The sequence below is a fragment of the Ambystoma mexicanum genome, chromosome 4q (genome assembly GCF_040938575.1).
Source record: "Ambystoma mexicanum isolate Mex_15411 chromosome 4q, UKY_AmexF1_1, whole genome shotgun sequence".
In the NCBI taxonomy this organism is placed as follows: Eukaryota; Metazoa; Chordata; class Amphibia; order Caudata; family Ambystomatidae; genus Ambystoma; species Ambystoma mexicanum.
Genome location: NC_090928.1, coordinates 126,476,793 through 126,765,150, shown reverse-complemented (window position 1 = coordinate 126,765,150; position 288,358 = coordinate 126,476,793). Strand labels below are relative to the sequence as shown.

The following is a 288,358-nucleotide window of genomic DNA, read 5'->3' as shown; positions in this document are numbered from 1 at the left end:
AGATGATGTGGTGATTCTGGATAGGACTAAAGTGGGCCTGAAACAATCTCTCCGGGCTCTTTCGACTTGCTCAGAGGAACTGGCCTTGAAACCCAATATTAATAAAATAAAAAAATGGAAATTCAGACGTAGAAGCTCAATCTACTCGGATGGTGGGTGTAAAGAAAAATCCTCCACAAACCAAAAAACTAAAGAATATGCCTGCTTGGAAAAAATTGCAACAAAAAGGATCCCGAAAATTTTTGCGGAATCTAAACATGTTTCAATTAGTTGACAAAGCTATTCCCACAAGCTTAAAATTAGCTGATACAATTAAAGAGACCAAAATCGTTCACCTCGATCAAGAGGATTTAAATACAAAGGTTAAGGAGTGTTCGCTTAACGAAGAGGACTTGGCAATACAGGCGGACTTAATGGAATTATCAGTCTACCAAGACAAGGCTGAGGATGAAGTCGAACTGATGAAAGTTCCTGTGGAAATAAGTGACATTCAAAGAGCTGATGGAGTATCGGTGGACCCAAAATCTAATAATCAAATTCAGATATCGAGTGTCGCACAGAAGCGGCAGGTGCTCCTAAACAACACAACACGAGAAATTAAAAATAGAGTGTGTGAGATAATTAATTCCTCCTGTTATTGAGACTAAGAATGAAAACAACGAACCTAGGAGTCCGGAGTTTATCACACTACAAGAAAAAAGAGAAAGACAAAGGACCCAAAATCAGGTGAAAACTGTGACTGTTGATGGGTCATGTCAGGGTTCGTCGAATGTGACACCTTTGGAGAGGAGAATTGAAACAGGGGAGAGTGCTAATCTAAACAGTAAAGCACCCAAGCCTCAGAATCTAGACTTCCACCAGTCGGAATTTCATGCACAAAACCAGAAAAATAGGAACCAGTGGCTTAAGCCACGGTCAGTGGAGTCGTCGTCTCTGATTAAATTGATGTTAGAGCGACTGGAGGGAACCAACAAGCTTATTCTGAATCGAACAAATGTGCTAAGGTTGTTACATCATGATCCGCGACTCCGCTCTCTCGAGTCGAAAGACTTGAAAATCATTGAATTCCCAGATGACTTGTGCACTGACAAGGTGATCATACACCTAAACTCTAATCTAATTGCAAACATAATCCTGGACGCAGATGAAGAATTGTTGTCACTAGGTTTTGATTCCTACAAAATGATGGACCCTGAACGATGTGGCAAAAAAGAAGAAGAAAAATTCTATCAAGGGGAGCCATTGTTTTCTTGTAAAAGCGATTCCGCGCCTGTGGGGGCCTTGAGAAAGAGTGATGAAACGGCCCAAAAATGGCAGCCGCAATTCGGAAAGAGCAAACTAATTCGTAAGGTCAATCAAACCGCTTCTCCTCTGCAAAGTTCGGCGGCGGTAATACAGGACACAAACATCAGAACAAGTTCAATGGAGAAAATCAAAATCACCATAGACAACGGGAGATTATCTGATAAATCCTCTTTTCCACAACTCAGCAACCAAACTGCACACACTCCAGGGGAAGACTGGAATTGGATGGCCTCTGCGTTAAATATGAATTTGAACAGTTAATGCCCAAAGTCTAATGTATCTCAGGTATTCACTTTTGCTTCATGGAATACATGTGGTTTTGCACATCTTTTTAACAACAACTGGGCCAATGAGTTACAATTGATCTGCCTCCAGGAAACCTGGATGTGTGAATTACCAACTATCACAGACTTTGAATGTGCACTGAACCCTGCTGTTAAGGCCGAGAAAGGCTGCCCGTTAGCTGGTCTTTTGACAATGATTAATCGGTCTTCTGGATACCGGTTGTTGAAAGCAGTGAACCACAAGCCTTATATTCAAGTATGCGAGATAAGAAAATCCGCCGCTACTTCTCAGGCTTGCGATGTGATTCATATCATTAATATATATTGGAATCACCAACGAATTGGGACACAACCCTTTATTGATCAGGTTACCACAATTCTTGATAATTTGTTAGAATCCAGCACTGGAAGTGACTTGATTGTCTGTGGAGACCTGAATATCGATTTTTTTAATCCACAGAGCTCCCTTAAAGGTAATTTAGCAAAATCATGGTTAGAATAAATGGAAGTAAGGGGCCTCTCAATGCTAAATGGCTGTACGCAAGGTGATATTCCGGCAATGCTGACGTGGCAGCGAGAAGGCCAAAGTTCCATCATTGATTATATCTTTGTTTCTGACACCATTCATGGAAAAATCAAGTCAATGAAAATCCGGTCGATGAACAACAGTGACCATGAAATGCTGGAACTAAAATTCCAAGAATTAAGAGGCGCGCAGAGTGAAAAATGGTGTGCAAAAATCTCAGTGGAACCAAATCGCCTCCGCTTAAAGTTGGATGAAAAGGAGGTAATCACAATTTGCAATCAATTTAAGTCAACAGAGAAGGAGATTGATTATGTGCCAATATTGTTGCAGTTAAAAACAAAGAATATCGGTATGAAAAATCGGTCTTTTCAGAAAAAGCATAGTTTTGACATTATGATAAAACAACGAAAAAGAATGATGAGAGCTGAAATTCGAAAAAATAAGCAATGCCCATTGGGAGACATATCAGCAAAAAATAAAGCAGCGAGACAATCCTATAAAAACTGGATTAAAAGCCATCGAGCAATACTACATCAGAATGGCGCTGAAGCAATGATGAAGATTCTAATGAACAAAAATAGCGGGGAGTTTTGGCGAATAATCAATGGCATGGAAGCCCCACAAGTCGCTTTGCAAGCTTGCCCGGTTCCAGAAAAAGAGTGGGTGAATCACTTCACAGCCTTATATCATAAAGATGTTGCTCCAAATAAGTCAATTTCCAATTTAACATCATGGAATCTACAGTTCCCAAAAGACGAAATCCGTGAGACAATCGTGAGAGCAAAAAACTCTCGGCCACCTGGACCTGATGGGTTGTCGAAGTGTATGATTAAACCGTTTCCTGACTTATGGGCCGATCTGTGTGGTGATCTATTTGCAAGAATTAACTTGCAAAAACAAATACCTGCCTCATGGAAGACTGGGATAATAGTACCCATATTCAAGAAAGGTAACAGATTATCACCAAAAAACTATCGACCGGTGGCCTCACTTGACGTTCTGGGCAAGATTTTTTCATCTCTGTTGCAAAAAAAACTGATTGCATGGGCGAAAGCATCAAATAGAGTGGATGAAAGACAGGCGGGTTTTGTGAAATCCTTTGGCTGCTCTTTGAACCTGCTTGTACTAAATCTGCTGAAAATGGAAGCCCTTAGAACAAACACGAAAGTGTATCTTGCCTTTGTCGACTTTTCCATGGCATTTGACATGATCGATCGTGAAATGTTGTGGCAAAAGTTAGAATTGTGGGGCTGTCCAGCTGGATTGCTTGCAGCAATTAAAGAACTTCACAATGACACTTCAATTTTCATTCGGCTCGATCAATCTGGGACCTTATCAGCTCAAATCAGGACTTATAAAGGTGTCAAGCAGGGGTGCCCGTTAGCAGCTGCAATTTTCAGCCTCTTTATCTCTGACATTGGTGCCACGATTCAATCTGTGAGATCCTTTCCGCCAAAACTTAATTCATTGAAGGTAGGCTGGCTGTTATATGCTGACGATTTGATAATCCTAGACCTGACACCAATTGGTCTTCAACGTAAACTGGAAGCAATTCAAAAATACGTGTGTCAGAACAATTTAAAGATCAATACTGCAAAAACTGAAATACTGGTCTTTGAGAACCTAAAAATAAGCCGGCTACAAAAAGGATCAAGACAGGTGTGGTCTTTAAATCAAGAGAAACTGCAAATTTCAAAAAGCGTTAAATATCTTGGGATGATTTTGAATTCCAGTATTTGCGATGAACCTTGGGTAGCAGACTCAAAGCGAAAGTGTGGCCAGCTGGCTTGTCAGGGCCTAGTGTTGCATACAAAATATGGGCGCTTCTCAATGCAACCACTTCGCAACTTCTATGAACAAAAAGTGGTGCTTATCCTGGCCTATGGTGCGGAAAATGCTTTTGGCTGCCCGTCAACTCACTGGGCCTCACTAGAACACATGTTCTGGACTAAGTCCTTAAGCTTACCGCCCGGAATTTCATCAGCGTGTATAAGATATGAATTAGCTCTAATCTCATTGCACGCCAGGATATGCTGGAATCAGCTCATATTGTTTCGGAAAACAAGAGCAGAGGAAGGAATACTCCAATTCCAGATTTACCATCATGCTTCATCTAAAGGACCAGATATCCTTTCTCAATGGGTAAAACGATGTGAAGATCTTTTAGCAACGAATAACATCAACTTGAAAACTTTTCACACAAATCCAACGGCAGCCAAAGTGACATTATGGCGTGCTGATTGGATAAATACATGTACTGAACGTATTGACGCACACGCGATGAAAGATTCTCCCGCTGAAGCAATAGGGTATGGTATCCTTCAAAAATATCTGACTCGCTTTCCGAACCCGAAACCTAGAAGATCATTTATGCTATTCAGGCTAAATGCAATGAAAACCAAAGATAGAATCTGTCACTGGGCGTGTAATGCAGGTCTTAATCCCATTTGTCGGTTGTGCAAAAAGGAGCCGGAGTCCCTTAGATATTAACAGGGTAATTCATAGAATTTCGCAGAAAAGTGTCGCAAGCGGCTGGCGCAGAGTGTCCGCGTGCGATTGTCTGCGCCAGGCACGTGCGCTAAAACCGATTTCCGCGCACAGCGTATTCATGGATTTTAGGCTCCCAAACCAGCCGTGGCGCAGAGTATCGCAGTGACCCTGCAGCAGCGCCAGTAACGCCCCCAAGAACGCCCTCGCGCAAGGAAAAGCCATCAAAATCGCTAAATCATCGCAAAGGGCTGCGCTAACCCTGGACCAGTTTACAGGGCTGCCAAATAAGGAATGCAAAGCGGGTAACGTGCATATCAGGGGTACGCGTGAAGTTATACACGCGATTAGCTAGGGTACGTGTATTTCAGGGGTGCGCGGGAAGTTCCACACGCGAATAGCCTGGGCGCGTGTATTTCAGGGGTGCGCGGGAAGTTTTACACGCAATTTCAGCGTGCTACGTGTATTTCAGGGGTGCGCGGGAAGTTCCACACATGAATAGCCTGGGCGCGTGTATTTCAGGGGTGCGCGGGAAGTTTTACACGCGATTTCAGCAGGGTACGTGTATTTCAGGGGTGCGCGGGAAGTTCCACACGCGAATAGCCGGTGCGCGTGTATTTCAGGGGTGCGCGGGAAGTTCCACACGCGAATAGCCTGGGCACGTGTATTTCAGGGGTGCGCGGGAAGTTCCACACGCGAATAGCCAGGGCGCATGTATTTCAGGGGTGCGCGGGAAGTTCCACACGCGAATAGCCTGGGCGCGTGTATTTCAGGGGTGCGCGGGAAGTTCCACACGCGAATAGCCTGGGCGCGTGTATTTCAGGGGTGCGCGGGAAGTTCCACATGCGATTAGGCTGGGTGGGTCCTCACAGGTGTTCCCTGTACACCCTCGACGGCCCCTGCAGGCAGCCCACAAAACAGGGGACTACCCTGCACACCTGCTCATGTCCCCCTGCACCCCCAACCCCCAGCAGTGCAGGGGCAGCCTCCACCAGGCCCCCACCCATGTCTCCCACCACCCCCACCCCCCAGCAGTGCAGGGGCACCCTCCACCAGGCCCCCACTCATGTCTCCCACCACCCCCACCCCCCAGCATCCAGGGGCACTCTCCACCAGGCCCCCACTCATGTCTCCCACCACCCCCACCCCCCAGCAGTGCAGGGGCAGCCCCCACCAGGCCCCCACTCATGTCTCCCACCACCCCCACACCCCCAGCCACCAGGGGCACCCTCCACCAGGCCCCCACCCATGTCTCCCACCACCCCCACCCCCCAGTCACCAGGGGCACCCTCCACCAGGCCCCCACTCATGTCTCCCAGCGTGCTGCGTGTATTTCAGGGGTGCGCGGGAAGTTCCACACGCGAATAGCCTGGGCGCGTGTATTTCAGGGGTGCGCGGGAAGTTCCACACGCGAATAGCCGGGGCGCGTGTATTACAGGGGTGCGCTGGAAGTTTTACAGGCGATTTCAGCAGGGTACGTGTATTTCAGGGGTGCGCGGGAAGTTCCACACGCGAATAGCCTGGGCGCGTGTATTTCAGGGGTGCGCGGGAAGTTCCACACGCGAATAGCCTGGGTGCGTGTATTTCAGGGGTGCGCGGGAAGTTCCACACGCGAATAGCCTGGGCGCGTGTATTTCAGGGGTGCGCGGGAAGTTCCACACGCGATTAGGCTGGGTGGGTCCTCACAGGTGTTCCCTGTACACCCTCGACGGCCCCTGCAGGCAGCCCACAAAACAGGGGACTACCCTGCACACCTGCTCATGTCCCCTTGCACCCCCACCCCCCAGCAGTGCAGGGGCAGCCTCCACCAGGCCCCCACTCATGTCTACCACCACCCCCACCCCCCAGCCACCAGGGGCAGCCTCCACCAGGCCCCCACTCATGTCTCCCACCACCCCCACCCCCCACCATCCAGGGGCACCCTCCACCAGTCCCCCACATGTCTCCCACCACCCCCACCCCCCACCATCCGGGGCACCCTCCACCAGGCCCCCACTCATGTCTCCCAGCGTGCTACGTGTATTTCAGGGGTGCGCGGGAAGTTCCACACGCGAATAGCCTGGGCGCGTGTATTTCAGGGGCGCGCGGGAAGTTTTACATGTGATTTCAGCAGGGTACGTGTATTTCAGGGGTGCGCGGGAAGTTCCACACGCGAATAGCCGGGGCGCGTGTATTTCAGGGGTGCGCGGGAAGTTCCACACGCGAATAGCCGGGGCGTGTGTATTTCAGGGGTGCGCGGGAAGTTCCACACGCGAATAGCCTGGGCGCGTGTATTTCAGGGGTGCGCGGGAAGTTTTACACGCGATTTCAGCAGGGTACGTGTATTTCAGGGGTGCGTGGGAAGTTATACACGCGATTTCATCAGGGTACGTGTATTTCAGGGGTGCGTGGGAAGTTCCACACGCGAATAGCCGGGGCGCGTGTATTTCAGGGGTGCGCGGGAAGTTCCACACGCGATTAGGCTGGGTGGGTCCTCACAGGTGTTCCCTGTACACCCTCGACGGCCCCTGCAGGCAGCCCAAAAAACAGGGGACTACCCTGCACACCTGCTCATGTCCCCCTGCACCCCCACCCACCAGCAGTGCAGGGGCAGCCTCCACCAGGCCCCCACTCATGTCTACCACCACCCCCACCCCCCAGCAGTGCAGGGGCACCCTCCACCAGGCCCCCACTCATGTCTACCACCACCCCCACCCCCCAGCAGTGCAGGGGCAGCAGGCAGTCAGGAAGCAGCAGATGGCAGGTGGGAGCGTGCTCGGGGCTCTGGGGGGCAGTAGTTCGGCCTTCCGGGCAGGAGCGTGGTATTTGTGGCCAGCTTGGTACGGAGTGATTTGGCACGTGAAAATCCTGCACGTCAGCGTGAAAACCGAGGAAAGGCCCTTAGCGCGTAAGCGCGTCAGCACGCATACGTGATTCTATTGGACCAAAGGCCCTCAGCGCGTAAGCGCGTCTGTGACGTGGCCCGCACGGGTGTTTCCCACACAGCACGTGATGACAGAGCACACGTGGAAAGACTGCACGTCAGAGTGTCATCGCGTGTGATTGGTGGAAATGGCCCTACACGCAGAAGTGACAAAGCGTGTAATTGGTGGAAATGGCCCTAGCGCGTACACGCCCCGTATCTGTATAAAAGGTACGCGTAGAACACCATTTCCTTGTACGTGCTTTTCGTGGAGATCGAGTGGGTGAATTCTGTACTTCTTGTCGTTTCACACCCGATTTACTTCACAGCGTTTCATGTTCGTATTCCCTGTTACCTCTGACAGCTTTTTCTCTTTTTTCTCTTTTACTGGTTTACCTGGGCCTGTTCCCTCAAACAGTGTTCCCTTCTACTGTTGTCCTGTCTCCTCAGACAGCGTACAAATCTTCTTTTGGCGGGGGTGTTGCCAACCAAACGCGCTCCTTTTTCACGCTTGTTTACCAGGCAGACGGTGAGTCACGCACGTATCTAACATCTGTGCTTGCCCCGTGTGTAGCCTACCCCTTCAGAGGTCATTCTAGGCTGCGTGTGACACGCATACGTTCATTCTTGTGTTACTGGGTGCCACAGCGTAGTGCAGGTTTTTCTTTCTGCACACGTGGTCTAGGAGGGGTTGCGTGCACGTCATCTCCCTTTTTTGGGGCTCCTGTGCATAGCGTGCCCCGTCATCTTTCCCCAGGGGTTACAATTAGCCTTGCAAGAGCACTAGGGTACAATTACCATCTGGTACCCAACCCCTTTGACCCCCAATTGCCCAGGACAATATTCTACAGCCACTCCCATACGCACATTAACATCAGTGCCATGGCTGGGAGGCGAGGATTCCGTAAGGGTGGCAAAGGTGGAAGAGCCACAAGTGGTGGCCGTGGTGGATCCGGTAAGGGACGTGGTCGTTACTTGCAGGGTGAGCCTGTCCCCCCATGTGTGGAGGACCAGTCAAGGGCACCCATAATCCCCCCCCTCCTGTTGAGGCTGATGTGGCTGACACCATCCATGCTCAGCCCTTGTTGGACCAGCCCATTGTGGCACCAGACCTGGCTGACTCCATGGCTGACTTCCAGGTCAGCAGGCCTATGACACGTGCGCTGGAGCACGTTGATGTCACCATGCCACGTGCATCTGGGGCAGCAAGGTCATCTGCTGCACCAAGTAGGCAGGGCGGAGAGGCTGCAGGGGCAGCTGCGGCTCCATCCACCCCAGCCCTCACACACCCAGCCCAGACAGTGTCGGTCCTAGTCCATGCTGCTGACATTCCCCCTGACACCATCACACTAGAGCCAATGCCTGCACCAACTCCCATGCTGAGTGTGCAATCCCACACTCCTGATACAGGATCCACCAGGGCTCCTGCCCCTAGTGTCCAGAGCAGCGCAGGACACTCAGGATCACCACCACCTTCCAAGCGGAAGAGGAAGAGTGCTCGTCCGGCACAGGCTGATGCCCCAGACACGACTACACAGTCCGGCCCATCCAGGAAGCCCAGCTTCACGGATGACGAACTGAATATACTTGTCCAGTATGTGTCCGCACATGACACCGAGATGGTCATTGTTGCAGGATCCAAGACCACACCTGCACAACGCCAGGCACACTGGCAGACCGTTGCGGACATCGTAAGTGCCCTTGGAATCGTGAGGCGCACAGCCAATGATTGCTATAAGCGCTGGAATGACCTAAAGCGCAGGGCAAAGAGTAAGCTGGCCTCAAGTCATGCCGCAACTCTAGTGACTGGAGGTGGGTCTCCAGTAGTAGACATGGAACTCACTCCACATGAGTCAGACGCTGGGACCTACGTCACGGAGGAACAGATCCAAGGCGTGGGAGATCTGGCTGATTACGAGGCATTGTCCGGTGAGTGCACATGCATGTGTGTGTCATCCATGTGCATGGTGTGTGTGAGGGCTTCTGTTTGTGTGACAGGTGAGAGTGTGTGCGCCTGAGTCGTATGGGTCAGCCATGTGCTTCATGCAATACATCCTGCGCAGCTTCATTTGGCCATAGCAGTATCCCTTCTGCCAACAGTAGACATCTAGCCCAACTGCACGCCAGTTGCCCTTGAAGTGTCACCTTGCCACAACATTGTTGCTTGATTTTTCATTGTTCATTTAGTCAGATTATTTGCATTCCACCACTATTACTAGGCATGTCGCAGTCCTCTAGTCACATGTCTGACATGGCTATGGTAAAGTGGAGTGACTTTGTTACCTGGATATCATTTGTACAAACATGTCCCTGTGCAATTGCACCATTTCGGACTGGCAGCTCCAGGTGAAGAATCTGACCTGTTTGAATTAGAAAAGCTATTACATGCGGGAACTGGACTGAATGAATAGGTGCTGCCCTCCTCCCCATCTTCACTCAATAGCAATGGTACATGCCATCTGTGTGATGGCATGTGTGTTTCACCTGCCAATCACAGGCCAATGTGTGATGCCACTGCCAGGCAGCATGCAGAAAATGTGTTCATCTTCCATCTTGGTGTCATCAGTGTGTGCCATTTGCCTGCCCTTCATACGCAGTGAGGGTGCATGCATGGGAGGGTTTTAGTCATGTGGGACATGTGTCAAACAAGTACTGGTTCTCTTGCTTCTCAGCCCTCATTGTGTGCCATGGTGCTAATGCCTGTTTCCATTTCTTTGTTTTAATGTCTTTGCAGGGGAAGACGCACCTGATACTGCTGGGGTTGTGGAGATGGTGCAGACCCAGGAGGGGTCCGAGGGCCGACCAACCACCAGTGCGGGACGTGGTGTGGTGGTGGGTGAGAACCCACAAGTGCTGCAGGTCCTGCTCTCAAGGGGTGTCTCTGGCTGCACCTCCCCCGAGCTGTACTCAGGTGTTGATTCGGATGAGACCTACGTGCCGTCGCAGGTGAGTGTTCCAGGGAAGGATTCTGTTCTGTCTCACCCACCTGCACCAGGGTCAGAACCCTCAATGGGGATGTCAGTGTTGGCAGCTACGCCTTTGGTGGTTACGGATGCAGGGTCACACTCCGCGACATCTGATCCTGTTCCTGGGCCAGCAGATCAGAGGGGGAATGCAGTCCTGCAGCCTCAGGCAGTGCCGGCACAGCAAGGCGCAGTTCGCCTTGCCCCAGACAGGTGTGGTGCCCGCCGACGTGGTGGCCGTACGCCACCTGGCAATACCGCATGGGAGCAATCCATTTACGGTATGGCAACCCAACAGGCAGCATCATCAGAGATGATGGCTCAGGCCATGGATAGGGTGGCCACTTCCATTGTCCCCCCTGAAAGGCTGATGGAGCGACGAGAGCAGGCAACCGACTCCAACTGCCAGTCACACAGGGAGGACATGTTGGGGTCCAACAGGGACAGGCGGGCGGCACTGGCGACTCTGCAGGAGGCCATCTCCATTGAGTCCCAGGGCCACAGGGAAGCCCTGAGGCAGGAGCTCCTTCACCTCAGGACGACTCTTGTTGAGCTTGAGGCTTCAACACACCAAAGGACAGAACAGCAGCTGGAGCGTCTCACCCGTACGCTCTCAGCTGAGATGCAGGCAACGAGGGCGGAGGTCCGGGCATCCCGTGAGTTGTTGCATGGGGACCTCCGCACACTCATCCTCCAGAACCAGACCTACCACACCCGCATGCTTGCAGCCATGGAGGAGAAGCCTAGGGCCTTGCGTGGGCTGCCTCCCATAGTGCAACCACCTCCAGATGCAGCTGCACAGGGTGATAATAGCGACAGCAGTGATACTCCCACAATAGGGTAGCCGTGTGGGCCATGAGCCCATGGAGGTGTTTTTTTTCCCAGGATCCACGCAGGTGGGTTCTGGTGTGCATCCTGTCCTCGGACCTCCTGGGTGGCCTCCCCAACCCCCCCGGGCCCTTCAATGGCCATTTTTGATTTTTTTTTATTTTTATTTTTATTTTTATTTATTTTATTCCCTATTTTTTGGGACGATTTGTTGGCTTCCGTGGTTCCTGTGGGCATACTCTGCATTGTGGCTGGGCACATGCAGGCTTGTAATGTATTTGGTTCAGATGCTTGGGTTTGAGTCACACACACCCCTCCTGCTTCCCATTTCCATGGGCTTGCAAAGGGTGTGCCCAAGTGACAGTGAATTACACAGTGACATTGGACTCCCATGAGCTGTGTGGGCAGTCTGTAGTCAATACTGTGTATACATTCCTAGTGCATATTGCTGTTGTGTTGTACACTGCATGTTGCATTGATGTGTAACTCATCTTCTGTGTCTACCTCCCAATTTGCAGGTCCCTTCCTCATGTCTACACAAGGACCTCTAGTCTGGAGATGTGGTCCATGTTGGCAGCAGTGCACCTACAACTCTACATGGCGCCAACACTGCACAGTTGGTAGTGGTGGGAGTGCAGGCATTTCCAGGTGGTGAGACTACTAATATTTAACATTAGTGATGTCATGTTAATGGTAGTACGTGCTCAAGTTTGTTGTTGGTCCGGCATTACTGTGAGCATTTCAGGTGTTGCAAGTATCTAATAGGGACACTGTACATTGTGACACTAGTGCCATGTTGTGTGGATTACTTTGTTTACCTGCAAATAGCATGACATGGCACGGTGTGTGGTGTGGTGGTGCTGGGGTTGGGTTGGCTGACATGGCACTGTCCCCTTGTTGCATTTTGCAAGTGGGTATTCATTTTAGCTGCTTGAATGTGCAACTTCACAAAACTGCATTGGTGGTGTCTGTGTGGGTAGGGATGCACACATTGTGACACTTCCAGGTGAACAATCTCAGGCTGATATGGTTTTCACGGTTCTTTCTCCAGACATTCAGGCTCAGTGTCAGGTTGAGTCATCATTGATTGTCAGATGGAATGTGGCAGGGCAGTGTGCACTCCACAGGGGTGTGATTTCTATGTGAAGTAATTAGCCACTAGCTGTGTACGGGCTGCCTCCCCCCGTGCCCTTTCCCCTCCCATGCGCAGCGGCTGTGCATGTGGTTGGGGATGGGGGGGCACCACCATGTCCACAGCCAGGCCCCGGCGTGTTGCAACGTGGTGCAGGACACATGCTGCCACTATGATCCTGCACACTACTGGGGGAGCATACAACAGCTGCCCGCCAGAACGGTCAAGGGAGCAAAAGCGTGACTTCAGCACTCCGAATGTGTGCTCCACTATGCCCCGGGTTGTAATGTGGCCTGCGTTATATCTTACCTGGGGTGGCGTGGTGGGTTTCCGAATTGGCGTCATCATGTGGGGGCTGAGAGGGTAGGCACTGTCCCCTGTGGAGGTGGTGATTGGTATCATTGGTGGGGTTGTGACCTTGCTCAGTATCTGACATGCATGCATGTGCAGTGGCATTCATACTCACCAAGCAGCCATGTATCGCCATGCCGCCCAGCTTCTAGGTCCCGGCTTAGGGTGGACATTCGGTAAATTAAGCTGTCGTGGGTGGACCCGGGATAGTTGGCATATACTGAGGTGATGATTCCCTTGGCATTACATACTACCTGCACGTTGATGGAATGCCAGTGCTTGCGGTTCCTATAGATGTGCTCAGATGCCCTGAAGGGACGTAGAGCCACATGGGTGCAGTCGATGGCACCTAGCACTTTGGGAAATCATGCCACAGCGTAGAAATCCAGGGCGGCACCATGCCTTTCTGCAGGGGTTCTGGGCAGGTATATGTGCCTGCGGACTGATGGGCGTGCAGTGATGATGTTCAAGACCTGGTGTGGGCAGCGTGACTGGGTGGCCTGTGATACACCACCCACAATGGCACTTGTCCGCTGAAATGATCCAGTGGCTAAGAAGTGCAGTACATTGAGGACCTTCTCCAGGGGGCTGAGTGCTTGGGAGCACAGGGTGGGTGATGTGAGGTCATCCTCCCACTCACTCACCAGGTCCAGTATGATGTGTGGTGGAAACCTGTACCTCCCATGCACCTGGTCATCAGGCATCCTGAAAAGGCTGGTTCTGGGTGTGAATATTCTGGCCCTGACTATCCTCCTCCTCCTCCTTTGGTAGGCCACGCCCACTGCTGCTAGGAACGGTATGTTCATCCTGGGTCTGAGCTTGTTATTTTTTTAGCGCGCAAATTAATGCGTCGCGCGTGTTGTAGGCGAGCGTGTGACCCGCGCACCCCTGAAATCCAGTACCCAGTCCAATAGCGTGTGGAAATTCCCGCGCACACCGGGATACAGGTGCGCTGACGTACTTGCGTGTGTAAGTGTCCGCGCACACCTGATATACACGTACATAGGACAATTGCGTGTACGCGCACTTTTGTCCAATTACACGCGATGACACCCTGACGTGCTGTCCAATTACACGCAATGAGACTCTGCCGTGCTGTCCAATTACACGCGATGAGACTCTGACGTGCAGTCTTTCCACGTGTGCTCTGTCATCATGTGCTGTGTGGGAAACACCCGTGCGGGTCACGTCACAGACGCGCTTACGTGCTGAGGGCCTTTGGTCCAATAGATTCGCGTATGCGTGCTGACGCACTTACGCGCTAAGGGCCTTTCCTCGGTTTTCACGCTGACGTGCAGGATTTTCACGTGCCAAATCACTCCGTACCAAGCTGGCCACGCATAAGCACACGGAAGACCACGCACCTGCCCAGAAGGCCGGACTACTGCCCCCCAGAGCCCCGAGCATGCTCCCACCTGCCATCTGCTGCTGTCTGACTGCCTGCTGCCCACGTGCACTGCCATTTGCTGCCTGCACATCAGCCAGGGGTGCTGTTGCTGTGACCACCCCTGCTGGAACCGAAGACTCCCGACTGGAATTCCATCGCTCCACAGCCCGGCCCCAGGACCCAGTTGCCCACCCACTCCTGCCTCTGGGGTTGTCATGTCGGGGCAAACACCATCTGTGACCACTGACAACCCCCGGCCAGAGAGGCAGAGGGGCACCAGCTTCAGTGCCACCGAAGTTGGTGTCCTGGTGGAGCAAGTCCTGGGGCAGTATGATGCCCTCTTCGGAAGTTCCCGCGGCGACAAGGAAGGACGGACTCGGATCTGGACTGACATCGTGACTGCCATCAACGCGGAGGGGGTGGCAGTCCGGGACTTACAACATGTCAGGAAGCGCTGGGAGGACTTCAGGTCCAGGACCCTGAACAAGGCCCGGCGCCTCTTGAAGGCAGCGGATGCCAAGGGGCGCCGGGCCTACTTGTCGGAAGAACAGATGGGGGTCCTGGTACGCATATCCCCAGCCCTCCACGTCCAGGTCCTAGAGAAGCAGACCCGTCTGGAGTCGAGCGGTGAGTGTACATGCATCCTGATTGTGAGCAGTGCGTGTGGTGATTATTCGGCATTGTGCCGGTTGCACATCTGTTTGTATGGGGTCGAGTATGGGTGGGGGTGTACAGGGCCGTGACACATGCGAGGGCTGTAATGTGTGAGACATGGATGGTGCTTGTGTGTGTGGGCTTGCATGGCAAATGCAGTTGTGTGTGCACACATGTTAGGATGAATGTGTATGTAAGTAGACATGTCCGTGATGTCAGGCATGTATGTTGTTTTCGGCTGCATGTATGAGCACTGTGTACATGTGCATGTGTGTGTATTTGTCAAGGGTGCAACAGTGATGCAACATGGATGCATGTGACAGCGGTATGTGGAAGCCTGATTGGCAGATGTGACATGGATGCCCGTCTGAACAGTGCAACACTTGGCAGAGGTGTAGACATGCATGCAAGTGTGGTGCTGTGTGTACATGTGTGGTGCACTTCCTGTGTTGCATGTGATGTCTGGATCCCCTTTGGCTGCTGATGCTGTTGTATGTGTAGGGATGGTGGTGGCAGTTGCGATATGGCTGTGGTATGGCTCATGTGTGTGAGTTGCAATGACATGTGTGTTGGGGATTGTGATGACATGTCTGAGGTTTGCCAATGCCACTCATGTGCAACTGTCATGCGTGTATGTGTCCATTGTACAGTGCCCTGATGCCTGTGTTTTGTTTCTCCCTGTCTGCAGCGTCAACTGATGAAGAGGGCGGAGAAGGTGCTGTGGAGCACAGCGCCGGGGATCCGACCGCCAGCCGGAGACGCAAGGCCCGGCTCCCCTCCCGTGTTGTCATCTCGTCGGGGAGTGAGGAGTCCGGTGCCGCATCCCAGGCCGCAGCTGCCGGGAGGAGGTCCAAGAGGCGGAGGTTGCAGTTGGACTCCTCGGCAGCAGAAGGGGCAGCTGGGACCCCACAGGGCCCAACAGGGGAAGATGGCACGGAGTCATCCAGGTTGGTGGGGGGTTTGGTGGAGGAGGGGGCCGTGCAAGCACCAGAGACGGGGTCTGGAGGTGGGGATCCCACTGGTGCTAGTGGTGCAGTGCAGGACCAGGGACAGGAGGCAGCACAGGCGGCCGCGGAGGTGCCTGTGTGCAATCCTGTCCCCGACCCTGTTCCTGCATCATCTTGCATCAGCAGGGATGCCTACGTCCAGACCCATTTTCAGGCAGGGGATGAGCTGACGTCAACTGGCCTTCCTCTGCCTGCGGACGTGGCCATCCAGGTTCGGGTTGAGCCTGTCCTGGCTGGTGTGGCGTTGCGTCAACGGGCCATGCAAGGTGACCTGCAGTCTTTTCATGGAGAGACTGCACGTCATCTCGAATGGCTCGTTGACCACGTCAGCCTGCTGGGACAGGTCACCCAGGCCGGATTCCTCCATCTGATGGGGCTTGCTCCGACCCCCTCCTCAACTGGACCCCCTACGCGCCAGTCGTCCTCTGTGCCATCTTCCCACCCATCAGTCATCTGGGTGCCCTGTGGAGCTGCCTCTGACGGTGTGGCCAGGCTGGTGGAGGAGGCATCCCTGCCACAGTCGGGAGTCGGAGGTCCAGCAGGGGTGGCCACATCAACAACTGCACCCCAGCCGGCGGAGAATGTGCAGGCAGCAGGAGGCAGTGCACGGGCAGAGGCAGAGCAGCAGCAGCAGCAACATGGTGGGAGACATGAAGGCTCGGGGCTTTCGACGTCGGAGGGGCAGGCATCGGCCGGAGGGCAGGGGGACCCAGGACGGAGAGTGTCTTCCGTGTGGCAGCGGTTGGGCCACGCCTTAGGTGCGGAGCGGCGGCGGGCGGAAGAGGCGCGGCTCACAATGGTCAGGGCGGAGAACTCCATGCGGAGGGCCCTGAGGCGGGCCGAGTGCCTCGAGGCAATCCACAGGGGGTTTGAGGAGGACACGGCGTCGTCCCTGCGGACCCTCGGGCCATGGAACTGGACCGCCTCCGGGACATCGAACAGGAGTTCGATGATGCCCTGGCCCGGGACACCACGGAGTGAGCCGCTGGACTTGCCCGCCGCCTTTGTATATAGTTCTTTAGTTTTAGGTTTCCTTTCTTTCTTATTATGATTTGGAGTCGACGGACACTGCTCCACTTTTTGTATATAGTTGATTTTTGGTTAGTTTTTTAGTAGGTTTCCTTTGTTCAGTTGGGCTCATGGACCCTTGGTAGTTTTTTACATAGTTCGTTATTGCATGGAGATTTTTTAAATTTTGACTTTGGGCAAATATTTTTTGGATTCTGATTTTCAGTTTTGTGTTTTTATACGGACATGCAGCTTTTTTTCTCATTCACATTGTAGTTTGTTTTCTTTCTTTAGCATTCTTTATTTTTTTCAATACAATTTTTGTTTCCATACTTCACTGTGTGGTATCATCTCATTGGTTTCATGCATGTCATGTTGTGTGTTTTCCCTTTCAATTGCAACCATTGTGTGTGACGGACATGGGTTCATTAGCTTAATGAACATTGGGGGTGTAACATGTGATTTCCATTCCCATGTGGGTGAATGGGTTACTTGATAGGGCTTTTTGGCTGTGGTGGCTGTCCATTACGCACATGATTGGGGATTGTGAGGACCTGGTGGGGGCTGACCCTGCACTGCTGGGGGGTGGGGGTGGTGGGAGACATGAGTGGGGGCCTGGTGGAGGGTGCCCCTGCACTGCTGGGGGGTGGGGGTGGTGGTAGACATGAGTGGGGGCCTGGTGGAGGCTGCCCCTGCACTGCTGGGGGGTGGGGGTGGTGGGAGACATGGATGGGGGCCTGGTGGAGGGTGCCCCTGGTGGCGGGGGGGTGGGGGTGATAGGGGACATGAGTGGGGGCCTGGTGGAGGCTGCCCCTGCACTGCTGGGGGGTGGGGTGGTGGTAGACATGAGTGGGGGCCTGGTGGAGGCTGCCCCTGGTGGCTGGGGGTTGGGGGTGGTGGGAGACATGGATGGGGGCCTGGTGGAGGGTGCCCCTGGTGGCGGGGGGGTGGGGGTGATAGGGGACATGAGTGGGGGCCTGGTGGAGACTGCCCCTGCACTGCTGGGGGGTGGGGGTGGTGGGAGACATGAATGGGGGCCTGGTGGAGACTGCCCCTGGTGGCTGGGGTGTGGGGGTGGTGGGAGACATGGGTGGGGGCCTGGTGGAGGGTGACCCTGGATGCTGGGGGTGGGGGTTGTGGGAGACATGAGTGGGGGGCTGGTGGAGGCTGCCCCTGGTGGCTGGGGGGTGGGGGTGGTGGGAGACATGGGTGGGGGCCTGGTGGAGGGTGCCCCTGGTGGCTGGGGGGTGGGGGTGGTGGGAGACATGAGTGGGGGGCTGGTGGAGGCTGCCCCTGGTGGCTGGGGGGTGGGGGTGGTGGGAGACATGGGTGGGGGCCTGGTGGAGGGTGCCCCTGCACTGCTGGGGGGTGGGGGTGGTGGGAGACATGGGTGGGGGCCTGGTGGAGGCTGCCCCTGGATGCTGGGGGGTGGGGTGGTGGGAGACATGAGTGGGGGCCTGGTGGAGGCTGCCCCTGCACTGCTGGGGGGTGGGGGTGGTGGGAGACATGGATGGGGGCCTGGTGGAGGGTGCCCCTGGATGCTGGGGGGTGGGGGTGGTGGTAGACATGAGTGGGGGCCTGGTGGAGGCTGCCCCTGGTGGCTGGGGGGTGGGGGTGGTGGGAGACATGGGTGGGGGCCTGGTGGAGGGTGCCCCTGGATGCTGGGGGGTGGGGGTGGTGGGAGACATGGGTGGGGGCCTGCTGGAGGGTGCCCCTGGATGCTGGGGGGTGGGGGTGGTGGGAGACATGGGTGGGGGCCTGGTGGAGGGTGCCCCTGGATGCTGGGGGGTGGGGGTGGTGGGAGACATGAGTGGGGGCCTGGTGGAGGCTGCCCCTGGTGGCTGGGGGGTGGGGGTGGTGGGAGACATGGGTGGGGGCCTGGTGGAGGGTGCCCCTGCACTGCTGGGGGGTGTGGGTGGTGGGAGACATGGGTGGGGGCCTGGTGGAGGCTGCCCCTGGATGCTGGGGGGTGGGGGTGGTGGGAGACATGGGTGGGGGCCTGGTGGAGGGTGCCCCTGGATGCTGGGGGGTGGGGGTGGTGGGAGACATGGGTGGGGGCCTGGTGGAGGCTGCCCCTGCACTGCTGGGGGGCGGGTGCAGGGGGACATGAGCAGGTGTGCAGGGTAGTGCCCTGTTTTGTGGGCTGCCTGCAGGGGCCGTCGAGGGTGTACAGGGTACACCTGTGAGGACCCACCCAGCCTAATAGCGTGTGGAACTTCCCGCGCACCCCTGAAATACACGCGCCCAGGCTATTCGTGTGAGGAACTTCCCGCGCACCCCTGAAATACACGCGCCCAGGCTATTCACGTGTGGAACTTCCCGCGCACCCCTGAAATACACGTACCCTGCTGAAATCGCATGTAAAACTTCCCGCGCACCCGTGAAATACACGCGCCCAGGCTATTCGCGTGTGGAACTTCCCGCGCACCCCTGAAATACACGCGCCCAGGCTATTCGCGTGTGGAACTTCCCACGCACCCCTGAAATACACGTACCCTGCTGAAATTGCGTGTAAAACTTCCCGCGCACCCCTGTAATACACGCGCCCAGGCTATTCGCGTGTGGAACTTCCCGCGCACCCCTGAAATACACGCGCCCAGCCTATTCGCGTGTGGAACTTCCCGCGCACCCCTGAAATACACGCGCCCAGCCTATTCGCGTGTGGAACTTCCCGCGCACCCCTGAAATACACGCGCCCAGGATATTCGCGTGTGGAACTTCCCGCGCACCCCTGAAATACACGTACCATGGCTAATCGCGTGAAAAACTTCACGCGAACCCCTGAAATACACGTAGCCCGCTCCCCCAGGCCCGATCGCGTGAAAAACTTCACGCGAACCCCTGTAATACACGTAGCCCGCTCCCCCAGGCCCGATCGCGTGAAAAACTTCACGCGAACCCCTGTAATACACGTAGCCCGCTCCCCCAAGCCCGATCGCGTGAGAAACTTCACGCGAACCCCTGTAATACGCGTAGCCCGCTCCCCCAGGCCCGATCGCGTGAAAAACTTCACGCGAACCCCTGAAATACACGTAGCCCGCTCCCCCAGGCCCGATCGCGTGAAAACTTCACGCGAACCCCTGTAATACACGTAGCCCGCTCCCCCAGGCCCGATCGCGTGAAAAACTTCACGCGAACCCCTGTAATACATGTACCCTGCTGAAATTGCGTGTGAGACTTCCCGCGCACCCCGGTATACATGCACGCGTATTTTTTGTCAGCGGGTGTCCTTGTTTGTGGGTACCCCTTTGCACGTCATTTGTCCTGGAGGGCCACAGTATAGGACATTCATCATGGCAGAATATAGGTGCTATTTGTTGGCGCACCTTTTGGCGCACATTTCTTACAGCCGCAGAGACGCTACCGCCTGCTTTCTTGTGGCGGTCGTGTTTGTGCCTGTGCGCTGGTTTGAGCGTGCGCTTTCTTGCCCTATTCTATTCCATGAATACGTGTTGTAGGCGAGCGTGTGGGCGTTCCGCGCACTTGTGCCCTGTACTTCCCCCGTGACGCCCACGTTTTTGCAAGTTGTTCCCCATTCCGAGTGTTACGCCCGTGTTCCGCCTACTTTTGTTGTGTGCGCCGCGCTATGTGCGAATTTCGCTGTGGCCTGTGCGATTTTCGCTGTGACCTGGCGCACGCTGTTAGATGGCCTGTGCGCCAACTTGTGCGGCGCACTTTTTTATCGCACATCCGCTGGTTTTCTCGCGCACGGACTTCCATGAATCGACGTGCGCTGCTTTTCGTGCGATTTTCGCACTTGCACTGCGATTTTCGCTATTCCACTGCGATTCGCACGTTTTTGCCCACTTGCGCCGCGCTAATTATTCCATGAATCGGCCTGTCAGTTCTTTCTTGTGCAGCGTTGAAAGATGTAAGATCAATTCACTTGGGACGATGGCACGACGACCATAAGTCGGCATGTGCTGATGAGTGGTGGCAGTGTATGTGGAACGGCTTGGATATGAAACTAATTATACCATTGACCTCCTTCCTGGCCGTCATAGAAGAGAGACTAAAAGACACTAATGAGTAATTAAGAGACGGCTAGCCCTAATGTTGTATGTTCTATACACAACAAAAAATGATTGAGTAATGTTTAGACTTGGGGACAAAAGGGAGGAGGTTAATTTGGGGAGAAATGACAAAGTTCAATGTGTTATTTTTTATTTTGTGATGTAAAATATTTTAAAGGTTTGAATTTAAACCAATAAAATTAAAAAAAAAAACTACCATTTTATTCGCTGGGTGTTAGGAGCATTATGGGGTAGCCCCTTTTCCTGATCAGTGGTATGCTCTGACCGTGCTTCACTGACGCAAGATGCATGAAACTGGTTCTATGAAAGTTTGCCCATTTTATTTGTTGCCGAATGGCGATGTCTCCTAATTCGTTTTTGCTGTTTTTACCACTTTTATTACCACAGGAAGTGGACAGAGCCCTCCTACACCCCCTTCAACCCAACCACACCCCTTCTATCTACCTTACCCAAACTTACCATTTGCGGTAGAAAAAGTGGTAAAAATGTCTGCGGAAATGCAGTCGGTAAAGGGTAGCCAGTGATATTGTCGCTGATGAAAACATCAAGGGTGGCTCATTTCTTTTTAAAGGCACTATCCAACAGTTTCCTTAAATATTCTAGGACTGGAGTTTGTTGGGGAGGGTGTTTAGTGCCTTTAAAAAAATATATCCAGTCACCCGAGATGTTTTCACCAGCAATATCATCACTGGTAATCTCAGTAAAGTTGCCTTTCGGAAAAAGTGGGGTATACCTGAACATTTTCACACCCTTCCATTCCCTCACAAATCATTTATGTTTTTCTAACTGTGCTCCCCCTTAATTGATCCTCTCCCTTGATGCCCTTTTCCATTGCTACCAATACAAAGGTATAGATACCACAGGTATGGGCACAATTCGCAACCAATCACCATCACTGTTATTTGACCACTACTGTGATGCATGGCACGGTATAAAGAAATCTTGACATAACATAACACCCCCACTCTCCTTCTTCTACGCCACAATTGTTTTTTTCTGGCTCCACACTTTAAATGAGGCACAATGAAGCTGGGAAGTCGTTCGCTAAGGAGGAAGCGGGCAGGCAGCAGCATTCAAAATGGCCGGTCTGCAATTATATAGCCTTGGCATTTGTGCAGCTTGCCATATTTTCTCACACCTGGCAGCAGTGGCTTGTACATTTTGTATGCATGATGGCTCTTGACTGAAAAGATATAATGAATCTAACTGGCCCTGTGACAACTAAACAGTGTTCCATGAATGCTGTTTGTTGTTGTTCGCTCCGTACCAAATGCGAATTGTATACGCACAGACACGCTTGCCGGCTCCTCGGCGAGCAATCGTGGTCTGTAAAACAAGTCAATAGCATTTCTCGTAGAAGGTAAACAGGTCAATATTTCCACTTACTTCGCAGCCCCAATTTCCTTTCTGACACCGATGTGGGTTATTTAGCTCGCTCTGGCCTTTAGCTCTAACAAAAATCCGACGCTTTTATAGCTCCCTTCCCATTACTGCCACTTTGGGACCTGTCAAACCTAGCCTCTTCTCTTACACTTTTCACTTATAAATAACATTTCACAGAGAGGCAGTTATTGATTTGTTAACCAAAGGGCAACTTATGGTGTGGTTGGAAAACAACCATGGCATACAAACAGTCTCCCTGAGGTCTATTGAGCATACAGTACTCCAACCATATTAACGTCATATCCACACATTACGTTTCTAATACGTTTCTGAGGCGGCCTCAGTGAAGGCCGAAGTTAAGGCTGCTACATACCGTCTCTGCCGTTCTCAGCCGGCAAGCCTGGAAGCCTCACTCCCGATGCCGTCGCGCGCACAACCCATGACCAATCTTCCTTTCTGCAAGGTAAGCTGGGTCACTGTTGCGGCTTCCCATTTCTTGCTGCGTCACTACACTTTGCGAACTTTGACTATCTTCAACGCAAGTGAGCCGCACCTTCCCGATCAGTGATCTCTGCACCTGTCCCCTACCACGCCGCTGAGCTCTCAACCATAATTGCTTGGATGCTGCCCTGAGATCTAGCCATACCATACCCATGTAACCAAGTTTGCTTTGTCGCCTATCATGTCCGCGCCTTTTCTCCGCTGCACCATGAGTCAAGCTTTTCAGGAACACTTACATTCGCCATCTTGGCATCCTATGCACATTTGCTCCCGTGTTTTGCCCTCTGTACTTCAGGATGAGGCTTCTCAGGTGTTTGTTTACCTACTCCAATCTGATAGCTAATGCATACCTACACTCTTTTACCTAGCTACCCGCACCATGAGGCATGCTTTGCCTGACTATGCACCTACCTGATTTTGTCTTAAATGTATACCTGATGTTGCCCTAGCATCATGAGGCGTGCTTGGCCTGACTATGCACCTACCTGATTTTGTCTTAAATGTATACCTGATGTAGCCCCCGCACCATGAGGCATGCTTTGCCTTAAATGTATACCTGATGTTGCCCGAGCACCATGAGGCGTGCTTGGCCTGACTATGCACCTACCTGATTTCTTTTTAAATGTATACCTGATGTAGCCCCAGCACCATGAGGCGTGCTTTGCCTGACTATGTACCTACATGATTTTATCCTAAATGTATACCTGATGTAGCCCCCGCACCATGAGGCGTGCTTTGCTAGACTATGCATCTACCTGATTTTGTCTTAAATGTATACCTGATGTAGCCCCCGCACCATGAGGCGTGCTTTGCCTGACTATGTACCTACATGATTTTATCCTAAATGTATACCTGATGTAGCCCCCGCACAATGAGGCGTGCTTTGCTAGACTATGCACCTACCTGATTTTTTCTTAAATGTATACCTGATGTAGCCCCCACACGATGAGGCGTGCTTTTCCAGCCTATGCACCTACCTGATTTTGTCTTAAATGTATACCTGATGTAGCCCCCACACCATGAGGCGTGCTTTTCCAGCCTATGCACCTACCTGATTTTGTCTTAAATGTAAACCTGATGTAGCCGCCACGCAATGAGGCGTGCTTTGCTAGACTATGCACCTACCTGATTTTGTCTTAAATGTATACCTGATGTAGCCCCAGCACCATGAGGCATGCTTTGCAAGACTATGCCATCAAGGAACCAATGCTTGCTGTAACCCACCTGCATGATCTCCCATCTTAAAGATTGTCTTTTGCACTTACTGTAACTAGAGCCCTGATGCCCGAGGGTTTGGTGTGCTCCTATAAATGAAAACTAAAATAGGCTAAAATACATTCCCTTTTGTTAAAAAAAATACATGTTGACACATTTAATTCAATTGAAAGTACTATCAGCAGATTTCCAGTTATCTAAGGCTAAATTAAACCATGGCCTCCACCATGCCCTGGCACTATACTGAGATGGCACTCCAATAAGGGGCACTGTGACTAAAGTGACCCTCTGAGTGTGAAGAGGCAATGGGCCTCAATTAGTGGCAAACTTGATTACCGATACCACAACTCAGTTTGGAATAATTACCACTGGATTACGAGTAGCAGTATGGTGGTTTTAGTCCCCATTCAAGAAGTGGATAGGACTCCATTGGGAATTGTGAGGAATTACTATGGGTGCTAATTCTGCCAAGGGAATTTCTCCAGTTTCTGGTTTAAAGTGGAGGAGCAATATCCAGTACTTAGTAAAGGAAATTCCTCTACTTCAGCACCAAACTCCTACGCTGGCAGAGTGGTAAAACGGACAGAAATTCCGTCTGAGTAAAAATAATGGTGGTAACGGAATTACTGCTTGATTTTTAAACAGGCACGATCGAGAGGCGCGCCTGCAGCGGGGTGCGCCAAAAAAAGGGTGCATCGGTGCACTGCATCGGCCCTTAAGCAGGCCTTTACAAGCCTTTTGCAGTCGGGGTACACCCGACTTCAAAGTGACTCTCTAGATGCAGCGAGGTGCTCCAGAGCATCGGGCTGCATCTAGAACGTTATTTTGAAGTTGGGTGCGCCCTGAGTTCAAAGAGCCCAACTTTAAGGTAGCATGCTAGTTGCTGTGCAGCGAGCACCGTTCTGCAATTAGGACTGCCTGTCCGCTCCCACTTCGCATGACAGCGAAGTGGAAGTTGGAGCGCGGGAGGCCTTCAGGAGGAAGAGGGATTCGGTCGGATTGGAAGAAGGGAGCAGGTAAGAAGAAAACATGTTTTGTGTGGGTGTGTCCGCGTGCACATGAGAATCTGTGATGTATGCATGCGTGCATTAAAGGATGTGTGTTATGTATTATCATGTAATGTGTGGGACTGTGAATGAGCGAGCGTAATATGGTGTATGGGTGCACGAGTGAAGGGTTTGAGTAAATGTGGCAGTGAAAGTTGTGCATTGATGTGTCTCACTGTGGCATTGTGGGGCTGCCTGTCTAGCCCTTTCTTTACTGTGGCCTGACTTAATTCTACACGAAACTGGGGACCATGCTTCCTTTATCATAGATGCCCAGAAATAAAAGTCATGCCACAGTAAGAAAGGACTGGACTGCCTGCTCCAAAATGCCTGTCTAGCCCAGTATTCTATATATATTTGTGAAAGTGTGTTTGTATGCTCAAGGTTGGCTCCAGCCCCGTAAGAGTTGCTGGGCTGAAACTTTGGTCCACGGTCGGCATACCAGTCTGGGGTGTACTGGCAATAGTGACATTTTACCAACCCACCCATTCGCCCTGCACAGGGTGGGTTCCAGCCCTGTGCTATCAGTATAGGCGGTTTCGGGAGACTGTCGATTTTGCTATTGTTGGCTCCAGCCCCACAACTGTTGGTGGGCTGAAATTTTGTCCCAAGGTCGGCATAACAGTCTGGGGTGTACTGGTGGTAGTGAAATCTGACCAACCCCACCCATTCACCCTGCACAGGGTGGATTCCGGCCATGTGCTATCAGTATAGGCAATTTTGGGAGATTGCCAATTCTGTAACCTTTCCAAAAATAGGAAGCTAGTACACAAGGGCGGCATACCAGTCTGGGGTGTACTGGCCATACTGAAATTTGACCAACCCCCCTCCCTCCATTTGACCTGCACAGGGGTGGAATGGGTTACGGCTCTGTGCTATCATTATAGGCGATTTAGGAAGATTGCTGATTTAGCGATTTTTCAAAAATAGGAAGTTACGGCACAATAAAACATACACAAAGCTAAAGCAGACTCCCACGGGCATGCCAGCTACAGACCCAGACAACACCGGGTGGTACCACTAGTTAATGTATGGGGCAGCCTGTTTAGCCCTTTCTTACTGTGGCATGACTTTTAGTTCCAGGCATCTTTTATAAAGCAAGCATAGTGTATGTTATTACTGGGCTAGACTGGCATTTTGGGGAAGACTGTGCAGCCCTTTCTTACTGTGCCATGCCTTTTAATTCTGGGCATCCATGATAAATCAAGCATGCTAAATGTTATTACTGGGCTGGACTGGCACTTTGGGGCAGCCAGCGTAGCTCTTTCTTACTGTGGCAAGACTTTTAATGTGCCCAATGTCACTTATTTGAAATGTGGCATGGCATTTTATTCTGTGCCAACTATGTGTGTGGGAAAAAGAACAGCAGGGGGGGACGGGGGGCGATGCACTCAAAATTCTTGCACAGGTTACTGGGAGACCTGGGGCCAGAAATGTTTTTACTGCACTATCAAACTCTGAATGAGGCCTGCTGCACAATGGAAGGACTTGCTGTACTGAGCTGTGCCCACTACTGAAGTGGCAGTGAGAATGAAGAGGATATTTCAGTAAACAATGACGCTAAAAGACAATACACTCTGTTAAACATCACTCTGACAGAAGGCACTTCTGCTACTAACTGTCATGACCCACAGAACGCGCCCCTTCTGGACTTTCTGGTCCTTGTCACGACGGGGTTTGCATTCATTGTTTCTCCCAACATGGCCGTATCACGTGACACACTGCGCACCAGCCTTCACGGTGCACGTAGTACGTTCTATAAATATGCCACGCCCCGAGGGCCCGCGCGTCTCAATGCTATTGCGAAGTAGCACCAGACGTGTGCTCCGTAGCTCGCGGTATTAGTCCCTTGCTTCTTCCACCTTAACCCAATTCTAGTCCCTTCCTCCCTTTCTTGATTCTAGGACTCGTGTGCTAGTTGCGCACCCTGTTATTTCCTGGATTCCTGGACCCTTGCTTCCCGGTACTTGAACGCACGCTGGAGTCGGAAGAGACTCGTGCAGCCTTATTCAAGACTCGAGCAGTACGCAAGAAGGCATTGATCAAGAAATCCAGCAAAGATCGAACTCAGGTGAGAAGGGGGGAACTCCTTGACAGTTTGAGACGCCAGCCGACCAAACTCGATATGGACATGGAAGCGGCCGTCCAGGACCTAATGCGTGGCATGCAAGAGCTATCAACCGAGGTGCAGAATCTAAAGGTGAAAAACGCCGCTCTCAAACAATAAGTTCAATCCCGCGATTCTGCCACTAAAGAAAGTGTATTGCTGGGCCGTATAGTGGACAAATATGATGGACAAAGACCCTTCGAGGATTCCTGGATTCATGTTTGGATCACTTTACTTTTAAGCCCTACTACTTTTCAACTCCCAGGGCTAAAGTGGGCTTCATAATTTCCCACCTTTCAGGAAACGCCTTAAAATGGGCTACGCCCCTCATTATTCCAGCGATGTTCTTCTAGATGACTATGATGGCTTCATACAGGCCCTTAAGATCATGTTTGACCGTCCAGAACAGGTCTATAGTGCCCAGGAACGCCTGTTAGACTTTCAGCAAGGATCCCAGGATATGCTCACCTATGTTACCCGATTCAAGCAGTTAGTCAAGGAAGCTGATTGGTCCCCGGAGGCGAGTTTTACCCTTTTCAGGAGAGGACTGAATGAGGAGATTAAGGATGAGTTGGCCAGAGTGGCTCGCCCAACCTCATTCCAGGCACTAATGGGCCTTTCCATGCAAATAGATTTTCGTATCCAGGAAAGAAAGGCAGAGAAGAAGAAATCCAAAATTAATCCTCCGAAGCCCTCCTTTGAGAGTACCACCAAGGCAGACACTAAACCAGGCTCAATCTCTGAACGAGAACCCATGCAGATAGGAGCCTTCTGTGGACCTATATCCCCGCAAGAAAGAATGAGAAGGATTCATATGGGGTTGTGTATGTATTGTGCCTCATACAAACACGTGGTTAGGGAGTGTCCTCTGGCCCCTCCTCGGCGTTCGGGAAACGCCAGCTCCCAATCCTAGATGGAGCAGAGCTTCGGGAGAGAGATGTTTGCTCTACATCAATTCCATCCTTGAACTCTCCAGGACAAAACAATTTGGTGATTCTACAAGCCTTCCTGTCGCCCTCCAAGAATAAGACCTATCCCATTCTGGACTTGGTGGACTGCGGAGCTATGGGAATTTTCATTGATCAAGACTGGGTTGTTAGTCATCATATTCCGTACGAGACACGAAGCACCATGCAGCCGGTGGAAGCAATCGACGGAAGACCCCTCTCTTCAGGACCCATAACCCTGCAGACAAAAGAGATCCAACTTTCCATAAACCATCACCAAGAGCGGATTACATTCGACATCATTAAGTCAGCCCATTACCCCATGGTATTGGGTATGCCCTGGTTACAGAAGCACAATCTGTATATCAATTGGACAGCAGGATCACTATTCCTATGCTCTGAGTTTTGGATGTCCCACTGTCTAATCCTGGATACCTCCTCCACACCCCTTAAAGAACCACCAAGAGACCTGAAAACACCACTCATGGTTTCTAATATCATACAAGTCCCAGAGGCCTATCAGGGATATGCTGATGTATTTTCAACTGCCATAGTCCAGGTCTTACCCCGTCAAAGACCTGAAGACTGTGCCATAGATACAGATCCCTCAGCAGTGATTCCTTTTGGCAGACTGTTCATTCTTTCCGAACCTGAGAAAAAGGCCCTCAGAGAATACCTGGATACCAACCTTGAAAATGGCACCAAAAGACTTTCAAAATCTCCAGCGGGTGCTTCATTGTTTTTTGTTCCCAACAAGGACACTAAGGAACTCAGACCTTGCCTCAACTATCGTGGCTTAAATCAATGCACCCTCAAAGATCGGTAGCCACTACCCCTGATCTCGGATATCCTGGAAGCTGTGAGAGGCGCCGTAATCTTCACGAAGTTGGCTCCCCGGGGTACCTTTCATTTGATCCGGGAAGAAGACGAATGGAAAACAGCCTTTAGAACACCCTTTGGCCACCATGAATATCTAGTCATGCCCTTTGGACTAGCTAATGCCCCCACGGTTTTTCAACAATTTATGGACAGGGTGTTTTCTGATATGTTATTCCTTTTTGTCATTGTCTATCTGGATGACATATTGATCTTTTCCAAGGATCCTCTAAAGCATGAAGAGCATGTAAAGGCAGTACTGCAATGACTCTGTGAACACAAACTTTTAGCCAAACCCGAAAAATGCTTGTTTCACGTTACTTCTGTTCACTACCTGGGATTCATCCTTAGCCCAGAAGGAATTGGTATGGACCCTTCAAAGGTAAAGGCCATACTGGCATGGCCTGCTCCCACCTCCGTGAAACAAGTTCAATCCTTCCTGGGGCTTGCCAACTTCTACCGGAAGTTCATTTCTTCCTTTTCTGAGATCGTCCAGCCGATTGTTGCTCTCTTGAAGAAAGACACTCCCTTTATCTGGTCTACACCGCAAGACAAAGCATTCCAGCGATTGAAGATAGAGTTCACGCAAGCCCCCATCCTGGCCAACCAGACATAAATTGCCCATTCTTAGTGGAAACAGATGCCTCTAACTACGCCATAGGAGCGTTCTTGAAACAGGAACTTGAGGATAAACTGGAACACCCCATTGCTTACCTCTCACGAACCCTCACTCCCAGTGAGACACACTATTCCGTCCTTGAAAAGGAACTGTTAGCCATCCGCCAGGCCTTCACTGAATGGCGACATCTACTTCTGGGTGCTAGATATTCACTTCAGGTCTGCACGGAACATCGGAATCTTCAAATTCTACAATCATTGGAGTGCAGGAACAGTCATCAGGCGCGTTGGGCCTACTTCTTTGCCCAATGCCAATTCCAAATCACTCATGTTCCCGGATCACAAAACATGATTGCTGATGCCTTGTCCCGACGTCCTGACTATGCACCTACTGAAGACAAGGCCTATCCTAAGATGTTTCTCCACACGATCTTTGTAGCTCAAGCAGTCAACCTCCTTGAAGAAATTCGAGTACAAACCCAATCCTCTGATCTCTGGAAGGATATTTCAAGGAAGAATCCATGGAGCCTAAGACTTAAGGAAGGATACTTCTTCAAGGACAATGCACTGGTTATTCCTACACAGAAATTACAACAAAGAATGATAAACCTCTGTCATGATACTCTTCACTCCGGACATCGTGGCATAACCAACACCCTCCGTCTTATACAAAGACAGTTTTGGTGGCCTAGACTGAAGACCGACGTACAGCAGTACATCAAAACCTGTGCTGTCTGCAGTAAAAAAAAACATGATAACAAGGGTCCGGCGGGTCTTCTAATGCAACCATCGCTGCCAACAAGGCCATGGGAAGTCATTGTAACAGACTTCCTTGTGGAATTACCACCTTCCCGAGGGTACACGACCATCATGGTTACCATAGATTTGTTCACTCGTATGGCTTATTTTACACCTCTGTGTAAGTTACCATCCCCGTCCAAACTTGCTGGAATCTTCCTGGAACACATATTTCGTTCACATGGACTCCCTTCCAAGATCATATCTGATCGAGGACCTCAGTATGTCTCTCAATTCTGGAAACATCTGTGTCGCATTTTGGGAATCCAACGCGGTTCAGGATGACTGGTCGCTCCTGATACCCGTGGCTGAGTTTGCCTACAACAATTCTGACCATTCAGCAATTAAGACCAGCCCCTTTTATTGTAGCCAAGGGTTCCATCCATCAGTTCTACCCTCTGTTCTCCCTCATCCTACACCAGTACCTACTGTCGACTCCTGGATTGAAACCCTCATCAACGTACACCAAGAGGCCAAAGAAAATTTAGAGAAGGCCAGAACTCAGACTAAGAGGTATGCAGATTTAAAAAGGAGACCAGGTCCTTCTTATGCAGTTGGTGATCAAGTCTGGTTATCCTCAAAGTTACTACCTCGGCATCTACGGCCAAACAAGTTGGCCCCTCGGTACTATGGTCCATTTCCCATCAAGGAAATTATCAACCCGGTTTCATATCAGATTAGACTACCAGACTCTTGGAAGAAAATTCACCCAGTATGCCACACATCCTTACTAAAACCCTACCACCAATACTCCCGGAAATCCTACCGACCTCCTCCTCTACTGGTCGACAACCAATTGGAATATGAAGTGTCTCGAATATGTGACTCCAAGTATAAACGGGGTCAGCTTCAATACCTGGTTGAATGGAAAGGATATCCTCCTAGTGAAAGAACCTGGGTGTCACGCTCACCTGATTCCCACGGAGGCGCAGGTCTGGCTTCGAGTGCTGATGCTTCTTCAATGGTGAAGCGCAGGACTCTGAAGATGGACAGGTAGGGCCCCTCTACTCTGGCTTCTCTGGCTCGTAGGAATATTCCCCTGTGCGTGAAAAGGGAGTATTACCTACTGACGGAATAATGCTCAAGCCTCCCACTTCCTTCCAACCCTCCACGATACCCTTCCACGATTCCCCGTGAAGTCTCACCTTAGGGTCTGGAAGGAAGAGTTCTCCATCCTGCTTCTGATGCAGGGGCGCGTTGAAACCCAGTTACTTCACTGGATTGAGGTTTGATGGAAGTTCAAATTAGCTTGACTATTCAGGTAAGGCGCTGTAAGAGTTCTGTTGCAAGTTCAAAAGTCCAAGCTTAATATTAATGTTCATTGTCTTATTGCAGCAAGCGCTAACGCTTATGTCTTTTTCCCCTTAGGGGCCGGGGTTCGGAAGGCCGGAGATATGGCGCCGACCCGAAGTGAAACGTGCAGTTCCAATAAATGACAGGTAAGTTCTGGATGAGCGTTCGGGTAATGTCTTTGCATTCGCTCATTCAATGTCTTTGTCTTTTTTCCCCATAGGGGCCGGGGTCTGGAATGCCAGGAAGCGGCAGGACCCGAAATGAAATGGGAATGACCCAACTGGTAAGTCTTAGAAGGAAACTGAGCTTTTCCTATTCCCTTCCTTCTCTCACCTTGTGTTCTTGTCTTTTTCTCTCTAGGCACTGGGAAGTGGCTGCGGATCCGGATGATCGCTGCTGAAGATGGAGGTGCCCAGGAAAGGTGAGTGAAATGCAGCGCTGCAGCGATCGAAACTAAATGCTTTTAAAAATGATGTCTTCCCTTTCAGGATCGTCGGTGTGATGTCTCCGTGATACAGCTTTAGCAGGTAAGGTCTTCTTTCTCACCAATTCTCTCTTATCTCCCCTTGCAGGTGACCCAGGATGCTGGCAGGCGTGGCTGAATTCCAGATGCAGGAGCTGACACAGTGAGTGTCCAGCTGCGAGGAGCAGAACAACGCGAAGCAAGAGTTGCTGATCGGGCGTGGTTTAAATAGCTTTGGAAGAAGTTCCAGGTATGTATCCTTCCACCGATCAGGTATGTATCCTTCCCCGACCACACCCAGGTGGAAAGTAGTCCCACAGGTAAAGTAGTTCCATTCAGGCCTCAAGAGGGCCTGGATGTAGCAGCATGGTCTGCATCAGGTAAGTGCACATTGAAACACTTGAACACATGTCTAGCTTTATGAGCCTAGCGCCTAAGGCGCCAGGGCAGGGGTCCAACATGAGCCTGGCGCCTAAGGCGCCAGGACTGTGTCCAAAGGGCCCCAGCTTGGGCCCGCTGGCACTTCCCTGGGGGGAATGATGCCTGCCTCTGGGGTTGCTGGGTCGGACTCGGCTCCTTGGAGGTAGGCATCATGACAGTACCCCCCCTCAAGGCCCCTCCCAAGGTTGTTCCCTCCGGGGGTCTTGGCTTGTTCGTAAATCTCCGGTGGAACCTTTGTATTAATCGAGGTGCGTGAACATGGTTACTAGGCTCCCACGATCTCTCCTGAGGTCCATATCCCTTCCAGTCAACAAGATAGAAGAGTTTTGACTTTAACACCTTGGAGTCTAAAATATCTTTAACTTCGAATTCTAATTCCCCTCCAATTTGAACTGGGTCTGGAGGCTTGGACAGTCGGGTCCCTGGTTATACTGGCTTCAAAAGTGATGCATGAAAAACTGGATGAATACGCATGTTGGACGGTAAATCCAGTTTAAAGGCCACAGGATTGATTATAGCCTTGATGGGATAAGGTCCTATGAATCTGGGATCGAAGGTTCGCGGGCCCTTGAGGGGTAAATGTTTCGTTGCTAGCCATACCTGGTCTCCTACTTGGTAAGGAGGAGTTTTACTTCGGTGCAAATCAGCGTTTTCTTTATACTTTTTCTTGGCTGGCTGTAAATGAGTTGCAGCTTCTTTGAAGGCTCGGGTTATTGTGGAATGCAAATGATTTACTGCAGGCATTTCCAGGGTCAGAGGTGGATCTAGGTCAGAGGTCCGAGGATGGTGACCATACAAAGTATAAAAAGGAGTTTGTCCGGTTCCAGAATGCACTGAATTGTTGTATGCATATTCTGCGATCCAAAGGATGTCTTTCCAATTTAACTCGGATTGGTGTAACATGCACCGAAGATATTGCTCGAGAGTCTGATTGGTTCTCTCGGTTTGTCCGTCGGTCTGGGGGTGGTGGCTGGTGGATAACTGCACATCTATTTGTGCTAGTTGGCAACACTTCTTCCAAAAATGGGAGATAAATTGACTTCCACGATCCGAGACTAATATGGAAGGGAAACCATGTATGCGAACTATATTCTCCAGAAATTCCTTGGCCAAGGTGGAAGCTGAAGGCAAACCTTTTAAAGGGATAAAGTGGGCCATTTTGGAGAATAGATCCACAATTACAAGAATAGTGTTGTAACCAGCACAAGGAGGCAGGTCAGTTATAAAGTCCATTGACAAGGTGTGCCATGGTGCCGGTGGAATATCCAAGGGTTGAAGTAGGCCGGCTGGCCTTTTCTTTTGACCCTTGTTTTGGGTGCAAAATCCGCAAGACAATACAAAAGACTTTGGGCCTCATTACACGGACGGCGGTAAGGGTTAACGGTCACCGTTAATGGCAACGGTGACCGTTAACCCTTACCGCCGTACTACGAGGTCCCTTTTCGGGTTGGTGATTTAACGCCTGCTTTTTGCAGGCGTTAAAAACCAACCCGCTAAGGGACCTCGGAGCTAATTACGGCACCGCAAAATTGCGGTGCCGTAATTAGCGCCTTCCCCATTCCCATAGAGCCCTATGGGGCAGAAATGGGAATGGGGAAGGGCAATGGCGGAAGGGGGATTTACCGCCCCTCCAACCTTGGAATGGGGCGGTAAATCCCCTTTCCGCCAAGGCGGTGCCGGTATTTTACCGGCATGAGCCATGGCGCTAATAGCGCCATGGCTCACCGCCTTCCGTGTAATGAGGCCCTTTATGTCTTTTCTCCAAGAAGGCCACCAGAAGTGGCGTTTGATTTTTTCCTCCGTTTTAGCGATACCAGGGTGTCCTTCCATTAATGATTCATGATGATGGGCAATAACAAGTTCTTGCAATTCTTTACTTGGCAGAAACAACCGCTCCTGGAAGTAGGGTAAATCATCCTTAACGGTGTAATGAGGACCCTTTTGACTCCATTCCAGTAAGGCTAAAGAGTCTAGAAGTTGTTTTACTTGCGTTTGGATGTCCTCAATAGTTTGCAATGAAGTTAGGCCTAAGATTCTTTGTTCAGGTATGATTGGCACAGGTTCTAAACTCGAATTGGGTTCTTCCATGCCAATCCGGGATAAGGCGTCCGCTTTACCATTCTTGCAGCCAGGGCGATAGGTAATTACAAAATCAAATTCCGCAAAGAATAGAGCCCATCGGAGTTGTCGTGAAGATTGAGCTTTGGCCGCCTTTAAATACTGTAAATTTCTGTGGTCCGTAATTACGGTGATGGTGTGTCTTGCCCCGAGAAGGTAGTGACGCCAAGCCTTGAAAGCAGATTTAATAGCCAGTAACTCTTTGTCGGTAATTGCGTAGTTGATTTCAGGAGGAGAACATTTCCTGGACCAAAAGGCCACTGGGTGTAGTTGGTTAGTTTCTGGGTCTCTTTGCGACAGGACAGCTCCCATGGCTGAACTGGATGCGTCGGTTTCCACAATATAAGGGAGATCTGGGTGCGAGTGCTTTAATACAGGTGCAGAGGTGAATTTGGTTTTCAGGTCCTGAAAGGCTTGTTCGGCCTCAAGAGTCCATTCAAAGCATTTGTTTTTCTTTAGGAGAGCTGTGATGGGTTGGACTGTTCGGGAAAATTCCGGGATGAATCTTCGATAGAAATTGGCGAAGCCGAGCATGCTCTGAACTCCCTTCACCGAGCTAGGAGATGGCCATTTGAGAATGGCGTCCACCTTTCACGAGTCCATTCGGACTCCTTGTGGTGTCAGGATGAATCCGAGAAACTCAACTTCTGTGGTATGAAAAATGCATTTTTCGAGCTTTGCAAATAGTCTGTGCTGGAGCAATTTCTCAAGAACTGCCCAAACATGTTTTCTGTGATCGGATTCTGAAGAAGAGTACACGAGGATGTCGTCAATATAAACAATGACACAGACATCGATAAGTTCCCGTAGAACATCATTCATAAAGTACTGAAAGGCGGCAGGTGCATTGCACAAACCGAAGGGCATCACCTGATATTCGAAGAGCCCAAATTTGGTGCGGAATGCAGTCTTCCATTCGTCGCCTTCTTTTATACGTACCATGTGATAAGCTCCTCGAAGATCTAACTTGGTGTACACACAAGCGTCTTTCACCTGGTCGATAAGCTCAGGGATCAGGGGCAGAGGATAACGATTCTTAATCGTTATTTGATTTAGGGCACGATACTCTATACATGTTCTAAGGTCGCCCTTTTTTTTCGGCACGAAGAACAAAGCTGAGGAGACAGGAGACTTGGACGGGCGAATAAAACCATTGGCTAGGTACTGATCTAAATACTGATGCAAATGCAGGTTCTCAGGTTCCGTAAGAGCATAAATCCTACTACAATGTAGTTGAGCATTGGGTACCAGATCGATTTGGCAATCATAAGACCGATGGGGAGGTAACGTGTTAGCCTGTTCCTTCTGAAAAACGTCTTGGAATTCTTGGTATTCTGACGGTAGCTGTACAGGGGTGGAAGTTGCTGAGGCTAGACCCATAACTGGATTTCTTGGATAACAAGTTGGTTCACAATCAGGGAAACTTATCTTCTTTGCTCGCCAGTCAATTCTGGGATTATGTGTTTCTAACCAAGGAATTCCAATAATTACTTGAAATTGTGGGGCCTTGATCACATCAAACAAGATTGTTTCCCTATGTCCATCCTGACCCACCAGTGTCATTTCAACAGTGGAATGCGTTACAGGCCCTGAGGCTATTTCGGTTCCATCTACTGTAGTAATGACATCTTGGGTTACTTTTGGGTGGAGAGGGAGCTTAATCCTGGAAGCCAATTCACGGTCTATGTAATTTCCAATAGCTCCACTGTCGATGTATGCTTTTATATCATGCAACTGCTGAGGCTGTTTTGGGTCCACGAGCACCATTGGCATGACAAAATGCGAGGTCAAAGAATCTGTTTTCAAGCTCGGCAAGCGGACCCCTACGCTTGTCGGGCTAGGTCGTTTCCCGAATCAGGTGTCAATAAATCGTTATCAGTGGCTCCAACCACCTTATTAGGTGGTTTAACCGGACAATTTCGAAGAAAGTGACCGGAAGTCCCGCAATACAGACAAAGTTGCATTTGCCGCCTTCTCTCTCGTTCCTTCTGCGTTAATGGTCCTTTAACACCGCCGATTTGCATAGGTTCGGATACGTCGGTACTCTTGAAGTTGGCGTGGGTTTTGATCGGTACTAGGGTTTCGTACTTGAACCGATCTGCTTTTCTATTTTGAAGTCTGTGATCAAGTTGAACCACCAAGTCTATGTAGTCTGCGCAGACCTGGGGTGGATCTACTATCTGAGCTAGAACATCCTTAAGCTCTCCGCGCAGGCCTCGATGAAACAATGTGATCCTTTTGTTTTCTGTCCATCCAGTTTCCACAACCAGTCTATTAAAGGTGGCAACGTAGGACAGGAGATCCTGATTACCTTGTCGTAAGGATAGCAGTTCGTTATCAAGGGCCTGTCCTTGAGAGTGTCGAGCAAACAATCTTTCCATGCTGGCCTGGAAACCTTGAAAATTCTGGAGAATGGGATCATCCTGATTTACCAATGGAATAGACCAATCGGCAGCACTGCCACTGAGGTAAGATAGTATAAAGGCTACCTTGGTCTGGTCGTTAGGGAAGGCCCCAGGTCTGCATAGAAAGTGTAAACGACATTGGTTCATAAAGACGGCATATTTCTTGGGATCCCCCGCAAAACGTTCAGGCGGGGCCAAAGGCATGTGTCCAGGTAGATTGATTTGTACCGGGTTATTCAAACCCATTGATGTGGAAGTACCTCCGGAATTAGGTAAAGGAGTGTGCCCTGCCTGGGCCTGCAATAACCTTTTGGCCAGGTCATCTGTTCTTTCCTTGGATAGGATCAGTTCTCTTTTGAGAGCGTTAGTCTCCTGGCGGGCTGAGTGCACTTCTGCCCGTAATTCTCCCAAAAGCTGGGCCAGCTGATCTGTCTCGGAAGTCTCCATAGCGCCCGGGTGGGCAATTGTGGGTAGGCTTTGCGTTCTGTCACGCTCACCTGATTCCCACGGAGGCGCAGGTCTGGCTTCGAGTGCTGATGCTTCTTCAATGGTGAAGCGCAGGACTCTGAAGATGGACAGGTAGGGCCCCTCTACTCTGGCTTCTCTGGCTCGTAGGAATATTCCCCTGTGCGTGAAAAGGGAGTATTACCTACTGACGGAATAATGCTCAAGCCTCCCACTTCCTTCCAACCCTCCACGATACCCTTCCACGATTCCCCGTGAAGTCTCACCTTAGGGTCTGGAAGGATAAGTTCTCCATCCTGCTTCTGATGCAGGGGCGCGTTGAAACCCAGTTACTTCACTGGATTGAGGTTTGATGGAAGTTAAAATTAGCTTGACTATTCAGGTAAGGCGCTGTAAGAGTTCTGTTGCAAGTTCAAAAGTTCAAGCTTAATAATAATGTTCATTGTCTTATTGCAGCAAGCGCTAACGCTTATGTCTTTTTCCCCTTAGGGGCCGGGGTTCGGAATGCCGGAGATATGGCGCCGACCCGAAGTGAAACGTGCAGTTCCAATAAATGACAGGTAAGTTCTGGATGAGCGTTCGGGTAATGTCTTTGCATTCGCTCATTCAATGTCTTTGTCTTTTTTCCCCATAGGGGCCGGGGTCCGGAATGCCAGGAAGCGGCAGGACCCGAAATGAAATGGGAATGACCCAACTGGTAAGTCTTAGAAGGAAACTGAGCTTTTCCTATTCCCTTCCTTCTCTCACCTTGTGTTCTTGTCTTTTTCTCTCTAGGCACTGGGAAGTGGCTGCGGATCCGGATGATCGCTGCTGAAGATGGAGGTGCCCAGGAAAGGTGAGTGAAATGCAGCGCTGCAGCGATCGAAACAAAATGCTTTTAAAAATGATGTCTTCCCTTTCAGGATCGTCGGTGTGATGTCTCCGTGATACAGCTTTAGCAGGTAAGGTCTTCTTTCTCACCAATTCTCTCTTATCTCCCCTTGCAGGTGACCCAGGATGCTGACAGGCGTGGCTGAAGTCCAGATGCAGGAGCTGACACGGTGAGCGTCCAGCTGCGAGGAGCAGAACAACGCGAAGCAAGAGTTGCTGATCGGGCGTGGTTTAAATAGCTTTGGAAGAAGTTCCAGGTATGTATCCTTCCACCGATCAGGTATGTATCCTTCCCCGACCACACCCAGGTGGAAAGTAGTCCCACAGGTAAAGTAGTTCCATTCAGGCCTCAAGAGGGCCTGGATGTAGCAGCATGGCCTGCATCAGGTAAGTGCACATTGAAACACTTGAACACATGTCTAGCTTTATGAGCCTGGCGCCTAAGGCGCCAGGACTGTGTCCAAAGGGCCCCAGCTTGGGCCCGCTGGCACTTCCCTGGGGGGAATGATGCCTGCCTCTGGGGTTGCTGGGTCGGACTCGGCTCCTTGGAGGTAGGCATCATGACACTGGGAACCACTTTCTAATCTCAAGACTCCTCAACTACTCAGAAGATTTCACATTAGACACCCAGGCAAACCTGGTGGAACAGCCTTTAGGAGGAGGCATGCTGTCATGGCCCACAGAAGGCACCCCTTCTGGACTTCCTGGTCCTTGTCACGGCGGGGTTTGCATTAATTGTTTCTCCCAACATGGCCGTATCACGTGGCACGCCGTGCACCAGCCTTCACGGCGCACATAGTACGTTCCATAAATATGCCACATCCCGCGGGCCCGCGCGTCTCAATGCTATTGCGAAGTAGCAACCAGACGTGTGCTCCGTAGCTCGCGGTATTATTTCCTTGCTTCTTCCACCCTAACCCAATTCTAGTCCCTTCCTCCCTTTCTTGATTCCTGGACTCGTGTGCTAGTTGCGCACCCTGTTATTTCCTGGATTCCTGGACCCTCTCTTCCCGGTACTTGAACGCACGCTGGAGTCGGAAGAGACTCGTGCAGCCTTATTCAAGACTCGAGCAGTACGCAAGAAGGCATCGATCAAGAAATCCAGCAAAGATCGAACTCAGGTGAGAAGGGGGGAACTCCTTGACACTAACGAAACACTGTGATCAGTTCAAAACGTCTCAAGAGGTAGAGGAGCTGGGGAGGTTCCTTGTCATTCCATCAACAGTAATTACATTGGCCCTCATTACGACCCTGGCGGAAATCGAAAAACGATGGCGGAAATGCAAGACCGCCATCGAATAGCGCTCGGTGCGATTATGACCCGTCACTGCAAAGTACGAAGCCATTAGCGACACCGTAGTGAACGCCAACGCTAACTGCACCAAGTACGCGCGCGCGCGCCATGGCAAACCGCAAAAACCACCATGGTGCAAGGGTACGCCAATTCCGACCCTAGCGGACATGTACCTAACGCCATCAAGCATGGCGGAATGTACCATACCGCCATGGTGAGAAGTACGGCATCGCGAACCAACCGTAAACGGCCCCACTGAGTGCCTGTACACCGCTCCCTGCCCACAAAGTACAACTCCCCGTAGGTGCAATGAAGTCACAATGCAACCATTGAAATGTACAAGTCACCCATGCATGGCAACGAACAAAAGAAACACAAGAGGGGCCAATGGGAGCTGCAGGGCACAGATGGCACGAATACAGAAGCCATCCCAATGGACATGACCACAGTCCCCCACCAAGAAACGCACGCAAACACAGGCACCTGTGACCAGCAATATTCCGAGAATCACATCATTCCACCAGTCCACCTGGCTGACCGGCATCTGTTACACAAAACCCAATCCCCCGCCCCTGAGCATGACAACATTCAAACTGTCATATTGGCAGCCCCCATCCCTGACCTCACGGGCTTCGTAGGCAAACGCGCCCAGTACAGTACCACGCAACTAAACTCCGAAGCTGGAACCCAATGCAGATCTCCTCACAATACATCGCCCCCCAAATAGGCATATGCCACATCACTTGCAAAGAAGAACGCTACACGGGCCAAATCAGAATAGAAATTTAATGCACATCAAAATCACCAAGCCCATACAGCCATCAGGCCATGAACTCCAAAACACTTTTCACCATTGTGGGCTGCATCCGCAAGAAATGACCAGCCACTACTTGTGTGACGCCCTGTTCCCTCATGGTACACAGAGCCACATTCACGTACGAAAAGGCAACATGGAAGCGCACAGAACCGCAGGGCCGTCCCAATGGGGAGGCACTAGTCCAGCTGAAAGGCCGAAATGTTGCTCCGAGCCACCAGTACTGCGTAAGGGCATGTGGCCCATTGGCGATCGTCCCATAAGATCGTAATGCTGCTCCACTGATTAACACGAAGCAGCAGGTGTCGGGAGTAAAACCCATCTGCAGGAGTGGCATACAGATGGCAGTGGCAAAAGGGGAGGAGATACCTGTCAACCAAAAGAAAAGAAAAAGAACAGAATGGCCATCAGAACTACATTCGAACAACTCACTTCAATGATCACACTAAATCCACAGCCATATGCATGCTAGCCCACTCCAAAGGATCATCACCACCCCAAAACCACTAGCGACTCATAACCATCTATATCGAGGTGCAAACACCATCACAAACGAGTGTACCTGTGCATGCGTCTGTCAAAACAGAATCCATCAGATGGGAATGTTGACGTGCATGGACACAAGTGTCTGAGGGCGCGTCGAGACAGGGAGGGCTCAACAAGGCCAGATAGACGATGGTCCCACTATGGCAGCCCTGCATCACATAGCGTAGGGGAGGCGGATAGATCCCAAGAAGCCCTGTACATGGCAAACTCTGTATCAAATCACCTGCCCATGCATCCATTCATCATTCCCTCATCCCGGGATCAAAACGCCTGAATAATTACTCACATAACATTAGAAACATCCATTGAGTCTGTGCGTTATGCAGCCTGCAAAATCCACAGTGCCCCAGCCCGTAATTCCAGTGTTGTGAAGTAACATGTATTTGGGAACGGCCGGCCTCATCGCCCACGTAGTTATTGCGCATCCCAAACTATTCATATCAATCATTGCATCCTCGCCATGGCCCCTGTCTCAAGGACATTGAACAATAGAACGTTATATTTGCAGTCAGACCTGTGGGCATCTCCTCGCCGCTAGCTGATAACCGAAAGCGCCGCCCTTCGAATTCCTCATTTGCAACATCACGTCGAAGAGGCATCTGTGGCCGTTTGAAATCACTAATTATTCCATCGAGTGCGGCTGTGTGTGAAAATGGCAACTGCCTTCACCCACAAATGGGACGCCCCGCCCATCGTTGCAACCCGGTACAGTGTTGCATGAGGGTCCACCGTTACTCGAGTACTACGTTCCACTGACCCTTCACAAGTCTGTTCGCGACTGCACAGATAGTATGTGAAACAATGGGACCACAGCAGAATGAACATGTCAACCAATGTCACACGGCCATCGGGTACAAATACATGATTGCAATAGCAAGATGCCATTCCCCGATTTGCAGCGTTGTGCGTGGGACGTGCTCGGCCAAAGGGGAGAGCAGTTTGCACAGGTGGAATGAATCACCACAGGTGGAGGCCATACAGCCTGAAAACACATAAATTGCACACCCAGTCTCCTCCCACAACCACACCGAAATGCTACCGGCAGGACTCGCGATGTTGGCCCTGGGGGACCTGATAGCACTGCAAGTACTCCAACTCCAAGAAGAAGACGAACACCAACTACAACCGGCCGCACGGTGGAGACGCAGGAGGAGGAGGAGGCCAAGGCAGGGCCAGCAAGGGCCGCCAGCACAGCCACTACCACCACGCAGGCAGCCCGCAATCCCACGCCTCCGAGCACATCCGTTCAACCTCACTGATGAGCAGATCCACACCCTCTACCGTCTGGACCGGGACACCATAGCCACCATTGTGGACATGACACAGGCTGACCTTGTCAGCATGATAGATAGCCCAACCGCCATCCCACCCCTACTGAAGGTGGTGTCTGTACTACACTTCCTGGCCACAGGCACCTACCAGCACACAGTCGGACAGTTGCATGGCATTTCTCAGCCACTGTTCTCACGGACACTATTGCAAGTGCTCGATGCCCTCCTGCAGCACGCAGACGACTACATCTCCCTACCATGCTCGGAGCAGGAAATTACGAACACAAAAGTGGGATTCCATGCACTTGCCGGCATACCGGGTTGCATTGGTGCCATCGACTGCACCCATGTGGAATTGGTCGTCCCACATGCCATGGAGGCCCAGTACCGCAACCGAAAACAATTTCATTCCCTGAATGTACAAATGGTGTGTGACTCCAACAGGATCATTACACATTGTTGTGCCCGATTCCCTGGATCAACCCATGATTCTATGGTCTTGAGGAACTCTACAATACCACGCTACATGGAGCGACACGCAGGGAACAGATCCTGGCTACTCGGTGAGTCTCATTACATGCATGATAATGTGGGCTATGTGATTCGGCAATGACCTGGCAGGAAGGGGGGGGGGTGTGCGTACGTAGCAATGGCATTCCACATCATACGTTTCTCATCCACATACAGGTGATGCTGGATATCCACTGAAGAGATGGCTCCTCACACCAGTCCGGAACCCACGGGACCAGCATGAGGAGGACTACAACCATGCCCACTCACGTACCCGTGTAGTCATTGAACAGGCATTCGGCCTACTGAAGGGTCGTTTCCGCTGCCTCAGCAGGTCTGGCGGGGCACTCCTGTACCGCCATGAGAAGGTTGCAAAGATGGTCATGGCATGTGTCATGCTCCACAACATGTGCGTACGTAGAAATGTGCCCATGCCCCCTGACGCAGAACTGCATGCACCTGAAGATGGTCAGGATGAGGGTGGGGATGTGGCAGCACCTCAAGGAGTCGGCGAGGCACAGGAGGCCCGTCAAATTCGTCAGCATCTCATTGATGTATGCTTCTAGCACTCACGCCTGGTGGCTGATACATGGACACGGGACTCGTGGCACTGTGTGTGTCTGGGACATGCACAATATGGACTGTACGCCTATGATGGCCTAGTACACAAAGATCAATGTCCACACATCTCATTGGTTGATAGTGCACTGTTTATGGCATATGTGATATCATGTTGAACACCCTATCGACCCGCCACCCAAGTGAGCCCAACACACCCCCTCCACCCTCCTACCTCCCCCCCGAACACCAGTGTCCAAAGATGCTCATTGTCAGTGGGCAGTCGCTATTGCAAGCCCCCTCTGCGGGTATCAGGGGCACCCCTGCCTGTGGAGCGCAGGTTCCTCCCAGATCTACGTTGGGGGCTGCCCTGGACGGAACTTGCAACGGATGATGTCTCTGCCTGCTCACGTCCATGCATGTCCCTAAGGGTTTGTGAGAGCTCAGTGAGCACACGGCGCACTGCGGCTAGTTCGGCACATACGTCTTTGGACGTCGCATGCAGTTCCCCCCTCAGGCTCTCGGTGCTTCTCTCCATTTGGACTCTCAGGCTCTCAGTGCTACTCTCCATTTGTGCCCTTAGTGTCTCTGTACCTCTCTCCATTTCTGCCCTAAGTGTCTCAGTTGATGTTTCTATGTCTGCCTTAGTGCCCCCACATTCATCGGCATGGTCCTTGAGGAGCGTGGCCAGTTGCTGCTGTTGCACGATTAACTGGTCGAGGGACTGTTGCCTCTGCTGGGCCATGGCCATATGCGGGGGTGTCACAGAGGGGCTGTTGTCCTCATGTTGCCTTGCCACAGGGCTTGTGGGGGATGGCCGGTCGTCGTCTTGTGGGTGCCCCTGCGTGGTATCCTCAGGTTGTACGGGATCGGACAGACAGGGGGATTGGGAGAGGTCATGGATGGATCTGACTTCGACATCCCCGTCTTCTGTGTCGGAGCATGCTGCCATCAATGGGGTGTCACCTATGGTGCTGCTGCCACCGGAGCCAGTGCCTTCTGTGGCATCCGTTGGGGGGACCTGTGGTGGTGGTGGTGTGGGCATGCTGGCTGCTGGGGTGCCTGTTGATGTTCCCTCCTGTGTGCTGCCACCTGATTTGTGCTGCTGCCGTGTCTTGATGCGTGCAGCTGAGGTGGAGGGTCTTTGGCCGTTGGTCTTGGCCCTCTTTGCAGGTGTGCTGGTAGGGGTGTCCTGGAGCTCGTCGTTTGGATCGGACCCTGTGGTGGAGTAAAGGAGGGCGAGGGTTATTGATGGGTCTGTGGGAATTGGAATGGCATTGTATCACATGCATTGGGGTGGTACCTGAGGGTGATTTGGGTCGGGGCCTTGGAGGTGGTTTCATTTGTGTGTGGAGTGAGGGTGCAGTTGTGTGGCAGCCTGCAGTTAGGGTGTGCCTGCTGCACGTGTAGTGCGTGTATTAGGGGTTTTTAATTATTTATGTATTTATTGTGGGTTTTAACGTGCGCTATCAGGCCGATGTGTGTGGACGTTCTCCTGGACATGTGTTTCTGTTGCACTATGTGGACGCATGGTACTTCACATGATTGGACATTGTGGATTTGGCATTGTTTTGTTAGGGCCACCTACCTGAATCTTCGGATGTCTGCACTCCTTTCTCCATCCCTCCGACTCCCTCTATGCTCTCCATTCCGATGGTGGAGGCACAGATTTCTTCCCAGGGGGTCAACTTGATGGGTGATTCAGGACCTCCCCCGGTGGCTGTGGCAATGTTGCGGTTGGCAGAGAGTATGCTGCGGACGCGTATCCGCAGGTCGTCCCATCGCTTACGGCATTGCTGTGGGGTGCGGGGTGCGGTCCCCACCGCACTTACCCGCTGTGCCACCAGAGCCCATATGGCCTTCTTGTTCGCAAGTGCCGTCCTGGTCATTTGCGTGGAGAAGACGGCGGCGGCATTCTCCTGGAGGGTCTCTGTTAGCACGGTGAGTTCCTCACGGGAGAAGTGGACCTGCCGCTTGCGGTCGCACGCTTTCTTCGCTACTTTTCCCATTTTTCTTGGTTTCGCTAGGGTGGATGACGGGTTGGGGTGTGTCTCAGGGTAGTGTTTATAGTGGTTGTGTGGATTTCGTGGTTTTATGGGTGTACGGCGGGATGTTTCCCGTTCCGGGCCCATGTTTTAACTTCCGTTTCCGTATATTTCCAGTCACCGTACTTTCCGGTAGGCGCACACTGCGGTGTCCGCTGAGATGGGTGGCGGTATTGCACCTAGGGCGCCGTACGGCGGCGGTGTGGGCCGTTTTGGGGTCATTTCCGCCATCGCGGACTTTGCACTTCCGCCATGCCGTGGTGCTCGTGCCCGATGGGTCGGAATGGGCCGCACTTTGCTCCTTCGTGCAATGGCGGAAACGCTAGTTACGCTGTGGCGGTCCGGTCAGTCACTTTCCGCCAGGGTCGTAATGAGGGCCATTGTGTTAATTTACTATGAAGTAACGACTGCAACATTTTTCATCAAATATTTTATTTTTTATTTTGGCCAGTCCCCCCCTCTTCTTCCCCTTCGTTGCTACTCTTATCCAAAACCATCCCTACCCACTTTTTACCCCATAATACAATATTTAATTGAATACAATGTGGAGACATTCTATTGCATGAGTATTCATGTTTATTAATTGGACATATATATCTCACTAAGTTTATTAAAAGCGTATTAAAAGATAAAATGATTAAACGAAATAAACAGATTATCCCCCATTGGGTGGATGCAGCCAGGGGTGCCCCCAGGATAACATTTCAGGGGGGCGGGCACAAACCTTTCAAATGTTGGGAGAGGTGCTAACCTCAGAGACTGTTGGGGAAGGGCAAACTTACTTGTATGGGGACATCTAACGCATTCTATTGAGACTAGTCTGGTGAAGCTTCAATGTTACAAGCAGTTAACTCTCGTCACACGTGAAACCACGCACTTAAGGACTGCTGTGAGAATGAGTTGTCTCCTGTCCTTTCGAGCCTTCCAATCACTCCCCTGGCATGCAAGTACTAACCCCACATCACAATTTCAATTGCCTAAACATGTATGCCTATGAATCCGCAGCCACCCCTAGGATTGATGTAACACGTGCGGCTTTCCTGAAAGCCTGGATGAGTCAGGGCTCAGTGACATCAAAAATATCACATTTCTCACAGTAGCATTAGCAAGAATGCATGGCAAGGGCAAACTTGAGAGCTCTGAAAATACAAATGCTGCACACATTTACAAACACAGGTGGAGAATGTCGTTTCACATAACCATTGGCAAATTACTGTCAAATCAGGCCGCCAGGTGCCTTGCTCCAATATGGTTTCAGACAAATCTACAAGCAGCATTTCCCGCTTTTTACACTTTCTTTTCCCATCATGTTGTACCTCCATAGTTCTCTTACAATGTCATGATTTTACTTTTCGCCCTCCCATGTGCAAGTTCCCCTCCTTAAACTGCTCTTTGGGGTTTGCTCATTCATCCCCAGTTTAAAACTCTGGCAGCTGCATTGTGTGATACATACAAACTGTGCACTTGCTCATATGCACATTTGTGTTAATCATCATGTGCATTGGTGCTAACTTCTGTGCATTAAAACGCATAACACAGTAGCCACAATTTGTGCTCACTCGACAGGAACTTAGTTCAATCTGGTGCTATTATGTGCGATAATATAGAACCATATGGTAATTTTAGAGGGTTCTGAATTTTGGCAAACATTTTCTTAATGGGGGCATGTCAAGAAATTGATGGAAAGCTGTACAATCAAGTTTGAAATTTTAACAAGAAAAAGCAACTGAAAAAAGTGTTTTCCCAGTAAGCGCAGCATTTCCCAATACAGTTGCATTGCCCCTCGGATCGATGTAACACGTTTGGCTGGACTTACCATGTGACATGCCATGAAAAGTCATGTAAGAAAGTGTAACCCCTTAATTGGCTGGGCCTAGTCCTTGTTCCAGTTCAGCTGTGTGCTGTTCTGGTAATTGTTTCCAACCAGAATAGTCCATCTGTTGCTCTAGCTTGCCCTCTGGAAAGTCACACCCACGTTTAAGTCACCATCTTCCTTTGTCTGGCACATGCTGCAGAGCTCTGTATCTTTCAGAGTCCGCTGTCAGACGTAGACCTCAAATTAGTGGATTTCTATTCTCTGTACTGTCATTTAATGTGAGTGGTGCTTAATGCAAGTCTAAGGGGCTATGGGAAGCAGCCACTAAAAAGCAACCACCACTCCCTGCTTTCATCCTTATCTTCAAAGCAATGAACATTGTCAGAGACCACTTAGAGTGGACGGGCTGCCTTTGAAGCTTCTTAAAGCACATTGTGCCAATAACATTGGGTAAAAGTAACAGCTGCACAGTGCTGTGACAGTAGCTTTACACTCATCAGCGAGCTTTAAGATGCAGCATGACCCACTCATTTTCCATTATATACAGTTCCATGTATTACTGAAACAGTCAATCATGAAGAGTCACAATTGCAGTTTGTAAATATGGGCCAGGCATAAACTCAAAGAGGAAACTATTCGGCTTTGTGTGATAATTAAGTCAGTATTCGGCCGAATGCCAATTAGCACATTTATTAACTGTAATACTTACTCGTAGCAGAATTTCGGTGCACCCTATTAATTACCCATATTTGTTGAAATAATTACTTCAAGTACCATGAAGTAATTACTTTCAATAAAGTAATGGGATACTGCTAGGCTAAGATAAGTTTGATGAGGGGGAGGGGGAATGGTTGGGTGTTGAGAGAGATGTGGGAGAGGGCCGCAGAGTAGGAACAGCAGGTGCTGTGGGAAACCCATAAATGGGGGGTCTATACGAAAAGTGTGGCCTTGCAGGAGGCAGCTTAGTAGAAGCAGCCACCTGCAATGTTTCTCTTTAAAGTACAGAATTCAGACATAGATTCGATGGCAGTGCTCATGGGCTTCACTGTTCCGAGACAGTTGCATTGTTATAATAGAGGGCAAAGCAGTAGAACATTTTCATATCGAGCGATCATTTACATGGATCAAATTAAAGTGGTAACTAGCTGTTACAGTATAATACAAACTGGAAAAGGAAAATCATACCATTTTGCTGGATACTGTTGCTCTGTTATCTGAGGATTATTGTTATTGGGATTATTGTTATTAGGATTATTATTGAGGTATTTATTGAGGATGGATTTAGCTTTGGGAAGCAAAGGCGTGCTTTACAAGTCAGACTGCAGCATGTAGGACACATCTCAGGGGTGCAAATGTGACAAATAGGATTCTATGTCATTTCGACACCCGTTTTTATAATGGGTATTTTGCCACTGTATTTTTGCTAAAAAAACCTTTCCATTTAAAAAAAAAAATCATTTTGGGCGGTTCCCCCTGACCCTCTGTCATTTACCTATGTTTTTTATTCCCAATCCCCACCAACACTTTATATGCCCGTGGCCACCCCCAAAAAAATTAAAAGAAGTTTTTTTTTCCCAAAAACGCCACAGCAAAACACCCGTATTTAAAACAGGTGTTGATGGAAGGATGCTACAGCATGAATGGAAGACCTTCGGGAAGGGCAACGCTACCTTCCAGGGTTGGACAGCAGATATGAACTTGTTTGCTGGGGGAAAAGGGCTTGATTTTCCTCCGTAGAGAAAAGTGGTACCAAGGTGTTGGTGGCTTCCTTACCATGTGCTTCATGAAAGAGAGGTGGCTGTTAATGTATACCCAAGGGACCTGGCACAGGTGGTCAACTGTGGTGTCATGCCCTCGAGGTTCCTAGCGGAGAACCAGGTCTGGATGTCGGAGCATTGCGTTTTGGTGGTCAGCAGTCAGAATTGAACTTCCGGTAAGAACTGGACACCCAGGACTGCAGGATAGGTTTGTGGGGCAAGAAGCAATAGGACGCCAAGAAATAGGGTTCACAGGTTGTATGCATTTAACAGAAAATTAGAGGATTAGGTTCAACTAAGCTAATGGGATAGGTTTCTTATGAATAATACAAAAGAAAACAAAATGTTTTAGGACTGTAGTCCTTAGTACCCCGGTCACCCCTGCCTTCCCTGTTTTGATAACTCGTCCCCCTTGGCAGAAACAGTCACTGAATGTCCTAATTCTTACTTTTGGCAGTTTTGTGGTGGCTTCTTTGGCTTATGGATGTTGCATTGTTCTTCCTCGAATTATGCAACCTGGCACCACCAACCCTGATGCCTTTAGTTGCTTTCAGTGGCCAGAGGCCAGACTCTTGTGCAAACATTGGATACCAGGATTGATAGGCTCCACTATCCCTAACGGCCAAGCTGTTTTCCCGCTGGATGTTTTGGCATATACTCAAACATCAGGGGGACACTTCTCTCCACTTTTGACCTCTTTCCTACTCTGCTTCCCTTCTCTTTTCATTCCATTCCTACTTCTCTCTCTATTTTCTATGCTTCCTCCTCCCACTCTATTGCTCACTTTTCACCACACCATACAAGTAATTTCTCCATCTCGCTCCTCCACACCATCACTTCTATCCCTCTTATCTTGAGTGTCTTCTCTGCTCTTGTCTTCCTTCTGGATTCTCCTCCTCCTCCTGCCTCTGGTTCTCTCTGCACCTCTCCATCTCCTTTAAACATCACTCCCCCTGTTCTCCCCTCCGCTCCTGTTTTGACCCTGGCTTCTCCTCTCCGATTCTCTGCTCTTGTTTTCTCCTCCGCTCCTCCATCTCTCTTCTCCACTTTTCCTGTCACCTCCACTTTACTCGCCCTCTCCTCTGCTCTTGTTTTCATTTGCCCTCCTTTCATTTTCTTCTACACGTCTCCGGTCACTTCCAGTTACCCACCTCACTCTTCTTGTCCTAGCTTTAACTCTGCTCTTCCTGCTCCCCTCTCTGCTCTTCCTTTCACCTCAATTTCCATCTCCTCCTCTTCCATTATTATAGCCTCCTCCATTCCTCCGATTCCCCTCACAGGTCCTACCTTTGCCTTATTTGTCACTGTTTTCTCTCCGCTGCCATCACTTCTCATCTCACTCTTTCACACCACAAGCCTCCAACCTTATTCTCTGACCTACTAACTTCTACATGGCTTCCATGTTCTTGCCCAATTTTATTTCAGGCCAAGACATGTTTTAGGATTTGAGGGCATTCAATGGGGAATATTATGGAAGCACACACAAAGATTGGGTAAAATGCGTTGAGGCTACAAATTTGGCAGCTGTTTCTAATGAGTTGGCAATCAAAATAGGGAGTCAGCCAATCAAGGCTATTTCAGTTGGGTTCACCATCTTGTTTCGGATGCCAGATTACAATGGTCCTTGCTACATGACAGGACAAGCTTCTCTCCGAAATAGCTAACTTTGGTCATCTCACCACCATGGGACCTCTGAAGGCTCAGACAAGATGTGTTCTATGAGATATCTGTAGTAACAGATGGGCAGAGGTGCCCACCTTTTTACCCCCATATAATGGCCCTTTGTAAAAGCTTTTTTCACTGTATTGAAGGTAAGTGCCCGCTTTTGGATGTTTTGTCTGTTGTGTTGCAGTAAACTCTTTTTTTATTGTTGGTATATCATGGGTAGCACAATACAGTGTGCCTTCCTTGTTCAGTGTCTTGTCACATAGAACATATTGCCAATGTATTTTCTTTGAGGAATTTTCCTTGTGTCCTTTTAGATGGTGGTGGTAGTTGTTGGCTGAGGGTGCAGATGCAGGGTTTGGTTGATGCTGCAGATATTTGTGTATGTTTCACAATTTATCCCTTACATAAGTTTGCCGCTCTGAGGTTCATGAACACATTTTTCCATGGTGGGTGCGTTGGTGGTGGATGGTATTGAGTGGTTGTTTGTCTTTCAGCCCTTCCTGTACTTTACTTGAAGCATGCTCTATTTGCAAATGTTTGCATGTGATGAACTGTAATATTTTTTTTCCCTTAAAAAGTGAATATCTCAGGTTTGGCTTATCCTTTTTTTACATTTTTAGTGGCATGAACTATTTTGGCGTATGGCCTAGCTGCTTGCCATAAAATATCAAATATCAGAGCAGACAAGCCTCATTATAAGTTGGGCGGTGTAGTAAAAATTAATCATTAATACTGTTACCACAGCATTACCACACTGCCCAACTACAACTTTGTGGTAAGGTGGAGGAAAAACCTCCAGCAAGAAGCTGGGGATAATTCCACCACCTTTTCACCCACAATTGGCCAATTTCGTGGTATTACCATCAGCAGAATTACCACTGGCGGTAATACCAGCAAAATCCCCCATGGAGTCCTACGGACTCCAATTAATGGGGACTAACACAGCTTACCACCACTTGTAATTCTGCAGTAATACCATCAGACCAAGTGACGGTAACAGTAATACAGTTTGGTGGTATCTCAGCGAATTTACTGCCAAGATACCACCAAACATATAATGAGGTAATTGTGGACTATTTACTGCATTTTTTTGGCTAAAGAAATCTCTCAGGGGCACAGACAAGATGACCGCATAAACGCAGTGCTCTGGCCGCACTGGTACAAAGGCTGAAATGGAGGTAGGTGCCTCCCCCTCCCTGTGAGTGAGAAAGCTGGTGACCGAATCATGAGCGCCCACGGGCCCCTGGGGGAGAAGTCAGGAGGTGCAGGCCTGGTGGTGCGGTCCAAACTGGAATGGCAGCCTCTGGGGTGGACGAGCGGGCCTCACAGACAAAGCACTGCATGGTCAAAAGCCACCATCCTACCTTGCTGAACAGACCATCTGCGGACCTCAACCAATACTTCCAGCGACTGATGAACCCAACGAGACTAGGGCAGCGTTAAACGCTGCTGTTCAACCACAGGTCAGGAAGACTGTAGTGAAGGTCAGGCAAAAGAGACTTATAAGCACCTGGGTCTCGAGGTGAGCCTTCACATGGCCGTCTCTTACCACGGTTGCCAAGACCAAAATCTGACCATGCATTTTCCCGATCATTTAGGAGTGAAGCGAAAGGCATGGAACAGAAGTTCTATTGAGTCTGGCAGGGGTACAGCCGAGGGGCATTGTCCGTACAACATTGCATATTTTGGATAAACCTGACCCGCTCCAAGAGGAAAGCCTTTTAAGAGCAAGGTGGGTGCACAACCGGTGGAGATCCTGTAGCCTTAAGGGGCATGAGGAGCACAGTACATAGGGATTATACAGTGCCCTCCCCTAGCGCTGGTTCTCCGAGCCACTAGAGCATCCCCATGACACTGGAGGATTGGACTCCACTTAGCAAGTCCTGGAAATCTGAAGGTCCCGTGGGGGGTTGCAAAAGTGCTGCTGCCTAATGGATTTAAGGGGAGCAGTTGCGGAGGACTGGTGGAGAACCGCTTGCCTGTACTTCCTCGCTCATTGGGGTGGCTGCCCCATAAGGGCCTCCCTCCAGGAGGAAGATTCTAGAAGCGTAAACTGGTCCCACACAAAGCACTGACATCCCACTGAGAAACGAGCAATGGCGGATACATGGGAGAGTCACATACAACCTCCTGAAAACAGGGGGCAACAAAAATCTATCTTTTGGCATTGTACAGGAAAAAATGCTATGTGGAAAGAACAATGCCACCAATGGACAAGGGGGAGAAAGAAAAGCATGATGAATTCCTAAAGGCCTTCACTGGAAATGGCACCAGAGTGAAAATGTTGGGCTCTTGTAAATTCAGAAATCCTGCAACCAAACCAAAACTTAGATGTCTGTTGTAAAGCTAATAGAGAGCCCTTTATTCTTAGTTGTGTACCCTACTTCTTCCCGGGGGTCGACCAGGGACAAGTGAACGATGGTGGCCTGGATGCCTCCAGGCATCTGTAAATGTGGTATATCCCATGTTTTATTGAATTGTGTGTTCTAATGTTAAAGTTTGTTGATCAAGGGCAGTTAATGCATGCAGCACACCCAAAGTGGTATTTGAGAAGATACATCAGGAATTTCGGCTCCGAGAGGACAATTCCAGGTCTATACTCAGGGAGCCACATTTAGAAGATATTCACAACCAAAATGGAATTCATTAGTAGGCTGAAAATTCGACCGAAAGAAAAGGACAAGCTTATGTCAGCCACACTTAACTTATTTGGTTGCTGTGAGTCCCGATCCAGGGGCTCAGGGACAAGATGGGTCCTTGTTCTTGGGCTTCCAAGCATGAGGGAGGCTGGTAGGAACTGCAGTGGTCCTCCCAAGCGGTGAGGTCCTGGGAACTGCTATTGCTTGCATAGAGACAGGTCCTGTTTCACCAGAAAATCACCCCAAAGGACCCTGGGGATGGTTAGGAAACAGAGCTTGCTTCTGCCTTTGGAACACCTATCTCCACCTCACAATTGGAGGACTTTATGGAGAAATGCCCTCCCAGCAGGGTCGAACAAAATCTTCAGGATGGTTCAAGATGATACCAGATGATTGCAGATCACTCCAAGAAGTGGTGGAAAACCATCCTTTTATAGGCAACAGTTCTCAGATGATTGGACTAAAGCTAGCCTGCTATAGGGATTGTGCTCTTGAAATGTTTGGACTTTGTCCTTATGATGTCACCCAAAGTGCTTTGCTCCAGAAGAAGTTGAGAGGACAGGAAGGAGGCAAAGAAATTTAAGATGGCAGTGCCCTCCCAAAATGGTACAGATACGTATCTGACTCCCCTAACCCCACTCTCAGTCCTTCTCAATAGGATCAAAGACCCTTAGAAATGCAGCCCCCTGGGTTGTGGCCTGGTTCTCTGTGAATGGGTGTGCCTCTTGGTTTCTGCTCTCAGGCCAGCATCCTGTGGATTGACTGTGCTGGGGGAAAGAGTGTTACCTACCCTTACAAAGAGAAGCAGTCCCCTAAGGCTAGTCCTGTCAGTGGACAGGGGTGGGCCTTGTCTGGGTGGAATATACATAATCCTTCCACAGCTCAACTGGGCCCGCAGGGCTGATGCATGTGCAAAGTCTTCAGAGTTCTATTGTTTCTTTAGCTGGGGTGCATATGTTAAATTGACCTGGGTGTCACAGCAGCTGTCAAGAGGGCACCAGTCGACCCTGAATCTGCTTTGTGGCACTGGTAGAGCAGTTACCGCAAATCAGGACACTGGTGCAGCAAGGAACAATCACACACTATGCTTTTGGAATGTAGCTTATGAAAGAGGAATCAGATTAGCTGTTTTCCCTTTCAGAGATGGAATCACCTTCATCATGTTATTATTAAATACAAATCAAACAAGTCAGTGCTTTCCCATCCTTGCTAGATGGCAATTCATCATAGGGTCATCATACATGCACATGCACATGTGTCCTCTGTCCAATGACCCTTAACAGATGATGATTCATCACATTCCCCCCAGCCGAAAAGGGCCAGGCTCATCCTCAAGGCAAGGAAATAACTGAATGTCATCTGCACTGGCATTTTGAGGTCCAGGCTCAAGCAGCATGTCCATTTTAACTCTTGGTAGAGACGTTCCAATGCCCAAGCTCTGAATTCTTCTCAACCATGGCCCAGTATTTTGCTAATCCCATCAGCCATGCCACCTGTGAATACAGGAAATGGGCTAATCCCCGACATCTAGGCTCAGATGCACTGAATCCACTCAAATTCCAGTTTTACAGAAGTCTGTCTGGCTTTTATTTCCCTGCACATAGTTTTGGAGTTCTAGAACTGGGGCCCTGCCTAAGCAAGTTTTCCAGCACTGGAAAGTGGTTTGGCAGGCAGAGGCTTGCAGAGGTTTCTGTTATGTATGCACAGCCACAGAAATGAAATGGGGTCCTTAGCTTATGGCCCTTCAGGAACGTGCATGCGATGGATGGGTTCACAGAATAACTCTGAGTCCAAATAAACAAACCAACTCAGGAAAATGACAAAGTACTGTTTTATTAACAATTACCTAAAACAGGGAGTTACAACGAACATCAACGGATGTACGCTCAATTTCTCTCAACGACTTTTTCACACAACATAGACTTTATACTAAAAATATGTCAGAGGTGACGACATTATGTGGCAAATAATACAAAACCTACTAGGGATTGGGATAGGCTTAAGAGGAACATCTACGTACACATTATATGGGAAAAAGGAATGCGATTGCGATTGGCTGCCCACTGTTAGGTGGACAATATATGCCTACCTCTAAAATATGTCATCTTCAAAAACATTAAGTACACAGTGTTTAATTGGTGTTGAAAATATAAGGTCCTTCATTATATGGACCACTACAATCGCTTGTGACATGTCAGGAACATTGGGTTCATTTTGCAGCACGTAAGCCCAGACCTAGGTGCAAGGAGATGGGCCTGACTCTACCTCCCCACCCAATTAGCCCAGCATCTCTCATCACCCAAGCCTTCTGCCATGAAGATTGTCTTTGACATTGGCCTTGCAAAGTATCCTTGTCTCTGGGAATATCGTGTTCTGGCACTCCAAGTTCGACTCTATTTTCATCCTTGGCTCATGTGACAGGAAACCACGATTTGGTCCATTTTGCAGGTCTTAAATGCACTAAATGAATACAAATTGGCACTCTTGGTGTTATTTCTTTGCACCTTAACAAGAGATTATTAATCCTTTGCACATTCACTCCTTTCCAGAATAGATATCCGACCTTGGTTGCTTCAGTCATACCTCCAGGCCAGACAACCTCACCATGTGGCTCCATGATTTCAGCTTATTCTTTCTGCAACACAATTCTCTCTTTCTTCTTCATGGGTCCTGGCTTACTAAAATTCATGATACCGATGTCCAGCTCCTATACAATGGCGGCTCCGCCTGCATTCTATTCACTACATATAGCCAGCTTCTATGATGACTTAGTCTACCTTGCGTTTCAGCGTCTCTACAATTATTTAACGGTTGGTTCTCTTCAGTACTTTGTGCACATGTAATCTTTTTCACACTAAAAGGTTCACTTGACTCTTTACTTCGTAATTAGTTTCTGTATGATCCATACATCCTCTTCAGCCAATATCGTGAGACTTCGTTCATACTCTCTTATGACCTCATAGACTTCTTTCTTTGCTCTTTTTCATATACCTTCAGGGAGGTCCTCCCTCAGATTATTGTGCCCAGATTATTGTGCCTTCGGGGATACATTCGATAGGGTTGTGTCAATGGGTACCTTCTTTCGAATATGTGCTGCGGTATTGTCAAACTGCTGGTGTCAAACGCGGCACGATCTCAGGCTTCCAACATATAAGAGGTGGGGGGGCGTGATTTCTTGTAGAGGCATGCAGCTGCTCCTCTACAGTCTCCCCTCTGGTCAAGTCCTCAACCACCCCCTCAATTGTTTCCACATCCTGATTTTTTTATTGAAGAAGTGTTTCTTTGGTGTCCATATCTTAATCACCCCCTAAGAGTGCCGGCTGATTTGACATGTTCATCTACACTCCAGGTCAAGTAGCTACATTGCCCATTCGGGGTACAATAGACCCACCGTCCCACGTACTTATGATTTGTTGGATACAGGAACTTTGTTCCCTTTGGTGCTACGATACTAGCCTCTTTATATTTTCTGAGAGCTTCATCAGTCAGCTCCTTGGCATTATGTTCAGTTTTAACATTGATCATGATCGTCATTCCTACCACCTTTTTTGCTGTTTTCTTGCATTGGGCAATCCCTATACTGATTACACAGAATCTGAACATCACTAGCACTAATATTACTCCAAGAATGTTTAATATATTTGCCATCCACTGCAGAATCCACGAGAACAGGGAGGCAAACCAACTGTCATCTTCATTGTCATTTATCTCATCTTCCATCTTGCTATGCAGATTTGTGAATAATGTTAAGGCCTCTGTCAAGGTGCCATTTTGTTCATCATGAGAAGGTATGAATGTGCAACCTGATGGTCTGATTTTGGCGCAAACTCCTCCTTCCATTTCTATGATCATGTCAAGGACATATCGGTTCTGGAGGGTCATCAGTCGTATGTCACTCAGCTTTTCTTTAATAGCTTTAAAACCCTTTTTGTTAGCATTGATTGTCTGCAGAAGCTCCCATCTGGTGATCTGTAGTCCCTTGGCATTTGCTACTGTTTGGATTCCAGGCATGAATATAGTCATCAATATTGTGGCATCTTGCTGAACAATCAGTGTTCCTCAGGAATGGAGTCATATGCTGTTATTGAATTGGCTGAGAAATAATTCTCTCTTTTTGTCTGACGGAGAAGTTCAAGTGATCTTCTTTTTCTCAAATCGACATCCACTTTTGGAAATTCTCCAATGTTCAGGTGACTTTGAGGAATCACTAAAGCTGGAACATGGATGAGCACCAAAGAACATACTCAGCCCCAAACTTGACCAACCGCATGTAAGCTCTAGATCCACAAGTCCAATATTGGTCCATAAGGACGACTGTCCCTTCTCCCATCCTTGGAACGTCAATTGTGGTTTTGCATTCTTTGTTATATCCCACATGATTCTTTCTGTGTCTTTGCAAGCACATTGTCGCATTAGCCAATGGGATTACAACTACTGGGCCTGATTCGTCTTCTACCCATGTTAGTAGTTTGGAGTGTTTGGCCCATGACTTTAAACACCCATCATTCACCTCTGCACCTCTTGTATTTAATCTGTTTTTAGCAGGTGGCTGCACAGGACATAATTCCTTCTTCTCATCCCTTCTTGGAATTCACTCATGCATGTATCAATAATTGAGTTTCTTCCCAACATCCAGGTGATCCAGCTATTTCTGTCACATCAGGGCAATTTATTCTCTTCATTTCTTCAATGATTACTTCATACTATCCTGCAGCATGATATACAAGCATTTTGCTGTTCCATCCAGGCTCCTTTTCAATTCGTAGCATTTTGATATAGTCATCCTGGTATGGAAACAACCATTTTGATCTCCATTGCAAGGACACCCAGCTTCCTTGGAATTGTCCTTGAGTTGTACATGTTGAAAGATGACTGAGGCACTTTGCATCGTGCTCTGTAACCTCTCTGGCAATGAAAGTTTGTACTGTATTCATGGCATGGGGGATGAGAGAGCAGAAATAGCAACCCTCCTCAGATGCTTTCTCCCCCACTTTTCTCTTGTGTTGGTATCACATGTTATTCCCCTGGTGAGCTGTGTTATCTAGATAGGTATTTATCCCTTCACAATCTTCCTCTGCATCTCTTTTGTGTCTTCCAAAATCTGTAGAGACATCATAGAGTAGGTCAAAAGTCGTTTTTACGGTAGGGAGAACCATAGGGACTTCTCCTTCAGCAGAAGTACTTGGATGATAGAGACAGTTAAGGATGAGGAACAGAAAGACAACGAGAACAATCATGCAAGTGTATATTATACATAAGAATCTGGGCATTCATCTCTCACGCCACCCTGCTACTTGTTGAATGTGTTCATTCTCTATTACCATGCCATTCTCTTCATTATTCATTTTTAATACAATCATAACGTTTCTTTATATTTGCAACTGTAAAATGTGTTCAATTATAGCAATAAGGAGTCTTCTTATCGTTGGACTGTTTTTAGGATTCTGCAAGAAAGTGTGAATAGTAACGCCTCTTCTAACAAGTAGGGCAGGGTACAACTGAAGTATAAACACAAAGACAGCTAGCACAAGCTGATGAACATCACTATTGGCACGTACCATATGTATGATCACTTAAAACAAATATTCTCCATGAAAAGAATCTGGATATTGATCTTGTTTCCAATTTCTGATCAAGAACTGACATTTAGGCATAACTCTGATGCATTATTTTATGCTTTAATATGTATTTTTAAAAGTTCATTTAAAAATTCCAAGAACTGTGTGCAAATCTCTTCACTCTCTGCTAGAAAATCTATAAGGAGTGTCTCATTGAATTCCAGTTTAAATAAAGTATGTATTAATCACTCGTTGTTTTATCGTCCTTCATCTTGGTCATCGATCGGATCTGCACACGCTGAAATTCCTCTTCTTGTCTTGCTTCTGGACCAGCAACGGTGGGAGAGAAGATCTCGCATTTATAAATCTTCACATCACCCAGGTGCAGCCAAGCTCTTCTTTCTTGTACCTTGGCAGCAGAAGAGGACATATCTACAATAATAAAAGGGCCATGAAAATGTGGCTCATGCCACTCCCTGGTAAAAATGTTATTAGCACTAGTTCCCCAACATATAACTTAGGTAATAGTTTGCTTGGCTTGGCTTGGTTGCTGAATTATCTTCTTCTGTGTTCTTAGACGACCCCCTGGCACTTGACTTGATCTGAAATTAAAGAAATACTAGAGGTCAGACATGTCAAATAATCATGCATCTCATCACCTAAAGTTTTAGCTATGCTCTGGGCATCACTTCTCATCCTAGATGGAGGTGTAAGGGGTGTTCTTATTCGACGCCCTCTAACTAGCTTGTGCACGGTGAGGTGGTGATTTGATCCTGGCTGATTCCGAAGGGCATATAAGCCTAGGGGTAGGCAATACAGCCATCCCTTTTTCAAAGTCAGTTTGATCTTGGCAATCCTTTCCCTGAGGAGGCCGTTGAGCCTCTCACATCTTCAGTTCGCTTGCGGGTGATAAACTTGTGTTCTATGTTTAATAGAAGCCCTATTTGCTCAAATAGCTCATTGACAAATGTGGCCCATTATCGGATCTTAACACCTCACACACACCCCACCTCGGGAACACCTTGCGCACTAAAAACTTTGCTGCGCAAGTGGGTCCAGGGTGTGTACACGATCCTGCCTTGATCCACCTAGAGAAGGGACCCGGCATTCACATGGCATTAACAAGCAAGCCGTGGCAGAAGCATAACCGATGCATGGGGTCAATGGATAACCTTCATATCCTGGATGGTCAAGAAAATACTACACCATTAAACATGACTGTGGTGAAACATACCGAAACTGTTACTTTTGGCCTGATCAAGGCTACTCACTTTACTATCCTATTAGGACTCTGGTTGGTGAACTGGCAGAACTCATGTATTCATTGGTTACCCTGTTACTATGTTCATAGGGTTATCCACTCCAGGAAGTACACATTGAGTACAAGACCATCTAGCATTCAAACCTCTTGTTTCACCATAATAGACTTACCAGAGAAAATCTCCAGTTTCTTAGACATTTTCCATGAAGCGCAAGACAAGGTGTTGTCACCGCATTTGATATACTAGTATGCAGCCTTTCTAATGCCCTTTAGGCATCCTGAGTACTGGGAAATGCCCTTGGGTCTCTCCAGAGCCCCAGATGTCTTGCATTGTTTTATGGACTGTGTATTTTTAGACCATCTCAATCGTAAAGTCATAGTTTATCGGGATGATATTTTGATTTTCTCAAAGGATCCTGCCCAACATACCGTTTACATTATAGGAGTATTATGTTGGCTTCATCTCCATCGACTCCTCACCAACTAGAGCAGCATGCATTTGACCGAACTACAGTATGTTACCTGCAGTTCAGCTTATCTGCTGAAGGTATCTCCCTGTACCTAGAAAGGTGCCTGCTATCCATGCTTTTGGTGTCCTTCAAGTTCATAACATTTTTGGATTAAGTAACATATTGCCCTTTTTGTGCCCAGTCTTACTCCTCAACCTTGCATTCTGGCGTGAAGCTGATGCAACCTAAAATCCCTAATATTCTCTGATAAACTCCACAGATTACATTTCATCATATATCTTCCAGCATGAAACATTTATTCAGTCATGGTGGTTAAAGTGGACCTCTTTATAAAGAATGCTAATTTCTTGGTACACCTAAAGTCCATATGGCCCCAGAGATGGCAAGGGATGTTTTAAAGATCTTTCTGATGATATGGTATACGTAAAAAGATAGTTTCGGAGAGATGGCCACAGTACATGTTGAGGTTTTGTCAGTACCTCTGCAAAAACCTCTGGGCCGAGTGGGCCTTCCCTTATGGTTATGACCCAGAGTCCAATGGACATACTGAGGATTTAAACCAGACGTAAGAACATAACCTGTATAGTGGTTCTTCAGCTGCTCAGGACAAGTGGGAAAGCCTACTAATGACAGCCAAGTTCACCAATAATAATAATAATACTGTTCTTTCAGCCACCAGATTAAGCCCCTTCCTCTGTTCTTATGGATTTCACCCACTCTCCTCCCTGCCCCACATCTGGTCACAGGCCTCCAGCACCCTCAGATGACAAACTATCTAAGAATCGCACAGACCAATCCTTCAAATTGCACAAAAGGTCAGAGAATTTCCTAATAAATATTCTGAAACCAAGTGACTTTACCACCCCTCTCACCAGATGGGGATAAGGGTTGGCTAGTCTCCAAGTATCTGCCTTCCCATCTAGTACTATGAAATTTGGCACCTAGATACTTAAGACCCCTTTCAACACTAAAATAAATAATTCCATCACATTTCATCTTCTGTTGCCCTGTAGCTGGAAGACGATCCATGCCGTGTTTCATACATCTCTTTAAATCCCTTTGCACCTGGACTCCTTGCGAGATGACTCAAGAAACCAAAACCACTTCTTTTGGTGGATGAGCAACCCAAATAGGAAGTTCAAGCTTTATGTGATTTTAAATTCAGAAGAAACTGATAATACCTTCTTATTGATTGGTAAGCATACATGTGAAAATGCCCTGTCTGGCCTCTTGACTTTTTAGAAGACACAGCTGGGACTTTTGGGTACCCTGGAACTTCTGGTCTTCTCAGATATCATACTGTTATGTCTTCCTTCATGGCAGCAAACGAGTGAAGGGCCCATTTCTTCTTTCAATTACTTTTGCTTGCAGGAGGTCAGTGATAACCACTTTTTAGCAACAGATAGGAAATAGCAGTATTCTTTCCATTTGTCTGGCAGCTCACATTCCCCTCGGCAACATGGCCGCACTGCATTATACAAACCTGGAGTCCTAAACCAAGATGGGCGCCATGATCTTTTGCGTCGCTGCATGCAGAAAAAACTAATCTTCAGTATAAGACCAGTTACAATGTTGCCTTTCTTGGCCCGCCAACAGTTGCTATCACTACTGTTGGAGGGAATTGCTAATGTTTACTCATTCTCTAAACCTGCAATCTCATCCCTTGTTACTTCTGCTTCCCAAGTCACCATTCCTGCTGATTTCTTCTCTTCTTCAGTTATTCCAGCCTGACTTCCTGAGTGCATCCAGCCCCTGCCTTCTGGTATCCGCATTTTAGCAGGCAGTGGGGACTCCTATTCCAATGTCAAGCACTAAAGGTTTTTTTTTTTTTTTACCATTCAGCGCTTTTCCTCTTAAGGCGCCTTCTTTCTACTGTTCGTGAATCTGTTCCTTCAATTGCTCACAAAGTGGCTTTGTGCAGAGGGCATGGGGAGCTCTCTAAGTGAAAGGGAACCAGCCCTCAGCATCCAGGTAAGACCTGCACTTGGCAGTAGCTCAAGCAGGTGGATTCCGGTAGAAGGATTCGGTCATTTCTCCATTCGTTCTTTTAATTTAGATCATTACTCCGGATTCGGGTGGATAAAAGGGTTGTAGCAGTGCTTCCAGTCTGGCAGCTTCTGGGCAGGCTGTCAATGGTCCCATAGCAACACTGGGATGCCTCCACACAGGACCCGCATTTGGCCAGCAGGCCTTTGTTACAGTTAATGAATGGAATCGGGCAGACCATTTCAAACATGTGCAAAGAACACCCTGTGCAGCTAACTCTAAGCAGGTATTCAGAAAACCCTGTTACAGATCATCTTTTATTTTAATTGAATAACGCCGAAATTGCTGCTTACTCGATATCATTTAACTGTTCACTCGCCCACTTTATTTTTATAAACCATAATAAATGCTATTTGGACGTTTGATTTTCCTGTTTTAGTTCAATTTGGATCAATATGGTAGTGGATTTAAAATGAAAAACAAAACATTCTTGTAGACCAAGTAATACATTGGTCTGTGATGAAATAAAAGAATTATTGCACATCTCAATAGTTTCTAGCAACTTCCCGTGCATGTGGCTGCAAGCATAACTCAGAAAAGCCTGCGGGCTTCAGCGCGGTATAAATAAATAAATAAGAAATGTCAATTTCAGCAACAAACATCATTTATCAAATATAAATCTTTCCATTTGCTTGTGCTAGGCTTTAGCCTTTTCATGATGTATGTCTTTGATTCCGTGTTATGTCTGTTCATGCCTCTCTATGCCATAGTATGCCTTGTTATATGCAACATACTGATTGTTTGCCCCTCCCCCACTAACATCCCTAAGTTTCTACTTCCTAAATCGTAAGGCCTCATTTTACATGGGGCGGAGTGGTTAATGGACGTGTACCAGTGAGGTATTTTATGCCATCATTTACCACTCTGCCCTATTTCCCTGCCTGCAGTGGAAGGAAGAGGGGCACGGCGTGGAAATGTGATCTCATATGTTCTTCTGGGCCTTTCCTTTGAATTGCAATCCATTTGTTTTAAGCTCGTGCAGGTGCAAAATGAAAGGATCCCTATGGATCTGTCTTGTTTTTGCACCTGCTAAAGACTAGGAGGATTCTATAGAATGCATTTGTAAATGTCTTTGCAAAGCATCATTTGCAGACACCGTTTTCTTATTCACAAGAAAGAGAGGAAAATGAAATAGTAAAAGTGAGTTTTCCTCACTTCACCCTTTTACTTCTTCCCTCCGCCTCAGGAATTTTTAAAAATATATTAAGGAGACGATGTAGTTGGTGCGTGCTAATGGTGATGGCCCCTAGCATGCAATTTAGATGTATTACAAAATGAGGCCGATATCATACTCCTTTCAAGTTTTACAATGTGGTCCTCCTCCTAGGTGTCCCACTGCAGTTCTGCTTGGATTTGCCTCCATGTGTCACACTATAATTAGTCTCCTATGTGTCGCACCCCATCCTGCGGTCCCGTCTTGCCCAGATGGGTATATCTGGGCAAGTACTGGCCTCGTTTTCCTCGTTCCTGGCAGATCGCTGCTCTCTCTATGCCCCCTTTTCTATTCACTCCCTGCAATCTGAGCTGCAGGGTGCCGCAGGGTTCCTGCTTGTCTCTGATTCTTTTTAACATATATATTTGGGCATTTGTGTGTCTCGTCCGCTCCTTCGGCGTCAGGTGCGACTCTTATACCGACGACACCCAGATCCTGATCCATCTAGATCTTGATCAGGCTGAGGTGTTGGGTTACCAGACATTTGGTCGAAAAAAATTGGTCGACCAGACAAATGGTCGAACCAATTTGGTCGAAAACCAAATGGTCGAATTTTTTTATCACCCCTTTTTTTTTTGGGGGGGGGTCCCACCCCAACCCCCTTTTTTTTCTAAAAACCCATTTTTGTAAAAAACAAAAACCCGAAAAATAAATATATAATTAAAAAAAAAAATTCGACCATTTGGTTTTCGACCAAATTGCGTCGACCAAATGTCATTCGACCAGTTTTAGGTCGACCAAATGTCTGGACTCCGAGGTGTTGTCGTGCCTTCACAGGTGCCTGGCGGCCGTTTGGGAATGGATGAACCACAATTGGATAAAATTGAATGGAGAGAAGACAGAGGTTCTGGTGGTGGGCTGTCCCCCTGATTCTTCACTCTGGGTGTCCTCCTTTTGGCCTTCTTCCCTTGGCCCTCTTCCTGCTACGGCAGGTGAAAAACCTGGGCGTTGTTCTTTCGGTGTCCTTGTCCACCTACGCCCAAGTCTTCTCTGTCTGCCAAGCTGGTCAGTTTCAGCTTAAACTTTTGAAAAAAGCACTCCCGATTATTCCTGCTGCCCTCTGTCCCCCGGTTGTGGCCGCCATGTTGCTTAGTCAGCTTGACTACTGCAACTCCCTCTATCTCACCCAGCCTTAGGGGCTAATCTTGCGACTTCAGCGCCTTCAAAATGTAGCTGCGTGTGTCGCTACAGGTACGCGTTATGGAGCCCATATCTCACCAGTACGGCTGGCCCTGCATTGGCTTCTGGTGGCCCAGCGTATTAGGTTCAAGGCTTTATGCATTGTACATCGGGCACTGCATGACCTTGGTGCAGAGTATCTCCGCACTAAGTTGACTTGCTATTGCCCTAACCGGTATTTGTGATCTGCTTCTGCAAACCTGCTGTGTGTTCCTTCTTTCCGCAGTATGCGTAATGGGGGCTGAGCCTTTTCCATAGCAGCGGCTCTGCTATGGAACGAGCTCCCTGCTGCCATAAATGGTCTATCTAACCATCTGACTTTTAGAAAGGCTATCAAAACATATCTGTTTTAATTGCAGTGATGCTATGGCTATGGCTGTTTGCCTTGTCTCTCTAGCGCCATGATACCTCCGGGTGGACGTGTGCTGCAAAAGTTCTTTTAACATATAACATAACATAAAGTAGTTCCGCTGTGATTTTGTTCCCAGGCGCCCACACTCTATGTAATCTTCCTGCACTGTCATTTTACTTCTGGGCTTCCCTCTGCATATTTCATATGCTGTGTTCCTACATGGATTTTCCCCGGATCATTTTTACTCCATTGTTGACTTGGCACCCACCGCTCTCTGCTCTGGTGTATAGTCCCCCATCTTTATTCACTGTTATTTAGTACCAGGCACAGCTCGCTGGCTACTACTGGCAACACGTCTTCTCTCAATGACCCTGCCTAAAGCGTGCCACCACATGGGTGTCAGTAACACAGCACATGATAGATACTCACAAGGCCTATCAAGGTCTCCACTGACTGCTCTCTGCACGAACACTGTCAAATTATACCATCCACCACACACAATATGCATGCCAACTAAGCCAGCCAAACATGGCTACTAAACACCTCTCCGAAATAGACACTTGATATTAGAACACTACACATCTCTAAACAACTTATATATTGAATTCCCCACAAACCAATGGATGCATTTCTGGTACACAATGTTTCCCTCTGGGCACAGATAGTGGAAGTGCTCCTCCCACCCGAATCAACGAGAGGCAGACCAGGATTGGGACAAGAAATAGGCCCGGACACCCAAATAAAAGTAGCCCACCCCTCGCAATTTCACCCGAAAATGGCTGTTAAATTGGTGCATTTACCCCCAGTTTAGAGCTTGGGGTTAATGCTGCCAGACCTGTGATTGGGTGGACCCTTAAATGCAGCTGAAATAGCGTTACCGCCAAATTTAAAGGCTACCGCCCAACTCGTGATGAGGGTGATAGTGTGTGTGACAAATCAGCCCCACTTACTTGCTGCCGAAGTGACACAATGTTAAGGCAAGTAGGCAATGTGTTAGGTGTGCAGAGAATTATGATAAAGCAGGCCAGTTGTCTGTTAGTTGTGCGGATATCTTAGGATAAAGTGGGTCTGGTCATGGATAAAGTTCCAGAAAGGGGGGTGCAATCCCTTCAAATGTGTAATGCTCCATCTGCCACATGGATAGAAAAGATTGACGACCGTGAATACTATAAAAAGACACTCACTACATGAAATCGCCACATACTTTCCAAACAGCGAATCGCTTATTTTGCACCTTGATCGTCTAAACCATTACTTTCAGGTCCCGTTACTGCAGCCTGTTCTCCTTTCCTATGTCCGTCCGCTTCACATAAGTTTAAAACAACAAGAAAAAAATGTGGTTCCACTCAGTAGAGAAGAGAGACTATTTTTCATAGGTTGATTGTGATGTAAACTTGGGCAAGCAGTAGCACTAATGCCTTGTTTATAATATTTTTGGCCGGCGCTCTGCTTTCTGGCGGACCTGAGCACAAGTGTACAGTTTGCATGCTAATTTCCATAATTGATCTTTTCAGCTTTCTTCGAACATTCTAAGAGGTTGACGGTCAACTGCTCTTTTTGAAGTTACGTAATGGTGCATGGTTCCACATGCAAACGCTCTCATGTTTCCTCACACAGTGCATCATTCAGGTCATCATCGTGCAGGTAAAAAAGGCTTTAATTGCCCCGCGTGTTGAGCCGTGCATGGCCGGGTGGTGCATAGTTACGAAGAGGGATAAGGAAGCGCGTATTTTGGTTGGCTGAAAAGCTGGTGTGTTGTATTCTGCGTTCACAGTTGACGATTGTTGGCCCGATGTTAACTGAAATGTTCATTATCGCTCATTCTGTCATGTGGGCTGGTTTACGCGTGGTATTATAACCTCTCTAGAGGTTTAGCAATAGCTTCCAAGGCTTCTAGCGGAGGCATTTACAGATGCAGTAACTAACGTCTTGTCATGGCGTTTCTCCACCACGTATGCGTGTCCTCAGCACACGCTGTATCCTATTGGGCTAGATTGCTACTACAGGTGTGAGGGCAATCAATCTCGAGTCGCAGATCACACCTCAGGTTATGGTACAGAAGCAGGGCCATGATTCGACTGCCAGGTGAAAGAAGTGGCTGCGAATTCGATATTGAAAACAAATCTGAGTGCTAACAGCAAGCAATGCACACATGTGGGGTCGCTTGGGAATGTTATCTGGATTGCAATGATAGCATTGTGCTGCCTGATGGACATAACTGGAAAATTCAAAACTTTGCCTGTGTAACTTGAAAAAACCCAAAGAAAATGTTCAACCTAAGATTGAAAATCCCGGTACAAAAATGTACATGCGATGCAAACTAAGCCCATTGGTACACATGTGATTATAAATGCACAGTGCAATGAAGGGCAAAGTATGCAAAATCAGCCTCGAGAGCAGTGGTAATCCACACAAAGGTTGGACTCCCTGTATTTGGCAGTGAAAAATATGCATCTTCTGTGTGTTTACGAGGATAGCATCCTGAGGTCAGGAGATGCAAAATGATATACACTCAAAGGTCACGTTGTTTGAAATGAGCCAGGATGGTAATTTCAGCTTTTACCCTCTGTGAATAGAATTATTAGCCAATTGGTCTACAATGGCTTTATGTTCCTTCCAACATCGAAAGGTATGATGTGCGTGTTAAGTCTCTTACCTCCTGTCCAACGATGCTGACAGCTGCTCCTCCTCTCTGCTGCTGCCAGTTGTGCACTGCTGGGCCGGCTGCCTGCTGCACAGTGAACACTGGCTGCTGCTGTGAGGGCGGCCTGAGCCACGATGAGGTGCCCAGGCAACACCTTGGCGTGGCAGGAGGGCTGGGTGATATTCAGTCTGCAGACTGCCTGCTGCTGCTGCCTGCGTGTGTGTGTGGCTGACTGTGCGCCCAAAATGGCAAGGGATCCAATATCCTGAATCCAGAGGCAGAGCGACGTCACGTCACCATGGAATTTACCTGACCTCCAGGCCTGGCGCTGGTGGTTCAGAGTCTGTATCTGTCACTCTGTCCTGCATTTAATTGGCCTGCGCTGTTCCACAGCGGCCCCCAGCCCCAGGCACTCAGAAGTTGCTTTAAACTTTGCAAGTGCAACACATTTGTTGTTGTTGGCACCTGCAAAGTTGAAAGAAACTTAAATGGACAGTCTACTGTTTTGTTGTGTGACACGTGTGCGCACAGCCCTGCAGGCTGCAGCAGCCCAGAGAGCCCAGCCCAGTTGACAGAGGTGTTACAATTCACACTTGTGACTTCTCTCGCACAGGAGCACGGCCTGACTGGCACCAGCCACCAAGCCATGCCATCTCCGGGCTCTGATGGGCAGGACTGAGGCAGGGATGAGGAGGCAGGTCAGCAAACACCACACAGTGGCCCCTCCATACTGCAGGCATCATAAAAAACAAATCATCAAAGCAAGGTAACAACGTGTGTTTGTTACTTTGTTTTGATGAATGCTCACATCCGCCACTGCTGGCGAGCTGCTCGCGCTGCGGGCCTCAGGTCGCCAGAGAGTAACTTGCGTTACAGTAACGTCAGTTACAAACATAATTTTCACCTAAAAACACCTAAAAAATAAATAATCAGCCCAGGGTGGCTTGGTAGAAAACCACCCCCAGGTCCTCAAGGTCGTTCGGCCAGTGGCCAAACAACCGATAGCCCCAGTCCGACCCTGAGGCAGACCCACACACAGTACACAGGTACTTCTGAATTCTATGCATCAACACAACAGTAAAACTATCTTTCACTACACTTCACACTTAGGCCCCCGTTCTATCCGATCCACCTGAGTGCAAAGAGACCATGCATAGGGTAGCTGGGTGGGGTATAACACCCAATAACATAACATACCATAACATAGCACAAGGATCCACAAACAATCTTAATGTAACTTTTAGGGCACCTGGCAGGGGAAGGTATTACCCTAAAAGGGCTTACTCCTGGCCTGCATTTTTTGGAACTTAATACCTATACCATTGAGGGTCGTTTCACATTTTATATAATTTCACAAAAAACCTTAAGACCTTCCTTTTACCGAGCACAACGACTCTTGAAATTGCTCCTGGTGTACACTTCATTCGCACCTTGAACAGGCAATTCAGTACCCAGCTCCAAGAAGCCACACCTGGCATTAGTGTGCTCCAAAGGTTCAAGAACATACCATAACTTGTCCAGGTAAATGGCTGGGCGAACCCTGTGATTGCTGATTATATCCATGCGAGAAGCCAAAAGAGAGTATATGTGATTAGCACCCAGAGTGAAATGTGTTTCTGGCAGCCAATCAGAATGCTACCCTTATGTGCAATAGGCACCAATGTTGCCTGGCCTTCTATAGAGCCTTAAGGCTGCCAGGAGCCCCCTCGCCACTCCTGGTGACCACTGTTTCAACACCTCTACGGCACTTTCATCTCCCCAGCCTCTTGGCATGTGTGTTCCTCTATTTGTCTCCTTGGGTTCATATTCACGGGGTGGGGGGTGCCATACAGTCTCTCCACTGCTCAACTGCTGTCTTGTGCCGGCTCCCTTACAGTCTCCTTTTTGGCTCTCTCTTACTCTCTCCTTGTCATTTTGTATTTCAGGATAGGGCTTCTCTCCCCTTGAGCTGTTAGTGGCAGCAGCCATATTGGCTGCTTTCAGTCGTATGTTGGAGGTGCATTTTTTTCTATCGCCCACCAATATATTTCCATTCTGTGCATACAACTGAAATAAAAGTGCCCAAACATACCACCTACACTGGTCGCTGGTTGCTAATAGGAGGAGTGCGCTCGGCTGCTGCCAATACTGGAAGTTATGGACCATGCGACGTCCATATCTACTCTGCCTTCCACTCAAGCCAGAAAGCCAGGCTTGCTCATGTACGGCCGCCGCAGACATTACTGCTAATACTTGGCGGAAGATTCCTGCAGCCGTTTATGGAGCTACTGCTTGTAAGATGAAAGTAGGGCTGATTACATAAGCTTCACAAAAGAACGAAATGGACAGGGCAGGAGAGACTGGCTTGCTTGTTTTGAAAGTAGAAAGTGATCACGCCATTTTGAGTCAGGAAGAACGACCTCTCTGTCCATCGTTTCATCTTATAAAGTGTGGGCTGGGCAATGTATTTTGTAGGCAACAAGGCCATTGTTCAACCGAGTGTACAACTTGGTCTACTAAAAGTGTGAAGCGGTACATAGCATACCTTCCCTGATGGAAGAGGAAAGTAAATAATGCGAAGGATGCTCACTAAGGTAAGTTGTTTTTTCCACAAAGCATCTCTAAGTATTTCAGTGATTCACCCTCACACAAGTGTCTAAGGTGGAAAGCCCTTAATGCACTACTCTGCCTGGATGGAGGGGTATTTGTTCCTGTGCACAGACCTATTAAACCACAAGAACTTGTCTTTGCACAAAAATAGACCAGAATAATACTGATCAGGATCTCCTCGTATAGACACACACTTCATCTATATCACAAATTCTATCTGAGCTGTGTACCTTTATTAAAAAAAAATACATTTTGTTTATTTTTAGCATGTTGTCAAATTATTTATTTGGGGTCAAAACATAACAGAAAAACATCACACACTTTCATTACAAACATAGTTACAAAAAAACTTTAAAAATGTCAGTAGCAGCCATCCTGCTTTGAATGTGCACCTGTATTTAGCAGCTGGCACCTTTTTCTAGAGTGCTATTGGTGATAATCACCTTAGCGTGGGCCCTATCAGCCAGTAATGGCCCTTGCTTCCTTCGGCGCATTACCTCAGGCTTACGGGACGTTCCTGTTGATACAACCAGGTGTGCCACAAAGGGGTGGCCAAGGAGGGCATGGCCAAAAGGGTCAAAAGGATGCCCACCCCCACCGGCCCATTCAGTTATGTGTGTTTGTTTTGGTGGGCCACTACAAGATTTCCAGTGTGTTCACCCCTATGAAAAATGTCTGGGGCGCCACTGGGTACAGCCCCCCTGCGATGTAATTATAGCACAGTATTCAAAACAAAGACAGCCACTTAACCTATAATCTTTGGAACAAAGAGCACATCTGATGAGGATATAAATTGTTGCCGACCTACATCCCAGCAAATAAAACTGCAGGGCAATTCCAATTCCTGAAAAAAATCGAACTTTTGCAGTCTCAAATATTTTGTCTCGCTACCACATACTGCCCAGTTTGGAGACTGCATTCTCATAATACTGGAAGCTTCACTCATTTTCATCCTAAATGAAAAGGCGGGAAGCCAGTTGCCTTCCCCATTGGAGCACTGTAGGCTGGCACACTTCACCCGTGAACATTAAACTTCTTTCTCCTCCTCAACATGTATTTTAAAAACAGTTAAAACATAACTTATTGGCAGTGGTCGAAGTGAGTGGGAACAGTCGGGAGAGGAGTTCCACTGCTTTTCTTTTTACTGTTAACAGTTCCACTACTTTTTGCAACCACTTTCACCATTCCAGAACTGTTCTTTGTGAAGTTAAAGCACATTTCTCCACCACCCAATAGCAGTTGTAGCTAAACTGAAATCTATTTCAACTTAATTGACTGTTAAGAAGCATGTCTGTAACCCTTGAAAAATGTGTTGCACGTTTTTCCCCACCCTGGTCACAGTTCCACTACTTTTTTTGTTACACTTCTACCACTGCTTATTGGTGGGTGGCTAGTCCACTAACTTGCCTCTGCTTTGGAATGATGTTATCACAGGTTCATTGTTTGAACCTGACCACTGGGTATGGATTGTTGTATGGATTGTTGTTTAAGCTATTGGCTTTACGGTTCTACGTGGTTTCATCAAAGTAAATTATCTTGTGGTAATTTTCTTTGCTGAAATTAGCCCCGAATTACCTCGCAGCTTTTTATTTGTTTTCCTTTTTTATATGGCCCCATCCACATTTACTGCCACAAGGTAATTAGGGCGAAATAAATACCACCATTTAATTAAAGTGTCTGCGTTTTACTGCCTGTAGTTCAACGTACATAATGGAACGTTTTGGTGTCTTTGTTTTGATGTCCAGCACTCAGAACTTTTTTTACAGAATGTGTGCTTTACAACCTTTAAAAACTCTTAAATAAATAGGAGGCATGACCATGTAGCGGCAAAATAAATTGTTCACAAGATCAGCTCCATGCTACAGCCTATCACGAGATGATATGATATGTCAAAGTCAAAGTCAAACAAGTTTATTCGGATTATGAAAAATCCATTAAACGACAAACAAGAACACAATTGATCACAAATATAGTTACAATTCATAAAACTCATCCTAATAATAAAATCATAGGGATTCGTAACCATGAAAACCTGCCATATACATTGATCAAATAATTACATGAATGATTAAAACCCATGAAAACACTGGCAGTATCAGTTAGAAAAAAAAGTTGAACTTTAAATCCCAGAGTGCTAACTAGCATCTCCCTGCATTAATAATAGACCCTTTCTAAAGAACATCGCTCTCTTCAAGAACATAAGCAGTGCCCACGCTGTGTAGGACGTGTCAGCACTCAATAGAAACACGAGAGCTGCCCTGTGCGAACGTATCGCTGTCTTCTTAAGGGCAGGAATCAAGGTCGCTCTACGAATGCCGACATAACCAGTACAAAAAAACAACAAATGGGCTAGATCCTCGAGATGATGACCACAGATTGGGCAGCCTGCAGAATCAGGGAAGCCTTTCCATTTGTAGGTGTTCCCTTGTAACCTTAGGGAATCAAACCATGCCCTCGTAATCAGCCACCTATCCTTTTTATGAGGGCTCCAAGTCAGATAGGGTTGTATTCCTGTGAGCCTGCTAATACTGGTGTGGAATTGACCAGATCTGTGGCCATACTCCTCCAGAGTTCTTTTCCTCACATTAATCTCCCCCAATGCTATTTTATATTGCACCCACTCGCTCTTTGTAATTAATGTGGTGGGTGGGAAGAGGGATCTTAAATTAGCTGCCCCCAGAGTTTTCCAGACATATACAAGCCATGGGATTTTTTTCCAACCATCTCTGCCCAGCACAGCATGAATAATGGAATGGCAGAGAGAGGCATGTTCATTGGCCCATAACCGGACCCAAAAGAAAAGTGGAGCCATTGCCCACTGATCCTCCCAGAACTCCACGCCCAGTTCTCTGTGTACAGCTATTCCAGAGACGCTGGGCGGGAGTCCCAGCAGGTTTTTGAAAAATGTTGTCTCCTTCCTTTGTATCTCGGCTGCATTCTGGAAACCCCAAATGGACGCACCATACATAGTGGTGGCTACGGTTTGTACTCTGTAGATCTTGGTAATCACATCCAGTGGTTGTCCCTTACACTTGGTCATAAATCTAAATATGCCCCCTAGTTGTTGGCTCATCTTGGCTGATTGTTTAGCCACATGGGCTACACCGGTTAATGCTTCTGAGAATCTAATTCCCAGATAATCAAAAACCTTAACTCTAGGTATGGTTTCCCCAACACAAAGCTTTGGCTTCATGGGGGCAGAACATTTTCTGCCCACACAAGCCATGACTGCTGATTTCTTTGTGTTTATTTTTAAACCCAGGTTGTTCATAAATGTTGCATAAGCATTGATCAGAGCCTGTAGAGCCCTAGGTGTTCTTGCTAAAAGGACTGTATCGTCAGCATAGGCCAGTACCGGGTAGCCCCTACCCCCCAGAACCAGGAAGTCTGCCAGAGTATCAATAAGGTCCTGGGAAAGGCCGTTAATATAAAGACAAAAACAAATGGGGGCCAACACACAGCCTTGTCTTACTCCACACCCCACCTGAAAGCAGGCTGGGCAGTGTCCCCCTGGACCACTGCGAACACATGCCTGGTTGTCTGTATGCAGATCAACCAGCGCCTTCAAAATATCCCCAGGGCAACCCAAGGACCCAAGCACAGCCCAGAGTTTAACTCTGTCCACTTTATCAAAGGCTGTGCTCAGGTCCATAAAGGCCAAGTAAACTGCCTCACCCCGGCTAAATACTGAGTTGGCCACTAAGAGGTATAAGTTGAGGCTTTGTTCCATTGTGCCCACACCAGGGCGAAACCCAAATTGGATGTCAGAAAGGATAGACTGTTCACATATCCAGGTTTCAATTCGGGCCAACAGAATTCTTCCAAAGATTTTAAAGGAGGAATCCAACAATGATATTGGCCTATACGCACCAGGACTTGACATGTCCCCCTTCTTGAAAATTGGGAAAATTATCGCCTTTTTCCAGGAAGGGGGATACTTCCCCGATCGAAGGCACGCATTAAACACCACCGTTAAAAGTGGGGCCCATAAGTCAACAGGATCTTGAAATAGGTCAGAGGGGATCATATCGGGGCCCGGGGCTCTATTATGCGCTTGAAGCCTAATGGCCTTTTCAGTCTCCTCCACCTCGAATTTCAGGCATGGCCCAGCATAGTCATGGTACACCTTTATACTTGTTGACCCAAACAAGCTCCCAAAATGAGTTAACCAGGCTTCTTCTTCCACATGGGTACCACTACCCACGTTGGACCAACAACTCTCCGGCCCATTTTTTACAAAGGCCCAAAAGGCCTTCTGGTCCCCCCTCAAAGCAGCACTCAAAAAACCTTCCCACGCTAACCCTTCCAACTCCAGTTTCCTCCTCTTTATCTCAAGGCTATACGCCTTCCTGGCTATGGCAATCACAGATCTGCTGCTCAAAACATCCTTGAGTGTCCGCAGCAGGGATTTCTTCGCCTTTTTACATGCCTCATCAAACCACCCTCTCTTCAGTGTCTTCCCCGTGGCCCTTGCAACTATGGTAAATTTGGTTGAGAGAGCGTCTGACAGTTCTACAAATTTCTCAACTACACTCTCTGCATGCACGAGATGATATGATATGGCATATATAGCACGCTTATACACAAGTGTTTCAAGGCGCGACGAGGCAAGGGGGGGGACAGAGGGAAGACAGAGACAAAGATCTCACTAGGCCAGGTGACATTGAGATAGCGCAAGTGCAGGGGAGGGGAGGAGTGCGAGGGGGAGAAAGGGGAGGGGAAGTGCAGTACATGGGATAACAGTAAATAAATAAAAACAATAAATAAGAAGTGCGCCCAGCAGGTGGCAAGTGCAAGGGTAAGTGCAGACATCAGGTGTCAAGGGCTGGTAGGGGCAGTAGGGATACAGAAACAGCCCCAGAGTATTTGTATTTGTATTTGTTTTTGTTTTATTTGTAATGCGCACCATCCGGCCCGGAGGCATCAGGGTGCAATTTAGACATGGGTACATAAGCATACAATTATATATATTCAAAGCATTAAACAGTGCATAGTATACAAGGCATACAGCAATATACATATTTACAGAAGGTAGATTGGAGCAGGAGTTTCCCAGGGCTGGTCCGGACATCATGGCTGGTTGGAGAGCCAGGATTTGGTTTTACCTTTGAAGGCACTAAAGCGTTCTTCGGATCGGATGGTGAGAGGGAGGGCATTCCAAAGCTTAGAGGCTAGGACGGGGAAGCTAGATCCACCCGCCTTTTGTAGTTTGAACCTAGGGATGGTTAGGCAGTGGGTCTGAGCCGTTCTTTGCGGACGGGTGGGCGCGTGTCGGGATAGCCGGCTACAGAGGTATGGTGGGGCTTGGTTAGCTAGGCATTTGTGGGTGAGGCCTAAGGCTTTCAGTGAAATTCTCTGTTTGACCGGTAGCCAGTGTAAGTTAGATCTAGATTCCAAGATGTGGTGGTTTCGTGGGATGGTTAGGGCTGCTCTGATAGCGTTATTCTGGGTAATTTGCAGTTTGTTCATATTCTCTTGGCTCGTTCCAAGGTAGAGGGCGCTCGCATAGTCAATTTTGGCCATGATAAGAGTTCTGGCCAGAGTGACTGCGTTGGGGGTGGTCAGGAAATGCCTGCAAGCTGCAATGAGTTTGCAGGTGTATGCTGAAGAGGATCTGACTGCATTTGTTTGTCTGGAAAGGGATAGGGTGGCGTCAAGATAGACACCTAGGGTTTTGGTGTCTTTCGAGACGTGGATGGTGTTGCCATCGATGACAAATGATTGGTAGGATGGCTCAAGTTTACTAAGGCGTTGCGTAGTGCCCAAGATGAGGAGCTCAGTCTTGTCATCATTGAGGCATAACTGGTGTTGTGCCATCCAAGCTTGGATAACCAAGTAGACCTCGTTCAAGGCCTTAGTGTCAGCCAGGTAGTCACCAGTGATGGGAATGAGTATCTGGGTGTCGTCAGCGTAGTTCGTATAGGAGACACCCAGATAGTCAAGTACATCAAAAAGTGGTTTTGTAAAGACGTTATAGAGTGTTGGCGACACACAAGGGGGACGCCGCAATGAATCGGGGAAGGATCTGCAGCTGCAGATTGAGAGAAGACCCGCATAGATCTATTACTCAATAATGATTTGATCCAGGCTGTGGCTGATGGTGAGAAATGGGCGGCCGAGTGAAGATGCTTGCATAGGATTTGGTGACTGACCAAGTCAAAGGCCGCAGAGAGGTCGAGTAGGAGTAATAAGGCAAGTTTGCCGTTGTCCTTTTACACTTCGATTTGGGTTTTTAAGTCAAGTAGAGCTGTCTCTGTTCCGTGTTTGGGTCGGAAACCAGATTGTCTAAGGCCTAGAAGATTGTTGGCTTCCAAGTGCTCTTGGATTTGCAGGTATGCTGCACGGTCTAGGATTTTTAGCAGGAACGGGACAGTGGTGATGGGTCGGTAGTTGGTGGGTATGCTAGGGTCGAGGGAAGGTTTTTTGAGCAAGGGGATCACCCAAGCATCCTTAAGGTTGTCGGGGACAGTTCCTGTTTTGAAGGATGCGTTGATGAAGGATGTGATAAATGGGGCCAGGTCGTGGGCAGATTCCTTAATAATTGGGGAAGGGCAGGGGTCGCCCTGGCAGTTGGACGGTTTGATCCTCAGGATAATGTTTTCTACCTCCGCAATGGTGAGCGGTGAGAAAGCAAATCGTTTGCAGTTGGGGACGTCAGGAGGGAGGGCCCCTGCTGGGATGGGAGGGCAAGTGGCCAGTTTCAGGCTAGCATGTTTGGCTGTGATTTTAGATTGAAGCATGGTGATTTTATTCAGTAACGCTACCTGAATGTTGGCACACCATTTGCTGTCTTTAATGCAGGTGTCGGGGGAATAACGGGGGTTTCAATCTCTTTTGAAATCTTAAATAGTTCCTTGGAGTTGGAATCAGCATGCAGAATGCGATTATTAAAGGATTCTTTTTTTGCCTCTATAATGGCTGCTTTGTAAGTGAGCGAGGCCAGGAGGAAGCCGTCTTTATGCACGTCAGAAGGGTGGCTTTTCCATCGGTTTTCGGCAAGTGTTGCCAGGGGGGCAGTGCCAGGGCTGCCAGGGGGGCTGTGCAGGTGTGCAACTGGCGGGGAGGGGACCTGGGCATAAGAAAAGAGGGTAGCCAAGTGACCAGTGTAGTTTCAATTTCAGCCAGGAGTTCAGCAGGGGAGAGGAGGAGAGAAAGCAGAAACGAAGAGGAAGGTCTTGAGGTGCTTCCGGAACCGGAGATGGTTCTCCTCAATTTTCAGAGAAGCAGGTAGGCTGTTACATAGGGAGGATCCAGCCAACGAAAAAGATCTACCACCAACTCGTTGCTTGGAGAAGCGACTGTAACGCTCACCTGATTCCCACGGAGGCGCTGGTCTTGGCAGGGTGGTAACTGTATCTTGAAAAGTGAAGTGCAGGACTCGATTGGCTTCCGGGGCTGGGCGTCTTCGCACTGTGTGTTTAACTCGAAGAGTAAGATGAATGCAGGTGAAAGAATATGGGGTTAATGACCTGGGATTGTCGGGTGTCTCTCGCTCTCCCCCTCTCACTTTTCCGTGGAGCCCCAAGGTCAACGTGCTCACCTTAGATAGGTGAATGCTGGACTCTCCATCTGCTTCTGGTGCAGGGTGCCGTTACCAGTTCCTTCACTGGGTTGAAACGTAGGCCTCTTGACTTCAGAGGATTGCTAACCGTCGTTAACTGCACGAACGGTGAGTTTCCGGGCACCTTGAATGTCCTTACAGTCTTTAGGTGCGTGGGCACGTTAGTGTGGAATAGGGCTCTGTATAATGTTCTTTTCAAATGGTGCCTTTTGTCTTGCAGGGCTCTTGAGGCGGAAGATGGTGGTTTGAAGAGAGCCGGAGTTCGAGCCAGCGCATAGGAATGAAGCGCTTGGGAGTGCATAAGTAAGTGCCTGTTGCCTGCTTTCGAAATGCACTCCAACTGTCTCTTTTCTTTTGCAGGTATGAGTTCGGATGCTAAAGAGACTCTGGAAAACGCCGGGGTATTTGCAGGCGCCTAATTGTGGAGGGCGCGATGGCGCGTGAGTAAATAGCCTGCCTAATGTCTCTCCTTTTCTCTTTCAGGTGCAGGAATGCAGCGTTGAAGAAAACCGGAATTCGAGGGGTGCCGGTAAGTAAATTCCCCACAGGAATAATTATGCTTTTGTCTTCACAGGCTTTTATAATGGCGAAGGAGCAGCGCGAAGAGTTGGTAACTGCCGATGGATCAGGTGAGGAAAGCGCTGCGAGTGAAGGTTGCTGTGCTAACCTGTTGTTTCTTTGTCTTTGCAGGTGCTTCTGAAGGCTGGATACAAGAAAGGTAAGCTTTTGTTCTCACAGGTTCAGGATCGGAAGAATGAAGACTGGAACCGACACGGTGAGCGTTCTGCTGCAGATGCAGAATAACACGAAGCACGTTGCATCAATCGGGTGTGGTTTAAATAGCCTTGGAGTGATGAGGGATCTTCCTCCACTGCCTCGCCCAGGAAAGAAAAGAGTTCCTGTTCTAGAAGAGTTCCAGTGTTGTATCCAGGGAGTGGAGCCTGCCCCACCCAGGTAAGAAACTAGCCCCGGCTCGTAGAGGATTCCCATATGGCTGGTAAGTAAGCAGCATGGTCTGCTGCAGGTAAGTCCACCCAAGCATCTTTATACATGTTATGAGCCCGGCGCTTCCAGTACCGGGACCAGTGATTTTGATGAGCCTGGTGCCACCGGCGCCAGGACAGGGTCCAAAAGGTCCCAATGGGGACCGGCTGGTGCCTAGGATGAAGGTTAGAGGCCTGCTTCCAAGGACGTTGGGCTGGTCCTAGCCCCTTGGAAGCAGTGATCATGACAGACTGACCCTGAGGGAGTTGGAGGTGGATGTGTGAAGAGCTAAAGAAGGAAGATATTTAGGAAGAGAGAGTTGAAGGTATTGAGGCCCCAGGTCCCAGAATGCCTTGTGGACAAAGCAGAGGGTTTTGAACTTAAACCTCACAGCCACTGGGAGCCAGGGCAGAGATTTCAGTCTTGGAGAGATACGGTTCCTGGACTTGAGGCCAAGGACAAGTCTTGCAGTCCTGTTTTGGATGAGTTGCAGAGGGCGGAGAGTAGAGGTAGGCAGAGTTAGAAAGAGGCTGTTGCAGTAACCCAGCCTAAGAGAAACAGAGCTCTGGTGACAGTGAGCATCTGGGGGAAGGAGAGGAAAGGCAGAATACCTCTGAGGAGGTCCAGCTGGTAGTGTGACAGAGATGTGAGAAGAGAAGTAGAGTGTGGAGTCAGAGATGACCCCAAGGTTTTTAGCCTCACAGGTGGGAGCAGGAAGAAGGCAAAGAGAGGCCGGCCAGACAGTGACAGGAAAGGATGGAGCAGGTGTGCCGATGAGGAGAATCTCAGTCTTACTGGCATTCAGGCAGAGATTATTGACGGCACACCACTCCTGGATAGCAGACAGACAGTCAGAGATGAGAGAAGGAGAAGAGGTGGCTGAAGAGAGCCTGAAAATGAGCTGAGTGTCATCCCCATAGCACTGAAAGTTGGGGCAGAGAGCGGCAATTTGGTGGGCAAGAAGTGCCAGGCATTAGTTGAACAGCCGGGGAGAGGTGTTAGACGCCTGGGGAACACCACAGGTAGAGATAGAGGAGAGGAAGGACCCAAGTTGGATCGGGGAGGGTCGATCATAGAGGAAAGAAGTCAGCCAAGCCAGGGCCTGATTTGTGATACCCAGGTTATCACGAAAGCAGTTGAGCAGGATGGCATGGTTGACCATGTTAATGGTAGAAGGGAGATCAAGTAAGATGAGAACACAGGGAGTGTTAGAATGAAGGTTCGAGAGCAGGTCTTCACGGATGCTCAGGAGAGCAGTTTCCATGCTTCTGGCAGCTCTGAAGCCAGACTGACGGTCATGGAGACAACCAACAGATTCAATGTGAAGATTAAGCTGGGAGATGGGAAGGAAAGGAGTGATGGAGATTGGCCGATAATTAGCCAGGCAGGACAGGTTGGCAGAGGGTTTCTTAAGAAGAGGGTGCACAAGGGAGTTCTTCAGGGTGGAAGGGAAGACTCCAGTGGCAAAGGAGTGGTTGCAGAAGTCAGCCAGAGCAGGAGCCAGGGTGTCAATGAGGTCCTTGATGGTTTTGGAGGAACAGGGGTGAACCTGTTTTGACAAGGCTTTCATAGATCAAACTTGTCTAGAAACCTCATCTGGTGAAAACAGGGTAAAGTCAGAGAAGGAGGGAGGAGAGGTGGCCAGAGAAGGGCCAGAGTAAAAGCAGGAAGCAGAGGGAGAAGGGGAGGGGAACAGAGAGAGGACAGGATGTCCTGAGTTTGGAGATGAAATGAGAAGCCAGAGCCGTGCAGAGGGCCTGGGAGGGGACAGGAGAGGTAGAGACTGCAGCAGGATTGGCCAGTTCCTTGCAGATTTTAAAGAGTTTGTCTGAATTATTGGATGCCTCAGAGACGCAGGCTTGGATGTGAGCTCTCTTCTTGGTGCGGACAGAGAGCCGGTATTGCCTTTGGAGCAGGTGGCAGGCCAGTTTGTCAGAGGATGTACCGGAAGCACGCCATTTTCTCTCAGCCACCCTGCACTTGCGTTTGAGGGTGACGAGGTCTGAGTCATACCAGCAGCTGCACTTGGCTTTGGGCTTCAAGCGGATCCTCATGACAGGGGCAAGAACATCAAGAATATCAGATATAGCAGAGTGGAGAATGAAAAGGGCTGTGTCAGGGTGTGAGTCAGCCAAAAGGGGTATAGGGTGAGAAGGTGGCGGCGAAAGCTTCAACTGACACATGCTTCGTAGGTCGGATAACCGAGAAGGTAGATGGCAGTGATGGAGGTGGCTAGGACTGATGGGTAGAGAGGGTGAGCTGGGAGGAAAGGAGAAAGTGATGACTCCAGGAGAGAGGAGTGGTGAGAGGGATAGAAAGGTGAAGGTCCTGAAAAGATCAGATCATCCAGTGTGTGCCCTGCAGAGTGAGTCGGGCCAGAGGGGGAGAATAGAGAGTGAGAGAGAGTCGCAGAGGAAGAACAGGAAGCATCCAGGTGGATGTTAAAGTCTCCAAGAAGGAGGAGTTTAGTGGTTGAGACCAGGAGGGAAGAGGAGAGGTCCGGCCACTCAGAGAGCAAGGAGGAGACGTGACCAGGTGGCTGATAGATGGTAGCCACATTAAGGGAATTGCCAGGAGAGAGAGAGAGCCTGCAGATGAGGCATTCGATCGAGCAGTTGACCTGAATAGGAATGACAGAGGCAGGGATCCACTCAGGGAAGATCAGGGCTACTCTCCGTCTGGAACAATTGGATCTGGGTGGGGAGAGGATCTTGTAGCCTTCAGAGAGAAGAGTGTCAATGTTTGTGACAGAGCTTTCCGTGAATCATAGTTCGCTGAGACCGAGAACATTGAGGTCAAGTTCTTCCAGGAGAAAGACATGAAAGCAGATGCTGTTGCTAAGTGTCAAATAAGGCTGATCCCATAAAAAGGCAGGAGCGCTCCCTGCAGACCTCGAATCTCTCTGTGTGATACCCCAGCAGCTGAAGATATCCCCACTCTATGACACAATTTCAGGCCAGAAAAAAAAGATGATGCCAATGGGTCAGAGCATGCCTCATCATGTGCCGAAGGGACAGAAGGGGACTTACCAGTGCCGTCAAGAGATGGGGAATGGAGCCAGAGCGAGAAGGTCTCCTGGCCCTGGTGAAGGGGAAGGGGTTGGCAGAGTGATCTCCAATTGTAACTGGATGGAAATGGGAGCACAACTGGGAGTGACAGCAGGATTCACACATTCATGATAAGGAGGCGAGAGGTTGCTGCCAGGACAGGGCAGCAGTAGGTGTAGATTCTAGAGAGCTGTTGCGAATTGTACTGTATACCCATAGCCCCTGAAGTGAGATTTTCTGGCTGAGCCTCCCACCACTGATTTAGCTGGGTACTTCTGGGGAGAAAGAATAGGACACTGAAGGTGCAGGGGCTGGCCTGAAAAGGGGAACAGGAACCTGCATGAGGAAGATACAAAATGGGGAAAGTACCAAGGAGGATCTGAGGGTTCACAAGCCAACAAGCAGTGTTGATGTGAGGGGCACACCCGAGACAAAATAATGGACATCATGGCAACGAAAAAGGCCGAGCAGTCCCCAATCAACAGTGCAGACCTAATGGCTTGCTGGACGAATTCCCAGAAAATAGACACGTTTCCACCTTCATTTAATTTTCTAAAACAGGAAAAAGTGAAATATGTAGGAAACATCACAAGGGAAGTTAAAAAATGGGAGAACAGGGTCATCGAAGTGGAAAAGTAAATGAAACGAGCCCAAGATGCTAAGCTTTCCATGAAAGGAAAAATCAAGGAACTGCCCTTGTATTTGCAGTTTTGTCCAGGAGAAATGTGTTGATCTTGAGAAAAGAGTCTGCAGGGGAATATTTGTATACATAATATGAAAATAGGTTAAGAGGGAACAGAAAAGTTAGTGTTCCATTCAGGAACTCTTCCATGATCTCCGTCCTGCATCAGCAGAGTAGTAATGATGTGATATGATACGATAAGTCATATATAATGCCCCTGTACTCGTGTTTCTAGACAGGGAGACAATGGGAGGGGAGACAATGGGAGGACGAAACAAATGATCTTACTAGGGCTTGTGTCATTCAGATCGTGCAAGGGGGAGGAGGAGAAGTTCCAGGGGGAGTGAGTGGGGGAGAGTGCAGTAGGGCAAGCTCTAAGGAAGTGGGGAGCCGACTAGTGTAAGTGCACAGGAGGCAGGGGCCTATAGGGTTGCAGATACAGTGTGAGGTATGCCTGGAGGCAGTGCAGGAGCCTGGTGTAGGAGCCATGTAGGAGTCATGTAGGAGCCTGGTGGCCATAACTTTCAGAGGGCGGCCAGACAACCAGCTTGTGCAGCACACAAGTACGTCAGTAGTGGAGAGGAACGGAGAAAGCAGAAGCGAAAAGGAAGGTCTTTAGTTGCTTCCAGAACCTGAGGTGGTCCTGCTCAAGTTTGAGAGAGACATAGAGACTGTTCCAGAGGGAGTCACCAGCTGAGGAGAGAGATCTACTACCCACACTCTGCATTTGACCCTCAGAGAGTTGGAGGTGGATGAGCGAAGGGCACAAGAAGGAAAGTGTTTAGGACGAGAGAGTTGGATGTAATGTGGTCTCCAACCATAGAAAGCCTTGTGGCCAATGCAGATGGTCTTGAAGTTGATCCTTGCAGCCACCCGGTGCCAGTGGAGAGATTTTAGGGCTGGAGAGATACGATCCCTGGGCTTGAGGCCAGGGACAAGACTCGCAGTTCTGTTCTGGATTGGTTGCAGAGGGCGAAGAGTAAGAGCAGGTAGATATAGAAAAAAGATGTTGCAGTAGTCCAGCCTAGAGAGAACCAGGGCTCTGGAGACAGAAAGCTTCTGGGGGAAGGTGAAGAGATGCAGCTGGTAGTGGGACATCTTAGAGATGTCTGAGATGTGAGGAGAGAAGGCAAGGTTTTTTGCCTCACAGGAAGGCACAGGGAGAGAGCCCAAGTAGGGCAGTCAGAGTGAAAGAGGGAAAGCGGGAGCAGGGGTCCCAATGAGAAGGATCTCTGTCTTACTGGCTTTAAGGCAGAGAATGTTGGATGCGCACCAATCCTGAATCGTGGATAAACAGTTGGGAATGAGCGAGAGAGGAGACGAGGCTGAGGGGAGCCTGAAGGTGTCCTGGGTGTCATCCGCATAACACTGAAAGTTAGAAGAGAAGGTAGAGATAAGGTGAGCCAGAGGTACAAAGTAGACGTTGAAAAGCCAGAGCGAGAGGTTAGAGCCCAGAGGAACATCACAAGTGGAGAGGGAGGTGGTGGAGAGAAAGGATCCAAGTTGTAATAAACCTTGTTTGTGCCACATACCATGTTAAAAGAACAATTATTATGAACACCCCACAGTCACTTGTCAATCACATTTATTAATTTTATGTTTTCACATTTACTTTATTTATGAAAATCACAGGGGAAGCAATGCATTTTTGGCACAGACCCACTTACAAAATGTACCTTTGATAACAGAGCAGAGGACATGGGTCCTTTACAATTGGGTAAGAGAATGTGACTTGAAGACCAGATGTTGCAGGGGAAGGTGGAACCATAAACTCGGAACGAGGACAGGACAGAATGACATAGGAATGGGATGGTGGAGGAAGTGCTAAATTAAGGATGGCGGGGTGATGGAAAAGTGCTGTAGGGTTGTCCATGAAGGGTAGGGAGAGAAGAGAACAGTGTGATTCAGCACCAAAGAGTGCTAAGAACCAGGGTTTTCAGAAATAAAGAGAGCTTTAAAGTTGGATTTAAGTAGTGGTAGAGTTGGAGTAGTACGGAGATGGAGAGGACAAGCATTCATTAAAAGAGGAGCGAGGAGCAAGAGAGAGAGAGAGAGATAGAGAGAGAGAGCGGAAACGATAGGGGAGCACAGCGGGTTTGATTGGTGGCAAGGAGGTGAGCTGAGGATGGTCTTAACAAGCAAGGAGGAGAGTAAGGAGTGAGATGAGTACATAGCTAGGGTGGGGCAAGTCGCTGGATAGTTTTGAAGATGATGAGAAGAGGTGTATACTTAGAACTGCGGTTCATAGATAGCCAACCAATTTGGCACGGCAGAGGATTTCAAGGTAAAGCACGAAAGGTTGAAAAGTGTGCAGACTGTGAAGTTGAGGCCTTTATCCAGAGGTGAAAAAGCATAGTTGGGAAGCCATAGAGGAGACTGGCACAGTAGTCAGATCGAGAAAGGAGGAAGGTGTAGCTGTTGAGCCGTATTGAAAGGAAGAGGATGGCAGATTGTTCTGAAATTGAAGAGGATGAGTCTGGCTGCAGTGGCAGATTTGAAGATGAAGAGCGAGAAGTGTGATGGGTGGAAGATGACATCAATATTATGAGCAGACGTAGAGTATAAGGAAGGTAGTCAGGAGAGAATAGAAGAAGAGAGGAGAGGAAGAGATAGCCTGTTTGGTTAAGATAACATCTGCCTTAGTGCAGTTGAGCATGAGCGAGTGAGTTACCATCCAATATTTGATGGTGGGGAGACAGTTTGAAATCTTTGACAGCAGCTTGTAGGATAAGGAGTGAAAGGAGTAGAGATCTGAGTGTCACCAACAAAGAGTTGATAGGAGAAGCTGTAAGAGGAGATCAGGGTGCCAAGAGCTAAAGAATAGAGAGTGAAGATAAGTGGACCAAGGACAAACTCTTGTGGAACTCCAACATTAACTGGGGTTTGTGGGGAGGTAGGGCTGTTCCAGGACACCAGAAAGTGTCTGGGGGTAAGGTATGAAACAAATCAAGTGAAGGCCTTATCTCTGATGCCAAGGAGAGCAGATGTATAGAGAAGGATAGAATGGTCAACAGTATCGAAGGCAGCAGATAGGTCGAGAAGAATATGAATAGATGAAAGTTTAGCATGCAAAGTGGAAGAGATGAAGTTGCTGACATTGAGAAGACCTGTCCCAGTAGAATGCAAATGTCGGAAGTCAGTATGAAGAGGGTCCCGCAGGTTGTGAGTATCAAGGAACTCAGTGAGTTAATGGAATACTACTCAAGCTAGGGTTTTGCAATAGTGTGGTAGAAGAGACACGGGACGAAAGTTGGCAGGACCGTTAGGATCTAGACTTGGTTTCTTAGTGAGATGGATGACAGTAGCTGTCTTAAAGGATGAGTGATAAGTGACGTTGTCGAGAGAGGAGTTGAAGAGGGAAGTAAGATGTGGACCAACACTGTGAGCTATGTACTTCACAATGTGCTGGGACAGTCGGTCAGTGAAGTCACAGGAAGGGTTATCCTTGAGGAGTAGGGAAATAATCTCATCAGGATTGGTGGGGAAAGAGAAGATATAGTAGCAGGAGAATAGGGCAGGACTAGTGGAGAAAGGGGAGCAGGAAAAGCAGAAGATAATTAGCAAGGGTATTTTGAATGATAGAAATGTTAGATGCAAAGTAAAGAGCAAGATCATTTGCAGAAAGAGTAGAGGAGATGGGGTGGGTTAAGGAGGTGAGACAATTGAGTTGAAAGATTTCTGGAGGTGCCTACGTTGGGAGAATTGAGACAGAATGAGTGAGAGATAGAAGTAATGTTTGGAAGAGTCAAGAGAAGAGGAATAGGTTTGAAGAATAGTGAGATAGAGTTGGAGATCAGAGAAGTGTCTAGACCTTTGCCAATTGCAAAGCTTTTTCTGTATTGTTGTTTTCAGAGTGCAAATGAGTGGTGTAATCCAAGGCTGTAGAGGGGAGGATTTAGGATTGAGTGTAGTAAGAGGGCAGTGAGAGGAAAAGGAAGCATAAAGAGCAGTGTTAAAGGAATTGAAGGCTTCTTCAGTGGATGGAAATGTGAGTTCAGCGTAGGAGAGAGAGTGGAGTTGGTCAGAGACGTGTCAATTCAAAAGGTTTGGAGGAGGGAAACTTGCTCTTAGTAATAGTTGTAGTATATGGAGAGATTAAGAAAGAAGCAGGAGTGCAGATTGAGGCAAAGACGATAGAATGATCAGAGGGAGTAGGCACAGTGGAGATATTAGAGATGGAGAGCAAAGAGGAGATGAGAATAAGGTCAAAGAAGTTTCTATTTAAATGTGTGGGCAGAGAGTGGAGAGAAGAGAGTTTTTCAGCCAAAGAGAGTTTAAGTCAGTGGATAGAGCAGGAGAGTGAGAGAGGCGCTTGAAGTCACCAATGACAATGAGGTGGTGATTGTTAGGGAGAGAATCAGTTAATTGGGTGAGGTGGTCGAAGAATGGACCGTCCGAACCAGGTGGTGTGCATATATGTGTGTGGAGAAAATATGTAGAGAACATATGTATGCCATAGGGGGCTGTGATTGTGAAGAGAGTGTATTTGAATGAGGGAGAATTATCAGGGATAGGGGTGCAGGAGAGATAGGACGTTTAGAGGATGAATATAGTCCGAAACTACCACCCATGCCAGTGGGGCGGGGAGAGTGAGTGAAAGTGTAGGCATGGTCATGAAAGGCAGCAAGGGTTGCAGCATATGAGGGAGAGATCCAGGTTTCAGTAAGGGTAATGAGGTCAAGGGATGGAGAATGAGAAAGTAAGAAGTCAGAGGTAAAGCAGGTTTTGTTTCAGACAGATTGTGCATTGCATACAGCAAGAGAAAGAGAGTGAGATGTAGACGCATCTGAGAAGATGCAATTAAGGGTACTTACAGAAAAGTAGCAGGACACGGCAAAGCAAAGGTTCATAGGCTAAGAGGCAAAGAGGCAGGTCAATGGCTGAACTTTACCCTTCACTGTCCCTCCCTTAACTGGGATGCTCCTAGTGAGTTCAGAAGGGATGACACATGTTCTTGTTGACTGATCACCTAGTCCATCAGTGGATGTTATCTCTGATATTGTTCCTGGTGTTGCTGGATGCGGCAATTTCATCCTGATTGGTGTTCCCAGAGGAGCCTCTTATGGCCTTCAGCTTGAGATAGGGCGGATCCAAGATGGCCGCAATCAATTACAAAGGTTGAACTATCAAGTTGTGTCAGGACAACACTGGGGAAAAGTTGCAAAAGAGACGTCAGGCAGCTTGTCAGTTTATATGAGGGAACTCCTGAACAGACCAATCTGGCACCACTGGTGCATGCTGAAAAGAAATTCCAGTTGAAAAACATGGCAGTCCAGTGGTAGCAGTGACCACAGGGGAAGGACAGAGACATTTGAAGATCCATGAGGATGGCGCACATGACGATCTGTCTCTGAGGAGACAGCTAAACCCAATACCTCATATGTGTTCACCACATGGGGCACAGAGTGGAAGAAAAGCCCCATGTCAGACTACAGAGCAGGAAGGAGGGAGAGAATTGATCTCGTAGCCTCCCGCAACCTAGATAAGCACCAGAACCATGATCTGCTATGCCAATCTCACCTTCATGGTCATAGCTCCCCAGGAAAATAGACTGGTCCTGGTAACCCAAGCCCCTCATGCAAGTCGTAATGACCAACAACACCATTCTGCTAACGCATTTCCACACCACAATGCGAGTTCCAACAACTTGCAGTGACCTTCCAGTCTTGTGGCCATGAGCCACTAACCTCATGTCAGGGCTTCTTGCCTCAGTGTGTGACAGCATGCACACTTCTTCCTCTGGATCTACCAGTTTATAATTCATTCTTTTTTTAAAAGGTGTGCATACCTTGGCTCATGTGGGCTGACCACCTCCTGGCCACACTGGAGAGTGCTACTTGGATGAGAAGGGTGTTGGGGAACAGGAGTGGTGGTGGGTCTGTGGCAAGGAGGCAGAGGGTATGCTTCTGCCGCTTGAGCAGCCCAGTCATGGTGGCATGCAAATGGGTATAAAAGGGGATAGCACCTACCCTCATTCCTCCAAGAGACACATTGGTGACAACCAGGAAGTATTGTGCCTGTACAGAGTGCCGTGTGGTAATCACAAGGGTGAAATGTAATTTTGAGTGATGTGCCATCAGCATGCCCTCTGCATGCTTTGTAACCTGTTCATCAATTGTAGCCGATTGCTTGTATTGCATCCCCACATGCCTCACAGATCCCGTTTAAGTTTCTGATCTCATGGTGCGGCTTCCCCCATGGTCTCCTTCACCAACACTTCCACCTGGGTTCCTGATGAAGACCGTGTGCCATAAAGAAGGGCAAGATTGAGTTTGGAGGCATGTGTCCTCAACATGTGTCCTCCATTGCAACTAGATCACCATCATCAGCTCCCTCCTTGTTCATGTGTACTTCCTACCTTCATACCTCACAGACCTCCTAGAATTCTTGTGTCCTCACAGTGTAGCTTCCCCCATGGCCTCCTTTGCCTCCAATGCCATCCAGAAAATGCTATGTGATGCCACTGCCTTGCTTGCCTCACTAGCTGCTCCTCCACTTGCCTTGCCTCCACTGCATGTACAAGTCCTGGCTGTCTGGCCAGGGAATCTTCTATTCTTCATAGGGCTCGGTTACTGGCTGGGTGGGTGCAGCTGTACTGGTATGGTGTTGCAGGGACATGTGTTTGGCCTATGGTCCCTCTTTTAACACTGGTCTGTGGCTGAGCCCACTGTCCCCAACTCTAAGTTTGTCCCTGGTCTCAAGTGCTAAAGAAACTAAGAGGATACAATTGAGGTTATCACTGACTAATCCACTGAGGTCGGTGTGCCCAGATCCTCCCCTTCATCCTATCCTACACATTCTCAGCGCTTGGACATCCCCTCCTGTGGCATGTTTTCCATTTTTCTGTGATTTCCCTCACATCATCCCGAAAGAGCACAATATAATGTAGTTGTTAGGGGTGTGGCCAGGCAAAGAAGTAATCTGGCACAAGTGGTTATGGTCTGCTTATCAAGTACCACAATGCATCTGCATACTTGTTCTATGGGGTCTCATTGATGAGCTGGCTGCGACCCTTTAATGCTGGGTTCCCCTGCAATGGTATGGAAATGGGTACTCTAAGGCCGGCTTCCTAAACCATGGCACAGCTCCTCTGATTTAACATGATGGCAGTGGAGCCATGCAACAATGATATCCAACAGAATGACTCAAAAGGTGGTGTTAGACTCCAGTGGTTGGCAGGTGGATCCAGCAGATGCAGCAGGCAGGTGGTGCAGAGGCAAACCAAGATCTGAGGCTGGAATCTAACATAGAACCCTTTAAGAAAAAGTTAAAAACCTGTCTGTTTGATTAATAGCCTTACTCACCTTTTTTCCCTCGGTCTGACCCTCTAGAGACTTTTTGTTGTTACTGTCTTCTCTGTTGTCCGTGCCATCATGCCTCCGGGTCCATTGCTGCGCATTATAAATTGATTAAAATTTAAATTAAAATTAAAAAAAGAGCAGGCAGAAGAAGGGTAAAAAAAGGCCAAAGAAGATAGAGGGCAATAGTGACTGGAAAACCCAAGAAAGGAGGAAGATCTGGTAAGGCAAGGTTTCAAGGCAAGAACAAAACAGGACAGGAAACACAGGTAGCAGTGAAACAACCGGGCAGTACTTTATGATGCACTGAAGCACTGGCGAGGCAGTTTAAATAGACTGTTCCAGTCTAATAGCAATGTGTGTCTCCCAGGCTTGTTGACATGGTCTTGGGGAAGCGCACCACACCGCGCATGCAACGATGCAGAGCCTCCGTGCCTGCAAACCTGATCGGATATGGCAGAGCCGGTGTCCAGCCAAAGGATCGAAAAAAAAGTACTGAATGCCCTTTTTTTTCAAAACCAAAAGGATCGAAAAAAAAGGGTTGAGTGCTTTTTTATTTATTTATATATTTTTTAGTTTAGTATGTAAAAAAAAGTTTTTTTAAATGGGAAAACGGGGGGCTAGGGGGAACTCCCTCATTTAAAAAAAACTAAAAAAAATTCAACCCTTTTTTTCGGTCCTTTTGGTGTCGAAAAAAAGGCATTTCGATCCTTTTGTTTTAGATCCTATCACCTATAACCGGCTAGGCCCTCATGGTGTCTGGTCAAAGGATCAAAACCAAAAGGCTAGAATACAATAGGGTCGAGTCAATAGGACCGAAAAGAAAAGGGTCGAATGCCTTTTTTTAATTATTTTTTTTTGGGGTTCACATAGGAAAAAAAAGTAGTTTTTATACCATGAATGGATGTTTGGGGGGGGACCTCCCCAAAAATATATTTAAAAAATCGACCCTTTTGTTTTCGGTCCTATTGACTCGACCCTATTGCATTTCGATCCCTTTGATTCAATCTCATCTCCAGGACTCCTGTGTCCAACTCAACGGATGCCGCCCTCCTCTCCAGCTGCTAGCAATCCCAAAGAAGAAAAGCGCCAACCTGGATAGAGCTGCCAAACCGATAAGTGAGACCGGGCGCGACGCACAGAGTGCATGACACTGCTACATGAAATGGAAGTTGGTAACAAGTGACAGTAGATGGAAATTCTGCACATGGCGGACACAGGAAGTGGATCCCTAGGAGATCCGGTGCAGTTATCATGCTCAGCGTTTTGGTTAAGGACAGGCAGGCTCAGGTAGTACACAGAAGTAGGAACTGAGGGAGCTTTTTTCAGGGCGAGTGTGGCAGTCACAGTTCAGGCTACTTTTATGCAGGTGTTCTTCTGTCTGAAGGTTGACTGCTTATCAAAAAAACACGAACAGGCCGATTTGCCCACGTCTGAGCAATTCCCGCTTTGATTCTACGCGACGACGTGGGTTCTCAGAGGATAAGGAGACTCCTATTCAGATGTAGCTTGCCCACTCGCAAGCAGGTGGGCTATACTGCTGGGTGGGGGAGAATGGGGCTGTAGGTGTTTCCCAGCCAGCATACTATGACTCTATATGACTTAGAGTTCAGAGCTCAGAACCCAGAAAGGGGAGGTTTATTTCCAGTCACTTACTAATGCCACACACTATTTACAAAACAAAAGATGCACAGGTGAGCAGGCGGGCAGTTGAAAATATGCAGGTGTTATCATGACAACCTTTCTTGAGGCATCTGGGTCCACCCAGCTGTGCTACAGGCACAGAACCCTCGGCGTATACAAATATTTGATGGGGGGTGATGTGAGCAGTATGGATTGTAGGTCAAAGGATCGACAACCAAAGGGTCGAATGGTCAAAGGATCAACACCAAAGGACCGAAAAGCAAAGCATCGAATTTTTTTTTGTTTTTTACTTTTTTTTGGGGGGGTTCCCCCAACCCCTGTTTTTGTGGTAAAAAACACGTTTTTTCACTAAACGAAACCCCCCAAAAAAATATATAACTAAAAAAAAAATTTGATCCTTTGGTGTTCGATCCTTTGGTGTCAATGCTTTGACCATTCGACCCTTTGGATTCGATCCTTTGTCCAGACACCAGCAGTATGTACATTTGTTTCCGCGCATGGGCTCAATAGTTGGTGCCATTTAACGGCCCATGTTTCTATGGCACCGGAGGATCATCGCAGCGAATACTTATGTGGACATTTCAGAGTTTCACCAAGAAAACAACGCACATCAAAGTCTTTCTTGATTAGTTAATTATGTTGAATGATCAGCCTTGGCACCATGGATCCTCATTATCCATCAATTCTCCACATTAGCTGGGGCGGGGAGCCAGTGAGGAGGGGGGATGTTTAGGCAACAATGCATAATTCAAGGGTATTTCCATGTGCTGCCTAAATAGCTAGGTAAAATGTCACAGCAGACCATTTCTGGAATTTCTCGTTTTGCAAGGTGGGTCATTTGCAGTGTTGTAACTATTTCAGAGAGGCGAGAATGCTTCCCACTTCCTCGTTCTCTTGTGGTCACAACTTCCAGAGAAAAGTCAGTCAGTCAATAAAACTTCATTCGGCAGGAAAGGCCATACAAGTTTATAAAAATACAACACATGCAAATTTGATTTCATACAGACAAAAGAAGGGAACAACCTAATTCATCTTATCACAATATCCAAAAGAAACAGATTTGACACTCCATCCAAAAATGTCAATAAATACAAGTAAGCCAAAATACAATAATAACAAAATTTTTCCAGCTGCATCAAATTCATAATATAACATTTAAAAAAAATGGTTGGTGGGGAGAGTATACTCACAGCCCCACAGGCTATCCTTACCCGTAATACAAATTGTCAGATAGCCCATTTCCCCCCTAATCAATTTATGTTACAACAGTGACCAGTCTCATTATTTTTTGTCTGCAGAGACAAGCTCGATGAACACAGCAGGCAGTACAGTTGTATGGGTTTATACACCCTTAAACAAAATTCCAGAACCTCAGCCGTTGAGCGAATCCCCAACTCCCTCAACAGTGGGCATAAGTACCATAGTCTCAGTGGTCTAAATTTATCCCAAATAAACATAAAAAGAATTACCTTCTCTTCCCCCAAACCACATAAAGGGCATATGGGAGACCCACTCTGCCCCCACAGTTATGTGAAAGTGGCTATCTGTAATGTCCTGAACCTAAAACTGGAGTAAAGCGATCTTTCGTAAGATGGTGTTAGATAATTATGGTAACTTTCCGGAACCAACTCTAGTTTACACCCAAGATAGTCTCGTCCCAGCTTCAGCTTGTTGACCTCTCCAATCATTTTGGTCCGAGTCAAAATGGTGGCTGCTTTCATTTAAAATGTACAGGTTTTTTAAAAATATATGTTCCACCCAAGGAATTCTTTTGCCCCCCCATTTCCGGGCTCAAAAGATGCTTCAGTGTATCTCTATATCCCTCCATTCCCTCTCTACTCCAAAGCCTAACCTGGTAGAGTATCGGGAAGCGGGAAGCTTGCTCACCCACTTGGCGTACCTCAAGTTCTAAATGTAATATGGCACTGGGCGTGCCTCTGGAAGCTGTAAAAGCTGCTTCAGAAATGTGGTGTCTTCCCTATTTAAACTTGTTTCATTAGCATAGACCCAAAGCTCTGCTGCATAAAGGGAATCCGGAATAGCATGTTTGCGAAAGTGTTCAATGGCTGGGAGAGCTGCCCCTCTCCCGTGCCTATTGAAAAAAGATCTTGTGACCCCACCGTACTTCCCGAAAGTGGCACAGGCCTTTTCAACTTGTGCAGTCTTGTGTCCTTTTTCCATGAAACTAGTATCTAAATAATCATACAATGGGATGTGTTCCAAAATGCAACCTGCCACTGTGCTATTCAATTTGCAACTTTTTTGCAAATTGGGGTTTGTAGACGATGACCTTTGTCTTGTCGACATTACGATTTAATTAAGAAAAAAGGTGGCGTCCTGCAACGTACATTTATCTCTTTACATAAACATTCTCTGTAAAGACTTTCTATTTTTTATGCTTTGTATAGCTGTAGAAAAATCTTTTTTTTGCAATCTTACAATAGTAGAAGAGCGAAAACAATATATTGAGTGCACATCGCTTTTTATTATTTAGCTAGTGTTTGAACTGCAGATGTATCCCAACACTTAGCTTTTTTTAAATTAAGAAAGTTTTTGGGGGAAATCAAAATGTTCTGCATTTTTGTTATTATTCTAGTAGTTATGTGTATCCGTTTATAGGTCACAACTGATAGACAAGCTGTAACGTATCTGATCCAATGTATGCATTTGTTTTTTTAAGATTCTTGATCTTCAAAGGATTTGTCACACAGTCTTGGGACACTAAACATTGCCACAAAGGAAGCTGTACCATTTCTGAGCCGAGTTCTCACTATTGCCATTTCGGGGCTCATCACGAGTATGGCGGTGCGGGGAAAAAGAGGCTGTAACGGAATTACAGCCACCTTTCTCGCTCCACCATACTATGAGTTTGGCCCTGAAGTGGGGGATTTACCTCCAGTATCATGCTGAAGGTAAATCCTCCCACTTTCCACTGACGAATCGTCAATCACAGCAGCAATTCCGCCAGCGTTAATTCTGCCAAAATCCACAATGGACTTGCTGGACCAAGTGGCGGTAGCGGTTATTCCATCTGGGTTTTTCTGTCTGATTTACTGGCAGAATACCGCCCAACACGTAATGAGGCGAGCAGGTGTTGTACGCCTTAAATTGGCCAACAGTTGCTAATATCGGATTAGACCAAGAGTACCGAGCCTGGAAGCCATACGGTGAGAATTGCACCCTAGGACTAGTGGAATAAAGCACTTTTTAATCAGGCTGCAAAGGCAAAACCGGGTCATTTACTAAAAGTGATGGAGCTGTATTACTTTAGACCTTGTTGCCTACACAATAAGTTAGGATTGCTGCCGTCTACCATAAGGTCCTTCTTGAAAAAGCTGATAGAGCCAGGATCTAGAGATGCTCGTCTATGCAGAGCTATCTCAGCTCCCAACAGTTGCTCTGGGGAGACTTCTTCAACAAGATGCTTGACATTGGAGGGCAATACGGCTATGTTTTCCCTTAGCATTTGTATTTCACTGACAAATTCATATGAGGAGTTTCCAATGGTATCTGTATCTAAGGTCTTAATGTCATTTATTAAGTCTACAACATTAGGGCCCATCTGTATTGTATCATCCGGTGTGAAATAGCTAAAACTGCCCAGTTCTGAGAATTGGGGGAGGGAGGGACTGGCTGTCCCAGCATCATATGGCTTACAAATCGGTTTGTTTGTCACTGGTTTAAATCCCTGCCTCTGGGTTGTATATTTCCTTTTAGTGGGCTTAGCCTGCACCTTCCTCGTGCAGTTTTTTAACAGGATTTAGATTATGAAGAAGGGCAAATCTATTATGCAGTAGGACTAAAGTATCAATCGTGATTACCTGATCTAGAATTGCCCCTTGTTCCCTGTCCTCTTGTTGTCCCTCATGATCGCCCACTGTGGGTGTAATTATTCTAATGGCAGTACAGCTAGCTGCACTAGAATCCACAGGCCCATACACCTCTATGATATCACCCCCCATCCCTCCGATTTGCAGGTAGGTGTCAAAACCAGCTAATTCCTCCCTCCCTTCCTCCTCACCTGTGGCCTCCTGTGAGTGCTTTTCCGGGTTCTTCTTCTTCTTCTTGGCGCTCTTCTGAAGGGGATTTCCTTTCTTTTCCTTCTTGTGGAGAAGATAGGGTCTCTCTCCCCAGGATGCCACCTTGTTGGTCTGGTGCTCCCCAACAGGGTGGTCTCCCTGGGAGCTAGCCCAATTACAGCGAAAAGCCTCCAGGCATAAAAACCCTGCGAGTCTCAGCCGAGGCATCCTTGGGTAGCAAGAAGGTTGCCGATATGATCGTAGAGTGAGGCAGTCCTTTCCCTAAAGAATCTCCCAATGTAGAATCCACTGAAAATGGATGCAGAGAGCCGTCTCCTTCCCTGGTAAGTGGGGAATCCTGAGCGGACGAAGATAGCAAAAATGCCAGCAGCAATGGACAGAGGAACCAGCCTACAGAAGGCAGCTGAAGCGAAGAAAGAAAGGAAGGAGCAGCAAGGAAAGATTGGGAAGCAAGGTGAGTAGAGAGGAACGGAGGCAGGCAGGAAAAAGGGAGGTGGAAGGAAAGAGCCGAGCCGAGGGCTCACAGGAGGGTAAAGAGAGGAAAAGGCACACCGGAAGAAAGGAAAAAATTCAGGAACGCAGAGGAGCCGAAACGAGAGGAACGAAGAAAGAACAGATAGAACCCCCGTGGGGGAGAGAGGAATCGGAGAGAAACAGCAACGGGATAATGGCAAGGACGAGCGTATAGCACGGAGAGTTCCGAGGTGCAACGCACATCGGAACGGTTGTGTGGAAGGTTTATTATTTGGCGGCGGTCATCTTGAAAAGAACTAGACCACTGCCACGGGTCGGACAGAAAACGTAATGGAATTAGTAATGGCGCCGCCACCTTCCCCATATCTTCCAGTACGGCATGACAGTAGGACATCATTTTCCCCCCCTCTTGTCCTGGCCTTTTGGCAACTTCGAAAGGGAGAAGGCGGTTGTTCGGAATGCCTTGAGCAAAAGAAGATTGTAATTTAGTTATTGTGCGTGTTTGGGAGTCTGGGAAATCCAATATTGACTCATTGTCTATTTCACTGGTTACACAATTAAAACCTGATTCCACCACCATATTTGCATTTCCCTCAGGGCACTCAATGTCATATAATAAATCCTTTATTTCTGAAATGAGGATATTCAGCTCCGGGATCGGTTGGAACATTCTATGCAATTTGTTCCCTCTGTGTTTAGGCTTGGGAATAGCCATTCTTTTGGACATTGTCCAGTGAGAAATCCGTCCCCCCTCAAGTATCAATAAACAAATATCAATATCAATAGAAATACAAATACAAACCAAATTTAAAACATTGCCTCTTTAAAAAGTTTTTAAAACATCAGAGCCGAACACTGGGCCTCACTCAGATATTAAATATTACCTACCAGCCCCTAAGATTGTTAGTTAAATATGAGTACACGCCCTCATAAAAAGTCTCGTAAAGGGAATAGGTTGTGTTGAATAACAGATCATTTAGACACAGGGCAATTTAGTCAGAGGACTACCATCATCGCCCCCTCTCTACCCGCACTCCTAGGCAGATCAGGGTTTGCATATCAGAAGGTAGGAATGCGTCCAGTGTCACACAATTGTTGGTACCATATTGTGCTAGGCGAATTAGGATTGTTCAAATATTGCGATGAAGTGATAGTAGGGAATGTTGTCTAGACAATAATTGAGATCTGCTGTGAAGGAGAGGGCAGGGAATGCCCGACAGCTCAAGGAGCTGTCCTTGTCCGACTCTTCCTCCCCTACCTGCCTGACACAGTCTCAGGACTCAAAGCCCCAGATTGAGAAGTGGACCACACAGGGTAGAGCCTGAGCATGCAAGGCCCACCCAAAATCTGTAAATGCCCACTCAGCAGTGCTGTGTGGGCATTTACAGAGGTTAATGTGACTAATGGACCCAACTACATTATCTTCACGCCCCACTTGCTAGGCAATCCTGGCTACGCCTCTGTAGTGGAGCAAGACAATGCCATTGGCAACAACAAGCCTAAACTTTGCAATACCTGGGAAGTGCTGGAGGGTACATCCCAGCGTCTCTCCATGTCTCGCCAATTACACAATTCTGCAAAAGGTATTGCAAGTAGCCACAATGAAGTCGGCAGTCGAGCAGCCAAATAAATTAGATGAATTGCTAGAAAAACTCTTGTTCTGACTGGTTCACTACGCCTGGCAAATCCAACAGCCTCCAAACAACTCCAGACAGCACGCCCTTCAACACGGCTTCGCCATGGGCTCGATCACGAGCCTATTTTAGGGTGGAAGAGCTACTGCTGGGTCCTAGCCTCCTCCTCTCTTCTCCAAACAACACGCCCTTCAGCACAGGCAAAGAAAAGTGTTGTTTTCATGAGTTAAATTCCAAATTCACGCTTTGAGAAAATGTAATAAGAAGTTACATCTAAACATATTTAACTCTCGGTTGTCAGAAAAATCAATCTATGAAACCCGTAATGATAAAGTTAAGTTCACTTATGATGCTCACAGTCTGCAGAGCGCGTACCTGGAAGCCTGTCACAAAGGATTGCACAAAGGTAAGGGTGACCAGATTTTCTAAAAAAAACCTGGACGGGACATGGAAATAGAAGTAGGACTACATAAAATACACATACAACTGTAGTCCTACTTCTGTTTCATTGGCCCGTTGTGGGGGGGGCAGGGAGGAGGTGTGCCAACAGGCACACTCCTCTCATTGGAGGAGAGTGCCGGGGAGGGGAAAGAGGAGGAAATGGGGGCGTGAAAAGCATATCACGCCCCCATTCGCAGAGGAAAAGTTGCGCCGGGACCCGATTTCGGAATGTCAAAATCGGGTCACGGCAAAAAAAGGGGAAAAAAATGGTCCATAGGTAAAACTCCGGACGGGGTTTATAAACTAAAAAAGCTCCCTGGACGTCGGGTGATTTCCCCGGACTGTCCCGGGAAAACCCAGACGTCTGGTCACCCTAACAAAAGTGCGCCGTGCTGTGCCCCGGGCTTCTGGGCACATGCTCTGCAGAGCACCGAAGGAACCGGAAACTGGCTTTGTGTTCAGGGGAGGGAGGGATGGGCCTGACATGAAAGGGGGAAAGGGTCGTTCTCAAAAGGTCACACCAGAGGGCTTGCAACCTTTTGTGCTTGGTCTATAGGCATTGAATCGAGTATGAAGGTATGTCTTGTTTAAAGTCTGTAGAGAGTACAGACAATTGTTGTAAGTCACAACAGGGGGGCACAGTTTGACTGGGCATGAAATTTGCCCTCCGCCTTACAGGATGTGCCCGGTTGTGGCAATTGTGAGAAAGACCAATCATTTGCAGCAGAGCTGTGATGCTTTTAATGGGGGCCAACACTTGCTTGTGGGACTGATGTATTGCAATACACAGTGGCAGCAATTCTCAGAAGTACTACTGTAGCTTTCCTAAAACAGTGCCTCTGCTTCTCATTACATCTGCTATAAAGTACCAGCAGCTCGCAGAAAGGCTGTAATGTTATATAGGCCTTGAGTTTATTAGGCAGGGTGCCAGTACTTATCAACATAACTACTGTATTTTTAATGGGACAGTACCAGAACACATACCTCAGCAGGGCTGCTATACAGAGCCTCCAGTACCACACATGACTGTATGATTTTAATGGCTCAGTGCTGGCACTTTTTAACAGGGCTCCTGTATTTTCAGGGCCAGAAACCAGTACTTCTCAAAAGGGCTTCGATATTGTCAATGGGACAGTACATGCTTTCTCCACTAGGTTTATGGTCCCGTACCACAATGTTCATGACTACTGCTATACCTTTATTGAGAAACCACTGACACTCCTTAGAGGGCTGCTTTCCAAATGGGACAGAGGCCACACTTCCCAGCAGTGCTGCAATACGAGGTATGCACAGTGCCAGAACCTCACAACAGGGTCCCCCTACATTTAACACGGCGCCCTGTAATGTATGGATAATCTAAATCAAGGGCCCTCGGTCTTAAGGAGTCAAGAGTCTTGCTTGCACACGGCCAAGCAGGCAGATGCAAGCCCTGCAGCTGTAGGCGTGACACGTCTCACCAGCTCACCCAGGAATATTTGCTTTCACAAGCTTCTTGCATGAAGGTAGTGGAGGCAGATGAATAGCCGAGGAGACACCAATCTTACCGGCACCACTATAAATCCCCAAGGGTCCTGAAACCTGAGGCACAAAGATATAAGCAATTCGAAAGTAGGAAAGAGCACATGAGAACAATGGGAAGATAGAGGAGTGCTTCCTGGGAGCAGGGCTCAAGTCGAGGGAGGACTCAGGTAGACGGCGTCCGCCCACTTTTATGAGAGGGTGAACGCCGTCCCCCATGTGTGTTAAAGACACGTAAACTACACAACCACGGCAATTACTTGTTAGAGAGCTGCAAAATGTCTCCTATTGACATGTTTCTATATGGACATGTGTGGGTACTGTTTCTCGGATTGAAAAGATGCGTACATTTTATACTTAAGCAGCAAGGTGCTATGGAAATCTGTCCCCTTGGCAAATGTTTTTTTGTCGTTTGTGGCTTTCCATCCTGAAAGAGAAGCCTGAATGTCATTTGTTAATTTCACGTTTACGTCCTGTGACGCCACTTCCCAATGCTCGCCGGAGTTCCCACACCTTTTTTTTTAGGACTTGAGCCATGTCTGAGAGGAATGTTAGACATGTAAAATACTGCTAAAGGCAGTAGAATTGGTACCGCGTGGACAGCATCAGTGAAACTACCCCTCAAACAAATCAGGTAAGCCTGCACTGCAGCACTGCAGAAGTCCTCACAAAAACACATTGAGTACAGACAACAGCAGTGCAAAGCTATCTTGCATGCATGTATTAGAACCAGAAAGGGTAACCAAAGTGCACTCCTTTCGCACACAAAGAAAAGCTACACCACTGCAGCAATACAGGCTTCCCTCACACACAAGTACATAATGAGCAGCAACACTGCGAGCAAATCTACGCTATACACACTCTAGAACGTGTAAAGCTAAAACAGCCACAGTACATGCCCCTCTCTCGCGTACAGAGCACAACACGACCCAAGAGGCACAACATGCCCTGCAGATTTCATTCACCCCTTACTCACATAGAAAATGGGTGCAGTATGCGTAGAAGACGTGCAAGATACTTTCACACACAAAAAAAGTGGTGAACAGGTATCAGAATGTGTAAACATCCCCTACACACATAACAAGTGGAGATCAGATCAGGTATCAGAATGTGAAAACATTCTCTACACACAGAACCAGTGTAGAACAGTTATCAGAATGTGTAAACTTCCCCTACACACAGAACAAGTGTAGAACAGTTATCAGAATGTGTAAACATCCCCTACACACAGAACAAGTGGAGAACAGGTATCAGAATGTGTAAACATCCCCTACACACAGAACAAGTGGAGAACAGGTATCAGAATGTGTAAACATCCCCTACACACAGAACAAGTGGAGAACAGGTATCAGAATGTGTAAACATCCCCTACACACAGAACAAGTGGAGAACAGGTATCAGAATGTGTAAACGTCCCCTACACACAGAACAAGTGGAGAACAGGTATCAGAATGTGTAAACGTCCCCTACACACAGAACAAGTGGAGAACAGGTATCAGAATGTGTAAACGTCCCCTACACACAGAACAAGTGGAGAACAGGTATCAGAATGTGTAAACGTCCCCTACACACAGAACAAGTGTAGAACAGGTAACCTCCCAAGCGCTGCAAGTTTTAAGAAAGCACTAAAAACACATTTGTTTAATTCAAATGATTAGTCCTTTTTTCTTCCACCTGATTCCTGGTCTGGCCCATTCCTTCTGCTGGACCTGACTTATTCTTCTGCGAACTGAGGCCCCCGGGTGTGTTGCACATTTTACACATTAAATAATAATAATAACAATAATGGAATAAAGAATGGTTTTCTCCCTCAAAAAAACAGCAGCTGCACTGCAGCATGGTCAGCATCTGGGCAACCTGCCCTCTACACACACATGCATACACACACGCACACATGTGCACATTAGAGGAGACCACCCTCCCTCATACGCAGAAGATATGAATGACAAGCAGAATCTGTGCAGGACGCCCCGCCTCACACTCAGAACAAGTACAGTACCAGAAACATGCAGAGGGGCAATTGATCAAAAGTGATCATTTCGTGTATGGATACACCAACATTAGAACTTACATGCCCTTGAGTCCCCTCCATGCAGCTGGCGTTTGTGGCAGTGTAGGGCGCAGGAAATGGGACTGAGGCAGCTGTGGGGAAGGTGTCGGGCGAGGACAGAGTCCCTGGTTGTTTCTCCGGAGGTCTACTCCACTGCGTCCCGGAGACTTGGAGCTCCTCGCACACAATGCACGCAGCAAATGGGCAAACGGAAATTGTCCCAAACCCCACCAGCCTTCGCTCACTGAATGGTTAGGCAGCTCCTTCACTTTGCTTTCAGAATGAGGCTGAGTCAGTCATAAAGGTTGTACCTTGATTCCTAAGAGGGCCCCACACAGCTGGGGGCACCTTCCCTTTGCCTACAGGGGGTGCGGTGTCTGCAGGAAGGTGAAGAGAACCATGCTGACAGAGAACGAATTTGCTTTTGGGCAGGGAGATGGGTTGAGCAATCCAATCACACTGAGCTGTTGCATTGGCAGTATCCCTCGTCCTTGCTAGAAAATGGTCTCTGTCTGAGCACATTGGAGAGCTTTGTGCTCCTGATAAGTACTGCAGCCAGTGAAAAAGCAGGCCAGGAGTAGCCATTCCATTTAAGGACTGCCCTGGTGATAGGGAGGGGCTGCCTAGGATTAAGCACAAGGTGTGATCTGTCCCCAATGGGGATGTTCCTGACCCAGGATGGTACCGCCTTGCCCAGTAACAGCTATTTACATTACGCAAGAGAGAGGAAGGCTAAGAGTGTCTGCCTTTCTGGAGTAGGGTGGGGTTGGCTTGTTTGTGCCTCTAGCAGTCACACGTTCACAAAATTCCGCGAGATTAATGGGATTACCATCAGAAAATTGTGTTGGCAAAGCTTTGAAGATGAATCTAAAAGCTATGAAAATGCAGATGGTAGGGGCTGCCTTTATGGAGTAAGGTGGAGTTGACTGACTTTATTATCCAAATAACTAACACCTATCCACAATGTGATATAATTTCTAGGATGAGTGTCAAAGTGCTTAGTTTTGAAGATCGGAAAGGTAGGAAACTATATATGTTTGGCCATATGGGCTCCAATTGATTGCATTGTCATTTTCTGCCGCAATGGTCGACAGTGTTAAACACCCCTGACAGGTCTAAAAGACAGTGTTAAACACCCCTGACAGGTCTAAAAAAAAAGAAGAGTGACACAGGCGATGTCATGGGCGAGGCAGAATTCATCAGGGGGATTGGCTCATTACCTGCCGCAGGGCGAAAGATGGCTCGGAAATAGATAGATAACAGATAGATCCAGGGAGTCACAAGGCTGGATGCCAAAGTGACCTGGAGCCAAAGTGACAAGCAATTCAAGATGTTAGGAGGGGAGGGGGGGAGTTTCAAGGAAATGGGTCAAAACCTGGCAAGGACAGTTGGCTCAAGAAATCACTTTTTGTTTAACATTAGCCTCAGCATGTTTTTTTCCAGAGAAGCGGGAGCAGTTCCATATGGCCAGACGCATGGAGGATAGCGGTCAATGCTGGAAAGATGACAGGCTGAAAAGAGAGTGGCAGATGGAAAACGATCCGAAGGGGCACCACAACAAATTTGATCCACAAAAGTACTGGAGATTCAGAGGATTCTGTAATGAGCTGAAAGTGAGCGAGGGTGGCAGGACTGTGGGGGTCTGCCCAGAGAAAGAGAGCGGATGGCGGGAGAGGGGGTTGAGGTCAGTGTAGCGAGATGAGAGCACACATTGCAAACCGTGCTGTAGAGGATAATGGCAAGACATTTAACGGTAAGAAGAGGATGGCTTTATTGGTGCAAGCCAAAGGGGAAACTATCACAAGTAAGTACTAACCCAGGAGGAGGAGGATGTTGAGTGTATCCTATGGGTGGCCTGTCAGAGGGCAAAGAGATATATTTGCCTTTTTATAAGTGAGCCCGGGCTGGCTCTCAACAGTCCCTCCAAGATCCAAGGAGTCCCGATACAACATGAATGTACAGATCAGACCCTGCAAAATGGCAAAACGAATTGCTTTCTTTTAACAAAACAATTCTAGTAAGAATGTTTCCTTGCTTTGGTGTGGGAAACATACACAGACATCTACAATGCGGCTCAAATTTAAAATGTGCAGTGAACCATCGTCTCTGGTTGGTAGATATCACCTAGGGGCTATCACAAGATCTAACCACCACAGCAAGGGTTCACCCAGTTTGGGTTGGGGCAGGACAAGTGCAGACTGCTGCTACTGGACTCTTGGCGAGCAAAAAGAGAGGACACTGTGCACACAATTCCCGCGTTGACTTCCCTCCACTTATTTCCACTGAATATTTCTATGGTGGGCCATTAGGGATGACTCACTATTTTATCCACAGGGACAATGATCAGGGATCTGCGTATGACGTGGTTTCTATCTTCCGTGACTGCCAGATCTTAACCTAAACACATCAGACACTCCAGGTCACCCCTCAGCTGTACACATGTTGCGTACCTTATCGGTTTATCTTGTATCTTATCATATTCAATATGTATCTGTAACCACTGCTGCATCGAGTGGGTAGCTTTGGGTTCACAATCCATGAGTAGGCCGGTGACACCCTATTGTACACACCATTTGTCTTGGGAGGATAGCTCAGGGGCAACGTGCAAAGCACGTTGACACAGAGCAACCCAGGTTCGATCCCCGTGTCCGTGCTTAGAAACCTCTGGGTATTAAGCATGTTATAAATAACCTATCATATCATATAATTTCATTGGAGACGGATGTCCAACATCTGCAGAGGTTTCGCTGAGATAAGGCTGTGCAGTCTTACAATTGACATATGGAAAGCTCAGTATTTTAGGTTTGGGCCCGAGAAGTCTCTTCCCCGGTCAAATTGTGATTATCTAACCTTGCTCAAGATGATATTAGACTGACATTGGATGGGTCGACCCATTCTCTGGGATTCCCTCTGGAAACCAAGCTTGTATTAATGGATCGTGGAGAACGCTCAACCTACGCAATTCCAACTCTCGCTCCTCAGACAATTACAATCGTTCATCCCAGGATATTGCTTCTTCTCAGCTGTATGGGTCTTAGTCCTGACTCACACGAATGCCAACTATCCTGAATCCTCCCACAAAAGTCTCTGCTCACCAATGAAAGCTTAATACATGGTTGCTTGGTAAGTATAGAATTCATAGATTGAATTCACACCGACGTGCATAGTACCATTAAATATCTTAAGGCATGGGGGAAAGGGACATGTACCTAAAACCCTTACTTTTACGGTTTTAGATCACCCCTCCACTCTCCACACTCTGAAATACCATTTTAACTGATGGCTGGCACACACACACACAGCTTTTGTGTTTCAGACTGGATGGCAGCCAGGACACAGTCAATGGTGGAGACCACCTGGACTCTTTGACCTCACAGATGTCCACTGCCATGGCCTGGGTAACCCTATCACACTATGCCTGACCCATGCAACAGCGGGCCAATGGCTGCGCTGCTCACAAAGTGAGCATGCTGTCTCTAGCCACCAGGCAATGGATGGGCACTCCTTTACCCATTAACCAGCATCTGGATATTGTTCTGATGAATCTGCTGCAGCGGTTGAGGTGCTGCGCTTCTGAAGCCCAGCATCAATGGAGATTGCCATTTCTAGACTGCAGTCAAAACTGAGAGGTATTTATAGGCCATGCCAGAATGCAATATTGCGTAACAACACTGCGACATGGCATTCTGTGGCACGGTTGTACAGCATTTCTACTCTCACAGATACAAGCAGCGAAACCTGATCTGTAGGATTCCAGGCGTGTGTGTGCTGCATTTACTGGGTGCCCTCTGCGCAGTAAGCAGTAAGCAGTGAGCAGGTTTCTCCTCAAGGGCTTGCCATTGATGCCTACTGAGATGTATGTAGCGTGTCAGCAGAGCCACCTTAAGAATTTTTGGGGTCTGTGGCACAGACATGTTAAGGGGCCACACAGACAAAGCAAATACAGCAACAACATGGCTTTTCTAGGATTCAAAAGTAATTGATGTATGCATCAGTGTACACAATGACTACCGCTCTGCAGGGTTACGGGGGTGAGTATTAGTTTAGAATCTATCTTAATATAACTACTAGGTAATTAGTGAAGAGAGGATCCCTGTAATTCCCCTGGTGACCCCTAAACGCATGACAGCCCAAAGAACAAGAAATGACAGAGGCCAGTCACTGTTTGGCCAGCCCCAGGAGGGCCAGTGACTACCACATATGTGACCAGATATTCTCTTGGACAACTGTTCAAACCTTATCCAGCTAACGACTTTGCGGACACAGGTGCTTCAACACTGCACCTGGTTGACTAATGATAAATATCCAGCTATGCTGACATCATTATAGACACCACAACATTGCAACGTTAGTCACGAATCAAACTTGCATCCATGCACAAAGTTACATGAACACACACATGCAGTCATGAAAAATATGCATACACAGTTCTATTGTCAAAGCTCAGAGAGTAAGCTGGTCTCTCTTGCACCATTGCCCTGGTTACAGTTGAACTGGATAACCTAGCCCCTTTTATTAGTAGCAATTACCCTGGCGATGGATGGGGATGCAGACTTTATTCATACATCAATAATAGAGACGACTCAGGAAGTTGGCAAAAGGAAGACTGTTTTAATATCAAGTATCTAAAACAGGGAGCATAACGAACATCAACAAATTTGCTCGATCCTCTTACTCAATGCATTTAAGAAAAAACTGAGATCTTATAAGCAATACTCATCATCAATGACGTCTAACCTACGTGTTACCAACATCATCCTATGTGGCAAATTACAAAAACCTATGAGTATGGGTGATTGGCTATGAGTGAATATCTAAGTATACGATCCATACTAGTCTAAAAAAGTGTAACTATGTGATTGGCTACTTAACATCAAGTGGGGTAACTAAGCCCTCCCCCAAAAATGACCACTATGAACGTCACTAAATACACGACGTCCCATTGGTTTATACAACTATAGGACCCCTAAATACGCAGTCCTCTACAATTGGTTGGCCTTCTAACCTCCGTCAGTACTTTTCCACCTACGTCTAGCAGCCTGCAGGCTGGCCATTCAGGTGCTGGTGACTTCGCCTTAACATTAGTTTCCCACCAATTAGCATAACAATCCATCATCTCCTCAGTGGTCTACTGTCAATTAGGCCTTTGAAGCACGACCTTGGGAGTCTTCTTAACTCTGAGAAATTTAGGGAGTGAGAAGCACGGTCTGCCCTCGTGCGTAGGTGTGATCATTTCGTTCGTCCAACTTCATGTTCCATGTGACTGGAGACCATGGAATCGAGCCTTTTTGTGTATTTAATACTATTTTTTAATAAACCTCTGACGTCTTCCTTGTTATGTTCATGCCTTCTGAACAGGAGGTTTCACACGATTTGTATCCAATATCAGTTCACTCTAGTTTGATAAGACCTTGGCTTCTTTGGCTCATCCAGCCTCATCTGCTGAGATTCACTTTGTAATTCAATTTGCTTTTTAACTGCGACACACTAGAAATGAGGCCTTCTTGCTACTGTCCAGCACTGCTATAATGTGTAGTGGAAACATCCATTCTTACTTATCCATGTATATTGGCGCTTGCTGCAATCTATTTGCTACAAAGCCAGCTTTAAGATTACTTCGTCTGCTTGTGTTTCTTTTGCATCTGTACATGTATAAAATGACTTGATATCTTCATCTGTTTCTGTGGCATAAGCTCCTTCATCTTGATCCCTAGATGTCACTTATCCTTGATACTTTCTTGATGCCTTATAGAATATCTGCATTCTCTGGTCTCAGCATCTCTTCTAAGTACGTCATCTCAGCTCTGTGTGATGTATACTGGCGATGGTTGGCGTCTTTACCATTCATCCTTGCTGTTTATTGGCTCTGCTTCTTATGGGATTTTATTCAAATTACCATCATATATTCTTGTATGCAGGTATGGTTTTCTCAGTGGGAACCTTGCTTCCAGGAGTCTCTTTTGTTGTTGGTATTTTCACTGGTACCGCAGTCCATACTCTGCCCTTTGCTGATTCAACTGTTCTGTGTCCGTCACATACTCTGGTTTCCAGTATACAGGTAAAAGGTGTGGGGTGGTTGAGGTAGGGGTACTTGGCTCCTCCTCTACACTCCCCCTTCTGGGCGATTCATCGACTACTCTCTCATCATCCTTCTCATTGAGGCATCCTCTTCTAAAAAAGAGCTTCTTAGGGACCCATGTATTTATGACTCCCTTCAGGCATCCAGCTGATTTAACATGCTCATCTTTGTTTCAAGACATAAGACTACATCGTCCACTTGGAGTGCAGTAAATCCATCTTCCCACATACTTCTTATGGTCCTTTGGATACAGGAACTTCGTCCCCTCAGGTGCATGAATACTGGCTTTCACAAAGTCTCTTATTTCTTCATCTGTCAGGTCTCTGGCTTTCCATCCTGAATCGACATCGATCATGATTTTCATCCCTATGGCTTTCTTTGCTGTCTTCTTACATTGTGACAGTATTATCCTGATCACACAGAATCCAAGCAACACCAACACGATCAGGGATCCAAGGAACTTGAACATGTCCGCCATCCATTGTGGAACCCAAGAGAAGAGTGATTCAAATCAGATGTCATCAGCAATGTCTTCTACTTCGTCTATCATCTGACCATTGAGCTTTGTCAGCATGTCTATGGCATCTGTCAAGGTGCCATTCTCGTCATCATGAAAAGGCATAAATGTGCAACATGATTCTCCAATTTTTGCACAAACACCTCCATCCATTGCTGTAATCATGTCCAAGACATATATGTTCTGAAGAGTCATCAGTCGTATGGCTCTCATTTCTTCTCTAATAGCATTGAACCCCTTTATGGTCGTGTTGATAGTCTGTAGCAATTCCCATCTGGTGATTTGAAGCAACTTTGTATTTGCTCCAACCTGGATTCTCGGCATGAAAATTAAGGTGAACTCTGATGAGGTCTGGCTGAACAGCCTGTGTTCATAAGGAATAGAGTCAAAAGCTTCTATTGACCTAGCTGAAAAATAGTTCTCCCTTTTCATCCTCTTTATTAGCTCCACAGATCTCTTGTTCCTCAGGTGAGCATCTGCTTCTGGAAACTGTCAAGATGTAGATCACTCTTTGGAAGCACCAATGCTGGAACATGGACATTTACTAACGAGCATCATCCTCCCCAAACCTTGGGTAACTTCATGTATGCTCTGGATCCACAAGCCCAATAATGATCCATGATAACTGTTGTACCATGTATCATTCCCGGAACATCAAAGATTCAACCACAATTCTGATTCTCTCCAACCTTTCTTGTGCCATTATTACTGAAGCACAACTTTGAACTTTCCAATTGCACTATCTGAAAGGGCCCACTTCTGTCTTCTTCCCCAGTCAGTAGCTTAGCAAGTCTCGGCCACAATGGCTTGCAGCCATTCTGCACTATGTATATGGCAGGTTTGTAACAACCAATGACCACCAAGGCTCTGCAGATCACCACTCTGTCTTCCCATCCATCTGGTGATAACACTGATCCCCAAATCTGCATTTGTCCTCTGTTCTTCCATCTTTAAATGTCCTCTGCAGATTTTCCTGCAACCTCCAATTTTTTGTTTACTATCCCATCTAATTCCAGCTCCTTTTGTTCCTGGTTTCTCATATCCGATTACATGATTCTTAGTATGGGCTCTGTTTCTTGTCTTTGTATCTCGGATATAGTCATCTTCATCTGGATCTATCCATACAGTTGCCCATTTGAGGTAGGCATCTCGACCCATGAACTGGCCTCTGGTTTTGCAAAGTGCTACGTGTGAAGGATAATGAGCTGTCTGGACATCTATTTCAATAGTTATGAAGATTTTTGACTTCCCCATACTGTAAAACAGGAGTGCACACACAAAGCATTCCTCATTTGAGGTCCTTCTTCCCACTTCTTGGATATGCTGATACCAGATGTTGTTTCCCAAATGAGCTGTACTGTCCAGGTAATCATTTAGTTCCAAATCATCTTCTTGAGTGTTCCTTTTAGTTGCCATTCTTCTCATGTGACCTTCCATAATCATGTTATGAAGTGTACCAGCATAACTTTGTCTTTCCGGATAAATCAAAGGCACATCTATCAGTGGAAGGGGTACACCTACGTGTTTTGTCCGAGTAGGAGAAAGTTCAGAAAGTTTCATCCTCTCAACATACCATTTGGGCATACTCTGCCCTTTGCTGATTCAACTGTTCTGTGTACGTCACATACTCTGGTTTCCAGCATACAGGTAAAAGGGGTGGGACGGTTGAGGTAGGGGTACTTGGCTCCTCCTCTACACAGTGACTTCTCCCAAGATGGTTGCTTGTTCTACGGGACGCATTGCAGTGTTATCGAGCCTTTGACCTACGGCCAGTCTGAAAGTCTGAAGTCGCATATCAGCAGTCAGCAGCTTGGCAACAGTGCATGGCTACTCTCCCAGCAGGATGCTCTGTAAGTGCAAAATCTAGGTTAGAGAGCTTTTGCTATCTCCTGAATCCTGTGCTCACTCACCCTCTCTTTCTACTAACCACAGTTTGCATCGACATTTCTTCCCTGGCTCCGCGCGCAGCTTCACAAGCATTTCCTGGTGTGTCTCTGAGGCACGTCCATTGCTTAGCAACGGTACGTCCGCCCGCTGCCTTTCAGTCCATACAAACATTTTGAAATCATTCCTTTGAAGTCAACCCTCTGCGCTTATCTATCCTTTAGCAGAGTTGTCCTCCGACTTTCAAGCTGTACCACATTGTGAGCCGCCAGCCCACGCAAAGATCTGCCATCGTACAGCCTTTGTCCTTTACCTATATAACCAACGGTCCTGCAAGTACCCTCCGGTAGGCTCTACCATCTTACCCTTCCTATCTTTACTCATCCTCTAATCTCTCTCGCTAAGGCTACCACTTCATACTCATTCTAGAATCCTTCATTCCATGAATACAGGGGAACTTGTCAGCGGTACCAACAGAGTTAACTACACTGAACTCAGCAACCTCGCCTCAAAGGGTAATTCTCCTCTGCTCTGGTAGTACGTCCCAGACAGAGATAACACACACTCATTCTATTCTCTCTCTCCCTCCCTTATGAGGTCACTGATAGCATCCGGAAGTAACACAGCACTCAATACTTGAAGGCTTTGCCAACTCTCGTCTAAACACTTCAATATCCGCCCGAAGATATCCCGAGAAGCAAACATCACCAGGGTTTTATTCCCCAGAGGAATAAAGGGGTTCTGTTCCCTCCGCTGTGTAATTCAGAGCTGGGACACAGTCTTTCTCATCACCTTGAGAAGGTACACAGAGAGCTGTGAACAGAGCTGTGTCCCAGGCCTGAAGAGACCCGCTCCAGTCAATCAGGGAACAAAAATTCAGGGGTGGATGGCAAAGGGCATGGGCCAGTGCTAGTCCTGCGACCCTGCAACATGTAATAGATAGTTTTTGGGGAAGTCTCAGGTGACATGCAAGGGCCAAACAGCTAACCTCTACAGATGCCGTCTATAGGCACTACCACCCCAGTCACCCTCTACTGTGAGCTCTTAGGTTTTTGGGGAAGAGCTCTCAGTCATGACATTTTCTAACAAAAACTCCTGCCACGGGTTCAGGAGCTGTGATAATTGTTTCCTGTATGATCCCTGTCTGTTATGGAAAATAAAGGACAGTTCTAACTTGCCCTTGGCTGACTCCTCTATCATTTACCGGGGCAGGGTTTGCTGGGCCCTGGTTACTCTGCTGAACGGTGATTGTGTAGCATGAACCTCGGTCCTCTGGTATACCATAGTTTACATGAGCATGGACATGGTGCAGTAACTATCTCTTCTATGTCTGTGGGCTGCGGGGAAGCCTACATGCACCTACAGTAGCAGCAATCCAAATAATATTGTTATTCCTTAGCGCAGCTAAACTGAGGTTACCCCATCTCGCACTAATTACATACAAAATTAGCTAAATAAGGCGAATCAGAAAAATATTGGTAACACATTTACCACTATATTTTCCAACCTGCTTTACCTAGAAAATGACCCACTGTTTGTGTTGTGGTCAGAGCACTGTGGCGCAGCCGCTTGAATCCACGTTGACTGTTCTGAAATGATGGACAGGATATGAGAATACTGCATTGGGCGTGTTTTGGGGAAGAACTTTGGGCCAAAACAGTGGCAAAGATGTGTTGTGACATGGCCATTTTGGCCAATTAAAAAGTGTGATATGTATAAAGGCGGCTCTCAAGTAAAGTATCTGGAAGGACCCGTATGTTTCAAATTAACAGGGTATTTTAAGCATTATTGAGCTGCCAGTTGACCAATGAAACTTAATAGATATGTACAAAAGTTCAGAGTTTTTTCTGACACATTGAACATAATTGAATGTTAATAAAGTAACATTGTAAAGTACTACTTGCTGTCGTAACCAACTAGGAAAGTAAAGACATGTTTGTTAAATTCCAGCATTTTTTGGCTCTAAAGAACATGAATAAAAGTGCTGGTCCCCATTTTTTTTAATTCGGTACGCCACGTTTTAGTTGAGAAATCTGACTCCCACAATCACACAAAAATACTCCTACGCCTCTGCTTGACCTACGTTAGATTCCTGACCTAAGCAGAGAGGTGTGAGTATCGTAGAACTGTTAGAAAACTCTGGCACTTGCGTTTAATCGCATCAGCCACGGGATGGCAATCTTGTATCACTTTTAGTCAGGTTTGTGGTCACATTACTGGAAACAGCTACAGAGAAGCTTGCATTTCTGCTGCATAAAAAGACAACTTTCTCGAATGTTCAGTGATCACTGTCACAAAATGCAGTCACTTTTTCACGAGGCTTTCAAAACCGCACGGATGCTGGGCTTACCTTTCACTTCTCACGCGCGTCAATGTGTTCCAGGTGAGCGCGCATCTAACAAGCATTGGCCACAGGGATTAGTATGGCCATGGGCAGTCAATGGGTGGCCAAATAACCAAACAACACCTTCAAGCTCTAGCTTCGCATCCCTCCTCATATGCCATTTCTCCCTATCTGTACTCCACTGCAATAGTTCGGTTTATAGGTGGTGCAAACGCCAATTGAGTTGAAACAGATATCAGTTTAGCTGTAACTGACATCAGGGGTGGTAAAGTGGAGACGTGTGCCTTGACTTCATAAAGAACAGTGTGAATGGTGGAAATGGTTGCAAAACGTAGTGGAGCTGTTAACAGTGAAAAAACAAAAGTAGTGGAACACTGCTCCTGACCGTTCCCGCTCACTTCCACCACTGGCGACACCCTCGGGCAAGAACTCTGATGCTTTCAGAAATGGTCCGACGTGGATAATTGACTCTGTGGAATGGACACAAATAGCCTCTGGAAACCAATGGAAGTAGCAATTCGCTTTCACAGGTTTCTAGGTTTCACTCTCGTAAAGCATATGTACCCGTGTGCTGGTTATAGGTATATACGTTAAGCGTCCTTGTGTACTTCTAAGTCGAGGACTCCATTTTCACGGACCACGTAGAATTCTCACATTTGTACAGAAGGTGCTGACAGGGTTGAACATGAGCAATGTTCTACAGAACCTGCAGGCCTACCTTGATAATTCACAGACAGAGGTTTCTAAAAGTAAATTTATCAAAAAGGAGTCTTTGACACTGTGGCAATGGGGATGAGTATTTAGGCCCGGGGCTACTGTAAACTAAGGGAGAAACCTATTTTATTGGATCCCTTTTTCACACTCCTTCGGACGAGGTAAATCTTTTAAGTTTTAATAACCTCCGGCATAGGATCGGGGAAACCAACCATGTTGCCAAATATCCCTCATCCAACCGGGCCCCCACAACTTCCCTTCTTCCCTTCTCCTAGGTACCCTCCTCAAATCTCTCCCTCAGCTCTCCTCACACTAGGGCAGAGCTCTTCAAACTGTGACTAGGGGGACATGTTATTCCAAACAGCACTTGCTACGCAGTATTTCTCTTCTCTAGTACAGCGTATATCGGTTGTTACCTACACACCACTAAATGGTATGCATTTTTGGGAACAGAAAGATGAAAAGCAGCAATGCTCTTACCACTAGTTCAACCTAAGCATGCAGACTGCACGAAGAACGCTGGGGATCTGCATATATACATGCCTGGACACATGGCAGGGCACACTTACCTGGCAGAAGTAAATGTTATCTCCCCGGCAGCACAGTGACAGTCTGCATGCAAAGAAATTGCAGAACAGTGTTACCTGTTGAAGTTTTACGGTACCCCCAAAGCGACTCTCAGTGCCCCATTATGCCACCATGAGGCTCTAGGCCCATCATCGGGCCCAGGAACAGCAGTGGCATGTCCAGGGAGTTGCCTGGGGTGTCATTGCTACCCCTGGAATCTGATTGGCCAACCCAGGGGCCACCCCATTATCGTAAAGTATGATCAGTGTTTGTGTGTACTCGTTGGGCCACCCCAGTCAAAAGAGTCTGGACACGTCACTGAGGAACAGAGAGTCAGGCTGCTGACTGAGCTAGAGTTCGTTCTTAGCTTTTAGATGCCTCAGACAGCCTTCCTCCCCTCCCTCCCCCCAGCCCAAGACCTCCAGTGGTACAAGCCGTCCACGCCAGAAAACAATTGCTCAAAGCTTGCTCTCGCCATGGGCTGGCGGCATTTGTGGCCTTGGGCTGTGGGACAGTGACAATGCACCGCCTGATAGGGTGGGGTGATGTCCGTTAGTAGGCACCGGCATTAGGGCCCTTCTAATGTTGCTGCTTATCGCCTCCTGCCCTCATTGCAGGCTGCCTTCACAGACAGAGAGCAGGTGCAGCGTGTGACTTGCGCCATATCCGTCTAGACATGCACAATCCCAAAGCGGGAACAATCCCAGACAGCGCCTGCAACACCGTCCGAGGGGGGGATTCTAGTGGGCTCAAGGTACCTGCACCGTGGCATTAGCTGCCGCCCAGCACTGTTGTGATAGTCACAGTGAAGAAAAGGCAGGAAGGCTGCAAGAAACAAACCATGAAGTGCCTCTGGTTACACCACGTGTTCAATGTTCGAATTTGCCAGGTACTGGGAGCCATTTAGCCCCCCCTTGTAGTCTAGAAGAGCCTGGTAAGCATGAACCCAGCAGCTATCTTTGGACTCCCCATTCCAACTGCTGACATCAACTCAATGTTTCTGAGAATGTGTAGAAAGGACCTCTAGCATACACCTAGAAAATACTTGAATCACAACGAGTCATATAAAATGAACAAAAGGTCATAGAGTCCATCTCATGTATACCGTGATGATCGCTCAGGGGCAACACGCTTGTCTTGGAAGCAAGACAATGCATAGCAACACTGGTTTGAATACCCGTCTCATGCTTAGAAACTGGTCCCTGGTATTAAGCGAGTTATAGCAGAACATTTATAATTATGTAAAAGTGAGATCTGGGACACATTACAAATTCTTATGTACTAATCCCTTGTTCCCCAGTGGTAGCGCCAGCTCACTGGGTGATGCCCTTGCCATCATCCTGACTCTGCCCCTCCCTAATGCTGCTGAATGCTCTATCATACTTCTCATTTGCCTCTCTGACAGGCAAAAGCGCTTCGATGCCAGGAAGTACGGTAGTAGGGGCTATAGAAATGCAAGGTAACATAACAGAAGCTGCTTTTAACTCCTGCTTGTCAAATTCTCATTTCGATCCCCATGTGTTGATGAGTCATGTAACATGTTATGAAATATAGATCACACTGCCTGATGTGCTATATGTTAGTCTACATTACATTGTTAGGCTACATTACATGTACATTGTTTTACATAATTGGGTCGTGTCATTCTCGTGCTGATGTCATAAGTCATGTTTTGACATGTTCGACCCAAAAATGAAATGTAGCATGTCATATTGCGTACACGTATAATGTTACATTAGAATTCTTTTTTTGTGTGCTTCTGCGATCCAGAATCATTGTCTTTGAGCCTATTTCAGAGACTCCACAAGTTAATATGCAGCCTTCACTGTCTAACCCAAATACACAACAATGCTCTGTCGCTTTTATCTTGTTTTTCTACAACATTGTAAAATAGCTTACATTTTGGATATTCAATATTGTGTTATTGATCACTACATGTAAACATGAATATTCATTGAAAGGATGTGTTAAAGGTATTACCCAAATTGGTCGTTTCAAATTGACTGTATGTACATCTGGCCGAATTCGGCCAGTACCATTTAGTCGTTTTGAAACAACCGATTTGTGTAATCACTACCAAACATGGGGAGCGGGGGCTGCAGGGGTGACCCCCGCTCACCATGTTTGGAAGTGATTGCCTTTGGGGGTTGCAGGGGTGTCCCCTGCTTCCGGATGTCTGGAGGCGGGGGACCAAAAAAAAAAAAACTATTAAAAATTGACAGCAGACCCTGCAGCGTCAAATCCGACCCTTGAGGAGGGACGGATCCGACACCGCAGGGTAAAAACATGCACAGACCGCAAAAAGGTAAGGAGGAGGTGGGTGGGGGCTGTGTGGTGGTGGGTGGTGGGTTTTAATTAGGGACGTTTTGGCCGCGGCAAAATTGGCATCACGCCCGAATTGACCACGGTCAATTTGGCCGCGAACAATTGTGCCACGGCCAAAACGTATACATCAGTGTTAAATGCTCACATTTAACATATTACATCCAATTCAATGCTCATCCCATAGATCTGTTTCTAAGTGGTATGAGTGGTTATGTTGCTCTTCTTGAGGGCACCTATAAGTGCAGACTTTCATTAAAGTCTCAGTTGGGCTTTAAGAGGCCCATCAAGTGCCTGAATAATGTAAATGTGTCTCTGTATCCAAACAGACCTCTTGCTTTCCCTGCCACCTTTCATCCGTGCTGGAAGCTGAACGTACAACGTGTACTCCACCATAAGAGTAGGGGCGGTACCCAGAAGAGTGGGGAGGACACAGCAACATAGCCAGGGATGTCATTTCACCAAGATGCCAGGGGTAGTGGAATTTACCTCACACAACCCTTGACCCCCTGATGACATCACATGAAATGATGTAATGTGACCCCACCCCCAAGTGACATCACAGGAAGTGATGGAAAATGACCTTCAGATTTTTTAGATGCATCTAGCACCCGTGTTTCCAAGTGCTATAGTTTCAGCCAGATATAAGAAACGAGGCACAGAGGGAGGCATGATTTGTCCACTATTACCCATTTGGTGAAGGCCATTTTCCAGATTCGACTAGGGTCTATATGTAACACATACATAATACAGAATTTCTAACAGGGTAACCGAAATCTGTAATGCATGCTACAGCTAGTGTATGAAACATCTATAGATCAATGGACACAGAAGTGCGTGTTATCTGTGGCGTTGCTGTGTTAAACAAGCCAAAAAAGCACTGACCTGGGGAGGCGTGCGCTGCTGTTTTACCAGGAGAAAAATGCTGCAAATCATTGACCAAGATTTAGTATCCACATAAATCCCTGGTTATAAATGTATATATGATTCAGCTACCACTACAATAGAAGAAACCTATTAGACAGGTCTGCGTACACAGAGGGGAGTGCACTTGATAATGTTATCTTTGCTGGAGTATAATACCTGGGAAAGGTTCTTTCAATATACCCAAGATCCCCCATAGTTTCTATCATCTAAGCATAATACTGGTGCCAGAGGACTTCACAAAAACACCAATTAATGTAATATCATTGCTGCACACATAAATTCATAGCAGCACACAGTTATTTGAATTTGAAAACACTCAATGGCAGACTTCAAGGCGCGCACTGCACACTACCCCGCTGTCAGTGGTGCCCAATGGGGTAGCACAACATTTGGCAGCTCCCCTGCGAGCCATGCAGTGCCCACCCTCCCCCCAAGCTCCTTACCAAAGCACAGGGCACGCCACACCCCAGCCCGGTCCGGACCACCATGTGTGCGCAATGTCCAGGATGATTTTGCCGCTGCAGGGGCATGCACTAAACCAAGTGAAAGAAGTAAATATGTTTTTGCAATCAAAGCTTAAATCTTTAAGGTAACATAGAGAGAAGGGGCGGTGCCTGGTCTACAAATTTACCACCCACCATTGGTGGCTGGTGGGTTGTTTTTTTGGAGGGTGTACATATTTGCCACAAGTATGTGATTGCGACTGAGCATAGCGAGGGAGCCCAAACTAACGAAAATGGGTTGAGGGAGGGCCCCGCAGGGGGTTCTTTTCCCTCCCCAGAGTAAACGTTTTGAATAATGGGTTAAAATGGTGCATTACGCAGTACACTTTCTAGGAACATTTCAGTAAAAGGTTAACACCCAATTTGTAGGGTGTAGGGTAAATCATGAAAATAAAAGTGCAATAGATGCAAGTCACCAAAAGTGCACATGGAATTTCCCAATGCATTATCATGCTGGTTGGTGCAATACATGCCAGTATAAAAAACATTTGTTTCTGGCTGTGCCCATACATTTCCATGCTGGCTCCACCAACATATGCCAGTATTCCCATTTAAGACTATACTTATGTTCACTTTAAGGCGTTTTTCTATAGTATCATTACTGGCAATATATGCCAGTTCTCCTATGTACTTATCATGCTTGCTTTTTTAAGGATGCTGAGTAATAAATGTCATGCCACAGTAAGCAATGGCTAGACTGACTGCACCAAACTGCCATCCTAGCCAGGGAATGGAACACATGAACTTGCCTTTGCCCAAAAATACCAGTAAAATATGTAAAGTCAATAAAGGATGTGGGAAACATGCTCCTGTGATCCCCAGTCTCCCAAGGCCTTTCACACACATGCATCCCCTTTCCCCCAAAGGTTACTCACCCATATATCACCTCTCGCACTCACTCACACTGGATTCACCACACAGGCACACACCAAACCACACCCAGAACATTCAAACACAGACTACCACATGTATTCTCATTCACCCACCAGTCACTCACTCACACCTTCTCTTACATGCACTCATTGCATTCTCTACACAGGCACACACCCACCTAGAACATTCAGAAACACACATCACATCACTTCTCGTTCACCCACCAGTCAAACACACCTTCTATCAAATCCATTCATTGCATTCTCTACACATGTACACACCCACCCACCCAGAACATTCAAAAACACACCTCACATCATTTCCCATTCACCCACCAGTCACTCACACCATCTCTTACGTCCTCTCATTGCATTCTCTACAAAGGCATACACCCACCTACCCAGAACATTCAAAAACACACATCACATCACTTCTCATTCGCCCGCCAGTCACTCACAACTTCTCTTACATCCACTCATTGCATTCTCTACACAGGCACACACCCACCCACAACGTTCAAAAACACACATCACATAACTTCTCATTCACCCACCAGTCACTAACACTTTCTCTTGCAGCCACTAATAACATTCTCTACACCGGCACACACTCTCCCACCCAGAACATTCAAAAACACACGTTATAGCACTTCTCATTCACCCACCAATCACCCAAACCATCTCTTCCATCCACTCATTGCATTCTATACACAGGCACACACCCACCCAGAACATTCAAAAACACACATCTCATCACTTCTCATTCACCCACCAGTCACTCACACCTTCTCTTACATCCACTCATTGCATTCTCTACACACCCACCCAGAACACTCAAAAACACATATCACTTCTCACCCACCCACCAGTCACCCACACCTTCTCTTACATCCACTCATTACATTGTCTACACAGGCACTGCCCCACCCACCCAAAACATTCAAAAACACACATCACATCACCTCTCGTTCACCCACCAGTCACTCAGACTTTCTCTTACATCCAATCATTACATTCTCAGCACACAGGCACACACCCACCCACCCAGAATATTCAAAAACTCACATTACATCACTTCTCATTCACCCAACAGTCACTCACACTTTCTCTTACACCCACTCATTACATTCTCAGCGCACAGCGACACACCCACCCACCCAGAACATTCAAAAACACACATCACATAACTTCTCATTCACCCACCATTCACATACATACATCTGACACCCACTTCACACATGCAAAACACACATCATATTACAAAAAAAGCCTTTGTACATTTTTCTTGCAGCTTCAGTCCGTCCTTCCAGGCCCCCTCGGCTCTTCCATGCTGCTCACTAACAGGGCCCTGTATGTGAGCTGCAGGGAAGCCGTGGGAGAAGGGGTTGGAGCTGAACATGGCATGTGATATGTGCCACATGTCACGGTCAGATCCAACCCCTACTGCGTGCCTAGCCGGTCCAGCCTTCACCCTGATGGGTGAGGACTGGGACGGGGACCTACCGGACCTGGTGTGGCGGCCCCCCCCCCCCCGTGCCACAGGAGGGCCCGCTACACCAGCAGCACCCGTGTTTTTGTTTGCACAAAATAGTTGATTTTTTTTTTAAGTTGGGGTTGCAGGGGTGTACCCAGGGGTTGCAACTGTGGCCCCAAAGGGTTGTAGTTGCGACCCCTGGCAACCACCAAATGATGTCCTTGGACATACTCACACTCCCAACACACACACATCATTCCTTCAGCACCCCATAACATGCACCTGGGGTAGTGGGGCATGGCCTTTGTCTGGGGTACTTGGGGTCACAGGAGTGTCCCCAGGGGTTACAACTGTGGCCTCAGGGGTTGTAGTTGCGACCCCTGACAATCCCCAAATGATGTCCTTGAACATACCCATATATACCCATACTCGCTACCGCCCTCCATCAGACTAGATCCATCCTTCAATGCCTTCAAAACTAGCGTCAAACTCTGGCTTACTGATAAGCCTTCCAATCATTGAGCCCTAATGATCCTGCATCACAATGATATTGCATCACAGCCCATTGCTTGCCTGATATCCAGTTGCTTCTCATCTCTCCTTTTACCTGTCTAAATGATCAGACTATTCTGTAACCTAAGTCGACCTTCCCACCATTACTGTACCTACCTTGAAGTTCCGACCAATATGTAAATTGTAACCCAGGTCGACCATTCTGCCATCACTGTGCTTATCCTGTATGTAAATATGTATGTACCAATGTTTTCTGACTGTAACATGCTAAGTTTTCCAGCGCCCAGCTACTTCAAGGTTAGGTGCGCGATCTAAATAATAAACAAATCCAAATACTCCCAACACACGCACATCATTCCTTCAGCACCCCATAACACGCACCTCGGGTAGTGGGGCATGGCCTCCGTCTGGGGTACCTGGGGGAGCATGGAGAGTGCACTGACCTCCTAAATACACGACTAGGAAATAGAGATACAAAACAAATCGCATTCCTTAAATTGCAGCAAACCCCACCTCATTTCCTCCTTTATCCGTACACTTCTCCAGTAACCCATTGCTTCGCCTTTATCGTTTTCTTTGGAAAAGGAGCGGGCCCTTTCAGAATCGAAAACCATTTGAGAACTCAAAAGAGGCACCAGAAATAAAACTGCAAATGAGCCTGGCTGGCGGCCTGCAAACTCTGCGTTGTTCTCTTGCACGTTGTTTAAGCACAAAACAAATGAAGGGAAACAGCTTGACTGCAAATACATCTGCTAAGTCAAAATTAATGTTGCTCTCATATTTGCCCAGGCTGATCTTTGAGTCGTGTAATGCGACCGCCTGGAATAAGATTGTTCAAGGACAGCATAATATGTATACAAAGAACATGTCAACGCAGGGCTGGACTGCCCCACCGGGATACCGGGACATCCCCCGGTAGGCCTCTTGGCATAGGGCCTCTTTGAAGGATACAGAGCATTCGCATCGCGTGAATCCGCCTGGGTGGTTTCATTCAATTGGCTGCCTGCCGGCTGCCACCACCGACGGCACGCTGGCGCTGCAGCTGCGTATTTCATTTTTTCTTCCCAGCAGGGCTGGGCATGGGCAGCTGGACTGCGCGCCTGCGCTTGCGGGCCTGTGCACGGGCCGGAACCGAAACCGCACGTGCCTTGCAGCACAGGTCAGGTGCAGGGCAGGCTGCAGCCTGCAGGCCGAGCTGGGCAGTGTCCAGTGGTGTAGAGTGCGTGCCGCTGCCTGGGAAGCTGCAGTGAGGCCTTCGCTATAAGGCATGTCAGTGATGTCACAGGTAAGATAGATGCACGACGCTTTAGTCTACTGATCTACTAATTACTGTGTCTGGTGATTGTGAATAGTTGCATATACCAGGTTTCACCCATTGATTGCTCATGCACTCACTCCATTTTCCAGATAGTGTTGCAAGGCTACTTCCCCCCACGGCCTGCATACTCCTCTTAGCTTCAAGGCACTCTTTGTTAACTAACCATATTTAATATAGATGGGAACTGCTCCCTTTTTCAGGGCCACCTAGCTCTTTCTCTTTATTTCGCAACCACCTTCCTTTAGAGCATTTGTAACAGACTCTAAGCGCTGTCTTCAACAACTGAAGAGAACTATTGCCTCTGGCTGCCTACATTCTCAATTACAAGCGAACCTGTTGGAAATATCTCGGCGTGCGCTCTTCATTCAGACAGAGAACTTGAAAATGCAAAATGATAATACATTCCTGTTTGTAATATTTGTATATAGTTATGCATTTTAAAAAGATGACAATAAGACGTTATTTCAGTTGCAGAAGTGTCATTATTTCGTAATGACAACGGAGCGTTATTTCAGTTGCAGACGTGTCATGATTTCGTAGCGGGAGTGCTGGGGGAGCAGTGGAGGGGCAAGGTGGGAGGCCGAGGCCTGGTCTTTCAGCATGGGCGCTATTATCAGTGAGCAAACAGAGGACTCATCCGACTGCCTGGATGCAGGCAACTGCACAAGACCAGCGACTCACCAGTTTATCCCTTTTCGACCAGACACGAAAGCTGCAGCCCGGCCCTTGGGCGCAAAGTTAGATTAAAGGCTTTTATTTAATGTTCCTCAAGCGACGGCTCTTCAATGACTGGATAACTGCCAGAGGTTTTTCATAAGATATTGGTCGTCTGATGGACTGTTCCACTCCAGATGTACACTTTACGGTGGGTTACAAATGCCCCTGTCATATCATACCATAACGTGCAAGTCCACGAGCCATCCATCCCTCTGCCCACCCTTTCCAATGGTGCCAGCCAGTCCTCTAGGTTTTGCTCAATGCCCTATGAGCCAGTCCGAGACTGTGCACTAGTTCTCCAGAATAAACTGCAGACGGCAGATCATTTTCGAATTTATGGCGTGGAAGTGGTATGAGTCGCACAGGAGATCAGAGGCCTCTCACTATGAAGCCCATTTTCGGCACCACGCACGCACCCTTCCCTGCTGCGTTGACCGTTGGCCACAGTTCTTCTCATCAGACCGCTCAGGCCCTCCAGGTCCTGTTACCTAAAACACAGAGCTACATTTCTCCTAACTAGGTATGGAGGGAGCATGTTGAGAGCAGTCTTTCTCCTCTCATCCTTCCTTAAACATGCAGTTTCTCGTGGGACTTCATAGGTTTTTCCTCACCGGGACAAATGTTCTTCACATGGTAAATGTGTGTAATGTTATTTAGGCATATAAAGCACTGTGCTGTCCCAATTATGTATTCCCACCATTTCCTGGTTTCAATAATCTAGTCTCAATCAGACCTAACTTGCAATGCTGCTCTGTGTACACAAACTTATATTCCAAATGCTGCCGCTTCAATAGTATGGTCTCTGCTACTTCTTAGCTGTAGATGTGTGCTATAATAAAAACCTACAACAAATGATGCTTCACTATTAGAAGCAACTAATTTCCAATTATGGCCTTACATATGCAAAGTTCATGGAAAATAAAACTAGGTTTTTACTGCTTTTGCAGACTCAGTCAGATTAGTGTGTGTGTGTATATATATATATTTATTCAGTGAGTCGAAAAGTCGAAAAGGGGGCTGCACAAAGGAGATTACTTTGCTGCTCACTTTATGTATTAGTTGTACCTATTGGACAATGTCTGCTGTAAAGTACAATGGAAGGAGAACGGACATGATGATCAGTCCAATGTCCTAATTGATCTGAGCAAGTCCGCACTGACTGCACACCAGAGACCAGAGTAAGCACGTATACAAACGCTACATAATGTATTTAAATTGCAGTAGGTAAGTTTACGTTATTGCCGTCCGCCGTCCACCCAGTTATAAAGCCATTGTGCAAATTAGGTGTGAGGAATGGGGACGGCCCTACCGTGACTACACACCCACCCCATGTTTTGATATTTTGGATGTATGGTGCTGAATGAGGCCCTAAACTCTCAATACAGATTTTACCTTAACCAAACGTGCAACACGCAAACACGTCGTCATTGGCAAAGTGGCAACACTGATAAGTGTACCACTATGGCTGAACGCACAAGCACAGAGCCCCTTTTCCCAGACACTGCGGGTGCTCCAATAGCATGGCTTACTGATCTCATACCAAGTCAACCTTTTTGTTAGTTTTGGCTAAAGTGCCACCTGTAAGCTGAAACTATTGCATTACAGTACAGCTAGAAGAAATAGCATATGGGACGGGACACAAAGCTTGTACATGTTGTTTGGTTATTTACCCACCCGTTGACTGCCCATGGCCATGCTAATCCTTATGCTCATTTCCACTGCTTTCTGCCCCTCTCCACCCAAAAAACGTCCCCTTGGAATGTAGCTTTTTCAAGCCTTACGATCAAACGTTGTGATTAAAGTACCTGCCAGTGTTTTCTCAAAGCAGTCTTCTGAGAGTAAATGACTTAATTGAAACTGTAAAAGTGATACTGGTGAAATAAAAATGTCAACCAGGTCTGCCTTCAGCCACTTGATTTATATGCGCTATGCCTGTCCTTTGTATGCCCGGCAAATTACTTTCCCATACATACACAACAGCCAAAACTGTTGGCATTGCCAATGCTAGTTTAACAATGCCTTTTATCTGGGTGCCGCTCCCAGCACGGGAATAGGATGAAATCGATTAGGGATGTATGTTGTATGGGCAACTTTAATACCGGATGAATTCGGTTTTCTCCTCTGTAAAATGTGTAACGTCCCAGGCCCCTCTATCATTGAAGATCTACTTTGAGAGCTCATGAACATATTAAAAACATGACTTTTTAATCCATATATATTTAAAACATGCTTTACATGCACTCATTTTGACTAATTTTATTCAACATTCTCTTGGCGGATTCACCCAATACCCTCATAGAAGGGTTAGACTCACAGGCTTTGCTCGCTCGTTCAACGAAATATGGGGCCACTTTGAAAACATTTTCCAGGGCCACTTTTGGTCCCCAGTCCGGCCCTGTGTCAACGTTTCAACAGCTCACTCTCCAACCAAATAAACCAAGGGCGGAAAAAACTGCTTCGCACCTCCCCTTCCGCCATTACCTTAGTTCTTCTGTCCATGTTAAAGGTTCCAATCCAAAAGGCGCCTTTGAAATTCTTGCTTCCCGCCATTCATCAATCCTCATTTTAACGCATGATGTAACTGCCAACACGTATTAGCACGTGCGGCAGACGTGACGTATATACATTATACATGAATAAGACTGACAGGCAAATAGTTATTTCTCCTCTGTGCAGTGAGCTGGCACATAGCTGTAGACCCTCTTGAGCGAAGAAATTCCATAGAACCGGTTTTGGAACCATGTTCAGTCCTCAGTAGAGGGGATCCCACACTCTTGCCCAATGAATGAAAGGGTGTTGCCACCAATGATCTGCGTGAGAGCATTGTTTGGTTAGAAGTTCAGGGCAAGGTCTGCCCTCAACCCTATAAGAACTGGCGCTGAGGATGGAGCTATCGCTGTTGCACTGCTTCCGATCCCATGGTGATGCAGGACCGCTGAACTTCACCGTATCACGCGATGAAGCAATCTGCGCATCCTGGGGTGCCCGTGATACTCTCAGCGATCCGTGCCCTGCATGTCGAACCATGATCCGGGGGCCACGGTGCCCAGATTGTGTTTGGTGAAGGAAACAGAGTACCGATTACGGCACAAGTGCAGTAGAGCTTCAGGTTTTGACAGGCAAAGTGCCACGGCAGGGGAGAGGTAGCCAGGGGCCACACTGACTGGGTCTAGCCCCACCAGGCAATCACATGGGAGTGCAGCCAGCATCACTGACCATGGCAGAAGCTTGATGGCAGTTGGATACTCTAACTATAACAATATATGAAGCCCAGCCTAAGTGGTGCTACACAACCAGTGGGAAGGGAACAGCAATTCTCAATGACTGTTGGCTGCCACAGGTACAACTGATTTACTGGTTCCACCTGTCAATGCTGTCCAGTAGGGTGCTCATTGTGGCTCTGAGATGTCGAGGTGCTTGTGCGACCCAAAGGCCAAATCTACGTGTAACATGTCCTAGGATGAAGATGATGCAGTTTTCTCGTCCACAGCCCCTTGTCCGCATTACACTCTGGACAGGAGAAGTGTCTGCCGGGATGGCAGAGGTCCAACTACAGTGACTCAACAATTTCACATCAATCCAGTTCCAGAGTCAACAACCTACTTCAAGCCTAGGGTTAATATAGACTAGGAACGATTTCAACTGCATCAATCGCAACAAGGCCGTAGTGAATTGCCAGATACCTTCTATACAAGATGGAGGCATCTGACGCCAACGTGTACTTTCACAGTGAAGAAAGCGAGATTGGGGGCCACCTCATTCAGAGATGCTACCCCACGCAAATGAGGAAGTAAATACTGAAAGAGCCAGGGTTGCCACTTCTATGTATTCTGGAGTCGGGGAAGGGCCCAAGAACTGGCGAGTTTGAGGGCTACCCATATGGTGATGCCATGAAGGGCCTTCTCAGGCACATAGCAACGCAGGTGAAGACAGTAGAAGTCTTGGCCATCTCCCAAAGAAAGCAGCCAGAGGGGACACCAATATCCCTGATTACACTTCCCTCCAGGAATGCTACTGCTCCTCATGCAACTCCCTTCGCACACCTGTGCCTAGCCTCCATGCGGTGCCAGTGAGAGGGACAGAGAGAGTAAAGCCCAGCCATTAAGCCAGCAGCACTGTGCATTCTAATTTTACGTCCTGGACATTGCCGGCAAGCGGCCAGTCCTCTCTCTATCTCCTGCAGTGGGCGTTGCTCGCCTCACTGTCAGCTGCGCTATTTCTACTTATGTGCTTCGGCACATGCCCGCGCAGTGGGCGGGCTCAGCGGGTGCACCATCTGCACGCCGTCTGAGCACCGAAGGCGCGCTTAAGGCAAGCCCGTCTGTGCCCGTCCGTGCACGGATGCTACAGGACGCCCAGGACCCTTTGGCCCATGCAGTCCCCTGCCTTCTCTTCTATGGTCGTAAGTCGCTGCTCACTCTTGCCCCTACAAACACTCTTTGGCCTACGGGCTTTAAGGTTACATATATCATTCCTAAAAGCAGCTCTAGGGCTGAAATTCGCTGTGCCCTGCTTAATACCCGCTCGTTGCCAGCTCATGCATTGGAATATCACAATCTCATTTCTAATAGTCAATTCGATTTACTGGTATTGACTGAAACATGGCTTACAGAGTCTTCAGGCCCTGCTATTGTCCAGGCCGTCCCCTCTGATTATGATATAATACATGTGGGCCGCCCCTCATCTCACCCTGGTGGTGGAATAGCCCTTGTTTTTAAAACTGAATTTAGAGTTTCCTATTCTATCCCGGATCATAATTTAAAAATGGAATGTTTTCTATGTCGCATTCTGAACCCCTCTGTTTGTTTTGGTGGTCTATCGTCCACCTGGGTACGATGCCCTGTTTTGTGAACAATTTCCTAATCCTGTGCTCGACCCTCAAGTTAAACATCCGGGTCTCCTCATTGTTGGAGATTTTAATCTCCCCTTGAACAATGTCTCTATGTGTCCGGCTACCAACTTTTTGTCCTCTATGCAGGACCTGGGTCTCCCTCAATGGATCTCTGAACCTACCCACATCCGTGGGAATATCCTTGATTTGGTTTTTGCTGCCATAGATGCTCTTTCCTCCATTTCTGTCAGTCCTATGCTTTGGTCTGACCACTTTTTGATATCATTTACCTACCCCTTCCAGGTCCCCCCCGCCCTGTTAAACCCTCTGTCCTTTATCACAACTGGCTGAGAGTATCTAGTCTTGACCTGTCCTCTGCTTTGCTAGCTAACTCTGGCAATGCTGTGGACTGCTCTTTACTTAAGCTTGAAGCCACCTTCCTAGCTTCGGCTGACCTGCAGGCCCCTATTAAACTTTATAAACTTAAAACTCGCACCCCTGAACCTTGGTTCACTGATGATCTTATAGCACTGAAACTGCATTGTCGTCAGGCAGAGAGAAAGTGGCGTCTGGATTATTCCTCTTCAGCTAAGAATTCATTTTGCTGCTCTCTCTCGGCCTATCATAAGGCCCTTACTACTGCTAAGAGGCTCTACTACAGTCACAAAGTTCAATTAGCCCTTAATAAACCTAAGGCCCTCTTTGATCTTGTTCAATCTCTTTCTTCTCCTGAGAACAATAAGCCCTCGGTCCCTCTGTCGCAGGGCCTGTGTGACTCTCTCTCAGTCTTTTTCCTTGAAAATATTTCCACTATTCGCAACCATATAAAGGCTGGCTTGCCGTTGCTTACAGCTCCTAAAATTGTCCTTCTCCTACTGCCTGCTGGTCTTCGTTTCTGCAGTTCTCTAACTCTGATGAACTGTCAGCTATTTCTAAACTGAAGTCGGAATCTCCTAATGATGCTATACCTCTTGCTCTTTTAAAGGAGGTATCTGCTGACCTGATTCAGCATATTACCACGGCTGTTAATACCTCTTTCTCGACTGGGTTCATTCCTCCTTCTCTTAAGCACGCTCTGGTAGTTTGTCTTCTTAAGAAGCCTTCCCTTGATCCTGATGTTCTGTCCAACTATCGTCCTATTTCACTTCTTCCTTTCCTTCTACCACTTAGCCGCGAAAACCTGGAACAACATCTCAAAATTGATAAGGAACACCAAAGACCACCTTAAATTCAGAAAATTACTAAAAACCTACCTCTTCAGCACCGGAGACTAAAACCGAAACAACAATAAGACAAATGAATCATCAAAAAAGGACAGTGACAAACCGCTAGAACCGACAGAAGTACCCTGGGCACCAGCAGGGCTGACGCTGGACACAGGGGTCCACCCGCGAGACCCAGAGAAACGGATACAACTACTCCAGCCAACCCTTACCATCCCCCACCGCCCTCACAGCCACAACTAGGTCCCACGAGGCTGTGGAACAGACAAGATACCACCAATCACCACACAACCGGGTGTATGGACAATAGCAGCGGCGCTAGTCATGTGGAGGGGGGGAGGAGCATGCAAGGTTATTAAAGGAGCGGGCGGAGGGGACAGCTAGATCCTCAAACGGCCTTGAATGGAAAATCGGGCACGTACCTCCTGAGGCTCAGGGTGTACAAGCATCCCGTCGGGTAAGATTACACGAGCCCAACCGGTTTCAGTCCAGGATAGAGATGACTAACGAATACCATTAACAATTTCCTTCTCTGCATACACCTCTCAAACTCCAAACCAAACACAACCACAAACCTCTAGCGCAGCAAACCGCACGAACTTCACTACACTGCAACAACAAAACAAAAAAACACATAGACTCGCACATCAGCACACGACGACTACCGGCCGCATACACCCCAGGCCCAGCCGACGGAACCACCGGGCTGAGGCTGCCAACAGCACATCACTGCAATCTTGCACTTTTCCAGCCTCCACCCACTAACCCACCACCCCCCCCCTCTTTCAGAGCCGCCAGAGCGCCAGGGGACCTCTCCGGTGGTGATAGTGCGCGTACAAATGACCTTTAACATTAACATTAACATTAACATTATGAAGTTGATGGAGGCATTGGTGTCCCCTCTTCTCTCCAACTTCCTTGAATCCTCTCACTTCTTTGATCCTTTTCAGTCTGGTTTCCGCCCTGGGAGGGGCACTGAATCTGTCCTGAACTCGGTACTTGATGATCTGGTATGTCTGATGGACAAGGGTGGTGTCGGAGCAGTCCTGCTTCTAGATCTGTCGGCTGATTTCGACACTGTTGATCATTCCATTCTGCTCTCTCGTCTCTCCAACGCTGGTCTCTCCGGCCGGGTCCTTGCTTGGTTCACTTTGTTCTTGTCTGATCTCTCCCAGTCTATCTCTCTTCCCCCATTCCGATCTGATTTGGTTACGATCCTCTGTTGCATTCCCCAGGGCTCTGCACTGTCTCCTATTCTCTTTAATATCTATATTAGATCTCTTCTGCTTCTCATCCAGTCGCCTGGTTTCCGCTACTATTCTTATGCGGACGACACACAGACTCTCGTGCGCCTCGATCTTACTCAAGCCGAGACTGCAGCAGGGCTCAGGAACTGCTTGGAGGATCTGGGGCACTGGATGATGACTAGCTGGCTAAAACTTAATGGCAGTAAGACAGAGGTCCTGGTTGTGGGTACTTCATCTCCCCTACTTTTTGGGACCTCGCAATTTTGGCCATCGAGTCTTGGCCCTCTTCCTCTTCCGGTCCAATCAGTCCGAAATCTGGGAGTTAAAATTTCTGCTTCTTTGTCTCTTGATAATCAGGTGGCAAGTGTGTGTAGTGCCGGGCACTTTAAACTCTGCATTTTGCGGATAGTTCTGCCCTTTATTCCTGCTGAATGCCAGGCTCCGGTAGAGGCAGCCTTGGTTCTCAGCACTCTTGACTACTGTACCTCTCTCTACTTGGCCCAGCCCAGCTATCTGATCCAAAGGCTTCAACTGCTGCAAAATGCTGCCGCTCGTTCCATACTTCGCCCTCCTTTTGGATCCCATATTTCCCCTCTGCTTAAGAAACTACACTGGCTTCCCGTGGCCAGCCAGATCCTGCTTAAATCTCTGTGGCTGGTGCATTGTGCCTTCTATGGCTTGGGCGCTGAGTATCTTCAGGCATAGTTTATTCATTACATCCCTACCCCGTCTGCTGCGATCTCAGTCTGCGTTTCTTGTCGTTGCTTCCCACTATCGCCTGTCACGCATGGGAGGCCGTGCCTTTTCGGTGGCTGCTGCCAGAGAATGGAATGAGCTGCCTATTGCTCTCAGTGCTACTGAAGATCACTTCACTTTCCGCCGGCTGCTGAAAACCACTCTTTTTTAGGCCGTTTCTCTTTGTTTCTGTTGTCGGTTTTTTGACAATGATTCCCCTCCAGTAGCCAGCACCAAGATGCCTTTGGGTGTACGTGCGCTTTATTAAGTTCATATAACATAACATAACAGAACAGTCCCGGTTTGGGTGCTTTTGACTCTTAGTAATGATGTCATCATACTTGACTGTAACGTGATATCCTCCCTCCCCCAACACACATTCCACTGGCTTTCTGGAGCTCTCCTGGCCAACCACTACCCCTTCTTGCCTTGAAATGCAGTGAGGTCAGGGGGGCGGGAATGTCACAGCGAAAATAGAATGGTGGACTGCATTGGGTGAGATGTGAAGGCATCTGTGAGCACAGCAGCAAAACAGAAAGGTGATGGCTGGAAGGTTTTGAATTAATCATAACCACGGGCAAAGCTCTGGGCAACCCTCCAGACCATCGTTTTTCAGCCTGCCAAGCCATTACAGAAGGGGAAAAACCATATACAATTCAGGCTTGGTCCTACCCTAAAAGGGGCAGTCCAGCCCGAACTGCTAGGTCACATCCCTTCTGCACAAGACCACAAGCATCCCCAGACATGTTTCAGCCTTGTTGGGCATCATCAGTTAGGAGTAGCTTGGGTCTCTAGGCCCGGCAGACTCGGGACCCACATCTGGGCATACCCATCCCACTCGTTGTGACTTTAGCAAAACAGAAAGGTGATGGCTGGAAGGTTTTGAATTAATCATAACCACGGGCAAAGCTCTGGGCAACCCTCCAGACCATCATTTTTCAGCCTGCCAAGCCATTACAGAAGGGGAAAAACCATATGCAAATCAGGCTTGGTCCTACCCCAAAAGGGGCAGTCCAGCCCGAACTGCTAGGTCACATCCCTTCTGCGCAAGACCACAAGCATCCCCAGACATGTTTCAGTCTTGTTGGGCGTCATCAGTGAGGAGCAGCTCGGGTCTCTAGGCCTGGCAGACTCGGGACCCACGTCTGGGCATACCCGTCCCACTCGGGGTGACTTTAGCAAAGCAGAAAGGTGATGGCTGGAAGGTTTTGAATTAATCATAACCACGGGCAAAGCTCTGGGCAACCCTCCAGACCATCGTTTTTCAGCCTGCCAAGCCATTACAGAAGGGGAAAAACAATATGCAAATCAGGCTTTGTCCTACCCCAAAAGGGGCAGTCCAGCCCGAACTGCTAGGTCACATCCCTTCTGCACAAGACCACAAGCATCCCGAGTCATGTTTCAGCCTTGTTGGGCGTCATCAGTGAGGAGTAGCTTGGGTCTCTAGGCCCGGCAGACTCGGGACCCACGTCTAGGCATACCCGTCCCACTCGGGGTGACTTTAGCAAAACAGAAAGGTGATGGCTGGATGGTTTTGAATTAATCATACCCACGGGCAAAGCTCTGGGCAACCCTCAGACCATCGTTTTTCAGCCTGCCAAGCCATTACAGAAGGGGAAAAACCATATGCAAATCAGGCTTGGTCCTACCCCAAAAGGGGCAGTCCAGCCCGAACTGCTAGGTCACATCCCTTCTGCACAAGACCACAAGCATCCCCAGACATGTTTCAGCCTTGTTGGGCGTCATCAGTGAGGAGTAGCTTGGGTCTCTTGGCCCGGCAGACTCAGGACCCACGTCTGGGCATACCCGTCCCACTCGGGGTGACTTTAGCAAAACAGAAAGGTGATGGCTGGAAGGATTTGAATTAATCATAACCACGGGCAAAGCTCTGGGCATCTGTGAGCACAGGCAGGGACGACATTTCATCAAAATGCCAGGGGTAGCGGAAGTGACATCACATGTCCATTGACCTCTGATGACATCACAGGAAGTGATGTCATTTGACCCCACCCTGAAGTGATATCACAGGAACCGATGGAACACGACCTTTCAACCGTTGACAAAACAGGAAGTGGCATTACATAGCATTGTTTCTAAGTACACTTCGAAAAATATGGCTACGATATCACTGTTATACATTTATAGAAGAATGGATCACCATTTGTGTCATTAATATCAGCGCATATAGACCCATATTACCAAATTACTGTCAATGCAAGCAGATGTCCAAGGCCAAACGATGATGTGTAATTATGTAGCATTTACGCTTAAGCACTTCATAAAGAACAAATATACATACAATATCCCCCAACCTGTATTGGCACTAATTTAGCAACCACAGCAGGATGAAAGGCTGAGTTGACCTTGCTGGGAGCTGAACCTGCAACCTGCAGATCACACACACATTGCAACACTGAGTGCTCAGCCCACTAAGCTATCTTACCAGCTATAGCTATCTGAAATCCAGCCACTCCAGAAACAAAGAGCCACATGCTGCTGGCCACAGCCCAGGAGCCTCCGTTTATTTTTTATTTTTTTAAAGAAAATAAAAAAAAGTTTTTTCCCCTTTTTTTAGGGGTAGCAACGGAGACCACAGGAGTAGCAAGGGAGACCTCAGGGGTCGCAGGTGCGACCCCTAAATGACGTCCCTGACCACAGGGACACCACCCCCCAGCACCAACAGCCCCCCACCGATCTCACCATGGAAGCTCCTCTTTTGCAGATGGTGCCTTTGGATTTTCTTTGCTAATTGGCCATCTTTTTATCTGGCTTGCTGTGATAACTAGGTATAAAAGAATCGAAACCTTCGGTGGTAAATGGGCATTCTCACACCTGGGCTTTGTATATCAACTTGGCATAATGGAGTTTAACCTTACTAAGGAAACTGTACCTTTTGGGCCAGTTCTGGCTTTATTGGGCTGAGCTCACCTATGGAATCGGACCTTGCAGTGCCACACTGGCATACTCCAAGTTGGCAATGATGTATCCACTGTGTATATTGTACCCTGCCTTTGCTGTGCTAAGCGAACATCCTTTAACCAGGTCTTAGTGTACTAGCTGGGCATCTTGGGATGTAGGTTTAATGTGTGTACTCAGTATAATGGATTCTGGCCTTACTGCAGTAACTTGGGTATAATGTAATGTGGTCTCCTTGTGTTAACTAGGCATAATAGAATCCGACTAACTGGGCATAATAGTATATGACATTAGTGTGCTACCCGAATTGTCAATTATTGGCTTAGTCAGTGCTTGTTTACATTTTCCAATGCAAAAGGTGGCAATTTCATTTGACTTTCTTTGGGGCTTGCACACACCTTTGAAACGTGCTCTCGCTGGGATGTTTGGTTGTGCTCCCTTGGGGCCTGATTTACAAAGCGTTTTTCAATGGGATTACGGCATTGTAAATGAAGCCCTTGGTGTTAAAAACTGCAGATCTAGGGTTGTGCTAGCAGCGTCAGAAAGCCTCACCCTTCACTTACGCTAGGGAATCGATAGCTTCAAACACTGCCTGTTAATGATTACCAATACTAACCACTAATAGGAGAATTTATCTAGTGTGGGCAGCAGAGTCAAAGGTCAAGGATCATGCGTAACCTTGCAATAAATAACACTGTGAGAAGCTAGCACCTGGGCGTTGGCGTTATTATAAATATAGCAGGAAACTGGCCGCAATCTCGCCCACTTGGATATCTCGGCTCTCATTGGCACGGTACGTGTGCGTCCGCATTGCTATGTATGATACGTTATGGCCGAAGAACAGGGGGGCGGGTGGCCACGAAGAAAGCCCCTTGAAAAAGGTTACATGGGTAGGGTTTTCTTTTTTTCTGAATGGCTTTCCCACTTGATGTTATGCTTGTCTGCGCCATGAATTCATTCATTTCGCTATCACATATTCTGAGGAGACATCTTTGTTAAATGTTGCACTCTGACGCCGTTCTTGTTGTCATATGACGACTTCACATTGACATAGGGAGTGGCAGGAAGTGGCTCGCCTTTCACAACCGGTGTCACCGTATCTCCATATCTCGTGGTCTCCTCGTGGAATGTTCTGGTAAACAGTACGCGGCAAAGTGAATAGCAATGTAAGCTATCTGTCCACGTGCACAGAGAGTCCTACGTTAAAGCTACACTTGAGACAAACTGGTCGACATTAGAACGGCCCTGTAGCTGTGTGAGTCTGTGCAATCTATTTTGTAGTGCAAATTAAAAAGAGTTGTGTGAATAGGACCTCCAGTCTTCCCTAAACACCAGTATTGTCATTCCTTATACAACATTTGCCTCTCCAGCCTCAACTTAAAATGCAGTCCTGCATGTATCTGGCCTACTCCCAACCACAGTAGCCACCCATGTCTGTAGTTTGCTAACACAACACATCTGCATCCAAGGGCGGCTCACATTCCGGGCAGGTAGCCTTTGTGGCGATGCTCGACCATGGTTGGCAGTGATCGGTCATGGTTGTGGGTGATGGTCCATGGTGTCTCCATGGGTCACAACCCATGGGTGCAGGGCTGGACTGCCCCACCGGGATACCGGGACATCCCCCGGTAGGCCTCTTGGCATAGGGCCTCTTTGAAGGATACAGAGCATTCGCATCGCGTGAATCCGCCTGGGTGGTTTCATTCAATTGGCTGCCTGCCGGCTGCCACCACCGACGGCACGCTGGCGCTGCAGCTGCGTATTTCATTTTTTCTTCCCAGCAGGGCTGGGCATGGGCAGCTGGACTGCGCGCCTGCGCTTGCGGGCCTGTGCACGGGCCGGAACCGAAACCGCACGTGCCTTGCAGCACAGGTCAGGTGCAGGGCAGGCTGCAGCCTGCAGGCCGAGCTGGGCAGTGTCCAGTGGTGTAGAGTGCGTGCCGCTGCCTGGGAAGCTGCAGTGAGGCCTTCGCTATAAGGCATGTCAGTGATGTCACAGGTAAGATAGATGCACGACGCTTTAGTCTACTGATCTACTAATTACTGTGTCTGGTGATTGTGAATAGTTGCATATACCAGGTTTCACCCATTGATTGCTCATGCACTCACTCCATTTTCCAGATAGTGTTGCAAGGCTACTTCCCCCCACGGCCTGCATACTCCTCTTAGCTTCAAGGCACTCTTTGTTAACTAACCATATTTAATATAGATGGGAACTGCTCCCTTTTTCAGGGCCACCTAGCTCTTTCTCTTTATTTCGCAACCACCTTCCTTTAGAGCATTTGTAACAGACTCTAAGCGCTGTCTTCAACAACTGAAGAGAACTATTGCCTCTGGCTGCCTACATTCTCAATTACAAGCGAACCTGTTGGAAATATCTCGGCGTGCGCTCTTCATTCAGACAGAGAACTTGAAAATGCAAAATGATAATACATTCCTGTTTGTAATATTTGTATATAGTTATGCATTTTAAAAAGATGACAATAAGACGTTATTTCAGTTGCAGAAGTGTCATTATTTCGTAATGACAACGGAGCGTTATTTCAGTTGCAGACGTGTCATGATTTCGTAGCGGGAGTGCTGGGGGAGCAGTGGAGGGGCAAGGTGGGAGGCCGAGGCCTGGTCTTTCAGCATGGGCGCTATTATCAGTGAGCAAACAGAGGACTCATCCGACTGCCTGGATGCAGGCAACTGCACAAGACCAGCGACTCACCAGTTTATCCCTTTTCGACCAGACACGAAAGCTGCAGCCCGGCCCTTGGGCGCAAAGTTAGATTAAAGGCTTTTATTTAATGTTCCTCAAGCGACGGCTCTTCAATGACTGGATAACTGCCAGAGGTTTTTCATAAGATATTGGTCGTCTGATGGACTGTTCCACTCCAGATGTACACTTTACGGTGGGTTACAAATGCCCCTGTCATATCATACCATAACGTGCAAGTCCACGAGCCATCCATCCCTCTGCCCACCCTTTCCAATGGTGCCAGCCAGTCCTCTAGGTTTTGCTCAATGCCCTATGAGCCAGTCCGAGACTGTGCACTAGTTCTCCAGAATAAACTGCAGACTGCAGATCATTTTCGAATTTATGGCGTGGAAGTGGTATGAGTCGCACAGGAGATCAGAGGCCTCTCACTATGAAGCCCATTTTCGGCACCACGCACGCACCCTTCCCTGCTGCGTTGACCGTTGGCCACAGTTCTTCTCATCAGACCGCTCAGGCCCTCCAGGTCCTGTTACCTAAAACACAGAGCTACATTTCTCCTAACTAGGTATGGAGGGAGCATGTTGAGAGCAGTCTTTCTCCTCTCATCCTTCCTTAAACATGCAGTTTCTCGTGGGACTTCATAGGTTTTTCCTCACCGGGACAAATGTTCTTCACATGGTAAATGTGTGTAATGTTATTTAGGCATATAAAGCACTGTGCTGTCCCAATTATGTATTCCCACCATTTCCTGGTTTCAATAATCTAGTCTCAATCAGACCTAACTTGCAATGCTGCTCTGTGTACACAAACTTATATTCCAAATGCTGCCGCTTCAATAGTATGGTCTCCGCTACTTCTTAGCTGTAGATGTGTGCTATAATAAAAACCTACAACAAATGATGCTTCACTATTAGAAGCAACTAATTTCCAATTATGGCCTTACATATGCAAAGTTCATGGAAAATAAAACTAGGTTTTTACTGCTTTTGCAGACTCAGTCAGATTAGTGTGTGTGTGTATATATATATATTTATTCAGTGAGTCGAAAAGTCGAAAAGGGGGCTGCACAAAGGAGATTACTTTGCTGCTCACTTTATGTATTAGTTGTACCTATTGGACAATGTCTGCTGTAAAGTACAATGGAAGGAGAAGGACATGATGATCAGTCCAATGTCCTAATTGATCTGAGCAAGTCCGCACTGACTGCACACCAGAGACCAGAGTAAGCACGTATACAAACGCTACATAATGTATTTAAATTGCAGTAGGTAAGTTTACGTTATTGCCGTCCGCCGTCCACCCAGTTATAAAGCCATTGTGCAAATTAGGTGTGAGGAATGGGGACGGCCCTACCGTGACTACACACCCACCCCATGTTTTGATATTTTGGATGTATGGTGCTGAATGAGGCCCTAAACTCTCAATACAGATTTTACCTTAACCAAACGTGCAACACGCAAACACGTCGTCATTGGCAAAGTGGCAACACTGATAAGTGTACCACTATGGCTGAACGCACAAGCACAGAGCCCCTTTTCCCGGACACTGCGGGTGCTCCAATAGCATGGCTTACTGATCTCATACCAAGTCAACCTTTTTGTTAGTTTTGGCTAAAGTGCCACCTGTAAGCTGAAACTATTGCATTACAGTACAGCTAGAAGAAATAGCATATGGGACGGGACACAAAGCTTGTACATGTTGTTTGGTTATTTACCCACCCGTTGACTGCCCATGGCCATGCTAATCCTTATGCTCATTTCCACTGCTTTCTGCCCCTCTCCACCCAAAAAACGTCCCCTTGGAATGTAGCTTTTTCAAGCCTTACGATCAAACGTTGTGATTAAAGTACCTGCCAGTGTTTTCTCAAAGCAGTCTTCTGAGAGTAAATGACTTAATTGAAACTGTAAAAGTGATACTGGTGAAATAAAAATGTCAACCAGGTCTGCCTTCAGCCACTTGATTTATATGCGCTATGCCTGTCCTTTGTATGCCCGGCAAATGACTTTCCCATACATACACAACAGCCAAAACTGTTGGCATTGCCAATGCTAGTTTAACAATGCCTTTTATCTGGGTGCCGCTCCCAGCACGGGAATAGGATGAAATCGATTAGGGATGTATGTTGTATGGGCAACTTTAATACCGGATGAATTCGGTTTTCTCCTCTGTAAAATGTGTAACGTCCCAGGCCCCTCTATCATTGAAGATCTACTTTGAGAGCTCATGAACATATTAAAAACATGACTTTTTAATCCATATATATTTAAAACATGCTTTACATGCACTCATTTTGACTAATTTTATTCAACATTCTCTTGGCGGATTCACCCAATACCCTCATAGAAGGGTTAGACTCACAGGCTTTGCTCGCTCGTTCAACGAAATATGGGGCCACTTTGAAAACATTTTCCAGGGCCACTTTTGGTCCCCAGTCCGGCCCTGCATGGGTGATTGTTGACCTGCTCTGGTCACTGTTGAAGATTACTGATAGCTGACGATGGTTGGTAGTGCAGCTGGCTAGAATGCATGCCCATTGCCTGACGCTAAAAAATCTACACCAGTACAGCTATTATTAAATGCCTGACCCTAAAACAGCTGCTAACCAAGACACAAGGCAGTGCAGTCAGACAGCGCCCAGCATCTACATCTGCTTCAGTTAAGTAATAAACCCCTCTACAAATCTATAGCATAATATTGGTTCAGAAAAATGCCTCACGAAAATGCCACCTAAATGAGCCAAAACGAAATCAAACATTTTTAGTTCCATGTGGGTACATTCTTGTCCCTAGATCTTCTACTCTAAGAGCTAAAAACTCAAAGAACTCTTGACAACTCTAAGAATCAGGATATACATGTACCTTGGCACCTTTCAACAAGCACTTTTATCATAGCTTCAGCTTCATGCCGAACAGAGGGATAGTTGGAATGCCTGATGCAATGCAACAGTTGAAACAGCCAAACAGGCTGAACAAGTCTAGATTACTGAGACGATGTAAATTACTTTGGTCATTGAATGTGTGAAGCTATTAATTTCTGTTGGGTAGACAGGGTGCGGCATGAAGGGCAAGGTCCATCTTTTTTGGTCCAGTGCCTAACCTGTCATTCTGGCCAGAGCTGGTGCTACCACTAGGCAAGGTTAGGAGCTTGCCTATAATGTGAAAGTATTAGAGCGGCAAATGCCAGCAAAGGCAATAACCACTTATACATTTTTTTGGGTTCTATGTCATTTCATTGTAGGATGTTTTTTCACAGGGTTTTTTACCAGAGATTTTTTAATGAAAAAACTCATCAAATTTTTATTTTTTATTTTTAGGGGGTTCCCACACAAACCCCTCATCACCTTTTATATTTTTATATGTTCCCAAACCCCAAATATATATTTTTCTAACCCCCCCAAAAATTTCGATGAGTTTTTTTTTGGGAAAAAATCAGCAGTAAAATACCCCGCGAAAAAACATCCTGAGATGAAAGGACGTTGTACCCATTTTTTGTACTCATTTTTTTATTTTGCTCTCTCTCGCTCTTTCTCTCTCTCATCTCAACTACTTGAAGGTGGCACTCTCATCACTGTCTGCAGCAGCAAGCAGTGCAGCGGGCCCTGTGAGGTTCAGGTCGGGTGGGGGCGTGGGCGTGGCACGGTGCCGTGCGGTGGGCCTCAGGGCGCACCTGCACATTAGCACTGCACGTGCCTTCGTGAGGCTCGTACAAATATTCTTCTTCTTCTGGACTGTCCATGGCCTGCCCTGCACTAGCTGCAACTTGCTGCCGTAGCCGTGGATGGCGGCCCTGCCTGAGAGAGAATCAGACACACGCATAGGCAGGGGAGGTGCCCTATTGTTTTGTATTTGTTCTGCCTCTCGGTCTCTGGGGCGGCAATAGCCGAACTGGGATAGAGGAGAGAAAGAGCAAATTGGAGCCAGTGGAAGTTCTTGGATTGCAGGCTGTGTGATGAATCTAAAGATGTCGTTGCTTCGGGGCCAGGGCGATGCATCGACAGTACAATAAACCCCCCCGGGTGTGGTGCACTGGGGGAGGATTGCAGGGGGAAGGAAGCACCTTAAGGGATTTGGAACGACTATTCTCAGAGAACACAGCATACCCCTGCATCAATACACCCAACCCCTTCTTCAATACCAAATCCTTCTTCCTCCTCTTTAGATAGAGCCGATGTGTTCTGTTTAAAATCAGTCAACCTAATATACTTGACAATACTAAAATACCAAAGAATACACAGTATGTGTTACACATGGTTTTAAAACAAGTACTGTGAAGAAGAAGATGACCAGGAGTCTGAGGATCACTCTAGAAAACCAGTATGAGCAGTCTAGCTTCTTACGGTATGTGATTGGCCCACAGCAATACAACAACCCAGTGCAGGGGCTTAAAGACAGCTCAGCTGGGATGCTAAGAGAGACTGATCCTCCTCCAAGGACCTGCGGGAGCCATGTACCAGGCGAGCTGACGAGAGCCAAAAGGGAAGCCTTGAACAGAGGAAAAGGACAATGCGAACGTGGTCCAGGACAGAAGGACCATTCCGGCTGCTGCCAAGTCAAACATCTGGGCACCCCGGTCCCAGCAAAGCGCCCAAGAGGGAGGATGCACAACAGGGAAGAGTCAGACATCTCCAGAGCCGCTGCAGACCCAGCTGGTTACCCGAACATTACCGGGGCCTTGAGAAGAAACGCAGTTGTTCAGGAAATGCCAGTATCCGCACAAAAGAGACAAACACGCAGGTGACCTAAGAGGTGCTAGAAGTCCAGGGAAGCAAGGAGGGGAAAGCAGAAGTAGGAATGAGAGGGTCTGAGACCCTGAGAATAATCAAGATAGAGAAAGAGGAATCGTATGTTTGGCAGGAGAGTGAACCAAGCAGATATGATAACGAATTGTGAGTCTGGGACTCGACACCCACATGAGTGACTGAGAATAAGAGGGTTTGGGACGCTGATTGTAAAAAAAGCAAACAAGGAAGAGTTATCATCTTAGCAGGGGAGTTGCCCAAACGGATACAATGCTACATTGCGAGTCTGTGACCTGCACCTATATGAGAGACAAATGTCTAAAGTAACAAAAAAATAGCAGTGTCTGGGGCCCAGTGAGAGAAATAGAGATAGTCCATGAAAGGACAGTTGCTTGGCAGAAGCCGTTCAGAATTCTGCGAATCTGGGACCTGAACCCACACGAGAGGTTGAAAATAAGAGGGTCAAGAAACCTGGAACTGAAAAGGACTAATTAGAAGGAATCCTAAGCTTGATAGGGAAGTGTGCCAACTTGGTGGGATAAAAAACTGTGAATCTGAAACACATATCCTTGTGAATTGCCCAGCCACATTTACCTAAGAGCATACAGTGCTCAGGAGCCCAAACGGAAGGAAAGTAGAATAAGTGGAAGTCTAGGGGAAAGAAGCACGTCCCTAGCCATGGTGTTGGTACTCGTGTTAAGAGGAGAATTTCCCACATTTCAGTGCTGGACAGCCTAAGTGAGTTGGACCAGACTGATAAGCAAATGGATATTTCTCATTTGTGAAAGGTCCAGTGAGCTAAAACGTGGTTGTAGACCCTCCCAAATGGGAACCTACTCATAGAACAGGTTATGTCACCGTGTTCCTTCTCGGTAGAAGGGCTCCCAGACTTTTGCATGAATGTTTCAGGACTTAGGGTTTCCCTCTAAGTTACCCAGGTTAATCCAGCAGTGGATCCCTTACTTAATGTGCTTAATGTGCTTAGAGAGGCACAGCTTCACCTCACTGAGGTGGCCCGACAAGGCTGCAACACGTGTCTGGGGATGCAGTTTGGCACTCTTGTACAGATGAGAGTTGCCTAGCATTTTGGTGCTGGACTGCCCAAGTGGGTGGGACGAGACTGATATTCAAATGCAAATGTCTCCTTAGTGAAAGGTATAGTGAGCTAGAACGTAGTTATAGACCCTCCTGAGTGGGAACCTACCCCTAGAACATATTATTTGGCCGTGTTTATTCTCGCTAGAACGGCTCCCACATCTTTGTATGCATGTATCTTATTAGGCACAACAGTGTAGGAGTCACTGTGACAGAACTATCTTTAACAAAATGTCATAGAGCATAGAGATAATGTATGGTTATATACAGCAAATTAATGATTTACCCAAAAAGGCATACCTTTCATGTGTAACCAATTTGCACTCATTTGATGTGCTATTGCAGGGTTCAAAATTGCCAGGAGATGGGAGCTATTTAGCTCCTGGTTATACCCAAGGAGAGCCTGGTTAACTTGAAACCAACAACTAGCATGAGCTACTTTTGACTCCTGTGGCAAGTGGTGCCATACAACCCTACATATGTTATATTAACTGTGTATGTTTGGGAATGTATATTGAGGAGAACAAATAACTCACATAAGTGATATTTAGAGAATATTGGATAATATAAAATGGACAAAAAGTTAGATTTGCTGTGCGCTACGTTTTAGCTCCTGGTTCCCAAGGGGTAGCTCCTCCTGCCTAACTGATTATGCATGATACCCAGGAGCTACTTTTTGCTCCTGGTAAACCAATCTCAATTTTGACCCATGCTATTGCAATGTCACATGGTGGATATTCTGAAGATGTGAGTGCCGTTGAATGACAGAACCCCTTACATTTCTTTACTGTGCATGAATTGTGCTGTTTGGTATTAGTTTTCACCACTGAAATATGTGAGACAAACTTTAGCTCCCAGTCATCTTTCCAAAACACCACCACCTATGCAAGGCATAAAATAAGCAGTGTCACATAGCAATTTGCTACGCAATTCTGTCAGTTTGCTAATCAAATCGACAGTTGTGTAGCAAAGAAAACTTTTTAAGTTGCCCTCTCCGATGAAAGCACAGCTCGTCCTGCATTCCTCTCTTGCCCTCTGTGCTCTCTTCCCCCTCTTTTCTGTTTGCTTCAAGTCCTAATGGAGAGAAAGTGCAGCAGAATCATCTCCTCAACTCTTAAGTGTCAAAGCCATGTGTGGGAGTGCTAGGATACATTTCTTTTTCAAATATCTGCAAACCAGAAATAATCAGGATGCTACTTTTATTAAGCTTTCTATATCTTGTTTGGCAAAGACCAGTATTTGTTAACTTTATATTTTTTTAAGAAAACTGTCATGCACTTCCATTCCTAAAATGTAGGTTGTTACATAATGCAGTATTATTGAATTGATACTGTAAAACACTGCATCATCTCCATGCTATACAGTAAAGTTTAGTGTATCTAAATTTAGTTCTGTCAACTAGATTTCATTTTGTTGGGGAAAATACATCATTGACGAGTGAACACTTTTGAAAATGTACATGATCAAATACATTTGATGGCAAACCTAGTTCTGTAACCTGCAGGTTGCATACATCTTGTAACTGGAGCTCAACCCATGAGCGAACCCATACTCCTTGACATTCTTTATTATTACCCAGTTGCTTTATTCCAGGCACCCTGAAATTGAGATGACTACAAACTACAATATTCCATCTTGTTTGCCCAGTTCTCTGCCTGCTACGCAATCCACTCTGCTTAGTCTTTCGTTCCTCTTACATAATGAATACACAAAGAGAACTAGATGCTTATGAAAAGTAGTGATCAATAGTTCCATGCAATCTGTACATCTGCAGATCTACTGCAATTCCAAACACTGTAGTTAGCCTCCAGAGCTTTCTTTGCGTTATGATTATGATTGCATTATATATTTCCAGCTGCAGGAGACAGCTGGCTTAACTGTTTTCAGAGCCTTTTTATCATATCTATTTATTTGTGTCTTTTCATGCGGCTAACCTTTTACAATTTACAGACTCTCTGCTTTGGCTCGCAAAGTCTTTTCGCTCACTCGCATAGTCGAGAACATTTTATGAAGGGCGAGTAGCATTTGCAAGAGATGTTTGAAACTTTTATGTAACATTTACTTTGCATTAAATGTCAAACAAAAGTTTCACTGTGCATGGCTGGCCTCTGAGTCACAATAGTGTGCCAAACAAAGCAGGTTTGTAGTGACATGCACCAGTGTGCACAAATCGCATTTTAAATGTGTTTTCCGCCATTGCTATGGGTCGAGTGCATTTCGCTTAGTTTGAATAGGGAAACTAAGTTACCGACCTGCAGGTCTAGCTGAATCTTAAAGAATTTGCAAGGCCTGACTCCTCTAACTAATGTCTTATATCAGCGGTACGCAAAACTGCTGTATTGTTGCTCATTTCATGTCTTGGGTACAAATAACTTCTGGTGACATTAACGATATTAGTACAAAATTGCTAATCAAATGGGCCTGTTTGCTAATCAAAAAAATGTTAATTAGCAAACTCTGCTAATCAATTTTTGAAAACTAATGTATGCCTTGCTATGCACTACCTTGCACCTCCATTCAGTTTTCCTAAATCACTTGCAACATATGTTACAGATTAAGTTTGCTCCCTAGCCCTCTTTATGTCTTTTAGGCCTCTGTAATGCAATCTGGTTGGTGTTCATTGACAAATGGAATGGGTTTTTTGGAACTATCTGCCATCTTGCCAGCATATGTCACCAGCCCTTGTGGAATTGGGTGCTCACGTCATACATGTAAGCTTTGCAATATGCAGTGGCAGACATCAGATGAATGACACAAACATCCCTCAGTCCAATGGTAAAAGAATTAAGAACAAGTGGCTCTGGGTGCAGGTCTTGGCTGGCAGGCATTGGGAGGTCACACTTCAGTGCTATGTTTTCTGAGACACTGAAGACTTTAATGAGGACATGAAAGCTAAGGGCAGAACAGTAAAGGGCAAAGACCAGCCAATGACCAGCCTCTTTGCCTATGAGCCTTTGATTTTGCCTTTCTCCCTACTGCACCCCTGAGTACCCCTAGCTTGCTTATTACTGTTCTGTCTCTCCACACTGGAGTACTCACCTATAATGCATTCGCACCTGCTCCTCCTCCCACCCGCCTCTCCCTATGCTTTCTCCAATCACACTACAACTTCTTCCTTGCCTATCCCTGTTATAAAACACACATCTCGAAACTCCCACAACTCCATCTCTCATTCACCTACTTCCAATAAACAAAGCCGATGATCAAACCATTCCTCCTCTAATACCTATACAACTCACCTCTCTTCCTCTGACACTCAACTTCTCTGCTCTTCCTAACCACATCAATTGAATATTGCACTCTGAAATGTTCACTCGGTATGCAACAAAATGTCCTTTATCACTGACCACTTTCACACCAGCTCTCCTCCTCTCGATCCACTTGCTACCATTGAAACCTGGATTTCTCCATCTGACACTGCCAACCTCGTGATCCTAACTGACTCCAAACTATCCTTCATTCACTCTCTTCATCTAGCTAGCAGGGGTGAAGGCGTGGGACACTCTCTCCCCACGTCAAAGCCTCACAAATCTCCAATTCCAGATCCTCTTCTACCTCTTTTGAAGTCACCATCTCTTCTATTTCTCCACCTCACTTGGTTCACATCATCTCCTTCTATCTCCCTCCTGCCCCCACTGGGACATTTGTTGATGAACTTGGGCAACTCCCGGATTCTCTTATCAACCCACACCTGTGGCAACTTTTTGGATCTCTTATTCATCTCCACAAATACTACTGTCACACCATACATATCTGATCACTCCATTGTTTCAACCACCATTTCCTTTCCACCCTCAGACCTCACCTAGCCAGTTGCCTCACCTACTAAGAAAAGGAAATGTAAACTTTCGGCCATTCCACACTTTTTCTCTGACCTACAGTTCTCCTTCACACCTGATGCCTCTTCCACTAAAACTGCCATCTCTAGCTTCAAATCCCTACTATATGACTCCTTCTCCTATCACTTTCCACTGCTTACTTTCATCCCTTAGTCTTAGTGTCCTCAACCATGGATCACCCCATTCATATGCTATTTCCACACAGACATGCGTCAGCTGCTGCACAAATGGAAGCGTACACTCTCATGAGAACCGGCAACTCTACCTATCTGCCCATAACTCTCTCAAGTCCTCTCTTGATAGAGCGAAAAGGGAGTTTTACCTCACCCTGATTGGCTTTCATGCCAACAATACTCACCGGCTACAGCGCACCCTAAACTCACACCTCACTCCTACTTAACCTATGACTACTCCACTCTCACAGCTAATAATTTAGCTGAATATTTTTCTGAAAACATTTTCAAAATTAGAGACTGAATCCTGACCTTCCTCACACTCCCTCCTCCTACATTCAACACTCTGTCTACTCTACCATCATCTGGGGAGCAGGTGTAAGTGGATCTAGGTCACCAAGCCTAAGCCCCACCCTCCTGGTGCCTTCCTGCTTGCCACTCCTTTTCACCACTTAGCAAGCCCCGCCCACCTGGTGCCTTCCTGCTTGCCACTCCTTTTCACCACTTAGCAAGCCCCGCCCACCTGGTGCCTTCCTGCTTGCCACTCTTTTCCCTACTTAAGGAGCCCTCCAGCCTCTTTTCCTTTGCAGCTGGGGAGCAGGTGTAAGTGGATCTAGGTCACCTGGCCTAAGCCCCGCCCACCTGGTGCCTTCCTGGTTGCCGCTCCTTTTCTCTTTTCCTTTGCAGCTGGGGAGCAGGTGTAAGTGGATCTAGGTCACCTGGCCTAAGCCCCGCCCATCCGGTGCCTTCCTGGTTGCTGCTCCTTTTAACCACTTAGCAAGCCCCGCCCACCTGGTGCCTTCCTGCTTGCCGCTCTTTTCCCTACTTAAGGAGCCCTTCAGCCTCTTTTCCTTTGCAACTGGGGAGCCCCGCCAACTTCTTAGCCCTGCCTCTTCCTTCCTGCTCTTGACTCTTAGATGAAGGGCGTCTCTCGCCCGGGCGTCCAAAGTGAAGGGCAGTCAAAGAAAAGTGCTATTGCTGTTTGGACCTGTTCGGACCAGGAGGATCCAGGGTCCGACCCCCTGCTAAGACAGCAGGTAAGCTTGCACCAACATGTGTTTACACCCTCTGTCCCAACATGCCATCCCCACACTCTCTGGTCCCCCCCCCTTGTTGTTCCCTTTTGCACCCCCCCTTCCTGCACACAGGAGTCTGTCCTGATACATTCTGGTTTCACCATCACCGTCTTGTGGCCAATGCTGGATTTGATTTTTATGGACTTCATTCACGGTGCGTCACCCTTTCTCAACTCTCATTTGGACTTCCTTTGCATCTTGTACTCATGGTGGCCATGAATCATGCTGTTCCATCTTCATCTTGGATCCTGGCTTGCAACATTATGTGTTACTACTGACTTCTGCAATTGTATTCGCTCTCCTCTCTTGCTTCTCCACTCTTTTTGACTGCTTACTCTCTGTTCTCTCCTCCCCTCCCCTCTCCCTTTTCCCATCTCCTCCCCTCCTCCCCTTACTTTCTTCTATGCAATTACTCTATCAGTAATGTCCCTGGACCTATTATGATAGCAACCTCGTCTGTCGCTCCCCTATCCCCTTACTGTTGCCCCCCCTCCCTCCAGCACTATCTGAAACGTTGTCAGGCCTAGTACGATAGTCACTTGTTTTGTTCCTCCCCTCCCTTTCTGCACCCCTCTCCCTCACCTTTTTATTTTCCTCCGGCTCTACCAGAAATGTTGTCAGGCCTAGTACGGTAGTCGCCTGTCTGTTTCAATTTCCTTCCCACTTTCCCTCTCCCTTCCTTATCTATGCACTTGCACTATCTGAAATGTCGTCAGGCCGAGTACGATAGTTAATTTCACATCCCTGCCCTGTTGAGAAAGGGCTGGACTTCCTGCCTGTTAGGCTGTGGCGAGTGGAGAGTGTTTTTCCTGTGCAGCATTTACCAACATTGAGGTGTGTGTGCCTTTATGGGACTTTGGACAGCAGACCTTAAAAGGCCGCCTCTTCCGCCCTTGTGGCGTAAGCCCTGTGGAGAAAGGGCTGGACTTCCTGCCTGTTAGGCTGTGGCGAGTGGAGAGTGTTTTTCCTGTGCAGCATTTACCAACATTGAGGTGCGTGTGGCTTTAAGGGACTTTGGACAGCAGACCTTAAAATGCCGTCTCTTCTGCCCTTGTGGCTTAAGCCCTGTGGAGAAAGGGCTGGACTTCCTTCCTGTTAGGCTGTGGCGAGTGGAGAGTGTTTTTCCTGTGCAGCATTTACCAACATTGAGGTGCGTGTGCCTTTAAGGGACTTTGGACAGCAGACCATAAAAGGCCGCCTCTTCCGCCCTTGTGGCGTAAGCCTGTGGAGAAAGAGCTGGACTTCCTGCCTGTTAGGCTGTGGCGAGTGATGGCAGGGATGGCCGTCAATTGCATGACCGTGCTCAGAACGCGGGCTCAGAGAAGACGCGAGAGACCAGGTGGGTCTGATGTAAACACAAATAATCAAAGTACTGCAAGGAAAGTAAGCCGTTTTTTCCCATGTACATCTACATGCAACGATGTCAACATTGCCATCTGCGATGATAATACCAATACAAACACATCGGAAGACGAACATGTATTTGCGTGTGAGAATGGAGGACATCTGCTGCACGTACAGCAGTGTTTGGGTATTGACCGTAGTAGTCACCCCTCAACTCTGATCCATAACACTGAACCAGTAATCATACTTGACTCAACATGCGCATCTAAACTCAAGGAGGGGGTTAGCGCGATTGATATTCAATCCATTAAATCTGGATCATATAAGGAGCACTCACCCGTTGCTGTTTCGCCCGCTCCGGTCCTCGTGGCCCTGTGTGGTGCTGCGGCTGGGGGGCAGGGCGCGGCGGGCAGGGCTTGCTCCGATGGTCAGGCGGGCGAGCCCGCTCGCAGCCCCGATGCCGGTTGGCGTGGTGGTGTTGACGGAGTGGAGGCTGCATCGCAGTCGCAGCCCAGTGACGGCCCAGGGCGTGGGGGTGGAGCTGAGCCGCGGGTGGCTGCCGAGGCCGGTGACGAGGATGGCGCTCACGACGCGGAGCCGCCTGCTCAGCCCACGCTGCTTTCTCCTGTCATGTCGCTGGATGACGGTGGAGCGGGCGAGAGGCCGAGTCCTGCTCTCCTAGGCTTGTTGAGGGACTCCTCCAAGTCAGGTGAGAGCAGGTGTGTGGGGCAGTCTGCAGTGCTTGCTGAGAACGAAGGGCTGAACATCGTACGAAAGGTGTACGATGTTCACAATGATGAAGTGTTTTCTGCTGTGCAGGCAAGATCAAAACTCCTCGCGACTCCGGATTCGGAGGCGGGTGGAGTATCAGTGAAGGGGCAATCACATCATGAATGCGAGAGACGTCGAGACTTGTTGGATGTTGCAAATAACATCTTACTAATCTTATCTCAATGAATAAAGCCCAAAGCATTGTAAGGAAGGGCTTGTCTTCACACTGCGGGCAATCTCAAAAATCTGCTCACAAACGGCACAACAAGCAGCTTATTGACTCTAGTAAAGATATATGGTCTAACGTATCGTATAAACGTAGGAAATCGCCTGTGAGAGAATTAAAGGATATCAGAAGCTCGACTTCTTTGAATGATTTGTCCTTTAATCAGATAAATTCTCAAAAAAGAGCAATTAACCCTAAACAGATGCTACTGGACTCAATGCACCAGAGCTCACGATCTGTACGGCACCCACGCTCTTTCACACCGGGGTCATGTGATTTGTCTGACTCTTCATTTATTGAGCGCCCCTTTCCCAAAATAAGGAGGAGAAGAGTCCATAGGACCCATAAATCAACAAAACGCTCCTCCGAGGCTAACTTGTTGGAGTCCAGGAGTTTGGGGTTAACCTCTGAGTTGCAGTCGACTATAATTTCATCAATAGCGATTTCGATGGCCCCCTATATGAAACTCTATGAGAATCTGAATGATTCTCTGAAAGATCCTACAACATTGACCGCTTTATTGAACTCTAAAGTGGCTCACGTGGAGCTAATATGTGGCCAGTCCTCAGGAAAGGTGCTCGATATATTGAAAACTCTAGACACTTCACTCCAAACATCAAGTGAGCAAAAGAGAAACGATGCAACCGACAAAAAATTATTAGCAGAAGTTGCCGCGAAGCGTTGGCCATATTCCAAAATACTAACGCTCCAGACCGCTCTAGAAAACAACCCATGGCTGTGTCCTTAGAACCATTACCACAAATGGTTACAGTTCCATTAAGTGGTGATCCTAGTGGAACAGCAAATGTGGTCAATTTTTCTGTAGAAGCACAATGTCTCTTAAAGGAGGTTACAACTGATCACACAGGCGCAAAGAGTGCAGACATGGAAGTTCACTCTCAACCGGCTAAGACCTGTCCATCTGCCAATTTACAGGTCGAAGATGATAGTTCGGCGCACAAGTGTGATCTAATAGCTGACATTTCCTTTCATACAGCCTTTGAACAAGCTAGAGCTTGTAAAAAACGACTAGGCATTGACGAGCAAATTCCTACTACATCGACATTGGAAGCTCCATTAAACAAGGAGAAAAATGGATTAACGAGCACCCAAGAGGAAGAAAAACGTAATGTATTCTCCATCTTTGGTGGCATTCCAAATAGTTCAAAATCGGTGGAACCAAAACTCAAAGCTGCAAAATCTGCAAAAAAACCCAAAAATATGGCGGCAAAGAGATGCAACAAAAACACAGGAGCTAGAAAATTCTTGAGGAACATTAAAATTGTGCAAATTGTGACGGAAAATTGTAGGAAAGCAGATTTGAAGGCAATAAAAGTGGCACAGCCTGAAAAAGACATCTCCCAGTAATCACCAGATGAGAATGAAGAGTTGCTAAAGAGCATTCCGGAAGAGCTTTTAAACATGTCTACCTATGAAGAGGTAGACGTACTTGAGGCGGCTCCATCAGGCCTGCAGAGGCCGCTAAATGAATGTTCAGAGGCTCTAGTGCTTCAGCGTTCTGTTTTTGTGGCCTCTCCCACAACACAGGATCCAAAGCACATCATGAATTTGCTCAACTGAATCCACCAATGACAGCTCAGGATCTCAAGGTGACGGAGACTACGGTACGGCCGAACCAGAGCCCAAGGAAGGCTGATCAAAAAGCCTCTACAATAATTGCTGGAGACAAGACCTCTAGAATTTGTCGGCTCGTCAATGAACCAGAGAATTTGACAATAGATCTAACTGCCCCGACAAGTCCACCATTTGTAACCATGCACGAAAGAAGGTTGAAATTATGCTCTAAACAAGAAGAGATAAATTCTACTGCATTGAAGGAATCCAGCACGGACACGCTGGGAAAAGTAGAAGTGGACGTCGGCTACGTACTAGGAAGTATGGAGCTAGTTGGTGAGACCTCAAACATCCATGGGAATAAAAAGCTACTCCATGTTAATGTCAACTCATGCGTGATTGCTCGCGAAAGGAACAAAGATCAAACGATAAAAGTTAAAGGAGCTCTGCCAGTCTTTAAGCTATTGATTGAGAGGCTCGACCCTGTGGATAAGCTGATTTTAAATTGCGCAAACATCATCCATTTATTTGACTTGATTCCTAGTTTATGTGCTATCAAGTCAAGCGACATCAAGATCGTGGAGTTTCCAAATGAAAACCGGAATGAAAAGGTAATTCTTCATGTGACCTCGTCGCTAGTAGCTAAATCAATCATGGAAGCGAATGTTGCTCTGTTCTCACTGGGGTTCGAAGTTTACGAGCTGGCAGCACAGAATGCGATCCATCTAGATAGACTTGAACTAGGCAATGGTGACATCTCAAATTGCTTACAACAAAGCACTATACTACGACACCATAATAAGGAAGCAGAGCATTGTTTGGAGTATAACGAGGTTGAAGAAAAAGCCAACAACCTCGATACCAGAACAACGGGTGATATGATAAAACTGGCTGTGAAAGAATATCCTAAGTTAAAACTCAATAAAAATGCAAGCTTTTTGGAGGTGACAAAATTAGGCATAAGAATTACGATATGTGGAGGTCTCAACTCAAGACCAACACCGGTCAATGATATCAATAGATTGAGTCCTAAGAACCTAAACTGTGAGTGGGGTTGGGTAGCAAAAACGCTCAACTTAAAAACCCAACAATAATGCCAAGAAGCGCCATGCTCAAGAGAGTGTTTAATGGTTTCATGGAACACCCGAGGTTTCATGCATCTCTTCAACACGAATTGGTTAGAAGGAATATCTATTGCATGTCTGCAAGAGACATGGTTAAGCGAGAGTCCTCTTGCAAGTGACTATGAAGTGGCGCTTAATCCTGCTATGAAGTTGGAAAAAGGACGCCCGATGGCGGGTCTATTCACTTTAGTTAAGAATGCCTCAAGCTTCAGGATTAGTGAGTCGATCAATCACTCTCCCTTCATTCAGGAAATCACGGTTATAAACGACAAGGGGTGCCCCGAAGATTTGGATGAGATAATTCTTCTAAATGTGTACTGGAATCATCTGAGGGCAGGGAAAAAAGAATTTGTAGACCAAATTGCCGAGATTCTTGATTCCCTGTTTGTGCTTAAGGAACACGCAAATATCTTGATTTGTGGAGACTTGATCATCGACCTTTTCAAGGCTACTACTAACAGTGCAAAGGTGCTGAGTCATAGGTGGTTAGAGGAAATGAAAGTCAGAGAAATGCAAATGTTAAATGGGAACATGATTGGAGATCTGAAACCGACAGCAACATGGCATAGAGCTAAGACTACCTCCATAATTGATTATATATTTGTGTCTAGAAATGTACATGCTCGAATAAAGTCCTTTAAAGTTAGGATCCAAACTAACAGCGATCATAACATGATACTAACAAGTTTCATCATGAAACCAAATGAGGACCCTTCAAGATGGCAACATAAGACCTTAGTTACATCGAACAGGGTGAGGCTCCGGTTGGAGACGCATGAGGTGGCTAAGTTGGCAACTGCCTATTTCCAGCACAGCTCCGAAACAGACTATGCACAGTTATTGCTCAAATTTAAAAGTAAGAACGTTGGGCTTAAACATTCAAACATGGTGCGCAAACATTGGTTTGACCAAGAGATACAGATCCACAAAAGACAGATGAGACAAGCGATGCGCCAGGCCTGTATGATGGACCAGTCTCTCCGAAAAGAGGCCATTCAAAAGGCCAGACAGAAGTACAAAAACTGGTCAAAGGCACACGAACATCTGACCATGCAAAATGTTGCGGAATCCATGCTGAAGGCACTGAAGAACAAACATTCTGGAGATTTTGGAAGATCATCAACACCATGCAGACTCCACAAAAGGCCTTGCAAATGTGTTTGGTGATGGAGAAGGATTGGATCGCCCACTTTGAGGAAGTTTACAAGGGCCACAAGATTGCTAACAACAAACTCGCTCTGAGGTTTCCCCTCGATCGATCGAATACTGCAAGGAGGACATTATATCTATAATATTGAAGTCCAACAACTCGAGAGTGCCCGGTCCAGACGGGTAAACTAATTACACCGTCAAACAACATCCAGAGATCTGGGCTGAACTGTGTATAACCTTATTCAAAAGAATAAACAATTCGGGGCTATCCCCTGAATCATGGAAATCGGCGGTCATAGTACCAATATTTAAAAAAGGTGACAGATCAAACCCTGGAAATTACCGACCAGTGGCTCTTTTGGACGTCCTGGGCAAAATTTATGCCACTGTCTTGCAACAAAAATTGGTAGCATGGGCTGTTGCAACGGCGCATGTTGATGCCCGTCAGGCTGGGTTTGTTAAACAAGTGGGATGCTCTTTAAATCTATTACTACTCAACCTGATAAAAATGGAGGCCTTGAAATCAAATACCAGTATCTATTTGGCCTTAATTGACTTTTCCAGCGCATTTGATACCGTAGACTGCGATTTACTATGGTTGAAATTGCGCTGGTGGGGCTGTCCACATGATCTAGTAGCGGCAATCCAGGAGCTCCACACGGACACCTCTATCAGGATTCGACTCGATCAACTAGGGTCCTTGTCAACGACAATTAAGACACATAGGGGGGTTAAGCAAGGGTGCCCTCTTGCTGCAGCAATATTTAGTCTGTACATATTGGACCTGGGCTACTCACTAGATGCAGTGACCTCGTATCCACCAAAAGTAAATAATACACAGGTAAACTGGCTTCTATATGCTGATGATCTGGTGATCGTGGACTTAACAACAGTTGGCTTTCCAACGAAAACTAGATGCAATCCAAGTCTATGTAAGAGAGAATCGCTTGACGATCAACGCAAAGAAAAGCAAAGTTTTAATATTCAAAAATCTAAAAGGGGCAACTTCATTGAAAGCAAAAAATCTCAAATGGTATATGAGTGGAACTCCAACGTCGATATTTCAAAGTGTCAAATATCTGGGAATGGTGCTAAGCTCCTGCATTAATGATGCACCGTGGGTGGCGGACACTAAAAGGAAATGCACGCAGTTAGCAAATCAAGCTCTGCTAATGAAAAAGAAATCTGGGAAATTCTCATTGGAGCCGGTGCGGCTGTTTTATCAGCAAAAAGTATTGATCTATGGAGCAGAAAATGCTCTGGGATGCTCCCACGAGGTATGGTCCTCCCTAGAGAACCAATTCTGGACAAAGGTGTTGGGTCTCCCCAGAGGGACATCGACCTCATGTATTAGATATGAGTTATCCCTGATTTCACTGCAAGCAAGGATCATGTGGAACTTGTTGACTTTATACCGCAAGACTCGAGCGCGAGAAAACATCTTGCAATTTGGACTTCTTCAAAGCGCAAAGTCACAAGGTCAGAACTTGGTGGCCTTGTGGATGCACAGATGCGAAAGCTTACTGGTAGAATTCGATATTAAGATCAATTTACTCCATGAGAATCCAGTAGATGCTAAAACGAAAATTTGGCGCTTGGACTGGGAGAAACTTGTTCTGAAAGATCGATGGCAAAACTGATGCTGAACGACCCATTGGAAGTCCGTTCTTTTAACACGCCCCAATGTTACATTAAGTTGTTTCCGGAACCAAGTGCACGTAGAAGCTTTATGTTATTCCGTCTAAATTTTTTTAAAATGAAAGAGCGTTTACAAACATGGAAATGTAACAAAAACATAAACCTCAGATGTAGATTTTGTACAAAAGCACCAGAGACGCTGAAACATTTAGTGTTGTTTTGTAACAGTTTTCGGAGCAACAGAACTCTGCTCTTGGGGCCATGGGGGGCCAACCACCCTTTGTTGTGTGCGGAAGAATGGTGGGGTTATATGTTTAATGGTATTGACCTAAAACTGTTAATTCCGCTGACACAATTTTTAGCAACAATCGAACATCAGTTGAACATGGTTTCTGACGATTTGGAATTGTATAAGGGGCCATTGGACATTTAGAAAGCTGATGAAATGTGGGAAAGAGAGGTGGTGATCTTGGATGTAGTGCTATGGGGAGTGTTGACATATGTACACATTTTAAAGGTTTGTAAAAACCGTATAAAATAAAAAAATAAAATAAAAAAAATAATAATAATTTCACATCGTTACTGTTCATGGCCTGTAAGAATGTCGTTGTATTTTCCCTTGTTCCCTTCCTTGCCTTGAAGCGCTTTGTGTATAGGCGCTATATAAATAAACTATCATATCATATCATCTGCCTCGATCTCACATTTTAGTCACAGTAATACTGAAGACGTCCTATCTCTACTGACAAAGTCCAACCCCTCTTGTGCCCCATCACACCGTCTTGCTCCTCAGCTAGTCAAGTTTATTGCCCAGTTAGTGGCCTCTCAACTCGCTAAACTCTTCAATCCGTCCTTCGACTCTGCTTGCTTTCACTCCATTTTAAATATGGCCACAATCACCCTTTCCTAAAAATGCAAGGGGCTGACCCGAACCTACCAGATAACTTTGACCCTTGTGAGAGTGCAGAAGTAAGGTTCAGGCACAATGGTATTATGTTTTTGGGCATAAACCATTATTATATGAAAAAGGGTTGGAAACATGCCTCTCTGTGCCTAAAACTAAGAGGGGTTTCCCTGCGTCTATGAAAGCTAATGACATTTTCAGAATGTCCAAATTATAAAATCCGTCCCTGTTGTGTCTCAAAGGTCCTACCTCTGTCCATAGCACAAATAACATAAACCAACTGTGCAGGGATGATTTCCTCCTAAGGTAAAGTATTCTCTGAAAAGCCAACCAACAGAGATGTTCCAAATCTCTGGGGCACAAATGGGTGACAATAAAGAAATATTTGCTAAAACTGTAGGATTTCAAAGTTAGGGTCATAATCCTTTCCTGTAGACTCCTCCTTTGTAGTATTTCTTTGTGAAACTAATAAACAGAAAAGTTTGCAATCTCTTGGGTGAAAAGTGGCAAAAATAAGGAAATGTTCCAAACTGTAGAGTCCTAAGGTTAGGGTCATAATACTTTCCCTTAGATCCCTTCTTATAGTATTCTTCTCTTCATAAGGCCTCTTGGATGTGTAGTTGCTTGTACAAACGTCAATACGTAGTTCACAAGAATATCTTCCTTATGCTTTGCCTATTTTTGCTACCAACTTGCTGAACTCCTTTTGCCAAGTATAGGATTTGTTGCACTGTATTTTCTTCTGGGTGCAAATCCCCGACTCGCAATATAACTGCTTGGTTCATTCTTCCGCCAAGCACTTATGCTTTCACGTAACTTCTCATTTGGGTCAGGGTCCCAGACTCACAACATTCAACTCTGCTTGGTACACTCTCCTGCCAAACCTTTGTCCTGTCATGGACTGTCCCTTTATAGCTTTGAGGCCCTCACTCATAACATTCACAGCTGCATGGTTTACTCTCCTGCCAGTAACGTCCCAAGGTGGACTGTCTTCTTTAGGGTGTGGGTCCCAGGCTCACAATATTTGGTTTGGCTTTGTTTTAGTATCTCATATGGGTGCTTGTCCCAGACTCCCAATGTTCGGATTTGTTTCTGACTTTCAAATGGGTGCGTGTCCCATACCCGCATTTGGTTCCCAGGGTCCCATACCCTCTTGTTGTGGCCTACGCCTTCACCCCCTTACTACCCACGACCTCCTGAGCCACTTGGGCGACTGGTATACCTGTTTGCTTCCTTCAGGAAGGTAGCAAAATTTCCTGAGTCGCTCCCGCTTCTCTGGATGCTCTGGTCACATTCGGGGTTTCGTATCGGCTGGCAGCGGCTTTCCCAGCATTTGCTTCTTTCGGCGGTACGTCCTCTCTGCTGGGTGATTTGCTGGTGCTCGGGGAGCCCGGAGGTTCCTGCCAGTTACAACGTGAGCAGTCCTGGTTTCTGGTACCTTGCTCGCATTCTCCTCCTCCGCCCTTGGCTTCCCACCAGCTGCCTCTCACCACTCCGTGGTTTGCGGTTTCCTCCTTGGAGGATCAATCTCCCCTGCCCTCTCAGCTGTCTGATGTTTAAACTCCCACAGTGGGAAAGGGAGTTGCTTTGGGCCAATCACATTCCCTGAAAACTAGAGCGCTCATTCTGCTTCATGATAGTAATCCTTGGACTCCTGATCATCTTCTTCTTTCTCCATCCTTAAGAAGCTAGAATGCTCATTCTATTTGCCCATAGGGATTGTTGGACTCCTGATAATCTTATTCTTCTCAGTACATGTCAAAGAGTCAGATGCCTTTTCTGAAGTTTGATTCTTGTTAAGTATTTTAGGTTGACTAGTTTGACAATAATAGACATTGACCTCATTGCAAGATGGGCGGGGAGGATAAAACATTGGAGAGGGGTATAGGGTTACTAATGCGGGGGCATACTGTGTTCTCTGAACATGGTCATCCATAATCCCATAAGGGGGGTCCTCCCCTATGTGATCCTCCCTCTGTGCACCACCCCCAGGGGGGACTATTGTACTGTGGACACACCGCCCTAGCCCCATGGGAGATGGGATGACATCCTCAAACTCATCACATCCTGTGTCTTTCCTTCCCCACTACTCTTAAGTGCTTGTGTTCAACCATCTTACAAATGTCTTTGTAGATGTCTTACACATTTCTTAGACATCCACAATCTTTGAGAACACTTTACAAGCAGGTTTCTGCTCCTGTCACGCCACAAAAACTCCTCTCATATATATTTCCAACTTAATTGTCTCCACTAATCACTCAAACCTATCCTCTATCCTAACTTTCCTTGACCTGTCAGTTGCCTTTAACAGTGTCGTTCACTCTGATCTCCTTAATATGCTCTCCTCTTGTTATTCGTGATCAAGTCCGTGCCTGGATTGGATCCTACCTGGAACCTCATCAAATATCGGTCTCCTGGAACCGCAACACCTTTCAACTCACTCCTCTAACTGTTGGTGTTCCACAAGGCTCTGTCTTGTGTTCACACCTCTTTACACTCTACGTCTCTGCTCTTGGGGCACTTACCTGCTCCTTTGGATCTCATACCAACTCTGGATCGCACCCAAATCTTCTTCTCTTTTCCAGAACTCCCCTCTGATTGTTCTATCAAAATGTCCAACTGTCTCTCTGCCATTAAATACTTAATGGCTTTGCACTCAGTGATGTTAAACTTTTTCAAAACAGAGGTGATCTACTTCCCTGCCAAATACTCCCACTCTCATCTCTTCCCCTGCCTATCCAGTTCCCATCGGACACTCTCCCCTACTCCTCTTCAGCTAGAAACCTCAGCATCATCTATGACCCTTCTCACACCTTTTTTACTTTCATTTCCAAAGCTGCAACGGTGGCTTGCCTCAAACTCCAAAATATTAGGAAAATCAGGCACCTCCTTCCTTTCAACACTGCCAAGCATCTCCAAACCACTCTTGTCTTCTCTAAACTGGACTAATGTGGCAGCATCCTCTTTTGTCTCCCCAACTATGCTTTCTGTCCTCTCAACAAGACCATTGACTTCGGAACCAGGACTCTCTTTGAAATCACTCTCTTCACACCTACATCTTCTTACTGCACCAAGCTGGATGGCTGATGATGCAAAACAGGACCAGATTTAAATTTCTTCTCCCTGTTCACAAACCTATGCTTGGTAAGGCACCACCATATCTATACTGCTCTATCCAACTGCACAAGCCTACTGGTTTCACTATAGAAAGGGTTTGCCTCTTGGCTTGGGTAATGCATGTTCTTCTCGTCAGTTCAATAACTTCTATATTTACTGAATACTTGTTCTTGATGGAACAAGGTGCAATCTTCAAAAGAGAATCAGATTTAGGTACACACGATTGCTCTTTAAGGCAGATCTTTTACTTCAAAGAACTGTAAGTAACTGTATTTCCATTTATTAACGCAGAGAAATGCTCTGACAATTTTTCACACGCGACCTCTCTTTGGTGTAATAAGTCTTGTAACAATTTGTGAAAGTCAGCTTTAGGGTTTTCAAGTGATTTGAAAAGCGTTCTTCTTCTTAATTGGAGAAATGCGACCACTACAGTAACGTTAAACAGTTTAACAATGGGAAATGAAATGCTTTTCTTTATACCGAACACTCTGACTTATATCATAAGTGTGCGTAATACATTTCCATTGTCAGCAGGACTTCCACTCGCTGCCACTCTTTCGCCAGTTAATATAGAGCTGGTAATAGTTACCGGCAGGGTTTTCAGAGTGTACCTTAACACAGAGATTCACTCACCGGCTCCAGGAACACTGCGGTTGTGGGCTGCTTCCACTTCCCAAATTCTCTTTGTTCTGTTACCACTTTAGGCACACTTGGGACCCACACCCCTCTGCAGCATGATTATCTCTGGTCTGGCCTTGTCAACAGGGAGTCTACTTGCTTCCTCTGTCCCTCGGGCTGCTTCTTTAAAGGAGCCGAGGGTTGCAGCACAATCACGGCTCTGCAATTACAGCCATTAAGCACATGTGGGAAGACCTTCACTCTCAGCACCTGCACGTCTCTCAGTGCAGCCACTGTAAGGCAGGGTTTGTGAACACAGGGCCCTCTCATAACTTGCAGCTGAAGTCTGATTTCCTCGCTTCCAGTGTCCCTTAAGTGATCTCACTTCCTCATGAACTTGCGCAATCTGAATTACACCTGGCCTAGTAGGATCGCTGTTTGTCTTCCCTCTGTTACCCCTCCCTTGCCTTGTCACACCTCGAAACACTTGTGTATAGGTGCGTTATAAATGCCATATCATATCATATCATATCATGAACTGCCAGCTTCGTTCGCTTCTCCTTCTGCTACTACTGCCTGCCTTCTAGCTCCTGCTTCTGCTCCATCTATCTTCCCCCTCCTGCTTCATGCCTCTTTGGTGGGGCAATTGATTTCAGGTGCAGGCATTTTTTGTAAATTGCCTGACCCTGGCAAGATCTGTTAGGCTTGTTTGCCTCTCCTCTGCTTCTACATGCCTCTTCAGCCCTCTTCTTCGTCTCAGTCCCTACGGGATTCTGGGACATGCAGATCACTTTAGAAAAGTTAGATTTTCCCACTTCTTTAAGTTGGCAAAAAGCAACCAAAAGAGAGGGATTACAGGAAAAGTATTCCTGGTCCAATCCGTCCCCCCCATGTTATCCTCCTACAGTAGGCCAGCCAGAGGGTCGGGATCAGGGAACGCCTGCTTTTCCCTGCCCACATGAAGAGGGTCCCAGACCAGATTTCTGTGGAGAATTCCATCATATTCTTCACAACCAATGATGAAACTTGAATTTTCTGGAGTGTTAGCCCTCCTCATGTGCTGCTTAACTGGAGACTTTTCTGAATTCCAAGTTGTCATTAAGTGCTGCACATGTACACGTTTTATATTAAATGCTGCCAAATCAGTGGCGGGGTGGGGGGGGGAGGCAGTCACCACCGATGATAGAGAGCAGCTAGTTTCTTGCTGGACAAAAACTCTCAGAGCATGAATCACACAACTCTTCAATAAGCTAAATTGTCCATGAATATGCAACAGCAAAGGATCATACTCTTGGCAGGAGCAAAGATTCTTATGCTGAAAACCAGGCATAATTACTTTTACCCCTTTGTTATAGAGTGACATGACATCTGCTCTTCATTATATTTAGGAACTAAACTCGCCACATTAATATTTGAATCATTTGCTTGGGAGATAGCAGTTTGCACTTCCTTGAAAGCAAGTTCGTCAGTCTGTACAATAGTTTCACTAAGGGAATTTTGACTCATGCTAATAGATTCTGGCTGTGCTCTGGAGTGTCCTCGCAATTTCTGCTGCCACAAACATTTGCTGGCAATTTTCATATTTCAGCATTTCTACATATCTTTCGAATTTGGGGCAAGCAATGGCACCTTTCTCATGTCCGAAATCTACCTGACAAATGTCATAAGCATTAAGCAACTCTTGTTTATCATGCCACGGAGATAAGAACAACAGTAAAAGGTAGAAGTAAAACCATTCCCCTTTTATCATCTGTTCAGGAAAGTAACCTCATGGGGATGAGAGATGGCTTTTCATGTCTCACCAGTCAACCAGGACAATCAAGCATCTTTAAACATCCCACATCTGTGCCATTTGGCAAGACCAACATAGGAAACAGACAAGATGGCATGTGTTCAAGGGTCTCCATTTTATTAAAGTAAAGAACACGCCTCCACTATCCCTGCTTCTAAGATGTTGTAGGTTCCCTATTCTAGAAAAATAACAAAAGGGTGCTTTTCAGGATGTCTCACGCAAGCAAACCTTGTCCACTGTCCAAACCTACACTACCCTTCCTTTGAACTGAATCTGCTAACTTTGCTTTATTGCCCCCTTTACTTTTTCTTTTGGCTTGTGCTGGCTGGTGCATGACCAAATGTCTCTCAAATTCTACCTGTGGTCTTTCAGACCTTTTCCTGCTTGTATAGTTCAAAATAACTTCCTTGGGTTTCTATACAAAAAGGGTCCTCCTGACCCCATCAACAAAGTCTTGCTTAGCTGGGAAAGTTCATTCCTTAAATGCCGCACTTGTACTTGTAGATAATGATGTGTTATTTATATAGCGCCTTAATCCAAAGCACTTTACAGAGCACATATTTACATACAATATCACCCAAGCAGAATTGGTTCTCATTTATCGACCTCGGAAGGATTAAAGGCTGAGTTGGCCTTGCCGGGATCCGAACCTGCGACCTGCAGATCACGCTCAGATCGCAGCAGCGAGCGCTCAACCCCCTGAGCTATTTTACCCGCCTCACTGTTGTATCTAGGGTCTCATACTCCTCACTCCTGGGCCTTTCAACTCCCTTGATTTTCTTGGTCCAGCATGGACCTTTTGAATTTACTGGTAACTTTAATTGGTCGTGGTTTCCCACCCTTCGTGAGTGGTTTGAGTTCGCAGCTCAGACTGGGCTCTCAGGTCCCTCAGACATATTGATTATCTGCCTTGTGGGGCCTTCTGAGGGGTCGTGTGGGTCCTTAGATTCGGGCTCACCTCTTCCTGGTGTTTCTATGTCTCTTAGGTTTCAGATATGGGTTGTTTGACAGAAGTCAACAGATTTGCGGCAGAATTGGCCGTAGTCGATTTTGCTGCAAATCTGTTTGACCTACAGCCAACCAACCCAAATCTCTGTCCTGCCAGCAGCCCTATACCAATCCACCCTCCCCTACTTACCTTTTTCGCCAGCTGCCGGCGCTTCTTCTATACCCCTGCAGTGTCAATTCCATCACTCCATCGCGGGTTGGAGCTGACACTGCAGGGTCCTTTTTTTTCTTTTTCTTTGAGTCCCCGCAACCTCTGAAGCCCATAATACCGAACATGGGGGTCAGGGGATACCCCTGCAACTCCCACTCCTCAATTTCGGTATAAGGGGTTTTGATTTTTTTTTGTGGTTGAACATTTTTTTTAGTCAACTTGGGTGTTTCCTAAGTTTCTGGTACCCACTCATCAGGTTTTTATCCCCGTTTCACACCTCCTAGGAGTTTCCATTTTTCTTAGGTCTCTGGAACCCCTTGCAAGGTCTTTGTTTCAGGTTGAACCCTCATGCGTGCTTCTATTTTCCTCATGTCTGTGGTACCCTCTCATAAAGTTTTTGTTTCTGGTTCACCCCTCCTGGGTATTTGTATTTCTCTTAGGGCCCTGATCCCCCTCGCAGGGTATTTGTTTCAGGTTCACCACTCCTCCTGTGTGTTTCTATCTCTCTCAGGTATCTAGTAGCCCAAAATGGGCCTTTGGGCTCTTTAACCTGTTTCGACTTGTCCTCACCCACTCGTGCGGTACGTCAGAGTCCACCACCCTCCTTCCTCTCATCCATTTTAACAGCATACCTGCTCTTCCACTGTATTCTTCTTCGGGTGAGGGGGCTGCTTTGGTAAATGCAGAACTGTGCACCTCAGGTCGTGGGTTCTCCCGCAGCAGTGCTTTGTTCAGGCGTCGTGATTCATGCCTGTCGGTTCACTGCATCTGCGGCAGCTCAATTTCTCTCCTCTGGAGACAGGGTGGCTTGGGCTCTAAACCTGCCTGGACTCAGCAGTGTTCAATGGGTTCTGAAATTCCTCCACCCCCCATCATGTATGTGATGTGGTCCTGCCTCCAGACTGGATTGGCCCAGCACTACAGCGCAGACATCCCATTTTCATGGCCTTGTTCAGGCTGAACCTTCAGCAGAGACGGACTCCGTCCCAGGGAGTGTTTCTCCCCTCACAGGTAAGGGCCTAGGCACTTTTAGCCAGCAAAGGGGGTCAGCAGCCAAACCAAGCTCATTTAAATGCCCCCTGTACATTATTATTGCTTTCAGTTACCATATATCCAACAAACAATTTGGACTTTGGGGTTAAGGGAGATGTTATAAACTTCTCAACTGGTTATTCCTTTTCCCCTAGTGAGATCCCACTGGCCCTGTCCCCTAGGGAAGGTTTTGCATAGCGGGCTCAATTTACTAGTCCAAAAGGGGGGGTGGCTCCCCCTCAGGGAGAAAGGACAAATTCCCTGGAGTCATCACATAACCCTTCTGTTGGACTGTAGCACCCTTCTACTAGGGCTGCCACTGAGGTAAATACTCCATTATCCCAAACCCATGATGGCTCACCTGCATCCTCTATGAATACCTCACACGTTGATAGAGGGACGTACATTTCTGAGATTTCTTTCTCTGGGCTCTTGTTGTAGGAGGTCAGGAAAGCCGGTCCCCATAATGACTTCTTCTGGCAGCCTTGACACAACTGTGACTATCAGGTCTGTTGGATCTCCCCTGAACTCTAAAGTGAGTGGAACCTTAGGCATACTTCATCGTTGCAATGAACTCAGGTTATTTTGATGGCTTTGTCTCTATCTAGACTTTCTGTACAAAGCAAGTCCAAATGAATAGCTGTCTGTCAGCTGCCTGAGAGAGGGCTTTAGTCAAGGGTCTATTGACTCTGACAGGTTTGCAAGCTTGGAAGGAATGGCTGGTACAATCAAAAACATGTGCTTCCTCTGTGTTTTCCTCCTTGGTTTGTTCCCCATCTTGCCATTCCTCCACCCCTATTCAAGCTATTTCTATTGTTTCCTTGGGTATATTCTTGGGACATGCCCAGGTGAAATGGCCAATCCTACCACATGAGAAACAGGTGAGGAACATAGGAAGAAGATGTTTTGTTTGGCTGGTCATTTCATCTGTTACTCCCTGAGGCTTTGGAGTGCAGAGGGTTATTGGTCTTCTTGGGATTCCCTCTTTCTGTTTTGGAGTGAGGGCAGATGGAAACTTTCTTCCCTTGGTCAGTATAGGAGCAACATCCCTGGCAGCCAGTGTAAGGTCTTTTCTTGGTTTGGCAGGCTTTCTTTGGTGTTGTCTTAGAAATTTGAAAGCCTCTGAGTGGGCATGGGTGATCATATAGCGGTCTCTAGGGAAGGTTGGTGTTGTTGTAACACAGCCCTCTGCCCTGGATAGGGGGGTGGGGCAGAGCATTAATACATTTTTCCAAAGTAAAAGTTTCTAGGATCTTGGGTGTGGTCTTTCTCCTGATCTGAAGGTGTTATAACTGTAATGTATTAAGATTGGTAGTCAGAGGATAGTGAGGCTTACCTAGAAACTATTCCACAATCAAGCCTAATAAGCTAGAATGTGGTGGAGCCTCCAGGGAAAAAACCCCAAAGGGGAAAAACCCTTTGGTGTGCTGCTAGCATGCGTGGGCTCCTGTTGGTAGCTGATGTGGTTCTTTATGTAGGGCAGGGTCTTAGAACATGCGCTTGTCTTCTGAAGAAGAGTGCTAATAATGACAGAATGAAGGTAAGTTGAAAGTAGAAAAGAGACAGTGTTGCAATTTGAATAGTGACAGATAAGCTTAGCCTAGGCATAAGAAGGTAATCCCAGCTTCGACCTGCCATGTTGGAATACCCATGAGATAGAGTAGAGTTTGGGTCTTGATAAACTAACAGAAAGGTGGTTAATATGAAGAAAGGTTTTCAATAATACGATAAGGAAATAACCCAAAGATCGATAAGGTAAGTGTAACACTACCGAACAATCAGTGATTCTGCAGCCTTTGAGAGGAGGAGGAGTTCGGGTGGGAAAAAGATCCTTAAGGCAAGCCTGTGGGCAATGTGGGCAATGCCTAATGAGGAGTAGAATAATAAGGATTAACAACAGGCACACAGAGTTTGAGCGCAGAATAGTAGGTTACGCAGCCGCGTTATTCTACCCACCAAGCGAGCGTTGATGACAGGCTATCAGGCGAAAGATGTTGCAACGCTTAACGTTGAACGAGGGTGAAGGATGGTGTTTCTAACAAGACAGGGATAGAAGACAGGAAGTGATTAAGAAGGTAATTCTCTGAGAGGTAACTTGCAGCGTAATACAAGGAACAAGTCTAAAGAGGTTTTGAAAGTACAAACTAGGTAGCGTACTTACGGAGCGTAGCAAAACCCTGCATAGAGTAGCAACGCGACGAGATGAGGTCCACGTATCTGGAATTACAATCCAGGAAGCCGGGGGCCTTGGCTTCCTGCTCGATCCATGTGGGCATAAACACTAGACTGCTGAAGGCAGATCGGGTTCCCTCCATTTTGGTGGTATTCCGCGAGAGCTGATTAGCGGGATCTGAAGAGACTGAAGTATTAACAGATAGGGATGTAACAGTATGCCCCCTCTTAAGGTTATTACCCCCTGGCTTTCCTGGATGTTTCTTATGGAACAACTTCACCAATCGGGGAGCATGAATAGCGGACTCAGGTTCCCAAGTCAGATCAGCAGGAGTGTACCCCTTCCAGTCAACAAGGTATTGTAACTTTCCTCGGTGAATGCGTGAGTCACACAAACCAGAGACTACATATTCTGCACCGGACTGGAGAAAAACTGGTGCAGGGCGAGAGGAGATCACAGGATGATACTTGCTCCGTGCATCTGGCTTCAATTGAGAAACATGGAACACACAATGTATCTGTACCCATGTTCTGGGTAACCTAAGTTTAAATGCTGCGGTTTCAACCGTTTTGACCACCCTGAATGGGCCCATATACTTAGGAGATAACTTAGAAGGTTTGAGGTGCTTAGGTAGAAATCGGGAAGACAACCAAACCCAATCTCCTGGAAGAATGCTAGGAGCAGGGGTTCGGTGACGGTTGGCTGTCTTCTTTGTTCTGTCTTGTGTTTCTTTGAGAGCCCTCATAGCCGCCTGTTGCCCCTGGTGTATCTGTTCCAGAAGTGTCTTTACGTCTGGGAATGTGTCGTCTGGGAGTCTTTTGTCTGGAAAAGATACCGGATGAAATCCATAAGAGCAGTAGACTGGAGAGGCTTTGATGGCTGAATGAAAGGCATTGTTATAAGCATATTCGGCGATGGGTAGTAACCCTAACCAGTTGTCTTGTGCAGCCGAAATGTACCTTCGTAGATAGCCTTCCAGAGTTTGGTTTAGCCTCTCCGTTTGGCCATTAGTCTGAGGGTAGTAACCAGAGCTTAAGGCCCGAGTGATCCCCAAAATCTGACAAACATGCTTCCAATATCTTGATGTGCACTGAGAGCCCCTATCCGAGATTAAGTTTCGGGTAAACCGTGTAGAGGGAAGATTCTGGAGATGAATGTCTGAGCCATCTGGGCCGCAGATGGAAGGCTAGTCAGTGCTATGAAATGAGCTATTTTTGTAAAGGAGTCAATGACCACCATAATAGTTGAACAGCCTTCTGAAGGTGGGAGGTCCACTATAAAGTGAGTTCAAATGATTTGCCACGGGCGTGAAGGTAAGGGCATCTGTCAATGTTCTGAAAGGTGAGTGTCTTGGGCCTTGTTTTGTAAACAGACTGGACAAGACTCAACGTACCTACGAATGTCATTCCTTACAGAAGGCCACCAAAAATACCGGGATATCAATTCACCGGTGTTTATGTAGCCCCGATGTCCTGCAGATTTGGAGTCATGACACAAGCCTAATACTTCCTTTTGTAAAGATTTCGTTGAGGCTTGTTGGCCGTGAAAGTAACATACTTCTTTTTTTACCAGGTTAGTTAATTCCTTCTTAGTCAGATCTTTCAGCACAAAAGACCTTGAACTTAGTTCCAAGCATTTAAGAAAGCCAGAGGATCTGTATTGTCTGAAAATACTTAGGGCACAACAGCGAAATATAGGTTCGGATTTAACAAGAAAGTGGTGTGTGACCTCTTTACGAGATAATGCATCTGCTTGTAAATTACATCTTCCTCGTATGAAAGTAAACATGATTCTGAATGGTGAAAAGAAATGTGCCCATCTTGCCTGCCGGCATGTCTGTGCATATTGGAGAATCCTTCGATTTTGATGATCTGTACGAACCTCTACTGTATGTTGTGCCCCCAGGAGTAAATGCCTCCATTCTTCAAAAGTCCTCTTTATAGCCAATAACTCCTTCTCGAGGAAAGTGTAATTCAATTCAGCCGGAGCGAGAGTCTTGGATAAATAAGCTATGGGACGTTCCAACCCTTGGTCATCTTCCTGTAAAAGTACAGCTCCCAAAGCATACTGAGAGGCATCGGTCTCGAGGATGAATCGGCGAGACTGATCTGGGGTCATAAGTATGGGTGCAGTAGTAAACCTTTTCTTAATAGTGTCAAATGCTCTTTGAGTTTTTTCATCCCAGACATAAGGAACTCCCTTTTTCAGCAGATTGGTTAAAGGTTGGTTAAGAGCAGAAAAGTTGGGAATGAATCGGCGATAGAAATTTGAAAAGCCAACAAAGCGTTGAATGTCTTTGACAGATCTGGGTATTGGCCAGTTCTTCACGGCTTCTACCTTATCGGGATCCATGGCGATGCCTGGGGCGGATAAGATATACCCCAGATATGTCACATTGGGCTGATGAAAGTAGCATTTGTCCAGATTACAAAATAAATGGTTGATCCGAAGTCTGTGCAAGACCTCTCTGACATGAGATTCGTGCTCTGTAGTAGATTTTGAGAATATGAGAATGTCATCCAAATACACAATGGCAGAGTGTAACAGCAGATCAGAGAATAAGTGGTCCATAAATCTTTGAAAACTGCAGGGGCATTAGATAGGCCAAAAGGCATCACCTGGTATTGAAAGTGCCCAAACAGCGTCCTGAAAGCAGTTTTCCATTCATCACCCTTTTAAATTCTGATTAGATGGTACGCGCCTTTTAGATCAAGCTTAGTATAGATGATAGCTCCTTTTAACGGCTTCCAGAATGTCCGGAATCAAAGGCATCGGGTACCGGTCTGGGACGGTTATTCTGTTTAGACCCCGGAAGTCGATGCAGGGTCTGTGCTCTGATGAGTTTTTCTTGGGAAGGAAAAACAAGGATGCTACAGCAGGTGAGGTGGATTCGGTAATTAGCCCATTTTTTAGATTCATGTCAAGGTATTCTCGTAGGACTTCTTTTTCTGAGGTAGAAAGAATATACATTCTCCCAAAGGGTAAGGGTTGTTCCGGGATGAGGTCTATTCCACAATCATCTCTGCAAAACGGGGGTAACTGAGTATATTCCGAGGTGGAAAATACCTCAGCAAATTCCTGATACCCAATGGGGGGCCCAGCAACTGAGCTGATGGTGGTAACTTGACTAGAGACCTCTTGATTTGTACAATGTATCTTGTCACTGTGACCCAAGCAATGGGTCAGACAAAACTCAGAACCCAGGAAAAATGATCTTGCTGACCAATTAATAAACGGATTGTGCTTCCGTAACCACGGCAAACCTAGGATGACTGGGTAATGTGCAGCTCAAATTATGTCCATGGAAATCATTTCCTCATGAGTAGCTTTTGTAATGAACAGTGGACAGGTCTGGTTTACTATTGGACCAGAGGTTAGGGGACTACTGTCAACACTCTCCACTGGTATGGCTTCCCCTTTTGGGAACTGAGGTATGTGGCTTTTGTTTGTCCAGTATTCATCGATGAAATTCCCAGCTGCCCCACTGTTAACTAAGGTGAAAACCTCTGGGAAGATATGATTTCCAAATTTGAGAGTAATACGTAATACCAGCATCTGAGTGTGGGGAAAATGACTTCCTTGCGAAATATGCATGTTAGGAGGAGAGGAACCTGAAGATAAAGCAGGATCCCGAATCGCGGTTCCTTCTACGATCAGGCGTTGGCATTTCCTGACCGCCGGGGTGGAGTAATGGGACACTCTTGGACAGTATGGGTATTTGAGCCACAATACATACACAACCCATGGGTCCTCCTGCGTGTTCGCTCCTTTGGAGTTAAAGGACCTCTGGTTGCGGATCCTAACTGCATAGGCTCTTCGGTTGTGCTTCCCCTATGAGTTGCTGGGGAGGTGGCAAACGTGCGAGTGGTGATTTTCCCCTTGCGCCTCTCACTACTCCGTTCCTTCATCAGATAGTCAATCTGCATGACTAGTGTTATGAATTCTGCCAATGAAGATGGACGTGGTACCCTAGAGACTTTGTCTTTTAAGTCCTCAGACAAACCTCTTCGGAATAAGGTCACTTGGGCATTGTCTGACCAAGTAGATTCACTGGCTATTTGTTTGAATTTGGTGATATATGTTAAGATGTCCTGACTTCCTTGTCTCAAGTCTAGTAAGTGTTCCTGAGCTGCTATCCGTATTTCCTGTCTCCCAAACATGGATCGAACACTATTACAAAAGGTAGCATGGGAATCGATTATTGGATTATTGGTTGTGACTAACGGGGTTGCCCAAGCCAATGCAGGACCTACCATCTGTGAGATCATGTAACCGTTTCTATCACGATCGGTATGAAAGAATGCAGCCTTAAATGAGAATTGCACGGCACATGCATCCAAGAATTCCTTGATCTTGTGTGGATTGCCATCGAATTGACCTCCAGGTAAAGGACCTGGAGGAACCTCTGAGCAATGAGGAATCCTGCTGGCTGCGGCTTGCTGAGCCGCCAGTTGTGCCGCTTGTTGGTGTCTGCTGCTGTGCTTGCCGTAAATTAACATTTTCTTGTTTAAGGGCTTGTACCTCAGAAGTCAGTGACTGGACAGCAGCTATTAGCTGCTGGATCTGTTGATCCATGTCTGAATGTGAATGCCTTTTAAGAATGCCGAATAATCTCAAGGTCAGGGCATTGCTAACTGTTATAACTGTAATGTATTAAGATTTATACAAACGATTATTAGTCATTCGTAAATAGCACCCACCTTTCATAGAGGTCTTCAGTTAGCAACCAGTGAGTTGTCAGAGGATAGTGAGGCTCACCTAGAAACTCTTCCACAATCCAGCCTAATAAGCTAGAATATGGTGGAGCCTCCAGGGAAAAAACACCGAAGGGGAAAAACCCTTTGGTATGCTGCTAGGGTGCGTGGGCTCCTGTTGGCATCTGATGTGGTTTCTTTATGTAGGCCAGGGTCTTAGAACATGCGCTTGTCTTCTGAAGAAGAGTGCTAATAATGACAGAATAAAGGTAAATTGAAAGGAATAGAGACAGTGTTGCAATTTCAATTGTGACAGATAAGGCTTACCCTAGGCATAAGAAGGTCATCCCAGCTTCGACCTGCCAGGTTGGAATACCCACGAGATAGAGTAGAGTTTGGGTCTGGATAAACTAACAGAAAGGTGGTTAATATGAAGAAAGGTTTTCAATAATCCGATAAGGAAATAACCCAAAGATTGATAAGGTAAGTGTAACCCTACCGAACAATCCGTGATTCTGTAGCCCTTGAGAGGAGGAGGAGTTTGGATGGAAAAAAGATCCTAATGCAAGCCTGCGGGCAATGCCTAATGAGGAGTAGAATAATAAGGATTAACAACAGGCGCACAGAGTTTGAGCGCAGAATGGAAGGTTACGCAGCCGCGTTATTCTACCCACCAAGCGAGTCTTGATGACAGGCTATCAGGTGAAAGATGTTCCAACGCGTAACGTTGACCGAGGGTGAAGGATGGTGTTTCTAACAAGATGGGGATAGAAGACCGGAAGTGATTAAGAAGGTAATTCTCTGAGAGGTAACTTGCAGCGTAATACAAGGAACAAGTCTAAAGAGGTTTTGAAAGTACAAACTAGGTAGCGTACTTACAGAGCGTAGCAAAACCCTGCATAGAGTAGCAACGTGACGAGATGAGGTCTGCGTATCCAGAAATACAATCTGGGGTGTGGATTCCTGCTCGATCCGTGTCGGCAGAAACATTAGACTGCTGAAGGCAGATCGGGTTCCCTCCATTTTGGTGGTATTCCGCGAGAGCTGATTAGCGGGATCTGAAGAGACTGAAGTATTAACAGATAGGGATGTAGCAGGAGGAAGGACTCCATCTCCCCAGGAGTGTGGTCTTTAGCTCGTCAAAAGGACTGGTCCCGCTAGAGGTAATGCTCTGAGATGGCAACTGTAGCACTCCCTTGTGCAAAGGGGTTAAGTAGTTTATTTTAAAGGATAGTTCCGGGACTTTTTTTTTATTGTCCCTACGGTTCGGCCATGTGTTTTTAAGCATAAATCGGTAGATCGTAGAAAACTTTCCTATGGACCTTACCCGACTTTTCGTCCATTAACGCACTCGAAATCAGCCGCCATTTTCTGATAATCCTATCATTTCCCCCCATCGCCCTGGCTCACCTGCTTTTGCGGAACTAAATCAAATCCCCCGCCCCTGAATCAGACTTTATCAAAACATTCATATTCCCCGCCTCTATCCGTGACGTGACTGTGCTGCGTAGGCAAACGCGCCCAGGCGTCTTCTACGCGACTCCACACAGAACCCGGAAACCAACACAGATTAGCTCACAACACAGCGCGCCACAATTCAGAATATGAAACTGTACTTTTAAATCAAACCGCAAGATTGTAAATTTGGTAAAGTACATTTATTTGACATCAAATGTTTAGAGAATATTCAGCGATTTGCATTTTTATTTGCTCACGTTCCAAAAAGTTCGTTTTGAGGCACGCGATGTTCCTTTGCTGTACACAGGGTCTTAGATCATCTCACAATGCAGCGCCACAATTCGGAATATGAAACTGTGGTTTAAAAGCAAACGGCAAGATTGTACATTTGGCAAAGTACATTTATTGGACATCAAATGTTTCAAAAATATTCAGCGATTTGCATTTTTCTTTGCTCTCGATCCAAAATAGTTCGTCTTGAGGCAAGCGATGTTCGTGTGCAGTACACAGGGTGTTGGTTTACGATAAAATAAGCTCTTCGGTCGCACTGATAATCGCATGGCTGTTCCAACAACGAGGCACTAGGCCTCCACAACGGTCTGTATGTTGCATCTAGCCGTTAGTACCGCGTAAGGGCATACTTGTACTTGGCGATCGTCCCATACAATGGTCAGGGTGGTAACGTTGTTCACGCGGAGAAGCAACTGGCGGTTATAAAAGCCATCCGCCGGTGTCTGGTACTCGTGACACATACAATAATGAAGGATGTACCTGTTTTAAAAACATAAAAAATGAAATTAGTCTCACCATCAGATCTTTACTAAAATTATTCATTTTATATATTAGGTCGGGAAATTATTTCATAGCTAGGACAGTGCAACTGGGTATTATACGTCAATGGGGGGGCTGTAGGATACTGAGACAGTCCCCCAGTGCAGGGGTTGACAGGGAGGCAGTGCAGGTGGAGAGTGGAAGGGCCCAGGACCGAGGTCGCAGACAGTGGACCAGTTGTAGCAGGGGAGAGGGAGAGAGAAAGCAGAAGCAAAGAGGAAGGTTTTGAGGTGCTTCCGTAAAAGGAGATGGTTCTCCTCAAGATAGTGTGCGGTACAAACCAATATGCCACATAGAACGAACAAGTACAACTTAACCCGTCTTTAAAGCTACTGTATAGTAATTAAATTGCGGTATAAACTCATCTAAAGAGTTACTTACATTATATTTGCATTTTCCATTGTGTCTGTGCGTAGGGCAGCCCCGAAATACCACTCCTTCTATGCCGACGTTATTTCTTCTAATGAACGAACATTAAATGGCTTTCGTTTCTGAAATTATATTCATTATCGTTTCTTACGTTATTGCCCCACACCCCCAAAAAGAAGTCTTTCGGGATGGTCCCGGCCTGTCAAGGTCAAATAACAATAGAACCTTATACTGAGTCGTGGGCCATTCCGGCACCCGAGAAAAAAATCAAAGCAGCTGACCTTCACTTTGAACGAGCACACATTCCTAGTTAGCTACATTCAGTGTAAGGCCATCTCACAGGACTCACAGAGCAATCACTTTTATTTACACAATACATAGCTACACATATTCAATGGGCCTGCGACATGAGGAGACTCGAGAGAACAGACAATCAAATTACAATCATTTAAACCGTGATGTGTATTTCTCAATGAGCTCTTCTTTAGGTGGACATGGAACAGAGGCAATGTTGGGTGGCAATGCAGTTGTCCCCTGCACAGGTTCGTTCACAACTCCATGTATGTGCCTATCTAGGACATCAATAATAAGTCTCTCAATAAAGTCATATTGCATATCCTCAAACACTGGTTTGATAACCCATTGTTTACTTCTTTTAGTGAAGGCCTTATTGTAGCGAAGCGTCCCTAAAGTTCCGGTCGTCCTACTTTGTTGACGGCCAACATTATGGTTATGTGCCAAGACCGCTAGAAGAGTCCGATTTATCATGCCCTCCATGCCAAAATGCAATCGTTTTGGCCTGTACTTTAGGCACATATTGTGGAACACCTCCAAATCTCCTGTGTGGCAGAATTCCGTGAGTCCCCTCAAATCTCTTGTTATAGTTTTATCAAATACAATCTTTTCAATGGCTTTGTGAGTGGGTGATGAAGGAATCAACCACTTCTTCTTCCGTGCCTCCTCTGTGGACAAATGGCCATGTTCACAATTGTGGAAATGTTGGTTTATGGTCCAGCGGTGAACGTTGCTACAGTGTAGCATTACTGACCGCCATTTTTCCAGTAGAATTTCCAACGACCCTCCACATGTTTTTGAGCTCCACCAAAGATGGTTGCTGATTGACTTGGACCACTGTGAAATACCTTGCATATCTTTTTTTTTACCTGCAGCCGACATTTTTTATTGATTGTTTTTGCAAGATGCCAAACGTCAAATTGGTGATTTATATTTTTGTACTCTTCTCTCATTGTCTTGGCAATTGAAACGTGTCTGTCCGTGGCTATCAGGTCGATCACCATTCCCCGCGATTGTAGTTCTTGCAATGATGCTACAAAGCCAACTTTCTCCATGGCCACTGAGGATGTGCTTTGTGACACCTGCACGACCACCGAACTCACAATTTTCTTACTTTCCATGTCCTGAAAGTGGTAGGTGCAGTACTTGGCTGAAAATCCTGGGCTGTCGCACTGTCCATCACCGGCTAGCCTGAACCGTTTGCCCGCGAATGTACTATCAATAGACATTTTTTCCATTCTCCAAGCTTCGCTAATGGCTGGAAATAGATAATCGGTTTGGTACTTGTAGAACTGAGTTTTCGCAATGAAATGGATTCCCACAAACTGAAAGAAAGACTCTAACTTTTTAAAACTTGAACCACTAAAAAGTGCAGCCGCTGCACAAAGTAGATTGCCTGCTGGCAGTTGCCCCAGCATGGGTTGTGCAGACCATGAGAAAGGATGATATTTTGTACAGGTGGCATGTATTTTAAGGTTAGTGCCTCGAATTGCACGAGTCACATTAATCAATGGCTCCCCACATACTTCCCCACCAACCGAATGCCCACATTTCATCCGAATAATAATATCAATCAAACAACTATCGAATACAATGAATTTGGCCTCTTTCCTTATACTGTCACTCTGCATCCCAGCTGGTTCGGCCTGTAACGTTGAGGACATGTCACTCACATGAAAGGTAGAATCTCTGATATCGTCTTCCGCTATGTTCAGTGATATTGATGGTGTTTCATTGTCGTCCACTTCATTCTCTTCCATTGCAACATCTGTTCCTTCTCCGGCGATGGGTGAATAAAACAATTTCTTCAACTTTCTCGCGGTCTTAGTTTTTGCGGGTGTGGATTCTGTGAATTGATCTCCGACTGCATCCGAACTACCAGGAGGACATTCACTATCAATGGCTGGATGTGGTATAGCTCCGTTGTCAATCACTTCATATTCTTCCCATTGGCACGATGCATCTCCAGTCTCAAGTCCCTGCCAAAAGGTTTGACAAGCAACATCTCTCGTTCGCTTCACTGTCTGTGTAGATCTAGTTTGTACACCCACTCGCAACTAGAGGACAGATTGGAAAAGGGATGTTCAGTTTAAACACAACTTACAGTATTGAACTATTAACAGTGAAAAACAACATAATATAGTGACCAGGACACTAACCTTCTTTTGCTTTCTTTTCTTTGAAACTTTCTTGCCTCGAACTTCAACATCGGGACGCTGTTGCTCCGACTCGTGTGTGCATGTCTCCACTTCCTCTTGCGCTGCAACGACTATATTTTCATGATAAGCACATCCATCACGCACTGACGCTCCATCGACTCCCTGAAACATAGAACTTTCATTAGTATGTATAATAATATTGAAAACACAAAATGTACTTGGGGACCAATACCCACGTACTTCTCAATAGCAAAACACGAATGAACGCTTTGTGTAGAACATTCAAACGATAATTATTCACGCACTGTTGATCTAGTTAGATGGAACTGTCAAGATCCATACCTCGGGCTCCTCATAGACTTCCATTGATGATATTATTGAAGATGATGCTTCAGTAACTCCCTGAAACACAGTAATTGCATTAGTATGGTTTTCTATTTTGTTAAAAAGAACATACACTTTGTGCAGGCGTCAACGGCTCATCTAAATAGACCTGCACAAATGATCAGTTAAATAATGGATATCTAAATATGATTCGATTTGCTCGATCGTTGGAAGTGTCACCACCCAGAGATCTGCATCAACTACTAGGGGTGATGTTCTTGTAGAAGAAGCTCCGTCATCTCCCTGAAACATAGTACTTGCGTTAATAAAGAAGGAAGTATAGCGGATGTAATCACGTCATATGATTTCGCTTGATCGAACTGTCAGTATCCATACCTCGAAATGCATAAGAACATCAAGGGACGATGTAACTGCGGTGCACACTTCTGCAAGCTGTTGCGCCGACCCGTAACTGCATGCTCCCCCTTCTTCTTGGACTAATGCTCCATCGACTCCCTGAAACATAGGACTTTCATCAGTAATGAACACAATATTGAAAAAAGAAGACACATAGGAGGGCGACGACAGAAGGACATATCAATGGCTAAAAACGAAAGAAACATTGTGTGTAACAATCACGCTACAAGAATGCAAGATCTGATGATCTCCATCGATGGAACTGTCCGAATACGTACCTCGAGCATCTGAGTGACATCAACGGTTGTCGTCAATGCGTTGGACTCCTCAGCATCTCCCTGAAAGACAGTACTTGCATTATTTTGGATAACAATAATTATAACTGAAAACAAAGACTAGAGGACGAGTACAAGGGTGTACCATTAGGTAAAATAATCACACGATAAATTAAAACTATTGATTTACATGCCTAAAACAAGTTAGTGGCAGAATAGCTAAGTAAGATTACCCGATAGGCGCTTGAAGTGGCTGATGACTGCAATAACGACACGGATGGAGAATCTTCCGCCTTCATATTGAGTGGATACATAAATGGGGAAATTATTGTTAGCTAATGCTACACACTACCGCAAGGCCGAGAGATAAATACGTAAACTTGACTCACCAGTGGAGGGATGTGGACGAATAGAGTGGGAATAGCGGTTGAGAGCAATTTTCGCTTCGCTCGCGGTGTGTTCTTCTTTATTAGCAATGATGTGGAGTACATGTCAGAGGTAAAGTGCCTGCTGCAGATGCGGTATCGATCACCCCTCTTGTCCGCAAAGACTTCTAGGACTCTACTTTCAAGCTCAGACGGTGGATATCCGCAATATCGGACCCATTCTCTTATCTGATCTATTGTTTTAGGGAAAACATGCATTATAGTACCTTCAGATTTACTATGAGTCTTCGAAGGGCAACCGCCAATGGAACAGGCAGGCATTGTGGAAAGTTCTGAAAAGTAAAGATCAACAATTCTCTATGAATACCAATGTGTTAAAAAATTAAATGACACATAAAAGGTTCAATGCAAGGTTCTTTTTGGTTCTTGGAACTATACACGTTATTCACATGCGGATAAGTATTTGAATAACTTTAAAAAAATAGAAAAATAATTTCACTAAACTCAGAACATGTGACTAGTTCCTTGCATGTACTGTCTTGAACGAAAAGAAATTGGACACAAAATGATTATGGTACATGGCCTTACCTTGACGAACAAACAGTTAGATGTAGGGATCAGAGTAGTTTCTTGTCGTAGAACAGGGAGCAGTTCACAGGTTGCAAACTGACGAGTTTCCTCGAAGTGGTCACGGAAGTTCACAGAGACGAAGAGCAGATAACCAGCACCTTCACGGGTTGACTAGCAAAGCGCAAAGAAGTTCTCATTAGAAATATGAAGTGGGTTATAAAGAATTCGAAACAGGGGTGTGTTTGTGAATGAATGACGTGTATATGTCGTGGCATTATGCGGTTTGCAGGGGGCCGTCCAGCGTGAGGGGGGATGCTTGGCAGGAGACACGGGGTCTGGAGGTAGACATGGGAACAACAACCCATGCTATATAGACCACTTTGAAGTGTACATGGTCTTTGGCACCTCTTGGCCTTTATCGCTCCCTGACAGCTCCACTTGCCAGCACAAGTACCCCGGTGCGAACTGCCTTTGATAGGGCGGGGGGTGGATTGGGGCGGTGGTCGTGCAGACAAGACACAGGAAGACTCGTGAATGGAGACACACTTATGTGGATTGCAGGGGGCCGTCCAGCGTGAGGGGGGATGCTTGGCAGGAGACACGGGGTCTGGAGGTAGACATGGGAACAACAACCCATGCTCTATAGACCACTTTGAAGTGTACATGGTCTTTGGCACCTCCTTGGCCTTTATCGCTCCCTGACAGCTCCACTTGCCAGCACAAGTACCCCGGTGCGAACTGCCTTTGATAGGGCGGGGGTGGATTGGGGCGGTGGTCGTGCAGTCAAGACACAGGAAGACTCGTGAATGGAGACACACTTATGTGGATTGCAGGGGGCCGTCCAGCGTGAGGGGGGATGCTTGGCAGGAGACACGGGGTCTGGAGGTAGACATGGGAACAACAACCCATGCTCTATAGACCACTTTGAAGTGTACATGGTCTTTGGCACCTCCTTGGCCTTTATCGCTCCCTGACAGCTACACTTGCCAGCGCAAGTACACCGGTGCGAACTGCCTTTGATAGGGCGGGGGGGTGGATTGGGGCGGTGGTCGTGCAGACAAGACTCGTTTGCCGCAGGGCCTCACCAAGGAGAGGCCATCTAACTGCATGTAAGAGGCAGGCTGCAGGATTTAGTACATGGAAGGCAGGGGGGTGAGTTTATAAATACCTCACCCTCCCAGGAGAATATATGGGTGCAGTTCACCCTGGAGACCCTGGATGCCTAGGCAGTTAGTCAGCAGCAGGCTGGCCTGTGGTGGCAAGGCGGCACGGGCCAGAGGGGGTCATCTCTGTACCCGGTGCCCAAAAGGATGATTTATTATGATCAACCATATTGATTATTTACCTATAACCATGTTTTGTATCAATAAAATCCAACGGCCTTTTATTGCCAACGCTTGAACAAAGTGGTGTGGTAAGTATTTTTGGGGGAGGAGGCAAGGCCGGGAGGCTTGATGCCAACCCGCAAAATAACATATGTATGTCTGCTGCATATGGGTTCAACGGTTATGTGGATTGAAGGTGGGCGGCCAGCGTGAGGGAGGATGCTGGCCGGAGACATGTGGTGTGACAAGACAAGGCACAGGAAGACTATTCAATGGAGACACACTAGATTCATTTAAAAAATCCAAACAACCATTGTTAAAATATATGTTGGGTTTTATTTTAGATCTTAATTTCAATTGAACATAAATAATAAACATTACACATTGTAAAGTTCCGGTTGCAGCACATCCAGGGAAAATCTGCGGTATTGTCCACTGTCGCTGGGGAAATGTTGTCTAATGGCAAGTACCGCACAGGCAGGTATTACTCTCCGAACGCGGTGTCCGAGCCTCCCGTGAAGCCACCAAGTGAAGCAACGATAGGCCACCAGCCTGTACCACCTGTGAAAATGAAAGATGCAAACTGTATTAAAATGACAAAAATTTCTAATCACTGTCGATTCAGGTAAAAAATGTCATTCTGCTTTGAAAAAAATTCTATCTAGAAAATGCACAATATGGAACCAATTTACATGCGTTCGAATGATATGTAGATGTAATTTTATATGTGGGAGACGACCATGAAATAGTAGTGGCATCACTGACATCACAACTAGAGTATACTTACTCGTTACTCGGATTACGCGGACGAACAGTGCCGCGAAGTTCGTGCATAAGCACCATCATCATCCTCAACACGGTCCGTGAGAGGCAGGCTTCCCTGAACTCTGGCAGCTCGGTGATGCATTGCGGACTTGGCTCGCCTTCCGAAATGTAGGCCAAGCACCCAGAATTTTCACGGCAGCAGCAGTTCTCCTCCTCAGTTGGCATTAGCTCGCACCGATTGCACGTGCACCAGGTGGAGACGCCGTCCATGCGACATGGTCCAGGCTCTTCATCCGTTGACTGGTCCTCCCAACTGCCGTCCGAATCCCCATCGTTTTCGCGTGCTTGCCTTTCCAGTAGTTCTTCCTCGGTGTACTCGGGCTCGTACATATACGGCATTATTGTAGCCATTGTGTGGTAAAGAAAGTAAAATATTTTACAGAGATGGTACAGGTGTTCACAAGGCCTAGAAGCGGCGAAGGTAGCTGACCAGAGCACAGAAACGAGTCACAGAATACTCAAAGTAACACAGAGAGAGTAATGGAATCGAAAATCTGCTGCTGTGTGTTGTGAAACGGTGTGTTTATACTTATTGAGGAAAGAGGCGTCCTGCCATTTCCATGGCGACACTTCATTAGCTGAGGCGCAGCGATTGTTGACACGAAACGTGCTTTGGCGTTGGGAAATGGGCGGTACGCGTCTGCTGATGTCAGGCTCAGGGGCGGGGGATTTGATTTAGTGCCGCAAAAGCAGGTGAGCCAGGGCGATGGGGGGAAATGATAGGATTATCAGAAAATGGCGGCTGATTTCGAGTGCGTTAATGGACGAAAAGTCGGGTAAGGTCCATAGGAAAGTTTTCTACGATCTACTGATTTATGCTTAAAAACACATGGCCGAACCGTAGGGACAATAAAAAAAAAGTCCCGGAACTATCCTTTAAGGGAGTCAACCCAGTGAAATTGGACACCAACCTCTCAGAATTCACTAAGAAGGCACTTAGGACCTTCCCCTCTCGGTACGGGTACCACACTCCGTGTGGGAGGACCTGGCTACCTGGGCTATCCCATAAGCAGTCAAGACTCTCCTGATGACACTGGTCTGCCCTCGCTTGGTTCAGAGTTTTGCAGGATGGAGGAGGTGCCATGCTTAAACCTGAGAGGGCTATAACAATCTACCAATATCAATCTCTTTCAAAATAAATTCAGAGCTTGGGTCTCAAATTCTCTCTCTTCCTTGGAACCACTGAGGAGTTCACTAGTGAGTGGAGTGGTTATAGGTATTGGTGTCAGTCCACTCTCATCTAACACACGTTGTTTCTGGATTGCACCAAGGGAAGGCTTTTTACTCCACTGGTGTCAAGGTCTGCAACATGCAGCACCGGAATAATGCCATAACTTGGCATCTATTTTGGCGCTTGAGCCAACAGCGCATACGCCGGCAAAGAACTACCAGACACAGCCGGCCTCGCGGTACATTGAAACATGCAGCCCCGCCTACGAGCGGCCCAAGCCTCAATACGGAAAGGCTTCCTACTTAGGCCACGCCCCCTTTACTTTGCTGCTCCTAAACCGTCTTTCGCGGTAGTAGCATTTGTTTCCCTGCTCTATTTTTCACATTCATCGGATTCCCTGGTATTACTGAACTACGCTCTTTCTTGTTGACCCTGATTTTTTGGATTACATCTTGGTACCTCAACTTCATCGTCTACCTGGTATTTAACTCTGGACTGCTCCTGTTGTGCAATTTCGCAGGCCGTTTGTTTATGTCTGGTCGCCTAGTCCCGCTCCTCCTATAGCATTTGATAACTTTGTTCTCCACGCTTGCTCTGTTACTTCTCAGTCCCCCAACATTCTCTGGACTCCGGAATTCCCGCAATTCATTTTGAACGCCTGGCAACATTTCCTTTATGTACAGCTGTTTCACTGATAACCTCGCCTTGGATATTCTGCTTGTGCTTCAATGTCCCATCTGGAATAAAGGACGCTCTGCTGATTCTTTGTGTTCCACGGAAAAGTAAGGACGCTTTTCTAAATTGTCATTGCATCATCTGGACACAAGGACGCCTTGCTGTTTCTTTAGCATCTTTAGGAATTCCCCTAGCCATGCCCTCATTCCATTCTAGTTAGGGTCTTCCCTACTAGTACATCATTAATCAAGATGCTTTTCTGACTCTTTTTGGACTTAACTCCAAACTTACCTTGCCTTATCCAGAACTCCAGCGACTCCTCCAGAATCCGCATACCCCTTCCTGGGAATTCAACTTGTGTTCTAACACAAGTAGGTACCTTACCTTCCTGAAGACATTCACAGGTAAGACGGGGAAGTGCGGGGGTGGGAGTTAGGCAATCCTGCTAACAACAGTGTGTAACAGTTGCCTTGTTTTTTCTCCCTTATAGCTCTGCTGTCATGTCTCGGCTTTTTGCCTGAGCCCTCAACCTGACAGGTTTTAATACCCTGCAGGCGGTGCTCTCAGGAAGAAAGTCTATATTTTTCAGTGGCAAATTCCGGGAGAGTTCCCCTAGATCACGAGCGGTGGCCTATAGGATCTAACTTGTCTCTGTGGTTAGACATTAAGATGTATGTCAGGGTTTGACTTTGACGGGTCATAAGCATCCCACTTCTGACACCACTTCTGGTAAGTCAGACATAGGAGACGGACAAGAAGACACATTTTCAAGGGTCTTAACTTTATTAAAGAAATGAATATGCCCCACTATTCCTGCTTCTGAAATGATGATGTTCCCTATCCTAGAAAATAACCAAAGGGTACTTGTCGGGACATATTACACAAACACACCTTGGCCTCTGTCCAAACCCATCCTACCCTATGAACTGACCCTGCCATTAATAACAAAAACACAACTTTCCGTAGAGAAGCATTCTTATTTCCCCCAGCGGCTGATTCCCTCAAAGGGACTGTTTCTCTCATCGCAAGTAAGGGTCTCAGCCATTTAATGCTTGTCTCTGCAAGAGAGACGTAACACCATGGTTTTGTGTTTCTGAGAGCAGGTGGTGTCAGCAGCCAAAACCAAGTGTACTTAAAGGCCTCTGTACTTTATTTTTGTTTTCAGCCCTCATGTATCCAACAAACGATTGGCACTCTGAAGTTATAAACTTCTCACTTGGTGATTCCATGTCCGCTGAGGGGGTCACCACAGTGAGATCCTGCTGTTCCTGTCCCCTAGGGAAGATTTTGCATATTGGGCTCACCTCCATAGTCTCAAAGGAGTTGCTCTCTCTTGGGCAGAAGGGATGAATTCCCTGATCCATCACTGTTACCTAAAGTGTTATGATATGGGTAAAGGTCAGATGCTTTGTACAAGCAAGGTAGCCCTTGACACTAAGTAAGGGTTAATCATTGTATTTTCCTGTCAGAAATTCTTTTAGCCATTTCTTTAATTTAAGTACTTGTTTCCTAAATATTGCAGGAAACATGGCTCAGCTAAACAATGTTGATGCTGTGTCCACAAATGACAGCTATGAGAGAGCAGGAGGATGCCAAAGTGGACAGGTTTCCTGAAAAATGTCTTGTCTGCTGATAAATCAGCTCAAAACTCTTTCTTTTAATTGTATATGATTTATTTTGGTCAAATAAGCTGTCACATACCATGCAAATGTAGTTGTGTTGCCACAATCACACAACTAAGTGTGCATTCCAAAACAGATCAAGGACAGGGATGTAGTCAATCTTTAAAGTGAGATTATTCATCCATCTAGAGGTGATTTTCTAGTGATATTGTGAAGAACAGATGACATAACACACTTTGCCTGGCAAGCTCCACAAACAGGCCTTCAAAAAACAAATCTCCACTTTGTGTAAAATGTCGCCATTCTCTTATACTTTCTGCCACACAGTGCATTTGAAAAAAACACCCTCACACATAAATCTGCATGATCAGTTTCTGCAGGGACTGCACATTATTTAACATGTTTCACAATAATCTCCACAACAGAGCGTGCCGGGTATTTTTTAAATCAATCTTGGATCATCCTACACCCACAATAACATGTGAATATGGGGTGGTCGAAGAGCCTGATATTCTTTCCTCAATAAAATGTCTGACAATTCACAAAGCAGCATTGTTTTTCATTGCAGACGAGACAGAGCTTTGCTAAAACATGATGGTGGAAGAAGGGTGGCTCAAGTACAGGGTCTATAGCACATAGCTGACCTGGGGCCATGTGTTCGACTCTGAATTTGCGAGGGCTGTTTGCACGAATAAAACCTGCCAGACTATCCCATTCATACTCTGAACAACTTAAAGTTGCCAACCAGGTGGGAGGACTCAAGATTTGCAGCGTGCCATCTGTACCTGTATCCTATAGTTCAATGTATGCTGTAAAGAATATTTGTGATCTTTGTTTCCAAGGCCTCATCCTTTTCCTTCATTCCCACTTGCAGTACCATTCTGAAAATGAGTGGCAGACTTCGGTGTAGGAGCCACCGAGTAGCCAAGAGTGGGAATGATGCTTTCACACACTAAATGTAAAATCTACTAAATGTTGGCTCTGCTTCCTGCATCCTCAGAATACATCTGTGTACAATGGTGTTCTGATGCCAAAATGGGAGTGAAGGGATTATCCATTCATCCATTCATTTACCATTTCCAGTGGGAAAAGCAAGGGGAAACCTAGAGCTTCTAAGGTCTTCTCCCACTGGCCTATTGGGGCCTTTTCCACCTTCTACATGTGGTGCAGTTCAATCGCATCAGCCATATCCTAGTAAGAATTCAATGGATGAATGGTGTAGTGTTCAGGCACACTAATAGTTTTAGCTTGAGAAATGCGCTGACAAGGCCCTCATTACAACCCTGGCGTAAAGGGGTTAACGGCGCCGCAAAAGGTGGCGGCGCCGTTAACCCCTTTACGCCTGATTACGAGGTCCCTTTGCGGGTTGGCGATTTTAACGCCTGCTTTTTGCAGGCGTTAAAATCCAACCCGCAAAGGGACCTTGTTGCTAAGTACGGTGCCGCAATTTGCGGCACCATACTTAGCGCCTTCCCCATTTCCATTGAGCCCTATGGGGCAAAAATGGGAATGGGGAAGGGCAATGGCGGCATGGGGAATTACCGCCCCGCCAACCTCGGAATGGGGCGGTAATTCCCCATTCCGCCATGGCGGAGTCGGTAAGTTACCGGTATGGACCATGGTGCTATAAGCACCATGGTGCTATAAGCACCAAGGTCCAATGCCAGGGTTATAATGAGGGACAATGTCCTGGCCCTGCAGACTCAACATTTCCCTCACCAACAAGTGCACAGCCTTCTGCAATCTGCAAGCCATCATAATATTCCCTTTCACCTAAGTTGATTCCACATCTCTTTGTATCATTAGTTGCAACACCATTTACTTGGAGCAACAACGAATCTGCAATTTTGTGGCTAACAGTCACATTCTGAACTTCCCTTTTCAATTCCAGTGACAAATATACCACCTGTCTCTTTACTTCCCACACAGGCTCTTTTCTGGAGAGCTACTGAAGCAATGATTACACGCTGTTTGAGCTTCACTCCACTGATACAGGTCAAGCTGATGCTCCACAAGCAAATGCAGGAACAGTGCTTTCCACACAAAACTTTTTTTTTTTTTATTGATCTTCCTTGCAATGTCCACTTTTTCTACCGTTGACAGGTATAATGCGCCATAACAAGACACACAAACCTTGCCTGACTTTTGACAAACAGCAGCTTTAAGAAGAGCAATTTCCTTTCAAAATGTTTGCGGAATGGACTCCTTCGCAGCATACAATTGTTGTATGCCCTGCTCTAGCATTTGGCTCGTCTGCACAATAGTCTCACTTGAAATATGATAAGTGTAGAGTCCAAACACAGTTCAGTTTATCCGCTGTTCCAGTAGTTAACACTTTATTTGAAAGTGCAAAGGAAGGAGCTGTTTTGCAAAGCAACACTCTTATAAGTAGGTGGTGCATTTCAGTATGGTGTGCTTCCAATGCACTACATGATGGCACTCCCACTACATTCATCTTCAACCAAACAATACAAAGAGTGGTCTTGTAAAGTAGCAAACGGAAGTTAAGTCCCGCCCCTCCCCTCCGTCACACAAACGATTGAAAATGTGGCGTGGCATGAATGAAAGACATTAAGGGGCCGATTCATGGAAGAAACAAGGGAGCGCAAGCGTAAGAAACGCAGCGCATGCGCACGCGTGCGATTCAAGGAAGACGCTGCGTGTGTTTCCCGCTGTCCGTGCGCCCAATCCAGCCATGGCGCACGCAGGGATACACGGCGTGCGCTACGCGCACAGCAAAAGCGCACATAGCGCGGCGCACAGAACCAAAGTGGGCGGAACAGTGGGCGTAACACGCGGAATGGGGAACAACGCGTGAAAAAGAAGGCGTAACTGGGGAAGTACTGCAGGGAACTACACGGAACGCCCACACGCACGCGAAAATCCATATTCATGGATTCGAATACGGGAAACCCACGCACGGCAAAAGACGCACACAGGCGTCAACGCGTCCGCCACACGAAGGCAGGGGGAAGCGTCCCCACGCACAGTACAAAAGTGCGCGCAAACAGCAAACACGTATATACAGCTACGATGAATGCCCCATTTGTCGCAGCACTGATCGTGGGACACCGCAGGAGGAGGAGAATAGTCAGGGCACGCATTTACGCACCATGGACAAGCCTTTTTGGGATGCCTGACGACCAGGTCTATGGCAGGTATAGGTTTCCACCCCATATCATCCTAGACCTGGTCAGGGAGTGGGAAGATGACCTTACATCCCCCACCCTTTGCTCCCAAGCATTGAGCCCCTTGGAGAAGCTGCTCAATGTCCTGCATTTTTTGGCCACTGGGTCATTTCAGCGGACTACTGCCATAGTGGGGGGGGGGTCTCACAGGCCACGCAGTCACGCTGCCTACACCAGGTACTGGCAATCATGACAGTGCGCCCCTCAGCCCGCAGGCACATATACATGCCCAGAACACCCGCAGAAAGGCAGGCCGTTGTCCTGGATTTTTTCAGGGTGGCACACTTCCCCAAAGTGCTCGGTGCCATAGATTGCACCCATGTGGCCCTACGTCCACCTAGGGCCACTGAGCACATCTACCGAAACCGCAAGCACTGGCATTCCATCAACGTACAGGTGGTATGCGATGCAAAGGGAATCATCACCTCTGTCTATGCAAACTACCCTGGCTCCACCCATGACAGTTTCATATACAGAATGTCCGCTCTGAGCCGGGCCCTGGAAGCTGGGCAGCATGGCGACACATGGCTCCTAGGTGAGTCAAATGCCCTTGCACATGCATGCAAGTCACACACAGGCAAATACCCAAACCCTAATAATCTCAACTATTATCACCTCCCCAGGGTACAGTGCCTACCCTCTGAGCAACCACATGATGACGCCAATCCGGAACCCCACCACACCACCCCAGGTAAGATACAACGCCGCCCATATTGCAACCAGGGCCATATTGGAGCGCACATTCGGAGTGCTCAAGTCACGTTTCCCCTTCCTTGACCGCTCTGGTGGGCAACTACTCTATGCACCACCAGTAGTGTGCAGGATCATTGTGGCAGCATGTGTCCTGCACAATGTTGCAACACGGCAGGGCGTCCGGTGGACATGGTGGTGCCCCCACATCCCCAACCACAGGCACAGGCGCTGCCCATGGGAGGGGACAGGGCACGTGGCGAGGAAGCCCAGACCCAGCTTGTGGCCACATTCTTCACCTAAACTCCCACCCCTGCGGAGTGCACACAGGCCTGGCACATACCAGGTGACAATCGATGATGACAAAGAGACAGTCAACTGTCACAACCCTACCACCCTGAGATAGTTGCCATGGAAGTGCCACATCGTCTGCATCCCTAGCTACTTAAACACAAGCTATCCTGTGTGACCAAAAGGCACACATATGACATATGACATGATATGGCCTATACACAAGTATTTCAAGGTGCGATGATGCAGGGAGGGGGGAACAAGGGAAGACAGACAACGGTACTACTAGGCCAGGTGTCATTTAGATTGTGCAAGTGCAGGGGTAGGGGGAAGGGAAAAGTGCAAGGGGAAGGGGAGGGGGGGAGTGCAGTACAGGGGAAGTAGACCAAAAAACAAATACATAGGTCGGCTGGTGGCAACTGCAAAGGTAAGTGCAGACAAGTGCTGGGAAGGGGGGGCTGTAGGGATAGAGAGACAGTCCCGCAGTGCAGGGGTTGCCAGGGAGGCAGTGCAAGTGGAGAGTGGCTGGGCCAGGGACAGAGGTCGGTGAGAGTGGCCCAGTTGCAGCTCCAGTGCAGTTCCAGTGAAGAATTCCGCAAGGGAGAGGCAGAGAGAAAGCAGAAGCAAAGAGGAAGGTCTTGAGGTGCTTCCCGAACCGGAGATGGTTCCCCTCAAGTTCAAGTGAGGCAGGAAGGCTGTTCCAGAGGGAGGCCCCTGCCGCGGAGAGAGATCTACCCCCAGCTAGTTGCTCTGAGAAGCGGATGACCCTGACATGCAAGGTGTGCATCACACACACCTGCAAAACAGGCCATGGTCATCACTGTCATGTCACTCAAACCCTCCCAAACCACAACATGACACGGCAAGCAATACCCATACACCAACACAGTAACGATAAGGTACACATTGCCATGTCCAAAATCTACAGTGGCATCAGACAATGATGCCTGACCTGGAATCAGATGAAATGACAGACCAACAACCTCCCAACCAAAATAAGTCATTTCAAAATGCATTACAAGAGTTGAAGACGTAACATAAAAATGAATGCTTGTATACATGCACATTGTGCATTGCAAAATCAACACTGCAGCTTTTGTGTGCTGTGTCCTACTCCTGCAACACACTGCTCAGCGCACAGCACAGTGAACAGCCATTGTTTGTGATGCACACCCTGAGCATCACATCTAAGTGACAGACCACATCAAAAACCAAATTAGGCATGTACAGGATCCATAATTGGTCACAGAACATGAGCTGCAGGGACACAGTGGCCACCAGAAGGCAAACAGTGTACACGTGGATATGCAAGGGTGGGAGTACTTATAGTGCATCAGAGTGCAAGTGTGTGGTTCTGCAAGGACATGCACTCCACATATGCATGTGCACTCAAGTGACCATCAGTGTTCTCTACACATCACATGTGAACATTCACCATGTGTACACCCCAGCATGTCAAACCACAACTATCCCCTCGCACCTGAAAGGTAAACACAACACATGAACAGGCATTGATCAGCAGGACGCAACATGTACATAGGATACCACCATTACAATGTCAGAGTTCCCATCACACTGCAGGGCAAAGCAACTATCAACAACAACCCCCACTCCCTCACAAATGACCATGACCCACTGAACAACTGCACCTGGGTCATGGAGCCTTAAAACCTCAATTCCACCTGGCCACAGGATCACCTTTACCCTTCGTCACCATCTCCCACCTTCTGTGTAAAAAGGTGCCTGCACCCTCAGAATCCACACTCATTTCCAAAATGACAAAATCCAAGCCAGAAAAACGAACCAGAACACCCTCCAGTAGATGACTTGACGTAGCAGTACCTCACAAAGGCCAAGTACTACCACAATGATGCAACAACCAAGGTAGCACAGTAAAACAATGTCACAACAGGATGTGAACCATGTGTGGTACATGACATAGGATGATGCACCATGAACAGATGTGTACTGTCATAGGTCCCGTGTACAGGCCCGGGAGTGTCACGAAACAACCACCCCCACCATGTCCCGGGTGCCTGCAAGGTCAAACTCACACAGGCCCCTGAGACTCTGGTGGGGAAGGAGGTTCAGGGATATGCAGTCGGGACAGGTGTTGACACACTGGATGACTGGAATGAGTGGCAGGAGAGGGGAGGAGGAATGACACATGAAACCAGGGAATGCACGAAAATGTACTACTTGCATGAACACATACACAATCCAAACAAACTTGGACATCATTGTCATGGCCTTCTGTAGTTCAGGCTTAGGAGTGGTACGAACCATCCACCCCCTCTAGGGTTTTGGCGCCTGCAAGTTCGGGGCTTACACAGGCATCCGCAACCCCAGCGGGGAAAGAGGGTTAGGGAACGTTGCTTGGATAGGTACGGGAAGCAGGAACACCAGGTAGAGGGTACAGGGTTCAAAACTGCATAGGATTCCGGGTGATTAGGGGGAAAAAAACATACCAAATTGAAGCACACATACATACATGCATTAGTACACTCCCCAGCAAGCCTATGCAGAGCAGTTTGATAGAAAAACAACAAGACACTTAGCTCTGGTTTTGAGTGCTGGCCTTCTGCCTGCGCACTCTCAGGTCCGGTTACAGGAGCACTGCAATGCTGCAAAGAGAGCCACAGTCAACAACCTGTACGTGCCAATTACACAAAAACACAACACCAAACATGCCCCATAGCAACAAACTACTCTCCAAACAGACAATCTGGTGTAGATGCTTCGTACCCATATGTAACATTACCCCTGTGACGGGTCATACACAGTCAATGCAGTAAGTCAGCCGCCGGTGGGTGCGTGGCAAATGGGACACCAATGTGTCACAATTCACACAACATGCAATGTTCCCTGGGTAAGCAGACAGACCCATATAGCAAGCCATGACTTCTGAGCAAGTTGCGTACCACCATGACCGAAACAAAGTTGGCAGTGCATTTATCATAAAGTACATGGAAATGATATGCACTGCACCCGAGTATGTCCCTTGCTGTATGTCCCTGTGAGCTGCCCCTTTCCATGTCTCGGAAGGCTACATGGTTGATACAAGTGCCTCAATGGACCTTGGTGTACCGGAGGGTATGTGCCACTGCCCCTGCACATGTCCCAGACAACCTTACAATCAACAGCCATCAGTCCACCAACACATGTGAGCTGCATTGTGTGCTTCAACACCAATATTCGTCTAAGCTCACCCTCAGTGCTGTGACTAAGCCTGCATGTGCAACTCGCCTGGTGCAAGCTTTGTTGTGTTGTGGCCCCCCTGTACTGCTCACCTTGCCTGGAGTTCCTTGGAACACGTCAGCAGGTCCAGGATGTAGGTCTGCAATCCCTGTGCCTCTGCTTGTGCACACATGTGCATGTGGGCACCAACAAACGTGTCCAGAATACAGACGTCCAATGGGCCATGTCTGCTGGCAAAGGTGCTCTGGAGGCTCATCTCCCTGCAGAAAGGGCATGAAACACATGATTAATGCTTCAAAGTCATCTGTGTGTGTCTCATCAGGCATCTCATTACTTGACCATGTCAGAGAGTCACATCATAAATCACACCATCAGTCAATCTTCCACATCCAAAGTGTGGAACACTATCTACAGCATGAATTGCAACAAGCACATGTACAGTAAAGATAAGAAACATACTACACAATGCATAGCAATTAATGTACACATTAATCATGACACACCCCATCTAGCAAAAGCTGCACAGTGGACAATAACACCAAAATCATTCCCACTAGGGGTGTTAACACAAGTCACACAGCACCAGACATGCCACAGATATGACAGTCCAAAGCCCTTGTGTAAAAGTCTGTGACACCGAACCATGCTTGCGAGCCAATGGATAAGGGAGGCAGGAGTGGCATATGTGAGTCAAGGACTCCAAGCAGCAAACACATACACAAGACAAGCCTGAAGGGCCCAGCTGGAATAGACAGTGGATGCCTTCAAAAGCCACAAAGCACCGCACTGTCACATGAAAGCACAATAGACAAGCAATTTTAAACTAAATCAACTATTAACTAACTACACTAACAATGGAAAACCTACATTACCTAATTAAACTAACTATCAAACAGAAACTCAACTAACTAAACTAAAAGAAAAATCAAAAATGGCCACATACGACCCGGGGGGGAGGGGAGGCACCCAGGAGGGGGGAGGTACAGGGTGCTGCTCAACATCCACATGCGATGATGCTGAGCCAAAAAAAAAAACCTCCATGGGCTCAACGCCTGCACAGCCCGACCTATGTGGGAGATAGATGGTCGTCCGAGTCTGGCTCATCCTGGAAAGGAGGACGTGGCACAGTAGCCTGGTCACGCCTAGCCGCAGCTTGTCCCTCGTCGGCAGCAAGTCTGCCGGACGGGTGAGCCTGGTTCTTTGTGGCGATGTGACGTAGGTCTGCATGCAGAACCTCACGTGATACACGTGCTTCCTCTTGCAAGGTAGCACGTGTAACACGGAGTTCCTCCTGCAAGGCCTGGCTGGACAATCGCTGCACCTCCCGGCAAGCCTGTAGCTCAGCCGAGATGGTACGCTCAAGCTGTGCAAACCTCTCCTCTGCCTGCTGCCTCTGGGACATCATAAGGACACCCAGAGTGGATCTGAGGGAAGCATACTCCTCCCTCAGGGCATCCATGTGTGCCTCTGCGTGAGCAGCAATTGCTTGATGCAGAGACGACATTTCAGCCTGGCGTGCCCTGTCTGAGGCCGCCATGCCCAGCCTGAGCGAGCGGGCCGTGGACAGTGCCGCCTGCTGCTGGAGAAGCACCTGCATAGCAGGGGGGAGCACAGATCGGGCCACACGCTATATGCTCTCAGCGATGTTCTCCATTGCTGCCCCCTGCCGTTCAGAATTGGCAGTCATGTCTTGCTCCCACTCGGTATACTGCGGTTGCGCGCGGCGACCGCGTTGCCGGGCTTGACCCCTGCGGGACCCAAGGACCGGGGGTCCTCGCTGTGTTGGCACCGCCCTCGGCTGCACGACTACATACCCCCGTCGACGTGATGTCCCAGGCACATCAGTGACTGGTGTGGAGGGTGACCCTGCGTCCCGATCCACCACGGGCGGAGGAACCAAGACTGTCTGATCCCTCAGTGCAGGGGTCGCAGACAGAGGAATGTCCACATCAGAATCACTCACCCTTGACACATGGACTTGATGCTCATCCAACTCAACATGGACGTCAGAGTCGTCATCAAGGCTGGACTCATAGGCAGCCAGAGACAAGATGGACTGCAGCACTTGGGGGTTTTCGTGGCCTACCACCCCACGACCACCACTAGTGCCGGGTTGATGTGGTGGTAACAACCCTGTGTCTGGCATGACAACACCATCCTCCGCCTCCATTGCGTCATCACCTGAAAAATAGAGAGAAAAAAGGTCACTACACATGTCAGAAGCGCACAACACACACACACACCGACAGCAAACGCATCCGGCAGACATGTGACACACAACACATAACCTGGCATGCATGCTGGGTCAACTTTGAATAGCTTCTGTGATCAGACCTGTTGAAAGGTAGCAGTTTCCATTGAAGTGGGTCTATGCAGTGCAGAAAATGTGTACGCCTCTCACTACCTACATGTACAAGGACTCCATGGTGTGTGCCAGGAAATGTGAAGGCAGTGCAATGTCAAATTCAGACATCACGTGCATTGTGCATTCAATGTGTACCATATCTAGAAGCCAAGCACCCCTCCACCCCAGTACCAAAGCAGGCATGCCTAGCATGGTATCAAAAGGCTGACCATACACCTGTGTATTGACAGGCAGTGTTGACTGGCATCAACAGCTTAATGTGATTTAAGTGACAACACTGCAAATGATGCTGGGACAGTAAGCAGGACACAGGATGAAAACTCTGGATTCCGCCCATGTGTGAAGAAGACACAACAACAGTTGGGCAGAGTCATTGGCCATTGAACAGGCTGAGGCCTGTGAGCCACACAGATTGTCAGACCCTAAACATGTGTGCAACGCAGGACTGAGCCACAGTTGACATGGGAAGGCTGATGAGATGGCAGGCAATGTATGTAACCAAGGACTTGTATTACAGTGATCATCCAGTCAAGGACACATAGGGGCATGCGTGCAATGCACATGGAGCATGAATGGGCACTCATGTCCCTGCGGGACATCTGACCTATGCACAGTACAAGTGAGATACCCTGCATCGAGTACTAAGGCTGTACCACACGGCATATGTCTGGCAGATTCTACGCTGGAAGTTAGCATCTACACAGGACACATGAACAAGAAAGTACACATTGGCAAGATTGAAGCAGACCAGTGCAAAGGTGGAACTGGGGTGCAGAGTGGCGGAGGAGGGGCAAGGGAGCATGCCTACATGGAGTCCCCGCATGCAGGCAGAGGAGACATGCATGACGGAAGCATTGCATTACTTACACATCAGAACCATGTACACGTCACATGTAGCGGCAATCATGCACAACACATCCCACAAGTAAAACACACATGTCCTCAACAAACACGCATCAACACTCACTGGACTGCGCATCAAAGTCCAGCATCTCTCCCACTCCTTCGACCAATTCAGGTGGTATGAACTCTGCAACGAGAGCCTCATGCGGAGTGAGCTCTTACTCCTCTGGTGCAGGCCAACCGCCAGTCACCATAGCCAAGATATAATTAGAGGCACGCTTAGCCTTAGTGCTGCGTTTGATGTCATTCCAACGCTTCTTGCACTCTTGCGCCGTGCGCACCTCATGGCCGAATGAACTGACATGTTCCGCAACATGCTTCCAGTGAGTGTCATGTTGGGCAGCCGTAGTCTGACTATTGGCTCCCACTAGCATGTCACGGCTGTGGCCCCGCACGTAGTCCACGAGGAAGTCCAGTTCCTGCTTACAGAAAGGCTTCTTCCTCGACGTGCAGGAGGTCGTGGCTGTGTGTGGGGTCCCAGCCTGTGCTGCAGGTGCAACCTTCCTCCTCTTGGACTGTGGCGCAGACCCTGGCTGGCTAATGCCGCCCTGACCAGTATGGCCAGTGGGTTCGGTGGATTGAGCCAAGGGAGTGGCAGGTGGAGGGATGACCAAAGGCCTGACTTGTGTCAGTGGCAGCTGGGTGCCCACTAATGGACCCTGCGCAGCAACATCAGCTGTGGCAGGGTCATTGACCGCAACAGTCCTGGTTGGCAGACTCACAACCGGGGTGCTGTTGGGTGCATCTGCCTCTGCACTTGCCAACACCCGGCTGTTCGAGGCAGCAGATGACATGACTGCCCCAGGGGCACGTGTCTTGGTCTGAGCAGCCCGGCCTGCCCCTATGGTTTCCCCCCTGGCCTGTTGGAGATCTACCAAGGGCTCTTCAAGTACCAACGCAGCCTGCGCTGGCAGACCCTGAGCCTGGGTGGCGGTGTCCACAGCTGCACCTGCAGCTACCACTACACTTGGGCCCGTGGCAGTCGATGGAACGGACTGCCGGGTCAAATGGGCGCCAGTGCCAGATGCAGGAGCTGCATCCCCCGGAACCACATGGGGTGGTGGCATGACTGCACCGACACATGGCACAACATTGTGCTCAAGTGGCGCACCCCTGCCTCTTCCCCCTCTGTGGCTGCCCTGGACACCCTGGAGTCCCCCTACTCCCTGGTCACCACGGCCACGTCCCCGACCATGCCCGCCACGAGGAGGACGCCCAGCTGAGGCGCCGCTCACCTTTGGTGGCCTCCCAACCATGGCACTGATGTAGTAGTGCTGGCACAGATGGAGTGGTGCCAATGGGAGGTGTACACCACAATTGACCTGGGCAATTGGGGCGAAGGGGGTGGGAAGCAAGATGTTAACAGCCCCCCTGCACCTGCAAGGCTGTATGTGACCCCAGTGATGTGGTGACAGGTCACGCAACGCTCAGACACCCCAAAACTGCAGTAAAACCGTGCACGCAATCCTGCAGCCTACGTGCGTGGATTCAACCTCCCGCAGTACGCGGTGGCACCCAGTAACACGAATAACGCATACACATGGGACACGCAGGCTACTATGATATCGAAAATGGGTGCGATACACAGGGGCACCCGCAGTGGGAAAAAGAGCGTGTGCGACTCACCGTCTGACTAGCGCGATGCAGAAAAACACGGGTAGCCAATACCCCCGCCAAAAGAAGAGATACGTCCTTGATAGCTGTGAAGATGTGATGGCACGCGAAACAACAGGAAGCAGCAACACACGTCGGTCTCCACGAAAGGCACGTACAGTGAACTGCTGGGCCCGCTCACCTTTAACTCGTGCTGAGAGAAACGCACGCACGCGTCACGTCACTTACGCGCATGGGCCCTTTCCTCGTATTACATGCGGACGTGCAGTTTTTCACGGGCGCTGAAATGCCCATGCACGCCTGTGCGCGTCACATCACAGGGGCGCTTGCGCTTCAGGGGCCTTCTGTCCAATGAAATTGCATATGCGTGCAGACGCGCTTACGCGCTAAGGGCCTTTCCTTGAATTACACGCTGACGTGCCGAATTTTCACGTGCCAAATCACTCCGTATCAAGCTGGCCACGGGTAAGCACACGGAAGACCACGCTCCTGCCCAGAAGGCCGAACTACTGCCCCCCAGAGCCCCGAGCACGCTCCCACCTGCCATCTGCTGCTGCCTCACTACCTGCTGCCCACGTGCCCTGCCATTTGCAGCCTGCACATCAGCCAGGGGTGCTATTGCTGTGACCACCCGTGCTCGAACCGAAGACTCCCGACTGGGATTCCATCGCTCCACAGCCCAGCCCCAGGACCCAGTTGCCCACCCACTCCTGCCTCTGGGGTTGTCATGTCGGGCACTGCAACATCTGGCACCACTGACAACCCCTGGCCAGAGAGGCAGAGGGGCACCAGCTTCAGTGCCACCGAAGTTGGTGTCCTGGTGGAGCAAGTCCTGGGGCAGTATGATGCCCTCTTCGGAAGTTCCCGCGCCGACAAGGAAGGACGGACTCGGATCTGGACTGACATCGTGACTGCCATCAACGCGGAGGGGGTGGCAGTCCGCGACTTCCAACATGTCAAGAAGCGCTGGGAGGACTTCAGGTCCAGGACCCTGAACAAGGCCCGGCGCCTCTTGAAGGCAGCGGATTCCAAGGGGCGCCGGGGCCACTTGTCGGAAGATCAGATGAGGGTCCTGGAACGCATATCCCCAGCGCTCAACGTACAGGTCCTTCAGAGGCAGACCCGTCTGGAGTCGAGCGGTAAGTGTACATGCATCCTGATTGTGAGCTGTGCGTGTGGTGATGTGCCAGTAGTGTGCAGGTTGCACATCTGTTTGTATGGGTTTGAGTATGGGTGGGGGTGATCAGGGCCGTGGGGCTAACACATGCGAGGGCTGTAATGTGTGAGACATGGATGGTGCTTGTGTGTGTAGGCTTGCATGCCAAATGCAGTTGTGTGGGCACACATATTTGGATGAATGTGTATGTAAGTAGACATCTCCGTGATGTCACACATGTATGTTCTTTTCAGCTGCATGTATCAGCACTGTGTACATATGCATTTGTGTGTATTTGACAAGGGTGCAACAGTGATGCAACATGGATGCATGTGACAGCCGGATGTGGAAGCCTGATTGGCAGTTGTGACATGGATGCCCATCCGAACACTGCGACACTTGGCAGAGGTGTACACATGCATGCAAGTGTGGTGTTGTGTGTACATGTGTGGTGCACTTCCTGTGTTGCATGTGATGTCTGGCTCAGCTTTGCCTGCTCATGCTGTTGTATGGGTATGGATGGTGCTGGCAGTTGCGATATGGCTGTGGTATAGCTCATGTGTGCGAGTTGAAATGACATGTGTGTTGGGGATTGTGATGGCATGTCTGAGGTTTGCCAATGCCACTCATGTACAACTGTCATGTGTGTATGTGTCCATTGTACAGTGCCCTGATGCCTGTGTTTTATTTCTCCCTGTCTGCGGCGTCAACTGATGAAGAGGGCGGAGAAGGTGCTGTGGAGCACAGCGGCGGGGATCCCACCGCCAGCCGGAGACGCAAGGCCCGGCTCCCCTCCCATGTTGTCATCTCGTCGGGGAGTGAGGAGTCCGGTGCCGCGTCCCAGGCCGCAGCTGCCGGGGGGAGGTCCAAGAGGCGGAGGTTGGAGTTGGACTCCTCGGCAGCAGAAGGGGCAGCTGGAACCCCACAGGGCCCAACGGGGGAAGATGGCACAGAGTCATCCAGGTTGGTGGGGGATTTGGTGGAGGAGGAGGCCGTGCAAGCAACAGAGACGGGGTCTGGAGGTGGGGATCCCACTGGTGCTAGTGGTGCAGTGCAGGACCAGGGACAGGAGGCAGCACAGGCCGCCGCGGAGGTGCCTGTTTGCAATCCTGTCCCTGATCCTGTCCCTGCATCATCTTGCACCAGCAGGGATGCCTACGTCCAGACCCGTTTTCAGGCAGGGGATGAGCAAACGACAACTGGCCTTCCTCTGCCTGCGGACGTGGCTATCCGGGTCCGGGTTGAGCCTGTCCTGACTGGTGTGGCGTTGCGTGAATGGGCCATGCGAGGTGACCTGCAGTCTTTTCATGAGGAGACTGCACGTCATCTCGAATGGCTCATTGACCACGTCAGCCTGCTGGGACAGGTCACCCAGTCCGGATTCCTCCGTTTGCTGGGGCTTGCTACGACCCCCTCCTCAACTGAACCCCCTACGTGCCAGTCGTCCTCCGTGCCATCTTCCCACCCATCAGTCACCTGGGTGCCCTGTGGAGCTGCCTCTGACGGTGCGGCCAGGCTGGTGGAGGAGGCATCCCTGCCACAGTCGGGAGTCGGACGTCCAACAGGGGTGGCCACATCAACGACTGCACCCCAGCCGGCGGATGATGTGCAGGCAGCAGGAGGCAGTGCACGGGCAGAGGCACAGCAGCAGCAGCAACGTGGTGGGAGCCATGAAGGCTCGGGGCCTTCAACATTGGAGGGGCAGGCATCGGCCGGAGGGCAGGAGGACCCAGGACAGAGAGTGTCTTCCGTGTGGCAGCGGTTGGGCCACGCCATAGATGCGGAGCGGCAGCGGGCGGAAGAGGCACGGCTCACAATGGTCAGGGCGGAGAACTCCATGCGGAGGGCCCTGAGGCGGCCAAGTGCCTCGAGGCAATCAGCAGGGGGTTGGAGGTGGACACGGCAGCGGCCCTGCGGACCCTCGGGCCATGGATGAGGACCGCCTCCGGGACATTGAGCAGGAGTTTGATGATCACCTGGCCCGGGACATCCAAAAGTGAGCCGTCAGACTAGCCCACTGCCCTTGTACATAGTTATGTAGGTAGTGTTAGGTTTCCTTTGTTTTTTGCTTTATTTTGGACCTTTTGGACATTGGCCACATTTTTGTATATAGTTTATTTTATTAGTTAGTGTAGTTAGATAGGTTTCATTTCTTTTGTTGGGATGATGGACCCTGGCTTGTTCGTCTGTACATAGTTCACTGTTGGATTTTATTTTTCTTTCACAATTTACCCATGGAGCAATGGCTTTCAATTATTATTTCCCATTGGATTTTATTTTGCGGACAATGACTTTGGACACCATTACTTTGGATTATGATTTTTGGTTTTGCTTTTTTTCACGGACATGCTTCTTTTCATTTTTGTACATTCCCATTTCTGTTTCTGTATTTTTGATTCTATTTATGTTTCCTTTAAAACATATTTTTTTATCGAACCTCAATGTGTAGTATCATCTCATTGGTTTCATGCATATCATGATATGTGTTTTGAGATTCACTGACACCCATTGGGCGTATGTGAGGGACATGTGTTTGTTTCGAAACTTGCAATTGGTTTTCTGTCATGTAATTGCCAATTATGAGTGGGTGGATGCAATACTCGGGTGGGTGTTTTGCATTTGGAGGCTGACCGTGGGGACCAGGGATCTAGATTGTGATGACATGTTGGCTGGGGAACATGAGTTGGGGCCTGCTGGCAGGTGCCCCACAGTGCTGGGGGGTGGGGGTGGTGGGGAACATGAGTTGGACATGGGTGGGGGCCTGCTGGCAGGTGCCCCACAGTGCTGGGGGGTGGGGGTGGTGGGAGAAATGGGTGGGGGCCTGGTGGAGGGTGCCCCTGCACTGCTGGGGGGAGGGGGTGGTGGGGAACATGAGTTGGACATGGGTGGGGGCCTGCGGGCAGGTGCCCCACAGTGCTGGGGGGAGGGGGTGGTGGGAGACCTGAGTTGGACATGGGTCGGGGCCTGGTGGAGGGTGCCCCTGCACTGCTGGGGGGTGTGGGTGGTGGGAGACATGGGTGGGGGCCTGGTGGAGGGTGCCCCTGCACTGCTGTGGGGTGGGGGTGGTGGGAGACATGAGTTGGACATGGGTGGGGGCCTGCTGGCAGGTGCCCCACAGTGCTGGGGGGTGGGGGTGGTGGGGAACATGAGTTGGACATGGGTGGGGGCCTGCTGGCAGGTGCCCCACAGTGCTGGGGGGTGGGGGTGGTGGGAGACATGAGTTGGACATGGGTCGGGGCCTGCTGGCAGGTGCCCCACAGTGCTGGGGGGTGGGGGTGGTGGGGATCATGAGTTCGACATGGGTGGGGGCCTGCTGGCAGGTGCCCCACAGTTCTGGGGGGTGGGGGTGGTGGGGAACATGAGTTGGACATGGGTGGGGGCCTGCTGACAGGTGCCCCACAGTGCTGGGGGGTGGGGGTGGTGGGAGACATGGGTGGGGGCCTGGTGGAGGGTGCCCCTGCACTGCTGGGGGGTGGGGGTGGTGGGGAACATGAGTTGGACATGGGTGGGGGCCTGCTGGCAGGTGCCACACAGTGCTGGGGGGTGGGGGTGGTGGGGAACATGAGTTGGACATGGGTGGGGGCCTGCTGGCAGGTGCCCCACAGTGCTGGGGGGTGAGGGTGGTGGGAGACATGGGTGGGGGCCTGGTGGAGGGTTCCCCTGAACTGCTGGGGGGTGGGGGTGGTGGGAGACATGGGTGGGAGCCTGGTGGAGGGTGCCCCTGCACTGCTAGGGGTGGGGGTGGTGGGAGACATGTGTTGGACATGGGTGGGGGCCTGCTGGCAGGTGCCCCACAGTGCTGGGGGGTGGGGGTGGTGGGAGACATGGGTGGGGGCCTGGTGGAATGTGCCCCTGAACTGCTGGGGGGTGGGGGTGGTGGGAGACATGGGTGGGGGCCTGGTGGAGGGTGCCCCTGCACTGCTGGGGGTGGTGGGAGACATGAGTTGGACATGGGTGGGGGCCTGCTGGCAGGTGCCCCACAGTGCTGGGGGCTGGGGTGGTGGGAGACATGAGTTGGACATGGGTGGGGGCCTGGTGGAGGGTGTCCCTGCACTGCTGGGGGTGGGGGTGGTGGGAGACATGGGTGGGGGCCTGGTGAAGGATGCCCCTGCACTGCTGGGGGGTGGGGGTGGTGGGAGACATGAGTTGGACATGGATGGGGGCCTGCTGGCAGGTGCCCCACAGTGCTGGGGGGTGGGGGTGGTGGGAAACATGAGTTGGACATGGGTGGGGGCCTGCTGGCAGGTGCCCCACAGTGCTGGGGGGTGGGGGTGGTGGGGAACATGAGTTGGACATGGGTGGGGGCCTGCTGGCAGGTGCCCCACAGTGCTGGGGGGTGGGGGTGGTGGGAGACATGAGTTGGACATGGGTCGGGGCCTGCTGGCAGGTGCCCCACAGTGCTGGGGGGTGGGGGTGGTGGGGATCATGAGTTCGACATGGGTGGGGGCCTGCTGGCAGGTGCCCCACAGTTCTGGGGGGTGGGGGTGGTGGGGAACATGAGTTGGACATGGGTGGGGGCCTGCTGACAGGTGCCCCACAGTGCTGGGGGGTGGGGGTGGTGGGAGACATGGGTGGGGGCCTGGTGGAGGGTGCCCCTGCACTGCTGGGGGGTGGGGGTGGTGGGGAACATGAGTTGGACATGGGTGGGGGCCTGCTGGCAGGTGCCACACAGTGCTGGGGGGTGGGGGTGGTGGGGAACATGAGTTGGACATGGGTGGGGGCCTGCTGGCAGGTGCCCCACAGTGCTGGGGGGTGAGGGTGGTGGGAGACATGGGTGGGGGCCTGGTGGAGGGTTCCCCTGAACTGCTGGGGGGTGGGGGTGGTGGGAGACATGGGTGGGAGCCTGGTGGAGGGTGCCCCTGCACTGCTAGGGGTGGGGGTGGTGGGAGACATGAGTTGGACATGGGTGGGGGCCTGCTGGCAGGTTCCCCACAGTGCTGGGGGGTGGGGGTGGTGGGAGACATGGGTGGGGGCCTGGTGGAATGTGCCCCTGAACTGCTGGGGGGTGGGGTGGTGGGAGACATGGGTGGGGGCCTGGTGGAGGGTGCCCCTGCACTGCTGGGGGTGGTGGGAGACATGAGTTGGACATGGGTGGGGGCCTGCTGGCAGGTGCCCCACAGTGCTGGGGGCTGGGGTGGTGGGAGACATGAGTTGGACATGGGTGGGGGCCTGGTGGAGGGTGTCCCTGCACTGCTGGGGGGTGGGGGTGGTGGGAGACATGGGTGGGGGCCTGGTGAAGGATGCCCCTGCACTGCTGGGGGGTGGGGGTGGTGGGAGACATGAGTTGGACATGGATGGGGGCCTGCTGGCAGGTGCCCCACAGTGCTGGGGGGTGGGGGTGGTGGGGAACATGAGTTGGACATGGGTGGGGGCCTGCTGGCAGGTGCCCCACAGTGCTGGGGGGTGGGGGTGGTGGGGAACATGAGTTGGACATGGGTGGGGGCCTGCTGGCAGGTGCCCCACAGTGCTGGGGGGTGGGGGTGGTGGGAGACATGAGTTGGACATGGGTCGGGGCCTGCTGGCAGGTGCCCCACAGTGCTGGGGGGTGGGGGTGGTGGGGATCATGAGTTCGACATGGGTGGGGGCCTGCTGGCAGGTGCCCCACAGTTCTGGGGGGTGGGGGTGGTGGGGGACATGAGTTGGACATGGGTGGGGGCCTGCTGACAGGTGCCCCACAGTGCTGGGGGGTGGGGGTGGTGGGAGACATGGGTGGGGGCCTGGTGGAGGGTGCCCCTGCACTGCTGGGGGGTGGGGGTGGTGGGGAACATGAGTTGGACATGGGTGGGGGCCTGCTGGCAGGTGCCACACAGTGCTGGGGGGTGGGGGTGGTGGGGAACATGAGTTGGACATGGGTGGGGGCCTGCTGGCAGGTGCCCCACAGTGCTGGGGGGTGAGGGTGGTGGGAGACATGGGTGGGGGCCTGGTGGAGGGTTCCCCTGAACTGCTGGGGGGTGGGGGTGGTGGCAGACATGGGTGGGAGCCTGGTGGAGGGTGCCCCTGCACTGCTAGGGGTGGGGGTGGTGGGAGACATGAGTTGGACATGGGTGGGGGCCTGCTGGCAGGTGCCCCACAGTGCTGGGGGGTGGGGGTGGTGGGAGACATGGGTGGGGGCCTGGTGGAATGTGCCCCTGAACTGCTGGGGGGTGGGGGTGGTGGGAGACATGGGTGGGGGCCTGGTGGAGGGTGCCCCTGCACTGCTGGGGGTGGTGGGAGACATGAGTTGGACATGGGTGGGGGCCTGCTGGCAGGTGCCCCACAGTGCTGGGGGCTGGGGTGGTGGGAGACATGAGTTGGACATGGGTGGGGGCCTGGTGGAGGGTGTCCCTGCACTGCTGGGGGGTGGGGGTGGTGGGAGACATGGGTGGGGGCCTGGTGAAGGATGCCCCTGCACTGCTGGGGGGTGGGGGTGGTGGGAGACATGAGTTGGACATGGATGGGGGCCTGCTGGCAGGTGCCCCACAGTGCTGGGGGGTGGGGGTGGTGGGGAACATGAGTTGGACATGGGTGGGGGCCTGCTGGCAGGTGCCCCACAGTGCTGGGGGGTGGGGGTGGTGGGGAACATGAGTTGGACATGGGTGGGGGCCTGCTGGCAGGTGCCCCACAGTGCTGGGGGGTGGGGGTGGTGGGAGACATGAGTTGGACATGGGTGGGGGCCTGCTGGCAGGTGCCCCACAGTGCTGGGGGTTGGGGTGGTGGGAGACATGGGTGGGGGCCTGGTGGAGGGTGCCCCTGCACTGCTGGGGGTGGGGGTGGTGGGAGTCATGGGTGGGGGCCTGGTGGAGGGTGCCCCTGCACTGCTGAGGGGTGGGGGTGGTGGGAGACATGAGTTGGACATGGGTGAGGGCCTGCTGGCAGTTGCCCCACAGTGCTGGGGGGTGGTGGGGAACATGAGTTGGACATGGGTGGGGGCCTGCTGGCAGGTGCCCCACAGTGCTGGGGGCTGGGGTGGTGGGAGACATGAGTTGGACATGGGTGGGGGCCTGGTGGAGGGTGTCCCTGCACTGCTGGGGGGTGGGGGTGGTGGGAGACATGAGTTGGACATGGATGGGGGCCTGCTGGCAGGTGCCCCACAGTGCTGGGGGGTGGGGGTGGTGGGAGAAATGGGTGGGGGCCTGGTGGAGGGTGCCCCTGCACTGCTGGGGGGAGGGGGTGGTGGGGAACATGAGTTGGACATGGGTGGGGGCCTGCGGGCAGGTGCCCCACAGTGCTGGGGGGAGGGGGTGGTGGGAGACCTGAGTTGGACATGGGTCGGGGCCTGGTGGAGGGTGCCCCTGCACTGCTGGGGGGTGTGGGTGGTGGGAGACATGGGTGGGGGCCTGGTGGAGGGTGCCCCTGCACTGCTGTGGGGTGGGGGTGGTGGGAGACATGAGTTGGACATGGGTGGGGGCCTGCTGGCAGGTGCCCCACAGTGCTGGGGGGTGGGGGTGGTGGGGAACATGAGTTGGACATGGGTGGGGGCCTGCTGGCAGGTGCCCCACAGTGCTGGGGGGTGGGGGTGGTGGGAGACATGAGTTGGACATGGGTCGGGGCCTGCTGGCAGGTGCCCCACAGTGCTGGGGGGTGGGGGTGGTGGGGATCATGAGTTCGACATGGGTGGGGGCCTGCTGGCAGGTGCCCCACAGTTCTGGGGGGTGGGGGTGGTGGGGAACATGAGTTGGACATGGGTGGGGGCCTGCTGACAGGTGCCCCACAGTGCTGGGGGGTGGGGGTGGTGGGAGACATGGGTGGGGGCCTGGTGGAGGGTGCCCCTGCACTGCTGGGGGGTGGGGGTGGTGGGGAACATGAGTTGGACATGGGTGGGGGCCTGCTGGCAGGTGCCACACAGTGCTGGGGGGTGGGGGTGGTGGGGAACATGAGTTGGACATGGGTGGGGGCCTGCTGGCAGGTGCCCCACAGTGCTGGGGGGTGAGGGTGGTGGGAGACATGGGTGGGGGCCTGGTGGAGGGTTCCCCTGAACTGCTGGGGGGTGGGGGTGGTGGGAGACATGGGTGGGAGCCTGGTGGAGGGTGCCCCTGCACTGCTAGGGGTGGGGGTGGTGGGAGACATGAGTTGGACATGGGTGGGGGCCTGCTGGCAGGTGCCCCACAGTGCTGGGGGGTGGGGGTGGTGGGAGACATGGGTGGGGGCCTGGTGGAATGTGCCCCTGAACTGCTGGGGGGTGGGGGTGGTGGGAGACATGGGTGGGGGCCTGGTGGAGGGTGCCCCTGCACTGCTGGGGGGTGGGGGTGGTGGGAGACATGGGTGGGGGCCTGGTGGAGGGTGCCCCTGCACGGCTGGGGGGTGGGTGTGGTGGGAGACATGAGTTGGACATGGGTGGGGGCCTGCTGGCAGGTGCCCCACAGTGCTGGGTGGTGGGGGTGGTGGGGAACATGAGTTGGACCTGGGTGGGGGCCTGCTGGCAGGTGCCCCACAGTGCTGGGGGTTGGGGTGGTGGGAGACATGGGTGGGGGCCTGGTGGAGGGTGCCCCTGCACTGCTGGGGGGTGGGGGTGGTGGGAGACATGGGTGGGGGCCTGGTGGAGGGTGCCCCTGCACTGCTGGGGGGTGGGGGTGGTGGGAGACATGAGTTGGACATGGGTGGGGGCCTGCTGGCAGGTGCCCCACTGTGCTGGGGGGTGGGGGTGGTGGGGAACAGGAGTTGGACATGGGTGGGGGCCTGCTGGCAGGTGCCCCACAGTGCTGGGGGGTGGGGGTGGTGGGGAACATGAGTTGGACATGGGTGGGGGCCTGCTGGCAGGTGCCCCACAGTGCTGGGGGGTCAGGTGGTGGGGAACATGAGTTGGACATGGGTGGGGGCCTGCTGGCAGGTGCCCCACAGTGCTGGGGGGAGGGGGTGGTGGTGTGAGACATGGGTGGGGGCCTGGTGGAGGGTGCCCCTGCACTGCTGGGGGGTGGGGGTGGTGGGGAACATGAGTTGGACATGGGTGGGGGCCTGCTGGCAGGTGCCCCACAGTGCTGGGGGGTGGGGGTGGTGGGGAACATGAGTTGGACATGGGTGGGGGCCTGCTGGCAGGTGCCCCACAGTGCTGGGGGGTGGGGGTGGTGGGAGACATGGGTGGGGGCCTGGTGGAGGGTGCCCCTGCACTGCTGGGGGTGGGGGTGGTGGGAGACATGGGTGGGGGCCTGGTGGAGGGTGCCCCTGCACTGCCGGGGGGTGTGGGTGGTAGGAGACATGAGTTGGACATGGGTGGGGGCCTGCTGGCAGGTGCCCCACAGTGCTGGGGGGTGGGGGTGGTGGGGAACATGAGTTGGACATGGGTGGGGGCCTGCTGGCAGGTGCCCCACAGTGCTGGGGGGTGGGGGTGGTGGGAGACATGGGTGGGGGCCTGGTGGAGGGTGCCCCTGCACTGCTAGGGTGTGGGGGTGGTGGGGGCCTGGTGGAGCGTGCCCCTGCACTGCTGGGGGGTGGGGGTGGTGGGAGACATGAGATGGACATGGGTGGGGGCCTGCTGGCAGGTGCCCCTCAGTGATGGGGGGTGGGGGTGGCGGGGAACATGAGTTGGACATGGGTGGGGGCCTGCTGGCAGGTGCCCCACAGTGCTGGGGGGTGGGGGTGGTGGGGAACAGGAGTTGGACATGGGTGGGGGCCTGCTGGCAGGTGCCCCACAGTGCTGGGGGGTGGGGGTGGTGGGGAACATGAGTTGGACATGGGTGGGGGCCTGCTGGCAGGTGCACCACAGTGCTGGGGGGTCAGGTGGTGGGGACCATGAGTTGGACATGGGTGGGGGCCTGCTGGCAGGTGCCCCACAGTGCTGGGGGGAGGGGGTGGTGGGAGACATGGGTGGGGGCCTGGTGGAGGGTGCCCCTGCACTGCTGGGGGGTGGGGGTGGTGGGGAACATGAGTTGGACATGGGTGGGGGCCTGCTGGCAGGTGCCCCACAGTGCTGGGGGGTGGGGGTGGTGGGGAACATGAGTTGGACATGGGTGGGGGCCTGCTGGCAGGTGCCCCACAGTGCTGGGGGGTGGGGGTGGTGGGAGACATGGGTGGGGGCCTGGTGGAGGGTGTCCCTGCACTGCTGGGGGTGGGGGTGGTGGGAGACATGGGTGGGGGCCTGGTGGAGGGTGCCCCTGCACTGCCGGGGGGTGTGGGTGGTAGGAGACATGAGTTGGACATGGGTGGGGGCCTGCTGGCAGGTGCCCCACAGTGCTGGGGGGTGGGGGTGGTGGGGAACATGAGTTGGACATGGGTGGGGGCCTGCTGGCAGGTGCCCCACAGTGCTGGGGGGTGGGGGTGGTGGGAGACATGGGTGGGGGCCTGGTGGAGGGTGCCCCTGCACTGTTGGGGTGTGGGGGTGGTGGGGGCCTGGTGGAGGGTGCCCCTGCACTGCTGGGGGGTGGGGGTGGTGGGAGACATGAGATGGACATGGGTGGGGGCCTGCTGGCAGGTGCCCCTCAGTGCTGGGGGGTGGGGGTGGCGGGGAACATGAGTTGGACACGGGTGGGGGCCTGCTGGCAGGTGCCCCACAGTGCTGGAGGGTGGGGGTGGTGGGGAACATGAGTTTGACATGGGTGGGGCCTGCTGGCAGGTGCCCCAAAGTGCTGGGGGGTGGGGGTGGTGGGGAACATGAGTTGGACATGGGTGGGGGCCTGCTGGCAGGTGCCCCACAGTGCTGGGGGCTGGGGGTGGTGGGAGACATGGGTGGGGGCCTGGTGGAGGGTGCCCCTGCACTGCTGGGAGGTGGGGGTGGTGGGGAACATGAGTTGGACATGGATGGGGGCCTGCTGGCAGGTGCCCCACAGTGCTGGGGGGTGGGGGTGGTGGGAGACATGGGTGGGGGCCTGGTGGAGGGTGCCCCTGCACTGCTGGGGGGTGGGGGTGGTGGGAGACATGGGTGGGGGCCTGGTGGAGGGTGCCCCTGCACTGCTGGGGGGTGGGGGTGGTGGGAGACATGAGTTGGACATGGGTGGGGGCCTGCTGGCAGGTGCCCCACAGTGCTGGGGGGTGGGGGGGTGGGGAACATGAGTTGGACATGGGTGGGGGCCTGCTGGCAGGTGCCCCACAGTGCTGGGGGGTGGGGGTGGTGGGGAACAGGAGTTGGACATGGGTGGGGGCCTGCTGGCAGGTGCCCCACAGTGCTGGGGGGTGGGGGTGGTGGGGAACATGAGTTGGACATGGGTGGGGGCCTGCTGGCAGGTGCCCCACAGTGCTGGGGGGTCAGGTGGTGGGGAACATGAGTTGGACATGGGTGGGGGCCTGCTGGCAGGTGCCCCACAGTGCTGGGGGGAGGGGGTGGTGGGAGACATCGGTGGGGGCCTGGTGGAGGGTGCCCCTGCACTGCTGGGGGGTGGGGGTGGTGGGGAACATGAGTTGGACATGGGTGGGGGCCTGCTGGCAGGTGCCCCACAGTGCTGGGGGGTGGGGGTGATGGGAGACATGAGTTGGACATGGTGGGGGCCTGGTGGAGGGTGCCCCTGCACTGCTGGGGGTATGGGTGGTGGGAGACATGAGTTGGACATGGGTGGGGGCCTGCTGGCAGGTGCCCCACAGTGCTGGGGGGTGGGGCTGGTGGGGAACATGAGTTGGACATGGGTGGGGGCCTGCTGGCAGGTGCCCCACAGTGCTGGGGGGTGGGGGTGGTGGGGAACATGAGTTGGACATGGGTGGGGGCCTGCTGGCAGGTGCCCCACAGTGCTGGGGGGTGGGGGTGGTGGGGAACATGAGTTGGACATGGGTGGGGGCCTGCTGGCAGGTGCCCCACAGTGCTGGGGGGTGGGGGTGGTGGGAGACATGGGTGGGGGCCTGGTGTAGGGTGCCCCACAGTGCTGGGGGGTGGGGGTGGTGGGAGACATGGGTGGGGGCCTGGTGTAGGGTGCCCCTGCACTGCTGGGGTGTGGGGGTGGTGGGGGCCTGGTGGAGGGTGCCCCTGCACTGCTGGGGGGTGGGGGTGGTGGGAGACATGAGATGGACATGAGTGGGGGCCTGCTGGCAGGTGCCCCTCAGTGCTGGGGGGTAGGGGTGGCGGGGAACATGAGTTGGACACGGGTGGGGGCCTGCTGGCAGGTGCCCCACAGTGCTGGAGGGTGGGGGTGGTGGGGAACATGAGTTTGACATGGGTGGGGCCTGCTGGCAGGTGCCCCTGCACTGCTGGGGGGTATGGGTGGTGGGAGACATGAGTTGGACATGGGTGGGGGCCTGGTGGAGGGTGCCCCTGCACTGCTGGGGGTATGGGTGGTGGGAGACATGAGTTGGACATGGGTGGGGGCCTGCTGGCAGGTGCCCCACAGTGCTGGAGGGTGGGGGTGGTGGGGAACATGAGTTGGACACGGGTGGGGGCCTGCTGGCAGGTGCCCCACAGTGCTGGGGGGTGGGGGTGATGGGAGACATGAGTTGGACATGGGTGGGGGCCTGGTGGAGGGTGCCCCTGCACTGCTGGGGGTATGGGTGGTGGGAGACATGAGTTGGACATGGGTGGGGGCCTGCTGGCAGGTGCCCCACAGTGCTGGGGGGTGGGGCTGGTGGGGAACATGAGTTGGACATGGGTGGGGGCCTGCTGGCAGGTGCCCCACAGTGCTGGGGGGTGGGGGTGGTGGGGAACATGAGTTGGACATGGGTGGGGGCCTGCTGGCAGGTGCCCCACAGTGCTGGGGGGTGGGGGTGGTGGGAGACATGAGTTGGACATGGGTGGGGGCCTGCTGGCAGGTGCCCCACAGTGCTGGGGGGTGGGGGTGGTGGGGAACATGAGTTGGACATGGGTGGGGGCCTGCTGGCAGGTGCCCCACAGTGCTGGGGGGTCAGGTGGTGGGGAACATGAGTTGGACATGGGTGGGGGCCTGCTGGCAGGTGCCCCACAGTGCTGGGGGGAGGGGGTGGTGGGAGACATGGGTGGGGGCCTGGTGGAGGGTGCCCCTGCACTGCTGGGGGGTGGGGGTGGTGGGGAACATGAGTTGGACATGGGTGGGGGCCTGCTGGCAGGTGCCCCACAGTGCTGGGGGGTGGGGGTGGTGGGGAACATGAGTTGGACATGGGTGGGGGCCTGCTGGCAGGTGCCCCACAGTGCTGGGGGGTGGGGGTGGTGGGACACATGGGTGGGGGCCTGGTGGAGGGTGCCCCTGCACTGCTGGGGGTGGGGGTGGTGGGAGACATGGGTGGGGGCCTGGTGGAGGGTGCCCCTGCACTGCCGGGGGGTGTGGGTGGTAGGAGACATGAGTTGGACATGGGTGGGGGCCTGCTGGCAGGTGCCCCACAGTGCTGGGGGGTGGGGGTGGTGGGGAACATGAGTTGGACATGGGTGGGGGCCTGCTGGCAGGTGCCCCACAGTGCTGGGGGGTGGGGGTGGTGGGAGACATGGGTGGGGGCCTGGTGTAGGGTGCCCCTGCACTGCTGGGGTGTGGGGGTGGTGGGGGCCTGGTGGAGGGTGCCCCTGCACTGCTGGGGGGTGGGGGTGGTGGGAGACATGAGATGGACATGAGTGGGGGCCTGCTGGCAGGTGCCCCTCAGTGCTGGGGGGTAGGGGTGGCGGGGAACATGAGTTGGACACGGGTGGGGGCCTGCTGGCAGGTGCCCCACAGTGCTGGAGGGTGGGGGTGGTGGGGAACATGAGTTTGACATGGGTGGGGCCTGCTGGCAGGTGCCCCAAAGTGCTGGGGGGTGGGGGTGGTGGGGAACATGAGTTGGACATGGGTGGGGGCCTGCTGGCAGGTGCCCCACAGTGCTGGGGGCTGGGGGTGGTGGGAGACATGGGTGGGGGCCTGGTGGAGGGTGCCCCTGCACTGCTGGGGGGTGGGGGTGGTGGGGAACATGAGTTGGACATGGGTGGGGGCCTGCTGGCAGGTGCCCCACAGTGCTGGGGGGTGGGGTGGTGGGAGACATGGGTGGGGGCCTGGTGGAGGGTGCCCCTGCACTGCTGGGGGGTGGGGGGGTGGGAGACATGGGTGGGGGCCTGGTGGAGGGTGCCCCTGCACTGCTGGGGGGTGGGGGTGGTGGGAGACATGAGTTGGACATGGGTGGGGGCCTGCTGGCAGGTGCCCCGCAGTGCTGGGGGGTGGGGGGGTGGGGAACATGAGTTGGACATGGGTGGGGGCCTGCTGGCAGGTGCCCCACAGTGCTGGGGGGTGGGGGTGATGGGAGACATGAGTTGGACATGGGTGGGGGCCTGGTGGAGGGTGCCCCTGCACTGCTGGGGGGTATGGGTGGTGGGAGACATGAGTTGGACATGGGTGGGGGCCTGCTGGCAGGTGCCCCACAGTGCTGGGGGGTGGGGCTGGTGGGGAACATGAGTTGGACATGGGTGGGGGCCTGCTGGCAGGTGCCCCACAGTGCTGGGGGGTGGGGGTGGTGGGGAACATGAGTTGGACATGGGTGGGGGCCTGCTGGCAGGTGCCCCACAGTGCTGGGGGGTGGGGGTGGTGGGAGACATGAGTTGGACATGGGTGGGGGCCTGCTGGCAGGTGCCCCACAGTGCTGGGGGGTGGGGGTGGTGGGGAACATGAGTTGGACATGGGTGGGGGCCTGCTGACAGGTGCCCCACAGTGCTGGTGGGTGGGGGGTTGGGGGCCTGCTGGCAGGTGCCCCACAGTGCTGGGGGATGGGGGTGCAGGGAGACAGGAGTGGGGGCCTGGTGGAGGGTGCCCCTGACTGCTGGGGGGTGGGGGAGCAGGGAGACATGCATTGTTGATCAGTAGTGCAAGGTGACATGTGGCTTGGCTGGGGGGCATGCCCATGGTGGATGGGCTGCCTGCGGGACATGAGCAGGGGTGCAGGGTAGTCCCCCGTGGTGTGGGCTGCCTGCAGGGGCCGTGGAGGTTGTAGAGCGAACACCTGGGAGGACCCACAAGGCCAATTCACGTGTAGTACTCCCCAGGACCCCTGAAATACACGTACCCTGCTGAAATCGCGTGTGGAACTTCCCGCGCACCCCTGAAATACACCTACCCTGATGAAATCGCGTGTGGAACTTCCCGCGCACCCCTGAAATACACGTACCCTGATGAAATTGTGTGTGGAACTTTACGCGCACCCCTGAAATACGCGTACCCTGCTGAAATCGCGTGTGGAACTTCCCGCGCACCCCTGAAATACACGTACCCTGCTGAAATCACGTGTGGAACTTCCTGCGCACCCCTGAAATACACGTACCCTGCTGAAATCACGTGTGGAACTTCCCGCGCACCCCAGTGATACACGTAGCCCGTTTGCCGTGCTGGTACAGGGTTAGCGCAGCCCTTTGCGCTGGATTGGGGATTTTGATGGCTTTTCCCTGCGCGTGAGGCGTTCTTGGGGGCGTAACTGGCGCTGCTGCAGGGTCGCTGCGCCACTGTGCGCCACGCCTGGTTTTGGTAGCTGGAATCCATGAATACGCTGTGCGCGGAAATGGATTTTAGCGCACGCGGCTGCCGCAGGGATTCGCACGCGCACACTGTGCGCCAGCCGCGTGCGCCACTTGTGCGCTGATTTCTATGAATTACCCCCTGAAGCCTTACCCAAGGCTTTTCAGCCTCCCATTATTGTTATGCCAGAATAGAACATGAGCTCCTATTAGTTTTGTGAGTCTGAGTAGGAAAACACATCAGAGGTGTACAAGTCTGTTCATGAACATTGCACACTGAAATACACTTCACCCTAGTACATATTTCTTACATAGAACATCAGCAGCACCTGCACCACTACTTTTTTGGCCCATGCGGTGTCATTTCACTGCTTTCATTCCCAATGCATTTTTACCTTCAAAACCTCCCCCTGAATTTGTGATTGCAAAGGTTACATCAGTTGTTTTACATCAACCTGTTTAAGAACCTTTTTAGTGAGGGAAGTATTGAAGCACTTTGCAAAGAAAAGTGGACACAAAGTTCTCAATGTCACCCTTTTGAATGGTTGACAATGCTGAAAAAGCTTGCCAACTATTTTGATTAACTGTTTCATTTGATCCAACATCAAAATTAGGAGTTTCGCTATCAAGCAAAAATCATTTCCAAACAAACCTTCGAATTTCAACTTTTCTATAAAAAACGTACATGAGAAATACAATTATGATTTACCATTTCGCACCGACTTGTACATATTCTAAGGTAAAGGATTTTCTAATGCACACCTTTTAATGAATGTATTGTCCTACCACTATGTACTGCTGTTGACTGTTTCACACCACGAGAATGCACCGAAGTGTGCCTATGGGCTTAATTTTTTCAAAATACTGATGACCGCACCACCTTATCTTAGATTCCACAAAGCTCTTTCTCCTTGATGATGGCTTACAGTGCCTCACCTGTCTTTGCCAATGCTCTTTTCTTGGCATCATCTCCTTCTGCCACTTCTATGAACATTTAAAAAAAAAATTGAAACCCTTGACGGACTTCACCAATAATATTTCTAACAATAATTAACAAGCAATTCAACACTATGCTGTCTTCTTGTAAAAAGTATAGCACAATTATTTATTAATTTCACATTTGAAGAAGTATAACCCATATGTGTCAAGCTGATTGGCCCGAGAGGACCGCGTACCTGTAGTCTTGGTGGTTGGTCTCGCAGAGGTCGCCAGTCTGGAGTCCAGGAACTGATGAGATAGCGGCACGAGGAATCAGCCTCTCCACCACCCAAATGAGGAACTGGGTGAAGGATGGACCAACCCCCAATGTCACAAAGGCACTCTCCCAGGTAAGCGTGACAAGAGGATGTAGGCTCAGATGGAGGGAACCATAGTCCAGGTAGAGCTTGTTGTCCAGACCATGAATCTTCCAAGAACCTCAGTGCAGCGACAGTTGATAGATAGACCAGTGTAGCAGAAAGGTATTCGTAGTAGGCAAAGGAGCTTGGCTGGTGCAGATAGTTCCAATGGTACACAGGATGAGATTCGGAGTCAGGCAAGACAGGAAAGAGTGAGGACAGTTGGAACTAGTTGTCTGACCAATTAGAGAACTGTAGGAACGTGCCCAAGATGGAACAGGGGGAATGCAGGCTAGTGTGGGATAAGTCCCCTCTACACAATGATGACTCAGGACAGAACTCCGGAATGGGCTGAGGGAAGACTGACCCAGGGCAAAACCTAGGTAGTAGCTGGAGGCTGGCTGGCCCAGGGCCGAACCCAGGTGAGGATTGAAGGCAGGCAGGCCCAGGACAGGACCCGGATAAGAACTGGAGTCAGGCTGGCCCAGGGCAGGCCACAGGTAAGGACTGGAGGCAGGCAGGCCCAGGACAGGCCACAGGTAAGGCTGGAGGCAGGCAGGCCCAGGACAGGCCACAGGTAAGGCTGGAGGCAGGCAGGCCCAGGACAGGCCACAGGTAAGGCTGGAGGCAGGTAGGCCCAGGACAGGCCACAGGTAAGGCTGGAGGCAGGTAGGCCCAGGACAGGCCACAGGTAAGGCTGGAGGCAGGTAGGCCCAGGACAGGCCACAGGTAAGGCTGGAGGCAGGTAGGCCCAGGACAGGCCACAGGTAAGGCTGGGCAGGAACAACGAGGAAAGCGAAGCAAACCGCGTTGAGACGCGGGCAGCTTTGACTAGCGGCCTCTTTTATGGGCCGCCGGCGCCCGAGAGGCCTGGAACGCAAACCGTTCCGTTTCCGGGCGCCGGCGAACCCAGAACGAGGCTTGGAAGGCAAGCCCCCACGGCGCATGCGCGGAACCGAGAGAGAGGACCTCCGCGCATGCGCCGAAGGCCGCCGGCCCTGTAATCCGTTGCTCCCCTCCCGGCGAGTCCCCAGACGCGAACGCGCGGGTAGACTCGCCAGGAGGAAATGGGAGCGGCAGACCCCAGTCTCCCGCGTGACATGACACTATGCCCCCTCCCAGGAAGACCCGGGGCCCCAGGCTTCCAGGGAAATCGTACGTAGAACTCACGTATCAGCCGGGGAGCATGCACGTGCTGGCGCGGTTCCCAGGTACGATCACAGGCCGGGTACCCCTTCCAGTCAACCAAATAGTGGAGCACCCCTCTACGGTACCGGGCATCACAGATCTCGTGTACCTCAAACTCAGGGCCCCCCTGTACCAAAACAGAGGCCGGACGAGGAGAGGTGCGGCCATAATCATCGACCACATAGGGTTTTAACAGGGACACGTGAAAAACGGGATGTACACGCCAGGAAGAGGGTAGGTGAAGACGGAAGGCTACAGAGGACAACCGTTTGGTGATAACAAAGGGTCCCAAATATCGAGGGGCCAGTTTGACGGGCAGATTGCGGAGAGGCAGGTTCTTTGAGGACAACCACACCTTGTCGCCCTCCTGGAAATTAGGTTCTGCACTCCTCTTCCTGTCTGCCTGTCTCTTCATCCGATCCTTGGCTTCACTTAAGATCTTGTGTGCAAGTTCTTGCTGTTCCCGGATGTGTAAGACCAGACCATCAGCAGAGGGAACAGTACTAGACGGAACTGGTTGAAAAGGCATTAACCGAGGATGTAGACCAGTGGAACAGAAGAATGGGCTGACTCCAATGGAGGCATGAACAGTGTTGTTGTAGGATACTTCGGCCAGATCTAGCCCACCTTTCCAATTAGACTGTGTGGCATTGGCAAAACAGCGGAGGTACCCCTCCAAAGTCTGATTGGTCCTTTCGGTTAGCCCATTTGTCTGTGGGTGATAGCCTGAGCTTAGAGCTCTATGTATTCCCAGATGACCACACACCTGTCTCCAAAATGATGAAAGGAACTGGGTACCTCTATCCGATATGATTTTCTCCGGTAGGCCGTGCAACCGGTAGATGTCGTGCAGAAACGCTGAAGCCATTTGAGTAGCTGTAGGGATTTTCCGGAATGGGATGAAATGGGCCAGTTTGGTGAAGCTGTCCACAACCACCATTATACAGGTGTACCCTTCAGATGGAGGCAAATCCACAATGAAATCGGTGGCGATGGTATGCCATGGATAGGGAGCCACTTCGGTGGGCATTAACAAACCCAATGGTCGTCTTCTGGGAACCTTGCACTGGGCACATATTGGACAGCTGTCAATGTACTTCTGGACCTCGGTCGCCCAACCAGGCCACCAGAACTGTCGGGATATCAACTCTCGAGTGGCTCTGACCCCGCGATGTCCTCCTATGGGTGAATCATGGAATCCGTGTAGAATGCCCCTTCTAATGGCTCCTCTGGGTATGTAGAGTCTTCTTTGAAAAAACAACAGTCCGTCTCGTTCTGATACTAGTTGCCGACTAAGAAGGGACGTTCTTTCTGGATCCGACCGAGTGGCTTCCGCGATGGACTTAAGGTGAGAGGACAAGGCCAGCAGAAAATGGCGAGGAGAAATCAGTGGCTGTTCTGGACAGGGCGTCCCATCTACGTTTTCCAGGGACCTGGAAAGCGCATCCGCTTTCGTATTGGAGGTTCCCGGGATATAAGTAACATGGAACTCAAACGGAGAGAAGAAGAAGGCCCACCGGGCTTGACGAGGAGTCCGACATTGCAGAGAGCGAAGATATTGCAGATTGCGATGGTCTGTCCGCACCTCCACAGAAAAGCGTGCTCCGAGGAGAAAATGTCTCCATTCCTCGAATGCGGTCTTGATGGCTAACAGTTCCCTTTCAATCACCGCGTAGTTTCGTTCGCTGGGACTCAACTTGCGAGAATAATAGGCTACTGGATGTTCTACCAACGTGATAGGATCTTTCTGAAGAAGGACTGCCCCTACAGCAAAGCTGGAAGCATCGGCCTCCACTATGTAAGGCAACTCTTCCTGGGGATGGCGCAGGATCGGGGCAGCCATAAAGGCCGACTTCAATACGTCGAAAGCCCGGGAAGCCACGAGATCCCATTCGAACGTGATCTTGCTGCTGGTTAGCCTGGTGAGGGGCGCCGAGATCTGTGAGAACTGTGGGATAAAGCGCCTGTAAAAGTTTGCGAATCCCAGGAAGCGTTGGAGAGCCTTGATATCGTGTGGATGTCTCCATTCTTGTATGGCTCGCACCTTCTTGGGATCCATCCCAATGCCTTCTTGATTGATAACAAATCCCAAGAATTCAATGCTGGGTTGGTGAAAGCTACATTTCTCCGCTTTGGCGAACAGGTTATTGACGGACAGCCGATGAAGGACCTCACGAACATGTTCCACATGCTCGTCTAAGGATTTAGAGAATATCAATATGTCGTCCAGATAAACCCAAACGGATAACCCTAACAGGTCACCAAAGATGTAGTCCATGAATCGTTGAAAAACAGCGGGAGCATTACATAGGCCGAAAGGCATAACCCTGTATTCAAAATGCCCAAAAGATGTCTTGAAAGCTGTCTTCCACTCGTCCCCACTCCTGATGCGCACCAAATGATAAGCTCCGCGGAGGTCCAATTTGGAGAAGATTCGCGCAGTATGCAGGGTTTCAAGGATGCTGCGAATTAAGGGTAAAGGATACCGGTCCTTGGCTGTTATGTCATTCAACTGCCGGTAGTCGACACAGGGTCTCAATGTACCTTCTTTTTTCTTTACAAAAAACAGGGGGAATCCTGCAGGCGATTTCGATGGCACAATGTACCCCTTTTCTAGACTCTCCGACAAATACTCCTGAAGAACTAGCTTCTCGTCACGTGTCAAAGCATATAGTTTCCCATGGGGAATAACGTGGTCCGGTAGCAGGTCAATGGAGCAATCAAAAGAACGGTGTGGAGGAAGGGGTATGTTGCCAGGTTCAGAAAACACATGTTTGAATTCGGAATATTCCTGTGGGACCAGAGACGTGGAACATAGATGAACCCCATTGCTGTCCGTTATTAGAGAAGTCGAGACGGTCCTGGTGGGAACGGGTAGCTTGCATTCTTGAGCACACCGTTCGGATGAAAAGGTCAAGGTCTGGGTTCTCCAGTCTATCAAAGGATTGTGGTGTTGCAACCAAGGTAATCCCAAAACCATCTTGTAGTTCGGTGACTTGATAACATCAAAGGCTAGTTCCTCGTAATGATCAGCAATCAGAAGGGCCAGTCCAACTGTGAACTGACTAACGGGTCCAGAAGACAAGGGAGTACCATCAATAAGCTCCACCGACAGAGGCGTGTGTCTGGAAACGAGTGGTATCTTATGTCTGGTGACGAACGTTTCGTCGATGTAATTGCCGGAAGCCCCACAGTCCAGTAGACCGGATACTTCCAGGTTCTTGTCTGGTAGTTTAATTCGGACCTTCAGGGTCTGTAGTACCGCTGGTTGCATGGGCAGACGTATAGAACAAATAACAGAAGGGTCTGAGGAAGGAATGGGACCTGTCGTTGCCCTTCCTGTATACGACAGGTCTCCTAGTTTCCCGACTTCTTCTTCTGCGGACGCAAAGGACACGTACCCAAATAATGTCCAGCTGCTCCACAGTAAAGACACAAACGCAAAGACCTCCTTCGTTTCTTCTCTTCTTCCGTCAAAGGTCCCCTCATGGCTCCTACTTGCATGGGCTCAGGTCCGGACTCGGTCGACCCAAACGAACCAGCAGGTGTGTTGGTTGTCCGGGGACCGCTTCTGTCAAGCCGACGTCTCTCAGCCTTTCGTTCGGCTAGCCTTTGGTCAACACGGAGTACTTGATCGATCAAGAGTTGAAGGCTCTCTGGTTCAGGGATGTGAAGTAACTCATCCTTGTACTCCTCTCTCAGGCCTCGACGAAACAGTGTCTTCTGTGTAATTTCGGGCCACTGGGAGTCAGTAGCCAAAAGTCGGAAACGGCTGATGTAGGTAATGACGTCATTGCTTCCCTGTTTGTAGTCCATCAATTGATTCTGTGCAACGGAGGCCAGGTTCGGCGTCTGAAATACCTCAAGAAAGGCCTTTTCAAAGGCAGCAAAGTCATTCAAAATAGGACTGTTCGTAACCACAAACGGAGTTGCCCAAGCTAATGCGTTCCCAGTTAGGTTCCCCAAGATGTAACCAATCTTGGCCCTATCAGTGTTGAAGTAGGTAGACCTGAAGAGAAAGTGTATTCTGCAGTGGTTACAAAACTCCGCCACCCGTCTAGGGTCTCCGTCGAATTTGATGGGTGTTGTATGAGCCAATGATCCCTCTCCTTGAGAGGTACTAGGTGCTCCTTGCGTTATCATTTGTCGTAATGTTTGATTCTCCTGACGCAGGGCGGTCATCTCGGCCCTGAGCGCTAGCAACTCGTTCCTCATGTCCTGCGATTCATCCATCTCTGAATCAGGAGGATGGCGTCTCAATCTGTCAAGCTGATTGGCCCGAGAGGACCGCGTACCTGTAGTCTTGGTGGTTGGTCTCGCAGAGGTCGCCAGTCTGGAGTCCAGGAACTGATGAGATAGCGGCACGAGGAATCAGCCTCTCCACCACCCAAATGAGGAACTGGGTGAAGGATGGACCAACCCCCAATGTCACAAAGGCACTCTCCCAGGTAAGCGTGACAAGAGGATGTAGGCTCAGATGGAGGGAACCATAGTCCAGGTAGAGCTTGTTGTCCAGACCATGAATCTTCCAAGAACCTCAGTGCAGCGACAGTTGATAGATAGACCAGTGTAGCAGAAAGGTATTCGTAGTAGGCAAAGGAGCTTGGCTGGTGCAGATAGTTCCAATGGTACACAGGATGAGATTCGGAGTCAGGCAAGACAGGAAAGAGTGAGGACAGTTGGAACTAGTTGTCTGACCAATTAGAGAACTGTAGGAACGTGCCCAAGATGGAACAGGGGGAATGCAGGCTAGTGTGGGATAAGTCCCCTCTACACAATGATGACTCAGGACAGAACTCCGGAATGGGCTGAGGGAAGACTGACCCAGGGCAAAACCTAGGTAGTAGCTGGAGGCTGGCTGGCCCAGGGCCGAACCCAGGTGAGGATTGAAGGCAGGCAGGCCCAGGACAGGACCCGGATAAGAACTGGAGTCAGGCTGGCCCAGGGCAGGCCACAGGTAAGGACTGGAGGCAGGCAGGCCCAGGACAGGCCACAGGTAAGGCTGGAGGCAGGCAGGCCCAGGACAGGCCACAGGTAAGGCTGGAGGCAGGCAGGCCCAGGACAGGCCACAGGTAAGGCTGGAGGCAGGTAGGCCCAGGACAGGCCACAGGTAAGGCTGGAGGCAGGTAGGCCCAGGACAGGCCACAGGTAAGGCTGGAGGCAGGTAGGCCCAGGACAGGCCACAGGTAAGGCTGGAGGCAGGTAGGCCCAGGACAGGCCACAGGTAAGGCTGGGCAGGAACAACGAGGAAAGCGAAGCAAACCGCGTTGAGACGCGGGCAGCTTTGACTAGCGGCCTCTTTTATGGGCCGCCGGCGCCCGAGAGGCCTGGAACGCAAACCGTTCCGTTTCCGGGCGCCGGCGAACCCAGAACGAGGCTTGGAAGGCAAGCCCCCACGGCGCATGCGCGGAACCGAGAGAGAGGACCTCCGCGCATGCGCCGAAGGCCGCCGGCCCTGTAATCCGTTGCTCCCCTCCCGGCGAGTCCCCAGACGCGAACGCGCGGGTAGACTCGCCAGGAGGAAATGGGAGCGGCAGACCCCAGTCTCCCGCGTGACATGACAATATGACAACCAAACGTAGCCCACCTTAACAGGCCTGAAAACTGCAAACACCTTCAGCAAGGTTAAAGGGGCATTTCCATGTACTAATAACCCAAGACGAATGCCATTTTTACTATTAAACCATTCAAGCCATTTGGGATGTTTTACTTTGTTTTAAACATAGAGACAGCAAAGATAAATATTGGAACGTTATAATGCAGGGTTTGTTTCAATCAGTATTGCTGTCACTGTACAGACCTTTCATTTTAGGCCTTCAAAAAATAAACTCCAAAATATGTTACCTGCTACACATGGCCTTTTTTTAGGGATGATCACGTATTGCTTCTGAAGAAAAGCATTGCAATTAGTTCTCTATCTTAATGCCTAGATTACAACTACTTTCAACAGCAGAATACACAGTACCCCACTAGTTTAGTCAGTTTCTGCAGTAAACACTGTAATATCCACAACAATGCCATAACATATTGAGAAACAATATGACAAGAAATACATAACATTAAACAAATGTATCTCTAGAAATGTCACATTTGATCTCAGAAAAAGGCTCAATAAGCATTGAAATTCTGTGAGCCAACATTTTACAAGTTTTTATTACTATCTGGCACTACATTCTCTAGTTTGAAACCAGTCCCGTAACAATCACAAAGAAATTCACACAACAAGATGAATCTGCTTTTTGCATTGAACAAATAAATAATAACACTTTTACTATTATCAGCCAGTCTGTTTGAATTCCAATGTTGCATTATTTAATTTCTAACTATTCCACCCTCAAAAGTCTGCATTGTATCTCCGCCATTCTAAAATACACTTAAACTAGTAATAGTCATAGTCTATACGTGTATGTATAATAATAATCGACCAAACCACATACATATTATGCAAAAAGTGCAACCACTAAACTTAACATGCACTACAATAAAAAGATGAACTGCATTCAAATGAATGGTGTGTAATTCATTCACTAGTAACCAACCCAGTTTAAAAATAAAAAAAAATGTAGCAACGATTCAAAAGAAATATGACATCAATATAATTTCAAAACTCATACCTTCCTGTACAGAAATATCTATAACATGATCAATAGATCCTCACCTCTGAAGACAGTTGTTCAAATCTCCCATTTTATCTTTTCAATCAAAAGCAGATTGTTTAGCGGAGTAAACAGCAAAAATACTATGCTCTGAGCATAAATGATGCACTTCTTGAACTTGGCAATGGAGGTCAGTTACAGCTTGAAAGTAACATACATAGAAATGTCTATAAAGTTCACTGACAGGTCAACCAACACAATTGGGTGGCTGACACTTCTTTAATATAGACATAGAAATAATCCACACAGTTAATTCACAGTTCAACTAAATGGAATTCCTGTTTTCGCACAGAAACACAACTTCCTCACACACCTTGGATATAAATACTCTTAAAACAATAAAACTCCATATTTTTACTGCACAAATTGAAGTCACATACTTTTGAGCCTTTCCTTTTAACAATCGCAAAGATATTACTCTGCAACAAAATGGCCACTGCCATCCTGCCATGCAGAATAGGCTATTTAAATAAATATTTCCAGTCTTTCAAAATCGCACCAAAAACCATCAACTGACAAACTATGTCCTGCCAGCGGTACTCCGTTCAAAGATTTTGCTCTTTTACATTTTTAAATTCACTGGTTTGGTCTTTGTGGAATGAAGTGAGATCCAAAGGGTGGTCCAGGTCCACGGGGAACATCCTGAAGTAATTGTGATTCACAGTGTGGGCAATGATCTAGGCATATGATCTTGGCGCTTTGAAATACTTTCTTGCTGTATAAGTGCCTTACAAATATCCAAAAAATAAAAATAAATAAAATATGTGATAAATCTGACGATGTCTTCACTCGTTTCCCAGAGGTAGCCTCTCCTCATGTAGCCATGCGACTATATGAAAATTTGGCATGCAGATTGGGATCTAACATGTTCCAAAAGAGCGTCCTCTAAAATGATGAGCGAGGTTCCACCTGAGGCTCGGGCATATAACAGCTTACAAAAATACATTGTATTATTCCACGATCCTAATGCCCGAAGGCTGTTGCACGAAGGCTGTTCATGCGTTTTCGGCTGAATGGCTTTAAAACCAAAGAACGGTTGCGAGCTTGGTCAACAAACGCAAACCTGAATCCGATGTGTCGATGCTGCACACAAGAACCTGAAACATTAAAACATCTGGTGCTATTCTGTAGTAGCCTATGAACGGAAAAAACTCGACATCTGGGCCTCTGGAATGACTCCCATCCGTCTCCTAATGCTGAGGAATGGTGGCAACAAATGTTTAATGGGAGAGACATGAAACTAGTCATGCCTTTAACACATCTTTTAGCGATACACTAGTCCCAAGTGTACTTGGAATGAAGTGAGGATGTGAAAACCTCTTTTTTGGACTCTTTCGAAATCCTTAATATACGAACCTATGATGATAAGGTAGAAATACCCAAACACCCAAATAAATGGATGAGTTGGATTTAGCAATAGCAATAAGGAGGATTGTAAAGTGAAGGAATGAGCTGGAAAGAATGTTTAGTTATTTATTTATTTTAAAGGTGTGTATGTAAACCAATAACATTATTTTTTTTTAAAAGACAATGGAAGCATATGAAAATAAACTGCAGGCTTTTATAGGAGATTACAGTCTACCATGTATTGTAAGAAAATGATGTTCAGACTTGTATACAAAACATAACATAGGTGGATATCTAAAGAGCAAGTTCACCTCCAAGGAGTGGGGTCTCTTTACATTGAATAACAGCTTTTGGACGCTTCCCATGTAATAAAGAGTGTTATACCTTCCCAGTTAATGGAAACTCATTTCATCAATCTTTGAATGATAAAGGGTTTAGGGTACGATTCATGGATTTTTTCACGCAGAAAATAGGCTTCTTGTGTCCCATCTGCACGCGCAACTCTTTCAATTCATGGAATCGACTTTTCCAGGACTCGCGTGGATTTCGTGCTGGCCTGGTAAGCCTGTGCAAGCTGTCGCGGGCCTTGCACGAGGCTCCAAGCAGTGGGTGTGCGTGACCTGCACAGAGGGCAGGGAAGGGGGCTGAACACCAGAAATGGGGAATAACTTGCGAAGAAATGGGCAGCAAGAGACGTATTCATGGAGTCGATCGATCGCGCAACGTTGCGGCTGATAAATGCCCACACAAGTACTTCATAGGATCTGCCACCCAAAGGCTGACATAATTACACTTTGGCATAGGATTTTCAGCATGCAGGTGGGATTGCATTTCGGATTTCAGGGTGCGTGTACTCAATCGGGGTTACGATGTAATGTAGGGGTGCGTGTATGCTGTGTCGCGGGGTGCAGAAATGTTTACATGGGTTCGCACGCACATTGCCCGAGTTATTGCCGTGCACTTCTTTTTATGGTTAAAGTATAAGGAGAGCAGCAGTGACAGAGACATTTCCCAATGAGAATCTATGTGATCACTGCAACGCCCGTAATTCCACTGACGTAAATGTTGACTACAATTACGGCATGGCGCAGTGATCAGATAGATCACTTTTGCCCACCTGCCCATGCCTGGTTTCCTCAAACCTGCTCCCCCCACTTACCTTTACTGCGGCGCACTTCTTTGTGCTCTGCCGACAGCCTTGTATGCCTGTGGTGTCAGTTCCTACCACTTATGTGGGGTGGTGCTGACGACGCAAGGTCCTTTTTTAAAGGTTTTTTTTTATTTTATCTGCCGCTTATCATAATGGTAAGCGGGGGACACCCCTGCAACCCCAGACTCCTGTTACTGCATCCAAGGGGATCAGGGGACACCCCCCGCCACCCCCTCTCTGCTTGGGCGCAGTAATGGGGTCCAGACTTTGTACCACGCTCAGGCGCAGTGTTAGTAATGTCACTACCATTTTGGCGACATTTTTGTATGATTCCCAAAATGAGGAGACTGGCATGGTATTTGTAGTATATATTGTTATTGAGTTTGTCCTGCAGGAATGCTGCCTTTACATTAACGGTGCAGTGTCCTTACAGTGGGAGGCGAGGGGAACAAGTATAAGCACTGCAGAGTGTACTGAAGCTATCAACAGACCATAAAAGGGACCAGCGGACAAGGCTGCAGGTTCTATAACTACATTTCTTATTTTCTACTTTTTGTTGACCATTGGTGTTTGTATATGCTGAAACAAATGTACAAGTTTAGTAGACTACCACTATAGCGTTCTGATTTTAAGTCTTCTGCTAGGCTTCTTCTTGGCACGCCTCCTCATAGTTCTACAACTGCTGATCTAGCGTCACTTCATTGGCTGTCCTTTGAATCTCGTCTCATCATTCACTTCCTTTGTATTGTCTTTAAATCCCTACACAGTCTAGTTCCTCCCTCTATCGCTGCTCTTGCTTCTTTTTACTCCCCTCGTCAGCTTTGAGATCTCAATCCCAGTTCCTGCTCTCTATTCCTCGACCTCCTTGTGCCTCGTCACGTTCCGGTCTTTTTTGCTTCTTGTACTGAGACATTGGAACACTCTACCTCTATCCACAAGACCCCTTTCTTCTATCTCACGTTTCCTGTTTCGCTTGAAAGATCACCTGCTCTCCCTCCCTACTGCTTAAATATGCTGGTAAATCTTCATCATGTACCTACAGGATTGTATCGTTTTGTTTCTTGTAATTGCGCTATATAAATCAAATTAAATACAAATAAAAAATACAAATACCATCAATCAATGGCCAGCATACAAAATATAACATCGCCTTGGTGCTCACAGAAGAACAGAATATTGGTCTTCATCTGAGCCTTTCGAAGAAGGAAGGATGTTCTGAGAGACAAAATGGTGTGTACTCGGTAAATGAAGCTATGGAAAAAACTAAGGAAATAATGTATTTGTCCTAACATTGTAAACTGCTTTTAAAACATGTTTTACAGTGTTAATTTCTAATGATCATAATAATAATAATAATTTGGCATTTATGTAGCGCTACAAACCCTCAGGTATCTGCGTGCTGCTTATTATTACCCATGGTGTGTGGTGCTCATTTATCGACCTCCGAAGGATGAAAGGCTCAGTTTGGCCCTGCCGGGATTCGAACCTGCACAGATGTCAAAGCGAGCGCTCTACTGCTGTGCCACTTGACCGGCTATCATGATCATGCACTTAAAGTGTATGTTGTAATCCTAATAAGACTGTTACACTTGTCTTTCTGAGCAAAGCACATTATGAAAACCTAGACTAACCATCTCAAATATTTGATCTTGTACTATTTTAAACTTACTCCAGGCGAAAGGTTAAGAAGAAAAGTGGTCAATGAGAGGTCCCAGGTGCTTGGCATGAAATCAAAGAGTGGTTTGGGGTCATGCATGGCCACAGATATGTACCTTTGAGAAATATGTGTATGATTAAAGAGTTGTATGCTTGAATCACTAAGTACATAGTGCACGCTAGCCTTGGCGCTCGCTTCATTTTTCACAACACCCACCCAATGAACCATATATACTCATTCGGACAGCCTCAGAATTTGGATGTGAGGACTAGATGGCTGGACATATGTTACTCCACTTGGGACTGAGTGCCATTCTTCTTTTCATGAACTTTAGAGGAGGAGGGGCTTTTAGGGCAGCTGGGTCTCGGGTCACACCGAGACCTCATGCACTTGGCATCCTGGTATCTCAGCAGTATGCCAAATGAGCATGCCTCCATAAATATCTCCTTACTTATCAAAGAAGACTCTGACTTGAAAAAGAAAATTAGTTAAAATGAAAAGACTGAAAAGCAAGTCCTTCAATAAATTAAGTGTTGGAATTCGGCTGAGAGAGCTGCCTTTAAACATTGTGAGGCAGGAGGATTGCGAAATCATGAATGACCTCTACTATCATAAGATTTGTGATGTCATTTTATTTTTATGGCACAGTTGACCTGTAATTATAATGTTACATACCAGGTTTTATGCAGATATTGCTTGCTTCCTTGTACTACAGTGTGATTATATGAAATTAGTACCCAGAGAGGGCCAATGAGCTTGTTACAAGCAAGCTAATTGGCCCTCGCCAGGGTATTACCTGGCCGACACGTCTCCCTCACTGCCGCAGCCCCGAGGTTTCTTCTGTGACTGGGCACTATGGAAAGGGAGAAGGGACTACAAGTAGTCCGCTCTCCCTTTCCATGGTGGCCATTTTTGTTTACTTTTTTTTTAATTACTCTAATTGCCACCATGAAAAGGGAAAAAGGACTATGTGAAGTCCCTTCTCCCCTTCCATGGTTGCCATTTTCTTTGTTTACCATAGCCGCCATGGAAAGGGAAAAGGGAGTATTTTTCCAAGTGCCTGTTGGCCATTTTTCCTGGCTGTGAAACGTAACGCATCTTGCAAATGTAAAAAAAGAACCATTAGTAACTTGGTCTAATGGGCCGGGGCACTAATGGCAATAAGCCCCTTACCGACGGGCCATTAGCGCATCCGGTAATGCCCCTGCAGCCTTCGTTAACTATGGGCAGAGTAATGGTCTGCCGGCTCGGGGCTTATTGCCTTAATAAAACACAATAATGTGCAATATCGAATGTCAATTAAGCATAATTAGAACTCATTATGAAAATAAAGTGCGAGAATATGCAAGACACAATATTAAGCAAGCATATATAAAAATCCATATAGATAAGACCGGATCCAGGATCATTTGCAATTGTTCTTGAATTCATCATTACCAGGCATCCATCTCATATTGTACGAGGTTCTATAATCTATCTACACCTGTGAGTTTCAAGTTATTGATAAAACCCCATACCGCAATTGCCACCGATGTAGATTCCAAACTCAACCATCTCCGCCAGAAGCAGCCATTATCTATATAATTTAGATTGAAAACCAATTTTTTAAAATACAATAATCTAAAAAAGGTAAGTGCAGGACAGTGCATCATCGAATGATTCCATGATTCCACTTCAATCACATTATTACAAAGACGAAAATATACTGCTTCGTATCTGACCGCTGCGTAATAAAATCTTCCGGGTTGGTAGCAAATTGAAGTAGAGCCTCAACAAGTGTTGCCTGTATAATCATTGAGGAAGCATTGTAGATAAGGTGCTAGCATGGCCAAATGTGTGTGCTCATTCCTCATATATCCATGCATGTCATCAATCCTGGTACACACATCTGCTCTAACCAAGGCAGATTTCACACACTCTGGTCTCAACACTAGGTCTTCCTTCGTAAGATCATGCTCCGGTAATAGTTCCATGCAGTATGCTACACATTGCTTCACAGCTTCCACCCGTATTTAAATGCATTAAAATTGCAAGATTTTCATAGAGGGACTTAGCAGGAGGATTATATAAGGAACACCGATAAAGCGTAATCTATGAGACTTTCTTGTGAACAAAGCTACTGCACTGGCAGGCCAAATGAGGAAGCTAAGTAACACATATGGTAGGTTCTCAGTGACTTCTACAGTGAAGTTCTATGAGGGTTGTAAAGTTGTGCCAGAACCTCTGTATGGGGTAGATATGACGCAACAATGGATGCTGGTGAAACTATATGCACTGGAAGGCAATATTCATTTAATTAAAAACATCCAATAAAACATAAAACAGACGACATTTCACTGTACTATTCTGTGGGCTGTGTGTGATGCATATTCTGGATTTGTTGGCTTGGTATTGTTTGGTGTTGATGTTCTGGAAAAAATCCTATAAGCGAAAGGTACAAATGCTGTCACAGCAGGCTTTTACGTTTTTTTCTAGAGTGAATGTTTAACTCTCTGAGCTATCTTACTTGTGAAATGCAGGCTTATCATTTTAAAGAACAGCAAAAAGAGGCAGTTTTGAGCCCCTTTTGCTGTGAACACTCACTTGCAAGTAAAAGCAGAAGATTGGGTGCAACATTAGATTTTTTATCTCTGGAGTTGGGAAGCTGCAAAAGTGGGAGACATCGCTCCAACAGCCGCCCCTTTACTGCTCATTCCCCTGAATTCACTGGTCATAAGTAACATGTAGAACATATTATTGTTATACAACTTTATTTCTGCATAGACCATAAAGATTATACACATAAAAATGGACACCATGTGTGATTAAAAGAACTACCTTATGGATTTGCATGAAACGTATTTGTAAAGCATCCAAATATCATACCCACAAAGTTGTCTTGGTTTCACAGCCCATTAGCAAAAGGATGCAAGATGGAATTCCTTTGACAAGGCCTATTCAGTTATAGAAGAACGACAATAACATACATTAGCAACTCGCCCGAGGGTCCATCCTCTGCTACATAGCTCAGTGTGCGACTCCATATTGGTAGCTAATATGAAAGGTTATAGTACCACTATATCTGAGAGCCTATCGTTAAAGTAATTCAATGTGTCTAGCTCTATCGTTGTTTCATCAGGAAATAAATATTACAATATTTCTTCCAATAATTCTTGTGAAGACAAGTGATATGTGCAAACAATAAAACACCTCGAACCTCAAGTAAAAACACACTTCAAACAAAGTCAAACAAAGTCGTACATATTCTAAAACCCTAATCCCACAGAAAATCTATAATTGACAATTTGGCAAGTACCAAACTCACCTAAAGTGGCATCCTACTTCATTAGTTGAATTTGTTCTAGACATGTACATCTAGACTCTACACACTGGAAGCTACTCTACTTAAGAGCAACATGTATGCATATCTTTTTTAACAGTCTTTTCATCAACCTATGTTGCCACTATTTGGCTCCAATAATCTCTGATATATGGTTAAAGTAAGTGTAGGAGACGCAGTCCATCATTTTGCTATTGTCGGGGGAAATTCTCCTGGGGTCGGCTGGGCCGTCCGCGGACCTCCGGGCTGGGAGGCCCCAACTCCTCCCGCGTATCCCAAAAATGAGTATGAGGCACACACAAGAAGCAAGGTGCTTCTGCTGTTTATTGAACAACGGCAGGGATGGGTCTAGGATCGTACGCATCCGTCCTGACTCTCGAAATTCGTGGGGCTCGCAGGCCCCTTTTTGCCTCAGTATACCGCGCTACTTGCGTCACCTGGGAAAGTTAGCAAAAAACCTATCGCCACTCTGGATTGGTTCCTCGAGTGGTAGGGTTAGTATAGCATACGTATAGAGAACGCTTTTAGTGGTTGAGGGTCAGTCAGGTGGTATACTTGGGTTGTCCCTTCTATTAGTTACATGAAAATTGTTACACAAAGACCCCTAATGATTGGCTAATGTTAATGGCGTCAGTGATGAGTGCCCCATGTTCTGATTGGTCCACTCGCGAGCCCCACAGCCTGGGACCATCGTTGTTCCCAGCTCTCGGTGTACCTGTCATTTGCAACAATATGCAACTATGTGTTTATGCAGACAATGCATGGATTTGCTCATATGCCTGAGAGCAGACTATTCCCACCGCTGTAGGTGTCCATTGGGTCATTTCATTGTTGCAGCCTGTGTCTCAAACGTGGGACCTAGGCGACTTCTCCCTCCTCGGTCTGGCACTCTGTCAGGTTTGGCTTGGTCACGTGAGGGGAGACCGTGGTTGAGGCAGAATTCTGCACATTTAATGTTGTATTTTCCACTGTGTGTCTGGCTTAGTTTGCAGGTGTGACCTTGGCTTCGGCTTGTGGCATGTGAGTTGCAACATTGCCCCCTTGGCTGTCAGTTCTCGCTGGGCTCGTTCTGCAGGGTCAGCAATTGTACTCTTGCTCATTCAATGTTCGTGGAGGCTCTTGCTTGCGGCCTACTTGGGCCTGGTGCATAGTTGGGGATGTTCAATGTATGGCACTTTAAGTTACGGTATCATATTGCTTCATATCCAGTATCATGTCTTCGTTGTATTTTTCATCACAATGCATGGGTTAGGAGAAGCGTCAGCAAGCATTTTAGATGAGTGCTTTGTGCGTCTTGCGTTTCTGCATTTTGAAAAACCTATGTGAAAAATAATAAAGATGCGCGTCAGTGGGTGTGTCCGTCACCTAGGTCATAGCACTGAATATGTTCTTCGTGTGGATTGGTGTGGGGGTGTCCAGTGTGCATGGTTGCACGGGTGTTCTGACCGTTGGCTAGGTCGTCATGGCATCTCTAACAATGTGTTTGTTTACTGTTGAATGGTTCAGTCGAGTTCATCCATGCCGCAGGTGTCGGCTTGAGCAGGGCAGGCTGGTGGGCAGGCTGGTGGGCAGGCTGGTGGGCACATCCGTATATTCCTGCACCAGGGTATTTGGTTGTCTGGTAGTTAGGCAAATTCATCTCGTGGCGGGTGTCTGGGCCGCGATCCTCTAGGCCAGGGGCGTGGGGGGATTGGGGGAGTCTTTTGTCCCATTCTCCCACTTCAGTCCCCCCTCTGGTCGACTTGTCGACCACAAACATATCTTTTTCCTTATCTCCTCTTACTCTCCATATTTTAGTTACTCCTCCCAGGTGTCCATAGTGGTTGACATGGTCTTCAAATGACCAATACATATACGCACAGCTTCCTACAGGTGTGCAGTATACCCATTTCCCGACGTAGCTCCTCGGGTTTCTTTGGTTTTCGAGCTTCACGGATGGCGGGTCCAGGTGGTTGGTGATGATCTGTTTGCGCAGTTTTTCTCTTTCTTTTATTATTGTGTCTGTGTGCTGGCCATCATCAGTCGGCATCAAGGGGTGCATACCAACCATTTCGATCATTTCGTCTGTAGTGCGTGCTTTCCGGGCTTTCCAAAACCTTATTATGATCAGTGCAGCTCCAGCCAGTATTATACATCCAACTATAATCTTCAGTCTGTCCGACAGCCATGATGGCATCCATGACCATAACATTGAAAACCAGCTGTCATCCTTCTTCACTCCTTTACTTTCTTCCATCATTTTGGAGTGCATCTGGGCCAGTTTTGATACTGCTTCAGTGAGTGTACCATTGTCAGCATCGTTAGCAGGAATAAATGTGCAGCATGATTGTCCTATCTTTGCGCAAACTCCTCCTTCTATTGCTGTAAGGAGATCTAATATGTATCTGTTCTGTAGTGCTACCATCCTCACTGCTCGCAGTTCCTCTTTTATTGCGTTGAATCCATTTACTGTAGAATTAATTGTCATCATCAGCTCCCATCGGGTTATCTGGAGCCATTTTGCATTTGCGTAAGCTTGTAGTCCCGGATGTATTATTGACGAGAAAAACATTGCTGCTCTGCTGAATAGTCTGTGTTCTGGTGGGATTGAAGTGAGTGCTGTTTCCAACCTTCCCCATAGGTAATTTCCTGTCAGAGGTTCTCCTTGTCTCTTTTTTCTATTCAGGACATTATTGTTGTTGTTGGTTTCGTTGTCTGACCCCCTCTGAGATTGTACAGATCTCTTCTTCCTCTTGTTCCCTTCATCCATTTTAGGGAAGTTCGCCATGTTCACATGTTTCTGGGGCACCACTAGTGATGGTACATTAATGTGTACCATTGTGCATATACCGTTCCACAGAGGGGGCAGTGTGTGGTATGCCTTGTTTCCGCAGGCGCAGTAGTGGTCCATTAATACTGCTGTTCCTGCTCCCCCCTCAGGTAGCTCTAACACGCTGGCACAGTTGGTGTTGTATTCCACGTCCACTTCTCCTCTATGTTGGTAGCATAGCTTAGGTGCAGACAGCGGCAGTATGCTCATTGGGTCTTCATCCTTCTCCATCTACGTACTTGCCCCAAATCGTCCAACATCTGTTATTGTGTTCATCAATAGTGGTAATATTTTCTCTTGTTAGCATGTTGCTGCCAACCACTCCTATGTCCCATTTGTTGTCCATGTACACCTTCCCTGTTATTGTTACCAGTGGTCTTTCCCAACATCCTTTTGTACCAGGAACTTCAGTGGCGTACCAGTCACATGGTAGGTATTATAGTGTTACTTTCTTCGTTTCTCCCTTTTCAGGACCACTTGTCATGTATCTGAATGCTTCAGCATGCAAACTGCTCTTGTGGTAACTCAAATAAGTCTTGATGAAGTTGTTTTCGTATGGATATGTGTCTCGCGTTTTCCACACCAGTCTCACCACTGTCCCTTGAAATCGCCCTCACGTTTGGAATAGTGCCAGGTATATTATACATCGTGCTGTCTTTTCATCTATTTCTGTGGCAACAAATGTTCGAGAAGCGCTCATGGCGTATGGGATCAATGAGCATACATAGAAGCTGTCTTCTGTTGTCTGCTTACCTATTTGGGTCATGTGCTGGTACCACATGTTGTTCGAGACGTGTGCTGAATCTGTTATGTAATTATCAATGCCTTTATTATCTGAGTATGTGCTGCGTTTAACTCTATTTCTCTTATGTGGAGGTTTGCTAGTACCACCTGACGTAACACCTGTTGCAGCCGTGTGTGGGGGTACATTAGGTTTGGGTGCAGCCAAAATATTGATAGCATAACTTTTCTGCCATACAGAGGCAGCCAAAAAACCAGTGATCATCAAAACCCCTATCATTTTTATTACAAAAGCTAGTCTCACCGGCATTTGCTCTTACCTTGCTGCAGTCCGGCAGCTTATTCTTGCTACGTTAAAGTTTCCCGCCTGAAAATTCTCAATACGCTTGTTATTATTGTTAGTTGTCGTTATCAAGCCCTCCCTATTAGGTAGTCATTCAGTGCCCAGGCGAAGAGATGTTCCCACGCCAATCTAAGCGATCTATCTCTTAGGGCAGGTAAGTGTTGGTGAAGATGGGGCATTGATTGTTCTATGGCCAAGATAAATGCGGTGTAGTAAACATGTATCCTCCTTCTTTTTAGGTACTTTGGCCTTTTTATGTGATATACAAATTGGTGTGATAGGGCTTCAGGGTAATTATCGTCTGAGGGTAGCATCTACTCCTGGGCAATGTACGCTGTTAGTTATCTATTTTCTTAGTAATACAATAATACACGGTACCTGCATGTGCGAGAAAGAAAAAGAAAACATACAAGTGTTTACATGTGTATATGTGCAAAACAATGTCCTTCAATTGGGTGGTGGCTGTAGTGGGTAGGGGGTTTGTGGGCAGAGGGTTTGGGGCTCAACTGGCGGAAGTCTCTTTACTCTTTGATCGTGTGACCATGGGGTGGGCGGTATGGGAATTACCAGTTTCTATTTCAGTAGTTGTCTCTGGGGATTCTGGGGGGTGGCAGGGTATGGAGACACTGAGGTCGTCAGCTGTGGTAGACGTCTCTTTCTCCGTAGGTGACGCTGTCGCTGCTCTTCCAATGGCCCTGTCGGTGACGCTAGGGCGGGTCTGGAGTTTGCAGATCTTCACGTCGTGTAGGTGATTCCAAGCACGCTTATCCTGCAACTTTACTGCTCTCGTAGATACCTCCTCTACCAGGTGGGGACCAGTGAAGCGTGGGCTGTTCCACTTTCGATTGAAATTGCGGAGTAGCACGTGGTCACCTTTAGCAATTTTGCACAGTTTTTCCTTTTCCAATTCTTTATCCGCGTCTTCTTGTTGATAACTCTTAGACCCGCCCCGCGTGCGCTCGAGCTATTGAGACACAAACACTACACTAGTAATCAAAGAAGACACATATTGGTACATTTCATCACCAAGGACAGTTGCAGTGTTTTCATAGTCTGTGAATGCTCTTGATGTTGGCGTTAGAGGAAGGCGCATTTGACGTCCGGTCACCACCTCGTGAGGAGTGAGGTGGTGGTCGGAGCCTGGTCTATTCCTTAGCTCAAATAGAGCTAGTGGAAGGCAATACAACCAACTCTTCTTTGTTGTTTGCTGTATTTTTGCAATTGCCTCCTTCAATAGGCCATTCAGGTGTTCGCATATACCGTTGGCCTGCGGGTGATATGTACACGCAAATTTATGCTTGATGTTCAATAAGGATGTGATGTACTGGAACATTTCATTAGCGAAATGCGGGCCGTTATCCGACCGCAGTACCTCGCACACTCCCCACCTGGGGAAAACCTCCCTCACTAGAAATTTAGCTGCTCTGAATGCATCTGGATGTGAGCAGGGTCCTGCCTCAATCCACCTGGACAATGGGCATACCACTACAATCATATACCTATTTCCTTGACATACGTTGATCATATCAACGTAATCAATATGGATGTGCAGGAAGGGTCCCTCTGGCCGGGGTATAGTACCTTTTATCACTTGCAGTGTGTGACCGGCCGTAAACTGTTGACATGTGAGACAATTGCTGATAAAATTTGTCACATGGGAATTTAACTCGGGGCAGAACCAGTCTTCCCTAATTCGTGCTGCAATAACTTCCTTGCCTGTATGAGCTGGGTGATGGAGTTGGCTCAGGGCGGTGTTCAATAGTGCCAATGGCGTTACCATCTTTCCAGTGTTACACTGGCGCCATAGTGCGTCAGTTGGTGACATTGTACATCCTCTTTTTACCCATATTTCTTTTTCTGCCATTGGTGCAGCCGCTTGTAACTCCATTATCTGTGTGGCTGGGAGATGAGTGTACCCTTCTCTCATCAACATCTCTTTAGCTATCCCCCTCCCTCTCCCTCTCTCTGACTCTGGGGGGTTCCATATCTCACCAAAATAAGCAGCATACTTTGCATGTGCGTCTGCTGCTGCATTTCCTTTTGAGATATGATTTTCTCCATTAGTGTGTGCGAGACATTTGACCAAGGCTAGTTCTTGGGGATCATTTATTACTTCAATTAACTCAGCTAATAAGAGAGCATGTTGCACTGGGGTGCCGTCAGCTCTCCTAAACCCTCTTCTCCTCCATTTTGTCAATCCTGAGTGGACAGTAGACGTGACATATGCGCTATCAGAATATATAGTTACTCTTTTGTCAAAGCTTTCCTTCAACGCCAAGATCAGTGCAACCAATTCTGCTGCTTGAGCAGAGTAATGTTGTGTTAATTGTACACATTTCACCGCCACACACACCAATTCCTCTGTCATTTTTACAATTGCTGCCCCAGTTCTCCTTATCCCATCACTTTGGTCTATTGTTGATGACCCATCAATGAACAAGAGCTCTCCTCCATTTAGCGCATCCTCTTCAACTTTTCTAGTACATGAGTACATCTCAGTAGTCTGCGTACAATCATGAGCATAGTCGCCTTCCTCAATAACTTCCGCTATAAACCTTGCAGGATTAACTGTGCTGCATCTAACAATGGATAATTCTGGTCTAGATAAGATGATCTCATAACCTGACGCCCTCTGTGTGGTTAGTGTGGACTTAGGCTTGTTCAATATAGCAAACAGTGCATGCTCCACAAATAGCGTCGTTGGGCACCCCATTGTAATAGATGATGATTTCTCTACCGCGAAGGCAGCTGCGGCGAGACCTTGTTCACAAGGGAAATGACCTAACATAACAGGATCCAAGTGACCGCTATAGAATGCTACTGGCTTGTATCCCATGCTTGTTTTTTGGGCCAACACTGCTTTCATTAATGCTGAGTCGCAATGTGAAAATATAAAGAATTGTCGTTCATAATTTGAGGTGGCCAGTATCGGAGCAGTTGATATTGCGTCTTTCAATTCATCAAAGGCCTCTTTCATTTCCATTGTCCACCCCAATTTTTTCTCCCCTTTGTTAGCTTCTCTCAATGCTTCAAGTAGGGGTCCTATGTATGAGCTGTAATCAAATAACCATGCTCTACAGTAGTTGCACAATCCCAGGAACTGCTGCAGCTCCCTCACTGTTTGTGGCAATGGCGTTTTTGATATAGCCTGTGCTCTTTGTGGTGCAATCTTTCTTCCGTGTTGGGATATCAGCTGCCCAATGTATAATACCTGTTCCGACAGTACTGTAACTTTTCTTTGTCTACCTTGTAACCCTTTTCAGCTAATATTGTCAGCATTTTCAATGAGTCCTCCCTGCATTTTTTTTCGCTTGTGCTGCAAATTATTATGTCGTCAACATATTGCAACACTGTACTTTCCAATTCAGTGTTTCCCAAGTCCATCTGTATTACTCTGTTGAAAATTGAGGGTGACTCGCAGTACCCTTGTGGCAATCTGGTGTGTTTCCATTTTGTGTTTCTGTACGTGAAGCTTGTCAGATCTTGTGAATCTGGATGCAGGGGTATTGAGAAAAAGGCATTTTTGAGGTCAATCACCGTAAATCGCGATGCTTCTGCTGGAATTCCACACAATATTGTGGCCGGGTTTGCTGCTATGGGGTATTCTGCTTCCACTATGTTGTTTAAGGGCCTGAGGTCCTGGATGAAACGCCAAGACCCTCCTTTAGCTTTGCGCACTGGATATATGGCTGTGTTACATGGTGATTCTGATGGTACCAATATGCCATTATTTATGAGGGCCGTTATTGTTTCATATATGCCCTCATCTGCCTCTTTTGATAGTGGGTATTGCTTCACTCTAGGGAGTATTGCACCTTTTTTCAATTTTATTCTTACTCCCCCTATACTTTTTATACGCCCCACGTCATAGGGAATAGTAGTCCACAATGATGTTGGAACTTTTGCCATATCCTCCTCAAAAAAGGGAACTGGGGTGGATGTGGGTGCTTCAAGTGCCATTGCAATTTTCTGTGCCACTTGTTTGTATGTCACTCTTAGCCATATATCTACACTCATCATAAATACCATTTCACCCTCTTCCTTTTCTTCTGAAAAGAGCTCTCGTCTGACACCTGGGTGAGCCTGCATCCCTCAGCTAGTGCTATCACTGCCCTCCATGCTCTTCCTTCCCTGTCTTGGGCATGTACTGCGATGTAATCAGCAGTCGCTATAATGCTCTCCATGCTCACTGAAATCACCTTTCCTTCTAGTTCATTGGCTGGTGTTTCTGGTCTAAACAAATAGGCTGTCGGCCTCCTCCAGATCTTTCCTTCTATTCCTGGCATCCATGCGAATGCCATGTCTGTTCCGTACTGGAACAGTTCGCCATCTACTGGCTCAGCCCTAATCACTGTCTGTCCACAGTATGCTTGCATAATTTGCCGTGCAGTGAGCATGTTTATTCCAGGAGTGGAACAAATTATGCCGTCCTCCGTGAAGGAGATTGTCATATTCAACCTGCTCATTATGTCTCTCCCGAGTATGTTTACTGGTGAGTCCCTTGAATATAAAAGCGGGACGGACATGTCATAATCCCCTATCGATAAGGGGATGTTATCAGTAAAGGGAACCAAACCCCTAGCCCCAGAGAATCCTTGGGTGTTCATGGCCTCACCTGACATCTTAAATTTACCTTCCCTTATGCAAGACCGGGTTGCCCCGGTGTCAACAAGGAATGATAATTTTTTGTCACCTATCGTTACCCCTATGCGTGGTTCCTCCGCACTATTAGGTGTTACCGACAGGATGGGACACACCAAGGCCGTCTGTGGGCTGTCCTATTGTGGGTATAATGATTGACCACTTCCTGTGTAAGGGTTGTGTCCCAGGACCGTCACCCTTCCCAGTTGTGTTTGCTGTAGCTGTGTATTGGTAGAGGTTACTTTATGGTCTTGAATTTGAGCGGGTTGCTGTACTTGCTGTACTTGAGGTTGTTGTGTTATCGCTACCTGTTGTTGTATTGAATATGTCTGTGGCTGTTGTTGTGTTACTAGTTGTTGCTGCACATTTCCCGGTTGCAGTGCCTGCTGTTGTTGGTGGCCCTGCTGTTCCCTTGTAGGCCGTTGTTGTCCCTGTTCTCCCCATGCTGGTGTGCCGGGTCTCATTCTACATGTGCGTGACATGTGTCCTAGTAATCCACAAATCCAACATACCGGTGGTTCCCTGGTCTGCCATGGAAAACTCCCTGAATTGTCCTGGTATACTGGTTGCCCAGTGGGGTAGAAACTTCTGAATCCTCCCCCTTGCTGTTGTGTGTTATAGCCGTATCCCCTCCCCCTCATCATTCCTCCCCTTCCCCTGTTGTAATTATAATATCCAGCTCCTGGTGTTGAGTATCCTCCTCCCATGTTAGTCGTGTATGGTGGGGGTGGTGGCAGCTGTTGTGCTACTATCTGTGGTGATTGTATTTGGGAGGGATCTTGTGCAGCCACTACTTGCGTGGGGTTTGGTGTCATTGTTGTAGGTGTAGTTATTAGTGCACCTTCCATCGTGTATTTAGTAAGTTTTTTCTGCACCAATTTAGCCTCTTCCGTTTTTCTATCCTCTTCCTTTTGTTTCATCTTTTCTTGCCATGTCCTACAATGATATACTATCGTCAGTTGTATTTCTGGCCATGCTTTTGCTTCCATCCCCACTACTTTCTTCAATTGTTTCTGCACTGCTTCTGGGAGCCCTTGTATTAGTATATGATAGAATATTGCTGGTGTTTTGTCCCATTGCTCTCTAGTTTCCATACGCCACTTCTCTTGAATTTCCTGGATATAATCAACAGGATCTTCGTTCTCACGCATCTTGCGAGATGTAATCGCTCCTATGTCTGATGTGTCTGGGTATTGTACCCTTAATGCTTGCCATAATGCATGTCTGCAGTTTGCGAATGGCGCCCCGTCGTGTGATGTGTTTGTTATTGTGACCCCGGGGAAGCCTGATCTCTTCCAGATGTCATCTGCTGCATCCCCCAATATTGATATTAGGAGGCCCTTTACATCTCCTACTGCCAGTTTTTGTCCTGCGGTGTGTTTTTCCATTTCATATATCCATTTCCCCACACCTCCACTTAATGATGGGAGCCTGCACTTTATATTTTCCTTGTCTGCATGCTTCCAAGGGACGTATTGTGGTCTAACCCCTCCCCTCTCCAAAAGTGGCATTAGGTTGTGACCTGTCTGACCCCCTGGGTTCCCCAGAGTCGAGTCCGTGTACCCCTCCTCTTCTTCCGTGTCGTCTACATCGTCTGTTGTGTCCATATTTCCCCTGCTCGTAACTGTTCTCCTCCATCTCTTCTCCTTCTTTTATCATTTCCTTTATTTAATGTGGGCGTGTGTATTCGTTCTTCCTGCCTGCGTCCAGGGAGGTCTCTAAGCCTGCCTGCGTAGGGTGCGTGTTCGTGAGGGGCGGGTGCGGGTATCGGTGGGCATGTTGCATGGGATGAGTGTGGGGTGGTGGAGCATTGGACGGGATGATGAGGGTGTAGCTGCACGTGTGTGCCTTCCCGCCATTCCTTGCTCTTCCCCCTCACTTCCCCCCAGCTCTTCCTTTCTTCTGCAGGCCCATGGTGATTCCCTGTTAGTCCGGGTGATGTACAATTTATCTAAGCTTTCCCTTTCCCTATTTCTTCCTTCCTTTTCCATTCCTTCTTCTTCCTCGCTACAAAAGTCATCCAGGAGCTACAACCCCCAATCTGTCTTTTTCCCCCTAATCGTTACTGTTTTTAAATCTATTAAATCTGTTCCTCCCGGTTCTTCCTTACCAATTGCTCCCCTTTGTGCTGATGTTGTTGCTACTTCTGTGTCTCTGCGTACATGTCTCCTTACTTCACTCTCCCCTCTCCTATCTTCTCTTTCCCCTTCTTTTTTTCTCCACTATCTCTCTACCAATTTCCTCTCTTTTCTTTATTAATTCCTCCATTACTTCACTACTCATCTTTTCCAATATCCTTTCCTCTTCTCTCTTCCTTTCCCATCTCTCTCTTTCCCACTCTAATATGCTTTCTATCATCCTCCCTTCTTCGTATTTCTTGGTCGTTTCTGATAGTATTTTCCTCTTCCATATTTCCATTTCTTTTTCTTTCTCTTCTTCCTCTCTTTTCTTATCGCGCTGTGCCGCTCGAGATACCCTTTCAGCTACTGCCTTTACCCTTTCAGCTTCTCTCTTTCGTTCTTCAGTTCGTTCCCTCATTTTTCCAACTCATTTTTACTTTCTTTCCTTTCCCGTGCTCTCTCTCTTTCCTCCCTCTCAAGCTGTTTGATCAGGGCATTTTGCTCATTCCTTAATTCTGCTAATCGTTCCTCCAAAATCTCTTCTTTTTCTCGTAACAGCTCATCCTCCTTTCTTTTCCCCCCTGCCCCTTTCATCTCACTCTTTCTCTCATTATCCTCGTCCATTTTCCTTACTACCTCCTTCTCTTCTCCTGTTAATGAACCTCGTAATTTTAATAATACCTGCGCAGCTACCCACTCATCATGTCCTATTGCTGCAATTTGTTCTTCGCTAGTCTTCCCCTCCCCTGCGGGCATCTTCGTATAAGTTGTCTGCTCCCCTCCCGTGTAGCCACCTGCAGCTGTATATGGTGGTGGGCCGTATGCCGGGTTCGAGTACCCCTCAGCCGCCCTTAATTGTTCTCTCACTATTTCTTGTAGTTCCGTTAAAGGATATAACCCCCCTTCCTCTTTTTTCACTACCTTTGCTAGGGGCATGTCGTCACCCTGTTCCTTTTTTATTTCTTTTTCGTTTAGGTTGCTACTCTTTTCTCCTCCCTCTTGTCCTTTCCCCGTGCACTGTGTGCCTTCACTCTCTTTTTCCCCATTCTGTTCTTCCTCCTTAATCTTCTTCTCCTCCTTTGTTTCCCCCACAGAGAACATCCCGTTTGGTCCTGGTCGGGACCCCTTAAACACCTCCACGTGGTGTGTCAACTTCTTCCCCTTGTATGTGTTATGCAGATGGGTTAATAGTGAGTGTTGGGTATATGGGTCGAAACTGCCATTAGGCGGCCACGGTGTCGTCATTTTGTTGTCCGTCCCCTGTGTCCATTCTATGCTGTATTTGATCAGTTTCTCCCTATGGGGTGACAGTGTTTTACATATATGCTGTAGCGGGGTAGTGAGGGTGTTCCCCCACCCTCTCGACCCTGTCCCGTATGACATAGTAGCACTGGTTTGTTATCCTCCCTCTGTATGGTAGCGGTTATCTTGCTAAAAATGAACACTATACAATTTCAGATGTTTTACCTGGCCCCGTAATTTTGGGGACTTGCGATTGTCCGCTAAAAGAAAATAGTAAAATATAGCATTTGCATTTATATATTCTTTCTCTCTTTTCTTCTTTCACCTAACACCGTTACGGCCCCCTACGGCCGAGGCGCACGTAGCCCCCTGCGGCTGCGTGCCCTGTGTGACGTTCTTATACAGTCGTCCCATTTTATTTCACCCCTCCTCCTCCTTCTTCACTTGTCATGGCCGGCGTTCTCCGTGCGCGGCCACGTCCCTCTCTTCACCTTGCCCCGATCTAATCGTTACTGTTTATCTCCGTCTCCACTCCCTTACCATTATTCTCTTCCCCACCACTCTCCTAAAAATGCCTTGTGCTCGAGATATCCTACGAGAGTCCTACTGGTGACGTCACCGAGCTCTTCCAAAACTACCGGTAAATTCTTTGCATGTTTTAAAAGTTTGAAATAAGTTTGCAATCTATCCCCGTTAACCCCACAGCTGTCCTCTTGTCACGCCTGGAACAAGGTAATCAACAATATAATCAGACTGCGCACACTGCGTCACCTCGCGTGTGATACGCCCCTCGACAGGAGGGCTTAACCAGCCAATTATCTTCCGTATTAGGCAACCAGCTAGCTACGCCTACAGGGAAACGTCATCTATCTATCGAGTTTTCTGCTCGATCAATAGGGATCCTCATCTACTCATTGATCAATAATCACCAATTCGTAGGAAAACGCACACACACACACACCCTTTCAGGTGGTCGCGACCTAGGCCAATCAGTGTCTACGAGCGGCCGCACGTGATGTTTTCGTGCTCCGCCCCCTCCTTCTTCGTAACGTAGCGGACTGCTCTCGCACTTGTCGAGCTACCATTCACTTCAGCGTCAACACTAATTTATCAAACCTTTGCCACGCACCTTTGTAACACCTCCCACCTCCCGTATTCTATTCCTCCCCCCTCCCTCACAATGTCACATTGCTTGTTGGGCGTGGCATACTCACCAAGTTCTCTTGATGCTGGGCCGCTCGACTGCGTGCACCCCTCCAAGCGGCTCGCCACCTCCCCTCATCTGGACCACGTCTGGACACTCGCCAACCACGGGCGGGATACTTCTCAACCGGCTCCTGAAGGCCAATATCCGGATTGCGCTGTCCGGTCTTCTCGCAGTTCCGCAATGGTCCTGTAGTCCTCAAAAAGGGGGCAGCGGCAGAGGGGGCCGCGCCGCCGGGCCTCCTCAAAACGAGAGCACTCGGAAAAATAAAATAAAAAGCAGATCTTAAACAGATCTCAGCAGTGCCTCCAACTTGTCGGGGGAAATTCTCCCGGGGTCGGCTGGGCCGTCCGCGGACCTCTGAGCTGGGAGGCCCCAACTCCTCCCGCGTATCCCAAAAATGAGTATGAGGCACACACAAGAAGCAAGGTGGTTCTGCTGTTTATTGAACAACGGCAGGGATGGGTCTAGGATCGTACGCGTCCGTCCTGACTCTCAAAATTCGTGGGGCTCGCAGGCCCCTTTTTGCCTCAGTATGACGCGCTACTTGCGTCACCTGGGAAAGTTAGCAAAAAACCTATCGCCTCTCTGGATTGGTTCCTAGAGTGGTAGGGTTAGTATAGCATACGTATAGAGAACGCTGTTAGTGGTTGAGGGTCAGTCAGGTGGTATACTTGGGTTGTCCCTTCTATTAGTTACATGAAAATTGTTACACGAAGACCCCTGATGATTGGCTAATGTTAATGGCGTCAGTGATGAGTGCCCCATGTTCTGATTGGTCCACTCGCGAGCCCCCCAGCCTGGGACCATCGTTGTTCCCAGCTCGCGATGTACCGGTCATTTGCAACAATATGTAACTATGTGTTTATGCAGACAATGCGTGGATTTGCTCATATGCCTGAGAGCAGACTATTCCCACCGCTGTAGGTGTCCATTGGGTCATTTCATTGTTGCAGCCTTTGTCTCAAACGTGGGACCTAGGCAACTTCTCCCTCCTGGATCTGGTACTCTGTCAGGTTCGGCTTGGTCACGTGAGGAGAGGCGAGTTGCAACATTGCCCCCTTGGCTGTCAGTTCTCGCTGGGCTCGTTCTGCGGGGTCAGCAATTGTACTCTTGCTCGTTCAATGTTCGTGGAGGCTCTTGCTTGCGGCCTACTTGGGCCTGGTGCATAGGTGGGGATGTTCAATGTACGGCACTTTAAGTTACGGTATCATATGGCTTCATATCCAGTATCATGTCTTCGTTGTATTTTTCATCACAATGCATGGGTTAGGAGAAGCGTCAGCAAGCATTTTAGATGAGTGCTTTGTGCATCTTGCGTTTCTGCATTTTGAAAAACCTATGTGAAAAATAATAAAGATGCGCGTCAGTGGGTGTGTCCGTCACCTACGTCATAGCACTGAATATGTTCTTCGTGTGGATTGGTGTGGGGGTGTCCAGTGTGCATGGTTGCACAGGTGTTCTGACCGTTGGCTAGGTCGTCATGGCATCTCTAACGATGTGTTTGTTTACTGTTGAATGGTTCAGTCGAGTTCATCCATGCCGCAGGTGTCGGCTTGAGCAGGGCAGGCTGGTGGGCAGGCTGGTGGGCACATCCGTATGTTCCTGTACCAGGGTATTTGGTCGTCTGGTATATAGGCAAATTCATCTCGTGGCGGGTGTCTGGGCCGCGATCCTCTAGGCCAGGGGCGTGAGGGGATTGGGGGGAGTCTTTTGTCCCATTCTCCCACTTCACACCTGCCCCTGCTTGCCCTGTCCACAGCACACACGCGTGCCTCTTTCTCAAGCTCATAGTGTATAGTCATGTGTCCTAGTCAGAATATTGGTGGACAACAGGTTATAGCACTCTCCTTCTGGGAAAAGTGTAGCCAAAAGTGCTGTGCTCATGCCTCATCACCAAAGCTTTACTTTTTATTTCAGCCATTTAACAAATACAACAGAAAAATACTGATGACATTACCTTTTTCGGGCTGAGGCAGTTGTCTGAAAATAATTTAAAAAAAAGGGATTGGTGGCAATCTTTGGTAATGTGGAGTTTGGTTCTGCAAGGGACCATTGCTGGTGCCCTCATGTTGAGATGTACTACTAATAATGAACAGGATATTAATATAGGGAAGTTCTCTAAACAATAGGTTCTTAAAACCTGGCATGAATTTTCAATCCGTGAATGGTTGGCCAATTGCAACCGGATGAGTCATGAAATGTCATCTTTAGACAGTACTCAAATGTGTTCCCAGTTTGATTCCTGCTACATGGTCAATGCTGATACGGGCCCCGTACTGTCGAACCGCAGCATCATAGGCTAAAACGTCTAGATTTTCCTCAGTTCCGCACCTTTTGGTCAGCAAATGTCATTTTCCTCTCATGTTCATTTAGGGAAGCAGTGAGTGAGAAAGAGTATTTTACAGCTGTCAGTTAATTTCTGCAGTTGTGGGTGCAAGGGCGAGATGAAAGTGATGGGGTGGTAAGGGCAGCTGTTGTTGGCCTGAACAATACACACATATGACAATTGTTTCTCCCAAGTATGCCACCTAACCCATCTCAGATGGGAGGAGATATCCCGGGAGCATGTTTAAGACTGCAGGGCAGTGGAGCATAGCTGAGCATATGTCGGCCTTTGAAGCGCAAGAGCACTGCAGGAAAAGTGCCAACAGCATCCTTTATGTTCAGTATCACCCCAAGTGGAATATTAGTTCCCCTGGTCCTGTTTTTAAGTGCCACCAATTTGGAGGGTCAGACCTTGTTTCCATCATCAAATTTCTAGCCTGACCTTCCAAATTCTTCAATTTGTTTAATACTTTTCACCAGCATTTTAACATCAGAAGACTCACATAAAGCTTTGTCAGGTGGAGTGCTGTGCATTTACCTTTAACATGTACATTTTCTCAGCCAGCAAGCATATCTTGGATTTATAAACCACACACAATATAAATATACTGGCAAAGACAGCAAGGCTTGACCAGTATGGTCCAGTATTGCTTTGAAAGTAAGCACAGAAAATTGCAAATTAATTGGGCTTCTCAGTTCACTTTCCAATACATGCTAGATAATGCGCCCATCTGTGAATTCACCCAGATATAAAGATACTCAACTTTCAAATAGTGTTTGTGAACAAAATAAAGTATTTTTATTCATAAAGTAGTTTTAAATGTGCATGAACAAATCTGCATTACTTCCACCTGAGGGCAAACGCTATAAAGATACTCAACTTTCAAATAGTGTTTGTGAACAAAATAAAGTATTTTTATTCATAAAGTAGTTTTAAATTTGCATGAACAAATCTGCATTACTTCCACCTGAGGGCAAACGCTGCAACGAGTAAATTGTTGGGTCAGTAATCGGAGTCGGATCTTCCAGCATTGCTTAAAGAGTTTAGGTTTTTGATAATAATTAAAATGTTTCTCAGTAAATGTGCTGCCAGCATAGTGCACTTTGACTTGACCTATTCTGAGATTATGTGGATAAGGCTTTTTAACTCCTTTTTGCTGAATTTACATGAGACCCCTGCATCCACCCCATGACCCTCCTGCTCCTACCTGTGAGATGTACTCCACCTGACCCATCCTTTGCCGCCATAAGTTCCAGAGGAGATCTACCATGACTCTTGACTTTCCTGGTTTGAATGCCCTGTTTCTTTCGATGTTGTCTTATCAACATTTCTTTCAGCTAGGCCACTGTGCTTTTATTTGAGCAAGACTAAATGATGTGCTGCTCAAAAACATATGTAAATAGGCAACGGCCCTGCTTCCACTGTCATGTTAGAGACTCCTAGAAATGTGAGCACTCTGATTTGCAGCCAGGCATCCCCTAATTGTAGGAATACATTATGGAACTACTTTAACTCAGATTGACGTAAACCTCTTTTGTAATTCATTAAAGCTGCAGGGAAAACCTACTCGTTAGCGCCCCCTACTGATTTGAGACTTGTACTATATAAGAGTTTTGTCATCTTTATTCTAAAAAAACATTTTCTCAGCTCAGCCACCTTTGCTCATCCAGTACTCTGTTCCCCTTTTTTTTATTTGGGAAAACAATCAGCTGAAAAAAAGTGTTGCACAAAATCACTTTAGTCTGTATAGATACAATTCTTCATTGTGTGGCTGACTGACTTTATTTGGGATATCAAAACTCACCAGAAATATTTTGTTAGCTGTTACTCATCTGTGCCTTCTGACACACAGTGTCTGCTGCATTTGCATATCAAAGAGTGCAAATGTTGATCAGCATCCACAAGCTGCTCTGTGAAAGCCATGTCTGTGTTACGCTCACATGGTATCCACGGGGGCGTCACACGATACTGGATGGAGGTCTAAGCACTATCCCAGATCCCTCTCTGCTTGGTTAGGTGCCAGACGTTGGGTAACGCCTATAACAGGAGAATGGAGGATTAAGATACTGGTTCTGTGATGGGTGAACTCCCACCTCCCTCTGGACTAAATCCCTTCCCTTGGGGTTATTGCTCACCTTAGGTTTTTGTGGGTTGAACTCTCCATCCTGTGTCTCTGTGCAGGGGCGCCTGGTTGGTGTGGGCGTTCCATGGACCTAGTTGCTTCACTGGTCTGTGTGCCCTTATGTCGGGTCCAGACCAGCTGTGACTCCGACTCTGCTTGCCGTCTTCCAGGTGAGTTATAATGTCTTTTCCGTCTTTATTCTGTCTTTTTCTTGCGGTGATGTTCCGGAGTGATGAGCGATTGAAGCGCTGCTTGCCCAGGTAAGTGCTTTGTTAATGCTGACCTTGTTCCTTCTCCCTTGCAGGTTACGGCGAAACCTGGAGATGGGCGAGGTAAGAGAAGTGCAGGGTGCTGCCAGGACTCGCTGCTTGCCCAGGTAAGAATTGTTATTAATGCTGTCCTTGTTTCTTTCCCTTTGCAGGTTGCGGCAAACTCCAAAGATGGGTGAGGTAAGCGAAGCGCAGGATGGATTCAAGGCCGGTTACTTCACAAGTAAGTGTTCTTGCTCGCTATTGCTGTTCTTGTTCTTCCAGGTTATTAATGGTATCCGGATCTGGGGCTTCAGGATCGGGCCGCCGGAGAAGCAGATGAGCAGGAGCTGGACATGGTGAGCGTTACGCTGCAGGAGTGCAGAATAACACGAAGCGTGTTCGGCTGATTGGGTGTGGTGTAAATAGCCCAGGTAAAGTAGTTCCAGGCCAAGTAGTTCCAGGCCCAGCCACACCCAAAACACTAGACCCCATGGCTTGGTTCTAAAGAACTGAGCTGTGTAATAGGCCTCCATTTTGGATTAAGGTCCAAAACTGGTATTACTTTATTCCTGATAATGAGCCTGGAGCCAAAGGCTGACTCTATATATGTTTCTGATGGAGTTTAAGGCCTTTGGGGCTAGTGTGAAGGGGTTTAGCCCCCCTGCTGTCAGGGGGCTGTTATACCTGAGAGGGTCAGGGGCATGGATCGTGACAGCACTCCCCCCTAAAGCCCCTCTCAAGGTATTTCCTACGCCTGGCCTTGGTTTGGTCGGATGGTTCCGATGAAATCGTCTTACCAGGCATGGCCCATGGACGTTCTCGCTGGGCTCCCATGTCCTGTCCTGAGGGCCGTATCCCTTCCAGTCCACTAAGTAATATAACTTGGACCTGGTGAGTTTAGAATCTAGGATGTCCTTGACTTCAAATTCGGGTTCTCCGTTAATCAGTACCAGATTTGGTGGTGTTTTGACCCGAGTTCCAGGCTGAGCAGGTTTTAAGAGTGACACGTGGAATACGGGATGGATCTGCATATTTGGTGGTAAAACTAGTTTTACTGCCACAGGATTTAAAATAGCCTTGATGGTATCGGGCCCTAGATATCTGGGACGAAATGTTCAAGTTCCTCTTATGGGCACATGCCAAGACGCCAACCAGACTTCATCTCCGACTTGGTAGTCTGGGGCTTTTCTTCAGTGTTGATCAGAGAATCTTTTCTGTCTTTCTTTGGCTTGGATCAAGTGTTCTGCTGCCTTTTTGAAGGCTTGAGTGATGGTCGTATGTAAAGTCTTCACCGCGGGCATTTCCAATGTCATGGGGGTATCTAATTTCGGAAGTACATGGGTGCCTTCCATATACGGTATAGAATGGACTCTGTCCAGTACTGGTGTGTAGTGAGTTGTTGTATGCATATTCGGCTATCCACAGAACATCCTTCCAGCTTTCTTCCACTTGATGTAACATACACCGTAGGTATTGCTCTAGTGTCTGATTCGTCTGCTCCGTTTGGCCATCAGTTTGGGGATGGTGACTAGTGGACAGACGAATATTGATTTGGGCAATTGCACAACTGTTCCTCCAGAAGTTAGACATGAACTGACTCCCTCGGTCAGAAATTAGGACGGAGGGGAAACCATGAAATCATACGATTTGCTCTAAAAACACCTTTGCCAGACTGGATGCATTTGGTAGACCCTTAAGCGGAATGAAATGGGCCATTTTAGAGAATAGGTCAACAATCACTAGGAGAGTGTTGAACCCTTGACAGGGAGGCAGATCTGTGATGAAATCGAGGGGGAGAGTGTGTGCTGAGGTGCAATTGGAATTTCCAGGGGTTGAAGAAGGCCCGCAGGTCTTTGTTTCTGGGATTTATTCTGTGCACAAATGCCACATGACAGAATAAACTGCGTAATGTCCTTTTCGCCAGGTCGGCCACCAATAATTTATTTTCATCTTGGTGAGGGTCTTGGCGATTCCTGGATGTCCTTCTATCAGGGGGTCGTGATAACCACAAATGACTTGTTCTTGTAGTGGCTTATTCGGTAGATATAAACGCCGTCTGAAATATGGGAGTTGGTTCTTTGTTGTGTAATGTTCACATTGAGTGGTCCAGTCTTGTAGAGCCTCTTGTTCATTAGGAGCCGAATTTCCTTTTAGAGTTTGTCCAGAGGTAACATTGTTGTAAGTCCTAGTAGTTTGTCACCTGGAATAATGGCCACCGGGTCTGGGGTTGAATATGCGTTCTCATCAATACCCATGCGGGATGGGGCGCGGCTTTTCCGTTCTGGACTGCAGGTCGGTACGTGATTATGTAATCATATTCTGCAAAGAATAAAGCCCATCAGAGTTGATGGGATGATTGAGCCTTTGCCATCTTGAGGTATTGTAGGTTGCGATGGTCGGTGATTACTGTGATGGTATGTCTGGCGCCTAGGAGGTAATGCCGCCAAGCCTTAAAGGCTGCCCTGATCGCTAGGAGTTCCTTGTCTGTTATTGCATAGTTAAGTTCAGGTGTAGTAAATGTTCGTGACCAAAAGGCCACAGGATGTAACTGGCCTATTTCGGGATCCCTTTGGTAAAGGACAGCCCCCATTGCCATGCTGGAGGTATCTGTTTCCATTACATATGGGAGATCTGGGCGGGGGTGTCGTAGCACCGAGGCTGAGATAAATCTTTTCTTGAGTTCCTGGAAGGCCTTCTCCGCCTCTTCTGTCCATTGGAACAGTTAGTTGTTTTTTCGTAATAAAGAAGTGATCGGGTGCACAATCTGGAAGAAACCCGGGATGAATCGGCAATAAAAGTTCGCAAAGCCGAGCATACTTTGGACACCTTTGACTGAAGATAGTGATGGCCAGCTAAGGATGGCGTCTACTTTGTGCATATCCATCCAGACGCCTCTGGGAGTGAGGACAAAACCAAGGACCTCGACTTCGGTGACATGGAAGGAGCATTTTTCAAGTTTGGCGTATAGCTGGTGCTGTCGGAGTTTTGCAAGGACGGAGCAAACGTGCCTGACATGGTCCTGTTTAGAAGAGGAGTACACCAAGATATCGTCGATGTAAACTAGGGCACATACGTCGATCAATTCCCGTAGTACATCGTTCATGAAGTACTGGAATGCGGTGGGAGCGTTGCAAAGCCCAAAGGGCATCACCTGATATTCGTACAGCCCATACTTAGTACGAAAGGTGGTCTTCCATTCGTCTCCTTTATTTACACGCACAAGATGGTATGCCCCCCTGAGGTCCAATTTGGTGTAAATTTGGGCATCCTTGACTTCGTCCAGTAGTTCTGGGATAAGGGCTAGAGGATAACGGTTTTTAACTGTTACCTGGTTTAGTGCGCGGTAGTCGATGCACGTTCTCAAGTCCCCCTCTTCTTGGGTACGAAGAATAGGGGCGAGGCTGACAGGGATTTGGCGGGCGCATAAAACCGTTTGCCAGGTATTGGTCCAGATATGATTTCAAGTGGAGATTTTCAAGTTCGGTGAGTGCATAAATTTGACTACATGGGATTTGTGCACCAGGTACGAGGTCGAACTGACCGTCATATGGCCTGTGCGGGGGTAAGGTATTAGCCTGTTCTTTTTGGAAAACGTCTTGAAAATCATGGTATTCGCTTGGTAGTGTACTTGTTACACCTAGTACTAACGCCTCTTTATCTTGGACAGGTGTCTCTGGGTCAGACGATGGCATTTCCACTTGGTAGCACGCATGAGCACACTCATTGGAGAAGGCTAATTTCTTGGCTCCCCAGTCGATGTTAGGATTGTGAGCCACCAACCACGGCATCCCTAGAATCACCCGGAACTGAGGGGCCTTGTTAAGGTGTCCCGATGTCCGTTTTGGCACAGAAGGGTCAATTATGCTGTGCGTTGAGTTACAGGACCAGAAGCTATCTCTGTGCCGTCGACAGTGGTGACCTTCTCAGTTGTGGTTTTCTGACAGGGGGGAAGCCCCATCCTTGTTGCCAGGCCTTGGTCTATGTAGTTAATGGCTCCACTGTCTATGTATGCCTCGACAGCATGCATCCGAGACGGTTGTTGGTGACTGATCAAAATCACAGGCAGGGCAAGGTGTGAGGTTTGTGGCTCTTTTCCTTCGCTCGACAAACGGACCTCTGCGCTTGCCGGGCCTAGAAGTTTTCTGACTCTTGTTCTCCTCCTTCTTTCTCTGTAGCTCCAACTTTTCTCCTAGGCGATTTTACGGGACAGTCTCTGAGGAAGTGACCTGATTTCCCGCAGTACAGGCATAATTGCTGTTGTCTCCTTTTGTCTCTTTCGGCCTTGGTTAATGGGCTCCGTACCCCCCCAATTTGCATGGGCTCCGAAGTGTTTTCTGATGAACGCGACTGTTCTCCTTTGAGCGTACATACACAGTCCGATTCGCTGGTCTGGCTCGATCTGTCCTTTGATCTTGCAGCCTATGGTCTAGCTGCACCACTAGGTTGATGAACTCTGCACAGTCTTTTGGCGGGTTTACCACCTGAGCTAGGACGTCTTTCAATTCCCCCCGCAATCCTCAATGGAATAATGTTGTTTGTTTCTCCTCAGGCCACCCAGTTTCAACGACAAGTCTGTTAAAAGTGGAGATATATGTTGACAAATCTTGGCTGTCTTGGCAGAGGGACAGAAGTTTGTTATCCAGAGCTTGGCCCTGGGTATGTCGGGCGAACAGCTTCTCCATCTCCTGTTGAAACCCCTGAAATCCTGCAGGAGTGGGTCATCCTGGCTTACTAACGTTATGGACCAATCCACGGCACTGCCACTCAGATATGACAGAATGAAAGCAACCCGCGACTGATAATTAGGAAAGGCTCTGGGTCTACAAAAAAATGGAGGCGGCACTGGTTCATGAATACTGCATATTTTCTTGGGTCCCCCTTGAAACATTCCGATGTGGCCAATGGAACTGTCCCAGGGAGGACCACCTGCACTGGATTGACGGATCTGGCTGGAACCGATAGAATACTTCCTGGCAACAGAGCCTGCCCAGCCTGTGTTTGGAGCAATTGTCTGGCTAATTCATTGGTGTGGTTCTTGGTGACAATCAACTCCCTCCTAAGGGCGTTGGTTTCTTGCCGGGCGGAGTGCACCTTGGCCCGTAATTCTCCCAGTAACTGGGCTAGTTGGTCAGACTCTGATGTTTCCATGACGCCCAGATGGATGTTTTAATTGAGGCTTTGCGTTCTGTTACGCTCACCTGGTACCCACAGGGCCGCAAAACGATACTGGATGGAGGTCTACGCACTATCCCGGACCACTCTCTGCTTGGTTACGTGCCAGACATTGGGTAGCACCTATAACAGGAGAATGGAGGGTTAAGATACTGGTTCTGTGATGGATGGACTCCCACCTCCCTCTGGTCCAATTCCCTACCCTTGGGGTTATTGCTCACCTTAGGTTTTTGTGCATTGAACTCTCTGTCCTGCGTCTCTGTGTAGGGGCACGTGGTTGGTGCGGTTGTTCCCTGGACCTAGTTGCTTCACTGGTACGTGTGCCCTTATGTTGGGTCCAGACCAGCTGTGTCTCCGACTCTGCTTGCTGTCTTCCAGGTGAGTTATAATGTCTTTTCCGTCTTTATTCTGTTTCTTTCTTGCGGTGATGTTCCGGAGTGATGAGCGATGGAAGCACTGCTTGCCCAGGTAAGTGCTTTGTTAATGCTGACCTTGTTCCTTCTCCCTTACAGGTTGCTGTGAAACCCAGAGGTGGGCGAGGTAAGAGAAGCGCAGGGTGCTGCCAGGACTCGCTGCTTGCCCAGGTAAGAATTGTTATTAATGCTGTCCTTGTTTCTTTACCTTTGCAGGTTGCGGCAAACTCCGGAGATGGGCAAGGTAAGCGAAGCGCAAGATGGATTCAAGGCCGGTTAATTCACAGCTAAGTGTTCTTGCTTGCTAATGCTGTTCTTGTTCATCCAGGTTATTAATTGAATCCGGATATAGGGCTTCAGGACCGACTGCCGGAGAAGCAGATGAGCAGGAGCTGGACAGAGTGAGCGTTACGCTGCAGGAGTGCAGAATAACGTAAAGCGTGTTCTGCTGTTTGGGTGTGGTTTAAATAGCCCAGGTAAAGTAGTTCTAGGCCAAGTAGCTCCAGGCCCAGCCACACCCAAAACACTAGACTGCATGGCTTTGTTCTAAAGAACTGAGCTGTGTAATAGGCCTCCATGTTGGATTAAGGTCCAAAACTGTTATTACTTTATTCCTGATAATGAGCCTGGCGCCAAAGGCTGACTCTATATATGTTTCTGATGGAGTTTAAGGCCTTTGGGGCTAGTGTGAAGGGTTTTAGCCCCCCTGCTGCCAGGGGGCTGTTATACATGAGGGGGTCAGGGGCATGGATTGTGACAGCCTGTGTTTATGCAGGCTCGACTCCAGGTGGAAGTGGAGGCAGCAATGACCCCAACAAGGGATAAGAGGGGTTCTGCTGTATGAAAAGCATTAAAGTAGACAAGGCCTTTCCAACATCAATTACTATTGTTCTGCTGTTACATTATGCTATGGGTGTTTTCTGGTTTAGTTATCCAATCATTCCTGGGTGTGTCTAGCTGCTGCTACAGCAGTCTGAGATTTCCTTTTCTTGCCAAATGATTTTAAGTATTTAAGGTCCAAAATAAATTGCATGCTCCTTCTCTTTCCTCTACAAACAGTTGCACACATTTCAATCGTTCAGTGTGTTTTGACAGCCATTGTAGAGAGATAGTATGGTAATCAATGGTCAAAGTGGCTGAGAGCGGTTGCCAGTGGTGCTCCTTCACTTTTTAAAATGTTTACCATTCTTATACTTTTATTTTCAGACCAGGCGTCCTTTGCGGATCACGCGAGGGGACCAGGAAGGTGATAACAGGCCCGTTATTAGCGGGCCCATTATTAGCTCCCTCCCCATTCTCATTGAGCCCTATGGGGGCTCAAATGGGAATGAGGATGTGTTCCTTCAAGGATGAATTACCGGGTCCTCCAAAGTCGGAATGACCCGGTTATTCCTCATTGAAGGAACCCAGTACTGGGGACCGGTATGGAGGCAGCCATGCCCTGGCTACCTCCATACTTGTAATGAGGCCCGATATGTCTCTTAGTTCACAACCCCAAGTCACTGGGTGTGTTACCCCATATGAACCTACAGTAACATTGGCCCTCATTCTGAGGTTGGTGCTAGACTAGCACCAATACCGGTACCGCCACCGACTTGGTGGTATGGGGACTTACCGGTCCAGTCCGACCTTGGCGGGACCAGTAAGTCCCCATTTGAAAAGCCATTCCCCATTCCCATTTGAGCACCCATAGGGCTCAATGGGAACGGGGAAGGCGTCAATAACGGTACCGTAAATTGCGGTACCGTTATTGACCCTGGTATCCCTTTGCGGGTCCCGTCCTTAACGCCTGGTAAAACCAGGCGTTAAGGGAGGGACCCGCAAAGGGACCTCGGAATAGGGTGCAAAGGGATTACCGGCACCAGTGTCATTACTGGTGACCGGTATTCCTTTGCACCCAGGTCGTAATGACCCCCATTATTGTGTAGTAACATTACGCATGGCAGTGTCCAGAACGAATCTGGCGCTGTATCACAGTTCTCACTACAATAGGCAGGCATTGCCTCGGGTTCCCAAATAGCTCTTAACCCTCCTTCGCAATATCCATCTATTTTAGATAAGCCCTAAGACGTTCAAGCGTCTAGGCTCCTCCATGTTGGGCAACCCATTTTTGTTATGACACCCAAGGTCGTAAGTGTATGCCATCACGCGCTTCACAACATACCAATAGCCCAGGGAAAGAAAATGTAAAGCCGCACATCGGCCGACTTCCTTTTTAATTTTAATTCCGTGATCTGTCGGGCAGGGGACCGGAGTAACCGGTCGTGTGCCCCACAGGCGTGTATGTTTGGAGTACTGGCCACGGCAACAGCAATTGCGCTCGCACAGTGGCGTTATGTCAAGGCAGCAATCAATATTCCAACTTTAAAAGGGGAAAAATAAAGTAAAGCCGTGAAGTGGCTATCTTACTTCTTACTCCGGCGCTACCAGTCTGGTGCCACACGGCCCTGTTTATACAAGAAATCACCATGGCAATGTGCATCGTGCATGCGTGACAGCGTTGTGCCAAAGTGGCCGCCGTCTTGGAACGGCCAAATGCGCCTCTTAGACAGAGGCTGCAGGGATGTCCAACGGGCAAATTCAATATCTTTTTCAACACCAAGCATCCGCCTTATAACTGGGAGGGTCAATGTCAAAAGATAGGTCGTTCCTGGTGGTAACTTTAAGAGAGAAGCACATTTACAAGTCACCTATCCCACCCCTGAAAAAGGAATATCGGCTGGGCATGTAGTCCAGTCAGTTCAAAAAGCGTTCCCATGTGGGTTGCTAACTCCCTTGCAGGTTACGTCTGTGTATGTTCTATCTGGTGTAATACAGGAGATTATGTCCACCATAAACAATTAGCAGCACAAAGTAATAGTGACCCTATCGATATTGCTATTCTCCACATTTTTGTTCACAATTGTACTTTCTCTCAGGGGTACCTGCTCACAATCTTAGACAAAGCACATGAGGTGCCATTCACAGTTCATGCCCCTCGGGGTAAGTGAGTCCAGTTGCTCTATCCATGCTACCTCCCTCTGTAGTAGTCTCCTGTGAAGGTCCCCACCCTTGTGGTATGTTGAGACATGTTCCAATATCACACATTTAAGTTGTGCTATGTTATGTGTAGCCTCTACAAAGGGTTTTGCCACCGGCGACTTCAGGTTTTGTGTTCTCATATTGGACTTGAGGTAGGTCCATCTAGTCTTGGCTTTCCTCATTGGCATGCCGAAGTAGTAGTACCCACAAGGGCACCTCAGTGCATATACTACATTTTTGGAGTCACATGTGCGAGAATGGCTCTGTTCTATTTTCTTCCCTGAGTGCGGGTGTGTGATCTTATTACCCTGGATGATACTTCTAAAGTGTTGACGGTTGCAGCATGGTTGTGTTTCCGACATGTCTCTCTTTAGGTTTTTTGGGTTGCTCTGTGTCGGCTCTCACTACTGTTCCTGTAGGCAAACGTGGGAGGTTCAGGGAAAAGTCTCTATAAGATGGGGTCTACCCTCATCATCTCCCAGCGTTGTTTAATAATCTGTTTTATTCTGGTTCTCTGAATAGAGTGTGTTGTCAGATACACCAGGGAGGGATTGGTCTTTGCTGGTTTGGTTGTGAGTAGGGATGCTCTAGGTATCCTTTCCACTTTCTCTGATATCTCTTTAATCAAATCCTTGTTGTATAGCCTTTTGTCGAACTTGACCTGTAACTCTTGTGCTTGTCTTTGTACTCATGATAACCTTTATGATAACCACACATCTATAACAGTGGGCCTACTTTTCCCAAAAAAACTTGACGGATCCCTAAGTAAAACTGTTAATGGCAATGACCTGATTTCTATTATCCATATCTGTTCGCTTTACTAGTTTGTATCTCGCTCTCTCTGTCTCGTTCTGCAAAGGCTGTTGACCACAATGAATCATTCTTAAACATATATTTGCACACCAACGTTTACTTTTTGTGTGTATTTCTCTGAGAATGAAAATAAAATGGACCTTTTTAATGCCCATATAATCATTTAACACCACCTTTATTTTTACTTACAGAAATAAAAGATGGCTCTTCTACCCTTCATGTTGTGGTTAGGCTTCATGTGCATGCTTTACGTGGCTCCCCGAACCGTCAAAAGCCAGGATGTTTTTTTTGGCCTAAAAAACTACACCGAGTACAGAGTTGGTAACATGAGCATGATTATCTCCGTACCCCATGGAGGGGCAAAGCTGCCGAATGAAATACCAAGCCGCGATGCCGGTTGCTGGAATGCCAGTACTTCCACCTGCCTTTTCTTGCACAACTGCCCTGCGGGAACGGAGAAGGACTCAAAAAAGTGTAAAGTTTCAACAATGAAAGACATGTACACTTTGGAAACAGCTCTAAATCTAGCTGAAGAGATCTACGTCTTGACTGGTGGATACTACCCCCATGTTGTGATCAATCACCTGGGACGGTCCAAGTTGGATGCTAACAGGGGAAAGGAAGAGGCTACATTTGGGGCTCCAGAAGCTGAGAATGCCTGGGAGGAGTTCATGTCTTTTATCAATTCTTCAAAGTCACGGATTGGGCAGGGAATCCTTTTTGATATCCATGGCCAGGCCCACTCTGAAGGATGGATAGAGTTGGGTTACACCCTTTCCAAGTCAAGCCTGGATTCTGGGAAATTTACAGCAGCTCAGTCATCCATCTACCATCTAGCCCAACAGCAGAGCAATGTTGCCTTTGAAACACTCCTTAGAGGGGACAGAAGCCTGGGAACATTTATTGAAGAGCAGAAAGCTGGTGCCAATTACATTTGCGTTCCCTCTCCCAAAAATCCTGGCCCCAACGGTGGCAATTATTTCTCTGGTGGTTATATCACAGAAACATTTGGGTCTAAGAATTCAGGGATGGTGGACGCAATCCAGATTGAGGTGCCCAGGTGGATAAGGGAAAACAATGAGCGTCCTAGTTTTTGTGTAGCTTTAGCAAAGGCCATTATGAATTTTTTGCAAATAAACTATTGCAACCAAACAGAATCCAACCTAATTAGCTGCTGAATGCTTAAGCGTTAGAGAAGGTCTCAGGCGAATACAACCTAGTTTAGTGCAGTTTTATTGTGACGTCAATGTCTGGATCCGAGGAATTGTGCTACTAGATGTAGTTGGTGAATGGTTGCTAAATAGACTTGAGAGGTGCACAAGTGGGCCCTAGTAGTGTTACTGATTAATTATAAATCATTTTACTCCAATCCATTGTCTAACTCTGCTATTTCCCCTGCTTTCTATTGCATGGTGTTTCATTGCCCCCAATCAAGAAGCAAACAACACATACATACATGAAGCAAAGACAGCAACCTCCATGAAATGGCATGCTCATAGCCTGATAGCTTTGATTTGATTCAACAATGCTCTATGCAAATTGAGAGTTTATACATTGGTTTGTCATTGCTATGAAATGTGTGAATAGAATATAATATATTGATTCATCCTATGTTCCTTCCTGTGCTATTTCTTCCCATGTCTCCCTCCTTAGCTGTGCTGTACAGCAGTTGGACTGCAATTTGTGGCTCTGCAAAATTAAAACATAATTATATACATAAATATATGTATGCTTTTAAATCATGGTAACATTATCTGATATCGATTCATAGAAAAACTTGACATCCGCTGCTGTAATCTCATATGAAACACAGGTATGTGAGCTATCATATGTTGGAACTGAAATCAGAAAGGTTTTAAAAGGAGCACTATGGGCAATCTCGTATTAGCCCTTTTGTTTGTGTCCTCTTATTTATTTTTTTTTTTTTAGATTATAGAAGTACAGAAACAGTAAAGCAATAGTTTGGAAATAGCAAGTACACCAAAAATAACGATAATACTTACAAAAGAATTATAGGGCAACAATAATAACATACACAATGTTAAACTACCTTCCTGTGTTGTCGATGCACATAATCACATACAAATTTACAATTTTACAAGACATATAGATCACTTTTTATTAATGTGGTGGTCTTTTGACCACATTTTGTTGGAAAGCTCAAGGCAATAGCTCTCATTACAGGTTGGGTCCTTTGAATCTCTATTCCCACCGTGGAGGTTGGAGGATGTATTACAAATCGACAGGCATTCGAAAGCAGTGTTGGCAGTATTTGCAATTCCTTGTGTTCGAATTGCCCTAAAAAAACAAGAACAAATTACTTACCTCTAGGTAATGTTCTTTCTGATGGATGTTTCTCCCACATTTTCCTCATCTATGATATCCTATTAACAGCCTGACGTTCTTTGAGACCTTTCTCCCACCATGGGGTGCAGTGCGGCTCTGCATCAGCTGTGCCGGTGCCTCTATTGGCACAAGCTGATCATGTCGGGGTTAGTAGATATCGAGGCACCACACCCCATTACCTCAGTTTCACCTTATTCCCTTACCACTCTGTTCCTGGGGGACTGCAGAACTGATGGTGTACTAGCTATCCGCCAACGAGGGGCAGGTAGCTAGTGCGATGAAGAATCTGCGAGAGGAACATTCATCAGAAAGAACATTAGAGTAAGGTAACTCATTTGTTCTTCTAATGGATTCCTTTCTCATGGATTCCTCATCTATAAAAGACTCCATAGCATTACACCACCTTGGACCGACAACTCGGGAGGATTGGCCTTCCGAAAGGGGTGCGCTGACTTGAAAGGGAATCTAAGCAATAATGCTTAGAAAACATGTACACAGACATACACGTTGCCGCCTCGCAGATGACCAGGGCGGAGGTGGCAGCCACTCATCTGGTACAATGAGCTCTGAGACCCTCAGGCACCTCCTAACCAGCCAAATCATAGGATTCAGAGAGGCAGAGAATGTTCCACCTTAACAGGGTCTGTTCGGTCACAGTCCTGCCAGCACAGGCACCAGCGTAAACAGCGAAAAGCTGGTCATCTTTCCTGGACTCTCTCATCCGAGAGACATAGTAGCTGAGGATCTGCACTGGGTCCAGCCAATGGAAATTCTCATTTGCCTTGGAAGGATGAGGTACAGAAAATCAAATAGGGAGGTTTTACAGAATTTTATTTTTATGTTTATTTTTTTATTTGTTAATAATGTATTTACTTTCTCTATGACCGCCCATCCCAGGTGAAACTTGGAGCATTTCTCTCTACTATAGCTCTCTCAACCTGTGGTATTCCCCAGGGATCTAACTTATCCCCCTGGTTCTTCAATGTCTATATGGGTGCTCTGGTACGTGTGATTGCCACTTTCACCTCTAAATTCCAGTGTTGCACGGATGACACGCAACTTTCTTTCAGGCTACCCTCAGCTGCCTCCTATTCTTCGCTCATATCTGACTGTCTGTCCACAATTCAGGCATGGTGTGCTACAAACGACCTCTGCCTCAATGCCAGTAAGACTGAGATTGTTCACATTGGAACCCCTGCCCCCGTTTTCCCACTTTCACTTTGGCCGGCCTCCCTTGGCCCTGCGCCAGCATTCACCTGCGAGGCAAGAAACCTTGGGGTCATCTTTGACTCCACTCTCTCCTTCTCCTCTCACATCTCAGACATTTCTAAAAAGTCTATCCGCTTCAACTCCTCAAGGGTACTCTACCCTTTCTCACTTTCCCGCAGTGGTTCACTGTCTCCAGAGTCCTGGTTCTCTCTAGGATGGACTATTGCCACAGCCTCTTTCTCAACCTCCCTTCTTCTGCCCTGCACCATCTGCAACTCATCCAGGGACCACATCTATTTGGCGCTGAAATATCTTCACTCGCTCCCTGTGGCAGCAAGGGTCAAGTTCAAGACCCTTTGCATTGTTCACAAGGCTTTCTGGGTCCTGGGACCTACCTACCTGCAATGCTACTTACCTAAATACTGTCCCTCACAAGCCCCCCACTCATCTACCTCCAACCTTCTGCGAGTGAGCCGGTTCTGAAAGCAGAGATTTGGAGGGAGTTCCTTATCCTCAGCAGGTGACTCCCTCTGCAACAGCCTTCCTGCCGCCCTACTTCTTGAACCTGATCTTCTTAAGTTCAGGAAACTCCTCAAGACATTCCTCTTCTCCTCTTCCTTCTCTCTCCCGCTACCCTGCTAACGTAGTTCTCTGCTCTTCTCCTCTCTCACCCGTTTCCTTACAGCTTGCTGACTTGCTGCCTGGTATGCCTCAGAGTCTTACAAGTCCCTGGTACCCCCACCAGTCCTCTTTTGCACTTCCCTCAGGGCCCTACACCTCACCCACACCCACTGCACATGAGAAATAACCCAAGAGAGTGGCTCTCTCTGCACTTACCCCAGACTCCACCGACCAGGTGCACTTGACTCCCCCCTCCCAGTGACCGTCTGTGCACTTGCACCATCCGTGTGCACCGTGCCTGAAGATCGTCTGTCTGTTCTCCATTGTCTTCACCCCTTAAATGCACTGGCAAAACTGCAGAATCGCTGTCAGGGCTATTTGCTGTACCTCAAACTTTAAATGTCTTCGTATGCACTTGCTCTGCCTGTGCAGACTATTATCATCTCAGAAGTTCAAGGGCTCTGAGCGACTGTTGTTTTCCCCCTTGTTCCGACCCTCTTTGAGTACTTTGAAACACTTGTCTGTGTGTAGGCGCTTTATTAATAAACAATACCATACCATAACATAAGCGCCAGGGACCCTTAGGCATCTGGGTGCACCAAAACACAAAATAGATGAACATATAGGATGGTGCTCAGCTAGGGACTTCCTGGTAAGGCAGCAGGATTATTATTACAAATATTAGGTGCTAGGTGAAAAGTCTGGTTTTTAGTGTTGAGCAAAAGGTCTTTGCATTTTTGTCCAAACGTAGGGTACTTGCCAGTGAATTCCATACCTGTGCTGCCAAAGTCAGGAAAGTCCTTCCTAGGCCCTTGGCCCTTTTGAAGATGTAGGTATTAATCAGTCCAAGGTTGTTAGACGAACAGAGCGTTTGGGTTCATACAAAGTGATATGGGCTCTCAAGTAAGCCGGTACTTTTCCATACAGACATTTGTGCACTAGAGATGCTGGGCCTAATTACGACCCTGGTGGAATGGGTTAACTGGTGCCGCAAATGGATGCGGACCCATTGTGCCTGATTACGAGGTCCCCTCGCGGGACCCGGTAAGGACGCCTGGTATAACCAGGGTCCTGCGAGGGGTCCAGGGAGCTAACAACAGGCCAGTCGTAATCAGCCCGTTGTTAGCTCCCTGCACCCATTCCCATTGAGCCCTATGGGGGCTCGAATGGGAATGGGGAAGGTCTGGGCCCGGGTTGCCTGAGTGAGGAATTACCGGGCCCTCCAAACTTGGAATGGCCCGATAATTCCCCATTCAGGGAACCCGGACCCGGTTTTAGTGGCAGACAGGCCACCAATAGCAGCATGGCTACCACCAAAGCCGTAATGAGGCATGCTGTCCTGAATTGAATACTGGCAGAGATAGGATTGTCAACCGGACGTTATCTGCTCACGTCTGGGAATACCGCTAACAATGCAAACAGCATAGTTTTGGAGTATCTGCCGTTGTTGCATGCATTTTTTGCTAGCCCCCACCAGTAATACATTGCAATAATCAAGACGTGATAGAATAATGGCTCAAGCAGTTGAAGAGCAGTTTACCTCGGAGATAAAAGGCTTAATGTTCTTTAGGACTTTCAGATAGTAGTGACCGTTCTTTGAGATGTAATTGGTCTGGGTCTCGGCACTGAGGGATGATTCAAAAAAGATCCCCAGTGTCTTAACTTTTCTAACTACTGAGATGGAACAGTGCTTAACACTGAATTATGAATACTCCTTGCATAGATTTGCTCTTGCCAGGGAACATCCAAATAGCAAAAGTACAGTTTTAGCTCCATTTAGACAGAGACAATTTTCTGTCATCCAATGTTCAATGACCCCATTGGCGGAGTTCAGATTTATAGAATCGATGTCATGATCCCCACTGATTTCCAGGATCAGTTAGGCATCATCTGTGTAATTTGTAACAGAGATTCCTCAGGTCTCTAAAGATTACAAAGAGGTCTGACATATACTTTGAAAAGTGTGAGCAAGATGCAAGCCCCCTGTGGAACACCACAGAGAATGGGAGCTGATTTAGAAGAGGCATTTTCCCAACATACTGAGTATTGTCTATTGGAGAGAAATTATTTAATCCATTTTGTGGATTGGGGGGCACAATTCTCCAGATCAGAGAGGGTGTAGATGAAATGATCATGATCTAACAGGTCAAAGGCCACAGACAAGTCGAGGAGGATCAAGAGTCCCGTTTTCACCAGCACAACCTTGTTGATTTGTAAATTGCTTAAGGCAGTCTCTGTGCTATGATCAGCTCTGAAACCAGATTGTTTGCAGTGAAAAATGGAAGATGATTCCAGGTGGGCCTGCAGTTGGTTAGTGGCTACTTTGTCCAAGATTTTTAGCAAAAAGTTTGAGTTCATAATTGGCCTTATATTGTATGCATCTTTGGGATGCAGGCCAGCCTTCTTCACCAGAGGGGTGATGATAACAACTTTAATGACTTCAGGCACTGAGCTATGGCCAATGGAAGAATTCACAAGTCTAGTGAGGGATAGAGTGAAGATAGTTTTATTGTTCAAAACGAGTTTTGCAGGAATGATGTTCTCTCAAAAGGAGGTGGGATGCATGGAAGTCAAGATTCTACCCATCTCAAAATGTTTTGGTATGTGTAAATGAGAATGTTGGTTGTCCTTCTATATCTTCTACTGTTGGTGATTGCAGAGTTTGGATGCCCGAGCAAGTTCCTACCTCGTTTTCAATTTTGTTGTGGGCAATCCTGAGTTTGTTTGCAAACACCTGCTGCACATCTTCACAGTCCTAGTCAATGGGGCACATGGGAAGTGTTAACGTGTAAGGGCTTTTGAGAAGTTTCAGAATCTCCAAAAGCTTTTTTGAGTCATTTTTGGCCCCAGATATTTCTTCATTGAAGAGTCTTTTTTTGTGGTGATAATTTTGGTTTTATAATCCCGTTTGAGTGCCTTCCATTTTTCCTTATTAGGAGCTGTGGGATATTTCAGCCAAAATTGTAACATACTCTTTTTCAGTTTTTTATTAAATGGAGCGGTCCATGGTGTACCACTTTTTATGATTGGTATGTTCCCTCACCAATTTCTTCTTAATGGGAGCAATGTTATCCCGCATTTTAATCTGGGCATTATTAAACGTCTCTGCGAGGAATTCAGGAGAGTTCGAACCAATCGAAGTGGAGATAGTGTTCCAGAGACAGCTCTGGAGGTGGAAGGGTTTGATGTTTTTAACATTTTGATTATATACCACCTTGGTGGGTTCAGTTTTCTTTTGGAATGCCTTGTAAGAGAATAAGGAAATTAATTACGATGGTCAAACCATATGCATGGGGAGGTTTCCTTTATGTTCATGTTCAGGTTTCTAGAAATAACCCAGTCCAGTATATTACCCGATTTGGTCTTAGGTTCGGTATTCTCAACTTTAAAGTTAATTTCCAGGAGTGCCCTTCTAGAATAGCTGCTTCTTTGTTCCTTGGACCATGAAGCCATCTATTGAAGTCTCCTACTACTAAAGTAGAGCAAGTCAGACCTTTTGTGGTTTTAAGCAGCTGTGTCAAATCCTCATTAAAGTTATCCATTTCCCCTGGTGAGCAGTAGATTACAACGAGGTTGAGACAGCTGCACGGGGTTGGGGTACGTTTTAGGTGTAGTACCACAAAATGATTGCAGGTGCTTGGGCTTTCAGAGAACTGAAAGCAGTTCTTTGTAATGGCGGCAACCCCCCTGCCCCCACCCCATGGCCCAAGGCATGATTCCTACAGATAATAAAATATCCATCTGGGATTTACATATTAATCATAGGATTACTTGTTTCTGTTAGCCATGTTTCTGTCAGGCATAGGATGTCTAGGTTATGGGTGGTCAAAAAATCGTAGACATCGAGCGCATTTTTGTTTAGAGACCTTGTTTTCAGAAGGGCAATTCTTAATTTCATGCCGTCCATCAAATTAATTGGACAGACTCTGGTGTGTACATTATCGAGTGGCACTCGTGTTCAATTGATACTGATGTTAAGTTGATGATCCAGGTCTGCCTGTATTTGAGGTTCCAAGAGAGTTAGATCTTTATTAGCAGATCCACTTGTCCTGATTCGATGGGCACTATGTGAGGGAGATCATGGGGCTGAGTTTCTTTATTTGGCACCATGTCAGCACCTATGTTGGTTGTGAGGGTGGGGGGGGGCTGCATCTGCCTTTAATAATAGATACTTGTTAATAATGCCCAGTCGTGAGGCTTTTTGTATGACCAAAATAAGATTTATTTTTGATGGATGGCCCATGATTACCCAAAGGGTGTGGACTGCAATTGGAATGTAAATAGAATGTGTCTAGCAGCGGCCTAGATGTTCAGTGAACAAAACAGTACATATAAGCTAAAAAAGCGGAAGAAGCATACTCTATTTGAGCACTCAGAGGTGTAGAACCATACAGGTTCAGGAAGTGGAACTTACGTAGTGTATTAGACCAGCATATCCCAACGAGCTGTCGAAGCCGGACGATGACCGGCGAAGGCGGGCATTACTCTTGTGCGCCAGCGCTGGTGTGCCTGGTCACCAGTTATGAACCTGCTTTAGAGCAGGTGGGAGATTTTTTTTTCCCACCCTAAAGCATTTGGAGCCCACTTAAGGCACAAGATTTACAAACGGGCATTTTGTTTTTGCAGTTTTACAATCCACATGCTCTCAAGATTCAGAAATAAGGCGAAATAAAGGAGGGCCAAACTAACGATCCACAACACAATCGGATCTAACTGTGCCCATGAAATCTAATTGCAGCGTGATTCGATGTTATGCAATAGTTGTTGTTCGGGCTAAATGAGCACCAAATAGTGGACAAGCAGTGTTTCAAGGAAGAGGCTAGAAATGTAGAACTACCAGGCACACAGCAACAGTTCTATCAGCACAATAATCACAGTCAAGCACTCAAAGGATAGTTCAAAATAAATACCTAAAAGTGATTACAAGAATATGCAGTAGTTTCAATACCCAGCAAAGACCTGCTTGACCCTGGTCCGTAGGTGCTGGTGTGTCTGATCACCAGGTATGAATCCACGTTAGGCCAGATGGGAGATGTAGTCTTTTCCCGCCCTAAAGCATTTTGAGCCCAGTTAAGGCACAAGATTTACAAATGGGCTTTTTGTTGTTACGGTTTTACAATGCACTGATTAGGGTGAGTCGTTCACCAGTAAGGCGGAAGAAAGGAGGCCAAAACTAAGGATCCACAACAAAATCGAATCTAGACGTGCCCATAAAAACTATGCGAAGCGTGATTCTTTGTTAATGACAGCAGAACAATTTTCAAAGTGAACAACGTTGCAATAGTTGTTCGTTCGGTCTGAATGAGCACTGAATAATGGACGAGCAGTGTTTCAAGACAGCGCATAGAAATTCAGAACTACCAGGCACACAGCAACAGTTCTATCAGCACAATAATCAAAGCCACGCACTTAATAGATATGTCAAAATAAATGCCTAAAAAGATAACACCAGGTGCTCACTCACCCATCTCACGGAAATTATGGTAACCAGGAAAATCACCAGGGACGTCAGTTGGGGGTCGCCAAAGGTTGCAAGAGCGACCTCTGCCATTACCCCAGCAACCTCTGGCATAATTCTGCGACCTCTGGCCGGGCCTGGAGCTTGCATTTTTCTATAAATAGTTTGTTACAAACTATTTATAAAAAAAACGAGCAAGCTCCTGACGCCACCCGAGGCCTGGCCAGAGGCGCGCCGGCGCCTTCAGGTCTATTACTCGAGCTATGGTTGTTTAGCAAACATAGTTCATCCGGGCCTGGGGTCCATGCAGGGAAGAGCGGAGCAGAAGAGCAGAGCGTTGCCACACTGCAGCAGCCAGCCACACTGACGAGCGTGCGCGAGTGACAAAGTGCAGCAGGACTAGTGCAGGTAAGGTTTAATGTCCTTCCCGGATATAGAGGAAGCATTGGGTGCGTTGGCGCTGAAATTGGGTGACCAGAGAAGTTCAGCGAAGCTAGCCTTACAGAACACATGGGCGTGTGTACAGCACCAATGGTTGGAGGTGGGGAGATGAGGCTCCTGGCGACAGCGTTGAGCAATGCGTACAGGGGGAGTTAACACTCTTTGCAAGGATTTGTCACCTACGTGGCACAGCATGTGCCTTGGGAAGATCATATCAAGAGCGCATGAGGGCTTTAACTGGATGTCGCAAAATCTGGACAGGCATGCCCTAAAAAATATGTCCCACTTACCCAAGAAATGTTTAGCGGCATTACAATGCCAAAGTGCCTTTTGGTGCTGTACATTCGAGAGTGCTTTTCTACAGAGTTCAGACTCAAAACCCTTGTACCTAGCGCCAGTGGAAGATTGTGCAGAAGGCTGCTGCCTTTTGGAGTCTTTGGGGGCGGGGGAAGCTCAGATGTGCCGGACGCAATGGGCTGTGTCTGACCTGAAGTTCAACAAATACATGTTTTAGCTGCCTTGTACGCTTAGGGGCAGACGCGACATAAGGCCATGTGGGCTCCCGGGAATACAATGTGGTAATGACCGAACAGAAGCGGCTTGTTAATGCATGGATGGATAAACATCAGTACCCAAACCCGAGAAAGATGGTGGCCGCGCCAACCTTCAGAGAGGTTTGCTGTTGGTTTTCACAGACTCACATTACCCCATGCCAGTTTCACACAAACAGTATAGCACTTCAAGAAAGAAAGAGCTCAGGAACAATTAGATAAGAATTATTTTCCCATTCACAAGTTGTTAGGGAGAGTGCAGGACAGGCGTGCAACGGCACAGGGCTTGGACTTAAAGGACAATCAAGAGACTAGAAGATGGACCCCGGTACTAAACCAGAAGGGACAGGGACACGTGTTCACTTAATATTGGCGCTCTAACAGGGCTCGAAGTGCACACACACACACAAAATAAGTGGAATACTGTTAATCTGTCCACACCACCCACCCTTCAAGGCCTTAACCCCCACCCTTGTATACCCAACCCTCCAACACACGCCTCACGACCTATACCCTCCCTCGTATACCCCCTCTCCCCCAAATACAACAGTCTGTTAGTAAAAGTTAATAAAAGCTTGTGGCTTGAGAGAGCGTGTGTGCATCTAAGGACAAGGCTACCTGCTACCAGATAGAGTGCTCATGCAGCCCGTACATACGAATGGAGAATATCCCCAGGGAGGAGCAATTAGGCTTGGCAGAGCTAGGATCATTACAGATAACTTGTAAATTTGGTCCCATCAAAAACCAGCTGTAGACTTCTACCCACACAAAATGTGTCAAACCGTTACTTTGGAGATGTGGGTTACATGAGGGGTGTGAGAATGTTAAGCAGGCAGCCCCAAGCGTACCTCCTGCGGTGATGAATGTATCCTTCTCGAGCTGAGCTCGTCCTGAGTATGGGCGGGGCTGAGGGTCAGAGCTCTGAGAGCAAATAGCAGCACCACCAGCCCAGGTGCACGCAGGGGAGATCACAGCAAGGTAGGGTTTTAGTTTTGCATTAAACTTGTTAATGCGAGTTTCACAACAGCTGTTGCGCTTTTAAACATAGTTTGTTGTTTATTTTGTGCCGTCACACTTTCTACAAATCACAGAATTCCATGCCGAACAAAAGACAATGACCAGATGGCCTTCTCACACATGTCAATGGAAAATGTGAGAATTCATCAAATATGACAAAGCATTAACATGTAAATTTAACATATAATCACGACTTTGCAAGCAGGATATAACCATATAACATACATTTCCATACCGCTTTTCGCAAAACTACAAAAAATATATAACAGCCTTCATCCAGACCCTTCGGTTATTCCAGAGCTTTCGTAACTAACTTCGTAAGGGTCCATCAAGAGTAAACTGTAACAGCAGTTGGAATATATGCTGTTCCAGGCCAAGCTGAGGGTGGATGAACCGAGGCTCTGTTTGACTGTGTACTCACCTTAATTGTGTCTTATATGGGTATCTCTGCTCCTGCTACAGCCCCCTGTGCTATGAGGCACAGCTCTGCCAGATTGTGCACCTACCTTAATTTACTGATTTTGTTGACCTGCACAACTGAAGTAACCCCCATACCATGAGATGTGGCTTTGCCAGGCTGTGCAACCACACCGACTTGTCCTGTATGCTTCCTGTACTTCTGCAGTAGACCCCAGCACCATGAGGCGTGGCTTTGCCAGGTTGTGTACCCATACTGCCTTGTCCTGTATGCTTCCTGTACTACTGCAGTAGACTCTACCCTCATGAGGTGTGGCGTTGGCAGGCTGTGCACCCACGCCGACTTGTCCTGTATGCTTCCTGTACTACACTTCCCACAGCAACATGGGCCTTGACACCCTGCTACATATGGTGATCCATTCTTGTATGAAATGTCACAGTACAGTGATATCGTAACCATTTTTTTCTTAGTGTACTGATGGATAATGCTTTATGATGCCACTTTCTGTGATGTCATGTGGGGGCATGGTCAAATGGCAACACTTCCTGTGGTCTCACATGGGCCGTGGTCAAATGACATCACTTCCTGTGATGTCACTTTGGGGACGTGGCATTTTGATGTCACTTCCGCTACCCCAGACATTTTAGTGAAATGACATCCCTGAAAATCACCTTAAGAATGAGCAACCTTATAGAACAGGAATGGAGGGGGTTAAACAGAGCACCAATAAGGAATGTGAAAACTAAATTCAAATTGCACACCAGAATGATATACTAGCGTGGAGGAAACTGATTACACAAACCTCGTAAGAACTGCATTACTGTGCATATTGTGAATAATCAGCCCTTTTCCGAGGACCTCTTAAAATCCGAACTAGCAGTAAGGTACCCTTCTACAGTGCCGATTTGCATGCACAACTTGTCAAAGGACAGCAAAAAATCCCAAACAGGGGATAACAGACATGAAAAAGGTTCCAGAACCCTCTGCTGACACCAAGCTACCATGCCTAGCATTTTGGTACGGGACTGCCCTGAGGACCCGACCCTCTAATTGGGAGAGTATCCATGCTCCTTGGAACTTTCCAGGGAGTGCAGATGTTATGTCCAACAACTCCGGGTACCACATCCTCCAGGCCCAGTCCGGAGCGATCAGAATGCACATGGTCCCGAACAGGCATAATCTCCTGAGAACCCTTGGAGTGACAGGGATTGGTGGGAAAGCAAGAAGGACGTTCAATGTCTACTTGACCACCAGTGTGTCCACCAGAGCTCACTGAAAATTCCTGAAGCAGAACAGGCTGAAGCAGAACAACGCACACTTCCTGTTCACACTGCTACGGTCGCCGTTCATAGAACTGTTTTGGAAAAAGTGCTTGCTAAGAGAGCTACTGATGATAAACCTGAAATTTAAGCTTAACAACCACGTCGTGAGGAGCTAGGAAGCATTATGATTGAACTATAGGGGGGGCCTCCGTTTTTTGCTAAAGTTTTTATGTAAACTATAATGCAATAAATAAAAAAAGAGTTGGAGAAAATCTCCTCTGGCATTTCCATGCAGAGCTCCCACTTATCAAGGCATCCATTGTGACATTATTTCTTCTGGCAAGATGGGGAGTCATAGGAGAGTCATTGTTCTGCACAGGCCAGAACCGCAATCTCATTGCTTCTCTGCGTAGCAGCAAGGACCACACTCCACTTTGCTTGTTAAGGTAGTGGAGGACCACTGTGCTTGTCTCTGAACCAGCAGTGTCTTGCTCCTCACAGAGTGGAGGAAAGCAAACAGGGCCAGCCTGATCGCCCTCAAATCCATCAAATTGATATATATTCCTGAGACTCTGAGGGAGACCAAATTTCGCTCACTGTCACTTCTTACAGCTGAGTGCCCAAACTGTCAGAGATGCATCAGTGACCACTAACCTGGTGCCAGGGTTGACATAGCAATGTACCACTCAGAAAGTTAACTCTCATGGCCCACCACACAAGGTATTCAGCCTGATGGCTCAATAAATTCAGGAGGACTGACGTGCCCTCAAATTTCAACCAGTGGTAAAGTAGGAGTCACTGAAGCAATCTCATACACAGCTGATCTTCTGGAACCACCCGGATGCAGGAGGCCAAGTGTCACAGGCCGTGTGTCCATCACTGAACCGTGAGGGTGACTGGACCTGCTCCTGCCTATGGAAAGATACTTTCTTCCTGAGAGTGCAGCTTGCAGGGTACAAAAACCTGTCAGGCCAGGGCTCAGGCAAAAAGGCAGGAGAACACAGCAGAGCTAAAAGTGAGAAAACACATGATTGAACTGTAAGTACAATTCTGTCTCCACTTCCCGCTACAGACCCAATTGCCCCCAAAGCCCACAGCCTTACCTGCAGTCCTCCTCCGGATGAGGGTGCACCTATTTGTGGTTTAACACAAGGGTTGATGTACAGGAAATCCAAGGCGTTCCCAAGCATGGTCCAGAATGTGGATGAATCTGAAAGATGACAGATGACACAGAGGATTTCCCTGACCCGAGCAGAACGAAGGTGCATCTGGGGAGTGAAGAGAAAGTGGCTAGGTATTGTCCAGTCAAGTATTGTGGATAGATTCCGTATGGGTCCTGGGGAGATCCAAAGGAAGACAGCACAGCATCTGTGTAGTTATGCAGGCAACAAGAGAAACAGAACCCTTCTCACGGATAGCAGCATAGTATCCGAGTCCGTGAGAGAGGGAGGTCCTTCTCACAGATAGCAGCAGAGCATCCAAGTCTGTGAGAAGAGGGATCGTCCTCACAGAATGCAGCAGAGCATCCCAGTCCGTGAGAACACAGCACAGCTCTAGAACAGAGAGGCAATCCAGGAAAGTAAGTATGTTCGAGGGGCAGGTCACAAGAGCGGCCTAAAGGGTTGATGCAAACGGACATATAAGGGTGTAGAGGAAGCAAAGCCAAAGAACAATTCAGGTCGAGGAAGATCTGGGCAGGCCGTCCATAGGGAGCAAAACGCAAGACACAGATGGAATAAACAAAGAGCGTGGTCGAGAAAAAGATAGCCAGGTCGGGAGCCAGAAAACAAGGAGACTATGGAACAGTAGAAGTTACAGCTTAGCCGTGCCGCAGCACTTCGGTTTAGGAGCACCCGGCAATAGCAAAACCAAAACTAAATAGCGTTCTTCCTGGTGAGGCGTGGAACACATGAGGGCCAATGTTCCACGCCATCATCTTGTGTTATTCCTGTTGATAGTTGTGGACCCGGGTCTTCTTTTCGGTTGGCGTTGTCCCAATCGCCACGGTAACCACCAAGCTTTTGCTCCTCGGGTACGGTGAAGGCCCGGGGAACAGCGGGACATGACACCAAGAGGTATACTAGGCCCAGAAAGGAAGAGGCAGGGACTTGTCCCGGTGAATGGAAGATATTTTACATCCAGGAGATGTTTGCCACTCTGTCCTTGGGTGGGAATGACCTGCCCAAGCAAGTGTTCAAGACCGCCCCAATGAATCAGAGAATTTGAGATGGTGAAACCTGAGATTTTTTGAAGTTCAGGGGAAAGCCCAAGCTGTGGAACAGACTGTGTGTACAGAGCAGGTGCTTTGACACTAGATTGGGGAGCAAGTTCAGATGAGCCAGTTGTCCAGGTAGGGAAAGACATGAATGCTCTCCTTCCTTAGGTAAGCCACCACCACTGCTACCAACTTGGTTAAAACTCTGCAAGCCGAAGAGAGGCTGAACGGAAGGACCTTGTAGGTAGTGATGCTTGGCCACTACGTACCTCAGGTACTTCCTGTGCCTCTGATGAATGGGCATGTTGAAATAGGCATCCTGAACGTCTAGAGATACAAACTAGTCCTGCAGTTCAAGGGCTTGTGGTATCAGGACTAGAGTGACCATCTTGAATTTGTCCTTTCGTATGTACAAATTCTAAAGCCTCAGATCTTGTATAAACACAAACTCCCATCCTTCTTCAGATCCAGAAAGTAGGTGGAGTACCAGCCCTTGCCTCATTCTGAGCATTGTACCAGTTATATCACGCTCTTTGAGCAAAGCGGACGAACCTCCTCTAAGAGGATGGCATCTGGTGGAAACAGTGTTATTGAGAGCCATGGTCGGAAGTATGGTGCATAAAATGGAGACAGTAGTCCCGCTGAATGACCTGAAAGTTCCAAGCTTCAGATGTGGTCTGGGACCATTGCAAGCTCAACTGGGAAAGTCTCCCACATATGGAGATCGTAGCAGAAGCCCTCTCAGTGGTTTTGCACCCTGTGTGGCTGATGAGATGGTGGCTGCACCCGTTCCAACTGTGGGGGTGCCTCTACCCCTTCCTTTTGGGAAGCGTCTACCCTGGAATCTTCCAAAGGTCTGCTTGACCTCGACCATATGGGACAAAGTAGGCTGAGGGTTGAAAACCATCACTCTCCGCAGAGGGAAATTAAATTATATATTATTTATATCACGCTCATACACAATTGTTTCAGAGCGCGACCAGGCAAACAGGGATGGTAACAAGGGAGAACCTATAAAAAAAAAGAAGCAAACAGCAATCTTACTAGGCCCAGTGACATTTAAGAATGCGCAAGTGCATGGAGAAGGGAAAAGGGGGAAAGTGCATGGAGGGGGGGTGGAAAGTGCGGAAACAGAGGAGAGATCAGAATAAATACTAAATAAAGTAAAATAAATAAATAAAGGCAATAAACCATGGTAGTGCAGCCAGCAAATGGCAGGTGAAAGTTTAGTCAGATAAGGTATATCTGATAAGTGCAGATGAAAAAGTGGGAGGGGGACTGTATGGGTACAGATACAGAACACCAGTGCAGGGGTTGGCCTGGAGGCAGTGCAGGAGGGTGGCAGGGTAAGCAGGTACCTGTGCCCGAATGACAGAGGGTGGCTAGGTGCACGATGCCAAGAGAAGAGACAGATCAACAGTGGAGAAGGGGGGGGCAGAGGCAAAGAGGAAGGTCTTGAGGTGCTTCCGGAACCGGAGATGGTTTTCCTCAAGTTTCAAGGTGCCCAGAGGCTGTTCCAAAGGGAGGCCCTAGCCGAAGACAGAGATCCACCTCCAGCCCATTTCATTGCAAAACGACTAACCCTGAGGGAGTTAGAGGTAGAGGAGCGAAGGGCTCAAGAGGAGAGGTATTTACAGAGGGATAGTTGAAGGTATTTTGGACCCATGTCCCAGAAAACCTTGTTGACGATGCAGATGGTTTTAAATTTAATCCTAGTATCCACTGGGAGCCAATTAAGAGATTTCAGGGCTGGAGAAATATGATCCCAGGGCTTGAGGCCAAGGTCAAGTCTAGCAGTCCTGTTCTGGATTAGTTGTAAAGGGCAGAACGTAGAGGCAGGCAGATTTAGAAAGAGGCTGTTACAGTAATCCAGCCTGGAGAGAACCAGAGCTTGGGATACAGTGGGCCTTTGAGGGAAGGAGAGGAAAGGCAGGGTACCTCTAAGGAGGTGCAGTAAAAAGTTCGACTCTTTGGAGACGTCAGAGATGTGTGCGGAGAAGGAAAGTGTGGAGCAGAGAGCTGTTCAAGGGCTAGACCCACAGATTTGGCTGTAACTTTTGAGGACTGAAATTACTGAGGAGCATAATCTGCCTTAGCCCCAAACAGGTTCTGTCCATCAAAGGCTATGTCTAAAAGCTTTGCTTGTTTGTCATGCGTGAAGCCTGACGTCCCCATCCAGGAGTGACATCTGGCCACTGTTCTTGTGGCCATGGATAGGCCAACACATTCAGCCATGCCAAGTCCTAATTGCAGAATCTGACAGGAGGCAACTATGCAGTCCTGGACCGTAGACAGGAGACCCTCTCTCAATTGCCTTCAGGGATGTGGTCTTCTGTGTTGGTCACTGCAGACCATACATCATATGAAAACCAGGGTACAAGAAGCATTGATTGCATGGAGGCCAAGGCTATCTGATGCAAAAACCTTCTTCCCCAAGTGGCCAGTCTCTTACTCTCCCTGTCATGGGAAGAGAAGGAAAAGTGGATGATTTCAGTTTTGCAGTTGCAGCCTGTAGCACCAAGCTATGGGGGGAGGCATGAGTGGACAAAAAAGCCGGATCTGAGGATGCAGGAAATGCTTCCTAAGCAATTTCCTGTCAACTGCAGGTGCACAGGTGGGTATTTCCGACACCTCAAGAGAAGGAGCTTTCACAGCTGCATTGAAAGGTACGGGGTTCCCTCTTGTGGCCCGTATCCAATGATGACTGTGACGTCAAACAGAATTTTTAGTCTGGATAGAGCATACATCCCAAGGGTATCCACCACCTTAGCAATCAGCCTCTGAAAGGATGCCAGAGGCTTACAAGGAGTGTGGGTTGGAAGGATGTCCAGTTCAGTGGGGTGTCAAGACCACTGGCCTACTGGAGATTTGAGGCCAGCCCCTGGGCCTCTTCACCTTCACCATAAAACCCCTTCTGGAAACTCTCTCTGGAAAATAAAGATTCTAAACCAAAGGGTACCTGTCATCCCTTTTTGTCATATATTTCATACTTCTTTGTTTTTGAGGAGCCCCTAGCCCCTCTGTCTATGATGTCAACCGGCACCACTGACACCAAAGATGAATTCAGGATCGGCGCAGAGGCTTTGATGCCCCAAGTCAAAGTCTGACGGTGCTGGGGTGACCTCATCACCACTTGGGTCCTGGCCTGAGCCTGTGGGCATGTGGGTGCCCTGCTCGTCCCGGAGGATGTGTTGGGTCCCGTTAGTGCCAGGGCACCTTCGGCACTGAGGCCTAAGCCATCTGTGCATCTGCCAGAGCAGGTGGAAATTAAGCCGAAACTGCTGGCCACTTGGTAAAGTTGTTGAGCATCTAAAGATGAAAATTCTACTATTCCTCCCGGGTGGAGTATTGGGTTGGTAAGGATACCAGAGTTTCCTTCTTTGAAGATTCCCTGCAACATGGCTCTTTTTCTTAGATGAAGAAGAGGAATGCCAATGTGAAAATCCACTTGGAGAGCGGGATGTTTTGCTGAAATTTTTCTTCTTATCTTTCTCCTTTTCCTTATGCGAGGTTGATCTCTCTTCGGATCGACATTCTGAGCTGAGTGACATCGAACAGGACTTGCTGACTTCACCTTTAGCCTTGTGTACATAGGGTAAGAATTTTGCCGCCTTTTTCCCGGTGGACTTCGGGTGCATGGACTGTCATGACCAGCAGTCCTTGCCGTCGTAGTCCTCAACCATGCAGTAGAAACAAATCATGTGTGGGTTCAAATACCAAAAATTTAGGGGAGTAACAGTATGCAGTGCGCTCAACGTCCTACAATAATGTCAAAATGCAGCAGATAATACACATGAGGTTCCTCTTGGTACCTCAAAAGTAGTAGACAATGAAGATTGGGGTGTGTAATTATACTGCGCAAACAGACTTTGTGTTACAGTAATCAATACTCTAAAATAGGTTTCGAGTCCCAAAACTTAATCAAGAAATATAGATGTAGCCATCCAATATGAGAATGGTGGTTTATTCTATTCTATAAATATGGGAGGGGGACTGTTGGCAGCATAGTGGGGTCTACTGTAAAGTATTATGATATCATTGATGTTTCAAGTAGAGAATTGGGCGTCCTGTAAAAGCAAAAGGAAATATAGAGGCTGAGTACCCCAAAAGGAAAGACACCAAACAAGTGCTTATAAAGATTTACAGATCTTTATTCTAATACTCTACAGTTACAAAGAAACAAAATCAGATACAGATACCTATCTGGCCCTCAGTACATCACAGCGAATACCAGCCCTTGCGTTGTGAGAAGTGAGAGGTACTGGACATCTAAACAGTTGTGCATTTTATACATTTTCGATAATAATGTCCAGCCCCTCTGCAAGTTAATAATCCATGGTCTAGAATTTGTGGCAAGTTCACTTATGGCTTGCGTGACAATGGGCCTCATTCCGAGTACGGCGCTAACCAATGGCGCTATCAACGCCCTGGTTGACGCTGTACCCGGACCGGCAGCGCCTTGGTGGATGGCGGAATCACCGCCCCATTCCAAGGTTGGCGGGGCGGTAATTCCCCATTCACCAAGGCTCTTCCCCATTCCCAAATGAGCCCCCATAGGGCTCAATGGGAATGGGGAAGATGCAAATAACGGTGACCGTTCATTACGGTCACCGTTATTGGCTTGGAGGCCCCTTTGCGCCCTCGACTTTAACACCTGCTCAAAGCAGGCGTTAAGGGCGAGGGCGCAGAGGGAACTCGGAGTATGGCGGTAAGGGATTACCGCCACCGGTCTCGTTACCGGTGGCCGCTATCCCTTACCGCCATACTCGGAATGAGGCCCAATATGTGCATGGATCATCCTCGGTATACATGCAAACAGGTTACAATGGCAACAGTGTATTCTTGGATTTAACAATAAGCCTTGACACATGTCCTTTTCAATGCAGTTCAGCTAGTGTCCACGTTTAGTATTTGCTCAACATTGTGGTCAATGTATGTCCGTGGATCAGACTTATTGGCGCAGATAATCCTCTGTCTAAAACTCAGGCATGGGACAAGCTCTCTTTACTCAACCCAAACATTCGGCCAACGGACAGTTTACATATTAACTTTCGTACAAGGTTCAGGACGGCTCAGATACAAGAGGGAAACACTGTCCACCATTTTAGACACAGGGTTACATTGAAATGGAAATCAGAATGGCAGATGGACCTAAGATGGCGGCGAAGTCGATCTAGAATCAAAACTTTGCAACGCGGTTTTCTTTACAGGGTGGCTGGGCTTAGGCCAATATATGCAAGAATGGAGGCACGATATGATATCCCGTTTAACAGTCCCTCCTATCCTTAGGTGTTGTTGGTGGTAGGCTTTTGCAGTAGAGTTTGGGAGAGCTCAAATGTAATGGTGTAGTGTTGAAAGTTGAGCCACTGCTGGCTACATTGCTCTTTTTTCATAATAATTGCCTGCGTAAATGTATGATTATTACCTGGGAACATAGGAGGGTTGAGGGTGGGAGGGGGGGGGGGTTACTATAGGTTATCACTGTTGTTGTGGGTATGGGTAACCTTCTAACCAAATTTACGTTTAATTTTTAAAAAAGTACACACACAGTTGCCATATGTAGTCGCTTATCACAAAAAGAAGATAACAAGGTGTACTTTTAGTCATTTCTTAGAGTAGGGTATTTAGTATGTCTTTATATTTTGTGCTGCAACGAAAACGTTTGTATACATTGAACGGAGCCATTCAAACATTTTTCATACATAATCATTGAAAGAACACATTCAATAGGATCTAGTGTACTCGAGGTGATAGGAAAACTGTTATAATAGACGGTCACGTTCTGTTTTATTTGGTTGCAATTGTTCTTATATTGTTCTTTTTTAAATTGAGATAATCACCAAAGAAGTCATTTCTGTCATATGATATTCTTCAATGTTTTATTTCTGAGCCTTCAATCGTGCCTGAAAATGCTCCATTTGACTCAGTTCAATGTCCATGATATGATATGATATGATATGATGAGTCATTTATAACGCGCCTGCACACAAGTGTTTCTAGGTGTGACAAGACAAGGTAGGGAGACATAGGGAGGACGAGACAAACAATGTTGCTCAGCCTGTGTCATTCAGTTCGTGCAAGTGCAGGGGGAGAGGGAGAGCAGAAGGGCCAAGAGAGGGAAAGGGGGAAGTTCAATCAAGGCAGCAATGTTCTAAGTAAGTGTAGCTGGGGGAGCCAGCTCTGGGTAGTACATGGAGGCAGGGGATTTCAGGGTTAGAGATACAACCCCTAAGTGCCCGGGGGCCTGAAGGCAGTGCGGGTGCTTACAGGTCTTGGAGGAGCCTGGTGCCCATTGGGTTCTGAAGGTAGCCAGGTGACCAGTCAGCGCAGCAGACAGGGATGTCTGCAAGGGAGAGAAAGAGAGAAAGCAGAAGCGAAAAGGAAGGTCATGAGCTACTTCCGGAACCTGAGGTGGTACTGCTCAAATTGGAGAGGGCAGGGAGATCATTCCAGAGGGAGGCCCCTGCAGAGGAAAGAGATCTACGTCCCACTCTCTGTCTGTGGAAGCGTCTGACCATCAGAAAATTGGACGTAGCTGAGCAAAGGGCTCGAGAAGGAAGATGTTTAGGAAGAGAGATCCAGATGTAGTGCAGGCCCCGGCCCCAGAAAGCCTTGTGGACACTGCAGATGGTCTTGAACATGATCCTTGCAGGCAGCGGGAGCCAGTGGAGAGATTTCAGGGCTGGAGAGATGCGAAACCTGGGCTTGAGGTCAAGGTCAAGTCTCGCAGTCCTATTCTGCATTAGTTGCAGAAGGCAGAGAGTAAAGGAAGGCAGGTTGAGAAAGAGGCTGTTACAGTAGTTCAGCCTAGAGAGAAACAGGGCTCTGGATATATTGAGCTTCTGAGGAAAGTGAGAAAAGAATGAATACCTCTGCAGGAGGTGCAGCTTGTAGTGGGACTTCTTAGAGAAGTCCGTGATGTGTGGAGAGAAGGAGAGAGTGGAGTCGAAGATGACCCTGAGGTTTTTTGCCTCACAGGAAGGCGCATGGTGAGGGCCTAAGGAGGGCGGCCAGAGTGAAAGCAGGAGCAGGGGTCCCAATGAGGAGGATCCCAGTCTTGCTGGCACTGTGATTGTTGAAGGCACACCATTCCTGAATCACGGATAGACAGTCAGGGATGAGCAAGAGTGGAGAGGAGGCAGAAGGGAGCCTGATGGAGAGTGGAGTGTCATCCGCATAACACTGAAAGTTAAAGGAGAAGGTAGAGTTGAGGTGGACCAAAGGGGCCACATGGACACTGAAAAGCCAGGGTGAGAGGCTGTAACCCTGGGGAAAACAACACAAGTGGAGAGAGAGGTGGTGTTCTCAAAGTCAGACATTTCATTAAACAGAAATGGGTTGGGAAAATGCCTCTCTAGCCTTATTCTAAAGTTGAACTTCCTTAAGTAGAAAACTAAGTTGACCCTCACACTAGTAAAAAAACAACAAAGGGTGCAAGGAAATGTCTTTGACCTGATATTAGCAAAAAGTGTTCACAACCAAAAATGTAAGGATGGCTCTAACAAATAAATGTTCCCCAAGTAAAGACCCTTGGATCGAGAGGGTGGCTCCCTTCCCCTAGGTTTTTAGGTAGGATGGACAAAGTGTCTCTTTATCTCACAGTTCCTTTGTGTCTTCACTGGACTCACAATGTTCTTGTTAAAAAAAAAATTCTGAATACAGCCTTTCCTTAGCTCTTTTTGTATTTTTGGCAGATTGGCTGGTAAACACCCCTGCCAGGAATCCTTCTATGGGTTTTTCAGATCCACTGGTATACTCCTCTGCAAAGTATCCTCTGTGAAGGCATCATGAATGAGACACAGACAATGCACTGAACGTTTGGGCCACAAACATTTGTCAAAAATAAAGAAGGTGGGAAAAAGGCCTAACTTGCCGTAAGCTAAGGTGGGAGTTCTCTACCTAAAGAGAACTAAGGATAGTCTGTCAGGAAGACCAAAGCAAATGTCTGTCTGTATCCAAAACCTATACTTACCCTCACACCTATTTGTATACAATGTGTAGGAACGTCAGCCTCAAAATAATAAGTGTTTCAATAAATGTTCTGTGCTTTGTCCAGCTCTTGGTCAACAGATTTTCCTTCCCCAAGGTTCAAATAGTTCACAGTACAAGCAAGGGGGATCCCTTCCCCAAGCTTTCAAGACTTTCAATAGTTCCCCACTCTTCTGTGTCTTGGTTATCTTTCACCAATGTCATAGAATTGAACTCCTTACTTTCAAATCACACAAGGTTTCCTTTTGAAATCAATCACAAGATTCTTTGTAGTGCTTTAAGTGGCTTTTCCATCAAGGGGTCTACTCATCTAGACACAGTTGTTGGACCACATGGTCCACCCATTACAGGTCACGCAACCGATACACCTTACTTGCTCCTTTTTCATAGGCACGTTGTCACTGTTTCATCTCTACAGTGATGTTCTGGCTTATTCTCTTTCCAGACCATTTTAATGATTTACCATTGATTGTTTTGCCACCATTTGCTTGTTGCACTTTCGCATACTCTCAATGCTTGTCCTCTAAAGGTACATGGTTTCTTTATAGCTCTTGCCAATGTGTCTTCTCTCAAGCTGTTCAGTTCCTTAATATCCTTATAGCGTTTGCCAATGTTTGCACAGTTCCTTTAACTCGTGTGATTCCACAAAACAACTTTCATTCATAGCAGTATTCAACCATACTTGCTTTCATTCAAATCGGTATTCAAAGTTCATAGCACTTGCTTTCATATAAAACGGTATTCAATATACCTGTTTTCATCAAAGTGCATGCTCACATTTAAATCAGTATTCAAGATACTTGTTTTCATCAAAGTACTTGCTTTCAGTTAAACTTTCTTATAAGTCTTACATGCTCGCCTGCAGTCCCGGTGTACACTTCTCTAGGCTGACTCACTGCTCGGTGCTTACGGCATTCCAGCTAGGCTTCTGGCTCTCAAAAATGCAGTCTTGTGCAGCTCCACACTTCATCTCTACAGCAGCTCTCCATGGCTCCGCTCCTACCAACGATGCATCTTTCAGAGCTTGGGCTTCACTCGGCAGCTTCTCCTGCTCATGCCTGTTCCTCTTCCGTTCTCTGCCACCAGCATGCAGCTTCCTTTAGCCGTGCTTCCCGCTGCAGACACCCTGCATCTTCTCTGGTTCCTTGAGCACTCCGTCTGCCACTCCGCCTTCCTGGAGAGGAGATGTCTGCTCTAGCACAGCAGGCCCGATACCTTCTTCCACAGATGCCTGCCTGTTCTTCCTCAGTCTTCCAACTTTAAACCTCCTGCAAAGCTAATTGGTCACAAAAAGAGCAGACCGCTAATTGCTGGTTTGGGAGTTCTGCATTACTCCTGGTTGCCTCCTCCTCATCCCAGTGTCTTACTGGTGTTTGTATGTGTGTGTATCAATAAAGAGAGGCTGTGTGTCTCTAGTTGGTCTCTTCTTCGTCCCAATATATAACTGGTGTGTTTTAGGGAATGATTTACAGGAAAAGTAGGGAAGGGATTAACAACAGCCTCTAAAGGCTTGGGGGACATTGGACTCATGGTGAAAGGGAAATGGGGGATACCATGTCTCACCTAAGGGTGCCTCATCCCCACTCCCCAAGTCTCCTCCACCCTGATGATCCCCCCTCACATATCCACCCCCAGGGACAGGATCCGATAGCGAAGGCCTTTCCCTGTCCACCTGGGAGGAGGATATATTGGGGAAAGAAGTGAGGATGCCCTCAGATTCCTCCCACCTCCCACAATGTCTGAATCCTGAAACAACTTTGGGTGCCTGGCATATTTGGCTGCCAGGACTTCTTTCATGGGCTTCTTAGGTCCCCTGGTTTACTCCTGTGCCAGGTATTTTGCCACAATGTAAGCATTTCTTGTAAGAATTGTGGATTGCCTGGTGTACTCATCTGACAGGACTTTTGACATGGATCTTTAAATTACCTGGTATACCCTCCTGCCAGGAATCCTTCAGTTGCCTGCTGTACTCCCCTGCTAGGACTTCTTATTAAATGTACATTTTTTTTAGCTTTTGCTGGTCTTTGACTCTGCCATAGGTGCACACATCATGAGGTGCTTGGTATATCTCTCCATGATAATATTCACTTCAACTCTCCCCCATACTGGCATCTCATATATCTGTTTTCGATTGGGATTTACCTTTGTACTTTGCCGAGTCTGCATACAAATATTCTTCTTATTGGGGTTTGAAGTTGTACTTTGCTTGACTGCATTCAAACACATTGGGCCTCATTACAACCCAGGCGGTAGCCGTGCTCATAAAACAGGGACGGCTGCCGCCAGAGTTGCATTTTCTTCCAGCCCCTGGCAATGGGGACATAATGTTACGCTCACCTGGCTCCCACAGGGGCGTCGATCTGAACTGGACAGCTGCGGTCTCCACCAATGTGACACGTAGTGCCGAGAGGACGGACTGGACTGGCCCACCGAGCTTCGTTTGCTTGGCCCGTAGGAATATTCTTCTGCAAATGGAAAAAGGGAATTAACCACCCGTGGAGTTGACCGTTACCCCCCCCCACTCCCGCTGTTCTCCCCACTGATCACCTTTGATGTCCCCTCTCATAGTCTCACCTGATGGTTTGGAAAGATGAGCTCTCCATCCTGCATTGAGCGCAGGTGCGCGTTTATAACCAGTTGCTTCACTGGCTCGAAGGAATTGGTGAGTTCCAGAACAATATTGACTCTGAGATTTCCAGCAAGACGCCGTAAGTATTTAGTTCGTAAGAGTTCAAATGTCTGACTTTCACTCTTGTCCGATTCCTTGCAGGTTGCAGCTTGACCCTAGCGAAGAGTTCGTCGTGGCAACCGGTAATGTTCAGGTAAGGATTTGTATTATCCAACACAGTTCGATAAAATAATGTCAGTATGTAACCTGTTGCTTTCTCCCTTATTCAGGCACTGAGAGAAAGTATGAAGTCTCGGGGAATAATGCCTCTGGCGGTAAAATCAAGTCTATTGTGGTGAGGAGGTTTCCCCTTGTTTGTCCCTTTGTTTCACCTTGCTGTCCTTTTGTTTCCCCTTAGGGGCCGGTGTTCGGCAAGGATGCAGTGGAAGCTGCGCCGACCCATGAAGAGGAATAGTACCCCCGGAGGTAAAATAAGGTAAGTCTATGGGGTAACTCATATACCCTCTGTTTATTCCCTTGGCTCACCTTGCTGTTCTTGTGTTCCCCTTAGGTGCCGGAGTGTGGCGGGAACATGCAGAAGGATGCGGTGGAATGTGAAGATGATGCGAAGGCTGGTGACTTCAGCGTGGCGCTGCAGCAGACGAGGCGACGCGCATAAAATAACTTCTTGCTTCCAGCTCGAAGGCGCGGTGGATCGGGAATTCAGGTAAGGATCAAAGGTATTGCTCTTGTTCTAACCTTTTCTCCTTCTTTCTCCCTTTTTCTAGGAGCTCCAGACTCGAGGCGGGCGTGGCAGAAGACTGGATGCAGACTTGCAGGCACGGTGAGAGTTACACTGCTGGATGCAGAATAACGCAAAGCGTGTGCTGCTCTTCGGGCGTGGCTTAAATAGCCTCCAAAGTAGTCCCAGGTAAGTATTCCTCCCCAGCCCTACCCGAGTAAAAAATAGTCCCTAGGTAAAGTAGTCCCTTCCAAGCCTCTTTTGGCTTGGAGCTCTTGCAGCATGGTCTGCATCAGGTAAGTTTTAATCTATGAGCCTGGCGCCTATGGCGCCAGGACTGACTCTCCATATGAGCCTGGCGCCATAGACGCCAGGACTGCACCCAAATAGCCCCTAGCAGGGGTTGTTGGGTTTGCTTGGAATAACTTGATGCCTGCTTCCGGGGTTGCTGGACTTGGTCTGGGTCCCCGGGGGTAGGCCTCATGACACATACAGGGCCATTCCGATCTTGGCAGACCCTGTATTTCCCCATTGCCAGGGGCTGGAATCCGTCACTCCCCATTCCCATTTGAGCCCTAAAGGGGTCAAATGGGAATGGGGAGGTGGGATGCACCGGCACCGTTTATAACGGTCGGACCTGACCCGCAGAAAGGCAGCCGCGAGCACAACTCGTAGTTTGCCAGTCCGACAACTACGGTACCGGCAAGCTTTCCGGTCCCGTAGTTCCTGGACCGGCAAACTTATAATGAGGCCTATTGTGCCTTTCTGTCGTGTGCAACTTCATACAGTTCAAACATTCGCTGGTTTGTGTATTGGAATGCCCCGGGGTCCCCCGCTGCTTTAGGCAGACTCACTGGGTCTTCTTTGCATCTCCGAACTTGCTTGCACTTCCATGGTGTTGTCCCTTGACCACCGGAAATGTGCAGACACTGTCAGTGTCCTGTGAAGCTCTATGATCAACCGCTGACTTTCCTGGACGAGAGAATGCTGCTTGCTTGGGCGTTTGTATTCCATGGAGTTTCTGCACAGCCTCCAGCCTCTCCATGGATTTCCTTCCACCAAGCCACCCCTTCTGTCTCGCCACACTGGTCCAGGCACCTCACTGTCAGGAGCCCCATCACGGGGTTGCTTGTCCTCTCCTGCACTGCTCTTATTCCAAATGCAGTTGCCATCTTTAAATGTCCCACACATTATAAGCTTTGGTAAACAAATAGCCTGTGTGTTGCACTTCGGGCTTCAGTTAGTGTGCACCAACTCCCTCATCCTCCACCTGGTCTCAGTACCTTGGGGTTTATGGGAGTTGCAGTCCATAGATGCCCATGGGGCTTGACCTCCTTGGTGGTTTATATAAAAGGTGTTATGTGTGGATTGTGAGTGTCTGAGTGGCTGGGGAAATGAGGAAGGGGACGGGGAAATGACCAGAATGACAATAGTTAGAATATATAAAGGGAAGGTGGCGTCTCTATTTTCTGGACCAACAGGAAAAGCTCTTATAAAAAACCCAACGTCCTTCAACAATGGATAAAGGTACTCTCTGGTATTACAAAATGTACCTTAATAGTTTCATAAAAAATACAATTATGGTAAATTCATAAGTTCACAGGCACATGTGATAAAAGCGTTAAAATTCATTCTTTACCCAAGAACAAAGATACAAGTTATACCTGCGACATCATACACACTGTAAATCGAACAATTGATATCAATTGCTGTTCAAACATAGCACAAAATGTTTCTGTCCTTACGATGTACTAATGCAGGACATCCCTCAGCAGCTGAGCAATAAAGAATGTTAATGTAATCCTTAGTATTCAATCAAAGTGCTGCATACTTTCTTAACTAAAGAGACACTGGGGCTCATTATGAGTCTGGCGGGAACCGTGCCGGTACTACCGGCAGGTTGCCGCTGGACCCGTAAATATTTACTGCTGCCGAACTTGTCACATTGGCACACCTGAAGGCTAAACGGTTGGCCATGGTTGACTCATAAATTGACAAGTAAATACAGTGGTCGATATCAGCTCACAATATTAACATTATTGGTATTCACATTAACATCACCAATGCTCGGAGAGACCCCACATGGGCCTCCAAATTACAAATCACAAATTACACATCCAAACCCAGCGTGAACCAAATTCACTCTATAAGGAGAAGATGTAGGATAACACAGACACATCTACCCAAAGTTGCACAAGAAATTTATTGTGACGCATTGCGCCATTCAACAATTCCATTGAGCCCCACAAGGTGACTTTTGGTACCAAAAATCAAGTTCTGTTGGAGATTTAGCAATTTACGCTTTATCTCCTGTAAATTGTTGCTCCTAACCTTTTTCAAAATCACCCAACGGATGTCCAAATAGGTCTGATTTGTGGATGAAGTGTTTGACCAGAGGTGTTTGTTCAATCCTATTCTTTATACAACTCCGATGTTCGATGACTCTGGTTTTACACTTCAGGTTTGTTTTCTCTACATACAGACAAGTAATCATGTAAATTACATGTTCAGGATTACAATTAGTGTGTTCCTGAATACTCCAAGGTTTATTCAATCCAATGTCCACAGTAAGAGATTTACAGGAAAAGGGGCACATCTCCCGGAACCTCACAGATAGTGTCCAACCACCGGGGGCATCACCAACAATGTGGTTTGTTTGTCCACATGTGGTTTCATTTGTGAGAGATGTCATTCCTAATGATCTCATTCCTGATGTTCATGCTTCAGAATGACAAAATGCCATTAGGAATGTGGGTATTAATGGGCCTTCCTCATGGGAAAGGGGGGAATACTGCGTGTTATCCGATGGACTCAAGGTATCTCCCCGGAGGTTGTCTCCCCACATGTGATCCTACCTCATACAGCCACCCCCAGGGTCAGGATCAGGTAGCAGCTGCTCTCCTCTGGCCACATGGAAGGAGGTCCACGCTGTGAAAACAGTGATGAGTCCATCATATTCATCCTAGCATCTGCAACAACATATTTATTCCTTATAAAATACCAAGAAGCATGATATTTATGACTCCAAGGGAAATAAAAGGTTTTTATTTTACACCTTCTATAACCACCTGCAATTTGGATGAAGGCAAGCACATGGTTGGAAACCAGTATGCAAATTCAAAAGCTTTCGTTTTATTATTAAACATAATTGCTCTGATGTATGTCTTTCTGCATATATCCAATATTTTTGGGACCATGGGCATGATGTCTGAAAGACTTCTTGACCTTACAGTGGGCTAAATACAGTGTGATTTCTAGCACATGTAGGTTTTGGGAAGGTAAACTCCAAGTAAAACTATTACACCTAGTTCTTGTTTTCTGGTGCATTGCAATTGGGGTGGTTTAAACGACCACAATTTCTGATCCATTCTGAGACCCATTCAGACATCTAGTTTACTCTCTGGGACTCTGAGCATGAATGTTGTAAGCTGTTCTGCAATCTTGGTATGACAGGCATCAGGGTGTACAGACACATCCTGCCGTTGGACCGGGCAACATTCAACTGGCAGGGGATCATGGCCCCTCGGCAGTACCACAAGCTTGAAAGGAGTTCTGCAATTGCTGACAGCTCCAACTGTTAAACTTCGAAAATATCCACCTGGGAAACAGTGCAGGAGTAATCACAGACTTCTTGTAAGCTCTGTGGACCAGACTTGATGTTGCATATTTCCACTGGTTCTTAGGTCACATTGCACAGATGATGTCCCATTCCAATGCTTCACCAGCCTCAGCGATATTCCAGGTCAGGCTTTTCAGGAGGTATTGAGTCTTTGTGCTCATAGTGGAGATTCTTCGCAGTTTTCCAGTTTGCATCGACATTTGACATTTGTGCCCCAGTAACAAGACCAGCAGCTTTCTCCAACTGACGAAAACAATCCACTAATGACTAGCCCCTGAAAATATTCTAACCTGAAAGCACTTAATTTGCCCCATTACATACCGAGTCCTCGATATCACACTTACCTCTCATGATGAACAACACTTTCTGCTGTGGTGGATGTATGGCTGTCACAATCGATTTAGGGTGACCAGAGGTACCATTTTTAACGACCACTTGTAAACAGCCCTCTACCAAAAACCTTTGTTTAACAATGTTTACAGGGTCACTTGCTTCCCCAATTCCTATTGTGGTTTTTCCTTTTTATATATGATTTATACTCATTATATTATCATATACCACACCAATTTGTATCAAAAATAGTTATTTAATATTTTTTAAACCTTATTGTTAATAAACAACTTTTTTTACCTTTTCTGTTTTACAGTTGTAGAAATGTTTCACACAATTTATAAACAACAAACATTTTCTCAATACTTTTTGATTTGACTATGCACATTCAATAACATGTAGTATTTCTTAATTTAACAATTATTTAAGAATAATAATTTCATAGGGATCTGTTATTTGCTCTCCTCTCTCACAGAGAAGTGCATTCCAGTCCATAAAACATTTCACTCTGTGTTCATATCACCCATGCTAACTTTCATACTGCATTCATACCATACCCTAACATGTTTCATTCCTTTCACACTTTCATACAACTAACAAGGAAATTCTTCAGGGGTAAAAAATATACCACAATCTATTGCAATGTACAATTATGTTTGTCTTCTTTTAGATTTTTTCTAGGGATCAACTGTCAATGAGGTCCCATTTGTCCTTCCACCAGGTCCAATCATCAATCGGATAACTGTGGGAAGCAAGTATGGGATATTCGAATTTTTTGTGTTCAAAATACATCCCGGCTGACATTTTTATTATGTACAACCTGCTACAATAACTTGCAGCACGAAAGAGTAGCTTATTCTCATAGCTCCTTCTTCAAATCTATTGACTAACATCTCTCCATCTTACTCAGTACAGGTCACTTTACAGACAATTCATTAGTGGCAGGCTTTTGTTTTACTTCATTCAGTTGCTCTAAATGTTATCTCACTCGATGTTTTCACAGCATGCAAAATTATTTGTCTAGGAATAATATTCATAAATTACCTTGATCTTGTTCACTTCTTCAGTTTATCATCTTGATATAGCCCCTCTATTTTTCTGTCAACTTTTGTTGGTTGTTCTGTTGTGTTGACTTGGGTATTGACTGCCAGATGGGAACCCCAGGGACAACTATGCTCTTCCCCTGCTTGAAACACAGTACTGGTTTACCATAAAGTTTGTTAGCCCATTTTATTTTGTCATTTACTTCCATCCTGTATTAAGTCATTTTATATTTCTCATACTAACCTAATATTCTTGTAATTGCGGTTCCTGATTTTGCTAGTTGTTTACAGCTCCTGCAGTTTTTCTGTCTGCTAGCTGAGCCGGATTGTTTCGTCTAGTTATTTCTTTGTGCGAGGCGCTCCGCTTCTATTGATCCACACTGAAGAAACACAGGGGGCATAGAGTTTCACTCTTTTAGGCTTATGCGCCGTGTTGAGACAATTCTGATTGCTTCTATTGAAAGAGCCGTTCTTACCTTTGCATTATCTTCGTACTCCTGCTATTTCCGGGCACCGAGAGTATGCTTTCGTCGCTTCTTTTACGATCCGTCTCCCATCTTCTCTCACTGCTGGCGTTTCT

At 48.1% G+C, this 288,358-nt stretch overlaps 1 protein-coding gene and 1 long non-coding RNA gene across 2 annotated transcripts; one reads left to right on the top strand and one right to left on the bottom strand.

Moving 5' to 3' along the window:
- Window positions 1-55,140: 55,140 nt before the first annotated feature.
- On the bottom strand, window positions 55,141-98,455 carry LOC138467542 (uncharacterized). The gene is made up of 2 exons (XR_011268106.1): window positions 98,384-98,455; window positions 55,141-59,492 (listed from the first exon to the last, which is right to left on the bottom strand). It is a non-coding gene; the product is annotated as an uncharacterized lncRNA (long non-coding RNA).
- A 471-nt stretch (window positions 98,456-98,926) lies between these two features.
- On the top strand, window positions 98,927-257,591 carry LOC138468480 (uncharacterized). Its single transcript, XM_069609007.1, has 2 exons — window positions 98,927-99,025; window positions 256,101-257,591. Exon 2 carries the CDS (start codon window positions 256,110-256,112, stop codon window positions 257,085-257,087), a length of 978 nt encoding a protein of 325 aa, XP_069465108.1. The 5' UTR covers window positions 98,927-99,025; window positions 256,101-256,109; the 3' UTR covers window positions 257,088-257,591.
- The last annotated feature ends 30,767 nt before the right edge of the window (window positions 257,592-288,358 follow it).

Coding starts and splice junctions, on each gene's coding strand:
- LOC138468480 (XM_069609007.1), top strand. CDS start 256,110: ATGGCTCTTCTACCCTTCATGTTGTGGTTAGGCTTCATGTGCATGCTT.